We start from the raw sequence: 288,358 nt of genomic DNA on the forward strand, positions 1-288,358 counted from the left end.
AAATGTGGATTGGTAGAGATACCTAGTGAGAGAAAGCACATTATTTTGTGAAATAACCAACATTGTGTGTTTGTTTTTGTCTGTGTGTGTAAAAATACCGCAGGCTCGATGGTGAATTAACTAGACCATAATCCAAGAGAGTAAAAGGCGGCTTGATTGGACAGACTAGCAGTTCTGAAACTTTTAACACATTTTACAAATTATAAACCAATGGCCTCAGTAATACATAACAATACTAACACCCCACCCTTAAACCTCCCCCCAGACAACCAAAAACCTCAGAGCAGTCTTCCAGGCTTCAATCTTCCCCATTCCTTTTCTTTTTTCCCCTGACCTTCCCAGTGACTCCCCCATCGCTCCCCGGTGTCCCCTCTGCCAACCCCTACTCTGCAATGACCCCAATCCTTCCTGTTTATTGCGCACCTCTTGACTGCCACCTGTTGAGCGACAAACTAGCGATTCCAAACTGCAAGCCTGAAACCATACAAATAGGCCAGAGAACCCAAAAAACTTTTAAAGAGGGATGAGGGCGGGGCCAAAAATGTCCTTACCCTACTCTGTCTGGTCACAGCGTCGGACTGACGCGCTTCAATATAACGGTTATAAACTACTGTTATATTGCACCCTTTCCCCTGTTGCAAGCAACTAATCAAGATGCTCCACGGGCCTGGACTTCACGAATCGCCCGAAGCTGCCTGGGGTGGACATCCAAGGGTGCCATCCCCTGAAGCCCTCATCAGGCGAGACGGTGAATTAACTAGACCATAATCGAAGAGAGTAAAAGGCCGCTTTATTGGACAGGCAAGCAGTTCTAAAACTTTTAACACATTTTACAAATTATAAACCAATGGCCTCACTAATACATAACAATACTAACACCCCACCCTTAAACCTCCCACCCAAGAAACCTAAAACTTCAGAGCAGTCTTCCAGGCTTTAATCTTTCCCATTCCTTTTCTTTCTTCACCTGACCTTCCCCGTGGCTCCCCCATCAATCCCCGGTGTCCCCTCTGCCAACCCCTACTCTGTAATGACCCCAATCCTCCCTGTTTAATGCGCCACCAGGAAAAACCCTGACAAGGAGTTAATTCCAGACTCCCCCACCCCGTTTTCTTGCAAAAAGATGGGAAAAAAAGGGAAAAAACTACTGCAACAGCAGCTAAGATATCGCCAAAATGCAAAGCTGATATGTCAAAATTAAGGAATGGAAACAACCATGCTGTTACCCACACCATCTTTAAATACCCAATGCGGATGCTAATTTTTCTCTCAGTTCCAAAATAATTCCCGTTCCCATAAATGAAAGATGCACCCCATCTTGTCGATAAAATTGAAAATCTTCTTTTTTAATGTCATCGTGTTCCAACCACCCCAAACCCCTTCCTTTGCAAAAGCAGGACATTTCTCTGTTCACTTTTCGTCCAGCCCTCTCCACCGCAGTATATTTTACCGCCCCTTTTCAAACTCTTCTAGGTACTAGCGCCGTCACTACCACTTTCGTCCCAGCCCAAGACCTTCCAATAATGTCCATATCTTTTTTCACCTCTTTCATCAGGCCTAAACCTGACAATTTTACTAAATCATTTTCACCTAAATGTACGATAAGAACATCAGGACAGATTCTAATAGATATCAAGGGGCATATTTATACTCCGTTTGCGCCGAATTTGCGTCGTTTTTTTCGACGCAAAGCTAACTCCATATTTATACTTTGGCGTTAGACGCGTCTAGCGCCAAAGTTCATGGAGTTAGCGTCATTTTTTTGCGTGAACACCTTCCTTGCGTTAATGAGATGCAAGGTAGGCGTTCCCGTCTTAAAAAATGACTCCCAGGCATGTGCGTGGTATTTATACTCTCGGGCAAAAATGACGCCCGGGAGTGGGCGGGGCAAAAAACCCCGCATTTGCGCTTCTTTTTAACGCCTGGGTCAGGGCAGGCGTTAAGGGACCTGTGGGCTCAGAATGCCCCCAGGGACACCCCCTGCCACCCTTGCTCACCCCAGGAGGACACCCAAGGATGGAGGGACCCATCCCAGGGAAGAAAAGGTAAGTTGTGGTAAGTATTTTTTTTTATTTTTTTTGTGGCATAGGGGGGCCTGATTTGTGCCCCCCTACATGCCACTATGCCCAATGACCATGCCCAGGGGACAAAAGTCCCCTGGGCATGGCCATTGGGCAAGGGGGCATGACTCCTGTCTTTGCTAAGACAGGAGTCATGTTAATGGCGTCTGGGCGCCAAAAAAAAATGGCGCAATTCGGGTTAAGACGATTTTTTTGCCTCAGCCTGACTTGCCCCATTTTTGGACGCCCAAACGCCATTTTTCCCTACGCCGGCGCTGCCTGGTGTACGTGGTTTTTTTTCACGCACACCAGGCAGCGCTGGTCGGCCAACGCCGGCTAACGCCATTCAATAAATACGCCGCCCGCATGGCGCTTCAGAATGGCGTTAGCCGGCGCAAATTTTTTGGGCTCAAAACTGCGTTAGCGCAGTTTTGCGTCAAAAAGTATAAATATGGGCCCAAATTTGATAAGTAATGAAGCAACTATCCCCATCTCATGCCTCCTCTACACCACCATTCAATTTTAACTTCATTACTGTGGAAAACCTAGATTCCTTGGTCTGTTGTCCGCTTGTTTTGCCGCCCACTTCATGAATGAATGTCCCACTATCCAAATAGACATGAATGTAACAGCCAGGCCTGCCACACAACCTGAAGTGAGAGAAAATTGTTATACATACTGTACGAACTAAGCGTCCTTAAGATCTCTAATATAACGATGACAGCAATCAGATGACCATCAACCCAGCTTCTTCAAATCTCTGATTGAAAAACCTAATCTTGCTGCTTCAGTTGCTGCTCCTATACGGAAAGAGTGCGTGCCAAAACGTAAAGGATCCAATAGCCTTGAACCATCTTGATGGCTAAAAACAAAAGCAAACTCAGTACTCCTGAGTGCCTTAAAACTGAATCAACTATCTACCGGGCATACCATACCTCCAATCCTCTTCAATGACACCGTTGTGCCTTTCTTTCTTTGATCTGTCTTAGATTGTTCAAGAAATATTCACACATACTCACCCGACACTGTGACATGTTCCTCCTTCAGCCCTGCCTCCTGATTCTTTCCCAACAGTTCAGATATTCTGAATGCGCCAAAAAACAACCATGACATGCACAACCTGAACAAAGTCTGCTCAAAATGTGAAAAACATACCCGTCCCAAAATACTTAACAAACTTACCAACATCTTCATGAGTATAGGATCCCTGGCTGGGCGATTGGACTGCTTCTCTTTTGCCCATCCCTGCAATAATCTCCTACATATTTCCCATCAGAATCCTCGTAACCCCAGAAGAACTTGCCATAAAAACTCAAACCAGCCAATTTTCCAGCAATAGTTGTGGCTGAAATTTGTCTGTTAATATTATAAAAGATAGCACATCATCCCTTCTTTGTAGCCAGCCTTGCTCATTACTAGGCCGAGACGCTGCACTTGTTCTCCAGAACTCCTCCCATGCTTTCCTATAATCCCTTTTAGTGCTCTCCACTAATGACTTCACCGCCAATCTTAGCATCCTCATTTTGCAAGCTCCCATACCTTCTTTGGAGCCTGTGTTTTCAGTAAATCTGCTCCGGGCGCCAAACCACGGAATCTCAGCCACTGTGACCGAGATAATGTGTCTGCTATATTATTGTTCACATCTGGCAGATGTTTAGCTCTGAATACAATATTAAACATCAAACAACCCAGCATGAATCTTTGCAGCATTTTTAAGAGTATCCTATCTTTGACCATTTGACCATTAACCAAATCTATTGCCGTCTTGTTATCCACGTTGAAAGTAACTGTCTTGTTCTCTAGATCTTTTCTCCACACTGCTAGGGCTACTAACAAAGGGAAAAACTAAAAAAAGGCAATGCTTCTTTTTTCTTTTAACAATGCATTCAGCCACTCTTCTGCACACCATCTCCCGTCCCAAAACACTCCAAATTCCTTAGCAGCTGCTGCATCTGAAAACATTTGGACTGTCCACACAAAGTCTTCGTCTGGCAACCACATGGTTCTCCTGTTAAAACCTCTCAAAAAAGTCAACCATACACCAAAGTCCGCTCCTAAGGCGGCTGTGATTCTTATTCTGTGGTGTGGCATACTAATTCCTGACATTGTGAAGCCCAGTTTTCTGCAGAAAGACCTACCAGCTCTTACCACTTTACATGCAAAATTAAGGAGGCCTAGCAAACGTTGTACTAGATGTAACTGTAATTTGTTAGCCTGAACCGCTTCTTCCAAAACTTTCAGAATATCCTGAAGTTTGCCCTTTTGGACACCTGGTTTCCATCAATACTGTATCCAATTCCAATTCAATAGGGCCTACTGTTCACACAAGTGCCATAGCCATATCTACTTGCGCAAATTGAACAGCTGCATCCTCCCTTGCTATGTAATCATTGATGGATGAACCTTCTGGCCATGAAAGATGATAAATCATCCTGAATTCTTCTTTGCTCTTTTTTGGTACGACACCTAAGGGGGGTACTATCAAACTCTCTAGAGGCCAATAAGGAAAAGGACCTGCTATTCTGCCCTCCGAGACTTCCGTGCTCAGTTTTAATTTCATGATGTAGTGATGCTCCCTTTGCTGACTACAGTTATCGGCAAATCTGCTACTTCTTGGGCCCTGGTAGCCTAACCGAAAACCTTCTCTGAACCCCCATTCCAGCTTCACTGCCTCTTCTCTGTTGGGGTAAAATTGTAACTAGTAGCTCAAAATGTCTAACTCAATAGGAGTAAAAGCCTTTCTGTCCAAATTGAGCGTATCCTGCCCTCCCTTTGCTTTGCCCACCTGCGTTAAAAACCTCCTTGCTCCCCAAAACATTGCAAAACTGCATGTTTGCCTCTGCACTTTGAGCATTCATGTTTGTATCTACACAGATTCTTTGGACAGTATCCCCTATTGAAAACCCCAGCATGCTCCTGAATTAACATTTTGGCCCCGTCCCCACGCACCTGTGTACTCCCTGTTTCTACCACAACTCCAGGTTCAGTACCCACGCTTTTATCGGCTGAGTATTTAAAATTGCGTTTATTACAACCCCCAACCTCGTTCTTTCCTCCACTCCCCCGCCAACTGCACCACCATTGTGTCCCACCTGTATTTAATGTACTCCTTGCGTTCAACGCCAAATTGCGCCCATCATTCCTCCCTTGTGTTTTCTTAAAACCCTGACTCTTTCCTGATTGCTCAGCCTCCTTAGAAACCTGCAAAATATAACCTTTGGACAAGTATTTAGCATCCCCTCACCCCCTTTCTGTTCAAAACATTCTTGTCTATCCCCATTTTTTCACCAGTTTGGTATCTCCCCTTCTTCCAAATCTTCACTTTCTTCATCATAGTCCAATTCACATATCTCAATATCATCATTCCCCCCAAAACTTGTCCCTGGACGTTCCCCATTGCCCACCCACCCCTCAAAATTCTTCCAGTCAACACTTTTCTTTTGGACCTCAGATGAAGGCATCGGGTGGTCCCACACTGTCTGGACGGTTGCTCTGAACCTCTCCCTCACTTCTTGCCAGTTCTCCCAAGTCACTCCAAACTTGGCCGGCTGGTCCCCGCTACATCTGCCGTCATTATGCAGCATGCTCCTTCTGACGTTCTGTAAGTCGCAAAAACCTACAGGAACTGTGACCCTTGTTTTGCCTCTCTCTAAGCTTTCTTTACACACCTCGTTATACTCAAGCACCTCAAGATGCTCACCCCCTCAAACTGCAATGTAGTTCTGTTAGGGCTTCCCTCTAGCCCTTCTTTCTCATTCTTTGTTGAAATTCCCATTTTCTTTAATGTCTTGGTGTGCCCACTCTTAATTTCCCCTACAAAGACCCCTTCTGTGAGGTCATCGTTCACTCTTTTGTGGCTGTATAACTCCCTCTCCACCCATACCGACTTCATGGAAGCAATTCCCTTTCTTTGCCAGCCCCTGCCCTAACTTCCTCAGAGCGTTTAATTAAGCTCTTAAAAATAGGTATTTTCTGTTGCACAACATGTGCTGACAAGTTGCTAGGCAACCGTAGTTTTTCAGGCCTTTGTTCGCTCCGCTCTACTTTTACAGGCGGGGCTGCCCCAGCAAGCCAAGGATTACCACTCATTTCGGCCTCGCCTTCCTCTGAAGCCCGCTCCTCCTTCACAGGCTTCTCTTCTTATGAAGCTAGCGCGCACGCACGGCTTCGTTTGACTTCGATATCTGGTGGCTCCACACGGGAAATGCCGTTCGGCATCGTAAGTGCAGTTTCTTTTTTAACTTTACGTTTGTGCTCCCCTAGACAACGAGCACTTCTATTTTTATTTACTCGTTACTGCGGTGGTGAGCAGGCTAAAACCGCTGCGGCCGCCACCCCCAGCAGCAGCTCATCTAGGATGCTCAAATCCAACCCAGGCTTGAGACAATACGCCAGGTTGAATAAGGTCATCCCTCCCAGCCTCACAAATTACCCTGAGGGCTTCCCTGACAGCTGCTGCCTTTTCAACCATCACATAAATAAAGAGAGCCAAATATTTGAGAGAGTCAAAATGTTCTTACCCTACTCTATATGGTCACAGCGTTGGACTGACGCGCTTCAATATAACAGTTATAAACTATCGTTATATTGCACCCTTTCCCCTGTCGAGAGCAACCAATCAGGATGCTCCACGGGCCTGGACTTCTCCAATCGCCCGAAGCTGCCCAGGGGTGGACACCCAAGGGTGCCATCCTCAGGAGCCCTCATTGTGAAATCCAACAGATCCTGCACCATACCCAACTGAAAGCACCCATACCAAACTATTTATCACAAAATACATTCATTAGGGGGTGTTCCACCCCAAATTTCCCCCCAAAGCTGCGCCCCTAGTTTTTGGTCTGAAAAAGGGTAGGTCTTGAACATTAGTTGTCAGGAGCAGCATTCACATTTTTAAAACGTGCCTAACAAATGAATATGAACGCTAAAATACTACACTGTTCCAGAATATGATTCAAGACGCTCAGAGATCATTCAAAACAGACATTGAAACAGTTTTACGGTGTTGCTTTGTAAAAATAGAAACAAACGTGCATAGTTTCCTTAACTTAAAAGAGTCACGACCAGCAACGCAGATTTCAAGGTCAAGTGTAAACAGTGAAATGAGCCATTCTGAAACAGTCCGCAGAAAAATGAATGCATCATTCCATCTTAAAATTCATAGTGTTTTTCTGATTTTCAGAAACATCATGACTGCGTGTTTATAAAACATTACAAAGCCTTTAAAAAATAGAGGTCAGGAACTAATTCGTAGAAGAAATTGTTTCGGCTTTGGGCACTGAGCTATTCCTTAGCTAATATTAGACAATCAACATTCAATGACCTCTCTGTTTGAACCTAGTCATGGGACAGCTGCCTTAAAGATTGGTTGCAGCTGAAAAATGTTGCCCCATCTGATACCATATCAGTTTCTTAGATTAAATGGCAGAACGGATATGCTCTTTTCCATCGTTTCATGGCCTTTTTAGTTTTGACTACACAAAACCTTCCTCTGTCTGACATACCTCGTCAGGCACAAAGGAGAAAAAAGCATACAACGGACTTTGCCTTCACTCCTTTGTTTATCTGGCTGTTTCTTGCAACTCAGCATTCAATTGGCTAGTAGTTGAGCAACTTTCCAAAAGGAGTGTTTCCAAAGTGGAGTCTGAAGTAGCACACACTTAAACTGTTAGTGCACATCAGAGGCTGCAGTAGCGGAGCACAGACTGTTGGATAACAGCATCGATTGCAGCAGCAAAGCACACATTGCATGAGCACAGCACACACTTAAGGAGCACAGAACAGGCTGGTGGCGCACAGCACACACTTTTATAGCACAACACAAACTGCTAGAGCACAACACAGGTTTCTGCAACAAAACACACAGTACTAGAGTACAACAGAGAATGACTCATGTTGCACAGTAGGGATTGCATAGGCATAAGAGAGCCTTCTGGGCACCGTATAGTTTGCTGAAGCACATTAAAGATTTCAGGAGCGCAGCAGAGACTACAGGAGCACAGCACAGACTGATACAGCACAACCTAGTTGGTAAGCAAATGGCACAAATTACTAGAGTACAACAGAGTGATCTAGAACATCAGAGACTCCAAAAAGACAATAATAACTACAGGAGAACAGCCCACATTCCCTGCTGCATAGCACAGGCATCCGGACCACACCAGATTTTATAGAAGCAGAGGAAAGATTCTAGGAGCACAGCAAATGCAACAGAACTACAGCACAAGCCACATGGTCACAGCACAGACTGACAGAGTGCATCAAAGCCTGCAGGAACATAGTAGAGACACACCAATGCATTTTGAATCACAGCTGAGCTGCTGAAGCACAGCACTATAGAAGGAAGCACACTACTGATTGCAAGAGCACAGCAAAGCCCATAGAAGCACAGACTTAAGGAGCAACCTGGTGGTGCACAGCAGCAGTGACTGGACGAATGAAGAACAGTCTGCTGCAGCACAGCCGATACTAAAGGAGCAAGCTCAGCATAGGGGTAGGAAGCAAGTCAGAGACCACTGGAGCACAGCACAGACTGCAGGACAATTGCAACGTTTTTAGGAGTACAACAGAGACAAAAGGAGGACTGTGAAGGCTTCAGGGGCACTTCTAAGATTGTAGGAAAAAAGAGTGAAGGAGCAACTAGGACGGTTGAAGTACAGCAATTACTTCAGGAGCAAAACAGAGACTGATGCAGCACAGAAGCAATTGCATTATCACAGCACGGACTGCAGGAGCATAGCGTTGACTATATAATCATGGCACATCCTACAAATGTACAAAACAAAGGACTGTAGTCCCAACAAAGCCATTTTGCTATTGCAATCCTTGCAGTTCGCAAAATCAGGGAGGCTTACAACCCTAAAAATGTCTTCTCTATTTATTAAACCTATTTTGCAAATCATATTTAAATAGCACTTGCGAAGACTCATGAAAGGGACTTCCCTTCCTAAAAGAGAGTTACAGTTATGGTCACAAACCATTGATAAATACAATTGCATTTGTGGTCGCCAACCAAACCCTCCAAAAGGAGGTTTTTGATTCTTGAAAGTGGAAGGTACTCCCTTGGAACATCGTCTCCTTTGTAATCCTACAGGGTGTTTAGGAAGAGGCAATGCAAATAAGATGAAAACCCATGTTGTTATAGCCTTAATGGTGTCATAGTACCGGGGCTTGTGGATATTCACACACTGGTATGCAAATGGTTCAAAACTATCCTAGGCAACTTTCTGGGACACAAAACAACATTTGCTATGATCTAGTGTGAAGTGAATGGCTGACCTTTTCATATCATGGCCTAAAGAAGCCCAGCAGTAAATTGCAGCAATGAATCAGTATCACCCACAATTTATTTAGGCCATTTTCTTTGTCACACAATGTATTAGGTGACCCTAGCAGGTGAGTTTGAGTTCAGCGTGAGTGACAACAGCTACACCAGGCCTCGTAGTTATACTTCTAACATCCATGACAGTACTATCCCTAAAATATTTTGAATGGAATGGCCTATGTGGTTAATGGATTGAAACAATGTAAGTTTACATGACCATTAAAAACCTACTTTGCTTAATACCCATTCTATAGAGACTTCAGCATCAAGTCAATCAAAAATTCATTTAAGCACTCATAAGAAATGTTCATAGTTAGTTAAACTGGATATTTCATTATTATGAATGATTCGTCCCATGACAAGGTAGCAGCTGTTGGACTACTTATTAAAAATACGTCTTTTTGAATTAAATTGAAATATGCTAAAATGCAACCTATAATTAGATCATGTCTAAAATGTCTTCCACCCCAAACAAATTTGAGGCTAATGGTGGGCATTGAGGGAGATTTTGTTGAGTTCTGCAAGACACTAATCAGAATAATTAGCCATACTACAGGAGGCAAAAACTGCTAGATTTGTTTGTTGAGTCCAGAGGGACCAAAAAGTCTTTGAAGTCTGACAGAGACTATATATGGGGAGACCTTATTTTCATTTTTTAAGTAAATGTGAACCCTTTAAGATACCACATTGACAGTCCCAATAGTAACACAGATTACAGAAGAATAACAATTGAAAGAAATACCGAAAAGCATTACAAGAAAACTTTCACAGGTGTGTCAAAGACCTTCTAGTTGCTTTTTCATTTGAAAGTCGTTAAGCTTTTTTAAATGGAGCTGTAGGATTAGGGGTTAAATCTTCCAGTTTGTTCAATAAAGGGAGGCTGTTATGGCTTGCATGATAGGTCATGCATGTTTCTGCACTGTGGTGTGTTTCAGACGTGGCAGGGTTTGAGCATGAGTCTGCTATGCTGGCAAAAGGCATGTTACAAGTGCTGCATTGTCCATGCAATTTGACATTTGAAGACATCAGGTAACATTCTGACAATGCATGTCCAATCTCCTGGTTATCTTTTGTTTTCATGGCTGTAATGTAATTGAATGCTCAGTCAGAGTAATCTCAGAGTCCTACCATTGAAACCAGAATAGAGAGAGAAAGTATGAGTTAGAAGAACGGTTGATCATACCAATGAGTCCTACGCTTTAAGGCCCATATTTATACTTTTTGACGCAAAACTGCGCCAACGCAGTTTTGCGTCAAAAAAATTAGCGCCGGCTAACGCCATTCTGAAGCGCCATGCGGGCGCCGTATTTATTGAATGACGTTAGCCGGCGTTAGCCGCCGGCGCTGTCTCATGTGCGTTAAAAAAAACGACGTACACCAGGCAGCGCCGGCGTAGGGGGAAAATGGCGTATGGGCGTCCACAAATGGTGCAAGTCAGGCTGAGGCAAAAAAATCGCCACAACCCGATTTACGCCATTTTTTTACGACGCCCATCCCCCATAGAAATGACTCCTGTCTTAGCAAAGACAGGAGTCATGCCCCCTTGGCCAATGGCCATGCCCAGGGGACTTCTGTCCCCTGGGCATGGTCATTGGGCATAGTGGCATGTTGGGGGGCACAAATCAGGCCCCCCTATGCCACAATTTTTTTTAAAAAAAAATACTTACCTGAACTTACCTTAATGTCCCTGGGGTGGGTCCCCCCATCCTTGGGTGTCCTCCTGGGGTGGGCAAGGGTGGCAGGGGGTGTCCCTGGGGGCAGGGGAGGGCACCTCTGGGCTCATTCTGAGCCCACAGGTCCCTTAACGCCTGCCCTGACCCAGGCGTTAAAAAGAGGCGCAAATGCAGGGTTTTTTGCCCCGCCCACTCCCGGGCGTCATTTTTGCCCGGGAGTATAAATACCACGCACATGCCTGGGAGTCATTTTTTAAGACGGGAACGCCTACCTTGCATCTCATTAACGCAAGGTAGGTGTTCACGCCAAAAAATGACGCTAACTCCATGAACTTTGGCGCTAGACGCGTCTAACGCCAAAGTATAAATATGGAGTTAGTTTTGCGTCGAATTTGCGTAGAAAAAAACGACGCAAATTCGGCGCAAACGGAGTATAAATATGCCCCTAAGTGTTCAAGTGGTTATACACTGCTGAGATAAAAAAAACAGTACTCACATGGGGTTTTCCAGTGCAAGATTGTTTGGGGCTTCTTTCTTAATTCCTCGAATAAAGAGGAAGTGCATCCCCTTACCAGAGTACATCAAATCCCCTTAAGTGCAACTATCAAGAGTGGCTGAGAATGCCTGTGTGCAACCATCAATGCTGGCTATGTATCACAGCATTTTTGCAGGGCACATCAACGTCCTAAAGATTCCTACCACTCATTCTCAAAAGCAAAGTGTACATAATTGACATCAGCTTAAACACATTTCTTTGAGGCAGAGAAGGTCTTTTCGTGAGTCCCTAGTACCATTGTGGGCAAAGTTCCAAGTAGTAAATCCTGATGACGCTGGGCACATTTTCTTGCTTCTCTTCATCAGACAGGGGTACTTTAGGGGTAAAGGAAAGGTAAACAAATCCTTCAAATCAATTAACAGTGTAACCTATTTCCTCACTCATTTAATGCAGGAGACAAAGAATAAAGTTCAAAGATTTGTTATGAATTAAAAGCCAAACTTATGCAAATGAATCTCAAAACATACTAGATAGTTAGAGAATCACCAAAAGATGAAGTAGAGCGTTGAATGAGGTTAAATCGTATACACATAAGGCATACAAGAATCTCAATTGAAGCAAAACAAAAGATGAGAAACAGAATTTGATGATCTCTATATCAATTGTGGTTCTCTTGTCTAATCATTAGATCATCTAAGTTAATCTAAATACAATAAAATAAGCTATAGGGAAAACCTAAATAAGTCTCAGGAAATAGAGGAAGGTCTCAACATAGCATAAACCTCAGTAAAGGTTCTGATAGAGAGAAGGTATATGGCGTAAAGCCACACAAAGGAATACAAAGTAGAGAGGTCTGTACCCCTCCAAGTCTCAAGGGAGTCTGCTCTCGTCCGACTAGGTGAATTCCAATTAAACCTACAGAACCTTCGAGAAGGCGATGTCACCAACACCAGTAGATTTCTGTCTTCTGTGCACAGTTGAAATTGGCAACTTCCATCAAAACTCACATCCCACGAATTAGACATCAGGATGACCTTGAAAGTCTCTTGGTGTCTGGTACGGGAAACACCCTGGACAACAAGGTGTGAACAACGACCTGCCTGAACAACAACTCCTAAACAACTAATAAGTCTGTACCACGAAGTACAGAACAATTACTGTCTAAAGAACAAATTTGCCTCAACAACGATTGCTTCAACAACGGATTTTAAGGTAAGTTTATGTTATGGTTTATTAGTTGTTTTGCTTTTATTTTTAGGTACGTTTTTATATGAATTATTACCTGTTTAGAATTTTATATCTATCTATCTACCTATCTAGCTATCTATCTATCCATATATATATATATATATATATATATATATATATATATATATATATATATATATTAAAAAATATATTTATGTATATATATGTATATATATGAATATAAATATTTATTTACACTTTTTTGAATGGATGGGAAGTAAGGGATAGAGGGGTAATATTATTTTGTGTGTGGCAGCAGTATTATTAATAGGGGTATTATTTTCGGGGGAGTGTATATATTTTTCTTATTTTAAATGTATAAGATTATTTTAAAATGGAGCTGAATAAATAGTGGGGTATATGGAATGCAGGGGTTGTGTGTGTGGGGATGTCTAGTTATAATCAAGTATTAATTTAAAAGCTGTGTAATTTTTTTGTATTTTTTTTTTACAAACATGCAGCGCTAATCCTATGCTTAAAGACTTTGCTAGATAAGCAGACATTTGAGGTGAGCAAATCTAGAGTGTCGCTGGTGTTGCAGGGTGCTCCTTACTAGAGCAGGTCTCCATCTAAAATTGGGAACTTCCCAGAGTTCTCCTTTGTGTTTTGCATAATTTATGCGTCACTCTATCCCTGAAAGGCCCTTGGTTTGATATATATATATATATATATATATTTTTTTTTTTTCTGAGAGCAATATTATTACTAGGGTTTTTTGGGGGGCATGGATGGGTTAAAACATTTTTTCTTAGGTTTTAAAGTCTATAAGTTTTACTAAAATGTAGTGGAACAAGGGGCGGGATATATGGGATACAGGGGTTATGGGTGGGGAAGTGTATTAATATGCATCGGGTTAAGGGGCGGGATATCTGGGATGCAGGGGTTATGGGTGGGGAAGTGTATCAATACTCAGGTATTAATTTAAACACAGAGTTTTTTTTTGTTTTTTGTTAAAAAACATGTAGTGGAATAAGCGGTGGGATATATGGGATGCAGTGGTTATGGGTGGGGAGGTGTATTAATACTCAGGTATTAATTTAAGCACTTGAGTTATTATTTTATTTTCTAAATTTGTAGTGGAATAAGGGGTGGGATATATGGGATGCAGGGGTTATAGGGGGCAGTGTCTTAATACTCAGGTATTAATTTAAACACTTGAGTATTTTTTTTGTATTTTTTTCAATAAAACATCTAGCGGAATAAGGTGCGGGATATATGGGATACAGGGATTAAAGGTGGGGAAGTGTATTATTATGCATTGGGTTAAAGAGCGGGATGTATGGGATGCAGGAGTTATGGGTAGGGAAGTGTATTTAATACCCAGGTACTAATTTAATCATTTGAGTAATTTTTTATTATTTTTTTAAATATGCTGCGGAAATAAGGGGTGGGACGAATGGGATGCAGGGGTTATGGGTGGGGAAGTGTTTTAATACTCAGGTATTAATTTAAACACTTGAGTATTTTTTTCTTTTGTTATTTGTTTAAAAAACATGCAGCAGAATAAGGGGCGGGATATATGGGATGCAGGGGTTATGGGGGGAAGTTTATTAAATGTAATAACTGTGAACTAATTCTTTTTTCTTTTTATTTATTTTGCTTTCCTCTGTAAAATGTTTTTGTTTTGTATTTTTAGTCTAATATAGTTATGCATTAATATAATATTGAAATATTTATTATAATGGTTAATATGTAAAATGTTTATTATTTTCAAATAATTCTTCCTTATTTTTTCATTCTCATTGCTTGATTTTTTCTTCTTAATTGTTCATAATTGTAAAAAAAAATTAGGATTATTCTGAATACTTATTAATTTTGTTTTTATTAATTTGGAAATGATAGAATTTTTATGGTAATGTAAATATTTATTTGTATGTGTTATGTGTTTAATAATTGATTTTTTAGATGCATAATTACAAGAATGTATATTTTTCAAATATTAACTTCTTTTTTCAACTATATTTTTTTTAAAATCACAGATATTATATTTTGCTTTTACTTTCTTCTAATTCTATTGCAGTTTAGAATTTTTTTTGCACCAATAATAAAATATTTTCTCATGCAAACATATTTAAAAAAAATTAAAAACACAGTTTTCCAATTTTTTTAAATGTTAATGTTTTTTTAAATAGTTTAAAAAATACAAAAAAACATTTTTATTCATAACTTAATATTTACATATTCTTACAGATTTTTTTAAAAATGTTTTTACATTTTTTAAAGCCTTTTCAGTGATATTTCTCTCTCTTTTCCATTGTTTCCTATGAGAGAAATAGTCATTTTTCTATTTTTACTGTTTTTCTCTGTTTATGTCGTTTGATGTCTCTTTCTTCATTCAGTGGAGCGTCTTGGTCAATAACGGATGGAAGCATACACCTCGGTCAGGTAAGTTAAATTAAATTCCTTGTACAGTATGTTTGAGGTTTTTCTTATTGCAGAGATAGATATCGGAGGTACTTGTAAGTTAGAGAGTAGCTTTTTGAAGTTCGAAATGTTTATAATGTTTAAGTTTTGTTCCCATACAGGTTAGCAATGGATACCGGTATTGATAAAGAATGGTGCTGCTTTTTAAATAAAAATGAAATTTTGTATTTTTGCCTGTAATTATTTTTTTTGTGGTCGACGGAGTAGGCAATTGTACAGTTTAAAAAAAAAATATTTACCATATCCTAACAGCCTTCGTATTTGTTTATTTTTATAATAATACTCTCTTTTGTTTTGTTTTCATGCCTTTTTGCTTTTTTTGTTATTTTTTATTTTTAAATGTTGTAGCTTTGGCCAGTATGTGAGTCACTTTTTTTCCTTTCTTAGGGACAACATGTTTTTTTGGCCTATATATTATTGGGTATTTCACATACTTTGTAGTTTGGTAAAATGTTATTTTTATTTATTTTTTGTAAAGTTGTTATCATCTATATATTTTTTTATTCATCATCAATTTTGTATAACCAATTTTAATTATTTTCAGAATGATTAATTTATTTATTGTTAATTTTGCAGTCTAAAATGCTTCTTCTGTATCAACCAAGAAGAAGATTTCTACAGTGAGAGATGCAGAGATGGTATGATTATTGCATTAAGACATGAAAACTGCCAAAGGTGGAACTTTTATTGTTGGAATAATTCAGTTTAAAAATAATTTTAAAAAAATGCAATTTAATTCATGTTCTTTTTGAAACTGGGTAATAATGGTGATTAGGTTAGTGCTTGTTAGAAATTTAGTATATATGCTAGTCTGTCAAGGTAGTCTGAAGCCACGATTAAAGGAAATTCTAGTATTTTGGCCAAAAAAAATCTGACATTTCTTTGCTCTTTTGGGTTGTGAGTGGGTTCAGGCTACCAGACACTGACTGAGCAAGCCTCATTTCTTGGAAACTTTGCTCATTCTTCAAACTTTTCATGAAATGATATAGGTTTAGATGGGGTTTTCCAATTGCTTTCTTGAAGGAGTTGTGCCATCACTCAATGGCATTATTAGTCTTTGCACCACCTTCTAAACAGGTCATGTAGCAGTTCCACCACTCTATTGGAAATCTAGGTTTTCTTCTGCGACCTGATCTGCTTAGGTGTCCATTCCATGTTTCTTCGACGTAATTTAGTAATGGTGCCAATTTGTCTTTATTTGCCGTGTTATAGTTAGAATCTGTGATACTTGTGTAATATTCATCTACTTTATCTGGTGGTACAAAGCATAATGCAGTTAGTTTCCTTAATTCAAATTGTAGTATGCAGTCTGAGAAATATTCTTTACTTAAGGATGACTTTTGAATTCTACCCCATTATGCCTTTGAAAAGTGGAAAAAGCATCCTTGTATTTGTGTTTCTGAATATATTTATATTATTGTGTTTATCATTGACAATTCAAAATCAATTATTACTTTTCTAGGTCTTTTATTAATTATTTTGGTTCTGATTGCTGATAAAAACTCATTGTAAGTAGAGGAATGTTTGTCAGGTAACAATGCATACACTAGGGGGACTGTAGTGTTATTTTCTGTAGCATGTATAGTGTAAATTTGGGTGAATGGATGGGGTGTAGATTTAAATGTTCCATCCATCATCCAATGTTCACTATTTTCTAGGATTAGTAAGTTGTGAGTTGTGCTAAATATAAAAATTCTCTTTTTTAGGGTTTTCATTGTCATGCACGAGGAATGCTTCATTTGAGAAGGTAAGTAGTTCTGGGGGATGTTAATATCTGCATTGGATTGTGGTGTTACATGTTGGGGTTGATTGCCAGTTTTTCCCGTTGAAACATTCGTCTAAGATTTGGTATTGAAGGCATGTTACCTGCAACCTGCACGGGAATACTTTGTGCTACTTTCCTTAGCACCTGTCCACAGGAATCATTGGGGGTGTGTGCAAAGTGTTTTACTTTCTGTACATGTTCTCTTACCTCTATTTCCATTGCAGAGGCAGAGTGGTTATGCTCTGTTGTCTTCACCACGGTATCTTCGAGAGTAACAGCTCTGCCTCTGCAATGTGAAGACAAGTATTGTACATCCCTCCAATGACTCCTGAGTTGATACATTTTATCTCTGCAATAAAGATACCCTTCAAATTTCAGAAATCAGCTTGTGATGCCATTCTTTCAAAATCTGTAAATAATACAAAAAGAAACATTTTAAAACCATCTTGACTTTTAATCGAAATTATCTGGTGGATTTGGTTACTAAATGTGCCACTTAGTCAATGTGGTGCATATGCCCTTTGTAAGTGTTCTTTGGATTACAAAATTTGTCCTCATGAACTGTGGAGAATCTTCTTTGAATTAAGTACTCAGTGGACTTAGAATTGTAATTTTGCTCCTACACACTCTTCATTTCCTGCCCTGAGATAATTACCTGGTGGAGTTGAAATAGTAATTTTTCCTTTAATCACTGTCCACCACCTGCCTTAACGTAAATTCCTGGTTGAGTTTGTTTAATAATTTTCCTCTAGATACTGACCATCACCTGCCCTGAGATAAGTACTTGGTGCAGTTGTAATAGTAAATTTCCTCTAAATTCAATTTCCAGCACCTTCCCTCATGTAAGTATTTGGTGGAGTTGTAACAGTAAATTTGGTATTTAGTGACTATCTATCATCTACCCTGAGGTAAGTACTCAGTGGACTTGGTATAGTATATTTTGCCCTTTTCACTGTCCAGCACCTGCTCCAAGGTAAGAATTTGGTGGAGTTGGTATAGTAAATTTGCCACTAAACACTGTCCAACACCGACCCTAATGTAAGTATCCGGTGGAGTTGGAATAGTAATTTTGCCCTTACATACTCTTCATTACCTGGCTTGAGGTAAGTATCTGGTGGAGTTAGAATAGTCATTTTGTTTTTAATCCCTCTCTACTACCTGCCCTGACATAACTTCCTGATGGACTCTGTTTAGTAATTTTCCCCTAGATACTGTCCAGCACCTGCCTTGAGGTAAGTACTTGGTGTAGTTGTAATAGTAAATTTCCTCTATACTCACTGTCCAGCACCTGTCCTCATGTAAGTATTTGGTGGAGTTAGTATAGTAAATTTGGCATTTAGTAACTATCTCTCACTTGCCCTGAGGTAAGTACTTGGTGGAGTTGGCTTAGTAAATTTTACCCTATTCAATGTCCAGCACCTGCTCTGAGGTAAGTACTTGGTGGGGTTGTAATAGTAAATTTCCTCTATACTCACTGTCCAGCACCTGCCCTCACATAAGTATTTGGTGGAGCTGTGATAATAAATTTGGTATTTAGTGACTGTCTATCTCATGCCCTGAGGTTAGTACTCGGTGGAGTTGGTATAGTTAATTTGTCCCTAATCACTGTCCAGGACCTGCTCTAAGGTAAGTACTTGGTGGAGGTGGTATAGTAAATTTGCCACTAAACATTGTCCAGCACCTACCCTAACATAAGTATCCGGTGGAGTTGGAATAGTAATTTTGCCCTTAGACACTCTTCATTACCTGCCTTGAGGTAAGTATCTGGTGGAGTTGGAATAGTAATTTAGTTTTTAATCCCTGTCCACTACGTGCCCTGACATAACTTCCTGGTGGACTTTGTTTAGTAATTTTCCCCTATATACTGTCCAGCACCTGCCCTGGGGTAAGTACTTGGTGGAGTTGTGCTAATAAATTTCCTCTATACTCACTGTCCAGCACCTGCCCTCATGTAAGTATTTGGTGGAGTTGGTATTGTACATTTGGCATTTAGTAACTGTCTCTCACTTGCCCTGAGGTAAGTACTTGGTGGAGTTGGTTTAGTAAATGTTTCCCTATTCAATGTCCAGCACCTCCTCTAAGGTAAGTACATGGTGGAGTTGTAATAGTAAATTTCCTCTATACTCACTGTCCAGCACCTGCCCTCACGTAAGTATTTTGTGGAGTTGGAATAGTTAATTTGGTATTTAGTGACTGTCTATCTCCTGCCCTGAGGTTGGTACTCAGTGGAGTTGGTATAGTTAATTTGGCACTATTCACTGTCCAGCACCTGCTCTAAGGTAAGTACTTGGTGGAGTTGGTATAGTAAATTTGCCACTAAACATTGTTCAGCACCTACCCTAACGTAAGTATCTGGTGGAGCTGGAATAGTAATTTTGCCCGTATATACTCTTCTTTACCTGCCTTGTGGTAAGTACCTGGTGGAGTTGGAATAATAATTTTGTTTTTAATCCCTGTCCACTACGTACCCTGACATAACTTCCTGGTGGACTTTGTTTAGTAATTTTCCCCTAGATACTGTCCAGCCCCTGTCCTGAGGTAAATAATTGGTGGAGTTGTAATAGTAAATTTTCTCTATTTTCACTGTCCAGCACCTGCCCTCACGTAAGTATTTGGTGTAGTTGGAATAGTAAATTTGGCATTTAGTGACTGTCTCTCACCTGCCCTGAGGTAAGTACTCGGTGGAGTTGGTATACTAAATTTTGCCCTATTCACTGTCCAGCACCTGCTCTAAGGTAAGTACTTGGTAGAGGTGTAATATTTAATTTCCTCTATACTTACTGTGCAGCACCTGACCTCATGTAAGTATTTTGTGGACTTGGAATAGTACATTTGGTATTTACTTACTGTCTATTTCCTGCCCTGGGGTAAGTACTCGGTGGAGTTGGTATAGTTAAGATGGCCCTATTCACTGTCTAGCACCTGCTCTAAGGTAACTACTTGGCAGAGTTGGTATAGTAAATTTGCCACTAATCACTGTCCAGAACCTACCCTAACGTAAGTATCCAGTGGAGTTGGAATAGTAGTTTTGCCCTTAGACACTCTTCATTACCTGCCTTGAGGTAAGTACCTGGTGGAGTTGGAATAGTAAGTTTGTTTTTAATCACTGTCCACCACCTGCCCTGATGTTACTTCCTTGTGGAGTTTGTTTAGTAAAGTTCCCCTATATACTGCCTATAACCTGCCCTGAGGTAAGTACTTGGTGGAGTTGTAATAGTACATTTCCTCTATACTCACTGTCCAGCACCTGCCCTCACATAAGTATTTGGTGGAGTTGGTATAGAAAATTTGGCATTTAGTGACTGTCTCTCACTGGCCCTGTGGTAAGTACTCGGTGGAGTTGGTCTAGTAACTTTTGCCCTATTCAATGTTCAGCACCTGCTCTAAGGTAAGTACTTGGTAGAGTTGTAATAGTAAATTTGCTCCAGACTCACTGTCCAGTACCTGACCCTAAGTAAGTATTTTGTGGATTTGGAATAGTAAATTTGGTATTTAGTGACTGTCTATCTCCTGCCCTAAGGAAGTACTCAGTGGAGTTGGTATAGTTAATTTGTCCCCATTCTCAGTCCAGCACCTGCTCTAAGGTAAGTACTTGGTGCAGTTGGTATAGTAAATGTGCTACTAAACACTTTCCAGCACCTACCCTAACGTAAGTATCCGGTGGAGTTGAAATAGTAATTTTACCCATAGATTCTCTTCATTACCTGCTTTGAGGTAAGTACCCGATGGAGTTTGAATAGTCATTTTATCTGTAATCACTGTCTACCACCTGCCCTGATGTTACTTCCTGGTGGAGTTTGTTTAGTAATTTTCCCCTACATACTGTCCATCACCTGCCCTGAGGTAAGTACTTGGTGGAGTTGTAATAGTAAATTTCCTCTATACTCACTGTCCAGCACATGCCCTCACGTAAGTATTTGGTGGAGTTGGTATAGTAAATTTGGCATTTAGTGACTCATCTTCCCTGACGTAAGTACTTGGAGGAGTTGGTATAGTAAATTTTGTCCTATTCACGGTTCAGAACCTACTCTAAGGTAAGTACTTGGTGGAGTTGTAAGAGTACATTTCCTCCATAGTCACTGTCCAGCACCTACCGTCATTTAGGTTTTTGGTGGAGTTGGAATAGTAAATTTGGCATTTAGTGATTGTCTCTCAGCTGCCTTGAGGTAAGTACTTGGTGGAGTTGGAATAGTAAAATTACTCTATACTCACTGTCTTCAACCTGCTGTGACATAAGTATTTGGTGCAGTTTGGATAGTATGTTTGCTTCCAGTCATTGTCCATCACTGCTCTGAGGTAAGTACTTAGTGGAGTTGGAATGCTAAATTTACTTTTAATCACTGTTCAGCATCTACAATGAGGTAACTCTTTCTGGAGTTGGAATAGTAATTTATACTTTTATCACTATCCAGCACCTACTGTGACATACGTAGTCAGTGGAGGTGGAATAGTAATTTTAGCCTTTAGTCACTATCCAGCACCTGCAGTCATTTAAGTTTTTGGTGGAGTTGGAATAGTAAATTTGACATTTAGTGATTGTCTCTCATCTGCCTTGAGGTAAGTACTTGGTGGAGTTGGAATAGTAAATTTACTCTATACTCACTGTCTTCGACCTGCTGTGACATAAGTATTTGGTGCAGTTTGGATAGTATGTTTGCTTCCAGTCATTGTCTATCACTGCCCTGAGGTAAGTACTTAGTGGAGTTGGAATGCTAAATTGACTTTTAATCACTGTTCAGCATCTACAATAAGGTAAGCACTTTCTGGAGTTGGAATAGTAATTTATACTTTTATCACTATTCAGCACCTACTGTGACATAAGTAGTCAGTGGAGTTGGAATAGTCATTTTAGCCTTTAGTCACTGTCCAGCACCTACTCTGAGGCCAGTTTTATGTGGAGGTCTAATAGTAAATTTGACCTTGTATGTAGTGTCCACATCTGGCCCGTGGTAAATTGTTCATCTATGTATACATTACAGTTATTATTTAATTTATCTTTCCTTAATATTCTACTTACTTTATTTTTTTGGGTCAGCTCCTTTATTTTCTAGATATTGTTTTTTTCAGGTTTTGGACGTTCTCCTGTGGTTATTTTCTTATTTGGATTTTTTTTTTAAAGTAAAGAATTTAGGGGGTTATTCTAACTTTGGAGGAGTGTTAATCCGTCCCAAAAGTGACGGTAAAGTGACGGATATACCACCAGCCGTATTACGAGTTCCATAGGATATAATGGACTCGTAATACGGCTGGTGGTAAATCCGTCACTTTTCCGTCACTTTTGGGACGGATTAACACCTCCTCCAAAGTTAGAATAACCCCCTTAGTATTTAGGCCCTCATTACAACCCTGGCGGTCAGTGTTAAAGTGGCGGTAATACTGCCAACAGGCCGGCGGGAAAAAAAATGGGATCACGGCCATGACGGAAACCGGCAACACAGACAGCCACTTTAACACTCCGACCGCCACGGCGGTAGCCACAAACACCGCGGCGTTAACCGCCAACAGACAGGCGGAAGACAATGTAACGCCCACACTATTACAAGGCACCAATCCGCCAGCTTTTCTGGGGTGGGGCCAATGCCATCAAAAGCACAGCAGAAACAGTACACAGAAGGGAAACCACTCACCTTTCGACATCCAAGGAAGAACTAGGATGCCATGGAGCCCAAATTGCAGATCCTACCCATGTTGCTGCATCTATTAATACACCACGAAGTGGAAAGAAGGCGGCCACGATGACGGTGACGGTGAGTACTGCACCTAGCACACAGGGGAGGGGAGGAGGGAAAAGAGAGTGACACACACACACACATGACATGCAACACCCCCACCCACAACAACATACACATACACATATCCAATAACATCACCGATACACCCTGTCACCCCTTGGAAGAACGCAAGGACAAAAGGAAATGAGTTTAACTAGGGTTATATTGGAACAATCAGATAGATCAATAGAACAGCAAATAATCAGTAGACACAAATATTTACATCAAGTACACAAGTCCGTACACTGTCCCATGAAATGTCCATGGACCAGTGGTCCCAAAAAGCATGGGCGAAGCCCACACATGACACCTGCCTCAAAACAGAGAAAATAGTGCAGGGGCATCAGGTTGAAAAAAACAGGCATCTCATGGGGAAGGGGAGGGGGGAACCTCAGCCGGATGATGGTACAACGTCACTGCTCCTCGAGGGGGCTCCATGCCCACTGCTTGGTCCTGGGGAGTACAAAGCCACAGTCTCTCAAGAGGGTGCACTGCCCACTGCTTGGTCCTGGGGAGTGCAAAGCCAGAGTCTCTCAAGTCTCTCAAGTGGGTGCACTCTCCATTGCTTGGTCCTGAGGAGTGCAAAGCTAAAGTCTCTCAAGTCTCTCAAGTGTGTACACTGCCCACTGCTTGGTCCTGGGGTGTGCAAAGCCACAGTCTCACTGCTTGGTTCGGGGGATTGCAAAGCCACAGTCTCTCAAGTCTCTCAAGTGGGTGCACTGCCCACTGCTTGGTCCTGGGGAGTGCAAAGCCACAGTCTCTGGAGTGGATGGCTTCTGCACTGGTTCTGGAGGGGGCCTTGTGCCCAGTGTGCTTCACCCTGCCAAGGAAAGGGTGAGTGGATGCATTTCTCCACTGGTTCTGAAGGAGGCTTTGTGCCCAGTGTGCTTCATCCTGCCAAGGACTGGGTGAGTGGATGCATTTCTCCGCTGGTTCTGGAGGGGGCTTTGTGCCCAGTGTGCTTCATCCTGCCAAGGATAGAGTGAGTGGATGCATCTCTCCACTGGTACTGGAGGGGGCTTTGTGCCCAGTGATGCTGCACCGGGGGAGTGCCAGTTGACATCCTCTCACCTGGGTGTCTTAGCCACGTGATGTACCAGGAACAGGTAGCATGATACTCCATGGAGGCAGAGCCACACTCCATCCTGCGGTGACTTAGGCTGCCAATTGCTGGTTTGTGTCAGTGCTGGAGGTGGTGTCTCAAGTGGCGTGTCCAGGGTCCAGGACGTCACCTGCAGACTCTGATGACTGCGCACTGGGGATGGGGCTGACATCCAACAGAGTGGCATTGGGTGTGCATGTGGCGGTGCTGATGGTAGTGCAGGTGGCGGTGGCTGTGGCGGAGATGCTGCCAGTGCTGGCCATGGTGCAAGTGACTGATGTGGTGGATGGAGACACCACACCGTCTCCGGCAACCTCGGATGGCTGATCCTTGGGGAGGGTACTACAGCCTGACGTTGTGGCAGCGGCGGTGCAGATGGCGGTGCAGGTGGGGATGCAGGTGGTGGTGCAGGTGGCGATCGGAGCGGCGGTGGTAACTGTTGTGCATGTGGCTGGCATCCCTGATGATATGGGGGTCACCAGCCCCTCACCAGGAGACATTGTGCCCTGAAGTGACATGCCATTTGGCTTGTGGCCCTTCCCCATCTTGACAGTCACTGCAGGGACCTTGAAACTGTCCACTCCATGTTTGGGCGAGGCCATGCTGGATGGGTGGTGTGACTGTCCCCTGCTGGAAGCTGGCCCCTTTTTGACCTTTGCAGGTGGTGGAAAGAGGTGGTCCTTCTTCCTGACCCTTCTTGCTGACCCTAGGGGAAGGACGGTGGGGGGGAGGTGTAGGAACGAGGTTAATGTTAGCTAGGAAACGTTTTTTAGACACACTGGGATGGGATGGTGGGGTGTGGGAGTGGAGGAAGAGGTAGTGGTTGTAGGAGGTGTACATCTGCTGAGTATGGGTGAAGGTGCATGGGCTGGAGGCTGTTGTGAGGTAGATGGCTGTTGAGTGGGTGTGTGCCTGCGTTTGTGTACTTTGGGAGGAGGGCTCACATTGGGAGGAGGGCTCACAGACACACTGGGAGAGGACACAGTGGATGTGTGAATGGTAGTGGGGGTGGTGATTGCACAGGAGAGGTGTGTAGTGATGGGCGTGCTGGTGATGGAGGCAGTGGCTGATGATGTAGTGCATGCAGGTGTGAGTAGAGACGAGACTGGGAGGGAGGTGGAGGAGGAGGGGGACACAGTGGAGGCAGTGGATGTTGGTATGTGTGCATGGGTATGGTGCTTGTGTGAGTGCCTGTGGGATGTGTGGTGCTTATGTTTTCCTGAGCTACTTTTGTGTGTTGATATGTGTGCATGCTGGTCTAAAGGTGTGCTTGGGATAGGCTGAGGTAGAGGGGATTCGGTCTGGGTAGTGGAAGTTGGAGGGGGGAGGCTGGACACAGGGACAATGGCTGCCATCAGTGCTGAGACCAGAACCTGAAATGCTCTCTGTTGGGCCGCCACGCCAGAATGAATGCCCTCCAAGTATGCATTTGTTTGCTGCAAATGTCTCTCAACACCCTGGGTGGCATTCAGAATGGTTGACTGCCCAACAGCAAGGGATCTCAGGAGGTCAATAGCCTCCTCACTGAGGGCAGCAGGGCTGACTGGGGCAGGGCCTGAGGTGCCTGGGGCGAAGGAGATGCCCACCCTCCTGGGTGAGCAGGCACGGGAAACACGCTGAGGGCCTGCTGGGAAGGCAGTGCTTGGGGGGGTGGCAGCTGTACCTGTTGTTGGGATGGGCAAAGAAGTGTCTGCCACGGCCAGGGAGCTTCCATCAGAGGAGGAGTCACTGTCGCTGGTATCCCCGCCTGTCCCCGTCGTGGAGCTCCCCTCACCCTCCGCCCCACTGGTGTCTTCACCCTACGTGGATTCACCCTCCTGGGCCATGTGGGATGCACCTCCCTCTGTCACTGGTGCCTCTGCTCCTCTGCCAGATGATGCTAATGCACACAAGGACTGGGTGACAAAACAAGAAGGGGGGAAAACAGAGAACACACATGGTCAATGCCAGCAACACCACTACCATTGGCGGACACAACAAACATGGAGCAGCCCTATGCACCAGGCCATGCACTACCAGTTACTAGGTAGGTCACCAGGCCATGGCGTACAAGGCCTAACGCCATTTGCTTCACACCTGGAACCCACAGGAGCCTGCCCAGTAGTAGATGCCCACTAAAAATATTGGGGTTGGAGTACCTCAGAGCCTGCCCAACAAGGGACCTACCCTGCCATGTTCGCCCTGGCCTGGGGGAACCCACAGCCCACATTCCCCACCCAGACACTCCGTAAAGCGCGCAGAGTCAGCTTTATGACACTGTACTCACCCCCTTGTGGCTGCTGTGATGGCCTCAAGTGCCTATCCAACTCCGGATGGGCCACTGCCAGGATGCAGAACATCGGGGGTCATGGTGCGACAGGCACCCCCTCCACGTTGGGAAGTCAGCCGCACTGGGCGTCCGCTGTCTTCTTGCTCCAGCGGAGCGGGTCCTCCCATCTCTTGCGGCAGTGGATGCTCTGTCTATGATTGACCCCCAGGGTCCGCACTTCCTTGGCGATGGCATGCCAAAATACCATTCTTCTGGTGAGCGCTGACCTAGAGGAAAGGTATAGAAGGAAAGGAAATTACTCACCCGTCCGGACCGTCAGACTAATTGCCCACAAGTTCCCACCCATGCCCTGAGGCACATACACTAACCATCCTCACATGCACCCCTCAGCCCCCCCACATGTATCTTCCATCCACACCACTCCAAACAGGCATTGCCCATGCATCATGTACACAGTGTACTCACCTGTTTGTCTGGAGGACGATAGAGTAGCGTGTACTGGGGGAGGACCCCATCCACCTGTTTGTCAAACTCCTCCGCAGTGAAGGCTGGGGCCCTTTCCCCAGACACTCGAGCCATTGTCACTTCTAGACTGAGGTCACAGCAGGACTTGCAGTGTAGGTCCTCTCCTGTTGAAGGTCAGGTATCAAACGAGTGAACAGATAAAAAATGGTGGTCACGTCCCCGGTGGTGCGTATCGTCACCACCGGCGTCAATTCTCATTGGCTCCTGGAACCCATAGGGCCCAATGATAATCAATGCTGAATTACTCTGCGTTCTTCGACTGCCTACTGCAATGCAGCACAACGCCAGCACAGTTACCTCATTTCCCCTTGTCCCTCCTCACAGGTCAGGCAGCCGCCATTTCAGGGGGGCACATGGCATGGCACCTAACTGCGTCACAGCACATTTTGGCACATATACGGGCTAACTACGCCACACACGGATTTACTCACATTACTGCAGACACACTTGTGCAACCTATGTGGTACATGACCCTCTGCTCACCGTTCTCCTCCATAGGCCACAACCGCTGGGGCAGATGATGAGATGGCGGCATCCTCCGGTGTACAGACCCCTGGTGGACCTATCGAGAATGGAAGACAGACACTTCATTTTCACCCACAGACTTGATCATGCCACAATCCAAGAGCTGTGTGCCCAACTGGAGCCAGACTTGATGTCATTTATCCGCCATCCCACAGGAATCCCCCCACTAGTTCAGGTCCTGTCAGTGCTCCATTTCCTGGCAAGTGGCTCCTTTCAAACAACAGTGGGCATGGCATCAGGGATGTCTCAGCCAATGTTTTCTAACGTGTTGACCAGAATGTTGTCTGCCCTGCTGAAACACATGCACAGCTACATCATGTTCCCCCAGAAGGAGGATTTGCCTACAGTGAAGGCTGACTTTTATGCCCTGGGACATATCCCCAACATCATTGGTGCCACTTTTATGCCCTGGGACATATTCCCAACATCATTGGTGGCATTGATGGTACACATGTGGCATTTCCCCTCCCCTCAGAAATGAACAAGTGTACAGAAATAGAAAAAGCTTCTGTTCGATGAATGTGCAGATGGTGTGTTTGTTGGACCAGTACATCTCCCATGTGAATGCCAAGTATCCTGGCTCTGTGCATGATGCCTACATTTTGAAGAATGGCAGTATCCCTTATGTGATGGCCCAACTCCAGAGGCACCTGGTGTGGCTAATAGGTTAGCCCAAGGTCCCCACACAGTATGAGTAGGTGTCTGGGTATGGAGTAGTCCCTAAAGGTTAGTGTGTGTCTAACAGTTATCCCTCGACATTTGCAGGTGACTCTGGTTACCCCAACCTCTCATGGCTACTGACTCCACTGAGGAATACCAGGACAAGGGCAGAGGACCGCTACAATGAGGCACATGGGTGAACTAGGCATATTATTGAGAGGACTTTCAGCCTCCTGAAGGCCAGATTCCGGTGCCTCCATCTAACAGGTGGCTCCCTATACTACTCACCAAAGAAGGTGTGCCAGATAATCGTGGAATGCTGCATGTTGCACAACCTGGCATTGCGATGCCAGGTGCCTTTTCTGAAGGAGGATGAGCATGGTAATGGTCTTGTGGCAGCGGTGGAGCCTGTGGACAGTGAGGAAGAGGAGGCAGAGGAAGAAGATATTGCCAACCGAACGACCATCATCATGCAGTACTTCCAGTGACACACAGGTAAGAGACTGTAACCCCTCATCACATTTCTGAATACTGTAGGACATTGTATAAGTCAGCCTCTTAACCTCTGTCTACGGACACTGACAGTTCACTTTGGATTTCAATTTTTCAGATCTGGGTACCTCATTCTGCTTTCTGCTATATGTACTGCTGCCCAACAACTATAATACATTGGTATGAGCAAATAAACATTTACATTGCTATTTGTTGCTGATGTTGTAATAATACATTTGTGAAAGATCAGACTGACTCCAGATTGGTTTGTGATTAAATGGTGTTTATTTAGGAGCTAATGAGCATAGGGGTATGTGCAATGGGCTGGGGTGATGGTGGAGGAAGGTCCATAGAAGAGTCCAGTCTCTTGGTATCACAGGTGCATTGTCCAATGTGGCATAGGAAGGGGAGTAATCACAGGTCAATGTGGACAGGGTAACTGAGTGGGACAGAAGGGTGACAATCAGGAGAGTCTTATTTCCTGGTGGGGGTCTTGGCATTGTTCTCTGTCTTCTGCCTGGATTGCAGGGACCATTTGCAGGGTTGTTCTCCTTCTGCAGGGGGTGGGGTGCTGGTGGCCTGTTGGTCCTGCGGCGGGGCCTCCTATCCACTAGCGCCGGCGGAGGTGGAGGGCAGTTCCTTGATTTGGCTAGTGTCAGGGCCCATTTGTTGTGCCACTGCCTCCCTCATGGTCTTGCCTATGTCAGCCAGTACCCCTGCTATGATGACCAGGATGGTGTATATGTTGGTGAGGTCCTCCCTGATCCCCATGTATTGTCCCTCCTGCAGCCGCTGGGTCTCCTTAATCTTGGCCAGTACCGTGCCCATGGTCTCCTGGAAATGGTGGTATGTTCCATTGATATTTGATAGTGCCTCGTAGAGGGTTTGTTCCCTGGCCCTGTCCTCCCCCTGTCACACAGCAGTCCTCCCAACTTCCCTGTTGCCCTGTGCCTCTGTCCCCTGAACCGTGTGCCCACTGCCACTGACCCCAGGTCCCTGATCGTCCTGGGTTTGTGGGGTTGCCTGGGGTCCCTGTAGTGCTGGACACACTGCTGAGTGTCCTGGGGACAGTGGCATGGGCCCGCTGGGTGGGTGCTGTGGTGGTGTTTCCTGATAGGGGGAGGTTCTGTGGTCTTGGGACTGTGGCAGGGGAACCGACTGCCTAGAGGTCCCTGATGGGCCAGGCTGGTCATCTTGAGCCAGGCGTGCAGAGATGCTGTCATCACTGTGGGTCTTTTCTGGCTATGGCTGGCACCTCCTGCCCGATGACGTTGGGTAGAGGTCCTGTAGGGGCGTAAATGCATTGTTATTTTATCTGTGTGTGCCATCTTGTGCAATGGATGTGTTTCCCTCCATTACTGTGCTTGCACTATTGCCTTGGCCCTTGTGTGAGTGGTGATTGTATGCCCTGGGCAAGTCTCTCTATTGAACATGCTTTGGTGATGGGTGTACATGCATGTCTATGAAGGGTGTCCATACATTGTTGTTGCATGCAGGGCTTGGTTGTGGGAGTGGCGGGTCATGATGGTGGAGTGTGTGGGAGATGGTGGAGTGATGGGAGTGAGGGTGAGGGTGGGAGTATGTGATGGTATGCAGGTAGGGTGGGGGGGATATAGTATTAAAAATTTGCCTTACCAGAGTCCAGTCCTTCTGCTACTCCTGCGAGGCCCTCGGGATGCATAGTCCCCAAGACTTGCTCCTCCCATGTTGTGGGAGCGGAGGTGGGGGTCCACCGCCAGTCCTCTGTACTGCTACCTGGTGTCTTGATACCACGGTACGTACCTTCCCACGTAGGTTGTTACACCGCTTCTTGATGTCATCCCTTGTTCTTGGATGCTGTCCCACTGAGTTGACCCTGTCCACAATTCTCCGTAATAGCTCTATCTTCCTTGCTATGGAGGTCTACTGCACCTGTGATCCGAATAGCTGTGGCTCTACCTGGAGGATTTCCTCCACCATGACCCTGAGCTCCTCCTCAGAAAACCTGGGGTGTCTTAGAGGTGCCATGATGTGGTATGAGTGATGTGTGAGGTGATGGTTGATGTGATGCGTGGGGTGATGTGTTGGGATGTGTGGTGTGATATGCGTGGATGGTATATGAGTGATGGTGTTGTATGCCTCTGGATGCTGGTGTGGTCTTTGCTTTTCTCTCTCTCTGCTTCTTCAAAACATTTCAGTGTAAGGGGTTGTGGGTAATATGTGTTGTGTTTTATAGTGTTGTGAGTGTGTGGTGTGTGTATGTGTGTCAGGTGTGTATATTTTGAATTGTCCAATGTGGCATGGTTTTGTAAGGGTGTGTGTATTTTGAGCGCAGGGGTGTGTACCGCCAATGGTTTACAGTGGTTGAAAGACACCCGCATTGATTCGTGGGTCGTGATACTGTGGGTGTATTCCTGTTGATGTAATGGTGTTGATTTTGCTATCGCCATTTTATCACTGACCTTTGGTCTGGCGGACTTGTGTGGGTGTCTGTTTAGTGCGGAATTCTCAGTGTGGGTCATAATACCTGTCACGGATTTCCGCTGTGGACACGGTATGTTGGCGGCCGTCGGCATGTCGGCACGGTGGTAAGTGGGATTTACCACCAGGGTTGTAATGAGGGCCTTAGTCTTTTATTTTGTATTATTAATTTGGTTACTTTCAACACTTGTCATCATGTAAGTTTTCAGTTCAGTTAGAGTACTGTAATTTTGTTCCGTAGCCCCTCTTTTTCACCTGCTGAGGTAAGTACTCAGCTGAGTTACTTTTCTTAATCTGTCTCATGGTTCCTAATCTGCACTTGCCCTGACATAAGTATTCACTTAAGCATAAATATTATTTTTGCCTTCTAGTACCTATCTTGCACTTGCTCTGAGGTAAGTATGCAGAGGAGGTATAGTTGTAATTTTTCCTGTAGATACTCTGCGGCATCTGTTAGGTCCAAAGTACTCAATAGTCTTAGAACAATTCATTTTTCCCATGTTTCTTCTATAGCACCTGCTCTTTCATAAGTACTTTAGTGAGTTACGATATTTATCCTCCCATCGTAGTACTGTCCGCCACTTTGTCTCATACATGTTCTTAGTAGAGTTAGAGTACCTTTTTTTTCAGAGTTCCTGTTCTGCTTGTTAGCAAAACAGTTTTATCAGATTATCACTGTCTATGTCTTGCCTATAGCTATTTGTATATTAGAAAGTGAATTACATGTTTTTTTAAAGATTATACTCACTTTTCTCTTTTTTGGGGTGGATGGTCTTTGATAGATTTTGGCAAGACGTTCTTCAAACTCTTGATGCTCTTCTTTCGTTTTTGTTTTGTATTTGGTATCTATATAAACAAATAGAAAACTGTAGTATTTTCTTTCCATTCTTTATTTATTGTTTGGTAGCTCTGCAGTATCTACTTTGTGTCATGTATTCAGTAGAAATTGTATTTTAATTTTATCAGCTCATTATTGTACAATAACTTGTATGAGGTAAGTACCTAGTGTACTTTAAAGACTTATTTTACCCTCAGTTGCTATTCTGCATATGCAGTATGATAACTATTCAGTGGATTTTTACTACTAATTTCCCCCCACCTGGTTGATCTCACGTATCCTGGGAGGTAAGTACCTAGTAAAATGACACTAGTAATATTTCGCTAGTTCATATCTTCTACTTGTTTCAGGTATGTACCAAGCATAATATTAAAAATAAAATGTCATGCGTTTTCTCCCTAGCAGTCAATTTTGAGGTAAATAGTATGTAGCCCTTGTATTTTATTGGGTAGGTGAAGTCAGTTTTATTTTTATTTCTCTACAGGTGAATTTAATTGAATAGTAATGTTTATACTAATGTATAACACATTTTTTTAACATTCTATTCAAACTTTTTCAAAAAACAGAAATCATTTACCTTCTATTGTAAAGATGTCCTATTTTTTCTTGTTTATTGCATTCAAATTTATCTCTGTAATAATTTTAAAGAGATAAACTGTCATTTATTTATTCGTTTCTTTACTGTTATTTTGTAATTTAAATATATTTATATATTTTTGATAGATACCTTTTACCTTTTAAAATCAATAGATGGTGCTGTTATACAAGATTTCAATCTCTCTGTTTCTGTACTGCTCGTTCTGTGTAATACTGAACACAAAATGGTGGACGGATGTAGATATATATATTTTCAACATTTTTTTGTGAATATATTTCTGACTGAACATATATTTATTTTTAAGTTTACTATTTGTGCAAATTTGATATGTTTTCCCTTCTTGTCGTCCTTTCATGAGGAGAAGAAATACTTCTGGGTGCTGTAGACAGTATTGTAGGACTACGTTTTTATGGAGTGTTGTTTTCGTTATTCTATTCTGTTTTATTTCTTTGTTTAAAAATGCTTTATTTAAAAATTGTGTTTACTTCACTTGTTTAGAATTTGTGCTGATTTTTTAAATGTTTTTTTTGTAGCCAAAATACCTTTGTTTTAATTTTCACCGTGTTTTTAGCTTAGTATTGTAGTTTTTTCGGTATACATTGTAGTTGATATAGTTGTTTAGTTATATTGCTCTTTAATATTATTTTTTTGAGGTTTAGACGTCTTTGTTAAAAAAGTCATGGTTTATGCTTCTTCGTGGTTCAGCAATAGTGGTTTAGCATGTCGTTGGTTAGGTGGTAGTTGTTCAGTCATATATTTGTCTGGTACACAAACAGGAGTATTTTCTTATCAGTTCATTAGCTCTTCTTTGACCTTGCCAAAGTATCCTCCCGTACCCCATTATCTTCAATACACATAACAGGACTTTCTTCTGTATACTCTCAAGAATGCGCCTTCAAAGAAAGAATACTGCAACAAATGGAAAAATCCATTTTGAAAGTTAGACACAAGAAATCAAAGGTTTCAGGCCGTTGGTTATGCTTACTTAACATGGCATTCAATGCTCATTCGAATTACATAGTTACAAGCACATCTTGAAATTATAAAAGGAAAACAAAAATTGTAAATTAAACCTGATTATATGCAGTTTCACCACAATACTATATTCAGAGTATGAGTATAAATGGGCATGAGTACTACATTTCAGCACATTAAAATCAAACATTAGAACACATATATATATATATTCACAGTATAATAAAAAAGACTTGGAGTAGTAATAAAGCATTGGATTGGATTGTGCTTTGCCTTTTGAATAAATGACTAAGAAGAAAAGGATTTCTTGTGTGCAGGGTAACATTTAGTGACTATATATATATATATATATATATATATACATATATATATATATATATGTATATGGATTTTTAAATTACATTTTTATTTAAAAAAATATATGTCCATTCAAAAATGAATATACAGATATAATATGAATAATCATAAATCTTTTTACACACCAAAACAAACTTTTGCATTTAGGAATTACAAAAAATAACACAGTCTAGATGATGCTACTGGCCTGGGTTACTAAAATGAGGACATAACAAGGGATAAGGTTACTTAACAAACTACTTCAAATGTGTGTGTTTCTTTTTTTTAAAAGCATTTAAAATGGACAAAATACTATGCTGTTTTAATATTTAAACATTTTTGTGAATGATTTCTCAAATTTGTGTTACATCAAAACCTAAAAAAATAAAAGTCATACACATTTTTTGTTCTTTTATTTTTTATAATCATACAGGTCAACTTCCATCAGAAGAAGGAGATATGGAAGGCCTACGCCACGAAGGTGCAAACTATGGGGGTCTACAAGTGGAGCAGCATCCACTGCAGAAAACGATGGGAGGACTTACAATGCTTGACCAAGACGTTAGCAGAAGTCCAGCTTGGCCAGTTGTCCCAACATGCCAAGTGTGTGCGTAGGAACCTGAACCCCCAAATGGCCTGCATACTTGCAACGGCCTATCCCCATCTTGATGGGCAGTTGAAAGATAAACAGTTGAAAGATAAACAGCAGCATGAAGGGGGTGATGTTTTTGTTTTTATTTTCATTTTAAATAACTAATGTTTGTTACAGTAAGAAAATATGGATTCAACATAAAGTTTGACCCATCATAACCCACACAAAGAGTTGAAGGTGTAAACTTTGCACAAGGTGTATCATGATGTGTTTCTATAAATATTTTTTGAAATGTCTGTTGCATGGGTGACTGTATGCTTTTGTGTGTCTTGGGGGCTAATAGGTGGAGGTGCTGGGGGACGTAGTGGTAGGCATGTCTGTGTCTGTTGTGGTGATGTCTGCATGTATGCTGGGTTTGGTGGGTGTGTCACTGACTGTTGTGGTGGTGCCTGTGGGAATGCTTGATGTTGTGTGTGGGCCAGTGGGGGTTGTGGGTGTGTCTGGGAAAGTGGTGACTCATGCTGTGTCTGTGCCAGTGTGTTTTGTGGTACGTGCATCTGTGTGTGCTGGTCTTGTGTGTTGAGGTGGGTGCGTGCAGATCGGTTTGTGTGCTTGGAGTAGGTAGGGGAATGGGAATTTGGATTGGGAAGAGGGAGGTGGTGGGGGTGGATGGTAGAGGGTGACTGACTGTCATCAGTGTGGAGGCCAAAGCCTGAAAAGATCTCTGTAGCCCAGACATTGCACCTTGAATGCCCTCCAGGAATGCATTAGTCTGCTGCAGTTAAGTTGCCAGTCCCTGGATGCCATTCACAATGGCTGTCTGATGCACAGAGATTCTCTTCAGGAGGTCAATAGCCTCCTTACTGAGGGCAGCAAGGGTAACGGGGAGGAGGCAGAGGTGCTTGTGACAAAGGAGACACCCACCCTCTTGGGTGCGTGGTCACGGCCAACTGGATGGGAGCAACAGAGAGGGTGGTGATAGTATGGGGGTGGTGGACAAAGATGGTACAGAGTTATGCCCAGATGGGTCCACCACCACTAAGGAGTGTCTACTAGAGGAAGATTCTGATGATGAAGATGATGTTCTGGCCATTGGGTCCCTCTGTCTCCATGGTGTCCTGACCCGAGGTCCTGTGGCCAGATGCATCCCCACTCTGCTGTGCCCTGCCTCTTTCACTTCACTGGAGTGGTGCTGCAAATACAGAGAAATAGGGTCATGACATGTCCATGATCACCCTTGAACAACAGCTCTCATTAGCAAACATTACCGTGATATAAAGTATGCCCCAGCAACAAACTCCACCTAAGTGTCCCATACATGAGCCATACTAAATGCATGGGTGCCATCTGAACTGTCTACAGTTGCCCACAGGAAAAATCTGTATCTCAGAAAACTACAATTGCACAGCTGAAATTGTGCAATCACAGTAACCATTAAACTGGTAGGAGACTTCATCATCCTCAAAGTCAATGCTGTGCCCTATGGAACAGATCCCAGTTACCTGTTATCATACAATAATAGGCCATTGCCAACTGCATTCCCACAGATCCCACACAAGGTCATGCACACATCTACTTGCCACATACATAATAACCCAACTGTAGGAAAGGATGCTCCAAAATCCAACCATGTTGTGACAAAAGTACAATAGCCTGGAGAAAGTGACATAGAAATACTCATGTCGCACTAAAAGCAGTTCCACAATGTACACTTCGCCAAGTGGTATTTGTCCCAGTGGAGTCATGGAGGTAGTACTTATGTTGCTCAGATAGGCCACACATGTGGAACGTAAATGGACACTGTAGACATCATGTGCAGTATGTCAGGGAGAGATGTCCCTTAAATCCTCAACAAAATGAATCAGCAAGCCTCAGGAAAATCACCATTAAAGTCTCACATCCCTTACGACATATTCTTGAGTGCATCAGTAGATGCCATTAGTCCCTGGAAGTTGGAGAGGCCCAGAGATTTGCAACTACTTGTTGAAGGCCCTCAACATTCTGCTCAATTGGAAGCTACATTGATTCTTCAATACTTGATTGGTCACTGTACACACTGTACACATCCATATGTCATCCCTGGATGGCAAGTTGTTTGTGGATTGTACACAGTTGTGTCCTATGTCCCTGAGACAATAGGCAATGTACATTAGTATATAACACATGACATATCTATACAAATAATCATCTACTGTGTTTCAAATGGCTCAGCCCTAATTGTCTGGGTGGGGCTATCAGAACCTAACACATTCACTTGGCAAGGTGGCAGGCAGGAATATATCATGTACTCACCCCCTTGAGGCTGCTGTGCTGTCCTCAAATGGCCATCAAGGTCTGGGTAGGCCACTGCCAGAATGCAGACCATTATGGGCATCATGGTCCGACAGGCACCCTACTCACGCTGGGAGGACATCCCCAGCTGGACCGCTGCGATTTTCCAGGCTCAGCCTCTGAGATCCTCCTACCTTTTCCTGCAGTGGGCACTCTACTGGCTGTGAAGCCCCAGGGTCCATACCTTCTTGGCCCTGGCTCTCCATAGTTCCTTTTTTTGATGGGTGTTGTTTCATCATAGATAGTTGAGTCACATGCATGTCAGTAATGCCAAGCTAGGACTTTTCTATCTGTCAATAATCACCATGTGTGAACACACATATGCTAATTAGTACAGGAACATGACTACAGACATATATATTTGTATCTGCAGACTACCCCACTAACCATCTCATGGCCTACAATAACTAAGAAAGCTTACTGACACCAGGTAGCCCATGATCTAGCAACCTATACTGTGTTGTGAGCCACAATGAAACACTACAAACCCATGTGGCAACTGAAGGATAAACTCCCTAGGCATCAATGGACCAACGCATTCACACTCTGCGAGAGTTGCTCACTGCAAGCATTCCTTATTGGCAACTGCCAGAGTACAGACTTCAACTTTACACATGAATAACAAATAAAGGGGCTGGCATGGTGGGTACAGAAAGTGTCTTCGTTGTGCATGTGTGGACATGTGGCCTACCAACTGCAGACTCACACAACTTCAGGGGTTGGGGTTCTGTGTTATGTACCTGTACCACAGAACACTACTTTAGACATATGTGTCTATCCTACCGAGATGGCATCCAAGAAACAAAGGCACGATTTATACAGTTCTGCTATGTGACCAAGCTACTGAGTCACATATCATGGCCTCCCAGAAAGCAACACACTGTCTGCACTGTGGGACTGTCATTCATGCAATTTACCTGCAAAGGACAAATATGACTTGTGTGATGGTGACAACAGGGCTGTGGGAGTAAGGGACATCTCATGAGTCTAAGACACACATTGACAACAATTGCAAATGCAGAAATGGATCAGATGCATGATTTACCCCTGAACCCATTCCTAACCTAGTAAAAAGGAATGAGGCAATCAGGGCAACTTTTGCCATCAGAACCTCATATTGGCCACATGACAGGATCTGCTGGTGTACAGGGAGTGCGCACAGTGCCACAGTTGCATAGCCACAGTGACTTCACCACAGCCTAGACTAGGTCCCTTATTTGGAGATACATTTGAAAGGCTCTTGTCTCTGCAGGCTGACTGATAGAATCTACATGACACTCCATTCTCATCACTTCCATGCATGACAGTACATCATGTAGCCAACAGCAATTCATCATGTGGTGTGTGTGGCAACCTAAAGGGCAGAGTGACACATGATATGCCTTCTACACAACATTTTAGCAAGGCCAGATATGGTTTGAAAGATCTGGGGCAATATACACATTGCTCACATGACTCTCAACTGACTCATACAACATGCATACACAGCTCATGTTATCATGAACATACATTTTGTCTGAGATTTACAACAAACTTGAGGAAAGAGATGTCAGTAGATGGCAGTAATGTCTCCTTACCTAGCTATGTGCATCCTATATAAGGAGGGTCTAAGACCCCAAAGACCTCACACTACACAATGTGACTGAACTTAACATGTGGCACTGGCCATCAATACCTGCACATTGTCCATCCCATTGATACCACACAGACTGCACAATAGGCATACAGGTAGTATTATTGGCACACTTGAGTACATTCTAGTCTTTAAGGAGGAATTGGATGGTGAAGTACAGAGAAAAATTGTGCACATGTAGTACTTACCTGCCATAGAACTTTTCATACAGGGGTAGGACCTCAGTCAGTAGCCTCCTCAGGTCCTCTGGTGAGAAGGCAGGGGCCCTATCACCTGCTGGACATGGCATGATTTCTCTCAGAGGCTCACACAGCAGCTCAGTTTGTGGAGGTGTTTCTGGTAGCAGTGTCAGGAGTCAAAGTAGTGAATCTGCATAACATGGTGATCACGTCCCCTTCATATGAAGTAATCACCACAGATGGACACAGAGATTGGTGCGTGACAGCCACAGGCAACTACGTTAGCCTATGGCTGTGTCTGCCATGGTTGCAACCACCTACCACCACAACAACGTCGTCCGGTGGTCACGGGCAGTTCCTAATGTCAAGTGGCTTAGGTCAGGCAGGCGCCATTTAGGTGGCCTGAAAAGCTGTATTGGGCTTTAGAAACTGTAAAAAATGATTTTTGACCCCACAAACATGCTTATCCTGTCTTGTCATGTAGGTCCTACTACTCAAACAACATTGTAATATGATGCAGCTCACAGATGGAATTTAACAGCGGGGCACAGTCAACCACCGCCAATAGTCATTTTGGCAGTTGGAATATCAAGTCACATTTCGAGGGGAATTGTGTTGCACATCTTTGAGTTTTGGTCCACATACATGTTGTGGACGCGTATGGGGTCACATGTGACCTTTGTGTTATTTGCAGTTGTAATGTGTACTGGTTGCCATGTCTATCCAATCATAAATGCCTAGTCACATGATATCATTGACATGCATCATGTATGTTGCTGTGGGCACACTGGCTAATGTTACAAATGATGTCTTACCATACATAGTGTTAGAAATTAGATCTCTGGCTGGCAGTCAGTTTGCAATCTTTCCTAGCAGGGACCCTCACTCTAGTCAGGGCAATGGAAATACACACTTAGACAACCCCTGCTCACCCTCTTGGAAGCTTGGCAAAAGCAGTCAGGCTTATCTCAAAGGCAATGTGTAAAGTATCTGTACCAAAGCACACAGTAATACATTGAAAACACTACAAAAAGGACACCACAACCATTTAGAACAATAGCCATTATTTATCGAAATCAAGCAAGACCAGAACAACTAAAATCCAACATACACAACTAAAGCTATGAATTTTTAAAATAATAGATTTTTACTCCATAGAAAACAATAGAAACGTTGTTGCACAAAGTACTTAATTTGCGTAAGAAAATAAAGCCACCCAGGCGAGCGTGAGTTGAAAAAGTCAGTGATGGGTTGTTTTCTCACTTGTAAGTAAGGGCCGTGCCTCATTTTCTGGACAGGGCCCCTCGGGTCCACGCAGGTTCATGTTGATTTTGATGCCCAGCGATGATGCATGAGAAATCTGGCAGCACGGATTTGGAAAACTGCACTGCAGCTACAAGTGGGCCGCAAGCTGGTGTTGCATCATTTCTCTAGCCGTGATGCAGGTGATGCATCAATTTCCCAGCCGTGATGCAGGTTGTGCATCGATTTCAGCCACAAGGTGGATGGCACGTAGTTTTTACAGCCGCGTTGCACAAGGATATTAAACTTTTCCACGCACAGCGTCTTGTGCGTGGTTTTCAGCCTTTATCTACCTACTTACCTTTGGAAGGTCCAGGGACTGGATAGGGTACCACTTGGAAGGGCAGGAGTCATGGCAGAGTGTCCAGGTGCTGGCAGAGGACGTCTTTTATGGCCCTGAGACTTCAAAACAGGAGGCAAGCTCAGTCCAAGCCTTTGTAGTTTCTTCACAATAGATATACCAGAGACAGAAGCAACAACTGCAGGCCAACCCAGCAAAGCACAGTCATAGACGAGGGGACAGTACTCCTCCTCCAGCTCTTCAGCTCTTCTCCTTAGCTGAGGTTCCTCTTGGTTCCAGAAGTAATCTGAAAATCTGAAAATCTGGAGTTTTGGGTCTACTACTTATACCCCTTTCTGCCTTTGAAGTATGCAAACTTCAAAGGAAAGTCTCTGTTGTTCACAAGATCCTGCCTTGCCCAGGCCTGGCCTGGCTCCTAATTGACACCGGGGGGTTAGAGACTGCATTGCGTGAGGGCAGGCACAACTCATTCAGTTGTAAGTGACCATTACTCCCTCCACTCTAGCCCAGATGGCCTATCAGGATACGCAGGCTACACCACAGCTCCCTTTGTCTCACTGTCTAGAGGGGATTCACAAACAGCTCAGCTGTCAGTCTGACCCAGACAGGGAATACACAAGCAGGCAGGCAGAGTCACAGAATGCTTTAAGCAAGAAAATGCTCAATTTCTAAAACTGGCATTTTCAAACTGACAATTTGAAAACCAACTTTACCAAAATAAGTATTTTTAATTGTAAGTTGGAGACACCGAACTCCATATTTCTATCTGCTCCCAAATGGAACTAACTTAAAAGATATTTAAAGGCAGCCCCAATGTTAACCTATAAGAGAGATAGGCCTTGCAACAGTGAAAACCAAATTTGGTAGTATTTCACTGTTAGGACATTTAAGACACACCAGTCTACTCATGTGGGTGGCACAATCAGTGTTGCAAGCCCACTAGTAGCATGAGATTTACATATGCCCTGGGCACCCCTAGTGCCCTTTCTAAGGACTTACTAGTAAATCAAATATGCCAATCATGGGCAAGCCAATTACACATACAATTTACACAGGGAGCACTTGCACTTAAGCACTGGTCAGCAGTGAATAAGTGCACAGAGTACCAAAAACAGCAAAGGCAAAGTGCAGAACACAGTCAAAACATAGGAAGCAGAGGTAAAAGAAGAAAAGAGACACCACGCCAAGGATGCCAGGTCTAACACATAGGTACCCAGGGAGAGGGTGGTTGCGTCACCCTCCTGTCTACCATCCACGGTCAGACCTTCAGACCATGGAGCAATGGAGCAATGCCACATAAGAACATAATACCGCCTGGATAGGCAAACAATAGTGGACTTATGCTGTCAGTTGAGTCAGATCTGATGCCAGATATTAGTTATCCAACCAGCATGCTGCCCATTCTCATGTCAGCATTGCACTTCCTAGCCACCAGATCTTCCATCATTCAATGGCCCTATATGCTGGTATGTTCCAACCTATGTTCAGTCTGATGTTGAAGGATGTCCTCTCAGCAATGTTAAAACACATTGACAGCTATATCCGGTTTCCCGACATGAGTACCTAGACCATGCGAAGGATGACTTTAAAGATTTTGAACGCATTTCACATGTGGTGGGGTTCCTTGATGGCACACAAGTTGGCTTGGTCCCACCGCAGGCCAATGAATATGTATATTGCAACAGAAAAAACTTCCATTCCATCAACATGCAAGTTGTTTGGCAGATCTCTACATTTCAGAAGTCTGTGCCCGTTATATGGGTATGATTCCTTCATAATGCAGAAAAGCATCATACCCCAGCTGATGTTACAACTGTACCCAGACGGCCTAGGTGGTTGGTAAGTCATATCTTTTCTGTTTGTGTGTGTGCAATGTCTGGTGCTACCATCATGAAGTGAGTGACTCATCATTGCACATATGCCCCATTCCTTAACAGGAGACAACAGATATCCAAACCATGCTTGGTTGTTGATGCCACTAAGGAATCCAACTACTCCAGGGGAAGACTGCTTCAGTGAGGCCCATGGAAGAACAAGGTGTGTAGTGGAATGGGCTTTTGGGCTCCTGAATGCCAGACTTAAAGTGCTTTGACCGGACTGGTGGAGCCCTCCTCTTCTCACCTTGAAAAGTGTGCCCAATCAATGTGGCAATCCGCAAGCTCTACATCACCCTGCGGAAGAATATCCCATACATCCCAGAGGAGGGGGAGCCTGCAGTGCCACTGGGTGAAAATCCTGAAATTCCAAGTGAGGAAGACAGTGGTGAATATGAAGGAGCTGATGTGCTGGAAGATCTCATCAACAGCTACTTTTCATGAGGGTATGTCATGTGATGACTGTGACTGTACAATGAACTCTAGTTGTGCGAATGTGTGAAGTTGAGTGTTTTAGTAACAACTAGGGAGCTGATACTCTGCAATTTTCAGGCAAAGGCTGCTTGAAGACCTAGCCTTTGACATATCCCCACCTTGATGATGTTGCTTTGTTTGTGTCAGTTTCCATACATTGTAATTACATTTCGAGTAGCTTGTTATGTGATTTGTGTAAAAGGTATGTTTTCAAGCATATACGTCTTGCTTTGTCTTTGTATAGGTGCCTTCACCATGTCACCCTCATGTGGGCATTCCAGAGTTTTGACATTGACATGCATTTGATGCTGTTCTGACATACAAAGTGGACATGGATTGTTCCAGGTAATGTAGGTCACAGACTTGGTGTGTATGAGGCCTGTGCCAAAGAAGCTTGCATAGTGTTTGAGTGGAAGGTCAGAAGTACACATTGGACTAGGTTTGCGTGCTGTGATGGGGCTGATTGCATCATGTGTGTCATCACATGGGCATGAAATATGTAGTCATTGATTACAAGCAAGTCATTCAAACTTCACATTGGCTAAACACTATTCATTTCTGACCAGCTCCCTTATTTCCTGGAATTCCATTAAGACCTGACCAGTCACACCTTGTGACTCCTGATAGACCCCCAAGACGTGGCTGATGGTGTCCTGGACAGGAGCAGCCCAAGGGCCCACAGCATCCATCTCACACATTTAACCCCTATGGGCCTATGCCCGTGCCACAGAGTGCCCTCTCCCACTGGGTCCTGGATCCTCATTGTCAGAAGTGCTGCACTGCAACTCCGGATCCGGGAGTGGGGGGCACAAGATGCTAGACACTGTGCTCGATACACAGGCTGTGGGGCAAATGTTTACCTGTGATGTTGAGGCAACCAGGATGCCAGGTGTTGATGTGGCCTCAGTGAGACTCACTGTTGGTGTCTTACCAGGTTACCCAGAAGGACCAGAACCGTCTTAAACGTCCATACACCCAGGAGTATCTTTTTCACTAGGGACTTCATTCAGTGGGGAAGTGGCGGTCTGTTACGTGGTCTATGTGCCCAGTGGCATCTCGACCTGTTGATGTGAAAGATACAGTGTTAATGCTTGTATTGTGACACCTACCTCCAACAATTTAGTGTTACATTAAGCATAGACCTTTTACAAAGTTAATTAGTAGTTACTCCAATTGTGGTAAGTACCTATGATATTGGTTGTACTGACCTGACATTTGTGAAGCATGCCAATTCCACTTAAGGCAAGCAGCTGCCAAAATGTGCAGATCGTTAGCCCTTAGGAGGATGTCCTGAGCATGCCATCTTGCCACCAGTGCAGACAAAACAGTGGTTCAGCAAGATATTTCTTTGGACATTTGGAGGTCTAGTAGATTGTTGTGTAGTCAGACCCAGGACTTTGCTGAATATGTGACTGGAGTTGTCATGTAGTTAGTGCATTGTGAATGTGTCTGTTGCCAATACCATTCTAATAATGCATCTTGAGGCCTTTGGGATCATTGTTTTGAACACTGTGTAAGCTGCCCTTCCTGTCCTTAGTAGTTTCATCTTGGGTTAGCTGATCAAGATGGAGCTCTTTAGCCAGACACATCTCTGAGCATGATCTGCAGCTTGGACCTTCCAGGTGAGTAAACTTCAATTGAGAGTTGGCAGGCAAGGGTATTTGGATAAGTGACAACTGTTCTTGTGTTTGGAGTTAATGAAACAGTGCCTCCTGGGAGTTGCAGTCATGTCACACTCCATACTATACACACTTGACAAATGGTATCCTCCCGGCTGGGTAAACTTCAATTGAAAGTTCATAAATAGATTTGGGCAAGTGAACATTATTCTTGTGGTTTTTAATTAGAGACACAGGGCCCATTGGGCTTAGCAACTCCCTCTACTTCCCACCACCATACAAATGTTATCCTCCCAGATGAATACACTTAATTTGAGAGCTAAGACACAGTGGCATTTGGGCATGAGAACACTGGACTTGTGTTTGGAGTTGGAAAGACAGAGGCCCTCATTCTGACCCTGGCGGTTCCCTACCGCCAGGGCCAACGGGGGCGGGAGCACCGCCGACAGGCCGGCGGTGCTCCCTTGGTCATTCTGACCGCGGCGCTTTGGCCGCGGTCAGAACGGGAAAACCGGCGGTCTCCCGCCGGTTTTCCCCTGACCCTTAGAATCCTCCAAGGCGGCGCAGCTCGCTGCGCCGCCGAGGGGATTCTGACCCCCCCTACCGCCATCCTGTTCATGGCGGGAAAGCCGCCATGAACAGGATGGCGGTAGGGGGGGTCGCGGGGCCCCTGGGGGCCCCTGCCGTGCCCATGCCCATGGCATGGGCACGGCAGGGGCCCCCTAACAGGGCCCAACTAGGCTTTTCAGTGTCTGCGATGCAGACACTGAAAAGCGCGACGGGTGCTGCTGCACCCGTCGCACGCCTTCCACTCCGCCGGCTCGATTCCGAGCCGGCTTCCTTGTGGAAGGCGCTTTCCCGCTGGGCCGGCGGGCGATCTGAATCAGATCGCCCGCCGGCCCAGCGGGAAAGTCAGAATACCCCTCGCGGTCAATTGACCGCGGGGCGGTATTCAGGCGGATTCCGACGGGCGGGCGGCAACCGCCGCCCGCCTAGGTCGGAATGACCACCAGAGTCTCCTGGCATTAGCAATCATGTTACTCCCTCTACTTCATACACTTGATAAATGTCATCCCCACATGTGCGTATACTTCATTTGTCAGTTTAGAAAGAAGGGTATTTGGAGAACTGAATACTGGACTGATGTTTGAGTTAGTGATACAGTGCCTCCTTGTATTAGCAGTCATGTAACTCCCCGTACTACTAACACTGTACAAATTTTTTTCTCCCAGGTGAGTACACTTCCTTGGGTGTGAAGACACAGGGGTCTTTGGACAAGAGAACACTGGGCTTGTGTTTGGAGTTACAGAAACAGTGCCTGCTGGGAATTGCAGTCAGGTCACTCTCTCTAGTACACACACTATTCAAATATCATCCCCCCAGGTGAGTACACTTCAGGTGTGAGTTACCAAACAAGAGTCTTTGGAGGAGAGGACACTGCACTGGAGAGGGAAGTAACAGTGATGCACCCTCCAGGCCTTACAAGTCATATCAGTCCCTCTACTACATACACTTTACATATGGTAGCCTCCAAGCTGAGAAAACTTACATTGAGGTTTGCCAAACAGGGGTCTTTAGATGAATTAACACTGTTCTGGTGTTTTGAGTCCCTGAAACACTGCCTCCTGTGAGTTGCGGTCAGGTTATTCCATCTAGTTCACACACTTTTCCAATGTTCTCCCCCCAGGTGAGTATACTTCATTTGTGAGTTGACAAACAAGGGGTATGGGGGAAAGTGACCACTGTGCTGGTGTTTAGAGTTAGAGAAAAATGATCTGCTGGGAGTTGGAGTCATATCCCTATACTATACACACTATACAAATATTATCTCCCCAAGTGAGTAAGCATCATGTATGAGTTACCTGACATGAGTCTTTGTAAGAGAGGACACTGGACAGGTGTTTTGAGTTAGTGAAACAGTGCCTCCTGGAAGTTGCAGTGACATAACCCCCTGTACTACAGACACTATACCAATATCATCCTCCTAGGTGGGAGTTAAGACACAAAGGCCCTCATTATGACCTTGGCGGTGAGCGATAAAGTGGCGGTAATACTGCCAACATGCTGGCGGTAAGTACCGCCAAATTATGACCACGGCGGTGAAAACTCCCATAGACAGCCAATGAACCACACCAACCGCCAGGGCGGAAACAACCCTCACCACGGTAGCTGCTAACAGCCAGGCGGAAGACAAAGTACTGCCCACCATATTAAGACACTGCAATCCGCCACATTTTCCGGGGAGGTACCAATGCCATCAAAAGCCTGGCAGAAACACATCACAGAAGAGAAAAGACTCACCTTTGGAGCCACAGGGAAGAAGAACGCCGCCATGATCCCGTACTGCAAGTTTTCCCAATGATCTTCTACGTTATGCTTCACCTGGAACACCAACGCCGCCGAAGACGACGACAGTGAGTACACAAGGGAGGGAGAGAGGAAAACAAGAGTGACACACACACACGACACACACCCGACACACACACACCACACACTCAACCAGCTGCACACGAAAAACAATTTATCTCTGAAAAATTGAAGAATAATACAAGGACAACAGGAATGGACGAAAGAGATTATAATTAGTTCAAATGCAAAATCAATAATTTGATTTATCAGTGAAACAGATGTGTACATGTGTACACAAAGGGACACTGCCCAGTCCAACGTTTAAAGGGTCCACATGGCCAAAGTGCACAGTCTAAGGCCCAACTGGAATCCTGACCACATCCGGATAGTACACTGCAGGGGCATCAGTTTGCAAATAGGCAGGCACCTCAGGAGGAGGGGGGGCACCTCCACCGGATGCGGGAACAAGCCCACTGGTTCTGGAGGGGGCAACATGCCCATTGCTCTGTCCTGGGGAGTGCAAGGCCACAGTCTCTCAGGTAGGTGACTTTTCCACTGGTTCTGGAGGGGGCACATTGCCCAGTGCTCTGTCCTGGGGAGTGCAAGGGCACGGTCTCTCAGGTGGGTGACTTGCCCACGGGTTTTGGAGGGGGCTCCATGCCCATTTCTCTGTCCTGGGGAGTACAAGGCCACAGTCTCTCAGGAGGTTAATTTTCCCACTGGTTCTGGAGGGGGCTCCATGCCCATTTCTCTGTCCTGGGGAGTGCAAGACCACAGTCTTTCAGGTGGGTGACTTTCCCACTGGTTCTGGAGGGGGCAACATGCCCATTTCTCTGTCCTGGGGAGTGCAAGGCCACATTCAATCAGGTGGATGACTTGCCCACTGGTTCTGGAGGAGGCAACTCACACAGCAGCTCCTGGAGGGTGGCCTACATGGTGTCCGCTGGTGGTGACAGCTGCAGTGTGGTGGTGGATGGAGGAGCCTCCTGGGCAGCCTCTGCACCGTCTGATGGCTGAAATGTGGTGGTGGATGGAGGAGCCTCCTGGTCAGCCTCTGCACTGTCTGATGGCTGCAATTTATCAGCTGGAGGTGGAGGCCCTGTGACACCTGGTGGTGGTGGTGGTGGAGGTGTTACCCTGACAGCCTCCACTGGAATAGAGGGCTTCCTCTCCTCCAGTACATGGGGCGTAGATCCCTTCCCCTTCCTGGCACGGGTGGATGGACTCTTTCCCTTCTTTCCTGGTGGTGCAGGCTCCTTCCCCTTCTTTCCTGGTGGTGCAGGGTCCTTCCCCTTCTTTCCTGGAGGTGCAGCCTCCTTTCCCTTCTTGTCTGGTGGTGTTGGCTCCTTCCCCTTCTTCTATGGAGGAGTGGTATCCTTACCACCATGAGTAGGTGGTGCTACCACTGTCCGCGTGGACAGTGTAGCTGAGGTACTGGGCTGTGTCCATGGTACCCTGCTCATACAAGCTTTTTAGGGACATTGGGCCGGGAAGAAGGAGGAGTAATGGGAGTGGAGGTTGAGAATGTGGTTTTTGGAGGTGTATGTCTGCTGGACTTGGGTGAAGGTGCATGGACAGTATGCTGATGTGCGGTGGATGGCTGTTGGGTGTGTGAGGGCTTGCGTTTGTGTCCTTTAGGAGGGGGACAGACACGGTGGGAGAGGACAGAGGGGACACGTGCATGGCTGTTGTGTGGTGTCTGTCAGTGAGGTTTGTGTCTTGCTTGGTGTGGTGATGCTGGTAGTGGATGTTGATGTAGTGGATGCAGGTGTGAGTGTAAACATGACAGGGAGGGAGGTGGAGGAGGAGGAGGAGGGTGAGAGGACAGTGGAGACACTGGATGTTGTTGTGTCTACAACTGTATGGTGTTTGCTCAAGTGCTTGTGGGATGAAGTGTGGTGCTTGTGGTTGCCTGTGACACTCTTGGGTGTTGTCTTGTGTGCATGCACGTCTGTATGTGTGATTGGGATGGGTTGGAGTTGAGGAGAATGGGACTGGGAAGTGGGAGTTGGAGGCAGGACGGTAGAACCAGGGACAATGGCTGCCATCAGGGAGGAGGCCAGAGCCTGAATCTATCTCTGTTGGGCCGCAAATCCACTGTGGATGCCCTCCAGGAATTCATTGCATTGCTGCATCTGGGATGTCAGCCCCTGGATGGCATTCAAAATGGTTGAATGCCCTACAGAGATGGATCTCAGGAAGTCAAAAGCCTCCTCACTCAGGGCAGAAGGGCTCACTTGGCCAGGGCCTGAGGTGCCTGGGGTGAAGGAGATGCCCACCCTCCTGGGTGAGCAGGCACAGGAAGCTCGCTTAGGGGCTACTGGAGGGCGGTACCTGCAGCTAGGGTGGGTACAGAGGTGTCCGCCACCACCATGGAGCTTCCATTGGAGGAGGTATCTGAGTCTGTGTTGTCTCCTTCAGTCTCTGCCGTGGTTCTTCCCTCACCCTCCATCCCACTGGTTCCCTCAGCGTCAGTGGATTCTGCCTCCTGGGTCATGTGGGATGCAGCTCCCTCTGTTGCCGGTGCCCATGCTCCTCTGCCAGATGATGGTAATGCACACAAGGAAAGGATGACAAAACAAGAAAGGGGGAGGGAGACAAATGATACACTGGGTCAATGACTGCACCAACACCACAGTTGGCATACACATTACCGTCACACATAGGGAACAGGCTTAAGCACTATACATTGCACTACCAGGGATATGGCTCGTCACTAAGGCAAGATGAGTACAACACACTGCCAACTGCAGCACTCTTGGGACCCACGATGCCCTGCCTAAAATGGACTGCTAACAAGCTAGGTTACCTGTATTTGCCATACACCCATTACCCTTCAGATGATCCATGCTGCAATGTCTGGCCTGGCCTTAGGGGCATCCACTGACATGCATCCACCACCTGGATAACATTCCACTAGCCAACATATGTATTGATACCCACTGTACACACCCTATTGTGGCTGCTGTGATGCCCTCAAGTGCCCATCCAGCTCAGGGTAGGTCACCGCCAGTATGAGGGCCATCAGGGTGAAGAGTGTCCGACGGGCCCCCTTTCCTCATTGAAAGGTCATCCCCAGCTGGACCTCCGAGGTCTTCCATGCCCAGCTTCTCAGATCCTCCCACCGTTTCTGACAGTGGGTGCTCCACCTGCCACAGACCCCCAGGGTCAGCACGTCCTTGGCAATGTCATGCCATATTCCCTTCTTTTGATGGCCGCTGACCTGCAGAGGCAATACAGACAGGTGAACACCATTAGACAAACTGTCCAGCCTGTCTCACAAATGGCCCACCATACCTGTTTCTATCACCATTGACAGACACATAGCCCAGCGCACAACATGTACACCGCCAACAGAGAATCCCCCCACCCCTCACCCACCCTTACACAATGCTTGCACACACATCTCCATGCATTATTGCCACATGCATTGTGACCAAATTGTACACAGCTGTTGGACTTGAGGCCCATACAGCTGTTCGTACTGGGGTAGGACCCCACCCACAAGTCACTCCAACTCCTCCGAAGTGAAGGCAGGGGCCCTTTCCCCAATGACACAGGCCATGGTAGGTTCCAGACACAGGTCACAACAGCACACACAGTGTAGGTCTTCTCCTGTTGAAGGTCAGGAAACAAGTGAGGATTGAGTTAGAAAATGGCGATCACGTCCGCAACGGTGTACACCTTCACCGCCGGCGTAGATCCCCATTGGCCACTGTACTCCATAGAGCCCCATATTATCATATGGGGAATTGCACAGCGGTTCAAGACTGTCTGCCGCCATGACACCCAACATCGGCGGAGTTAACTCACTTCCACCTGTCCCTACATACTGGACAGGTGGTCGCCATTTCAGGGGGGAACAGGCATATCGACATTAACTTCATCACAGCCTAGATTAGCACATACCTCACCATTGACACTGCCCCAATACATAAGTGCACCATGTGGACTGATGTTGTGGTTTAGTTGTTCAAATTGTGACAGCCTACTCACTCTTGTGTCCCTTAAATACCTACCACTGTGGATGAATAGGAGGTGGAGACATACCCCCGTGTACACACCCCTAGTGGACTTAGCTACACTGGAGGACAGGCACATTATCCTCACCTATAGACTGGATAGAGCCACAATCACAGAGCTGTGTGCCCAGTTGAAGCCTGACCATGTTTCGACTGGGATCCCCCCTCTTGTGCAAGTACTATCAGTGCTCCATTTCCTGGTGACAGGTTCTTTTGAAGTGACAGTGGGATTGGCAGCAGGAATGTCACAGCCAAAGTTCTGAATCGTGTTGGCAAGAGGGTTGTCTGCTCTGGTAAAACACATGTGCAGCTACATAGCTTTCCCCCAGGTAGAAATTTTGGCCACTGTGAAGGCCGGATTCTATGCAATGAGATTGATGGAACACATATTGCGTTTGTCCTCCCCTGCCAGAATGAACAGGTGTACAGGAATCGTGAGAGTTTCCACTCCATGAATGTGCAGATGGTGTGCATGGTGGACCAGTACATCTCCAACGTCAATGCTAAGTATCCATGGTGGGGGCATGATGCCTTTGTCCTGAGGAATAGCAGCATCCCAAATGTGATGGCCCAACTACAGAGGCACAGGGTGTGGCTAATAGGTGAGCCTTGGTCCCTACCCAGTGTATATTAGTGTATGCCTCAGGTGTTAACCTCATAGGATAGTGTGTGGCTAAATGTTGTCTCTCAATACCTGTAGGTGACTCTGGCTACCCAAACCTATCTTGGCTTCCGACCCCTGTGAGGAATGCCAGAACAAGGGCTGAAGAACATTATAATGGGGCACATTGGCGAACCAGATGCATCATCGAGAGAACCTTCGGCCTCCTGAAGGCCAGGTTCAGGTGCCTACATCTGACAGGTGGATGCCTGTGCTACTCACCTGAGAAGGTCTGCCAGATAGTAGTGGCATGCTGCATGTTGCACAACCTGGCCCTCAGGCGACATGTAACTTTTCTGCAGGAAGAGGAGATTGGAGATGCCCCTGCGGCTGCAGTAGACCCTGGTGACAGTGAGGATGAAGAGGCTGAAGATGAGGATGAGGACAACATAACCACATTTATGGATCAGTACTTCCAATGACACACAGGTGAAACAGTGCAGCTCCACATTTCTCTGACTATTGTTGTATTCTGTGTGGTTGTGGCATGATAGCATTACCCACTTTGTACCTCTTCTTACTGTCACCTATGGATTATCATTTTACAGATAATGGTGCAATGGCAACTGTGTACTGATGTGCTGACTACAGCCAGCTACAGGTCATTATTCCTATGCTCTCACACTGTACAGTTCATCTGCAAGGGATGTAATTGTTTCCATTAATACACTGTTTAAACACATAACATACAAGTATTTGAGTTGTGTTCAAGGGTGTTTATTGTAGTGCTAAGAAATTGAGTGAAAAGTGCAATGGAATGGGGTGATGATGGAGGAAAGTCCAGGGTATTGATCCTGTCTGTTTGTGGCACAGGTGCAGTGTCCAAGTGACCATAGGAAGGGGATCAAAGGCAGTTCAAGGCAGACAAGGTGACAGGGTGGGACACAAGGGGGACAATCAAGGGAGTCTCATTATCTGGTGTGGTCTTGGCAAGTGTCTCTGGCTTCTGTCTGGGTCGCAGTGAACCTTTGTGGGGTGGTTCACCTTCTGCAGGGGGAGGGGTGCTGGTGGCCTGTGGGTCCTGTGGCGGAGCCTGCTGACCACTAGTGGCAGTGGAAGTGGAGGGCTGTTCAGCTGACTGGCTAGTGGTAGGGGCCCGCTGGTGTGCAATTGCCTCCCTCATGATGTTGGGCATGTCTGCCAGCACCACTGCTATGGAGATCAGGGTGATGTTGATGGCCTGCAAGTCCTCCCTGATCCCCTTATACTGTCCCTCCTGCAGCTACCTGTTCTCCTGCACGTTGTCAAGGATCTTGCCCATCGTGTCCTGGGAATGTTGGTAGGCTCCCAGGATCTCGGAGAGTGCCTTCTGGAGAGTCGGTTTCCTGGTCCTGTCCTCCCTCTGGTGCACAGCAGTCATCCCAGTGTCCCTGTTGGCCTGTGCCTCTGTCCCCTGAACGGTGTGCCCACTGCCACTGACCCCAGGTCCCTGATTGTCTTGGGGATGAGGTGTGGCCTGGGGTCCCTGTACAGGTGGGCACACTGCTGATTGACGTGTCCTAGGGACAGAGGTGTGGGTACGCTGGGTGAGTGCTGTCGTGTTGGGTACTGATGCGGGAGGCTCTGTGGTGGTCTGTGAGTGGGCTTGGGTAACCAGCTGTCCAGTGGTCCCTGATGGGCCAGGTAGGTCATCCAGATCCTGAAGTCCAGGGTTACTGTCATCACTGAGGGCATCTTCTGTTGGGGGACTGGATAGTCGTGGCATCTCCTCTCCACTGACATTGGCTGGGTCACCTATGGGGATGTAAGTGATGTATTATGTTTCATGTGTATGACATACTTTAAATCCTTGGCTTCCCCTCTATCGTTGATGTTGCCCTGCCACCTTCTGCTTGTGTATGGTGATGTATTGAGGGAATGTTAGTTTGCCTATCCTGTGCATGCTTCTATGATGGGTGTCCATGCAGGACTGTAAGGGGTGTCCATACATTGGTATGGCATGTAGGATTTGGCATTGGGGTTAGTCATATGTGTAGGTGCAATGTGTGGGGTGGGGTGGAGTGATGGGAGTGAGGGTGAGGGGTGTATTGGCATGCAGCAATGGGGAAGTGATAAGTGTTACATTTTGACTTACCAGTGTCCAGTCCTCCAGCTACTCCCTTGAGACCCTCAGGATGCAGTAATGCCAAGACTTGTTCCACCCAGGCTGTGAAGTGTGGGGGAGAAGGTGGGGATCCAGTCCTGTGTATGGCAAGCTGGTGCCTTGCTGCTATGTAACGTACCTTCCCCCATAGGTCGTTCCACCTCTTCCTGATGTCGTCCCTTGTTCTTGGGTGCTGTCCCATGGCGTTCACCCTGTCCACAATTCTCCACCATAGCTCCATCTTCCAGGCAATGGAAATCTGCTGTACCTGTGCTTCAAAGAGCTGTGGCTCTACCCTGACAATTTCCTCCACCATGACCATTAACTCCTCAGTGAAACAGGGATGCCTCTGTGGTGCCACGGTTGTTCTGTGGTGTGTGTTGGTAAGATTGTGTTGCGTAATGTGGTGGTGTGTGTGATGTGAAGTGTGTGAGGGATGTATGGGTGTGAGTGGTGTGTGTGTCTAGTTGGCTCAGTAGTCTTGATTTCTGTCTGGTGGCAATGATTTGTATTCGTAAAGGGTTTTGGGGGTTATGTGGGTGTGTTTTATAGTGGTGTGGGTACGTGGGAGTGGTGTGTGTATGAGTGTCAGGTGTGTGTTTTTGGTATTGGCCAATGTACTGTTGTTTTGTATGTGGGTGTCCATTCTGAGCACGGCGGTATGTACCGCCAATGGTTTACCGGCATTGAATGCCCACTGTGGTGATTCGTGGGTCAGAATGTGGTGGGCGTTGTTTTGTTGGCATAACAGTATGGGTGTTGGGTCCACCACTTTTACACTGACCTTTGGGCTGGCGGATTTGTGTATGTAGTTGTATTCTGTCGGATTGGTGTGTGTGTCATTATATAGTGATCGGATATTCGCCAACCCAGTGGTACATTGGCGGCAGTCAGCGTTGAGGACTAATGTCATAATGAGGGCCAAAGTTTTTGGACAAGAGAGCACTGGCCTGGTGTTTGAAGTTACAGATACAGGGCCTGCTGGGAGTTGCAGTCATGTTACTACTGCTAGTTCCCAACATTTGGAAAATGGCATGCTCCCAGGTGAGTGAAAAGCATTTGACAGATCCTAAACAGGTGTATTTGGGCAAGTTAACATTGTGCTGGTGTTTGGAGTTTCAGGCATAAGGTCTGCTAGGAGTTGGAGCCATGTAACTCTCTGTACTACACACACTATACATGTTAAACTCCCAGTTAAGTCCACTTGAATTAAAAGATCACAAACAATGGTATTTGGACAAGAGAACACTGGGCTGATGGTTGGCTTTCCAGACAGAGGACCTTCCAGGCCTTGGTAGTCATGCCACTCCCTCTACTTCCCACATTTGCCAATTATTATCCTCCCAGCTGCGTAAACTTAAATTGTGAGTGGACAGACAGTGGTCTTTGGACAAATGAACACTGTTCTGGTGTTTGAAATTACTGAAACTATGCCTCCTGTGAGTTTCAGTGAGGTCACTCTTTGGTCTGGTGTTTGGACTTATAGAACAGCGCCTGCTGGGACATGGAGTCAAGTCATGCCCTGTACTACACACACTATACAAATGTCAACTCCCCAAGTGAGTACACTTCAAATGTGAGTTGCTAAATAGAGGTATTCAGACAGGTGGGCAGTGGGCTGGTGAGTGGAGTGACAGTAAAAGTGGCAAAAGCTGAACTGACAGCATGCATGACATAGCATTTTGGTGATACTTTTAGTGGTGTGACTTACCAAACTCCACTCCTCCAGTTATTCCTGTGTAGCTCTCAGGATGCAGGATGGCCAAGACATTCTCCCCCCAAGAAAGGAGATGTGATGGGCACTGGGAGGGCCACCACCAGTCTTTTTGGCCTCCAGCTCGTGCAGCTCGTGCCTGGAGACCAGTTAAAGCACCTTGCCCCACAGGTGATTCCACCTCTTCCAAATGTCCTCCCTTGTGCGCGGGGTGCTGCCTACAGCATTGACTCTGTCGACTATCCTGTCCTACATTTCCATTTTCCTACAGAGAGGAGTATGCTCCAAACAATTGTGGCTCTACTTTTATGATTTAACCACCATGACTCTTAACTCATCTTCTGAGAAACAGTGAATTTTTAAACTACCATGGTGGAAAAAAAAACAGCTGACAGTGGCTTACTAAAGAGGGGAAGTCAAAAGGGTATCACTGGACAAAAGTGGGTGCAGAGTATTGTATGGGATGGTGAAAAAAGTAGTGCTTAGTATCTGCACTGTGTGGAAAACATTTGCTCTGGCTTCTGAGTGGTGCAATGTAACATGCAGAGGATTGTGGTCTGTGAAGGTGTGCCTTTTATAGTGTCCTTTGCAGGTTTGTCCAGTGTGGCAATGTGTGTCAGCTGTGCTGTTTTCAAATTCATCCACTGTGCAGTTGTGTAATACTTTTGGGGCCACGGACCACAGTGGTTTGGGCCACCATTGGCTGACTGCTATTGGGGTCTACCATGGTGATTGTGTGCTTGTAATACGGTCAGTAGCTTGTCGCAGTGCTCTCAGCGTGGGAGGTCAGACCACCTTTTTCAAGGCCTCTGCACCACTACTGGTCTTCTTTGGTTGGCGGTCAGCGGTCCTGCCTGTATAACTCATAATAGGGCGGTCTGGAAAACCACCAACATGGAGGTGTTTTTAGGACCGCCAACATGGTGGTCTGACGGTCCGTACACCAAACTCGTAATGAGGTCCATAGACAACAAACACCAGACCCACATGCAACTGCCAAACATACAGACACAACCACATCAGCCACTCCAGCTCCCTCTACCTCTAGAATCCAATCCTCAAACACCCCTCCTACCCTTACTCCTCCTTCTGAATTCTTCTCTTAACTTGCCTTGACCTTATCAAACCTAAACCCACCCCTTCCAAGAAAAAGCCTTGTGGTGCATGCTCTGTCCTCAATAGATGCCCCTTCCTGAGGAGGTTACCCTTGGACTATGTGCAGAAGGAAAGTTATGGGCAACAAAGTTACAAGCTACTGTATTTTGAAACCATTGTTTACCAGGTTTTTTGATACATTGCCTGAATACTTGCGTGTCAGAATTATCTCATTTAAGATTGAAAACATTTGCTTTCACAACAATTGTCCTACCATTATTATTCATGTACAATCCAATTGTTTTTAAATGTTATTGATGACAATGTGAGATGCACATTCATACTTACATTTATAAGAGTAAATATGAAATATTTGAAATGACTTATTTGTGAAGTCCAAACACGAGAAAAGAATAAAAATGCAATGGGCATTACAAATTTGGTGCAAGCATTCATTGTGATAATGGACATTTACACTAAAAAAATACAATTGATATTTTTATTTTTAGGTGTCAATACAGGTGTGTTCATTTTAACTTAATAAGTGAAGAAAGCACACAAATGCATTACACCTTAAAAATACATTTAAAATTAAATTTAATAAAATACAGAAAGTGCACAAGACAGGGGAAATTGTAGCAAAAATAAATTAAAATATGATTTAAGTTTAGAACTAACATTGATTTGATATTTAGTTTGAATAAGTGTTTTACCTTGTCTAGTTCTACTGCTGAATTACTTAATTCTTTACATTTAAATTATTAAAAAAATTGGAAGACATATATTTACAATTTGTTAGCTCAAATAAATATTTGAACACACCCGTATAAACACACTATGGGGGTCATTAGGAACATGGTGGTCCAGACCGCCATGCCGGTGGTGGCGGAAATAACCGCCATCAGCATGGCGGTCTGAACCGCCATCTTATGAACATAAGGGGGACCGCCACATGTGGCCCTCCACCACTGCCAGGCTACTACCGCCAGGCAGCCTGACGATGGCAGAGTACTCCATCCGACAGGGCAGCGCTGCCAGCAGCGCTGCCCTCCGGATAAAGAACCTGTGTTCCTCCAGGCTTTCCCTGGTGGTTTCCCCCGCCAGGGAAAGGCTGGCTCCAGGGGTGCTCCAGGGCCCCCGTGCACAGCCCCGTCGTGCAGGTCACTGCCCAATTTACAGGCAGTGATATGCGTGACAGGTGCTGCTGCACCCGCCGCACTGCGGCATTGACAACGGAGCCATCAGCAATGTTCAGGCCCAGCGGAATGTTGGTAAATTTGATTTATGCCAAATTTTGCGTGTCATTTTCATAATTGAAGTTTGCACCAACTATGAAAAAATAAATAACTGTTAATACAGAGTTTCTTTAAATTTCTTATGCGTTATACATTAGTAAAAAAATAGCTTTTAAGACATTTTGAAAATGCACTAGTCCAGAGCAAATGTAAACAGAGAATTCAAAAGAAAACAAGTGAAATAAAAAGCTTACCTTTCATTCCGGTGACTGCTGGGTTGATATGCTTTCTGGTCAAGTAGCAGCAGCAAAGGAAGGACTTGGACGTTTGGGTTCATGACAGAAACGGAAGTAGAAAAGAGGACAAAAGGTAACTTCCTACCTCATATCCCTTTGATATAGCCAACTCAGGAGTGGAGGTTTCCCTGACACAGTTACTTCGACAGGATGGCACATTGTGTTATGCCCGGCAGAAATATTGGCTGAACTCCCTCCGACAGCCACTTTTACCTATGACGGCTTTGATGCTAGAGGAATAATCTGGCAGAGATTGCAGGATGGACGGATTATTATCCATCAGCCAGCATCATAATAGGCCGACAGATTAACCACTGGAAAATTGACGGGGGGTCAGAACAGCAAAGATCTAAATCAGGCCCTTAGACTCTGTACCCCTTTTTCTGTCTCCCTCTAAATTCAAAAACTCCCTCTCTACTTGTGTTATTTCACAAGTCGAATTATGTGTGTGTGTGTATGCATGTCTAGTGTTGAGACAGATACAAAATAGTTACTTGCTATCTCTGTAGCTTTGAAATAAGGATTTGCATTTAAATGTTTAAACAAAGAAACGTCTGGAAGAACTAAATCATATTTCAAGAAGTAATATTGGAAAACACCCTGGCTATATAAAATAAACTCAATAAAAGACTACAGGTAAATCATTTGATGAAAGATCTCCTCTAAAAGTGTCAGTGCAAATATGTCTCATCTTATGAGTACATTCTATCATCAGTAAGTAATGGACTCTTAGGGGCACTTTTAGATCTAATGTCCTCTATAATAGACTGTGTAGGCAAACTCAATCATATAAGCAAAGTAAATATTATTAAAAACATTGCAACTAACACTCCTGTAAGCATGTATCTATGTCTACTAGTTTTGTTATTTCCAGATTCCATGACTTCTCCAAATTCAGACTTGTTTTAATAAAATGCAGCAGCAGTGACGCTTCGTTTAAGTTTCACTTGTGCAAAGCGGCAAAACAAAGTCCATGTGATAAATTGCAACAGATTTATTTACAAAGGTGTTCATAAGTCTTTCTTAGACTGTACTTGGTGTTTTTCTAAAGGACAGCTTCTCTTCTTCTTCAGTCTCGGGGCTCTGTACTCTTCTTAATTCTCTAACACAGTCAATGCAAAGTGTCTAAATCAGGTACCGTTCCAATTCACCAATAATCACATCCAGAGTGAAATGTTTCATTCTATCCAACAGAACAGAAAACTCAAAATAAAGTTTGAGTACAATGCTCAGGTCAGAGAGGTTCAGTTGGATCTGCAGCGTTATCCCCAAACTTTCTCTCTCTGCCATTTACAGCAAAGTATGCCCATTCAGATGAAGGGTACCTTCCACATGGCACCCTAGTTCTTTTAGCTCTCCTCAATGCCAATCCTTTGTTTTCATTTTCACTTAGGTCAGAGTTCTCAGTATCCTCTGGGATTGTATGAGGCATACGCTCCTTGGGTAAAGTCAGGTTTCTTCTTTCTAGCCTTCTGGGCCAACGGTCTCCAGCTTCCACTCTCTTTCTCACGGCAGTAGGTCCTTCATCAGGGCCTGAATCTAAAGTTGACTCATTGGTCACTACACAATGTGACTCTTCTATCTCAGCTTCGAATGTGCATCTCTCTAGACCCCCTAAGACCAAGCATGTGTTGTCTCAGACTCTCTTTGCTTTCTTTGATCCTCAACAGTTTGACTAACCTGCTCTTGTTGTTTCTCTGTCAGCACCGGTCCTTCTGAGACAGCTGCTGTCACATCAAGTGGACACTCAAATTTGAGAGTATGCAGGAATGTATACAGTTAGGGAGATGTCTCCATTTAACAGCTGTTGTTGTCACCAAGATGACTTGATATGGCCCACGCCAACAAGGCTTCAGACATGCCTTCCTTCCATGTTTCTTCACCAGGACCAAGTCACCAGGATTGAGGTCATGGCACTGTTTCTGGTGCGGAAGGTTTGTGGTTACTCTGACCTGATGAGACACCATGGAGGCACCATGTAAGCTAGCCGTTTGCAGTATTCAAGGATCTTATCATCTTTATTGTTCACAAGTGTATTTGCAGAAATAGCTGGCAATCTCATAGCTCTGCCCATGATTATCTCATGGGGAGACAGTCTCATCTTCTGACTACATTCACTGCCAAGACTCATGAACACAAGAGCCAAACCATCAGGCCATTTCAAAGATGTCAAAGCACACACATATGGCAATCTGGATTTGAGTGTCCCATTAACCAGTTTGACAGGACCAAAAACCTCAGGTCTGTAGCTGCAATTTAGTTTCTGTTCCACTTAAAAGGCTGCGCACAACAACCTCAGGATCTCATTATTGAAATGAGTCCCTCGGTCAGACTCCAGAGAAGTCAGGAACCTGAATCTGAGAATCAGTTCTCTTAACAACAATTTTGCTACAGTGTGACTGCAATTTCTTCTGGTCGGGTAAGCTTTAACCCAACCCAAGAAGATGCACAAGACCACCAGGTCATATTTCAGCTTTTTACACACAGGCATCTTGATAAAGTATAACTGCATCCTGTTAAATTGACCTTCTGATCTTTCTCTGTGACTTAGGGCCTGATTTACAGTTTGGCGGACCAGTTGCTCTATCACAAACAGGACAGATATCCCATCCACTGTATTACGATCTCCATAGCCTATTATAGGATCATAATACGGCAGAAGGGATAACTGTCATGTTTGTGATGGAGTAACCCCCTCCGCCAAACTCTAAATCAGTCCTTTGGTGTTACTGCAGGTCACTTTCCAACATTGTTCTGCTGGCACACAACACATATGTGACACAACATTTCAACCATTAATCTGAACTTGGGATGAAATCCCATTTGCCTAAACAATCAGACCATGGCATCTCTACCAACATGAGCTGGGCCATGAAAATGCCTATTCACTGGGGACAACAAACTATTTGGCAACACAGGTCTTCCATCCATTGAAACCCAAATGTCATCATCCTCTCTGAACACAAACTGCTCTGACCCAACCATGCTGTTCTTTCTCTGACATATTTTCCTCAAGCCTCCTTACCTCTTTTCATGGGTCTGCAATTGTTAACAATAGGTCATAATTCGTCTCTCCATGTATTCATTGGTATATTCTCCAATAAAGACATTTGAGCACAGATATTGTGAGCACAGCACTTTGTGACCTCATCAGCATATTTATTGCCCAATCTTACATGATCATTTGTGCTATGGTATGCAGGGGACTTGACCACTGCAACCTGTTCAGGCAACTGTAACATCTTAAGAAGATTCCTCACTTGTTCGCCATAGTGGATGGGGGATCCAGAAGATGTCATATTCCCCCTCTGGGACCATAACTTTTCGAAGTCATGCAAAACACCAAAGCAATACTGACTATTGGTAAAAATTGTAACTTTCAGCTGGACTAGAACACAGTAGGCTCTAGCAAGAGCAATCAATTCAGCCACTTGTGCAGAAAATATTCTTTGAAGTAAGCATAGCTCAGTGGCATTGAGACAGTCATGCTCCACTCCCCAATCATCATTTTAATTGTCTGGTACAGGTAACACTGTAGCAGGATTTAGAACAGTGCTTGACAGTCACATTTTCTGCCAGAAGTATGGTTTGTTCATACTTAGTAAGGAGCCTACATGTCTGAGCTTCAATTCTTGCCAACAGTAACTCCACAGAATGGGGAACATAAACAGTTAGTGGATGACCCATTACTATACTTTTACACCTCTCTTGTTGACACTGATAGCCACCACCACTTTAAAGAAACCGGGCAGCACAGAAGCAATGGGATCAAGAGTAGCAGAGAAATAGGTCACAGGCCTTTTGGAGTTTTTGTGTAACTGGTTACACATTGAGAGAGTGCTCCACTCTCTCACACTGCAGAAATTGCAAATTACTTATTATAATTAGGCATTCCCAGTGCCGGGGCACGACAGAGACCTTCTCTCACCTCTAGGAAGGCAACCAAGCAATGGTTATCCCAGGGTACTGGATCAGACACATCCTTGCGTGTCAGCCTATGCAAGGTCTTTGCCAGTAGGGAAAAGTTGGGTATCCACCTAAAACATGCTAGACCATCATTCCCTAAAACATCCTGACATCTGCCTCAGTAGATTGTGGATTCATTTTCATACCTCTGAAATCCTGTCTTGTTGAGGGGAAGCTATATAGGGACTCATACACTTGATGTCTTGAACCAGTTTTCTATAGGTTAATTTGTTCTTCAACAATTTAACACTGTTAATAATTGTGATAAAAACATATTGTATTATTTGAATTATTTGATCCCAAATTAGTAAGCCCTCAAAAATCATTGTACCTCACCAAAGTACTGAGAACCTGGCAACTGAAGATATAATAAGAAAAGACAAGGCTAACAGGATCACGCATTACAAAACTCTGAACTGAAAGCTGCCCTGCAGGAAGTCAAATTTTATGTCAGAGACATCTCGACCAAAGTGGATGGCTTGGATCTGAAAGTGGAAGCCACATAATGTGAACTCACCTTCCAGGGTGAAATGCTGTATGATTTAGAAAAGAGAATGGGCTTGCGAGTAAAGAAATGATCCAATACATGTAAGTGGTTGTTTACAGAAAGCTATTAAATAGAGACAAGGAAAACAAATCTAGTATGCTCCTGCTGGAACAACCTGCACATTTTGGGGGACTCAAAGTCTACAGACTTACATAATCTGAAATATTTTATTAAGCACATGTTTGTGATAGTCAAGGTTCCTCTTGTTTGTCTCAATGATTAATTTTGTAATGTGCGTAAAGATAGTTAACTGCTACTTCCTGATCCTGGGCAGCCAGTAAACGGAAATATTACTATGATCCAGAATTATGAAGACAGGGAAAGAGTGATCTCACATGCTGAGGTTGCAAAATGACAGTTTTTCCACATTTTCAAACCATTGTCTAGAATGCAAAGAAACTTAATACACAGTGAATAAAATATTGGGGGCATATTTAAGAGCCCTTTGCATCTCTTTGAAATGCAACAGCAGTGCAAATCTTGCAACCATATCGCATAGGCCATGCAAAGCCACTTTGTGTGGCTTTGAATGGCCTCATTGATATGGAGTAAGGCAAGACTGCGTAAATTGCTGGGTTGTCTTAATCTGCACAAGGGAGGCATTCAATGCTCTTTACGGTGGGAGTTCCCAGGCACCACCCATGCATTTTGACACCTACCCAACCCTGGAAAACCTAAGGATGCGCCAAACTCCAACGCCTCCCAGGTGAGGCGCTTAAGGCGAAATATCTTTATTTTTCCTTGTTTTTTCCTCTTTCTTTGTGTGCTTCATTCTGCAGCACATAGAAAGAGGAAAATATCTCCCAGTATTGTTTTTGTTCAGGAAGATGTCCCTTCCAGCACAAAAACAATCCTGCATGCAACACAGACACACTTCTACCATGGTGCAAGGGTGCCTGCATTGGGACTAGGCAGCCAAAACAACACCAGCATGGTGGGAAAGGGACAGGAATGAGCTTTATCACTTAAATACAGTGCATTCCTGCCCTTTCCCTTGAGGCAGGGCAGCACAACAACCTGACTTGCTGTACTGCCTTGCACCAACGGTTTGTAAATTTGGTCCTTAGAGGCCCTTAGTATAATGCTAAACTCAGGGTGATAATTCAGCAATGGTAATTCCTTCCTTAACTGGCTGGAAACAGAGTAGAAAATCCTGAGAAGTATAAACCTTTTGTAAGGAGGAATACCAATTACTGAGTGCGAACTCCCAGAGCTGGCAAGAGCAAAATACCAAGGTCGACAAGGCCTGTACTATGCAGAGTTCTCTGGGGCAAAATGGGTGTTTGTGCCCACTTTATGTGCCCCCAGGGACTGTTATATTACACGCCTGTAATAAGCTGCTTGTGACCCCTTTTTGTGATACTGAAAGCGCTGGTACAGATGTTGTGCCAGCTCCATATTGAGAGAACATTCCCTCATTTGCATGGGGCATGGCTTGAAGCAAATTGAGTAATCACTTTCCCTTTGAGCCAGTGCCTTATTAAAGATAGGGACTCAGAGGCAAAAAGGACTTTTGGCAGCACACTTTTAGAGCACAGCATGTGAGCAGTTCTCTGGAGGCCACAGATATCCCAAAGTAGGAGGGTGCAGTCACTCACGGTAGCTGCCTGCTGGATGATCTATGTCTCCTCTTTAATGCGCACATAAATGTCCCCTCACTTGGAAACAGCCACTGGGTCTTTCACTGAATGCACATCATAATAATATAGCGCTCTGTCCTGGTCTACGCCAGCTGCACCTTTTGAAGCTATGCCGTGTGCAGATCAGGATAGTGTGCCTATTCTGTTGTATAGGTACTGGGAAGAAAGGAGCATTGCTGATCATTATGCGTCTGTTACGAAGGTGCCATTATAAAACGGGTCAGCAATAAGGTGGAATGTACCTGCAGTATATTAGTAATACATCAAGATTAGGAGATTGTGGCACCCAGTTGTCCTTTTGGTGTACACCGTTAATTTACATTTGCATCGACTGGCCAGTATTGGGCACCAGCTGGATTTAGATTCCGGGGATACTGTTTGGGACTACTACCAGGTTAATTTTTATTGGTGTGGGTGTGTGAGTGTATTGTTGGTTTGATAGGCAGATTTTGTACAGTAGGATATTGTTAGTTCTAGAAAACGGTGATACCCCTTCTAGCAATATTCTTTAGAGAGGTGAGTTTATTTCAATAACATTTCTATTGACTGGGTTTTGGAACAGGATCAGTTGAATTTCACTTGTGATATGATCTGAAAAGTGGTATCTTTCAGGGACACTCCTAGAGCGATATTACTATGTGACTTACGCACAATTGCCCATATTCAAAAAAGTAAATTAGATTTTTTTGTAAATTTACACTTTTGAGTAAGTTTACTAGACTCAGTATTCACAAACTCTGTGTATAAACTTAACACAACAGTGTAAGTTGCATGTCTTCTGGAGTAAAGCAATTGGCTTACTCTTGTGTGGGTGGGTAATGTCCTTTCCTGATCCTCCTTAAAATATCTTAGTCTTCCCTAATCCCACCCCATTTAGGAGTAAGGTGGATAATTGCCCCACCCACTCCTCTGTGTCTGTCCCAGATTTACTACTAAACCTTATATTTACATGTGTGAAGATCTCCGTATGCAAAAGTATAGGTAAAACGTATGAGTATTAGTGCATTTTGTAATACTAAACTTACAGAACGTACTACAAAGTGCAGTTCACCAATCAGGCACACTCTGTGCCCTATCGGTACACAATACCCAATAGACGTCCACATTTAAGTACTGAATATACACTTGAAAGGGCCATGTCAGCAATATATAGGTGGTCATTACAACATTGGCGGTAAAAACTGCTTACCGCAGTGCAGAAGACCGCTAACACACCGCTGCGGCCGCAGAATTCCGCCGCGGGCATTATGACCCAAAGGCCGGAATCCGCCAAAATCTAGACACCCACACAAGTCCGCCACACCAAAGGTCAGTGATAAACTGGCGATAAGAAATCCTCCACCGTCATGCCAACAGGAATACGCCCACACTATCACGACCCACGAATCCACGCACGTCTTTCAACCGCAGTATTCCATTGGCATACACACAGCCGTGCTCAAAATACACACACTTTTACAAAACACATCCACATTGGACAATTCGAAATACACACACCTGATATGCATTCACACACCACTCCCACTCACCCAATACAATATAAAACACACACCCACATCACCCACAGACCCCTACGACAACAATTGTGACTGAAGGCCAGAGAGAGACACCACCATCTACAAACGAGCATCCACAAGCACTCAACACCATCACCCACATAACATCCACGCACCTCACACAACACATCACTAAATATCACCCCACACATCACAACACACCCCACTCCACACATCACCCACACCACCCAATGGCACGGCAAAGACACCCCGGGTTCTCTGAGGAGGAGCTCAGGGTCATGGTGGAGGAAATCATCTGGGTAGAGCCATAGCTATTCAGATCACAGATGCAGCACACCTCCATAGCTAGGAATATGGAGCTATGGCGAAGAATCGTGGACAGGGTCAATGTAGTGGGACAGCACCCAAGAAATAGGGATGACATCAGGAAGAGGTTGAACGACATACGGGGGAAGGTGTGTTCCGTGGTCTCAAGACACAACATTGCGGTACAGAGGACTGGCGGCGGACCCCCACCTCCTCCCCCATAACAAACAACATGGGAGGAGCAGGTCTTGGCTATTCTGCATCCTGAGGGCCTCGCAGGAGTAGCTGGAGGAATGGACTCTTGTAAGTCAATTCTTTACTACTATATCCCCCTAGCTACCTGCATGCCATCACATACCCCCACCCTCGCCCTCACCCTCACCCCCATCACTCCTATTCATTACAAACCACCCATCCCAACACCAAGTCCTGCATGCAACACCAAAGCATGGACACCCATAACCAAAGCATGGCCACTGCACATACCCATACACCTCCTAAACCATCATCACACAAGGTCCTACACAGGAATGTAAGCACTGGGGTACACGGTCACCCACTCATTGCACACCATGGCACACACAGATGCAATAATCATGCTTTACCCCTCTGCAGGACCCCTACCCAACATCACCGGACAGGAGGTCCAGACATGTCCACTCCACCCACAGAAGAGGCCCACAGTGATGGCAGCAGCTCTGTCCAATTGGATCTAGATGACCAGCCTGGCCCATCTGGGACCTCGAGACAGTCGGTTCCCCTCACACTGGCACAAGGCACTACAGGGCTTCCCCCCTCTGGAAACACCAGCACAACACCCACCCAGCGGGCCCATACCTCTGTCCCCAGGACATGTCAAGCAGCAGTGTGTCCACCACTACAGGGAACCCAGGCTAACCCACCACCCCAACAACAACAGGGACCTGGGGGCAGTGGCAGTGGGCACATGGTTCAAGGGACAGAGGCCCAGGAACACAGGGGAACTGGGAGGGCTGCTGTGCGACAGGGGGAGGACAGGCCAAGGGAACCCACTCTCCACGATGCCCCCTCCAACATCATGGGAGCCTACCACCATTCCCAGGAGACAATGGCAACAGTACTGGCCAAGTTTCAGGAGACCCAGCGGCTGGAGGAGGTACAGTGTTTGGGCTTCAGGGAGGAACTCAAATCCATCAGTTCCACCCTGGGCACCATTGTAGGGGTGCTGAAGGAACTTGTCAACCCCAGGAGGGACACTGTGGCACAACAAGGGGCCCCTGACACTAGCCTGGACGATGAACTGCCCACCACCTCCGCCGGCGCTAGTGAACAAGAGGCACCGCCACAGGACCACCACACCAGCACCTCACCCCTTGCAGAGGGAGAACCACTCCGCAAACGGTGCCTGAGATCCAGGACAAAGACAGAGAACGATGCCAAGACACCCGCCAAGAAATGAAACCACCCTGATTGTCATCCATTTGTCCCACCTTGTCACCCTGTCCATCCTTAAACTGCCCCAGCTCCACTTCCAATGCCCCTTTGGGCAATGCACCTGTGAGACTAATAGACTGGACTCTGCCATGGACATTCCTCCACCATCACCCCTCACCATTTTACAACCCCCTCCAATGTCTAGCACTTAAATAAACACCCTTACAGCACAAAACAATCTGGAGTCTGTCTGTGATTTCGAAATAGTGTATTAGCAATTACAGTGACAAAATGCTCTTTCAAATGTAATGTCAACATACCTATGTCACACAGCTCTAGTCCATGAGGAAACAAAGCAGATGTCACACAGTGGGACCCACATCTGTGAAATCGTAAGGGAAAGTGACAACTCAGTGACCATACACTGGGTGAAAATGACAGACAGTAGAGAGGTGTTAGATTCAAATTAGATGTAGCAGGCAGGTTTGTCTTCTTACCTGTGTCTCACTGGAAGTATTGCAGGATCACCGTGTTCCTGTTGTCGATGTCCTCTTCATCTGCTTCCTCGTCTTCACTGTCCACAGGCTCCACAGCTGCTACAACACCTCCATCTGGACCATCCTCCTGCAGAAAAGGCACCTGTCGTCGCAAAGCCAAGTTGTGAAGCATACAGCAGGCCACAATGATCTGGCATAGCTTCTTTGGTGAGTAGAACAGGGAACCACCTGTCATATGGAGGCACCGGAACCTGGCCTTCAGGAGGCCGAAGGTCCGCTCTATAATCCTCCTAGTTCGCCAATGGGTCTCAATGGCACCTATGATGTTGGGGATATGTCCCAGGGCATAGATATCACCTTTCACTGTAGGCAAATCCTCCACCTGAGGGAAAACGATGAAGCTCAGCATGTGTTTCAGCAGGGTAGACAACACTCTGGACAAGACGTTGGAAAACATAGGCTGGGACATCCCTGATGCTATGGCCACTGTTGTTTGAAAAGACCCACTTGGTAGGAAATGGAGTACTGACAGCACCTGCACTTGAGGGGGGATTCCTGTGGGATGGCGGAGAGCTGACATCAGGTCTGGCTCCAACTGGGCACACAGTTCCTGGATTGTGGCACGATCAAGCCTGTAGGTGATGATCACATGTCTTTCCCCCATTGTCGACAGGTCCACCAGTGGTCTGCACACCGGAGGATGCCGCCATCTCCTCACATGCCCCAGCGGACGGTGCCTAGGGAGAAGAACAGCAAGCAGAGAGTCAACCAACTCTGAGGTACGTAAACACAGCTTACTCTGAAAATATTCATAAATCAAATTTTGCCTGTAATAGTGTTTAGGCAAGGCCTAGGTATGTGTGACGCAGTCAAAAATAAAGCCATGTGGGCCCCTGAAATGGCGGCTGCCTGACCTGTAAGGTGGGACAAGGGGATATGAGGTAACTGCGCTGGCGTTCTACACTGTCACAGTAGGCGGTTGAAGACCGCGGCGCAATTCTGCATTGGTTAACTTTGGACCCTATGGGTCCCAGGAGCCAATGACGATGTACGCTGGCGGTGACGGTACTCACTGCCGTGGACGTGACCACCATTTTCTCTCTGTTCAATCACTCGATACCTGATCTTCGACAGGAGAGGACCTACACTGCAAGTGCTGCTGTGACCTCAGTCTGGAAGAGACAGTGACTCGTGTGTCTGGGTAAAGGGCCCCTGCCTTCAGCACGGAGGAGTTGGAGAAACTCGTGGATGGGGTCCTCCCCCAGTACACGCTACTCTACGGTCCTCCAGACAAACAGGTAAGTACACTGTGAGCATGCTGCATGGGCAATGCCTGTGTGGAGTGGGGTGGATGAAAGATACGGGGGTGAGAATGACGCGTGCATGAAACAACAGTGAGTGCATGTGCGTCATGGCAAGGGTAGGGATGCGGGCCAATGACTGTGATGGTACAGTTGGTAATCACTACTCTTTTTCCCCTGTACAATTCCTGTAGGTCAGCGCCCACCAGAAGGACAGCTGGCGTGCCATCGCCAAGGACGTCCGGACCTTGGGGGTCTACCACAGACGGAGCACCCACTGCTGGAAAAGATGGGAGGACATTCGCCGCTGGAGCAAGAAGACGGTGGAGGCCCAGCTGGGGATGGCCTCCCAATGTGGGAGGGGTGTCCATCACACCATGACTCCCCTGATGTTCAGGATCCTGGCGGTGGTGTACCCGGAGTTGGATGGGTGCTTGAGGGCATCACAGCAGCAACAAGGGGGTGAGTACACTCTCATTCTGCTGATTCAGCATGCATTGTAGGTGTCTGGGTGGGGAAGGTGGGCTGTGGGTTCCCTTAGGCCAGGGCGAGTTTGGTAGTTAAGTTCCCTTCTTTAGGCAGGCCCTGTGGCACCCCATCCCACCTGTGTACAGTGCCAACTACACCTAGTCAGGCTCCTGTTACATCCATGTGTGCAGAAATCGGCCATAGCTTTGTAAGCCATGTCCCAGGGATTGAATAGTGGACCCCAAGAGCACGGGGTAGTGCAGGGGGCTTCTGTGTCTGTCGTGTCCGCCAACGGTAGCGGTATTGCATGCACTGAACACATCTTTCTTCTGTTCCCCCCCCCCTTTTTGTGGTCTCCCTGTTATTGTGTGCATTAGCATCATCAGGCGGAGGAGCAGTGGCACCGGAGCAGGAGGGAACTGCACCCCACATGGGCCTGGAGGGCGAGACTATGGACTCCGAATTCACCAGTGGGACAGAGGGTGAGGGGAGCTCCACGGCATGGACAGGAGCTGACACCAGCAAGATGGACTCCTCCTCTGATGGGAGCTCCCTTGCAGTGGCGGCCCCATCTGTGCCCCCCACATCTAAAGGTACAGCCGTCACCCCCCCTACCAGCACCGCTCCCAGCAGCCCCTCAGCTTTTGCCCCGTGCCCGCTCACCCAGGAGGGTGGGCATCACCTTCTCCCCAGGCACCTCAGGCCCTGCTCCAGTCACCCCTGCTGCCCTCAGTGAGGAGGCCATTGACCTCCTCAGGTCCCTCACTGTTGGGCAGTCTACCATTTTGAATGCCATCCAGGGTGTAGGGAGGCAGTTGCAACAAACCAATGCATACCTGGAGGGCATTCACTCTGGTCAGGCAGCCCTTCAGCAAGCTTTTCAGACTCTGGCCTCAGCACTGATGGCAGCCATTGTCCCTGTCTCTAGCCTCCCCACTCCAACTTTTTCCACCCAAACCCCTGTACCTCAGCCTATCCCAAGCACACCATCAGACCATTATGCACACACCTCAACACACAAGGGAATCTCTGGCAAACATAAGCACCACATATCCCACAGGCACTCACGCAAGCATCACATGCATGCAGACACACCAACATCCACTGCCTCCACTGTGTCCCCCTCCTCCTCATCTCCCCCTTCCCTCCCTGTCTCGTCCCCACTCACACCTGCGTGCACTACATACTCAGCCACTACGTCCATCACCAGCACACACACCACCACACCCCGCTCAAGTGCAGTCACCACCCCCACTACAATTCACAAATCCCCTGTGTTCTCTCCCAGTGTGTCTGTGAGGCCACCTCCCAAGGTACACAAATGCAGCCACACACCCACCCAACAGCCATCCACCTCATGACAGCCTCCAGCCCATGCACCTTCCCCCAAAGTCAGCAAACGTACACCTCCTACAACCACAACCTCTTCCTCCACTCCCAAACCCCTTCCAGCTACCCGTCCCAGTGTTCCTAAGAAACTTTTCCTGGCCAGCCTTGACCTCTTTCCCTCACCTCCCCGACCCCTTCAGTATCCTAGTGCCCGACTCTCCAGGTCCCAGCCTAGCACCTTAGCCACAACATCGGCGGGACCAGTGGTGCCAGTAGTTACCGGATTATGGAGTGCACCAGGCAGCAGGGCAGCCAGTGTGGCAAGGAGCCACAGCACAGACAGTCCCCCACCTGTCAAGCATCAAAAGTTGGCCAGTGCCCGGCGGGAGAGGGGAAAGAAATCAGCCACCAAAGACGCTCCCAGGGGTCCAGTTGGGAGTGTGGAGACAGCTGTGAAACCATCCAAGGTGGGGAAGGGGCACAGTAAAACCAGCAAGTCTGGGAAGATCAGCACGGCGGGCAAGACCGCCAGCAGTCCCACTGCCCAGGGGAAGACCGCCAGCAGCGGGCCCGCTGCCCAGGAGATGACCGCCAGCAGGCCCACTGCCCAGGAGACGACCGCCAGCAGCAGGCCTGCTGCCAAAGGCAGGACCGCCAGGAGCAGCCCCGCTGCCAAAGACAGGACCGCCAGCAGCAGCCCCGCTGCCCAGGAGGCAACCGCCAGAAGCCCCGCTGCCAAAGACAGGACCGCCAGCAGCAGCCCCGCTGCCCAGGGGCGACCGCCAGCAGCCCCGCTGCCAAAGACAGGACCGGCAGCAGCAGCCCTGCTTCCCAGGAGGCGACTGCCAGCAGCCCCGCTGCCAAGGACAGGACCGCCAGCAGCAGCTCCACTGCCCAGGAGGCGACCGCCAGCAGCCCCGCTGCCAAAGACAGGACCCCCAGCAGCCCCGCTGCTAAAGACAAGACCGACAGCAGCTGAACCGCTGCCCAGGACACCGCTGCCAGCAGCACCGCAGGCCAGGACAAGACCGCCACCAGCTGAACCACTGCTCAGGACACTGGTGCAAGCAGCACTGCAGGCCAGAGAGCGCCAATGATTCCGACGCTACTGAGTCCGCCACGGGCAGGATGAAGCACTCTGGGCACAAGGCCCCCTCAAGAACCAGTGGAGAGATACATCCACTACCTCAGTCCTTGGCAGGATGAAGCACTCTGGGCACAAGGCCCCCTCCAGAACCAGTGGAGAGATACATCCACTACCTCAGTCCTTGGCAGGATGAATCACTCTGGGCACAAGGCCCCCTCTAGAAACAGTGGAGAGTTGCATCCACTACATCAGTCCTTGGCAAGATGAAGCACTCTGGGCACAAGGCCCCCTCCAGAACCAGTGGAGAGATACATCCACTACCTCAGTCCTTGGCAGGATAAAGCACTCTGGGCACATGGACCCCTCCAGAAACCAGTGGAAAATGTTATCCACTTGAGAGACTGTGGCTTGGCACTCCCCAGGATGCAGCAGTGGGCAAACCACCCACTGTAGAGACTTGAGAGATTGTGGCTTTGCACTCCCCAGGATGCAGCAGTGGGCAAACCACCCACTGTAGAGACTTGAGAGACTGTGGCTTTGCACTCCCCAGGATGCAGCAGTGAGCAAACCCCCCACTGTAGAGACTTGAGAAACTGTGGCTTTGCACTCCCCAGGATTAAACAGTGGGCAACCCACCCAAAGTAGAGACTTGAGAGACTGTGGCTTTGCACTCCACAGTATTAAAGAGTGGGCAAACCACACACTGTAGAGACTTGAGAGACTGTGGCTTTGCACTCCCCAGGATTGAACAGTGGGCAACCCACCCACTGTAGATACTTGAGAGACTGTGGCTTTGCACTCCCCAGGATTGAACAGTGGGCAAACCACCCACTGTAGAGACTTGAGAGACTATGGCTTTGTACTCCCCAGGATTGAACCGTGGGCATGGAGCCCCCTCGTGGATCTGGTGTCGTGCACTCAACCAGCTAAGGTGCCCCCCTTCCCTTCCCCCTGAGGTGCCTGTTTTATTTCTAACTGATGCCCCTGCAGTGTTCTCTTCGTCTTGTTCGGGTATTGAGTGTGGGCCTCGCCCATGCCTTTTGGGCCCAGTGATCCACGGACTATGATGGTGGAATCCCTTGGACTTGTGTTCTTGGTGTATATAATTGTATATAGTATAAATGTATATATTTGTAAATATTTTTGATGTATGTAATTGAATATATCACAATTGTTCGACTCATTTCCTTTTGTCCTTGCATTCTTCTAGGGTGGTTGGGGGGTGTAACTGTTATGTATCAATATGTATTTGTGTGTGTGTTGTAGTGGGTGAGTGTGGGGGTGTTGCGTGTTACGTGTGTGTGTCACTGTTTTTTCCCTCCCCCCTCCCCTGTGTCGTAGGTGCATTACTCACTGTTGACTTCGCCGCTGGCGTTCGCGCTCCTGGTAGAGGAGCAGGAAGATAAAGGCTGGCAGAATCTGGAGCTCGGGTTCCATGGTGTCCTGATTCCTCGTGGGGTGTGTAGAGGTGAGCGTTTTCCCTTCCAATTCCTGTTTCCGCCGTGTTTTGGTTCGCGGTGAATCCTCCCCGGAAAAGGTGGCGGATTGGCGGGTTGTAATAGATTGGGCGGTACATTGTGTTCCGCCTGTCTGTTAGCGGTTACCGCCGTGGTGTTTGTTTGTACTGCTGTGGCGGTCGGAGTGTGAACGTGGCTGTCTATGTTGGCGGTTTCCGCCACAGTCGTGATTCCATTTTTTTTACCGCCGGCCTGTTGGCGGTTTTACCGCTGCTTTAACACCGACTGCCAGGGTTGTAATGACCCCCATAGTGTTATTGAAATGTTGCAACCCAGTAAGTGGATAGCACCATCTGAAGAGTGGTTGGGTAGGATGACGGAAATAGGCTAAGCTATAATGTTGAAGTTACTTAAACTGCTCTCAAGTATGTAAAAATTATGTGGGGTTGGCAATGATATCCTAGATGTCCTGAAACGAATTTGAGGAGAAATTTAAGCTGCAACTTTCTGAAATTCATTCTGAGAAGGTAGGCGTGTTCGCGTAACTTTTATGAGGAGTGTGGGTGTGTAACACATTGGATTTATGTCTATCCTAAACGGTCAAAGGAAGAAGTCTCATAAGATTTTCCCTGGTAAATTTCTAAAGATTTGACCAGCCAAAAATAGCCAGGAAAATTGCACAGGTTTGGTGTTTATGAAATTCCAGTAGTTGGGCAAAATCCTGATTGAATAGAGATTTACCCCCCAACGTATAATCAGTCAGAATTACACATGCATACTTCTCTGTGAATCAGGCACCTTGCATTTTCAGATTAGAAATTCTATATGACAAATATAACACCATTTCTACTGGGTTTCAAAATCTCTTAGCTTGGGAAGTATTTAAGTGGATCACTGACACATAATTGCAGGAAACAATATAATTGACAAAAATATTGTGTTAGTTAAATGTAAATAAAATACATTGTACTCATATTTAATACTTTATTTAAATATATATATGTTTATATTTATAATACAGAAGAATCCAAATGCCACACCATTTGCCAGACCTCATGGAAGTGTTGCATCTGTACAGCTGTACTGGTGCAAATCAACAACCAATACAAGATCCACAATCCTGCTTATATTTAAATAAAGATTTCTATGTCTATAGACTCTTTAGACATGCCTGCAGCCCAACCTGCTGGACAGAATAACACCAAATTTGGCAGAAAGTTAGCTCTCGGTTTGCAGATAATCTTTTTTCTTATTTGGTGTAAATCTGTTTAGTAGTTTAGAAGAAATTACAATAAATCAAAATGTTCATATATTGAGTCGGGACAATTTCAGTACCAATGATCTCATGCAGAGATCTGATTCGCTGCCAACACTTCAAACAGGAAGTGTTGGCAGCCATTTTAAGACTTGGCTTCAGCTGAGTCATTAGTTTTGGTGCAGGGTTCCCCAGGGACCCCCAACAGTGCTAAAAAGCATGTTTTAAAAAAAATAACTCATTGTGAAAATCACTTCAATTTGTGAATTTTGCTGTGATTTCTTTTCTTAAAAACAAGCGGTGCCTCCTGTCCTTGCTTTTATTCTAGCTCCCATGTGGGCCATGTCCTGAGTGCAATGTGAAAATATAGGAGTAGGTGCAGGGGCCCCACTCCAAGGGCTTATGAAAGATCTGGGGACTGCCACTTTCCCGGGGAACTGCAAACTTTGGATGTGGCTGCCCCCACCTCCCCAGGGCAAAAAATGTTTAGTGAAAGTCAGGGGCCCATGTGACTCCCCCACACTCCTGAGGACCACCACCTCCCTGTGGCTCAAAAAAGTAATGTAGGCAGTCTTAAATAGACCCCTGGCCCTAAGGACTGCCACCTTCCTGGAGCAATCAGTTTAATATATAGGGGACGTGCAGTCCCCACTGTCCTGAGGACCACCACCTCCTTGGGAAAACAGAGGTTTAATACATAAGGGGGGCCCAGCATGGCCTCACATCTCTGGGGACCACCACCTCCACAGGGATTAAATAACATGATATGGGGGTCTGTCATGGACCGCCGGGGGCCCCGCACCTCCCTGGGGTGATCAGTTTAATATATGGGTCGGTGGCTCAGCCACCCCACGCCCTGGGGACTGTCACCTCCCCAGGGAAATGTATACAAGTTTTGGGAGACATGTGGCCCCTTTGGGGACTGCTATCTCCCCAAATAAAATATTGAAGGGGGTCTGTCGTGGACCACCGACCCAAGGGATCACCACCTCCCTATGGCTAAAATAAACATTGGAGGGGTGCCACTTGAAGCCCATGTGGAGCCATAGATGGCCCTGTTGACCGCCACCCCCAGGGATCGCTACTGCTTCCCTCGGAGATGCCCACCTTCAGCAGGTAGGCATTAGCTTTTGCTTGATGGGAGCTGACAGCTCCCTCAAAGCAGACAGAGCTGTCAAACAGCTCCACTTGCAGAAAGTGGAGTTTTCATCTGTTTCCTTGCACGCAAATATGCAGCTCCTTGCTTCCGGGAGCAAATCCGGCTCCCATGGTAGTCGGTAGCCGGTTGGGACTGCAGGGGCCTTGAAGCTCCCCCTGCAGTGCTCCAAAACCTTTTTGGATAATGATTAGCAATTATAAAGTATTCCAGTTGGGTAGCTATTTTTCACAAAGCAGTGGGCTTTTCTTGAATAAATATGTATGGCAGGATTTATTCTGGCACGATGCTTGTTTTACATAAATGAAACCAGTGACACGCACTCAGATATGAATAAAGCAGGTGTTCACTTTAAAGCTCCAATTTTTAAAGTACTAATCAGCCTAACTTTGTGCACATGGCAAAGCAAGTGTGTTTTCTCTGCATTTTCACCTTAAAGTTTATCTGTAATCCTTGATGGAGGTGTTTGCATACTTGCCTTTATCGATTGCAATATCTCATGTAGTGACTGAAATGATTGGGTTCTTTCTCGTCAACTGCTGCTGAAACCCAACCCTGCCACACACAGGTGGTCTGTGTGTAACACAGGGTTATATGGTTATAGGGGGTTGGCCACAGGGCCTGGCCACAGTGCCTGGCTGCAGTCATGACCACGACACATGGCTGAAGGCCATGCACAACACGGCATTGGGCGATTATAGTGGGTTGGTACACGGGGCCAGGCCACAGGCCTGACCTTACGGCCAACCCCTTCCGCACACTTTGGCTGTGGACAGCGGGGTTTGAATTAATGTAAAAGAATTACAATTATTTCATGTTAAAAAAACATTGACATTCACAGAAAAAAGAAAGGTTACGGGAACATTATAGCTAGGAAGTAGAACTGAAAAAAACATTGAAATTCACTTAAAAAACCAAAGGTTACAGGGATGCTATAGTTTTCACATTTTAAACGTACAAAACCAAAGAAATTCACATGTTATAGTTAGAGTTATCTCAAGTAAATATAACTCGCACCCTCACATGCACTGATAATTACCCCACACATTACAGCACTCATGACATCTTTGATAGTATCAGTGTAATATTGGAAGTAAAGATTTTCATGAAAAAACTGTGCATGGTGGGAGTGCGAATTATAGTTGGGTTGGCCACTGCCACTTCTGTCTTTGACAAATGTTGGAGAACCTCACGGCAGTCTGTGGGAAAAGTGACATTCATTTAGGAAAGTTATCCTTCCTTAGAATTTCCATTCCTGCCCCAGTAATGGAGTCCAGGTCATTTCCACCCCAGTGCACATTCATCTGGTCTGAATGTTGGCAATCTGCAATGCTTTCAACCAAAGGCAGCCATTAATGCTATTTAACCGTCGCTGGCCAACCCAAGCAATGTCTACATTAAGTAAACCTGGGACCCTGTTAAAGCCATTCTTTCTGACACTTTCTCCGGCACAAAACACAAAACTATGAACCACAAGCCAGATTCTGATCATTTTGGAGACAGGCAGGAGCAGTACACATGAAAAGGTTGCAGCAGAATGAGCATTTTTGAAGACAAAAGTAAATGGAGGACAGCAAGTAAATTATAAAAAAAATCATGTTTGATTGGTTGGTGGAGATGTGCAGGGAACTAAAATTAGGTATGAATTTCAGAACAAAAGTAACTAACTCTGTAATTGGCTTTGGAAAAATAATAAAAAGCTATGTTGTTTGGGACACGCTTGGAATTGCAAACAGTCAACCACTCCTGCTACAGTTAATGTGAAACTAATATGCTGTTAAGAGAAAGTCTTGTGAACCTTGAACTACTGATAGGCAGTGACTATTGAAAACATGTTTGCTATGGGAATGCAGCCAAAGCAGTGTAGGAGAAGGAAACAAAAGAGACTGCAGTGTAAAACTATAAAGCAGACTGTTGTACAAACATTGCTCATTAGGGAGCTTATGTCTCGTAATTGGCAATATTTAAAAAATATATGTAAATGAAAAGCAATGACAGCAGATTGTTGATGCTTTTAAGGGCTTTCATGAGGGAACGCAAATCCACTGGGGCCCACATGGGGGGGGCTGCACTGAGCCCCGCAGTGGATCCGTGAATCTGCAGCTCTTTACAAAACCTACCAGATTGTTTTTTTCTTCAGGAAACATGGAAAGGTTTAAACATGGTGACCATTTAGAAGTAGTATAACAAAATTAATAGAAATAAGTGGAAATGGAAGAGGAGTGCCTTATTTCTGACTTGAGATTTGCAGTGGAATACAGATATTAACAGATATTAAAATAAAAGTTGCCAAAACAGCAAAGAGATTTTATACGTATGTTAATTAGATTGTTAAAAAAGTATATTAAAAAAACTATGAGTGTATATAAGCTGAAAGAAAATGTGTAGCTTATGTACACTACAGTAAAAATCAACATACAAGGGAGGGTTAGATGAGAATATTAACTAAAAAAATAGGGCCCAATTCACAAAGGTAAACTTAGACCAAAAGTCTAAGGGCCAGATGTAGCAAAATCAGTTTTTGTGACTTGCAAATTGCGAGTCTGAGCGACTCGCAATTTGCAAGTCGCAAAAACTGATGCAGAATGGTGTCTCAGACACCTTCTGCGACTCGCTATGGGGTCGCAAAGACCCACCTCATCAATATTTATGAGGTGGGTTGCATTTTGCGACCCCATAGCGAGTCCCTGCACTCACAGGGATAGTGGCCTGCTGTAGTCAGCAGACCTCCATGTCTGTGACTGCTTTGTAAATAAAGCAGTTTTTTTTTCATTTTGCAGCCCGTTTTCCTTAAAGGAAAACAAGTTGCAAAATGAAAACAATACTGAAACCATTTGGTTTCGTTTTATTCAGAATAGGCAGTTGTCCATAGGACCACTGCCTGCTCTGAAAAAATATTTTTGTCGACATTCACAAAGGGGAAGGGGTCCGATGGGGCCCATTCCGTTTTGCGAATGAGTTACCACCAGTGTGACACTGGTGGTAACTGCGAGTTGGTTTGCGACCGCATTCGCGGTCACAAAGCAACTCTGAATTGCGATGCGAGTCGCAAATAGGAAGGGAACACCCCTTCCTATTTGCGAGTCGCATTCACAAATTGAGAGTCGGTACCGACTCGCAATTTGTGAATGAGCATCGCAAAAGGCTTTTTGCATGGCGCAAACTGCGATTTTCGCAGTTTGCGTCATGCAAAAAGCTTTCTACATCTGGCCCTAAGTTTACACCAAAAGTCTAAGGCCCATATTTATACTTTTTTAGTGCTGCATTTGCGCAGCATTTTAAGGCATAAGCGGCTCAAACTTACAAAATACAATGACCTAAGTATAACTGCTCATAATAAAGTTAGACTTTAGTTCTAAACTTAGACTGTTAATCTAAACTTAGTCTTATGATCTAAGTTTACCTTTGTGAATGAGGCCCATCGTGAGAAGCAAAGGAGGAATTGGAATTGCTATACTGAAAATATAGTTTTTTTATTAATCCAATATAAATGAATGAGTTTGAAATTAGATGTGGGTGCTTACTTATTGCATGTAATTTAATAGTATACAATTTGTACCCACTCACACAGTCAGGAAAGCACTTACACAACCAGTTATACTCCCACAAAAACACTTATGTACCCACCACATATATAGCCTTGCAGTGACTGACACACTCACTCACACACCCATAAAAGCATTCACACATCCAGTTACTCACCTACTTATCTATTTCCATAGTTGTTCAGACACCTATAACACACACATTCACACACACCTTTCTATCCATTCATGTTCCCAGCACTCTGACAGTCATCTACACATGCCCCTGTACACCCATACACTGAGTTATACACCCAGTCACCCACCCATACAGTCACTCACATACCTAGTTACAAAACCATTGAGCCATTCAAACAGCCAGTAAAACAGCAACACTTACACATCGGCTCACACTCCAACACCTCACTTATGTATCCACTGCTAATAGAGTCACTTGTACAAACAGGTATACACCCAAACACTAATAACACAGCTAGTTACCAATCCTTACGGTCAAATGGATAGCCATTTACATAACCCTACATTCACTATCACTCCTACTCACACAACCACAGCTACTTACACATCCATTGATACACCCACACAGCACTGATACAAACACTCACAAATCCACTCAACCTCTCACACACCCAGTCACCCACCTGAACAGCCACTCATTTATCCATTTAAACACCCATCCACAGATGCTTAAACGGCCTCTTACATACTGCCATAACCACCCAGGTAGCTACTTACTTGCTTATAATAGTAAGTAATGTAAAGTTAAATGTATTCTATATGTACGTTTCAAATATCTGCTTCTAATTCAGGAGAAGGATTTACAATGTAGAGAAAGAATCAAGGGTGAAAAAGGAGATGATGGGGAGGACGTGCTGGAAAAAAGAGCTGCTAGTAAGAGAAATAAGGAGTTTGTTAAAACAATAGATGAAAAATGCAAACTATGGGGAAAGCTTCAAATAACATGGGAGGCTTACAATCAACTCACAAAGGATAAAGGTGGTCATTATGACCCTGGCGGTATTACAACCGCAGGGCCAAAATGACGGGAGCAGCGCCAACAGGCTGGCGGTGCCTCCTGGCGTATTATGACCGCGGCGCAACACCGCCGGGGCCGGAGGTTGACCGCCACAATGGCCCCGGCAGATGTAATCCGCCAGGCAGCACTGCTTGCAGCGCTGCCCAGGGGATTACGACTCCCCGACCGCCAGCCTTTTTCTGGCGATCTTAACCGCCAGGAAAAGGCTGGCGGTACGGGGAGTCGTTGGGCCCCTGGGGGCTCCCGCACTGCCCATGCCACTGGCATGGGCAGTGCATGGGCCCCCTGACAGGGCCCCATGCGGCTTTTCACTGTCTGCTGTGCAGACAGTGAAAAGTGCGACGGGTGCAACTGCACACGTCGCACGGCCGCAACACCACCGGCTCCATTTGGAGCCGGCTCCTATGTTGCGGCCGTGATCCCCGCTGGGCCGGCGGGCAGAAACCAGGTTTCCGTCCACCGGCCTGGTGGGGATCTCCAAATGGCCGTGGCAGGAGTGCGGCCGCATTGGCGGCCTCATGGCGGTCGGATCTTGGCGGGCTGATGCCGCCCGCCAAGGTCGTAATGACCCCCAAAGTGTTTGTTAGATTGAAATTGAAACATGTTATAAAAGCACCTACTTTGACAAGAAGGCAGAAGGAATAACAATTCAGAATGTTTACAAGTATGGAAATACAGAATTTGAAGCAGTATAGGAGAATAAGAGCATCCATGACGTGCAAGACTCTTCCTACCCACTTGCGTCGGACCAAAGACCTCCTTACCTTCAGGAGACTTCGGAAGACCTGGCTGTTAGAGCAGTAGCAGGACCCGCTGCCCCCCCTCTGTGCCTTAAGACCCTCATTGGTGAGTAGTGCACTTTACAAATTTTTGATTGATTGATTGAAACAAAAACAATATATTAAGCATTTATCCTGAAGCACAAATTATTTATTTTGATACCAAACCGAATTAGAACACTGGATAAAACAGTCTTGTGTATTAGGGAAAAGAAGCCAAAAAAGGCTTATTATTAAAATCATTTTTTGCAAAACTTTCTAAGCGGAATTGAAGCAAATGTGTAGTACGGATGCTATGAGGTAAAAGACGGTACTCCCATTGCATAGACCTGTCCCTGTGTATAAATGGGAATTGAGTAGTATTTGTAGTATTTGCCAGGAATCAAACTGATACAATAATAACTTTTTTACATCAATTTCCATTTGAAAGTGTAAAGTAGGATATTGCAATGATACAAGAATAACCCATGCAAAGTGGGAAAAGGTTCAAATTTACAAGGACACTCATTGGCATGTCTGTCAAGAAAAGTGTGCTAAACTACTTTTTTATTATTTTCAAATGTTGGCTGTTCATCATTAAAAAATGTAAAAATGTAAAATTTAGTTAGAAGACTTAACTTTGTAAAAAGTCCTGCATTGTGTTTAGGAGAAATAATTAAAGCACTTCTAGCTGGTACAGATCAGAGACTGAAAATGTTTGTGAGGATATTGCTTGATGTTTCTTTGGCCCTGAACAGCATTCTGGGCAAAATGAGGAGTTGGTATGTTCAGCTATAGAGCAACAGAACACATATATTACTACTGACAACTTCAGATGAAAAGTAGCAAAGTGTAATGCAGTTTCTATAGAGAAACCATTCTAAGTGCCTGATTTAGATTTAGGCAGATGGGTTATTCTATCACTGCGGTGAGGGATATACTGTCCTTCAAAATAAATTCCATTATTTCCTATGGGATTTGTATTTCAGCAGATGAGATATCCTTCACTGTTGTGATGGAGTAACCTGTCTGGCAAAATCTAAATCAAGCCTATGTCTGTGTTTGTTTTTACTGCACACAATAAAAAGGCCAAATTAAACATGTTCATGTGTGCTTGGAAACTGAAGAATAAAACAGAGAAAGTGGCTAGAATTTGCAATGTATTTATTTGTGGAGGAAGGTTTTGATTTGTTGACACGCCAGGTCATGTGCAAGTGTTGCTATGACAAATTAGGGGAAAAAATACACAAAAAGTTAGAGGTGATTGAAATTCCAGAGGAACTTTAACATCTGAATGTTTATGAAGGAATACCCATACAACCTATGCATCCTGTACAAGCAATAGTCCATATGTAATTGAAGAGTGCAAAATTACCACCCACTGAGCTTCAATGTATTTGTGGTGTATTTATATTTATATTTAGGGTGTAGAGAGAGATGTGGAAGATCTGCTTGTTATTCTAATGAATGGTGTGTCCACCAAAAAAAAACAAAAGATCTGGCAGAAACTAGTAGATGCAAATAGCCATCACCCCCATCATCCACAAAGAAACTATCCACTACACCACCACCGAAGACGAAACCACACCGATCATGGAACACCTCAACTTCTAACTACACACTGATGATGATCAGAGGCACCCTCGCCTACAGATCCCCTGGACCATGCTCCACTTTCTGCAATGTCATCACCAAGTTCATAGCCCCACTAGCCATCAAGTCCAAGCACTACATCTTTCTTGGGGACCTCAACATCCACCTTGATGACCCCACAGACTCCAATTCTACCAATCTCTTGGAATGCATGAGCAATATCGGTGTCACCCAGTGGGTCACAACCCCCCTCCACAACCCAAGGCGCATGATTGGCCAAACCTCCACCTAGAGTGACAGAAAAAAATAGAGTCATATCACTGAACTCACCTGGACCAACCACACCATCATCCACTTCACAGGACTACCATGCTCCACCACCAGGACCTCCAATTTCTCCTTCAGCAGCTGCAGCAAAGTGATACAGACCCGGTGGACTGAGGCAATCAACACCACTGAGACCAACCCCACAACCAAACTGCAACAGGCCGCCCAGAACTTCATCACCAGGATCACCAACTGCGCTAACCGGGTTGCCCACTCTCAAGCCAGCCAAGATGTGCAGATCCATCAAACATGCCAGTTAGTAAACACCAGAATTCAGGAAAATGAAACACGGCTGCAAACAACTTGAGAGAGGATGGCGCACCAGAAGAGACACCACAGTCCTAACCACTTCCAAGTAATCCCTCAACAAATACCACCAACACCTCAGAGATGCAAAGAAAATGCCCTAGCAAACCACTTTGAAGCAAATACCAACTTCTACAAGGACTTCTTCAGCATTGTCAGAGAGTTCTCCTGCCCAACAGCCACCGAGAACATGATCCCTCATCACAGGATCTCTGCGACTTCCTTCAAACCATTTTCACAACATGATATCCATCATCTAAAGGAATGTTGAACCCCGACCTACCAACCTCTGCAACCTCGTCACTCCAACGGACGCCACACCATATCCTCTGCTCACCACCTTGAAACATCCCACCATACACAACACCATTGTCATCATGTACTCTATTTAACTCTAAAGCACCCATGGACCCTTGCCCCCACCACCTCTTCAACCTCAGATGCAAGGAGATCAGCCGCCAACTCACCACCATCCTAAACTCACCCATCTACACAGCCACCTTCTTGAGTACATGGAAACACACAGAAGTCACACTTCTCCTCAAGAAACCCTCTTCTGAACTCAACAAACTCTAAAACTACCACCCCATCTCATTGCTCCCATTGCCTGCAAAAGTCCTTGAGAAGATTAATAACCATCAGCTCACCTAGCACCTGGAGAGAAACAACCTGCTTGATACCTCTTAATCCTCTCCTACACCGACAACAGTATTGAAACCACCCTGCTGATGCCACAGGCGACCTTCTCAATAGGGGAGAATCAGGTGCCCTGATTCTCCTCAATCTCTCCGCAACATCAACACTGTATCCCACCACACACTTAGCAAGAAACTGAACCAAATCGGAATTCAGGGAGATGCCTGAAATGAATTGCATCTTCCCTCATGGGATGAATGCAGAGAATCTTCCTACCATACTTCACCTCAGCAAGAAAAAACACCATCTGCAGTATCCCCCAAGGTTCATCCCTTATCCCCATACTCTTCAACACCTTCATGACACCTCTAGTCTACATTGTGAGAACCCATAATCGCATTGTCATCTACAATGCTGATAAAACCCAGATCATCCTCTCTCTCTCTCTCAGCAAACCCCTCCATCACAGAGAACAACTTCCACAACTGCATGAAGAATGTCACTGAATGAATGAAGACCAACTGCCTGAAGCTCAACACTGACAAGACCAAAGTGCTGATCTTTGGGAACAACAACTCCCTGTGGCCCACCAAACTCAGACCCACTTCCACATCAACAGACCACAATCGCAAGCTCAGCATCATCCTGGACAGCAAACTCACCATGAAATAATAGATCAGCATAATCTGCTTCACCTGCTTCTATACTCTCTGCATGCTCAGAAGAATCTTCAAATGGCTACTCATTTACGTAAGAAAAACTGTCACTAAAGTCCTAGTCGTCAGTCAGTTGGACTATAGCAACACACTGCACACAGGAACCACCACCCAACTCATGAGGACACTCCAGTCAATACAGACTCATCCTCAAACTATCCAAATGGACCCACATCACACCTCCACCTCCACCTCAGGAACTTCCACTGGCTCCCTGTCCATAAAAAGATGCCAATTCAAGATGTTGATCTACGTCTGCAAAGCCCTCCACAACCAAGGACCATCATACATCAACCACCACGTGATCTTGCCCCATCCCTACAGATACCTTTGCTCCTCCTCCCTCACCCTTGCACAGATACTGTGCATCCACCAAAGCCACAGTGGAGGCTGTCCCTTCTCCTAACTCGCTGCTACGTCCTGAAACAGCCTGCCCCTCTACCTCAGGACATCACCCTCCCTGTCAGACTTCAGCAAGAGACACAAGACTTGGATTTTTGACTTAACCTGACAACCTAGCACTTGGATACCCTCATGGGTGAATAGTAGAGCTTTACAAATAGGCACTGGTTGAATAAGGTGATGAAAACTACATTGTATCTTAAAGAGAATAATGTTTACTATAAAGATGTGGATGTTGCCCAATCTGGAAGTTTCATGGAGGAAGAAATATTGCCTTCAAGTGGACAGTTTGAACAAGTGGATAAAAGTAGATCCAAAAAGATATATGAGCACTAAGGTCTTGATCCAGCACATTCAAAAGAGGTAATGGGGGATGCAATTGAACTGAATCAGATGAAAAAAGCTAAAGGATCTCCAATGAGTGTGTGGAAGAAATGTGTAGAGGCTTGATGTTTTCGTCAGGTATTTCTAACTGGAGTAGGTGGATGGTATGATGACTGTCCTGTGCAAATACCTACAGCATAGTATAGGTCAACAAGATCATATTGATAGGACCCTTGATTTAAAAAAATACATTCCACATGTAATTCCATCTCTTGTTTAAAAGTAATTTGTCTGGACTGTCATGAGCTATTAACCATACTTTTAAGACAGGAGTTAATGTACAAAATATGACTGCAAAACACTTTGTTGAAAAAATTAATGGAAAATATGAGAAGCTCAAGTACTATTTGATACATTTAATGGCATGCCAACGTGGGACCAATGAGTAGTGCTATTGTTGTCATGGTGAGCTTAAGTGTATGTGCACCAACTTGGTTTGTAACACTGAGGTGGGCAGAGTATGCACATGTTGATTTACATGAGTTTTTGAGAGAAGCAAACTCTAACATTAAAGATATCAAATTGGAGACACAAGGAGAACTTTGCTTTTTGGATCCTGCAAATGTTTGAAAGTACTTTAACCTCAGATTTTAAGCAATTTTGTCTTTCAACTGAAACAAAGAAAATCCACCTCATGGAAAAAATTCTGACTTCTTTTGGCAGATAGAGTACAAGCAACAGGAGCTCCTCATATGCATTTGCTGTTGTGGCTAAAAGATGTACCTACATTTGGAACAGAAGCAGGAGTCTGTATTTTCTTTCATATAACAATATATTACATGCAGCATTCCAAATGACACAGAGGACATTTTGTTCTGGATTTCTAAGGCTTGTTATTTCAAAAAGAAGAGTGAGCAGTTTTATGTCTGCAGTGAGACAGACACTCAAACATCACTCAAAAACATCTACAACCTCAGGCGAACAGAGGCATTGAAATATATTAATGACTCCAATCCTATCTTTTTGACAATGTGGAAAGCTTATATGGATATTTGATTTGTGGCAGACAACGCTATAGGTGTTGCTTGTTATGCTACTTCAACATAAACATATCTGAGAAGATAGAGATGAAAGATGGGTGGGAAGAGATCTCTGCTGAAAAGTCTCCCACAAAAAAATTGTACAACTTCAGTTTGAAGATGCTTTCACACACGGAAAATTGGATCATATGAATATTGTAAATGTTTGAGTTATATTTGTTAATATTCTAAGTCTAAAGGAATTATTAGGGTGAGTCTAGGTCTAGTATCAACTCAAAAGTGTTTTGAAATCCTTCACAGAAATTCAATCACTGCCGAATTTGAGCCAGATACTACAGATATTATTTTAAAAAAACATGTTGTACACTTACCATCCAAAAAGGAGTGTACATCCTGAAATCATTTGTCTCTAGGAAGTACACCAGTACTAAACATATAGAATTATTGTGAAAGAAAATTAGATGAAGGTAAATGTTCAGTAGTTGATTGCAATGTGTGTTTGGTGTGACATAGCAAAGGCAGTCTAATTAACCATAGAAAACTGAGCTGCCAGACTGCTGAAAAAATATTTTGTTTCTAATTGGCTTTTTTGTAGCTGTTTAAACCTTAGCATTGTGAAACAGAATTACTAGGAGAGTTTGACTGCTATGAAGACTCTTCCAATGCTGCAAAGGATTGCATTTAGTGCTCACTATTTACAAACTACTTGAAAATGGTGAATGATTAAATTGAACAGGGAAATACAATTGCTGCTGAGCTAGCTCAGAAGAGATCGCAAAGTTGCCAAAGTTCAGGTCTTCCAAGTCAGCACTCACTTGGACAGCCAATAATTGAAAATGAGGCCGCTATTGCAAAGAATGAGGTACAGAATGAAATAAAGCAAGTAAGACAGGAAGTAATTAATTTGGAAGATTTAGTTGCACAGGTAAATGATGAGTAAATGGCGATATATATGAAGGTGAAAGCTACAGTTGAGCGTGGATTGCTTCATGACAAGTGAGAGTGTGCATGTTCAACATGCAAATCTATACTGTTGTATATCAGTGGTCAAGCTTGCAGGGGTGGAAATGCTTCATACAAGGTTGTGCTGCTTTTCTACAAAAGAATACAGAGTGCCCTTTATCATGCATGGTTACAGCACCTACTGGAAGAGCTGCACACAATGTCAAAGGTATTATTTTGCATGCCTAAGATGCGGCTAGTGGAACATGACAACAAACTGGAATACCAAATGTTACTTGATAAAAGTTGTCATAAAGTGTAGAGTGTTAAAAAAGTTGAAACTTTTAATTATTGATGAGGCGAGCATGGTCTTAAATTAATGCTTGCCTTCATGCATTTGAGACTGCAAGAGGTTCTGAGAACAGATTATGCTGTCCTATTTATAAGAAAACATTTGATTTTTTTTGTAGATCTACTACAACTCACTCCTGTGAAGGGTCACCCTGTGCTCAAAACACTGCTGCATCGTGAAAGTTGAAATACTTTGGTAAGTATTGAAAATGTAAATATAGAGTAGGTGTGCTTTCAAAAAAAGAATGATATGTTCTACAAAGTCATCCTAAAAACTTTGTCCAGCAACAAAGACACCATCAGAACAAATGCTCAGGATTATACATGATGAAAAACATATTGAGTGCCTAATGCCCACAATTGAGGAGTGTGGATGTTTCATCAATGAATTGCTGGAATTGGAGAAAGAAGACATTTTGCAACTGAAGGCAATAGATAAACCACTGTGTTGCAACTGTATTTCTAAATGAAAAGTTACAAGCAAGACTGGATTTATTAGAAAAATCTGTTTCGTGAACTGCAGGGTTGGAGAAATGTTTAAGTCTATGCAAAAACTGTAGGGTGATTTTGCACTGAAATTTACATTTTGAAGACTATTTAGTTAATGGCTCTATGTGTAAAGTTGTTGATGTTATTATTTGTTCTAATAGGAATGAGGTGGAATGGCTTGTTATTAAATTTGATCAGATTGAAAACGTAAAGCAAACTGGACAATGTGCTGCATGTGTTTTTTTGCATGTAAAAGATGTATATGTTTGACTGAAACAGTTTCCAGTTTCTCTAGCATATGCTATTACTATTTGTAAATGACAAGGTTTAAGTTCAGATGCAACATTTATTAATATTGGTAGCACAGTGTTTAAGTAAGGTATGTCATATGTAGCTTTGTCTCCAGTTAGGGCATTGTCTGGTTTGTGTCTAGTTGCATTTGATGAGAGCAGAGTAAAGACAGACTCAAGTTGTGTTAAAGAATACAACTGATTAAGAAGTCTGTATGTTCCTGATTCAGGTCAGTATACAGTTTATGAGAAAAGTTCCATCTATCTAAAGTGGAAAGTTTCAAAGCAGTGTAGTGATGTTGTTGCAAGGAAGGAAACACAACAGAAAAAGGAGGTTGTTAAGAAACAAAAAATGGAAAATGAGGGAGATATTGTTGGTTATCAGTTCTCAACCCCCTCTGGTATGAACTGCTATGCTAATTGTGTGGTAAGGGTATTGTTTGGATTACCTTGTGGTGTAGATGCAATTCAAGAGAAACAACAGAAGGTACTGTGGCGTACACTGTGTGTTTTGTTGAAACGTCTGACTAGTGATAGAACTAAAATATATTCTACATCAGTAATTCAAGACAATGTAGATATGTAAAGTGGATCTGTACAATTTACTCAAAATACTCAAAAGGATGCACAGGAGTTTTTAATGGTGATGTTTGCTATTTTAGAAGAAGAGGAAATACCTGTTAATGAGTTATTTGGACGTAGTTCCTTGTGGCACCATGAGTGGGAAAATTGCTCATTCATATCAACTACACAAATAGAATCGTAGAGCTTTATTTATTTAACGTTACCAGATTCCAAAAGTGTAACTTTTGAGAGATTAGTGAGAAAAGCTTCACAAAATAAATGTATTTCCAAATTGTCGAACATATTTTCTCTCAACTTTACGTGTATTAAGAACTGGGAAGTATGTCATTTTAATGCTGCAATGATGCAGAGCAGATGGCAGTAAATTAGATTCTGAGATTATTAACTAAAGCAGGACAAATATTTATATCCGGTAAAACCTACACTACTATTGCAGTTATTTTTCATGAAGGAGTTAGTATTACATCGGATCCTTATATTGTCTATCTAAGAAGTGCATGAACAGAATGTAATGATTGTAACCCTAAATGCAGGCAAAATTGCTTTGGAGGTTACCAAATTCCTCTCTTTTCAAAACAATGATCTAAAAAGGCTAACAGTTGCAAAAGTGTAGTTATTGTAGATGCATTATCAGGATTTATGACATCATGCAGTCATCCAAGGGTGATGTCTTTATAAGGCTTTGCCTACGCTGGTGTGCCTTATATATCTAGTAGTACTACTGTAACATTTTTAATGGTGAAGTTCTCGTTTTCACTTTCTATTTCTTTGGCTTAGTACTGCAAGTATAGATAAATTGATCATTAAAAACATTGTAGTGTGTGCGATGCGCTGTGTTGCTTATTTGCAGTGACATATTGTGCAGTGGTGTTTTTATACAGTTTATATGATTGTTTTTTTCCCCAGTGTTCAATGGTGATACTTTATATATTACATCCCAGATGGTGTAAGTATAAAGTCTGGGAACAGTAAATAGGGAAAAATAAATATTTATTTTTATTATAATATAACTTTAGAGCATGGGACATGTCTATTGATTAATTGCTATTATAAAGTTATGCATTGCTAACATTTCTAAGTTTATTTTATAATTTTATAAATTGTAATACTAATTCATATGGTTTTCTTATTATACAGATGAATTAAGCCATATATTGAACTAATGTGGTTTACAAACTTGTTCTTCCATTGTTTTTGTATGAAATTACATTGTGAGGGTGTTCCGACCTGTAACTTAAAAAACAAAACATACACTCTATTATACTGTCAGACATCAACACACAGTCCCTAAGAGCCATTCATACACCCACTCTCACACCTATACAGACACTCACTTCTCACATACCCATACAGTCATTCAGAAACCTACTTGCACATCAATACAGCTACTCACATACTCACATACTCATGCACACACCCACGAAAATACCAATACAGGTACTCACACACCAACTTACACATCTATTGAGCACTCAGACACCCACTCACACACCTATGCAGTCACTCTCATACGCATTCACAGACCCACAATGACACTCAGAGACCCACTTACAAACCCACACAGACATACACATCTCCCTTAACACACCCATACAGTCACTCACACAGCTACTGACACACTTACTCAGCCAATCACACAGCTGCTCACACTCACACAGTCACTCACACACCCATTTACACATCTACACACTTACTCACATACACGCATACACCCATACAGATACACACACACTTCTTCACACACCCACAAAGCCACTTACTCACCCACACATAGACCCACACAGCTACTCACACATCCAGAACACCACCTACATAAGTACTAATACATCCATAGAGTCATGCACACATCTACTGACACACCCATACAACCACTCACACATCCACTTGCATTTAGTATTCTAGACAACATTGCAAAACATGTTCTGGTGTCTTCTTTAATACTTTATAGGTTTATTCCTCTTGGTGACTATTAAAGTACTGCCACTATCTAGGGGCCAGAGATAATTTCCCGTCCCCCACTATTCTAGAAAGTGTTTGAGCATTACCACTCATTTTACCACTTTTGAGTTGTTTTTAATCTTGGTCTTAACCCCTTGTTGATTATTAAAGAGTGACATTGATGGGGTACAGAACCAATTTTAATTCTCTCCTGTCTTGAGCTATTGCCTGCCTGTAGGTTTTAGTTTCATATATTCCACCACGGCAGTGACTATAATAGATCTTCGGCAAAGAGCCCCCTCATGGGGAGCCCGTCAGACATTGAGGTGCCGCTCTGACGAGGAGCACCCCGATGATGAAGCATGACATCCGAATGGATGTATGAGGGCTCTTGCTCCTAAACCAGTGGGTTTCCCTCTCTTTGTTAGGAACAGTGTATTCTTTATTGTTTATCGTTACCTAGGGAGACTGTACACTGGACCTTTAATTCTCCCTGTGTCTCTCTTTGATGTTGAGACTATTAAAGTAGTCATATGTGCTACTTTGATTTCACTTATGTGCGGTATGATACATGTATGCATAGGAAAACTCTTAAACACACAGTTCACATAAAAACAAACCATGTAGTTAGCTCTTTCTTTCACCAGATGAAGTGGTTCTAAAAAGAACCTTTTATTAAAATGGATTTTCTGAAAAAGGTTTTTTTCATATTGAACAAAAATAACAAGGACATCAAAAGGAGTAAGCAAAGGCAACTTGGGAGACGCAACTGGCCGTAGTGTTTATGAGAAAAGGCGGATGGAATGGTGGGGTGAAAAAACAATTGCATCCATTTTGTTTAGGTTTCGCCTGCACACGTGCTTGCATGCGTGCTCGTGAAATCTTTTGTTATTAAAAGAAGGTAAAAGGGGCTTGGAACCAACCACTTACTTACCTGAACACCCCACTGGCTCACTGCAAGGTCGTTCTGATTTACACGCTTCAGGTTGGCCAGGACATCATCTTTACATCACTTCCTGTCATTGTCATCGTCTTCTTCATCGAGCTTGCTATCGCGTTGCATGTAGACCTACTACTCCTTCCGGTCACTTCCTATTGGACACTGACCAGTGTCTTTCCTGCTGGATGCGACGCTGAAAGTACGTTTTTTCTTCCTGTATGTCATCTTCTTTCTTCTCTGACATCTTCTTGCTTCACTGTTGTCTTCTCTTTCTTCTTTCTTTGTTGCTGTCTTCTTTTTCCTTCTTGCATGCCAGCTTCTTTCTTCGCTGATATCTTCTTTCTTCACTGCCTTCTTCTCTATCTTCTCTCTTCATTTCTTTCTTCTTTTTTCTTTCTGCATGCCATCTTTTACTTCTATGACATTTTCTTTCTTTGATGTCCTCTTTCTTAGTTGCCACCCGTCTTCTTTTTTTCTTTCTGCATGTTGTCTTCTGTCTTTGGTGTATTCTTTCTGCTTTACCACATGCTGTTTTCTGTCTTTGCAATCTTCTTTCTTCTTTACCACATGGCTACTTCTATCTTCACTGCCATCTTCTGTCTTAGCTCTTGTCATCTTCACTCAATCTTCTGTCTTTCCCCCCTTTCGTCTTTGCTCTATCTTCTGTCTTCGCTCCCATAAACTTTGCTCCGTCTTCTGTCTTCGTTCCCATTGCCTTCGCTCCTGTCTTGTTTTCTGTTCTGCGTGCTGTCTTCTGGCCAGTAGGTGTCGCAGTTGTCTTTTTTTTTATCTAACTGGCTTATGAATATTAGTAAAATATTATAATAATGTTTATTTTACACACTATAAAACAAAGATTATTATAACATTTTTAAGCAAGTTAGATGTAAAAAAAAAGACAAAGGCAAAACCTATTGGCATTGCCAATGAATGTTTATCCTATGATGATAGAGATGTGTTTTAAACATCAGAGGCCTTGTAAGGATATGGCAAGTCTTCTTCTTCTTCATGCTGCCTTCCCCCTTCAGTTCTACCTTCAGCTGAAGACAACTGTTCTTTTAAAGAAAAGCCAAAAAACGATGAAGCTGTGGTTTGCAGTCTCTCTCCACAGAGATGTGAAACCAAAATAACTGATTTACAGTGTAGGTTGCAATGTGCATCGTTGGAGACTTACTGTATCCAATCAGATTTTGGCGTTTGGGGGTGTTCCTGCCATCACAGAAGATCCACGGTACCATTGCAGTGGATCTGTGGATTTGCCATGCTCATAAACTAAATAAGAATATTGTGAAATACAGGTAGACTTGTAAATATTAGTTTATGTATATAGTTTCCCTGTTGTTAATATTAAGATTTATGTGGCCTCTATATAATATGTATACATTTTTAAACATTTTATTGAATCCGTAGATCCACCACGATTTTGTCACAGGAACTAGCAACCATAGAGTCTACTTCTCGAATTCATAGCAAATTGGCCAATCCATACAATGAATTGAAAAAAAAGAGAAAAGCCTGTATTAGATGTATAGAAAGACTACATAACGTACCTTACCTTGATTGTTGGGGGCCCGTGTCCTTGGTGCTTCAGAGGAGTGGGTCCTTTAACGAGGTGGAGTACATAGTCTCTAAGACTTCAAGCTGCCCCTCGTACATCTGCCCGTCATTTGTGTTTACACCTCTGTGCTTCCTGTTTGATACCACAGTTGCATCTAGACTCCTGGTGTGTTTTCTCATCTGATGACAGCCTGTTCTTCTGTTATGTCTGAGGTTTCTTGCTGGGCTCAGACAGGCCACTTTCTTCTCTAGGTAACCACATTTTGGGCACCATATTTTGACCTTTGATAACATTGAACTACATCAGAGACATTTTTTGATTCTTGGATTATTTCTGGTTTTCGTTCTGGCATAACACAGGTCTACCACAGTTTGTTTCGCATCAGATGCAAATTCTCATGGAAAAAAACTGTTACCTCCTAAAGTTAAAATATGTGCAACACATATTTTGGAACTCTATTTAGCTTTATATTTGTATGAGCACAAAAAGTGTTTGTGACATTTTTATTATTTCTTTAATCTGAGTTTTGAAACTGAGAGACTCTTCCTATTAGTTTTATACAACAGTATGAAGAAATAGTTCTGATGAAATATAAACTAAAGTAAAAAGCAGTGGCTATCAACTACGCTTTTTAAATTTGTCAGACCTTTGTGCACTCTTCAGGGATATTGCGGAAGCATTTCTTGGAGTACTGCATTTAGTGTGGTGTTCCCTGTTACATATATTAAGTAGTTGAAGTTCTCTCATCATATATATGTATACCTATCATATGAATCTCATCAGTAATAACACTTACCTTTTGAAATTCCTTTTTAGATTCAGGGATCGGACCTTGCAAGATTATAGCAACCTAAGAATAGGGTGAAGGGATGTTTAGGTAAAGCTATGTTATCTTGTATCCTAACCATGAAGTATGCATAGAAATTTATGAAGATGTTAATTTTGGTATTTATTACTTAGATGCAGATAGAGCCAAACCAGACAGAGGTGATCAGTGGCAGCCTGGTGTTCTTCAAGATACATACCTTAATCCAGGGAAACCAAGCTGACTCCTAATTTTGCTAGGGTGTGGGTTTGGTTGTTTAGGAAAATGTATGTTATTGGTTACATGGACGTTATAGTTAGGCTCAGATTTTATGTAGCAAAATCATAGAAATTCAGCAGTTATAGTTACCTGAGCTGACTATAATCTATGCCCCACAACACACTGCTTATGACCTTGCATATTACATCACTCATGACATGCTCAGTGACATCACTGCTGATATCACTAATGACATACACGGAAAATAAACTGGAGAGAGGGAGGTAAAAAGCTACTTTATGTCACCTCTAGATGAATTTCATGAACACAAAAGGGTAAAATCGCATTCAAACTACAAAAAACTCAGTCTGTTGTAAATATTTTCGACACTGAGCCATCATCCTAGAGAACCGTCTTAGTGAACAGATTAATTTATTGCAATTTACTAGTACAGTCATGCATGAAAAAGGAGCGAGGTCTAAGGAAACTAGTCAGTATGTCATAAAACAGAACACTACTCAGCAATCACTGTGGAATGATTTCTCAATGAATAGCTTAGACTGTCCCAAACCACTACCATACATATACACCAGCAGGGGATATGCATCAGTGTAGAGGCTAGTTCCCAAATAAATAGCATACCTGCTTTAAAAACAGGATTATAGATCAGATAACATATGTTACAAATAGTATCATTCATTAGTAGTACACAAAGAATGCTAATTTAACTTATGCAGTAATCTAGTATGTATCTAAGTTGCAGAAACTTTTGTAAAACACTTGAACTCACTGGCAGATGTCATCAGTGATCTCATCAGTGATGTCACTGACCATGTCATGAGTGATATATGTGAGATCATAAAAACTGCATTGTGGTAATGTAAGTGCTATAGTTTTGTGTGTGAAAAATGTGATACTAACTATAATGTCTCTGTAAGCTTTGCTTTTTAAGTGAATTTCTAAGGTTTTTTAGCTCTATTGTCTAATCATAGCATCATTGAAAACTCTGTAGTTTAAGTGAATTTCCATGCTTTTTCTTTAGATTCAGTAATATTTAATTACTTTACGCTAATCCAACCGTCGTTGTCCATGGCCTTCAGCTGTACATGGTGGGTGGTTGGCCAAAGGCACTAGCCTGTAACCAGGCCCGGCAGCCAACCCCCAACATTCAGCCAACCCCAAGCCACAGACAGCCTTTGGCTGGGCGTGGAGGGGTGTTGGCCAAAGGGCCTCGCCTGCGGCAATGACCTGTGGCCAATCACCCATAGGCAGCCATTCAAGGAGGGCAGCATGCAGCCCTCCTCCCTGAGCTGATTTAGGCCCTGGAGACTCCATCCCCAGGGGCCTGTCACTTTTACATATTCCTCTCCAGGAATGCATCCCCCAGTGTTCATTGCTTAATTAATGGGTATGGAGGGCACCCAACCCTCTTCCCAGGGCCAATTTTGGTCCCGGTGACCACCTCCCGAGAGCCCAACCATATTTTGAATGATGAGGGGGACACACAGCTCCCCTCCCTGAGCTGAATTCTGGCTGCCATCTCCTGGGGCTGTGGGATCCCACCTACTATGACTCGGCCATATTCTGAATGGGAAGGAGGATACACAGCACCCCTCCATGGTCCAATATTGGCCCAGGGGGACCCATTCCCAGGGACCAATGCAATTAATTGGGGATAGGGCTGTGGGCCCCACTCCTCAGGCTGATTTTGGCACTGGAAATCCCATCTCATGAGGCCAGCCTTATTAATAATGGGGAGGGGGCATACAGCCCCCCTCCCTAGGCCAATATTGGCCTTGGGGACCCCATTCCCCAGGCCTGAGCAATATAGAATGAGTGCCCTGGGGCCCACCCAGGGTACTTACTTCCAATGCCCTCACTACCCTAGGAAGCTCCCCATCTCCACCAGTAGCCTGCATTGCTTCAGCCCCCTGGGAGCAGCAAAACATGCTGCTCCCAGAGAGCAGGAGCAATTGTTTCATATATTTCCCTGCCTGCTTCAGATAAAAAGTTCTCTCCCAGTGGACCGGAGCCTTTTTCCTGCACCCACCAATGGGCGAGGACTTAGGGCCTGATTTATAGTTTGGCTGCTGAGGGTAATCTGTCACAAACGTGAGGGTTATCCTATCCGCAGTGTTATGATCCCATTATATCCTATGGGAATTGCAAAGTGGCAGATGTGATATCCATCACAATTGTTACAGAGTAACCCATCTGCCAAAGCCATTAATGTTTGCTCTTGCTTGGTAGGAGCTTTAAAATTGCTCTTGCCAAGCAAACAGAAGTTACCCTGCCCCCAACAGTGTATTCCTATCCTTTTAATAACTACAAAACTACTGAACAGATGTACACCAAATTACAAGAAGCACTTTTTTCGAACCAAGATCTACCTTTCTGCCAAAATTAGTGTCATTACGTTCAGACGTTTGGCCTGTAGTCTTGTTCTAAATCCCTATGGTAAATTGGTTGGGGAAAATTAGTTTTGGGACCTCACATTTTCTCGCTCCCCCTTGACAAATCACCCTGGAACTTTCAAAACAGTAGATGAAGTGAGTGCCAAACTAGTTTTGAAGTTTTTGCGAAGATTCGTCAAATTGCACCAAAGTAATAGACAAAACAAGAAATGCTTTTCCTATGGTAAGTAGGTCTTATCTATAACTACCTACTGGCGTCCAGGCCAGTAGGTAATATATTGGTAACTGCAACCCATTATAAGCTTCTACTACAAAATCTGATGAAGGAAATTGAAGTTGAATACTATTCATTATTGAGAACTTTGCATGAAAACGATCTCCTGGATTGGGAAGAATACCAATACCTTTGAACTGAACATGCAAAAATGGCTACAATATATTTCCTCACAAAAGTGAATAAAGATATGAAAACAACACCAGGTACATCAACAGTAAGTTCAATAGGATCTCTTTTATAAAAACAACTCAAGGTATTTTTACAACCATATGTCACAGGTCTACCATCCTAGTTAAAGGATTCAACAGCTTTTAAAGATGAATGAAATACCTTGGAGATCTGAGTATATCATGGTCACACTAGATGTAGTATTTTTATATACTTCAATTAATCATGAAAATGGGTTGTGTGCATTTTGTTATTTCCTAAGATATCGGTCAATTAAACTCTTAGAATATACTCAAATGATGATAGAGATGTAATGGTACTGTCTCACACTCAATGTGTTTACCTTCAACAACAGCATCAAGGCACAGCTATGGAGACATCCTTTGCCCCACATACGCAAATGTATTCATGAAGCCATGGGAGAAGGAAGTACCCTAGATGGAGGAAAATGAACCATATATGACACACATTGTGCTTTGGACGCATATCTTCAACATTCTTTTATTACTCTGGTAGCATGGCGAACTAGAACTGGAGAGATTTATACTAAAACTGAATACCACCAATCTCAATATCAGGTTCACCACAACACATAGTAAAGAACAATGTGAGTGTCTGGACATTGAATTTAATGTTAACAAGGACAAGCTAACAACCACCATCCACAGAAAGGCAATGACATTACATTTGATATTGCAAGCCAACAGTGGACATCCAGCTGTATTAAAATGGACCATACCACATGGACAAATGTTGAGAGCAAGGAGAATATGCTCCACGGAAGACGAATATGAGAAAGACATAATGGGAAGGACCTGAAAAGCAGCAATGATAATAAAGCATAGATTTATTTTTTGGAATATGCCCAAGCACAATCAGACATTAAAAGAATTTGAAAAAGGATTAGGCATATGTTGGAAAAGGGTGATTATTTGCAAAAAGTTATTGGCCTGGGTCCATTGATAACCTCCTGTAAAACTAAATCATTAGGTGATATTTTAACACAAAACTTTTATAATCCACAAGGTGGAAATAATTGGTTATCGGAAGGTGGCAAAGGATTTGTCAATGTAATAGTTGTAAAGCTTGTCAACAGGGACAGAATCAAAAACATATAAAACATTAGAAGGCCGAACAGTGACAATACAGGACCGAATCACCTATAATATGGAATATGTAAGGTATGTACTGAAATGTGATTGGAGCAAGCTTTACATAGGAAGCACATTAAAAACGTTAGAGTGATACGAAATAGAGAGAAGATTACCCAATGGGCAATCATTTTGAATAGTACGACCAGATGTCCTTATCAGGATTGAGACACTATGGGGTCAGTAATTTAAGAGTTCATCCCAAGGAAATGACAGGGAAAAAGAGTTCAGAAGAGAAGAATCTAAATTGATCTTAACGTTGGGCACAGAGATCCCATGGAGACACAACACAGAAGCAGAGCTTCAGTTACAGTTGCAAATCTTGCACTATGAAGAGATGGCATGAATGCTTTTGTACCAATATGTTTTTATCTCGTAATGAATCAGCTCAAATGTTATGTCTATTGTTAAGTAAAAAGCAAGAGAGTATTTCATAGACTTATAGAGGAAAAATGCAACACTGTAGAGGTCTCTCGTGTGTATAGAGAGTTCCCACTTTTTTCTTCCTCTTAATGAGCACTTAGCATTTGACTTCACACCTTACCCTTCCTTTATCAGCACTTTAGTAGTTTATGTGTGCAAAGGCTCAATCTATGTACCTGCAATAAGTTTAGGAAAACATCTGCTTTTAGCATTTACCATCCAATTTCTATAATTACCCAGTAGAATTAATGTTCACTTTTAAGATATCACAAGCACTTTAAAATCTTTTGTGGGGATTAGTGCAATAAACAGATCATGAAGCACCCTTTTGTCACATTTAGGGAAACTAATTATTTTGAACAGTAAATCCATCCACAGGTGCTGTATTTTCATGTGCAATGAATTTACTGAAGCACTTATTTATATAGCACTTTACACTTTACCCACTGACCCATGTTATGATGAAACAGGAGAGTTAGGGTCTATGATTAGAACATTACAAAATGTATTTTATATCCTGTGTGAGTATTGGTGTCAATGTATATGAATGAGAGTTAGTGTTGATATCTTGTTTTTTGTCAGGTCTAGATACTTATGAGTTATTAAAATGTGCCACAGAAATTTATGATCCAAAAGGCGGACTAACACATGATGACACAAATTATTAAGAGAGGTGTAAAACATAAACAACCCATTTGTGAACTATAAAGTACTGAACTTTTATACTTATAATATTTGTGTAAACCTCCCTTAACGTCATATATACTTATGTACTTTAATTAAAAGGTAGTGAAATATGAAAGGCATATGTAATATTGAGATTCCAGTGGCAAAATCAAGCCAGGCCAATCAATATGGAAAGACTACAGCTACTCTACTTCTCTCTCTAAATTTAAAAATATATTCTCCATTTCATCTCATTATGTTGGAACACATAATCTTATATCACCGCCATTGGCCTCATATAAATTTCCCATATATCTTGTGACTAGTATACCAGTTTAGAGGCAAATAATCACCCTCTCATGACAGGAGTTATAATTATGCACTTCATGGGGAAATGCAAGGAGAAGATATGTGATATACAGCAGACAGCTTTCCATCACATTGCCAGAAATTAATGTTTGTATATGAAACAGATTGAGTGCAAAAAGTACTTTCAGAAAATTTAATACATTTTGAAGATGGTAAGAAATTACGAGAATTGCATTTTTTAAATTATATTGCTATTATTTTCAGTGAATGAAAGATAATGATATAGATATTCAGAAAGTCTGAAAACGTAGGCTAAGGAACTCCGATGCCATGAGAAGGTTAGCATTTTAGTGGTTCTTTGGGTTGCAGAAAGTGATGATGGACACCTTGAATGGAGTATAGTCCCAGTGGAAGGCATTTGCTGAAATGTGTTTGGCCATCATATACTTTTTCTTGTTTGCCCATTTGTGTGTTTAGTGTCTTGGTGTGATCTGGAATAAAACTCTTTGTATTTTTTCACTGTTAATGGTCTTCACCTCCTTTCTTACCTGTCGTGCCACATCCACAATAGGAAGTAGCTTCAGCGTGGAATGAGATACACACACACACACATTCACACACACAGATGTGCAGCAGTTAGAAAGCATTGGACTTTGGAGGGGTGAGGTTTACCATTACCGCACCAAACAACACAGGAATATGTTTAACTTCAGAGGGATACATTTTACTATTCTCACTCCAAAGAGGACAACAGTAGGGAAGAATTGGATTTCAGAAGGGTAACATTTTCTATTCACCCTTCAGTCTGTGCAACAGTAGTAAATGAGTTGGATATCAGAGAGTTTAAATTTACCATTCTCACTACAGTCAGCTCAACAGTAGGGAAAGTTTAGGACTTTGGAGGAGTAAATGTACTATTCCCACTCCAATCCATGCAACAGCAGGGAAAGCATTGGATTTCTGGGAGGTGAAATTTACTATTCACATTCCAAACAGCACAAAAATAGGGAAAGTGCTCACTGCACTCTAAACAAAAGTAGGGAAAGTACTTCACATCATACGATTACATATACATAACATCACCAGAAATTAACATATCTATCTATCTATCTATCTATCTATCTATCTATCTATCTATCTATCTATCTATCTATCTATCTATCTATCTATCTATCTATCTATCTTTTATAGTGGCAGCCACCATTAGATCATTACATCTAGGACCATGATTCCATAGAAAAAAAAGTTTTTTTAACTTGCCTATGTCTTTGACACCATTTGATGAATCTTTTTGAAATGTTCCCAAAAAATGTGCCAGTGATCCTTGTTGCACATGGGAAGTTTTGGGGTGATCTGTGAAGTGGGGGCTGAGAAATAGGGGCATCAAAAAAGTTGCGCTTCCCATGGTAATTCCTGTTGAACCTTTGAACATGACTGCAGCCCAAACCATTGGATGGAATTGCACCAAATTAGGCAGAAAACTAGCTTTGGGTACGAAGATTGCACTTACATTTATTTGGTGTAAATCTATTCAATAGTTTTTCAGAAATGTAGGTACATCCAAATTTGAATATCTCTTGTGTCGAATTCGTGATTTTTTTGCAAATATTTTGTGGAAATTCCTGAATTTTCACAAATGCACATGCAAAAAAGAAACGCTGTAATTGGCTGACTGCAACCTGACTAAAACGTTTCGGCCGCCATTTTATTTCATGGGAAACAGTCCCCACGGGCAAAAATCCTAATTGAAAGTGGCATAAGGCTGTGAGGGGGAAGGTACCCTGATGCCAGGGTGTTATATAGGTGTGTTTTAGGGGGACATTATGTGTTTAAATAATTTTGCATTACCATGCTTCATATTCATAAAACATTGTAAATTATCGCAAATTACTTGCTAAATATTCCCGACTGTGAAAATTTTGAAAGAAAAACCATAGACTCATTCATACACTAATTAATTTACTCAAACATGCACTCAGAGATTCATGCACCCGCTCAAACACCCACTCAGGCACTCATGCACACACTCAGGCCCACTCATAGACTCACATACCCACTTTCAGACCCACTCAAGCACCAACTGTTTCCGAACCCTAAGATAGCTAAAACTCACACCTTCTCCATGCACAGCTAATTTAATATTATATCATTGATAACACCTTCTATGACATCTTTGATATTATCACTGCAACATTTGCAATAAAATTATTGAAAAAGCTGTGCATGACAAGGGCAGAAATTATGGTTATATTAGGGTGTATATGTGTGTGTATATATATATATATATTATACTGTATATATATATATATATATATATACGTATACACAAAACGAGTGTGAGCCTCATCATTTTCTTACACTGGAGTGCGTGTATTCATAGGGCTAGACCTACACATCTATTATCACATACTAACATACTGATACAATTGGCTACGTTTTGTTTAGAAAACAATGTTTTCATCTTCAAAAACAAACTGCACAGGCAGAAACAATGGAGCGAGATGGCCACCTGTTTCTCCCTCTGACGGGCTGGTGGGAGGTTCAGTAGGTTCCTCCCAGTGCTTTTTCCATCTCCTGGTCACTTTTCACTTGCATTTCAAGATGGAAGGATCACTCTCTTTGTCTCCTAGATATGCCTTTGGAATTAAGGACTTTCCTTTTGTGAAATCACACAAGAATGTTCCAAAACTATTGAAGAAGGGTGATGTTTGTTTGCTTTGGCATGCACCAGTATTTACTTGTACTTTAATTTGATTTTGAAAATCTGTAGTGGTGGGTGGACGGGAGTTTAAGTATGGACCCAATTATTTATTTTGCATTTGATTGAATTTTCATCTTTTGTAAAGGAAGCCTGTTGAACAGCTTAGTAGTCATTTTCTATATGTTTGTAACATTTTTAATATTATTTTACAATGTGGCTTAGATTTCCAAAGGACTATTTTTCCAGTGGGCCCAGTACTAGCAGTCATCAGTACATGAAATAAATGATTCATTGGTATATGTTTTTATACTTCATTTAGGATTACATTTTGTTTGCATTTAATTTTTCCTGCAAAAAGTGTCAATATTGTAGTGTAATATGTGATAGCAGAGGAGGATGCTGTTTAACCCTGTGCTGGCTAATAGCCATTTTGTGCATGGATCCAGTGCCCCTTTGCCATAGGCTTTCATGTATTCTTTATTTGCCATGCCTCCTTGCTCCTTGTTGTTTGACCATGTGGCTGGCAGCCATTTGGTCTATCCAGCTAGTGTCTCTTGCCATAGTCGTGCATGTGTTCTTTGTTTGCCATTCCTCCTTGCTCCTTGTTGTTGTTGTTTGACCATGTAGCTGGCTGGCAGACATTGTGTCCATCCAGCCAGTGTTACTTGACATAGGCTTGCATTTGTTCTTTGTTATCTATGCCTCCTTGTTTGCAGTTGTTGTTTGACCATGACCATGTGGCTGGCAGTCATTTTGTGCTTGCTGCCAGTGTCCTTTTGTCAAAGGCTTGCATGTGAATGTGTTTTTCTTTGTTCTCCATGCTCCTTGTTGTTGTTGTTTGACTATGTGGCTGCCTACCATTGTCTGCATGCCAGTGTCCCTTTGCTGTAGGCGTGCATGTGTTCTTTGTTTGTCATGCTTCTTCCTTGCTCCTTGTTGTTTGACCATGTGACACCAGACATTTTGTGTGTGCAGCCAGTGTGTCTTTGACATAGACCTACATACAAACATTGTTAATTATTGATCATTTGTTTTTTAAGTTTCTACTTTTTTATTTTTTTTCCTTTTTAATGTTTAATTTTTTAATTACATTTTTATGTAATTTTGTATTCCATATTTTTATTTTCATTTTTTAAATTTTTAAATATTTGATTTTATATTTTAGCTTTTTCCAGTTATGTAGTTTTTAGCTTTTTTATTTTTATTTTTAACTTTTTTAATTTCTTTATTTTAATGTTTTTTAATATTTTTTTTTTATTTGTTATACATTTATATTTGTTTACTTTTTAATTTTAGGTTTTCAGTTTGATTTTAAATTTAAATTTTTTAATTATTATTATTTTTTTTTAATTTGTTGTTATTAATTTTTATTTTCATTTAAATTTTTATTTAATTCAACATTTTGCCCCATCCATCTACATCCATCAATTCCTCCATTAATCCATTCATCAACCAAAGATGCACAGCTGCACTACAGCATTTGTTTTTTTAGGTGTAATTCCATTTCCTGCATGACACCCTGACTGTGGAGCACTGCAGACAAATCAACAGCATAATTAATTTTGTTAATTATTATTACATGTCCCCTGGACTACCTTGCCGCCATAGGATATTAACGGATTATTCCATTTACCCATGTACCTCTTTCTGACTACCCCAGGTGTCTCTTTTAAAACAGATGGAGATAAAGCTAAGAGCTAGATCTGCCTGTTGTGTTGTCAGATCTGAAACAAAAAATGTTATGGTGGGGTTTGCCTTTACAATGTTTGATTAAATAGGTATATTACCTTAGTAACACTAGTACACTAGGTATATTACATTGGTACACTAACATTGCATTTCTCTGTAGTATTTTTACCTCCAACAATGCCACGTTTCACTATGTTTTTTTTGCTTTGTGCAAGAGAAGAGACCCCACATCAGCCGCAGTACTGCCAAAGAAAAGGCCTAACAGTTACTTTGGTCCACAGGCACCAAACTCTTCCACTTGTGCATCCCAGAGCCACTGCCAACCTAAAGCTTAAGATGGCCCCAAGAAATGTTGCTCCCAAGAAAGTGGCCAGTAAGAAGAAACAGCTTTCTGCCAGTGGTATGTCAACCGCCACCATTTTTGGGAGACACGTGCATGCCACACCCTCCTCCAATGAGTAACCTGGGAGCAGTACTCCTGCATCAACAGCACCACCCAAGCCCAAGCCCAAGACTCTGTCTGTTAGTAAGGTAGCCACTGCAATCATGGCGATGCCAATGAGCAGTGATATTGAATTGGATTTCTCCAAAAGACGTACCCAATCATTTCAGGAAACATAGCAAACTGGACAGCAACTACAGCCAGATCTTTCCAAAGTTTGCATAGAACAGGAGTTTAAGCTTCCTGCTGAGCAAGAACCTCTTCTTTTATAATCAATTGATCCCAGATCTCTGGAAAGAAAAAGAAGAGTACCACTTCACTGTCTTATCAAAGCACCACTTCTGATGAAGATGATAGAGACATGGAGTGCACCCCGGCAGATTTCTGGAGACACCAGGATAGGTTAGGGAAAAGAAAAGTTGAAGAAAGCCTTAGAATCATGGAACGGGCTGATAATGATGAGAATAATGATGACAAGCCAGCCATTGTGGAAGCTGGCACAGAGGAATCCGACCTGCCCCTAGCGATGTGGCACAGGCAGCAAGCCAGCTCACATATTTGAAAGGCCCCAGCAGAGACCTGCACCGACATGTACCTCAGTAGAAATATGCAATGCAAGAAGGTAAGTGACACACCTACCTTCCTCCAGTTCTTACTCAGGCATTGGCAGTGACCCAATAAGAAAGTACTCCTCCCCAGTTTGGGATTTTTTTATGATTAGCAAACAGGAGGAGAACATTACCATATGCTCCATTTACAATGCAAGTGTACATCGAGATAAGCCAGGTTCACCTTATGGTACTGGAGGACAGACAATCCAAATGAAAAAACATCACACAATCCAGTGGGAGATACACCTTAAAAATGTCTCAATGTGGTTGTGGTGGTGAAGGTGAGGAGAGCCAGGAAACATCAGCCACAACAGTTCAAATCATGGTGGAAGGTGAAGAAGAAGAGGGTGACATCCTCATGCATAGCAGCCCTGTCCCCAACAGTGCACCATACTCACGCACCTCAGCAAACTCACAATGGCAGAGGAAGACTCAGAGTCAGATGGAGACACCACAGCATACGGTGACTACACCATGACAGACATTGAGTCTACCACCACCTACATCTCAAAGGTCACCTGCGTCAGTGGCTCCACAAAAGAAGAAAATTCAGGCAACAATTACGAGCATGTTTAGACTTGAGGGGACATGTGACTGCAGCCACTGAATGGCAAATTTGTTCAATGGGAAGCTGCAAAATTGTTAGCGCTGCACCTCCTCCCTTTTTCTTTTGTGGAAAGAGTGGTATTCTTTGTGGCAGCCCTCTGCCCATAATGGAAGGTTCCACCTCAGAGTTGCTGTTCTCACGATGTGCTGCAATTGGGTGGACAAGCTTTGAAGCAAGGTGTTGACCACATTATCCACCTGATGACAGACTCATGGATCAGTTGTCAGGTGACTGATTGCATGTGCATCACTGCACACTGGATATCTTTTTTGGAGGTAAAGCAAAAGCTGTCTATAGGTCTTGGTCCTGAAGGAATTTTTAAGAGCATTCGGCGGCATGCAACAGTAGCCATGTTCGCCATGGCGAAATCATACACAGCTGCAAACAACTTGGTGGAACTTATTTGCAAAGTGTCTGAATGGCTGCGACCCTGAGGTCTTTGAACTGGATTTGTTGCCATAACATAGTCAAGGCCATGGCAGATGATGGCTATTTCAAGGTCCTGTGTTTGGCGCACTGAATCAACCTGGTTGTGCAAGACATTCTTAAAAAAGAATACATACTCAGCAACATACTGACCACCTGCAGACACATCAACACTAATTTCAGCCATTCTATAAAGCCTGGAAAGAATTGCGAATTATTCAGTGTGGTAACAGAATACCAGTTAAAGCACTGCTACAGGACTTTACAAAAAGGTTGGAACTCAACCTATTAAATGCTGCAACGTCTGCTTGAGCAGCACATACAGATCCATGACAATGTCATTGAAAGAGGAGCTGATGCAATTGATAAAGTTATTGTTAGACCTGACAGCCTTAGGGTGGTCACCCCTAACTTTTTGCCTACCTCCCTCCACTTTTTGGACACTGTTTTTGCTGGTTTTAGGACTCTACGCACTTTACCACTGCTACCCAGTGCTTAAGTGCATATGCTCACTCCCTTCAAACATGGTAACAGTGGTTCACATCCAATTGGCTAATTTAATCTACTTATAAGTCCCCAGTAAAGTGCCCTACATGTGCCAGGCACTGTAAATTAAATGCTAATAGTGGGCCTGCAGCACTGATTGTGCCACCCACATAAGTAGCCCCTTAACTATGCCTCAGTCCTGCCAATGCAAGGCCTGTGAGTGCAGTTTCACTGCCACTTTGACTTGGCACTTAACAGTACTTTCAAAGCCTTAAACTCTTCTTTTTCTACGTATAAGTCACCCCTATGGTATGCCCTAGCTAACCCATAGGGCAGGATGCTGTGTAGACAAAAGGCAGGACATGTACCTGTGTAACTTACATGTCCTGGTAGGGTAACACTCTTAAATTCATTTTTGCACTGCTGTGAGGGCTGCTCCTTTCATAGGCTAACATTAGGGCTACCCTCATATATTGTTTGAGTGGTAACTTCTGATCTAAAAGGAGTAGGAAGGTCATATTTAGCATGGCCAGGATGGTAATACAAAATCCTGCTGACTGGTGGATTTAATATTACTATTTTAGAAATGCCACTTTTAGAAAGTGGGCATTTCTCTGCACTTAAATCCTTCTGTACCTTTCAATCCATGTCTGGCTAGGTTCAGTGACAGCTCCCTTGTGCATTCACTCAGACAACCCCCAAACAAAGGATGCTAAGCCTCACTTGCATACATCTGCATATTGAATGGGTGTTCCTGGGTTGGGAGGGTGGAGGGCCTGACACTTACATGTCAAAGGACAGTAGCCTGCCCTCACACAAAGGACTGCTACACCCCCTACTGGGACCCTGGCAGACAGGATGGAACTGAAAGGGGACCTTGTGCACTTCTAAGCCACTCTTTGAAGCTTCCCCCACTTCAAAGGCACATTTGGGTATTTAACCAGGGCCTCTGACCCGACCAAGACAGACACTTCTTGGGGTAGACAAACCTGCTGGTGAAAAATCCCTGAACCAGACCTGCCAAAAGGAACTGCCTGGCTGCTCAAAGGACTCACCTGGACTGCTTTTCTGAGAGGGAGCGCTGCCTTGCTGTTGCCTTGCTGCCTTGCTGCTCTCTGGCTGTGCTGAGAAGTGCTCTCCAAGGGCTTGGATAGAGCTTGCCTCCCGTTCCCTGAAGTCTGAGGACCAAAAAGACTTCACTCCTGTAACTGGAATCCTTGTGTGGTGAAAATTCGACACACAGCCTGCTAAAAATGATGCACAGCCTAACCCGCGGTGAAAAATTCACTGCATGCTGAACTGAAACAACGCAGCCTGACTTCACAACAAGAAGATCTCAGGACCAAAAAGACTTCACTCCTGCAATTAGACTCCTTGTGTGGCGAAACTTCGACACACAGCCTGCTGAAAACGATGCACAGCCTACCTCGTGGTCAAAAATTCACTGCGCACTGAACCGGAACGATGCAGCCCGACTTCGCAATGAGGAGATCGATGCAGCGCCAGCGTAGCGACTGGAAATTCGACGCATGGCCCACTGGATCAACACACAGCCGAGCCGGAACGACGCAGCTGGATTTTCAGAGAGGAATCAATGCAGCACCTGCTGTGCAGGTGGAATTTCCACGCAACGCCCAACAAATCAACACAGCGTCTGTGACTTCACTTCGCAAGCCCAGGATTCCACGAATTGACCCCTGGGGTCCAAAGAACCCGCAACCCAAAGAGGAACCAAGTCTGTCCGCTAGAAATCAACACAAAGGGGGTTATTCCACCTTTGGAGGAAGTGGTAATCCGTCCCAAAAGTGACGGTAAAGTGACGGATATACCACCAGCCGTATTACGAGTCCATTATATCCTATGGAACTCGTAATACGGCTGGTGGTAAATCCGTCACATTTGGGACGGATTACCACCTCCTCCAAAGTTGGAATAACCCCCTAAGTCTTCCCGTACATGAAAAATAACAATGCAAGTCTGCGTGTGAAGGGGCGAAACAGATGCACACCTCCCTGTTTTCTATGCATCGCCTCCTCTGCGGTCCTTTGCAGAGATTTTGAGTGCAAACCAGGTACTTTGTGCTTGCAAGAGACATTTATTGTTTTTAAGAGACTAAAGCCACTTTATATCACTTTTACAGTGATATCTCAACATATACCTATTACATTTTAATCGTTTTGACCTGCATCTTATCAGATAAATATTATATATTTTTCTAAACACTGTGTGGTGTATTTTTGTGGTGCTATACTCTGTTATTGTATGATTTATTGCATAAATACTTTACACATTGCCTTCTAAGCTAAGCCTGACTGCTCAGTGCCAAGCTACCAGAGGGTGGGCACAGGATAATTTGGATTGTGTGTCACTTACCCTGACTAGAGTGAGGGTCCTTGCTTGGACCGAGGGTAACCTGACTGCCAACCAAAGACCCCATTTCTAACAGTTATGACCATGGTTGCAGAAAATGGGGCCTAGTCAAATGCCTCACACAGATGCTGCTCCCTTTTGAGGTTTTCACGTTGGAAGTTAGCAAGAGGACAATACAATGGGCCAAGCTATCCTGTTATTGCATCTGCTACAGGAGCAGCTAAAGAAGGTATCTAAAAGGTTTGCATTTGGGTTGTGAAGTGCATGCTTTGGTTGAGAGCCTAGGCTATCGCTTGACTTGTCTTGACTTGTAATGCAAGGCTTCAAAATGATATCATCTCGCCAAAGAGTACGTCTGTGCCACCCTACTTGATCTGTGCTACAAAAATAATTATTTCCATTTGTATTCCTTTTTCTGAAGGGGGTGTTTTATAATACAAGAAGTGGAGTGTTGAACAAGCAGTAGAACTAGAAGAAGAACAGCTGGAACTTAAAGTCCCACTCTGCAGTTCTGGGGTGCCACCTTCCACTTCGGAGAAGGAAGTCTCATCTCATATTCACCAACCCCACCAACAAGAAAACCAGCGACAAGCAGTAATAGAAGAATTGGACTTAACCTCTACATTGGCTTGGTTTGAAGTGTCGGGTCTTAAGTTCAGTGCAGAGGTGAAGGAAAAAATGGTTGAGCAGTTGGCAGCACCAATGACCACTCAGAGGATGTACCAGGAGTATCTGGTTGACACGAAAGAGGTGTATGTGGATCAAAACTCATTGGTGTATTGGTATAGGAAAATATGCTAATGGCCAGAGGTCAGCAGGCTGGCAATAAAGTGCCTGGCTTGTCCTGTAGCCAGCCTCTATGCTGAATGTGTCTTCAGTGCAGCTGGTGAGGTTGTTACATTGAGAAGGACCAGTCTCTTGCCTCAAAACGTAGAGAGATTGACCATGATCAAAATAAACCAGCATTTTATTCTTCCTGATTATACCATTCCCGAAACACCACAGAAGGAAGAAGAGGATGATTGATCAGAATGAAGCGTGTTAGCTGACCAACTTTTATGATAACCACCAGAGTTTGAGGACAAACTCTACTTCCCGGACTGAGTATGCCAGTGCCACCACAGAGCTTTTTAATTATTTCTCTTTCAGCTTATTTTTCTCTTTTTATCTTTGTAAAAAAAAAAAAATGCTAGTGCAAGATTATGTTTGTGTTGGATTTATGCTGCCCCACCATTTTATAGTCACATACATGCCTAGATTGGAGTTGGACTAGTGTGCAGTGAAGAAGCCGCCCACATACCCTTCAGGACAATGGTGATGATGCCTGCCTTCTTCACATGCCATTGCATATCCTATTTTTTTACATCACCTAGCACGGCTGTCCTTGAAAGATCACTGATTAAAAGACCACCAGTACCAATGCCTAATTCCAGTGTGAGGCTACTATCAAAGATGAAATATTTTGTTCAGCTACCATGCTTGGATTAGAAGAGGTAACTACTAGGTAACTATTGCACCAATTAGTGGTGATGTAGTGAGTGACTGTGAATTTGTGAGTGATGACTGATGTATGTGGTGCCTGAAAGTGAGTTCAACAAATTTATAAACTTGTTTTTGATTATTTGCAATGTTTGGGACTGATAGGTGATCATTTTTTCCTGAGAGTGATTGGCCTTTCAAACTTAGTGAAATTTACCTGCACGGTCCACTCCTTTTTTCTGGTTCCTCAGAGCAGACCAGCCACTTTAGTTACCAAGCACAAATCTACCCAAAAATACTGTTTCTCTATTTGATCTTCAACAGCAGTGCACTTCACAGGTCTACCTTGCTCGGTTTGGGACAAGGTCGGACCCACTCAGAATCTAGAGGAAGAAGATGGAAGGGCTCAGGACAAAACCACCTCAGCACCTATAAACAGAGAAAGTTATTGACTTTAAAGAGACCCATGATAATGGTGAAGACTCTGAGGCCAAGTACTCACTCAACTCTCTGAACTGGGGAGATATGCTTTGATTTGGAAATGCTGCAGAGTAATGTATGTGTTTGCTGCAATGCAAGCTCAAATGCGAAACTCCTCTTATGTTCTTGCTGTGCCTCTGAGTCTCTTTGACACACTTCTTACTCCTCATGAAGTTTAACTTGCTTTCTTTTGTCCTTCTCCTTTACTCTATAATGCAGCTACTGTTCTTTTCAATACAGAAGCTATCTCCAAGTCCTCTCCTGCATGAATGAAACTTGGTGAAAGCTCAAGACTCCAGCTTACCCACCTGACAGATTCAGACAGGTACCAGAGTGACAAACATTCTAAGAATAGAGATGCATCTCCCAGTTTGGCAATAAAGTATCATTTTCCTTTTAACAATCGTAATTTTTAGAACTGGATAGGTTAAATTCAGTCTTCCATATTTTAAAACTAGAAGGCATAACACTTAGGATATATTATCCGGGGTCTTTCTGGGGCAGAAGGAGTGGTAGCAATGCATTTAACTGAACTGTTTCTAACTTACTTATCCCTTTGTTTCCTTCCATAACAGAATAATAACGGGTTGCTGCTCAGTCCCCCAATGAATATTGCCATGGTTTCTTTTGCGTGGTGTCTGCCTTTGTCAGATCTTTCTGTAACTCCCCTTTCCCATCCATTCATTACGCTCCTAACCCTCTTCCCCTGGTCTCTGTGATTTATTAAGGTGCACACTTGCTGGGGTGGATGTGGTGAAAGCGGCACCAACTCAAAGCATGGCCTTACCCTTTTATTACCTGAGCAATATGCCACATCGAACCTATGAACATCATTATTCATGCCTTGTATGTGTGTTCCATAAATGCTTAAACTGGTCCGACCATTCTAATATGAGCCCACTTCTCCTGACTCCATGATTTAATTTCCTAAGTTTAGTTTTGTAACTCCCCACCATTGCTCAAGAGAAATTTATATTATTAGATTTTATTATCTTATCCGGTCTTCTTTGCTATGTGTTAAATACTGTCATCGTGGTAGTCTGGCAACAGTCTTCCTAAAGTTATGATAATGAAATGATGACCCACTAACTCTCTGTTTTCTTTCAATTGGTTTGACAGTGATGGATAACCCTTTGATTAATCCTGTAGTTGTAATTCGCATAGGTGGCAGAGGTACCTTCTGTGAAGCTGTGTATTTCCTGTTAGTGAGCTAGCCTGCTACTACTGCTACCTACCAGGCTATTCCTATAGTAAGAAGACTCCCTCGCTTCATCTATTCAGGTAAGAGAAAAATTATGGATTGAAGTTAACTTGTATAATTAGTAAAAAAAAACTAAAAATGATGTTGTTTTGTCTATCTGTATCTAGGTTTTTGTGAACAAAATGTGCAATGACAATCATCCCTTAGTGTTCAATATAGTTGCAGAAGGCAATAGAGCAAGGGTATAAGTAAATGAGATCTACTTTTTAACAGCAGATTTAAAAAAACAGGCTACACTAAAAGACAACAGTACAAACTAAAACACCAAAATATACATTTGAGGCATATATTGATTAAAATAAATTGTCGCCTTTCTTTTGAAACAAATACAAAAACCCACTCTTTCTACCCACAACAGGACCACCACTCTCCCCAAACAAAGAAATAGCCCGTCTCCAAAAAGTCCAATGAAAAGTCTAATATTTAACATTCAAAAACCCGTCCCTACTCCCTCTCCACCCTCTTCACGCACAACAAGTGTTCCTTCCACCAGAACAAAGAATATAAAAAAGAGTCAGAAGAGGGTGTTCTTGTCATGGGTCTGGAGATCTTTGAGGCTTGCCTTAATGTGTGCCATCTGGCGATCCAGGCACACAAGCTGTTGGAGGATACAGTGTTAGAAAATGTAGTCCGAGAATGAGGGTGGGGCAGCAGTAGTAGATTGTGGGCAGGCTGATGCCGGCTGTCAGCTGTAATAGTTGTGCTGCTGGGAGGCTGGAGGCATTGGGGGACGGTTAGAAGAGCTAGGTCTGGCACTGTCTGCCACTGTTGCCTCAGCTTCATCCTCCCTCTTCTGAAGCATGATATTCATTATGTATCTCCACCAGCCTCTGCTACCACAGCTGGACTGCAATCTCCTGGCCAGTTGGATGACGATATCAACCAGGAGTAGCTATAGCAGGAAAGAAAATGAAAAATGACAAATCATAAGCTGTGCTCTTTGAATTTTTTTTTTCAAAAAGTAGAGTGGCACAGTGGCAGTAAGTTGCTGATCCTTCAGGGGGACTGGAATTTGACGTGGCTGATTACGATGAGTTACAGTGCCATTAGCCACACATGCCTCATTGTAGTTGACGAATGTCAAAAGGGAAAAAATTGAACTGACATGAATCCATTATGGAAGCCATGAAATAATAAATTCTACATAAATGTGGCACATGCAAAAAAGATATTTTTTTTAGGGTGGCTGGGACAGAACTTTGGAAAGAAGAATGGAATGGGTATTGCATTGCATTTACCTTTTCCTCTGGTGCACGATAGAGCTGCTCATACAAGGTAGGACCTCCTCCAAAAGCTTGTCCAGCTCTTCACTCACAGCTCCCACCAAACAAAAGCAAGCAAAGCCAACTTTCTGATAGCAGGAGCTGTCAAATAGCTTCTTTTCTGTTTGCAGAAAGCGGAGTTTTATCTGTTTCCCTGCACACAAAAATGCGTTCAGGAAAACAAATAAAAACCTTTCTCCCGCAGGATGAGGGGAGACAGCCAGGACTGCTGGGGCCTTGAGACTCCCCCCATGGTCCTATCACTCTCTCCCTGTCTTCTATCTCATAAAGGGATGGACGAGAGAGAGAGATTGTCATTGTAATGATCTCTCCATACAAAGACTTCAAAGATTATGACTAGCAAGGTGCTTGGTACGAATGTTATAGTTACATTTGGATACAAAGCAGAACAGAATCACTTCTGGTCTAATTGTTAAGGTCTTGTTCTGTCACTCAGTAGGGTGAAGGTTCAAATCCTAGTAGGGTTTGGCAGTGTGTATGTCTATTTACTAGTGTTTTGACTGTTAAACCTTCCTTGTGATGGAACATTCTTGTTCGTTTCCAATCATATACCTGGGTTGACTGTCATAGGTATGTCTGGAAGCATCACAGTAAGGAGTCACCTATGGCCTAAAGGTTAAAGTTGCACTGAAAGTTGAGGGTTCTACTCTAGGTGTGTCCTTGGTCATTTTGCTTCTTTAATTTCCTTTAAACTTAAAACGTTTAAGGTTCATACTGAAAGGTGATCTCACTCTTTTTAATTGACAAATACACTTTTCATTTAAATTTGTCCAGAAATATCTCATTCTAAGTGTAACATTCATCAAAGCCTAAACATTCTCATTCTCTCTCCTTCTCTATCTCACTTTCTCTTTTTCAATCTCTTTCTCCACTCACATACCCACTCAGACACTCATGCACCCGCTCAGAGGCCCACTCAGACCCTCGTGCACATACTCACAGCCCCACTCAGACACACACACCCACTCACAGACCCACTAAGATTCTGTTACATTCATTCACAGACCTACTGAAATCCTCACGCACCCACTCACACACCCATACTGACACTGATGCACCCACTCTCATACCCAAACACTCTCACAATCACTCTCACACCAGATACACCCTGTCACACCTATTCTCACACCCAGAGAGACAGGCCAAAGCTAACTCCCACTGCACATGGTTCGGGGTTGGGTGGTTATAGGGGGTTGTCCACAGGGCCTGGCTGCAGGCTACATGCATTGCAACAGCTGGATTCCTTGGAATAAAGGATCTCATTAGTACTTTGAGAGCGTGTGCATTGTCTTTTTGTGGAGGCATTTTGTATTTCTTCAGCTGGGAGGCATACCCGACTACACATGCCACTCATGCAGCAACAGCCTAGAGATTGCAGCAATTTCCAATAGTGCTGTATATATATATGTATATATATATATATATATATATATAAAATGTCTATATATACACACACACAATAGATTTATAGATAGATAGATAGATAGATAGATAGATAGATAGATAGATAGATAGATAGATAGATTGATAGATATGTGCATGTCTGTGTAATAAAAAAAAAAATCAATTTGCATAGTTTACATTTGTTCAAATAATTATCAATTCATAAATGATTATTATTCAATTAATAATTAATCAAATTCCCATCCTAAAGCCTAGCAACCCACATATAAAATAGAACTTAAAAAATAAGTATTGCATATTTTACATATGTAAAATCAATGTAATAATGAATTAACAAACAATAATGCATTGTTCACTTTACTCAATTAACTCTTCAGCCTAGGACCATACAAACCTAACAGCCCACAACTAAAAGATAATTAAAATAAATAAATATTCCATAATTTGAATATTTGACAGTCAATTAAATAATTAATTAACAAATAATTCATAATTAATGAATCATTAATGTATTAACTTCCCTCCCTATACCCCTACAAACCTAGCATCCCACAATGAAAATACTCAATTAAATAAGTAGTTAACAATTGATAATAAATTGTTAATTAATTATTTCTTAATTAGCTTCCCACCCAATACTTCTACAAACCCAACCGCCCACAAATGACACGTATGGTAAATAAGTCAATATTACATAATTTACATAATAAAATCAATCATATAATTAAACAAAAAATATCAAATAAGTCTTAATTATTAATGACAAATTATGTTTCCCCCATCTCCCTATAAACTCAACAACTTGGAATGACAATATCAATTTCTATAGAAAATGAGATAAGCATTTCTAAATCACTTAAAATTACAATATATTTTTAAAAATACCCTCTATATAAATAGCAATAATACATACAATTAATATATCAACTAAAACACATTCAACTATTTAGAAAATGAGATTTCTAAACATTATATTATTAATAATATTTTACATCAATATTATTTAAAATCTGTATCATGTGCCTCAAAAAACAATATTTTTGTTTATTATATTTGTGCATCTCAAAACTTGGGTATCACGGTATTTCTTTTCCAATATTTCTGCTTTTCAATATTTTTAAATCAATATTGTTTTCAGACACCCTTGATCTCTGCTGTGGATAGCCCATCTGAAAGGTATTTTTTGCAGTGCTTAATTTGAGCAAGTTGTTTCCAGTGCTCAGTGCTCAGCACCGGCACTTAATTGTCAAAACTGATCCTTATGAGAGCTGCCACATGATGGCCCTGTATGTGTAAATTCAAGATGAGCAGAAAAACAGTTGTTTATTAATTCATTAAACATTATAACCAGCTAATACCTGCCACCCAAGACAATCTTGCAGCTTTGGGGGCCTCAAATACTCTGTAACTACCCCCATTTTAGCAGTGTGATGGTCAGTTTTGCATGTCATGTCATTGACAGCTCTGGCACCGGCAATGAGTGATGCAAGCTGCAGTGGCCTCAGATGAGGGCTCTGGCACCAACATTTTTTAAAATTAAGCACTGATTTTTTGGTGCAGTTTTTACATACTGTGTGTCTATTTTTTCTTTTTTATTCTTTACTTTCTCCTCCAATGTACTATCCTTTTACTGTCCTCCAAATGAGGCTGTCACTATTTACACAGCAGGGTTTTATGTGATAGAGACATGGACAGATAAACATATTGCAGTCCCCCTTGTCGTGCTGAAAATAGGGCTTTGTCTGGAGGTAAATGGTTATAACTGTGAAGACTTAAAATAATGCAGTGTGTTCCATACTTGATTCCTTAAATAAGTTTTGAGAGGTGGCAGAACACCATTGTGTTTTGCCACATTGAATAGCAATGCCTACTAAACACAAGCACGGATAGCATTAAAATGAGATTATGCTCAAATTCCTATGTCAGGCAACACATTGAGAATTCACATGCTTGCGTTTATATCTAAGAACACACATGGTATATTTAATTATTGTCCCAGTAAAACCCATTAATCTGTGCACTGTTAAAGATTAAATAATCCACAGATACATTAAACATCCAATTACATTTACTTCTATTTATCTGAAGGCCTCTCAAGGAAACTGTTGTGTTTTTATATTGAAAACAAGTCTAAACAAGCTAATGTCTTCATTTTGCATACACATCTCCTGCTAATTTATTTTTTATGTGTTCTGCCTTTGGAGATTTGCCAATTGAACTCTATCAGGTCAGGGCTCCAAATAAGTGCAAAAGTTATTTTTTAGTTTTCAAACACATACAGCAGCTTGGTTTTTTACAGTCAGAAAAATGTTTCTGTGTGAAAGTATTGCAGGGTCAGAATGAAGTTGGCCATTAGGTCATGTGGTACTTTCTCCCCAATAATTCTGGCAAAATAATAATAATCCCTGCATATTTGTGGTGTTTCAATTAGGATTCAGGGCTGATTTGCAAAGACATTTTGCATTTGCAAACCATGTGATTCTCCAAATCGTAGGTTTTACATCAGCAAAATGGCTTTTTCGGTACACAGGAAATCAATTTTGGGAGTCAGAAAAACACTTGCAATGCACAAAATATATTTGCTGGCCCATAACAAATCACAAATTGGAAAGGGACATGAACGTTTTGATCCTTCCCATGAGGGATCTGGTAGTACAAGTATCAAAATCATTAATCAGTTTCTAGATCCTGAAAGGAAGTGGTAGCTGATTTGCAAAGTAGAAGGCGCCCTCTTGGCCCACATACCATCTCAATGGATGAAGTCAGGAGCCTTGGGGTGGCAGTAGGCAGTGGTCTAGTGGACAAGTCCTTATATATTGCTTATTGTGCCAGATTTTGTCTGTTTTAAAACATAAAAATGTTCACTTTTGAGAATGCAAATGCAATAAGCTACAAAGACTAAGAGAGTGGTCTTCAAAAACAGTCAAGTCTTTGTAGCTAATTGTAGGGGGATGTAAATAGTGATCCACCTAATCAATATTGTATTAGGAAGGTCATTTTGCACCCCTGTAATTGGAGACTTTGCTTCTTCACCTATCAATACATAAGTCACATTGGAAAATTGGAGATGTGCTGTAAATAGTCAGTTCCCAGTTTGCAAGCACTATTGAAGACGAAACTCCTTGCATGAGTATTATGGGCATTTTAACAGATTTTATCACTTTCAGCACCAATAGTATAATCATTGTCTCTGAGGTTGGTGGGAATTGGATGAGCATCTTATTTTGAGTGCAATTTACACAAGAGTAGGAGGGAGAGCCTTCGCACTGTATCTGTACTGAACATTGGGGAAAATAATTATATATTTTAATACCAATGTACCTGCACCCTTAATACAGGTTTGGTTGCGCAATGGGGAATTATAGATGCATCAGGCATTGTTCCGTAGCAGCTTTCTCAAAACTCCCTGCACACATACAGGGTACTATTGAGCTGTAAGCTTCAGTCATACACTACAAATTTATCCAGCAATGACACGTGAGCACGAACTATCAATTTGCTCAAAGCTGAAAAAAACATTTTTAAGGCAATAAAAAGGGTATTAAAATAGCTCCTGCAACTTAAGCCCCAGGTTAGCACAACAATTCTATTCACATTTTAACATTAAAATCAGGGCTTAATTGCTCATTTTACCCTGTCTGTCATTTCATGGGGGAGCCTTTGGAGGCTGATGTACAGCCTCCTGCGCAGCCCCAACTTAAAAATAAAGATGTGAGTTTTTGGTTGAGAACTAGGGCACCCAAAAAATATTAAAAAATAAAATGAATAATAAATATATATCTGGATCCCTTTTTTTCTAGTGATCTTTGTATAAGAACTACTTTTGGTAGGTCCGAACCAGGAGGTTGAGTCCACCCTGGCGGCATTGTCCTACCAGGGTGGGGAGAGGTGGTCTATGATGAAGCATGACACTATTAAGTGTGTGAGACCCCCTATTCCATAATGGAAGAATGCCTGCTATCCTCATCAATATATGTAGACTTGGGAACCACTGGCATCTTTACTCTGGAGCTGAGCTTGAAGTAAACACACCCACTAGTGGAACTAATCGTTTGGTTTTCGCTGGGTTGTACCTCAGGTGAGGACATCCACCATTACTTTGTTCTCCCTTCACACCTTTGGCCCCTTGCACCTGTTTTCCACCAGCCTTTTGATGGTGGTGAAACCGCCATGAAAAGTCTGGTGGAGAACCAGGTCATAATCAGCAAGGCGACGCTGGGTTCAGCACCACCCTGAGTGATTCTAACCTGGACCACCGCCAGCCCTTTGGGAACATTGTTCCCTGTGGAGATGGGGTCGTTTGGTGGTCTGACAGCCAAACTTTTAATTAATTAAAATCTAAACTGGATGTGCTCAGGACCACCACCAGGGGGCTGGCAAAAACAATAGGCTTGCTTTATATATATTGATGTGATGATCCCTTCATAAAGCAAATAGCCCACATTTTTATTTTTTGGGGTTCTGACCCTTTGACAATGTCAGTAGATTTGCCTTATTTAAAATGACATCTTTACCATTGCTACCACACATACGCAGCCATGCATGCCTGTGGGGGTTGGGCACAAGGTCTCGCCTGGGGCTCATGTATCCACCCCCAAGCATGTTTGCTATGTGGGGTAGGGTAATCGTGGGGGGTAGCGCAGGCTAATTTATGCACTCAACCCCATGTTGTGCACAGCCTTTTGCCGTGCACAGTTTGAGGTTGGTCACCAGCAGAGGATTGGGGACTAAAGAAGGTTTGGGTGCTAGCACATTGTTAGGTGCAGGAGCTAGCCTGCAGCCAGGCCATGCACCAAATCTCACGCTGTCCATGGCTGAAGGCCATGTGCTGCACGTGTGCCGACATGGCTAAGGACATCTTACCTTATGTTAAAAAAAGACATAGGAATCCACTGAACAAAACAAAGTTTAAAGTGACATCAAAGTTAAGAATTGTAATTATATCTCAATTTAAATAAAGAAACCTTAGAAAATCACTGACAAAAACAAAGGTGAAACGGATGGTATAGTTAGGTGAACATGTCAGTTAAAATATTCTATTTTAACAATCAAAACCACTGAAATTCACCAGTCAAGTAACTTCAACTCTTGTTCTAAAGTATCTGCCATGCAAGTTCACACCTCATTCATGCCTATGTAAATGCTAATTACTGGCTGTTTGAAGTGGGAGACCAAAACGCAGGTTTATTCCCAGGACTTCTAGCAGGGCAAAGGCAGTCTTTTCATATTATTTACAACAAATCTGATTCCACAGTTAAATTGGATTTTTAACAACAAATAAATGTAGATGTTTACTTATTTTTCTAACTAATTCCATTTCTTATTTATTATTGCATCTCACTGTTTTCCAACTGAACAGCCAAGTCTGATGTAGTGAAAATCACTTTGCAGGCATTTGCACTCTAACCATCAACAAAGACAGAGGAACTGGAAGTAATCAAAATCCAGCACATACACTCCCAAAATGTAACCACAAAAGAAGAATGTGCTGTTCCTTAAAAAAATTTAAGTTAACACCATTCACAAACCCTAATGATTGTCAGGTTTGATACGATTTTGAAAATATTGTAACAAGAGCCCTATTGAGGTAGCTTGCTTCATCTTCAAGATAGCTTCTTGTTGGAATAGTGCTGCAAAGCCCAACAAGCCCCTAAGTAGTGACTCTTTGCCGAAGATGTTTTCCCAGTTTGCATCATTTGAGTTTGAGGAATCTCTTAGAAATGCAATGTTTAATGAAGTAGTAGATTGGTAAACCAAAAAACAACTGAGCCACCAAACATAATTAGCATGATGTCAACCTCCCCTCATGAGTCAAGGTGGGGACAGAGGTCAGTGATTTGCTCTAATGCAATGCTTTTTTTAAACGTGTTTTTCAAGTATTTCCCCATATAAATGGAAATTATGCTGGTGGATATTAATCAACTCATGCACGTTTCAGCACAATTTCTGCTACTATGCACAGTGGTGCGAAAGTATACATCGGATGAATTTTCATTGTACAACTGGTGGAGGTGTACTTTCTTGCAGCAACCAAACTCATGACCAAGGCACAAGCCCAAACTCATGCTGTTAATGCAAACACAGTATGTATAGGCATTGGCAATGCCAAGAACATGTCTGTGTGTGTATTGTGTGTAGGTGGGTGTGCATGTGCATGTGCGTGTGGGTGTCTCTATGTAAGGGCTACCCTTCATATTTTTTCTTCTCATTGCAATAAAGAGGGTCTTCCTGAAGGTCTCCCAAATATGCTATACCCCTACTTTTACAGTTGGCAAAGCTGACAACATTCAAGTTACACTGCTAGTTTGAAAGACATACATATAAGTTTCTTCTCTGCACATAACGGGCTGTGAACACCTAACCAAAAGACAACATAGAACTGTATAGCTTAATTATCTGTCTTCAGGAGTGACCATTTGCCTACACCGATTCAGAAACCATAGGCACCTAACGGTTAGCAACATAGAATTAATCTATTCTTACTCTCAGGTGAGGTATATAATGTTGAATATTAGTTAATGTGAAAAAACGGTCCTATTCTTTCTCCATTTGCTAAGTGTGACTAATTTTTTCCCAAGTGAGATAGCTTATTGTTGTCTTCTGTTTAGTTTGAACCATACTTTTCTGCTCCGGACAGGCCAGAACACTTTTCAGAAGTCACAAGTCTTGGTGGACTAAACATTCCCAGAAAAAATGTGCTATAAAACATTTTGGAATCAAAGATAAAGATGGGCATACAATTGGAGGTATACAAAATGTTTGGAACTCTCTAACTAGTAGGCCTGGGTGGAAATGAAATCATGCAGGAGTAACTTGAGTCATTTTGGTAATTCTGCATTACTCTTTTACATGTAATTACACAATTAAGCCCACTTGCATATTTAAGAATAATTTGTAGGGGAAAACATCCTACCACAAAAGCACATTTAGCAAGTGTGAACTGTTTATGTTCTGTTGCTTCTAGCACTATTTTCTTAGCTCAAAATGCATGTTTGTGTCCAATTTAGACACCGGGTGCCTTTTGCACTACGAAACCAGCACTAAATGCTGGACGTAAGTTGGAAGGAAATCCCACCCAAGTACACATTTAGACAGCTTAAACGGCTGCTCGCTGTTCATGTTCTATTGCATTTAGCCCTATTTCTTAGTGCAAAATGCATCGTCACATCCATTTTTGACATGAGAGGGCATTTTCATGCCAAGAAAGTAGAATTAGCCAAGAAATGCATAATTACTCTTCTTGTGTAATTTTAGTTAATTCCACATGGGTACTCTACACAAAATTACATGAGTTATGCCCATCTTTATTAATAATAGTAATAATAATAAGTAAATATTTCACTGCAGTTTACCAAACTTCACATTTCTCCTACATTAAGCACTGTGGACCCCTCAATACTACATTCCATTTGACTGATCAGTACTTTACATCCTGGTACTGCAATTTGGAAGACACCTTACTGTACTTCAAGCTTGAGAACCCTGGGGAAGATCTAGCTACATATGCCTAAAGCTTTTTTCTTTTCCCATTTTTGTATGAATCTGTCACACTCTAGAACCCCATTTTTGTTTGCAAGGCTAAGGTTATTTAAACAATGATTTGTCTACCTTTAAAATTTATCAAGTTAAAATGGAAAACCACCTGTACCTTACCATTCCACTCTGCTGGAAAAGGGTAATCATTTAAAGAGGGGCTTTAAGAGAGACTGTTCTTTTCAGAGACAGCACCACCAAATAGGAAATTGAGTGTGATGGTGGATCAAGGTTGCCTCTAATTTAAGGCATTTAAAAGCTCCATGTACTCTGCTGGAGCTCAAAGAAGCCAGCCAGCAACCACCCGGCAACCCTTTTGTTGTCTTCCTCCTTGCTTGCCCACTCAGTTGTAGACAGTATAGCGGTGCACCATAAACAAAGTGTCCTTATACTGCAATAAATGAGAAACTCAGAAATGTGTGCATATCTATATTTGAAAATGTATCTGGTTTTCTGTCTCATTATTGTGATTATTTCATAAATTAATTAATGCATGGTTGACTGGCTCAATGTAGAGATGCCTGCTATTGTCATTTCTATTTTGTTATCTATCCCTCCTCACCTATACTCACATCCTCATTCTACATTATTATTGTTGATTTTGCAATTTGTGAACAAGGTAAAGTTTAAAAAAAAACAAGGTTGCCAGATGTAGAATGTTGATTATTCTCACACCCGTTACCGATATCTCTTCATTTTTTCAAAACTTCAAGAGAGGAATTTGTTGCAAAGGCATCTTACTAAACATTCAAAATATACTTAAAAAATTATTTTAGAGGATGGATTGCCGGCTCATTGGGCACGATGTACTGGCAGCCCAGGCACAACATAAAAGTCAGGACAAGTGGAAAGAAATACAACTGTTCTCTTCTGGTCAACATAAAAAATACAGAGATGAACAGAGTCTCCAGGGCTTGATTTAGATCTTGATGGTATTATCGCCAAGCTGCATGGGTGGCAGGCCCGAAAAGACCATCACATTGGCAGTCTCTCCCCTACCGTATTTAGATGTATTGCGGCTAATCCAAAGACCACCATGACAGAGTGTACTTCGTCATGCCAGCTGCATCCCACAGCCGATGCGCCGGACTCCAATGCGGATGACTAGCATTCTGTTGCCGTCTTGACTGTGGTATTTAACCAACCCTATTTAGATCGCACATTTGTGCTGCCCATCTGTCAGCAAAGGGCCCATGATGGCAGGACTCCGTAGTGGAACATGTGCAGTATGGTACTATGGCTGTGGCCATTGGTTGGATGCCTCCACCCCACACCTGTTGTATATTGGACAATTGTGAACACCTGCAAAACACACTATAAAACACACTCCAGTTAAGACCATGATCCTTTGCCACCACACTGCAGTAGACCAAACAGGTACCAGACTTCAAAACAAAGGAGACAGTTTTTTTGTTTTCCTCTCCCTCTGTGTTTTTTCTTAATTTTACTTTATTTCAGTACCCTTCATTTTTTGAGCACAAGATTTGTTTGAAAACAATCACCATTGCAGGGAGGAGAAATCCCCATTTCACAAAGGTAGAATTGTCTGTGGATGAAATCATTAGAGTAGCGCCCCAATTGTTTGGAGCACAAGTCAAAAATTCTATAATTTCCCAGAAAAGTAAAATGTGGGCCAGAATAGTTCACAGAGTGAATTCTGTAGACAACAATCTGCACACACAGGGGGGAGATTAGGAAGAGGTGGAATGACCTGCAAGGGAAGTTTCACTCACTGGCCTCCAAGCATCAACTGGAGTCCCAGAGGACTGCTGGTGGTTCTCCCACCCCCCATTCGACTCTTTCCTGGGAGGAGAACATCATGCAGATGCTACATCCTGAAGGCTTGACAGGAATCCCTAGTAAGTTACACCTATGTATGTCTCACTAATCACAAATGGAGTCCTGCCTTTAAGTTAGACCTTTAGAATGCTGCAACAACCTTAGCAAAACAGATATAGCTAATTTTGACTACACAAATAGGTTGTGTCATACAAATTACTTGCAGCATGGTTGTAGTTCTCCTTTGAATATTATGCAATATGTATATTCAGATTGTGTGTAGTTCCCCATGGATAATCCTTTGCTTTAACTCTGACCATTACTTACTATCAATGTATGTTGTTTTGGTTCCAATAACAGGTCCAAAAGTACATTCATTTTCACATGAAAGTATAGTGGTTGTTATTGGTATTTTTTCCTACTTATATCATATCCATATGCATATTCAAGTTGCAAATGTGTGTTTATCTCCAATATTGTCACTGGAAGTGATAAGTGTAACATATTATTTAAACAAATATTGTCTATGGTGTGAACAGTGGACTACCATGATGCACTATGTTTGGATCTGAAAAGTGAAAGTGCAATGTAATGTTGCTCTACCGTCCTTCACTTCCATATGTACGCACATTAAAAGAACTACTGCATTCGTCAATCACCATGTCATGCTAGGGATTAAAATGTCACCTCTTGTGTATCACAATAACGTTGACACCTGATCATAGCAACATAGACTTGATGAAAATGCTTACAAAATTCTTTGTGTTGAATCCAAGTTTTCCTAAAATGGGTTTTGGCATGCAAAATAAAAGCAGTAGCCACATACAAGCTAATTTGCACTAGCCATATGATGACCAATTACAGTTTACTGTGTAAAATGAAACACTTTGAATCCAATAATTGCAGCCTGCTAGGCATTGGAATGGTACAGTACTCCCATTTACTCACCACTGTGTTGGGTTGAATGCCTGTCACATGTAACCTACAAATCTGGAATAACACATTTGCATTTCAGGATAACTCCACAAGGTTAGCTCTAGAGTTGTCATCTGTGTAAATCAGGCTGCATTTGTAAAATATTGAAAATCACACAAATGCCTAATCGGTCTATCACTCTCTTCCTAGTTTCTAGGTTGCCTCTTTTGTACACAAAGACACATGAAATGCACATACTATATTTTAGTTATATATTCTCTGTAACCTTCACAGGTCCAACCACCCGGCCCAGTGCACCACAGTCTGCCAGGCAAGACACCTCCACTCCAGCCAAGGAGCAAACCTTCAGTGAGGACTTCCTTGCTGTAAGTCAGGATGGCCATAAGTCAGCTGGTCCATCTGGTCTGTCTGGCCAGACAACTCCAGAGAATCAAATGCAGCCCCCACCTACACTTCTCATCACTGCTGCAATAACATCTCAGCATGAAGGTACCTCCACTTCCTGTGCACAGAGGACCTACATACCAAACCTGTGCCTCCAGTCCTGGCTGCAGTTGAGACACCAACAACAGAACCTCCAGTTATGTCAGGACTCAGTGGGATGGGGCACACTTCCTCAAAGGACTGAAATGGACAGGCTAGTGGGGGTAGGGCTCCTGGGGGGGAATCTGTGGGTGAGCCAAGGGCCCCCACTGGGATCTCTTTCAGCAAAAACAATATTGACAAAGTCCTGGTGCAGTACAACAGTCCCAAAATATGATGGGTCAGATGCTAACAGAGCTCTGGGACATTAAGCAGGTGCAGAGGGAGCACAATGTAGAAATGCAGACTATCAATTCCATTTTGCGCTCCTTGACTGGGCTGATACTTGGCATTTCATTTCATATGCACAGGACTTTTCCCAGTCCATCTGCCCCATCTGTGGTCCATCCACATCTAAGCAAAGTACACCACTGCCAGCCACAGACAAGGAGGTCCTACCACATGAGGATCCTGTTGTAGTGTAGCATTTTTTAATATAGCTTCATGCACGGTAGGTTAACATAATAGGCCTCTGTGCACTTTGCCCTAGATACATTTTATTTAGCCTTGCACTGTTATTTTACAATAACCAGTTTTATGGTCTTGTTTTATTTCTTTCTATCACACTGTTTAGCTTAGTTCAGCACTGTGTTCTCAAACAATGCATTCTTGCTCACCCTGTGCTTCAGTCAAGACTACAGTCTGGTACATTGCCGGTAAACGTGGCAGAAGTTTAGTCTCTAGTGTTCGTAGAAAATACGCATCCTTACGTAGGGACATTTTCTTAGAAACTCTACGTGTTAGTTATAAAACACTTTCTAGTCCTAGTACACGTCAGAGGGAGATTCCGACCAGGAACCTACAACTAGATGCTGACTGCCCCGTTGCAGATGCTGATGCAGATTAGAGGCCTTTGCTCAGGTATGAGGGTTGATGTCCTCCCGGGGGAACCTGAAAGACAGGCTTAGAGCTTTACATGCTGTGCTCAGAATATAACTTAGAGAGAACCTAATCTAGTTGCACTATGATAGCCTTATTATTGTGCTTCACTCTCATCGTTACTATTTTAATCCTACTGTGTTGTGTAGTTCTGGTTATTGCAGCTCACGCTTTGCTATCTAAAATGCAGTTGTTTTATTAAACCAATCTTTAAAACTTAAACTGGCTTTGTCATTTATATATGAGACCGCACTGTGTATGAGAGAACCGGTTGTGACCTGAGTGACCACGACTTCCCTGGGAAGTACTAAGATGTCATGCGCTCGGCTGCCCAATTGTCCCTTCCCTTTGGGAGAGATGAGGCACTGCTAGTTAGCCGGAGCAAAACCTGGATTTAGAGTGACAAGGGTCCTTCACCGTGGGGCAGACTTAGTCCCCCACACTGTGAACAATCAAAATCTAGTAGTCTCATTAAGATAATGAGAGCCTATGGGACACTGTCACCCCAGTCCCTGCACATGTGCCCCTCCTTCTCCATCCGTATCAGCAGGAGAGAATGGCAAGACCACACCACCATCTCCGAGAGCCACCGAGCCTAATTTCCTCCCTGTGTGGCTACCATTCACTATGTGGACTATTTCATGGATACATTTACCTTTTTCTGAGGACAGTTTTATGTTGGACATTGGACTCCAAACTGTATTTGACTTTACCAAAATGTTTACATCCATCATGATAGACTCCTTTTGTTTATTTAATCTTGTCTTAATACACCTCACTGTTTTTTGTATAATGATAATAAATGGTATGGGCACAGACTATAAGACTCTTGTTGGATTATTTGTGACATTTCATTTGTCATGTCCTTCTACCACCATCATGTTTTCAAATATTTTGAACATTCAGTTGCCACAAAAATGTTGACATGATGAAGAGGTAAAGTGTTAACCAATTTATTCAAAGAAAACAAAGCCAACTCTAAATGTATTTGGAATATACATATGTTGGCAACAAGTCCTTGTAGAAATGAAATCTGGGTTTTAAAAACCAGGCCTAACCCCAGTAGTCTGTGCCATTCAGGGTTATACGTTCCATGACCTTCACACCATGGAGAAAAGTGAATATGCGATGGTATCCATAAAATAGGAAATCTATCACAGATGAAGTTGGAACCATACATCCTGCCCTCACAATAAGAATACTAGATCAATAACACCAATATTCTACATCATGGCAGTAAGAACATTTGAGGCCATATGACCAGTACAGGACACTGAGGCATAATCTGGTGCAATGACACATCCACCATTCAGTAGTGTGCTAACAAATAGTCAAATCACGGATTAAGAAACACATTAACAACTTCCTCTCTGTCCAAACTTTGAAGATGTAGCCAATGTGAAGGTAGAACATTATTCTAGGGCTTTACATACACATGTGGTGTGAGCAGATCAAGTGGCACATATTGCCTTGATGGCAGCATCACACAGAAAACAGGTCTAATACAATTTTCTGGCCTTCCATACTATCAGAGTACATATTGACTCTGGAAAAGATTTGTCCATCCCAAGTGGGTGCCTGTCCCAGGATTAACACATGTTCACTTTGTACTTCTAAACAGCAACATGTCACAACTTTAAAATGCCCAAATAAAGATGACATAGTCAAGAACCCTGAAACAGAATAACAAAGGTAAATTACTGATTTCACACATTAGATTTGACTCAAATGGCAAGTTATGATGACACTCATACTTAGCACAAGCACAGTTAATCTTTGTCAATGACCACAGTAGACAATGTAGGGAAAATCTGATCCACTAACATCTTTGCCTTGCTCTTTCCTGCACTGACCATCCCTATCAAATTACCATAGCAGACAGATATTTCCCCTATGCCACAAGTTGTATAGACATTGAAGGTTACAATTTGTGAAGATAAACACACTCAGGTGAAGAGGCGGTCAATCGCATCTTGATGTAAGTCAACTCCTTCTTCTTCACCACTGTCATCTTTATTAGGGCATTTCAACATTCTCACCCGGGGGCTCATCACAGTCTCCCTCATCTAAAATTATAGGGATATTCCTCTGCAGGGTGATGTTATGCAGAATGCAGCAGACAACTGTGATAAGACACACCTTATTGTGTGAATAGAGGAAGGCTCTACCAGTCTAGTCCAGGCAGCTAAACCTAGCCTTCAAGAGCCTTAAAGCCCACTGCACTTGTCTCAGTGTTCTTCATTGGACATCATTGAAGCAGACTTTCCCTGGCATTGTTGGATTTCTCAGTGGTGCCAATACCCACGATCGGTTAAGATAAGCTGAGTCTCCTGCATGGAAGCAACACATCAACAGATTGCTCACATATCAAGCCATTGTCCCTTCGTAAACTAGGATTCAGGCTAAAGATCATCAAGTCATATTGTACTTACCAACAAGCCAGGCCCTCTCTGGTCCAAGTTGTGACATTTTCATGGGTTTATTGCTGTCCCATGGTATGAATGAATAATGTGTTGACTCGGGAAAGAGGGCACGTACACTGGCTGGTCTGGTAAGCAGATGACTTGCACATTGATGGAATGGAAGTTCTTCAGATTGCAGTAGACCTGTTCTCTGTTGTGTATTGGCACCCAGACAATATGCCTGCCATCTATTACTCCAACCACATGTAGTATTCCACCCAAAGAAAACAATTTTCCCTTGAAAGTGGCCAAATAGTGTGAATGTGGGAATTGGATGTAGCTGTTGATGTTTTCTTCAAGGAAGCAAGGACACCACTGAATGTTGGCTGGGACATGCCCCCAGATACTGCCACAGTGTATTGAAAGTGTCAGTGGTTAAAAATGAAGTACTGCCATGAGTTTTACTATTGGTGTTATGGCTGTTGTATTATATTGTGAGGAAGAAGATCAAGCTCCAACTGCTGACACAAATCCAGGATAGTTTGCCTATTTAGACAACATCGCTTGATGATCTCCCTTTTCTCCATGGTGGCAAGGTCAGGAAAGTGCTGGAATACCTGCGGCTGTCACCTCCTACCCCTGGCTGGATTCAGACATCTGTATGTATAGAAAAGAAAATATCAGATTAAATGGTCACACCGTACTTTTAATGTCAAAACACATCTGACTTTTTGGTTACAGTAGAAATGTCATTGGGTAATCCATATATGCATATTAACATCACATTTTGACTTTTTGTTAATTTTTTTTAATCATATATATTTTTGTGTCTTTATGTGCAAATGATACATCTGAACTGTATTACTTGCGCATTATTTTTTAATTTTATTCTACTAAAAATACTGTCAACAGAGGTAGTATTTCCACTGCAGCACTATCGCTGGCAAACACAGTCACGGTTCACATGTTAATGTGTCATATCTTGCCAAGAAAAGTGTTGTTCATAATTGACATTTAGACGTACACTAGCCTCCGTTTTGAGTGCTGCTGATGCACTAACAATTGTAAAACGTGCAGTTTCATACCATAAAATGGCGGTTACCGGACCTTGCCATCAGGACATTTGCTACTAGACTGCCATCAGCGGACGTTGACTGCATATTATGTGGTACCCTCCACAATGGGCCCCACGATAGGCCAACGTGTGTGATGGCTATGCACAAAAGCCAATGGCTGTGACTGTCTCCGTCATGGATCTGAACCGCCTGTACTTAAGTGCCGCACTGTGAAAAAAAACACTCACTTGCCTCATAACACTGCAGCCATCAAGAGCTCCTCATTTTTTGCTTCTATTACCAACCTCTGGGAGCCAGGATGCCGGGCAAAGCAGGTGACAGTGTCCTGCTTTCAGCACAAAGGAGCTTGAGTTCCTTGCCAGGAAGGTTCTGACTTAGTACAGCTAACTATATGGGACCCCAGAGGAGCAGGTCCATGTCTGATTGGGGGCTCTCTGACTGAGAAACCTCTCCCTTTCTGTTCCACTGGATATTTTGTTCCTTTTCGTTAATGTCAGTAGTGTGATTGAAGTTGACAGAATAATGTAGCTGGGACAGATTGTTTTTAACCACTATCTGAAATGTCTGCGCATGACAATAAAGTCACCTGAAAGTAGAAGCTGTAATGTGGGTCCATATATCACAGAAAATCATACCACACAAACAGCAGGCCACTGACCACCAGTCACCATTTGACTGTGTATCAGTAGTATGACTGACAACATATAGCCAATGTTGGATTGATGTTGATGTTGAGTTAAGATATAAAGAGGGTCTGAAGTTCTCTGTTGCTGTACTGTCACATGTGATTCCAGATCAAAATGTGTATTAGACTGCTTTGTATGGTTTAAACCTGTCATGTAGCCGCATATAAGTGAAGTTAGCTTAGGTGCAGCAAGTTCAGATAACACTGGCTCACAATCATCCATCCCAATCTGTCCTATTCCAAAACACAGTTGTTCAAACAACTCACCAAACCCTGCTTTCACTGTGACATAGCAGCCCTTTCATCTTGCCCTCAGTCACTGGATGTGATGCTGACCAATGACTATGTGCAAGGATTGTACAGATGGTTTGGTCTTTAGTATCTCACAATGATTGTGGGTAAAGAGGGGTGGGGTTCACAACAGGATAGCTAGTATAGCTCTCGCCAAGATGATGTTGTAGAACTGATCAGGTTACATGAGTAGCTAGTAGTTATTGCTGGTGCACATGAGATCACTGCAAATCAGTATATCCACTCTACCTGTAACAATTTGCTGGTAAAATAAATCTAGTGAGTGTTTGTTGAATGTACGTGTGTATATTTAAAATGTAATCTCACAGCAGTACTGCCAAACAATGACACATAATTTTCTGTATCCATACAGGTCAACACACATCAAAAGGGGGAAATCTGTAAGACCATCACAAAGAAGGTGTGGACCTTGGAGGCCTACAAGCGGTTTACCTGCACTGTCAGAAGAGGTGGGAGGACCTGTGTTGCACTACAAGGAAAGCTGCAGTGAGCCAAGTTGGCCAGTCTTCCCAGCAATCAAGCAATCCCCCACTAATGACCCACATCCTTGTGGTGGCTTACTTGGAGCTTGCTAAGCAGTTGAGGGTCCAACAGCAGCAACAAGGGGTAAATAATTGTCTGCAGATGTCGTTGTGTTTTGACCTCTTTAGTTTCCAGCTACGTGGCAGGCCATCAACGTTGATGTTGACTCACATCTAAAGCCCATGAGGATTTCTGAAGATGTAAGTTGATATGACCGTATCTGATTCTGTGTGTGGTGTGTTGCTTTGTACTGAAGGATGACACTATACGGCTCATTTACAAGTGGCCTGCCCTGCTGGTGCATCACTTTTTGTGACTCATCAGTAGAGTAGGCTTTTGACTCATATCTACAAGTCCAAACAAAGTCACTTTGCTTGGCTTTTTATGGCCTTGTAGATATGGAGTAAGGAAAGGTGGCACAAGTTGCTCTGTTGCCTTACTTTACATCACAGAGGTGTTTCCATAGGTATTGCATGGGTGTTCCCATGCAATGTCCATGGTTTTTTATGCATTCCCAGATTTACAAGGTTTTGTAAAACTGGGAATGTGTCAAAAGCCTATGCCACCCCAGGGTTGGAGTAAGGGTGACACAACGGGGAGAAATATCTTTATTTCTTCCCATTTTTTCCTCCTTATATGTGTTCTGGCAGTGAATATAGGAGGCCATTGACAGGCCTGACATCTATTGTGGCCCCCATGGGCTAACGCCTTAGTCTATTAGCCACTATGGACTTTTCTTATTTATCAATGAGAGACATCTCATGAATATATAAAGAACTTTATTTTGAGAATACCTTATTGTGTGATTGTTTCTAACTGTTTGCTGATAATATCATTTCTGCCAATGTGTGAGCCACACACATACTCTCATTTGTGACAGTGACAAACACAGGTTGTATATTTTAGTTCTTTTTTTTAAATGCATACGTTAGTGTAGGATATTAGCGATGAATGATCTAATTTTGGTGCAAGCATTCATGTTGTTACTGGACACTTACACCAAAATTATATGTGTTTCTGTTTGTGGGACTGGAAAATGCATGTGTGTTTATTTTGACATGATGTGTCAATATTATGCACATATACATTACACAAAGAACATGGCACTTTATCATTAAATGGGATCTTATGTTTGTTATATATTACATAGAATAAAGGGGACATTTGACCTTCATACATCTCTGCTATGTTTGCAGTTCACCAGTATATATTGCATTGCATGCTCTGTACACCCACCTGTAGCAAGTTGTAGTGTAATTGCTACATTATCATGGGATTGTTTGGTTAAAATTGGGTATACTGTTTCAATAGATACTTTTGATATTTTGGGACATTATTGCACACACCTGTGCAAAAACCTTTCTTTTTGTGATTTTTGAGACTTGATTTGTAGATGTCCATTACCATGAAGGCTCTCCGTACCAGATTGGTGGGTGAAACCTAGATCTTTAGGTCTGTTCTGATACATTTTCTGACTTCAGCATTGCACAACATTACGGTGGTGTTTACACAAATTAATGAGCCATGCACAAGTCCAGTAGTATTGTGGCGCTACAACTCTGAGGGTTACAGGAATTCCTATGACTTACCTTCTTTTCTGGCGATGATGGTGTTGAATTTCATTGTGTACCTGACCCAGGAGCAATGGGAGGATGGGTAGCAGCGGGTTCATGGCAGCAGGATACACAGAAAGCATTACAAAGGTGTGTTTTGTATTTATGGAGCTCCCAAACTGGCAACTCAGGCATAGAAGTTTAGCTGCCACAATTGCATTGGCAGGACTCCACATCGTAATTGGCTTAGTGACAAAAGGGGCTGTTGTCCTGCTGCCATCCTCTGTTGCCTATTGCGCCGTCGATGTGGGTGAAGTTACTTGGCTGTGACGGAGGATCATTGACGATCTTTCACCTGTGCTCACTCTGAGATCTAAATACGGCAGGTGTACCATCACAGCAGCAGGTTCCCCACGGAATAGTCAACAGCGGGACTGTTACTGCCATCACCTAAATCAGGCCCTTTGGTATGTTCACTTTTTATATTTGGGATAAATGTCTTGCTCTATGTAATGTAAAGATATTGTAAGTCATTGAGGCATTCCATGACCATATAGCAGAACAAGTTCAAAGATCAAATTTCCCTTATAAGGTCATGTAACTTGTGGGCACCGAATCTCCTGGAGCTCATAAACATATCTGAGCCCTATTCGTTATACTACTGTGAAAATACTGGGGAAGAGTTATCCACTATGCAGAGATGTGGCTAAGGCAATGATATTAGTCTTAATTCTCATTTAAACAGAGAACAGTAGAATGTCTACCTGAAGTGTATTTGATTCTGAATATCCTGATAAAGCATAAATTCACTGTGCATAAGCATATAACTTATAAATGCACCCTACTAAAAACATGCTCATATAAAATTTCAGGGCCACATTTGCAAGAATATGACACATCGGCTCCCATAAGTCAGATTTTTGCGCTGCCCTAGGACCCCCTAACGATGCCATAGATGCACTGTATTTACAATACGGAGCTCAATGGAGCATTTTTTCACAGATGCATCAGAAATTCTGACACATCTGTGGTGCTAAACTGACGCATTGCTGGAGTAGCGTGAACAAATTCTGCTACTCGAGCAATGCCAGGAGGCCCCTGTTGAGAAAAGCAGTGAAGTTGCAGAATGATGCAGTGAAATGTTGTAAATTTCACTGTGTCAGCTCTGCGTGTCTTTTCCTGTTGGAACGCCTACCTTGCATACATTATACCTGGCACAGGTATAATGTGACCCAAGGCTTTACAAACTGAAACTGACACATTGAGCCCAATGCATCAGTTTGTAAATGTGGAGCAGCGTAGAGCATTACTGGCACCTCCATGGCATAAAAAATGGTGAAATGTTAGCACAAAGGCCTTTTAAAAGACGCCCTCAAGGTATTAATCGACTTCTCTTGACTTGATAGTTCACACCTAACTTGTTCACTCTGTGTGTATTTCTACATTGTTTTGTCTGGTGGTGTATAAATGATTTATACCTATTAAAATCTCTAACAACTGTTTTGAACAAGCATGCCATTTCATTTCCATTTTTTTGATGACATATTTTCACCTTTCAACAAGAAAAAGAGAGACATTTTTTTTTAAAAACCTCCTAATGTCCCCTGGTGAGTAAAACCTACACATTTGCAGGGATTTTACAGGCTACTGGCAAATGCAAAGGTGGATCCTACCACCCAACTGGAAGAATCCTCACAACTGTCTTATCTCTTAATTAATTGGTGGACAAAGAGAGGGAAATGCAATCTTGGCAAAACGAGCTTCAGCTATCCTCCCCCAAGATCTAATTCAAGACCATGGGTATGAGCATAAGACATGTAGATCAGAGCATGTCATATTTTATTCTATTCAATGTCAAGAAAAATATGCAAAATACTGAAAGATAAGCGTTTAAATGCTGAAAAAGGAGTGTCAGTATCGCATTGGGTGGACTGCTGTGTATATGGTGCAACCGCAATACATGTATTATTTTTAGGGTTGAGCCAGCGAGTGAATGCGTTACAATACCGGGCTTGGAGCCTGTCTGTCACTCACTATTTGTTGTTTTGCGTGGCACTCTTCTTTACAGCCTTGTAATTCGTCAATGCACACCTGACATCATTTCCGTTCCTGCATGTGGAGAAGGAACGAAGCACTGATTGATTCAACTTATTTAGTCCCAGTCAGCTGCTCCAGATGATCAAGATAATATATTGTTCTTTTTAACTTTTAGTGCCCTGCAAACAGAAGGCATGTGAGTGGCAAAAACGTGCCCAGCACGACATGCAAAATTGCAAAGTTTTATTTTTTTTAAACTTGCATTTTATTTAGCTAAGTCATCTTTTCTCACTTTCCAATCATGCTTTCTTTTGTTTTTTCCTTTGCAAAAGATGAGAATTCATGTGTTTGAAATATTGCAAAGCAACATTGTTTCTTTATTTTGTGTAATCTCAGAAATGATGCTTTAACACATAATCAGGCAGTACACACAATCCACCCCCCTCCGCCGCACTGCAATCCATCCCAATCCAACCCACTTTATCACAAACCAATCAAACCCACCCCAATCCACTTCTACCCACTCCACTTCAGTCCTCCCAAGCCACCCTAATCTAATCTGCCCCACTTCAACCCAAAACAATCTGCCACACTCCAATCAAAAACAATATGCCCCACTCCAATCAAAAACAATCTGCCTGTACTAATCCAAAACAATCTGCCCCACTCCAATCTGCTCCAGTCCAAAATAATTTGCTCAATCCACTCTAGCCTAGTCCACCCCACTCCAGTCCAATCCATCCTACACCAATCCCACCCACCCTACCACAATCCAACCTACCCCGCTCTAATTATCCCACCCACTCCAGTCACCCCACCCTACTCCAATCCATCCTACCCAAATCCAACTCACTCCACTCCAATCCACCCCACTCCAAACTGCCCCATTCCAATCATTAACAATCTGCCCCACTCCAATCCAAAACAATCTGCCCCATTTCAATGAAAAACAACCTGCCCCACTCCCATCCATTTAAATCTGCCCCACTTTAATCCAAAACAATCCGCTGCACTCCATCCTGTCCCACTACAATTCCAAACAACCCACTCCAATCCAAAACAACCTGCCCCACTCAAGTCCAATCCACCTCACTCCAGTCAAACCCACTCCTTCTCAATTCACCCCACTCTTCCCCACTACAACCCAGTCAACCCTGCACAAAGCCAATCCACCCCACACCAAACCAATCCACCCCAAATCCAACCCAGTCAAATGTACCCCACTCAAATCCAATACACCTCACCCCAATCCATCACACCTCAATCCATTCCAGTCCAATCCACCCCACTCCAGCGCAATCCACCCCACTCTAGTCTGATCCACCCTACTCCAATCCAATCCTCTCCACTCCAATCTAACCTACCTTATTCAAATCATCCCATCTGATTCAGTCATCCCACCCCACCCACTCCAATCCAACCCACCCCACTCCAGTCATCCCACCCCACCCCATTCCAATACCACCCACTCCAATCCACCCCACCCCACTCCAATCTACCCAATCCAATCAAGTCCATTGCTACCCAATTCAGCTCAATTCAATCCAATATACTCTACTACATCACAGTCCACTTTAAGCCACCCTACTCAGTCCAATCCAGTCCACATTAGTCCACCCTACCCAAGTTAAATCCACCCCACTCCAAACCACCTTACTCTACCGCACTTCAAGCCAGTACACTCTCTCCAATCAATCCATCCCAAACACCAGTCTACCCTACCCCAATCCAGTCCACACCAGTCCAGTCAATCCCACCCCTATCTAATCCACCCTAATCTAATCCAACACACTCAATGCAATCCAACCTGCCACATCCTAATCCACCGCACTGAATCCAATCCACCACACTCAATCCAATACACTTCACTCAATTGAGTACACTTCACTCTACTCCACTTCACATTAATCCGGCACACCCAAATAGAATACACCCACCTCCAGTCCATCAGACTCCATTCCACTCTAGTGCACCACAATGCAATCCAACCCAGTCCTGTCCAATCCACCCCAATCAGTCCACCCCAATACAATCCACCTCTTCCAGTGCACTCCACCCAATCCAACTACCCCATTTCAATCCACTCAAATCCACCCCACTCTACCCCAGTCCACCCCACCCCAGTTCAATCCACCACATTCCAATCCAATCCATCCACCCTACCCCACTACAGTCTACCCCAGCCTCATCCAATCCACCCTACCCATCCCAGTTCTGTCCACTACCACTCCAATCCAATCCATCCACTCCACCATGTTCCAATCCACCCCAACTGCTTGCAGTCCATAAACTCCAATCCACTCGACTCCAATCCACCCCAATCCTATCCAACACATTCCACCTCAATTGATTCCTCCCCAATTCAATTCACCCAACCACACTCCAATCCAAACCACCCCACTCCAATCCACACCACATCAATCCAACCAATCACTCCAATCCACCACACTCTACTCCAATACACCCACTCTATCACAATCCACTTCATCCTAGTTCAGCTCACCCTAATTTAATCCAGTCCACACCACTCCAGTCCAATGTAATTCACCCAACTCCAATGTAATCCACCCCACTCCAGTCCAATGTAATCCACCCTACTCCAGTCCAATCCAACCCTGCCCACTCATCTCAACCCACCTCACCCCACACCACCCTATCAATCCAATCCGAACCACCCATGCAATCCAATCTAATCCTCCCCACTCGAATCCACCCCAAGCCCATCCACCTCACCCTATTTAACTCCACCCCACCCCACCCCTCTCCAATCCACCCCACTCTACTCAATCCACTCCACTCTACACCAATCTAATCTACCCATTCTACTCAATCCAATCCACCTCAGTACTTCAATCTACTCCAACTCACTCCACTACCTCATCCAATCCAGTCCACCATATTCCACCCCACCCCAGTCTGACACACTCTGCAACTGAACCCTACTCTCCTCTAATTAACTCTAAGACACTCTAATTCTACTACTCCATTCTACAACATTCAAACAAACCCCTTTACCACACTCTGCTCCCCCACTCCACTCTTGCACTCCACACCACTAACTTGTTGCCATGCTGAACAGGAGCCACACTAGTGTACAATAGAGCAAAACACATTTCCAAAGCCAATAGCTCTTGTATGGGCGAGACCTATTGACTTTACCAATGCGTGTTTAAAGTCTGAGATCTGTTGTTTCATTGGTTACATTTTAAAAGCGAGCATTCGAGCAAACAAGGCTATATAAGCTCTGCATGTCCAAAATAAGCATAAAATAATATGTTGGTATACTATCATGAGCCACTGAACAATATGCGGAATAACTATAAACAAAGATCGGATATCCATTACGTTCATTGTTTCCACTGGGATTCCTTTTAAAACGTAACTCCCGGAGATCTTTCATGTAAAGATTTACTTGTTTTTGGCTTCGATTGTGTTCTGACAGACGTATTGGCATAACAGAGGCATACTCTTAAGCGATGCAGTGAATCATTATGCAAGGCTAACCCTTCGATTTGACATGTTCGGCAAATAGAGGATGTACATAAGATATTATGTATTCTCTGTTGAAAGGCATGTTTACCTTTCATACAGTTAAATGTCAGACTTCAGCACTTTACACAACAATGTCAAATGTTAAAAAAAATAATTCTCTTACTCCGCAGTCACAATAAAGACATGTCACATTTCTAGCTAACTTGTTTGTCACCTATCTCTAGTCTTTTGTCTCTGTCACATTTCTATGTGGGAAGCAAAACGTTTTGTTATTTTACAGGAAAGAGCATTTCTTAGGAAACAAAAAAATAGAATATATTAGCTACTCATTTGTGTCCAGTGCTAATAAATAGTTCCAATGTTGCATGTCTGAATGCTCACCTGAAAACACAACCATTTGGTGTTATCTTTTCTTTCAGTTTTGTGAGAAGTACATTTATTTTCTAATAATGAGTCAAACGTTAGATTCTTGGTTATGAGGTAAAATACTATCCATGGCATTCTTTTTATTTCTGAAGCTAAAGGCTTGAGGGGTAACCAAGCTTTTTATATATTTATGCCTCGGTAGCGTGTGCAAGTGGTCCACACAGGCTGTCAGAGTTTCAACTGCCCTTTTTCAAACAAGCAATTTGCTCTAAGACTGGAACACAAATTCTAGGAAAATCCAACCCCCTCGATGTGGACAGTTTAAAAATCACCGGAGCAGCTTGCACGAGTTGAAACTGCGGGGTATGTCCAGCAATCCACACTTTCAGGTTATTTAGAGACACTTAGGCTCATATTTCTATTTCTTTTGCGCTGCATTTGCGCCGCTTTATGACGTAAAAGAGGTGTAAATTTACAAAATACAATTGTATTTTGTAAGTTTGCGCCGCTTTTGTGTAAAAAAATGACGCAATTTCAGCGCTAAAAAAGTACAAGTACACTCCCCTCTCTAATACCCTAAAAAACTGATCAACATATGTTGGGCGATGTTATGCAGTGGTGGTTTCTCCATACCCAAACCCCTGTTCGTCTTAAAAAGATCCACCAACATCAAGGACTTAGTAGTTCATACATGTCCAGTTCCAGTTTCTCATGAATCACAACAAAATACACTGTGGCAACTATCACCAGTAGTTGGCCATCACCCAATGTGTGCAGACTCACAATTTTTTTTAACACTTTAGACTTGGACCCCATTGGCACTTGACGGCTCCTTAAACACACAAATTGGAATACCCACAACTGTATTTACATGATCACATGCCCATACAATTTACGATATATTGGAATGACAACAAGGCCTGTAAAAAGTGAGGATCAATGAACATCGCAGTAATATCAGATGCAAACGTCCAACTACCAAACTCAGTACCCACTATCTGGATGTAAACCAGACCCCTGATAACTTAGGGTGGGTTGTCCTTGATACTCCCAATTGTTCTTCCAAATCGCTCTTAGAAATTGAGCAACATTGGGTCTTTAAATTGGGAACACATATCAATGGTTTAAATGATGAGATACCATGGTTGACCCTTTCCTCCACCCAGTGAGTGTCTCATATACATTAATTTGACTGTAGTAATTCCTGTTTCGTCTTCCACTGTGGTGGCCCTCTTTGTTCTGGTTCATATAATGATTTACTATCCTTTTTCTCTTCTTTCTTCATACGTGCATTGACTGATCCTTACTATAGGATGCTCGCTGTTTTTTCTACCACTGTTGGGTAAATATGACCCGCTTCAGAGATTTCCTCGTTTTATGAAGCATTGCTTATTCTTTAAGCTCTTTTCCCTTTCATTACTATCCAGTCCAACACACTGATTGATTAGCTGATGTTTTCACTCTTGAAGCTATCCATTCTAGGACATTTGACCTCTATTTGTCTAAATATTAGGTCGATAGTCCTTTGTTAGTGTTTATTCCCCCTATTTGTGAAGTCTGAGTCATTTTACGATGTTCACTTCCCGGTGCCGAAGTGAGTATAATGACAGTCCGTCATTATGTTCTACTGTTCCCTCTAACCAGGAAGTTAGAGGTTGTTACTATGACGACACGAATCGTGGCGCTCATAGGATTCTCTCTGATTGGACGCTCGTGGGGCCGACACTCAAATTTAACTGGGATCCACTTCTGTTTTTCCATCCTTCGGGACAGCGGCCCCAGGTAGATTCCTGGCCAGATTGTCATTGACTAATGTGAGTACAATGTGCTTTGCACAATCGATTTCCAGACTTTCTTTATATTTTCACTTTTTATAAAGTCCTGCCAACTTACCTTTTTTGTTTAGCACAATAAATATTTTCCAATGCCATTTAATTTAGAATTATCACTGTTAGGAGGACTATGGGCCTGATTCTAATGTTGGCGGGCGGCGGGATCCGCCCGCCAAGCTACCGCCGCTGAATGACCGCACCGCGGTCAAAAGACTGCGGCGGCCATTTAGACATTTCCTCTGGGCCGGCGGGTGCTCTCCAAAAGAGCGCCCGCCGGCCCAGAGGAAATGCCCCTGCAACGAGGACGCCGGCTCAGAATTGAGCCGGCGGAGTTGCAGGGGTGCGACGGGTGCAGTTTGCACCCGTCGCGTATTTCAGTGTCTGCTTAGCAGACACTGAAATACTTTGCGGGGCCCTCTTACGGGGGCCCCGCGGCACCCCCTACCGCCATCCTGTTCCTGGCGGGCGAACCGCCAGGAACAGGATGGCGGTAGGGGATGTCAGAATCCCCCATGGCGGCGCAGCAAGCTGCGCCGCCATGGGGGATTCAAAGGGCAGCGGTAAACCGGCCGGAGACCGCCGGTTTGCCTCTTCTGACCGCGGGCGAAGCGCCGCGGTCAGAATGCCCTGCGGGGCACCGCCGGCCTGTCGGCGGTGCTCCCGCCGACCCTGGCCCCGGCGGTCTTAGACCGCCGGGGTCAGAATGACCCCCTATGTGATCTCGCACAACCATAGTGCCCGGATGAGATTTTTGTGTCGTCAGCTATTGCTGCACATTTTCCAGATGATCATACCCCATTACTATGGATAGTCTTTTCATTTTTCCCACTTTCCTTAGTCATATTATGTAGTATACCATTTTCACATTAAAACTAGTTGATGAAGATAAATTGGCTGTTGTCCAGCAACACAGCATACTGTTTTTATCTGTATTACGACTATGTTTGCTTTTGGAATCCCCCCCTTTATTCCTTGACACCTACATAGTGTTTTGCCTTTAATGTATAACATTCTTCATTTACATATAGAGCAAGGTGCTGTTTTCATTATTTTACATGGTGGTCTTTCTGCTTTTTTCTTTATCTTTTCCTTCTTTCTACCGCGTCCAGATTCAATGATAGTCTAGCGACTCTCCCTGTCCGATTTAGCGGGGTCCATAATTTAGGATAGGTAAGTAGTTATTTTCCCCTATCCATATGTTTGAAGAATACTTAATAAGGTAGCCAATTGGTTTGTTATCCATAAATGCCGATACTCTCACTAGGTTTTCTTGTGCAAGTGAAGCTATCACTTAATATGGTGATTATGTCTTATATTGTTTCATCTACAGGCTCCTATAGACTACATCTATTTGATGTGAAATTGTGTGAGTAAGTTTACTCATTGTTATTTCATTTGTTTCTCCAAAATGTGGTTTAACCTGTACACAATTGAGATTTAAGTCCAGGAGAAGTTAGTGTTTGTTTTTTGGTCCTGAAGAAGTGCCACATGATCCAACTGGATGACTGTGAGGTGCGAAACATGTTGACCTTCTTAGGTGGAGGCCATTCTCTTCTGTCTTATTTTTAGTAGAGTGTGAGTACATCATTTCCTGTGTTCTCTACTCAGTTTTATTTTAATCTTGTCCAGGATTCTGCCACTTTCAATAAAAGCTGGGTTTGGAGGCTCCTGAGGCAATTTTATGATTTTCTCTTTTCTCTCCTGTTTTTCTTGATCTTTGCCTGTAGGTTTAAATCTATTCCTATGTGCTCTTCACTGCAGCACATACCAACAGCCTAGATCTCTGGCAAAGAGATTCCGTGTGGGGCCCGTCAGATATTGCAGCACCAGACTGACGAGATGCTACCCTATGATGAAGCATGACATCTAATTAGATGTGTGAGGGTCTTTAGCTCCTGTAGATAGGAGTGCCTGGTGACATATCCTTCCTCATGTTGTTTGGAACAGTGGCTTTTTGTTCAACATTGATGAAAGGGTATACAGGTGAAATGATGCCAGCCCAAGAAGTTGAAAGGATTCCATGCCTGGATGGGTGAATGGACTCCAAAGGTACATTAGATCTCTTGGATGGGTAAATGGGTGAAAGCATGCATGGGTGGTTATTGGGTAAATGGATTTTGGTAAAAGGTTAGTAGAGAGCCATGTTTGGAATTTGTATGGTTTTAAAAGGTGAAGGTCTGGATGTGAGAATGTAAAGCTTAAACGGTGTGTATCAAAGCCAAGGGTGAAGAATTAGAGTACTAGAAGAACACATTTGCAATGATGAATAGATAAATGCTTGGAATGAAGAAACAAAAGAGCTCTTCTGGATAGGGACTTTCTGTTCACATACTTTACCTTCTTGGGAAGGTTTTTATCAATAGTTTAATTCAAAGGGTTGGATGGTATTTCATAATATTCACTTGACTCACAGTTGTTTTCAAGCAAGGTAGGTAATATGCATCCCAACAGCAAATAACCATCACCTCCCTCTCCTCACTATGGCCTTTCACCAGTGCCCCCCATGATGACCTAACAGCTGCATGTTTCAATTCAGCAGAATCGTCACTGCAGTGTTGGCTTTGCAATGTGCTCTTGTCTGCTTAAGTCAAGTTAATGTGGCAAACATGTTTCAATTGCTCTGCAAAAACGAGGTGTGTTTCCCTTTTCTCCCAATGCCCATTGGGTCAGTTGATTCCTAGTACTTCACTCCTTTAATCTTTCTTAAATTCGGTCCCAGACTTCTGCATAATTTGAAAAATCCAATCTTTGCTTGCACCACATTTTTCTAGCCAAGTGATATACATATAATTCATTATGTCTTCCATTAAGGAGTTACTTCTGTTCTAATTGTTCCCTTCTAACATTTTCCAACCATAGTGAGTCACACTTCTAGCCAAACCTTAGGCACATGATGATGATGATGAGAAACTGATTGACCAGTAGAGTGTGTACTCTACCAACCCATCCTAATCCCCTGTACCTTACCCTGTAATTGAGGAGGTCAAGAAGACACATTTCCTTACTGCAAAGCAAATGTATTTTTCTGGAAAAAAAAAGTTATTACAAAGAGTGATGGAGGACGGTTATGAGGACAGTAAGTAAAGTGGTACATAAGTAAGAGCCTCAATTTTCCTGAATGGGATAGTCTGAGATGATGCGAATGCGCCAAATACAATCTAAATATATATAAATATATATATATATATATATATATATATATATATATATATATATATATATATAGAGAGAGAGAGAGAGAGACTATTTCTTAATCCTTTCCCTGTACTGCAGTGCATCGCTTTTCTCACCACCTACCTATGGCAGACAGGATGTCTGCATGATTGATTTCATTAAACTATATGGCGTCATTCATTCTTAGTATTCATCAGCCTTGTAGTCTGAGTACAAAGAAGAAAAGGGCCATTGGAATAAGATAATTTTCTGGTACCGCATCCCCAGCTGCAGACAGTAACTAGTATGACTAGGGTGCCAGCCGAGCTAGCAATGCCACCATGAATTTAGCACAACAGGAGAGAGAAGAGTACTTGTACTCCATAGTGCTTAATGGCTGTGACTCTTATCACCTTAAATTGAATGGCCTGAGGTGACCACCAAATGTACTGCTACTGTGCCACTACACTACATGATTTTAAACAAGTGTTTTGCTCAGAACATAGTTTACAATTTCTCTTTTTTCTTTCTTGAAATAGCTATTTCTGCTGGTCCACCATCATGGCAGGAAATAGCAGCCCAGCTATGGGGACTGAAGCTAGAGGCCATACAGTCCGAGTACCAGCAGCTGGTGGTCCTCGAGGAAGAGGAAGAGGAGGCAGCAGCAGCAGTTAGTGCCAGTACTTAGGGCCCCAGCCAGGTCCCAGCACCTCCAGTCTAACAACACCAGTGCAGCAGTGCCAGCGTAGCCGCCTGCCACCATAATGTCCCTGATGCCTCCTCCTTGGACACCGTCTTCCCATCCCATGTCATTCAGAGGCTAGTGCTTTTAGAGGCTCATTAGGCACTCATGCATTGGTTCCTCAGACAAATCCTGGCCTTCTTTTACTGCCCTCTTCTTCCCCTTTTTTAACCTTTTATTTTGGTGGGTGGGACTTATTGTGGGTGGAGAGGGTGGGAATGGGTTTTTGCAGGACTTTTCTACTATGTTTTGTGCTACATTTATGTCATGGACATTTGAACAGTTTTTTGGGGGACATTGGTAGGGAAAGGAACATTTGTCTGGGGTTAGGGGTGGGCCAGTTGTGGGTGGAAGGGGTGAATATTTATTTTTGTTGTTATGGATGTGGGAAAATAAATATGTATTTATAGTTGTTTCTGCCTACATTTTTGGGGGGGTGTTTTAATTCACACTGCTGCCTTTACCCAGTGTGTTTTTCAAATCTTCTGATAGTGTATTCCTTTTAGCGCAGCATGTTTTAAAATCTGTTGATAGTGTATAACAATTATTTATGGGGTTAGATAACCTTGTTCTAAAACTCTCAAGATTTGACCCATAGGAGTAAGGCAGGTAGATTTGTCATTGCCAATTATATTGTCTAAACTAAAGGTAAAACAATGCTCCATAATTATCTTACCTGAACGGATGAAGTGAGGGCTGCATGGTTTCTCAAGGTACTATGGTGGTGTAGTAGCATGCTAGCACACTAACAGGGAAAGCATCGGAAGCAAGGTTCCAATCCACCTAGGTGTACTCAAATAAAGATCCTGCACACTGAGTTGATGTTGCTTCTACCACATCCACCCAGTCAAGTGTGTGATCAATGAATGTTCTAAATTATTGAGTAACACCTCAATAAATCACGTAGCCCTGTGGAAGAGAGATAGGAATTTGATGACTGAATGAGAAAGGGATTTGGGGAAAGGTGTTACAAAAAGACAGACACTGCACAAACAGAGTATTTATCTGGGAAATGATCAGCAGCGTGTTGTGGGAGTAATAGAAAAATGAATATGTATGAAACAGATAACGTTATATTCTGTCAGCCCCAGTGAGGCCCAAGTTGTTATAATATATATCTAAAAATGTTTGGTCATCTATGTTTGCAAAATAGTACATATCATTAATCTTAGGGTGAAGCTAACACAGTTCTAAAAAAATATTATTGAAAGAAAAATGATACTAGTCTGTATTGCAAAATTGTGAGGTACATCTGCAATCTTCTTGGATACTTGCTTGGAACGGTCCTATAAGGTGAGCATAAGTTGTATTGTGCAGAAGAAGAGAAGGCCTGTGAATGTAAACAAAAATGATTATCATGATATTGTAGAATCAAGAAGGTTGGAATGGAAGGTAAGTTTCATGAGGAGTAGTGTACCAAGAGACTCAGAGGTGTCAGAGCAAGAGCAAATACCTTTGCGATCATTAATTTCATGACTGATATGCGATCAATTAAGTGAGAGCAATTGCAACAACTAACATTCACAGACAAGTGGCAGCATGTATAGGGATGATCAAACACGCAACTGTCATGATCATCATAACATTTAGCTTAGAGCACGTGCATAGTGTGACATTATCATCCATCATGTCTGTCTCCTAGAATTTGTTAGAGCCAACCACATAGTTTCAAATGTGAGATAGCCAGCAGACACACGCAGCATCATTGCATTTCCAAGTAATCGACATACCTCTAGCCACCAGTCCACAGATTGGAGTAGGCCTCTTAGACTCATCATCATTCAAGTTTATTTCCATGAAGTTGATGACTTCCTTCTTCTGGCAGTTGTTTAGGTTGTCAATTCATGCTTTGACTCCTCCCATCATCCTCCAGACTCTGAAAAAAGATTATTATGTCCAACTCAATACCAACTGCTCCGGAGAGTCACAGTCTCCCGACCCAATTGAGACAGAGTGACCTGTAGCGCATAGATGTGTTTAACAACAAGAGAAACATTAAGGGGGTCATTCTGACTCCCGCCAGCCGCGGTAACCGCGGTGCCGGCGGGAGCCGCCAGAATACCGCTGCGTGGTCAGAAGACCGCCGCGGTTATTCTGTGTTTCCCGCTGGGCTGGCGGGCGACCGCCAGAAGGCCACCCGCCAGCCCAGCGGGAAACCCCTTCCCACAAGGAAGCCGGCTCCGAATGGAGCCGGCGGAGTGGGAAGGGTGCGACGGGTGCAGTAGCACCCGTCGCGATTTTCAGTGTCTGCATGGCAGACACTGAAAATCTTTGTGGGGCCCTCTTACGGGGGCCCCTGCAGTGCCCATGCCATTGGCATCGGCACTGCAGGGGCCCCCAGGGGCCCCACGACACCCTTCACCGCCATCCTGTTCCTGGCGGTCAAAACCGCCAGGAATAGAATGGCGGTGAGGGGGTCGGAATCCCCATGGCTGCGCAGCAAGCTGCGCCGCCATGGAGGATTCCACAGGGCAGCGGAAAACCGGCGGGAGACCGCCGGTTTTCCGTCTCTGACCGCGGCCATACCGCCGCGGTCAGAATGCCCTTGGGAGCACCGCCAGCCTGTTGGTGGTGCTCCCGCGGTCCCCGGCCCTGGCGGTCCATGACCGCCAGGGTCAGAATGACCACCTAAGTGGGTTTTTTTCTGGACTATAATTTTGTTTGTTAGCTAAATGGACTTGTCAGGTCTTCTTTGACAAATGTGAACTAGAAAACAAAGCACCAGAAAACAAAGTAGTGTGAAAACGCTGGCAAATTTCGCTAAGTGTCAAAGGGGAAGGGAAAACAGATCGCCTTCAGGAAAACAATTATCTCCCATTATTATTATGCCACTAACATAGTAAATCAATCATGACAGAAACACAAACAAGCATAATTATATAGTTAAATATTAAACACACACTCTCACTATCTGCCACCACTAGACATGAGTCACACAAACCATCTCAACATTTCCCTCTTATCAATCGTTGAGGCATATAGCGTTACTTACATGTTCCAATCAAGCATAGTGGCACATTGCTGATCCTCTTCAATTCAGGAAACAAAACACACATTGGCCAGTAAGTCTATATCTATATCTATATATCAATATATATATATCTATATATATATATATTATATATATACTTTTTTTCTCAAAGCAGTTTGTTAATAGTAGAAAGTTCTACGGTGCCCCAGGTCTAGTCAGGGAAGTAGAGTTCATCTTCAAACTCAAGTGGTTCGCCCAGACGTTCGTCAGCTAACACACTACCATAACCTGAGTCTGACCAATCACCCTCATCCAACTAATGTTGTACTTCAAGTAAGCTGTAATTTGGTGGTATAAAGTACTGAATCATTTTGATCATGCTCAATCTCTCAGCATTTTGGGGTGAGAGACTGGTGCTTCTCACTGTGACAACTGCGCCAGCTGCACTGAACACACACTAACAGACACATTGGCTACAGGGCAAGCCAGATACTTTATTGCCAGTCTGCTAAGCACTGGCCATTGGCGCTTCTTCCCATACCAATAGACCACAATAGAATGGGTTGTGATCCAGATAGACCTCCAGTAGGTCATCCAGGTAGGCCTGGACCATCCACTCAATAGTCATTGGTGTTCCACCTTGCTTGATCTTTTTGCCTTCGGCCTCTGCAGTAGATTTAAGGCCTGCCTTCAGAAACCAAACAAGTGCAGATTTTGGGGCTGCTGCTCCTGCGCATGTTGTTTTTGCTTGTGTTGATTTTGGCTGGTGTGAACCAACAGCATGGTCTGTGGGCACAATGAAAGTTGAAGGCTGCACCCCCATAACTCCTGAATGTGAGTGAGCCTCTAATTTCCAGCCGTTCTTTTTCTAGGTCTCTGGCTTGCTCAGCAATCCACGTCTTGTAGGTTGAAACATCCTCGTCCGAAAAAGGAAGGAAAGTGGCCAGTAAATGTTTGTACATGGGTCAAGAATTGTGGCACAGATGTAATGTTTGGGTGACACAGTGGCCCTATTGATGAGATTGGCAGTAAATGCCACTTACCGTCACACTGACGGCCACCAACATATGCCACGGAAGCGGATATCCGTTCACCATATTATGACACACACACACCAATCTGACAGAATACAGCCACATACACAAATCCACCAGACCAAAGGTCAGTGATAAAGTGGCGGTCCCAAAACCCATACCATTACGCTAACAAAACAACTCCCATCACATTATGACAAACGAATCACCACAGTGGAATTCAACGGCGGTAAACCATTGGCGGTACATACCGCCGCGCACAGAATGGATACCCACATACAAAACAACACAACATTAGCCAATACCAAATACACACACCTGACACCCATACACACACCACACTCACATACCCACACCACTATAAAACACACACTCACATTACCCACAACCCCTTACGAACAACAATTGCCACCAGGAGACTGAGAAGAAGAGCACAGAGACAACTAGACACAAACACCACTTACACCCATATACCCCTCATGCACTCCACATCACACATCCAACCACATTACCCAACACACCCTCATCAACACACATCACAAAACATCCATGGCACCACAAAGGCACCCCCTTTTGACTGAGGAGGAGTTAAGGGTCATGGTGGAGGAAATCGTCAGGGTAGAGGCACAGCTCTTTGGAGCCCAGGTACAGCAGATATCCATTGTCAGAAAGATGGAGCTATGGCGGAGAATCGTGGACAGAGACAATGTTGTGGGACATCACCCAAGAACAAGGGACGACATCAGGAAGAGGTGGAATGACATACGGGGGAAGTTACGTTCCATAGCAACAAGACACCAGCTTGCCATACAGAGGATTGGCAGTGACCCCCCTACCTCCTCTCCCACAGCTCACAGCATGGGGGGAGCAGGTACTAGCAATACTTCATCCTGAGGGACTCGCTGGAGTAGCCGGAGGACTGGACACTGGTAAGTCAATATTTACTACCTATCACCCCCCCAATACCTGCATGCCATCTCACACCCACACCCTCACTCCCATCACTCCACTCCATTCCACACAGGGCACCTACACATTTCACTAACCCCAATGACCAGCCCTGCATGCCAAAACAATGCATGGACACACCTCCCAGCCCTGCATGGACACCCATCACTAAAGCATGCAAAGCACAGGGAAACTAACAATCCCACAATACATCACCATACACAAGCAACGGCTGGCAGGGCAACACCAATGATAGAGGGGAAGCCAGGGAAGTACAAATGTCATACACTTGAAGCATAATACATAACTTACATCCCCACAGGTACCCCATCCAATGTCAGTGAAGAGGAGGTGCCACCACTTTCCAGCCCCCCAACAGAAGAGGCCCCCAGTGATTACATTAACTCTGGACTTCTGGATCTGGAGGACCTACCTGGCCTATCAGGGACCACTGGACAGCCGGTCACCAAAGCCCACTCATAGACCACCACAGAGCCTCCCCCATCAGGATCCAACACCACAGCACCCACCCAGCGTACACAAACCTCTATCCCCAGCACACATCAATCAGCAGTTTGCCCACCGGTACAGGGACTCCAGGCCACTCCTCACACCCAAGACAATCAGAGACCTGGAGTCAGTGGGCACATCATTCAGGGGACAGGGGCACATGCCAACAGGGAAACTGAGAGGACTGCTGTGTGACAGGGAGAGGACAGGACCAGGGAACCGACTCTCCAGGAGGCACTATCTGAGATCCTGGGAGCCCACCAACATTCCCAGGACATGATGGGCCAGATCATAGACAACATGCAGAAGATCAGGTGGCTGCAGGAGGGACAGTATAAGGGGATCAGGGAGGACTTTCAGGCCATTAACAACACCCTGATCTCCATAGCAGGGGTGCTTGCAGACATGGCCAACATCAAGAGAAAGCCAACAGCACACCAGCGGGCCCCTACCACTAGCCAGTCCATCAACTAGCCCTCCACATCCAATGCCGCTAGTGGGCAGCAGCCCCCGCCATAGGACCCACAGGCTGCAGCACCCCTCCCTCTGCAGAAGGTAAACCACCCGCAAACCTTCCCTGCGACCCAGACAGAAGCCAAAGACACTTGCCAAGAACACCTTGAGGAAATGAGACTCTCCTGATTGTCCCCCTTGTGTCCCACTCAGTCACCTTGTCCACCTTGAACTGCCATTGCTCCCCTTCCTATGTCCCCTTGGACACTGCACCTGTGCCACAAACAGACTGGAACAATACTTGGACTTTCCTACATCATCACCCCATTCCATTGCACTTTCCCCTCTATTTCTTAGCACTACAAAAAACATCCTTGGAAAAAGCTTGAGTACTAATATTTCATGTATTGACAATTTTTATTGATGGTAACAGCTACATCCATTGCAAATGAACTATACATGGTGAGAGCATAGAAAGAATGACCTGTAGCTGGCTGTAGTGATCACATCAGGGCATTGTTTTCATATCACCAACATCTGTAAAATGATAATCCATTGGTGACAGTAAGTAGAGGTAACAAGTGGGTAATGCCAGCATGCCACTGAAACACAGAATACACCAATAGCCATAGAAATGTGAAGTTGCACTGTCTCACCTGTGTGTCATTGGAAGTACTGACGGATAACTGATGTTCTGTTGTCGACATCCTCATCCTCAGCCTCCTCATCCTCACTGTCCTCAGGGACCACTGCTGCCACAGGGGCATCTCCAGTCACCTCCTCCTGCAGAAAAGATACATGGTGTCTGAGGGCCAGTTTGTGCAACTTGAAGCATGCTGCTACTATCTGGCAGACCTTCTCGGTGAGTAGCACAGGGATCCACCTGTCAGATGTAGACACCTGAGCCTGGCCTTCAGGAGGCCGAAGGTCCTCTCAGTGATCCTTCTGGTTCACCCCCTTCAGCCCTTGTGCCCTGGCATTCCTCACAGGGCTCAGCAGCCCTGATAGGTTTGGGTAGCCAGAGTCACCTGCAGGCATTGAGGGACAACATTTAGCCACACACTATCCTATTAGGTCAACATCAGAGGCATACACTAACATACACCGGGTTAGGACCAAGGCTCACCTATAAGACACACCCTGTGCCTCTGTAGTTGGGCCATCCCATTGGGTTGCTGCTATTCCTTAGGAAAAAGGCATCATGCACCTACCCAGGATACTTAGCATTGACATGGGAGATGTACTGGTCCGCCAGGCACAGCATCTGCACATTCATGGAGTGGAAACTTTTATGATTCCTGTACACCTATTCATTCTGGTGGGAGGGGGATAAACACAATATGTGTCCTGTCAATTGCACCAATAATATTGGGGATATGGTCCCTTGCATAGAATCCGGCCTTCATTGTGGCCAAATCTTCCACCTGGGAGAAAGCTATGTAGCTGCACATGTGTTTTACCAGGGAAGACAAGACTCTTGCCTGCACGATTGAGAACATTGGCTGTGACATTCCTGCTGCCAAGCCCATTGTCACTTGGGAAGAACCAGTTGCCAGGAAATGGAGCACTGCTAGAGCTTGCACAAGAGGGGGGATCCCAGTCGGATGGCGGATAGCTGATATCAGGTCAGGCTCCAACTGGGCACACAGCTCTGTGATTGTGGCCCTGTCCAGTCTATAGGTCAGTATAATGTGCCTGTCTTCCAGTGTAGCTAAGTCCACCAGGGTTCTGTACACGGGGGTATGTCTCCATCTCCTATTCATCCGCATCGGTAAGTATCTAAGGGACACAAGAGTGAGTAGGCTGTCACAGTTTGAACAACTAAACCACAGCAGCAGTCCACATTGTGCAATTATGTATTGGGACAGTGTACATTTCAAAGTATGTGCCTATTTATCCTGTGATGCAGCAATTATTGATAGCCCTGTTCACCCCACCGTGAAATGGCGACCGCCTGTCCTGTGTGGAGGGGCAGGTGGAAGTGAGGTAATTCCGCCTACGTTGGGCATCATGGTGGTAGGTGGTCGTGGACCACTGTGCAATTCCTCATTGGATAATTTTGGGCCCTATGGAGTATAGTGGCCAATGGGGATGTACGCATGCGGTGACAGTGTGCACTGCCGCAGACGTGACTGCCATTTTCTAACTCATTCCTCACTTGTTTCCTTAACTTCAACAGGAGAAGATCTACACTGCATGTGCTGCTGTGACCTGTGTCTGGAACCTACCATGGCCCGTATGACTGGGAAAAGGGCACCAGCCTTCACTTCAGAGGGGATGGAGCGACTTGTGTTTGGGGACCTACCCCAGTACGAACTGCTGTATGGGCCTCCAGACCAACAGATGAGTACACTGTGGGCATGATGCATGTGGCATGGATGCATGGGGATGTGTGTGAAGGCATTGCGTAAGGGGGGATTATCTGTAGGTGGTGTACATGTCGTGTGATGGGCAATGTGTGTGCCAATGGTGATGAAAACGGGTATGGTGGGCCATGTGTGTGACACCCTGGACTGTTAGTTTAATATTGTTCTCCTGTCTGTATTGCCTCTGCAGGTCAGCGCCCATCAAAAGAAGGGAATATGGTGTGCCATCTCCAAGGAGGTGCGGACCCGGGGGCCTATGGCAAGCGGAGCACCAACTGTCGCAAATGGTGGGAGGACCTGAGATGCTGGGCATGGAAGACCGCAGAGGCCCAGCTGGGGATGGCCTCCCAACAAGGAAGGGGTAACTGTAGGACCCCGACCCCCCCGATGGCCCACATACTGGCGGTAGCGTACCCTGAGCTGGATGGGCGCTTGAGGGAATCACAGCAGCCACAAGACGGTGAGTACAGTGGGTATCATAAAAATGTTTGGCTGGTGGGGTATTATCCGGGTGGTGGTTGTGTGCTAGTGGGTGCCAGACATTGCAGCCTAGGTCCTCTGAAGGGTAATGGTTGCATGGCAAATACTGGTAACCTAGTTTGCTAATAGTCAGTTCCAGGCAGGGCATCGTGGGTCCCAGGTGTGCTGCCGTTGGTGATGTGCTCCCCATCATGCCTTGGTGACTAGCCATATCACTGGTAGTGTAATGCATATTGCATAAGCCTGTTCCCTGTGTGTGAGGGTGCTGTGTACACCAACGGTGGTGTTGGTGCAGTCATTGACCCAGTGTATCCTTTGTCTCTCTCCCCTCTTTCTTGTTTTGTCATCCTGTCCTTGTGTGCATTAGCATCATCTGGAGGAGAAGCAGGGGCACCTGCGACAGAGGGAGCTGCATCCCACATGACCATGGAGGCTGAGTCCACCGACGCTGAGGGAACCAGTGGGATGGAGGACGAGGGGAGCACCATGGCAAAGACTGGGGGGGACAACACATTCTCTGATACCTCCTCCGATGGGAGCTCAGTGGTGGCAGACACCTCTGTGACCAACCCAGCTGCAGGTACAGCCGCCACCCCTGTACCAGCACCACCCTCCCATAAGCCCCCCAGCGATTTGCCCGTGCCCGCTCACCCAGGAGGGTGGGCATCTCCTTCGCCCCAGGCACCTCAGGCCCTGCCCCAGTAAGCCCTGCTGTCCTGAGTGAGGAGGCTATTGACCTCCTGAGATCCATCTCTGTAGGGTAGACAACCATTGTGAATGCCATCCAGGGACTGGCATCCCGGGTGCAGCAATGCAATGTATTCCTGGAGGGCATTCACGGTCGATTGGCGGCCCAACAGAGATCGATTCAGGCTCTGGCTTCCTCTCTGATGGCAGCCATTGTCTCTGTTTCTACCGTCCCTCCTCCAACTACTACTTCCCAGTCCCACTCCCCTCAACCCCAACCCATCCCAGGCACACATACAGATGAGCATGCACTCAAGGCAACACACAAGAGTGGCACAGGCAAACACAAGCACCACACTTCATCCCACAGGCACTCACACAAACACCATACAGTTGCAGACATGACAACATCCACTGCCTCCACTGTCTCCCCTCCTCCTCCTCCTCAACCTCCCACCCAGTCACGTCCACACTCAAACCTACATGCACTACATCTTCATCCACTATCAGGATCACAACAACAAGCAGAACACCCACCTCACTGGCAGACACCTCCACAACAACCATGCACACATCCCCTGTGTCCTCCCCCACCGTGTCTGTCCATCCCCAAGGGACACAGACGCAAGCACTCACACACCCAACAGCCATCCACCTCACATCAGCATACAGCCCATGCACCTGCACCCAAATCCAGCAGACACACACCTCCAACAACCACTCCCTCATCCTCCACTCCCATTACTCCTCCCTCCTCCCACCCTAACATTCCTAAAAAGCTTTTCTATTCCCAATTTCACCTCTAACCCTACCCCTCCCCCGTCCTGCATGTATGGGCAGGGTACCAAGGACACAGCCCAGCACCTCAGCCAAACAGTCCACGGGGACAGTGGTAGCACCACCTACACGTGATGGTAAGGATAACAGACCTACAACATAAAAGGTGAAGGAGCCAGCACCATCAGGGAAGAAGGGTAGGGGGCCTGCAACACCAGGGAAGAGTGTAAAGAGTCCTGCACCACCAGAGAAGAGTGTGAAGAGTCCTGCACCACAAGGGAAGAGTGTGAAGAGTCCTGCACCACAAGGGAAGAGTGTGAAGGGGCCTGCATCAGCTATGAAGAAGGGGAAGGCGCCTGCACCACTAGGCAGAGATGGGAAGAGCCCACCCACCCCAGCCAGGAAGGGTAAGGGATCCACAACCCATGGACAGGAGACAAGGCACTTTATGCCTGCGGAATCTGTCAGGCTAACACTGCCACCACTAACCGGCTGTCACAGGGCCCTCAACGCCAGCTGTGGATGTGCAGCCATCAGGGAGTGCAGGGTCTTCCCAGGAGGCTTCTCCAACCACCACCACAATGCAGCTATCTGACAGTGCAGGGTCTGCCCAGGAGGCTCTGCCAACCACCACAATGCAGCCATCAGGGAGTGCAGGGTCTGCCCAGGAGACTCCTCCAACCACCACCACAGTGCAGCTGTCACCGCCAGCAGACAACATGTAGACCACCCAACAAAAATTCCAAAACCAAGAAAAAAATTAAAACTATGTTAAATATTATTATTATGTTGTTATTAAAAAATTAAATAGAACAAGATTGTGAAACAAATTACAAAAAAGTATACAAATTCAATTGCTGATGTACTAGAGGAATGGGGATACCATTAAAAATCAAAAGGAATTGGGAGGCAAGGAGTGGTGGAGGTGCAAAATCAAAAATGCAAAAAAAAAAAATGTAATAAAATATAAAAAACTGCTCATACAGTGCATTCAGTAATAAGCAATGTCCTACTATGCCTGAATAATAACACATAAAATGACTGTCAGCCGCATGGTCAAACAACAACCAGCAAGGAGGCATGGCCACCACACCAAAGAAGAACACATGCTGGCCTGAAAGTACACTGGCTGTCTAAACAAAATGTTCTTCAGCCATATGGTTAAACACCTGATTTTTCTGTTCAACAAACACTACAAACAGTTGTTTCATCATGCACCCAAGACTAGTACTGGGCCTACCGTTGGAAGGCCTATTCCATTAGCAGACTAGACAACTTAACATTAACGTAGTGAATTAAATGAATATTGCAAATTTACACACGACATAGAGAAAATGTAAAGAAGTGTAAAACATTTTTATTTTATGGATTAAAAATTACAAATAAAATTATAACTAGGCCCCAAATGCAGGCCACCCACTGCAATACATTCTAAAAATTGAATAAAAATGCATATAAATCCTGGTGCATGCCCTCTATTAACCGAACAAGATGTACAACACCCTTATACAAGTCTTTTTTAAACTTATCTGTTAAATTTCAAATTCAAGAAAGTCCTTAAATCCAATGATACATCCAGGAGACAAAGGAAGTTTTCCTTCCAGCTTAAAATCCAAATGCAATGTGACCAGGAGATGGAAAAAGCCCAAGGAGAGCCTGCTGGACAGGAACAGGAAGTTGGAGTCTCTGGGGTACTTTCTGTTGTTGAAAAAAAAACAAAAAAAACAAAGTACTCCTTGCACAACAATATCAACATGAAGGGTCTATTAGAGAAAAAATTTCACTCAACGTTTTTAGCTGCTTCAGCTTCACAACGTTCCAGCAGCAGTTGATCACGTTCACTCTGGCTTGCCTACGTCACAAAAGATGTGCCAAAAGTTGCTGGCGCAGTGCTAACTGTTGCGAGCAAGTAAAAATCTTGTTTGTACTCACAAGAGACCAAAAGTCTCTCGTCTCACTTCCTGTGCACGCAAAATGGCCATCGGTGAAAACTACTCTGCTACTTTGCAGAATGCAGTCTATCGGTAGCTCCCCGTTCTTTGCAGAATGCAGCGTTGCGAAGTCCACAAACTCTGCCAACAGGGCGGAGTTTTTCACCCAGACCTAATTTAAACATTGCCAGTTTAATAGCCAATTGTGAAACATTTGGAAGGGGTGCGATGACTTTTGTTCCCGACTTGGGGGCGCATGGCTTTAAACTGCTTGACAACCACTGCTTTAAGGTGTTTTTAGGGAATGGAATTCTGAGATGGAGGTTTGCTGTCCCATGCAGGCCATTCTCTCTGTGTCCTTAGATAACAGCAGGGGTCCTCTAATATTGGTCTGTTTAATTAATATTTAGCTGGCAGGTAGTTCTGTGGCCTTCTTTAAATGTGCATATTCTAACATGGCCTGATAGTGCATACATAGGTCTCATTGCAAAATGACCGGCCAATTACAAAAAGTCAGTGAACGTTTCTTCCACTATGTGTGACCTAACTGTGACCATCTTGCCCTTAGTTCTTAAAGTAGTTATACCATGATATTCCAAGACTGTGTCCATTTAGTGACAGATTACATTGCAGAAAAAAGGCCCACATCGGGGTGAATTTACTGATCTCATGGATATAAAATGGTCACTGTAATCCACCCATGTTTAGATTGATGCTTATTTTGCATTCCTCTCACCGTTTTGAAATACTTTTTCCTAAATTCAATTTAAAAATGTAGGTGTTTATGGCCCCTTTACCTGAAAATCGTCAACAATATGTGGAGGGAGGTTGGACCGAACATAACTGCTGGCCATAGCTTGGGTCACTCTATCTTCTATTAAGAGCGGCTTATCAGCTTATATGTCTGTTGACCTTTTCTCCCTTTCCAGATGGATGGCTTCTTATCATTGTAATTTGAAACTTTTAAAGTGTTGAGATTGAGTTTAACACAAAGTTAAGTCAATATCAAAATGTTCCAAAATGTTGAAGTGCCTGGGCAGAGCCTCTTTAATGCATAATAATGGTGATGGTCTTGAATATTGCACAGTGCTATTATTTGAATCACATGGGTAAATGCAAGGTAGATCTGTGTTTGCTTCAATGTACATTAATTTATTTATTATTATTTATTTTATTTTTTGCCTTGTGATCTGATATGTTTGGATTATTTTTAAATATACATTTTTGACTCAATAATAAAAAATACTACTTACTTAAATACTTAAATGAATAACAGTACATTTGTATTAGGTATACTTTTTTTTCAGGTGTAGTTGAAATACTGGAGTAGTGTTCTTGTTCTGGATTCTAGGCCTTAGTTGGTAACAAATCTTTGTATTTTGCACTGTAATATTTGATCCATTTCTTTGGTTTGTTTTGATAATTTAGATGTTAGTTCAGTAATAAATTGTTCTATTCTAAGTTGATGGCAGCTTTGTTTTTTAAGGTTTCTGGGAACTCAAACAATTAGGTATCTTTGGCCTAGTGTGCTTTGGAAGGTGTTGTGCCATCCTTCCACTGTGTTGTTTGCTTTGGCTTAATCAACAATGATCCAATTATTTTTAATATGTTATTATTGATTGTTTTTATTATAACTTTGTTTAAAAGTCATTCAAATATATGACCTAATTTAGATTTTGGCAGATGGGTTACTCTGTCATAACAGTGACATACATCCCTTCCTCTAAAATATAAATCCCGGAGGAAATAATGGGATTTATATTTTTGCAGATGGGATATCTGTCACCTTTGTGGCAGAGTAACCCGCCCTCTGAAATCTAAATCAAGACCCTGATGCAGATTCATGTGAGTGTGACCCTCCATGGTGAAACAATCTTCTAACAAATAAATAACCCTACATTCTTACTGGGCTTATTTTTGCCCAGAACATATCATTGTCTTGTAATGGTTCATGGGTTCGGCCACCTGTTTCCCTGTCTCCAGTTGGTAATTTGGCTCTGAGCCTGAGCTTGTCCAGAGTGTCTAGGGGACAGGCCATGTTTTGCAAAACATTGCAAAAAAACACATAGGGCCTGATCATGACTTCGGCGGAGGGGATTACTCTGTCCCAAATGTGACGGATATCCCGCCCGCCAAATTACAAGTCCATTATATCCTATGGAACTCGTAGTATGGCGGGCGGGATGTCTGTCACATTTGGGACGGAGTAATCCCCTCCGCCGAAGTCATAATCAGGCACAAAATCTTGAATTACCTTATACAATTAGTTCTACATTACATTGACACCAGTGACTTTATTTTAGGAATTTGAAAAATATCTGCTAACAGTTCATCATCTTTATATTTATTCAATTATTAATAATAATCATAACGACAAACATCACAGAACAAGATACATTAAATAAAAGAGATAAAAGTTCCACCGGTTTATGGTTAAAAATTCACAGAATTGTGCCAGCATAATGTATAGAGCAGATCCAACAACTGGATCAGCAACCATATAGAGGTGATAAAAAGCAAGCCGACATTGCCGGAAGCCCAAAACCTTTAAAAGAGGCAACAAAAATCTGCGTCTCAAAGGTTTGTAGTGTTTATGGAAGAGGGGAAAGTGCATAAGAGCTTGTAGGGAGGAACCATCACAGGGGCACACCAAAATATATTTAACATCATACTGGCCAAGGAGAAAACAAAAATTGCATCTCATGGAGCCCAACCAGAACCTAGTCAGAAATATTCTCTCCCAAGAATTATCAACCTTATGGAGATATGGTTTGATGCCCTGGCACATTTTGAACATAATATACATTCTCATGGATGGTTTTTCTAGTTCCTTCACTTCTCTAGAAGCGGATGCTAATCTCAAGAACTCTTTTTTAACCCAACTGACCTCCCTTTTGTTCAGTAAGTGAGGGCATAAAAACTGCTCCGGTCAACCCAGTCTTTTGGCAATACAGCTGAGATGGCTCAGCCATGGAATTTTGTGACCCAGATCACATTCCAAACTGTCAGTCTGTTAACAGTTCTTATTATGTGAATGTTTTACTCCATTCTCAATCTTGCAACATTGATCACTCATATATACTCCTATGATTACAGTGACTGCTACAGTAATGAGTTCCAATACATTTCTTCAAATGTTTCACAAGCAGGCGCGAACACTGAAAAAATATTTTTGGCACAATAAAATTCAGGGCAGTGCACATCTAAAGACACCATTCATATGACCAGAAGTTGTACTCAGAATCATGGAATTGTCACTCTGTGTCAACATTAGTGAATACATTTATCTTTATTTTGTCCACAATCCTGTAGCAGAGATTCCTCTTGTAAGCTCTGAAGGCATGATAGGGAATTAGTGATTGCTCAACCATAGTAAAAACAATCATCTAAAGTCAGTGACATAGAAAGATGCCATGGAGCATGGCGCAGGCAAGGAAAAGGGGCACTGAATACTATAGTTGGAATGAAAAGAACAGCCCTCAATGGGTGCAGTGAGCACATCACACTCCTGAGCGTGGTGCCACTGCATCTACTCTGTTATAAATAGTTATGACCATACCAAAAGCAACATTTAGTGCATGTTGGGTAATGTGTGAAATGTGACAATACTACTTCCATAAAGCAATGAAGTAAACATTTAAATAAAAATTCGGTTTGTACTTTATAGTAATGACTTCCAGAGTACTGACTTTCTTTGACCTTAGCTTGTGTAATAGAAGTCACTAAATCTGACTTTCAGAAAGAGTGACATTCCTGTTTGCAAAAAAAAAAAAAAAAGAAATCCTAATTTCAGTCTAGTAAGGCTCCCGTGTAGTCATCTGACCTATTTGCCCGTATTTAATACGTTAAAAAATATGAACGCTAATTAGACCTGCGTGGAGTACAGTCTGGGTCCAGGTCTAAGCCCTACATCCATTTCAGCACTCTACCAACATGTTTGCCACAGTTATTCGCCATCATCTATGGCACGGCATGACAGGAGCAAGGTAGATCTAACTGCATCACCTGGAAATGTACGTCTTCCACTGATGACATTGCTGGAGTGAAGCAACGACCTTCTTGAAGGGGAAATATTGTGGTTTCCCTCCGTTTTACAGCTTAGGGTGTATGGGTAGGATACCACTGTTTGTACAAGGGAAAGTAATCACAGGGTGTCCCAAGATACCTCGTTATGTGATAGCAGTGGGATCAGTGCGCTCCTCCATGAATTTACAGGGCTTCCTCCCAGCCTGGCACAAGTACAAGGCAGAGAGGGTGAAAACTCCAGGGACTTAATAAACTCATATGTATGGGCCATGGTTGTCTTAAACCAGCTGAGGGGTGGTAGGTCCGACTGCCACACACCACCATGCTTCCTGATGACGTGAGTATTTTCTGATCCATTATTGAGACTCCTCAGCGCAGTGTATAATGGGACATTTACTGGCAGACTGTGGAGACACGGAGAAATTCTATTTATTATAATCCTTTGGTCCATCCTAGCATTGTAATGAGAAGCTCGTGGGCTGCTGGCGGCAACCTCCCGTCTCCCGGTCTAAAGGAAGTGCTAAAGAGAAAACTGAAAGTAAAAAGCCTCTTCTATTGGCAAATTGTTTGCAGTGGCCACTTGTCTGGATGGGTGATCGATCAGGCAATAAAAATCCGGGCTAAGATCAATCTCATTGTTTGACCCGATCTGATAGGGCGGAAAGGACTTGAACTGCTTCTTTGCCACAACACAATTACTTGGTGTTGGCAGCGGTGATTGTAATGCTGATGATAAATCGTGTTTCTTTCAGGTGCAAGCTTCTGTCCTAAATTTAATAGCTGCTTTTGTTGTTGTCTGTGATGGGTCACGAGTGATTACAACTCGAACAAAGCTCAGCTTAAAAAGTCAACATCTCCCTACGTTCCTTTTCCCTCCATTGTGCCACGTTCAATGTCCCTTTATGTGAGAGCATTTCTTTTTTGGGACTTTCAGCTAATGTTAAGTTCGATGAATCTGTGCTCCATTTCTATACTGCTGCAGGTAGTGAAGTGTCTGCTTTCGAGAAGGCTTCTGCATTAGAGCTACCACTACTGTCCCAAAGGGCACTTTTCCTGGGAGTGAATGGAGACATGGATAAAGAATCCCTGCAGCAAAGAATAACCTCTTCAATGCATTTCCAAGTCCTGCTTTGTGACCAGGACACTGAACTTAACTATGGTTGGAAAAATAATCCATGTTACACTGCATTGATCATATTACAGCGTCATCATTCAAAGGTGTGCAGCAGCAGCTAAGCATAATATTTAATACATGTTATTAGTTTAAACGAAAAACAGTGTAACATCGCACAGAAAAGTAAATATTGGTATACAGGCTTAGAAACCCGCAATAGATCGTATGCACTGCTTATATGGCCTCTCGGATACCAATTAAAGACTAATAAAGTTCATCAAATACATCAAGAAGATATCAGTCAATAAAATTCATTTTGCACGTGTGATGATATTGAGAACAGACGCCTGTAATCGTATGAGAAAAGGCTGATGGATAATTCCACAATCCACGATTCTGCTGCAATCTCACAATTATAATACCTTTCACCCACGATTTCTAATTTTTAGGGTTAGTTTAGAATCAGGTTTGGTTTTTACCTCAGCACAAGTTATAAAACTATTGGGCATATGTATACTCTATTTGCGCCAAATTTGTATCACTTTTTTATTTTTACGCAAATTCAGCGCAAAACTAACTCCATATTTATATTTTGACGTTACACCCGTCCAACATCAAAATATTGGAGTTTTCACCATTTTTTAAATGCATGAAGCTACCTTGCGTCAATAAGATGCAAGGTAGGCATTCACATTTAAAAACTGGTGCTAATCCCATTGCCCCATATTTATCCCCATGCTAAAATGACGCACGGGTGGGAGGAGGGGCTAAATAATGGTGCAAAGCTTGCTTTCACCATTATTTAATGGCTGGGTCAGACCAGGCATTAGGGGACCTGTGGACCTCTTTCCATGGTTGAACACCATGGAATGGGTCCACAGGCACCCTCCTCAAGCTCCAGGAACACTCCCACCCACACCAGAGGGACACCGGAGGATTGGGGACCCCAACCAAGGTAAGTAGGGTAAGTATAGGTAAGTATTTTTATTTTTAAACTAAAGTGCCATGGGGGGCCCAACTTGGGGCCCCCTGTATGGCACATGGTGCAATGGCCATGCCCAGGGGATACTGGTCCCCTGTGCTGGCCATTTGGATGGTGGGCATGACTCCTATCTTTTCTAACACAGGAGTCATGTGGTATGAATGGTTTTGCGTCAAAAAATGATACTAGGCTGGTAAGAGGCATTTTGTTTGCCTCTTACCACCCTAACGTCATTTTTGGATGCAAAACCCCCTTCTCCCATACCGTCACCCGCTAACATAATTTTTTTTACACTAGCACACCCTTTGTGCCAGCTTGCGGCATTCCATAAATTTGGCACCTGGCTGGCACTCTGGAATGACGCAAGCCAGCGCTATACTTTTTGACGCAAAACTGTGTTTGCACATTTTTGCATCAAAAAGTATAACTATGGGCCTAACTATACAGACAGGTCAGCCCACTTTACCAATTGATTATTTGAAAGTGAAACGCCCAATGCTGGAATGACCTATACTGAAGGCATTCAGGCCCTGATTTATACTTTTTAATGCAAAACTGCACTAACGCAGTTTTGCACCAAAATGTTTAGCACCGGCTTGCACCATTGCTGTGCACCAGACAGGCACCATATTTATGGAATTGTATAAGTCAGTGCAAAGGGTAGGCTAACATCAATTAAATTGACGTTAGTCGGGTGGAGCTGACGGTATGGAAGAAGAGGATTTTGCACCAAAAAATGACGTTAGGCAGGTTAGAGTAAAAACAAATTACTCTTACCAGATTGTCATTTTATGGCACTGAACCTACCATGCCACATGACTCCTGCCTTAGAAAAGGCAGGAGTAATGCCCAACACCCCAATGGCCAGCAGAGGAAACAAGGGTCCCCTGGGCATGGCCATTGCACCCTGTGCCATGTATGGGGGCCCATTTCAGGGCCCCCTATGGCACTTAAAAAAAATAAAATTAAATACCTACCTGTACTTACCTGGGATGGGGTCCCCCATCCTCCACAGTCCCTCTGGTGTGGGAGGGGGTGTCCCTGGGGCCTGGTGAGGGCACCTGTGGGCTTATCCATGGTACTCAACCATGGAAATAGGCCCACAGGTCCCCTAACACCTGCCCTGACCAAGGCGTTAAAAAATGGGGCAAAGGATGCTTTGCTCAATCTTTTGACCCCCTCCTCCCTCCTGTGCACCATTTTTGCAGAGGAGTATAAATATGGCGTTAAGGCCATAGAGTAATTTTTTGCATGGGAGCGCCTATCTTGCATCTCATTAAGGCAAGGTAGGTTTCCACATCCAAAAAATGACTTTAACTCCATAAATTTGGCGCTAGATAGGTCTAGCGCCAAAGTATAAATATGTATTTAGTTTTGTACCGAATTAGAGTAAAAGAAAATTACACTAATTCGGTGCAAACAGAGTATAAATATGCCCCTCAGTGTTGGCAGTGTCAATCAATAACATAGATCATTTGCCTCTGAATATTCAAATGGACAGTAGTTGTATCGCTTTATCTGGAAAGAGAAGTCATCTTTGTTTACTCTGTGTTATCCTGCTGCTGACATACTCTGTTTTCCAGCATTCCACTGTTTCGCTTATATGTTGCTGACCCTGTCACTTGGTATGGTTGGTTCAGATGGCTTTGGCCCCCACTTGTGGAAACTTCATATCAGCTCTCCAGAGAACAATACTGGTGAGACTAAGCCTGCATATCTTCCTCATAGCAGAAAGGTGTGGTCAGGGAGGATAATAAAATGTGTCATTATTTGTAGGGAGACATCAAACTATCAACAACACATTTCTGCCTGATGCCATATTCCTTTCGACCATGTCCATTTTCCGCCCTCCTTACTGTAGCTGAGCTCAATCATTGGTGCTGTTCTCGGGATGGCATTTAAAAATAGAGTTGTTTTAGTTCAGCTTCTGCAAAAAGATTAAATGTATTTTTTTTTGTCAAGTACAGACTAGTAAGTAAGGAATTTATATGTTGAACAAAGGCAAACATTAGTTGCATATTGTTTCAATGTGCTCCTTTTACTTTGCACCAGAATAGGTTACTAAGGGGGTCATTCTGACCCTGGCGGTAATTACCGCCATGGCGGAGGTCGGCGGTAGCACCGCTAACAGGCTGGCGGTGCTCCGCAGGGCATTCTGACCGCGGCGGTACAGCCGCGGCCAGAAGCGGAAAGCCGGCGGTGTACCGCCGACTTTCCGCTGCCCATGGGAATCCGCCATGGCGGCGCAGCTTGCTGCGCCGCCATGGGGATTCTGACAGCCCATACCGCCATCCTGTTCCTGGCGGTTCACCCGCCAGGAACAGGATGGCGGTATGGGGTGTCGTGGGGCCCCTGGGGGCCCCTGCAGTGCCCATGCCAATGGCATGGGCACTGCAGGGGCCCCCGTAAGAGGGCCCCACAAAGAATTTCAGTGTCTGCTTTGCAGACACTGAAATTCGCGACGGGTGCAACTGCACCCGTCGCACCTTCCCACTCCGCCGGCTCCATTCTGAGCCGGCTTCCTCGTGGGAAGGGTGTTTCCCGCTGGGCTGGCGGGCGGACTTTCGGCGGTCGCCCGCCAGCCCAGTGGGAAAGCCAGAATGACCGCCGCGGTCTTTCGGCGGGAACCGCTTGGCGGGCGGCGACCGCCGTCCGCCGCGGTCAGAATCACCCCCTAAGTGGTTAATCAAGAATATACAATGTTTCATTCAAACAACTCAGTGAGAAATTAGATTACTGGATACGGATTGCTCTGGTAGATAACTGTGGTGTCGCTCTGGGAGCATGCATGTCAGCCCTGCAGCAACTTTATTTTAAGAGAAAAAATGCTGGTGGAAAAGCTCATCTACATGAGCTTCTCAGAGCAGTGAAATATGGTTGGAAAACGTGGCAAAAGAATCATGAAGTCATGAAAAAGTAATGGTAAAAAATAAGCTATAACAATTCTGGGCAACAAAAGAGGTGAATTAAATTTAGATTTAGGTGTGGCTGAGGACCATATGGTTACTTCTACACAATTCTCAAAAGGAAATATCATGTACGATAATTAGGCTTTCTGGAGCGGATCTCTTGAATACCAGCAGTCCATGTCCATTAGCTTATTGCTGTTCTCTGAGGGTTTCACCCTTCTAGAGTTGTAAATAATGTAGTATTCAAACACACTTCAAAATTACCAGGGCAACACAGTCTGGCCAGTCTGTCTTTTTTTCTTCAAAGGAATCTGAATCTTCAAAAGGCAGACAGCAGTTGTAAGCATTAAGCATTACCTGGCTTCATTTCAGAATTGTATTGAGTAACTAAAGCTGTTATGAACAAGGTGCTGAGACTAATATCAGATTCAATCACAAACTCAGGTGACAACATTGAAGGCATTCTTCATGACACAAACCGTCTACCAGAAACAGATCATATACATAAGACCATACTCATTGACAAAATATGCAAACAATTACCTGCTGGATCAAAACGTACTCCTGTGTCTCAGTAAAAGAATTTGAAGAAGTCCTGCTGCCTACTTGTTGCATTTCAGACTCATTTTCCACAACGTCCCCATGAACAGATGACTACCAATCTGGATTGGCCATAAACAACGTACAAAAAAGGTAATACCATAATTCAGGCATTGACATTCAGGTAAGCACCACAACTGTGGAAGCTGAAACTCATACCCCAATATTTAAGATACCTCAAAATTCAAATCACCACAAAATTGACTTCAGACAGTTCAGCTCCAGCTTTACCACAGTCTGGCAGACAACTTCACACATGAAAAGATAAGACAGGCCTATCTTGATATGTGCAGAGTACTTCACCCCAACTGTGGAGTCTCCACATTTGTAAATTTACTATTAAATCATAGTTTGTGAATATTGAAAAAAGTAATTTATACAAAGTTTAAGTTTACCATTGTGAATAAGGCCCTCATTGTTTTGTTCTTCTGTTCTCTGCAGACATTTCAACCATGAGGTGACAGCATTGTCACCAACGCTTAATGTCAGGTAAAGATTGCTTAATTTCATAGTGATGTATGGCAGAAAATGGCAAATTGCAAGATAAATCTCTAATGTCAGGTACGAACTTTGGTAGACTGTTGACACCCATGGGCAATGATGCATATCTAGTTCAGTATGGTGGGTGTTGGACTTCGCCCTCTCTGTTGGGTTCCCCCAAACATTTTGAAATCACTCCTATGTTTCTGAATTTGTTTCTGTTGGCTTTAGGATTATTTGCACCACTGATAACATGTGTAAATGTGCTTGTGCTCACTCCCTAAAGCATGATGCAGTTAGTGTACCTCAATTGGCATATTTAATTTACTTATGTTTCCCCAGTAAAGTGGTAAAACATATATGCATTGTCTGAACATTAAATGCTACTAGTAGGGCTGCAGTGCTTTTTGTGCAACCCACCTAAGTAGCCTCTTAAAATATGTCCCAGACCTCCCACTGCAGCCTGAATGTAATTTAAACCTGGCAAATCAACTAGGCAATATAACCACCTTGTCAAGCCTTAAACTCCCCTTTGATTTCATATGTCACCCCTAATGTAGGCCAGAGGTAGCCCATAGGGAAGGCTGCATTGTAATTAAAAAGGTTGGACATGTACCTTTATTTTGCACTGGCAGTGAAAAACATCAACATTTATTTTTCACTGCTGTGAATCATATTTGTCCAAAAGAATAATGCTGGATTGCCTTATTACATCTATTAAGTGCTAACCTTTGAATGGTACCAGGTACACATTTCATGTTTGGTGCCTGAGAAATTGTAATTTAAAACCATCTTAAATGATACAATCAGATTTTAAGTTGCAAGTTTGAATATGTCACTTTGAGAAAGTTGGCATTTTCCTGCCCTATTTGGTGCATGCAGCCTGCTCCTGGGTCACATGACTGGGTGCAGTAAGTTGGCATTCGGACATTCTTTATTCTTCCCAGACAGACACACAACAGAGGAATTAGGTGTTCCTGGATGGGCCATCACTGTCAGGACGGGGAAAGGCAGGTGGACACAGCCCCACTTGCACTTGATTAGGCTGTGCCCTGCCTTCACACAAAGGACTTGTCACCACTGCATTGTGCATGCAACCAGCTTGGAGCCAGGGCAGGGAAGATATGAAGTATATCAGCACATAACGGTGGTCTGTAAATAACTACTGATGGGTAAATCTTAGTTATGCAAGTGACATTATGATGTCATAAACAACAGCAGCATCATACTGAAGTAGAAGAGGATGCCGTTTAACATGAAGAACATCAAAATAAATGCTTGGCACTACACAGGTTATCATGAACTGTGCTTAACATTATCAGAACTGTGAAAGGAACATGTCAATTACCTACATCATTGGGACTGTCATGAATAGGTTAAAAGATAGGTTTTAAAAATCTAGCTAAATGGATGTTTTATCTTTCTCATAGGGGTAGTGTTCCATATTGATTTAGAAATAAAGTAGGCCATTTTTTTTTTTACATTTGGGGCAAAGAGAAGAGACCATATTATTAATGACTCCCACATCAGTCTTCTGGCCTTGGGTAGCAGTTGAAAGCAGGGATAGAAAACACAACATCATAGATAGCCAAAAAAGGCATTTGATACATTAGTTGGAACTATATGTTCTCTGCCTTCACAGCATTCCGCATCACAGACTGACTCCAAAGCCTCTTTTGTCTCTTGTATGTTGACCCGATAGCCCGGGTGAAGCTAGAACAATGTATTACCCTTCATTTCTGGTGAAAAGGGATACACGTCAGGGCTGTCCTCTTTCACCCATCCTTTTTGCCCTGGCCATCGAGCCATTGGCTCAGTGGCTATGTCAACAGGCTTGGGATTAGGGGATACTCCTGGAGGGAACACTGCATGCTACCTCCTTGTATGCAGACGATATGCTGGTCTATATCTGAGATATTAGGTGTGGCATTGATGCCATAACAGCAATCCTCTCTGAATTAATTGGTCTAAATCCTGTTTGTTTCCCTTACACCCGGATTGCCCTCAACAACAGTTCTCAGTAGATTCGCGGGAGTTAGGCTGGGTGCCTAGCACTTTTCACTATCTAGGCATAAACGTCTATCACAACACTCAGGAATTGATTGATGGTAACTTTACAAGAGCTGTAACATCTAAAAGGCTCTCAGATGGCCTTTTGGAGCACACTCCTGCTCACAGTCCAAGGTATATTGCATTGCCCAAAATGGTTATGCTTCCACGATTACTATACTACTTTCATAATCTACTGGTACATAACCCCAGAAAAGTCTTTCATATGCTCCATACTACACTTGGTAACTTCCTCTAGAATAAAGGCAGGCTTCAAGTGGTGCTATGTAAATTACAACTGCCAATTGAGAAAGGGGGTTTGGGAGCCCCAAATTTTGAGCACTACTACTTGGTTGCTCAATTCCAGTGGTCTGCCCGATGGTTAGCGGGCCACCTGCTAGGAGAACTGGGACAACCCAATGCCAGAACCGCATAAGGTATAGTTTAAGAAACATTTCTCCCAACAGCCACACTACCCCAACACTCTAGTGCACTACTAAAAGTGGCCCACGATAGCTACAAACAAAGTATTAAACTTATGCCCCAATCCTGCCCTATTCCCTAGAAGTTAGACTAACTGCTTTTAAGCCGCTTTTGAAAATACTGGGAAGTGAGGGTCTCTAACAATGGGAGGAAGTAGGAATCAGTAAAGTGGGAGCATTTTTCAGAGATAAAGTACCAGAACCTTTTGATCCCTTACAAACTGATTGGGGCACATCTACTGGCCACCTTCTTGCACACGCCAGACTCCTCACCATCTTAACTGACCTATGGTCGATCACTGAATTGGAACCCGCCTCTCATCCATAAGTGCACACACTGCATATCATAGGCAGTGGTAGGCGCCTGAACACCTTCTTCACTCGGTCATTAACACACATGGGGGGGTCATTACAACCCTGGCGGATGGTGATAAAGCTGCGGTAAGACCGCAAACAGGCCGGTTGAAAAAAAAGGGAATGATGACCGTTGCGGAAACCGCCAATAAAGACAGCCACTTTAACACTCCGACTGCCACGGCGGTACAGACAAGCAGCGCGGCGGTCACCGCCAACAGACAGGCGGGAGACAAAGTACCGCCCACAGTATCACAACCTACCAATCCGCCACCTTTTCCGGGGCGGATTCACCGTGGATAAAAACATGGCGGAAACAGCCATTTCAATGGGAAAAATGCTCACCTCTACACACTCCACGAGGAACGAGGGCACGATGGAGCCGGAACTCCAAATACTCCCTTCGATAGTCTTCCTGCTCCTCTATGATCATCAGCAATGCCGGCGCCGAAGACAACGGTGAGTACTGCACCTACGACATAGGGGAGGGGGGAGGCAAAAGTCAGGGACACATACACGCAACACACCCACCCCCACCCCGACCCTCACCCACTACAACACACACACCAATGCATATCCAAACATCACAGTAACAACCCCCAACTCCCCAGGAAGAATGCAAAGACAAAAGGAAATGAGTTCGACCATTGTAATGTATCAAAATAAAGTAAGCTAATATATACAGATATATATACACATGCAGCAAAATATACATCACGATTAGTAGTGCAGGTATGCACCATTCAATGTCCGTGGACCACTGGGTCCAAAAGGCATGGGCGAGGCCCACACACGATACCTGTCCAGAAACGGAGAGAACACTGCTGGGGCATCAGATCGAAATACAACAGGCACCTCAGGGGGAAGGGAAGTGGGGGCACCTCAGCCGGATGACAGCACCACGCCAGATCCACGACGGGGCTCCATGCCCATTGATGTATCCTGGGGAGTGCAAAGCCACAGTCTCTCAAGTCTCTACAGTGGGTGGGTTGCCAACTGTACCATCCTGGGGAGTGCAAAGCCACGGTCTCACAAGTCTTTTCAGTGGGTGGTTTGCCCACTGCTTAATCCTGGGGAGTACAAAGCCACAGTCTCTCAAGACTTTTCAGTGGGTGGTTTGCCCACTGCTTTATCCTGGGGAGTGCAAAGACACAGTTTCATAGGTCTCTCCAGTGGGTGGGTTGCCAACTGTACCATCCTGGGGAGTGCAAAGCCACAGTCTCACAAGTCTTTTCAGTGGGTGGTTTGCCCACTGCTTTATCCTGGGGAGTGCAAAGCCACAGTCTCACAAGTCTTTTCAGTGGGTGGATTGCCCACTGTACCATCCTGGGGAGTGCAAAGCCACAGTCTCACATGTCTTTCCAGTGGGTGGTTTGCACACTGCTTTATCCTGGGGAGTGCAAAGCCACAGTCTCTCAAGTCTTTTCAGTGGGTGGTTTGCCCACTGCTTAATCCTGGGGAGTGCAAAGCCACAGTCTCTCAAGTCTTTCCAGTGGGTGGTTTGCCCACTGCTTTATCCTGGGGAGTGCAAAGCCACAGTCTCTCAAGTCTCTCCAGTGGGTGGGTTGCCCACTGTACCATCCTGGGGAGTGCTAAGCCACAGTCTCACAAGTCTTTCCAGTGGGTGGTTTGCCCACTGCTTCATCCAGTCTCTCAAGTCTTTTCAGTGGGTGGGTTGCCCACTGTACCATCCTGGGGGAGTGCAAAGCCACAGTCTCTCAAGTGGATGACAGTCTCCACTGGTTCTGGAGGGGGACTGGTGCCCAGAGTGCTTCTTCCTGTTAAGGACAGAGGTAGTGGATGGATCTCTCCACTGGTTCTGGAGGGGGTATGGTGTCCAGAGTGCTTCATCCTGTTAAGGACTGAGGTAGTGGATGCTGTTCTCCACTGGTTCTGGAGGGGGACTGGTGCCCAGAGTGCTTCATCCTGTTAAGGACTGAGGTAGTGGTTGGATCTCTCCACTGGTTCTGGAGGGGGACTGGTGCCCAGAGTGATTCATCCTGTTAAGGACTGAGGTAGTGGATGCTGTTCTCCACTGGTTCTGGAGGGGGACTTGTGCCCAGAGTGCATCACTCTCCCCGTGACGGTCCCAGTTCCGTCACTGCCCATGCCGCACATGGGCTACCGGTGCATAACTTGGTGGTGCTTGCCCTGCTCAGCGGTGCTTGCCATGGCGGTCTTTGCCCTGTTCAGCGGTGCTTGACTTTGCAGTTTCTGACCTGTTCAGCGGTGCTTGCCCTTTTCAGCGGTGTTTGCCATGGCGGTCTTTGCCCTGTTCAGTGGTGCTTGACTTTGCAGTTTCTGACCTGTTCAGCGGTGCTTGCCCTGTTCAGCGGTGCTTGCCATGGTGGTCTTTGCCCTGTTCAGCGGTGCTTGACTTTGCAGTTTCTGACCTGTTCAGCGGTGCTTGCCCTGTTCAGCGGTGCTTGCCATGGCAGTCTTTGCCCTGTTCAGCGGTGCTTGCCCTGTTCAGCGGTGTGCTTGACTTTGCTTTCTCTGACCCGTGCAGCGGTGTTTGCCATGGCGGTCCCTCATTGACCAGCGGGGCTGTGGCTGCCGGGGCCCTCCTGGGCACTGACTCTGGCGGTGGTCTCCTGACCAGTGACGATCTGACTGCCCTCCTGGGCACTGACTCTGGCGGTGGTCTCCTGACCAGTGACGATGGGACTGCCCTCCTGGGCACTCACTCTGGCGGTGGTCTCCTGACCAGTGACAATCGGACTGCCCTCCTGGGCACTGACTCTGGTGGTGGTCTCCTGACCAGTGACGATAGGGCTGGCGGTGGCCCCCTGGGCAGCGGGGATGATGGCGGCCTTCTCCGCTGTGCTGCTCTTCCCAGACTTTGGCACTTTCTTCTGCCCCTTCCCCTGTGGAGGAGCCACAGCTGACTCAACACTCCCCCCGGGACCCTTGTGAGCGGCTTTGCTGGCTGGAGTCTTCCCCCTATCCTGTCGGGCACTGTCCAACTTCTGGTGCTTCACAGGGAGGGGACTGGCTGTGCTTTGGCTCCGTGTCACACTGGGTGCCCTGGTGCCCGGTTCACTCCACATACCTCTAACAGGCACCACTGGTACTGGAGATTTTTTGGCTGAGGTGCTAGTACGGGACCTATGAATTGGAGGAGGGGGTGGTGGGAAAGAGGTCAACGTTGCTCAGGAAATGTTTCTGACGAACACTGGGACGGGTAGCTGGAGGGGGTGTGGGAGTGGAGGAAGAGGAGGTGGTTGTAGGAGGTGTAACTTTTGATGATTTGGGTGCAGGTGCATGTTCTGAAGGCTGTCGTGAGGTGGATGGATGTTGGGTGTGTGTGTGCCCGCGTTTGTGTACTTTGGGAGGGGGCGTCACAGACACACTGGGAGAGGACACAGTGAGTGCAGGTGAGCGGGGTGTGGTGGTGGGTGTGCTGGTGCGAGTCCTAGTGGCTGTAGTGGTAGTGCATGAAGGTGAGAGTGTAGATGACACTGGGAGGGAGGAGGGAGACGAGGAGGAGGGGGACACAGTGGAGGCTGTGGATGTTGCTGTGTCTGTATGTGGGTGATGCTTGTGTAAGTGCCTGTGGGATGTGTGGTGCCTATGTTTGGCTGAGCTTCCCTTGTGTGTTGACGTGTGTGCAGGCTGGTCTGATGGTGTGCTTGGGATAGGCAGAGGTACAGGGGATTGGGTCAGGGTGGAGGAAGTTGGAGGGGGGAGGCTAGACACAGGGACAATGGCTGCCATCAGTGCTGAGGCCAGAGATTGCAGGGTTCAATGATGGGCAGCCTGACCAGAATGAATGCCCTCCAGGAATGCATTAGTGTGTTGCAACTCCCTTTCTACACCCTGGATAGCATTCACAATGGTAGACTGCCCAACAGTGAGTGACCTGAGGAGGTCAATGGCCTCCTCACTGAGGGCAGCAGAGGTGACAGGGGCAGGGGCTGAGGTGCCTGGGGCGAAGGTGATGCCCACTCTCCTGACTGAGCGGGCACAGGGCGAAGGCTGAGGGGCTGCTGGGAGGGCGGTGCTGGTAGGGGGGGTGGCGGCTGTACCTGTAGAAGTGGGGGGCACAGATGTTGCCGCCACCACAAGGGAGCTCCCATCGGAGGACGAGTCCATGTCGCTGGTTGCTGATACGGTGACCGCCGTGAAGCTCCCCTCGCCCTCCGTCCCACTGGTGTATTCTGAGTCCGTGGTGTGGCCCTCCATGGCCATGTGGGGTGCAGCCCCCTCGTGCTCCGGTGCCACTGTACCTCCGCCTGATGATGCTGATGCACAAAAGAACAGGGAGAGCACAAAAAGGGGGACGACGACAGAAGAAAGACAGGTTGAGTGCATGGCTTACCACTACCGTTGGCGGACAATACAGACACAGCAGCCCTCTGCACTACGCCGCGCTGTTGGGCTCTACTGATGCAGTTCCTGGGATATGGCCTACATGGCTATGGTGGACATCTGCACACATAGATGACACAGGGGCAAGTGTACCTGTACTTGCCACTCTACAGAGGTGGGGTGGCGTGCCACATGGCCTGCATTACGAAGGGGCCTAGCCTACGGAACTCGCCCTGGTCTAGGGAATCCCATAGCCCTCCCCCCCACCCAGACCCCGCCACTGCGCGCAAAGTCAGCTGAATGAGAGTGTACTCACCCCCTTGTGTCTGCTGTGATACCCTCAAGTGCCCATTCAACTCAGGGTAGGCCACCGCCAGGATCCGGAACATCGGGTGGGTCTTGGTGTGACGGGCACCCCTCCCACGTCTGGAGGCCATCCCCAGCTGAGCCTCCGCCGTCTTCTTGCTCCAGCGGCGAATGTCCTCTCATCTTTTACAGCAGTGGGTGTTCCGTCTTTGGTGGACCCCCAGGGTCCGGACGTCCTTGGCGATGGCACGCCAAATATCTTTCTTCTGGTGGGCGCTGACCTACATGACATGTACAGGGGAAGAAGAGAAGTCATTACCAACTACACCGTCAAAGTGAGTGGCCCACATCCCTACCCTTGCCATGTGGCACATGCATTCACAGTCCTTCATGCTCGCAGAACTCTGCCCCCTTCCTTCTTACAACCAGCCATCTCCACCCAGGCATAGCCCATACAACTTGCACCCTATGTACTCACCTGGTGGTCTGGAGGACCGTAGAGTAGCGTGTACTGGGGGAGGACCCCGTCCACGAGCTTCTCCAACTCCTGTGCAGTGAAGGCAGGGGCCCTTTCCCCAGACGCACGTGCCATTGTCTCTTCCAGACCAAGGTCACAGCAGCACTTGCAGTGTCGGTCCTCTCCTGTCGAAGATCAGGTATCGAGTGATTCAACAGATAGAAAATGGCGGTCACGTCCGCGGCGGTCACGTCCGTGGCGGTGACGTCCGTGGCGGTGCGTATCATCACCGCCGGCGCACTTCGTCATTGGCTCCTGGGACCCATAGGGTCCAATGTTAACCAATGCAGCATTGCGCAGCGGTCTTCGACCGCCTACCGCGACGGTGTACAACGACAGCGCAGTTACCTCACACCCCTTTGCCCCACTTTAGAGGTCAGGCAGCCGCCATTTCAGGGGCCCCATGGCTTCATTTTCTACTGCGTCACACAAACCTAGGCGTGGACTCAACACACATACAGACAACTTTTTGGATTATGTTTCATGTTCTGTGTAGCTGTGGGTATATACCTCTGAGTTGCTTGACTCTGTGGTTGCTTTTGTCCTTCCTAGGCACCGTCAGCTGGGACATGTGAGGAGATGGCGGAATCCTCTGGTGTACCGACCGCTGGTGGTCCTGTTGACAATGGAGGAGCGACATTTAATCATCACCTGCAGGTTTGACCGTGCCACAATCCAGGAACTGTGTGCCCAGTTGGAGCCAGACCTGATGTCACCAATCCACCATCCCACAGGAATCCCCCCGCAAGTGCAGGTGCTATCATTGCTCCGTTTCCTAGCAAGTGGGTCTTTTCAAACAACAGTGGCCATGGCATCAGGGATGTCCCAGCCTATGTTTTCCAACGTGTTGTCCAGAGTGTTGTCTGCCCTGCTGAAACACATGAGGAGCTACATCGTTTTCCCTCAGGTGGAGGATTTGGCTACTGTTAAAGGTGACTTCTGTGCCCTTGGACATATCCCTAACATCATAGGTGCCAATGATGGGACCCATGTAGCTCTGATCCCCCCCCCCCACAGGAGTGAACAGGTGTACAGGAACCAGAAGAGTTATCATTCGATGAATGTACAGATGGTATGTTTGGCAGACCAGTACATCTCCCAGGTAGATGCTATGTTCCCTGGCTCTGTGCATGACGCCTACATCCTGCGGAATAGCAGCATCCCTTATGTGATGGGTCAACTCCAGAGGCACCGGGTGTGGCTATTAGGGGACTCTGGTTACCCCAACCTGTCATGGCTATTGACCCCAGTGAGGAATGCCGGACAAGGGCAGAGGAACGCTGCAATGAGGCCCATGGGCAGACTAGGAGGGTGATCGAACGCACCTTCGGCCTCCTGAAGGCCAGGTTCAGGTGCCTCCATATGACAGGTGGTTCCCTATTCTACTCAACAAGGAAGGTGTGCCAGATCATCATCGCCTGCTGTATGCTTCACAATCTTGCTTTGCGACGCCAGGTGCCTTTTCTGCAAGAGGATTTTCCAGATGACGGTGTTGTGGCAGCTGTGGAGCCTGTGGACAGAGATGAGGAGGAAGCAGAGGAAGAAGATATTGACAACAGGGACTCAGTCATACAGCAATATTTCCAGTGACACACAGGTGAGAACACTTTCTTGACTACTACAAGTACTTTCACACTTCTACCTTTATCCTGTCTGTCAGTTTCAAGCAGTATTAGGTAACTGAGTTGTACATTTCCATTACTGTTTCACAGGTGTGGTTACCAACGTGTGTCATCTGCTTGCATCCTTCATGGACTTGTGATGTGTGACATAGGTATGTTGACATTACATTTGAAAACGCATTTTGTCACTGTCATATCTAACACACATTTTCAAAATCACAGACTGACTCCAGATTGTTCTTGTGCTTCAAGGGTGTTTATTGAAGTGCACATTATTGTAGGGGGTGGTAAAATGGTGATGGGTGATGGTGGAGGAATGTCCATGGCAGAGTCCAGTCTATTAGTCTCACAGGTGCATTGCCCATATGGGCATAGGAAGTGGAGCTGGGGCAGTTCCAATATGGACAGGGTTACAAAGTGGGACAGTGGGATGACAATCAGGGTGGTCTAATTTCTTGGCGGGGGTCTTGCCATCGTGCTCTGTCCTGTTCCTGGATCTCAGGGACCGCTTGCGGGTGGTTCTCCGTCTGCAGGGTGTGGGGTGCTGGTGTGGTGGTCCTGTGGCGGAGCGTCCTGTCCACTAGCGCCGGTGGAGGTGGTGGGCAGTTCATCGTCCACGCTAGTGTCAGGGGCCCCTTGTAGTGCTACTGTGTCCCTCATGGTGTTCTGTATGTCCTCGAGCACCCCTACGATGGTGCCCAGGGTGGAGATGATGGTTCTGAGTTCCTACCTGAACCCCAAATACTGTTCCTCCTGCAGGCGCTGGGTCTCCTGAAACTTGGCCAGGACCGTAGCCATCATCTCCTGGGAGTGGTGGTATGCTCCCATGATGGAGGAGAGGGTCTCGTGGAGAGTGGGATCCCTTGGCCTGTCCGCCCCCTGTCACACAGCAGCCCTCCCAGTTCCCCTGTGTTCCTGGGCCTCCGTCCCCTGGACCGTGTGCCCACTACCACTGCCCCCAGGTCCCTGTTGTTGTTGGGGTGGTGGGTTATCCTGGGTTCTCTGTAGTGGTGGACACACAGCTGATTGACGTGTCCTCGGGACGGAGATATGGGCCCGCTGGGTGGGTGCTGTACTGGTGTTTCCTGGGGGTGGAAGGTCAGTGTCGGGCTGTGCCTGTCCGAGGGGAACCGACTGTCCCGAGGCCCACGATGGTCCGGGCTGGTCATCTGGATCCAGTTGGCCAGAGCTGCTGTCATCACTGTTGGCCTCTTCTGTTGTTGGGGTGGATATGTCTGGACCCTCCTGTCTGGTGACGTTAGGTAGTGGTCCTGCAGGGGTGTAAAAGCATGATTATTGCATCTGTGTGCGTCATGGTGTGCAGTGGGTGCATGAGCGTGTACCCCAGTGCTAGCATTCCTGTGTGGGGGATTGTGTGATGATGGTTGGGGGGGTGTTATGGGTATGTGCAGTGGGCATGCTTTAGTGAGGGGTGTCCATGCTTTGTTGTTTCATGCAGGGCTTGGTGTTGGGATGGGTGGTTTGTGTTATTAGTACATTAGTGAGGAGTTGGAGTGATAGGGGAGGGGGTGAGGGTGGGGGAGTGTGATAGCATGCAGGTAGGGTGGGGGATATGATAGTTAAGATTTGACTTACCAGTGTTTACTCCTCCACCGACTCCTCCGAGGCCCTCAGGATGCGTGATGGTCAAGACCTGCTCCTCCCATGTTGTTAGTTGTGGGGGAGGAGGTGGGTGTCCGCCGCCAGTCCGCTGTACTGCGATGTTGTGCCTGGAGACCACAGAACGCACCTTCCCCCGTAGGTCGTTCCACCTCTTCCTGATGTCCTCCCGATTTCTTGAGTGCTGTCCCACTGCGTTGACCCTGTCGACTATTCTTCTCCATAGCGCCATCTTCCTTGCAATTGAGGTGTGCTGCACCTGTGATCCAAACAGCTGTGGCTCTACCCGTACGATTTCCTCCACCATGACTTTGAGCTCCTCCTCGGAGAACCTGGGGGGGTGTCTTTGGCGTGCCATGGGGTGGTGTAGGTGATGTAAGGGGTGGTGTATGTGGTGATGAATGTGGTGATGTATAGTGGTGTGTGGTGTTTTGTGCGTGGATGTTGTGTGGGTGATGGTGTTGTGTGCCTATGTCTGGTGGGGTTGTCTTTGCTGTGCTCTCTCTCTGGCCTTCGTCAATACTTTTTTGTCATAGGGGTTTGTGGGTGATGTGGGTGTGTGTTTTATATTGTGTTGGGTGTGTGGGAGTGGTGTTTGTATGTGTATCTGGTGTGTGTAATTCGAATTGTCCAATGTGGCGGTGTTTTGGAGATGTGTGTGTATTTTGAGCGCAGCGGTGTGTACTGCCAATGGAATACCGCGGTTGAAAGACCGCCACGTAGATTCGTGGGTCGTGATAGCATGGGCGTGTTTCTGTTGGCGTGACGGTGGAGGTTTTGTTTTCGCCAGTTTATCACTGACCTTTGGTGTGGCGGACTTGTGTGGGTGTCTGAATTTCAGCAGATTCCGAGATGTGGGTCATAATAGCTGTGGCGGAATTCCGCAGCTGAGGCGGTGTATTGGCGGTCTTCTGCACGGGGGTAAGCGCCTTTTACCGCCAATGTTGTAATGAACCCCATGATCTGTGACCCATTGTTGCTGACTCGCAGAAGTTGGGAACAAGATGTGGGCAAAGAATTCCTGAATAAAGAAGTGAGCGATGATAAACCACAAAAAAGGTAACGGGATGTGAAATTCCAATATTTTCAATATAATATACTGCATAGGGCCTCCCTCACATAAGATACTCAGCATAAAAGGTATGGGTCCCCTTCAGAATGCACCCGCTGCTGAAGCCCTGCTGCTAACATGATACATATGTTCTGGGCCTGCCCAGAGTCTGAACACTTCTAGAAAGAAATTACAGAGACCCTCACTGAATTAACAGAGCACACTGACATATACACTATTGGAGGTCTCCTCCTGGGTCTCTTTGAAAGCAGGTAACCAACTGCTTTATTGACCTTGCTTTAATTATTGGTAGACGGGCACTGCCATGAACTGAAAATCACACATGATCCCAACCATACATCATTGGTGCATAGCTCTGCTGGAGTGGGGCAGAATTGAGACAGTGGCACTTAAGCATAATTCTTCCTTTCTTTTCTCCAACTGTCAAGTTAAGCTTTCAATGTTAAAGTCAAACCAATAATGCCTGACTCATGCTAAATACATATTCCTGTATATGATACACAAGTACCATGTCACATCTCTGTAGAACATGTATTAAATTACTGTATGCATATGTCAGGAAATCAATAGAATTGGGTAATAAAAAAACTATAGATAGGGAAAAAGTAAGTGAATTACAGGGATATTTTTCACCTCAGCACTGTGCGTGACATCATCGACAACTCAAGCTTTGTTCTCATTTATAAGTTGTAGCTTAGACTCTCTTGGTGAAGAACATTCCCATAATTTAGCATTGCCCATCTGTACTTCTCCATCAGTTGCAGCCTGAAACCACAATCCATGATTATCTCCAAAATATGAGGAGTTTTCAATGAAATTAATTGGATAGGTGGCATTACTAAGTCCACATTGTCAGTGTAAGAAGTATTGATTTGGAAATAAACTTAAAGTATGAATGTTGATAAAAGACTCCTTCCAATAGCTTTTTCGAAGTTTTAGGAACTCTGAAGGGTCCATAGGCAGTGAAACCAGTGGCTCTATTACATAACAGCTCTCAATGTGAACTTGTAATCCTGCCTGCCACATCTTTAGAACTCTACCACAATTCCCTGGAAACTCAATCACCAATTAAACCACAATATTGAATACCAGTGAAAGTATGAACAAAAACAAAACCTAGCAGTATAGTTAAGTACCACACATGTTTTCTCTCGCCCACAAATACATAAACGTGTGTAATCTATGAACCCCTTTTTGATCTGCTTGTGGAAGTGTTACTAAAATAGCTTAAATAGCTCCAGTCAATATAAGACTCCACATTATTTAGCAATGCACTGCATTCTGCTGTGGGACGACTTCAATAACATGTAAATACTCAACATTAGCCTGCAAATTTAGGACTAATAAAAGTGATAGAGATCACATTTTAAAAATACAGCTGTGGCATAGACGTTAGCACATGGCGACTTGAAAAGCTTCATTTAAAAACCTAACAGAAAAATGAACACAAAATGTAATAATGTGCACATTTGAATAATGGCGGACATTGTGACCCCAGTTCTTTTTGACATCGTGTTTTGCCATGAAAGATGCTGTGCATTTATAGTCAAGTGAACTACTGACATGAATTGATAGTAAAAGTATTATTTTTAGGAGAATAGTAGAAATAGAGTATATTATGAGTATTAAATAACATGAATTAATCATACTTATATTGATTTAAATGATTTAATTAACAGAAATAAATGTGTCTTTAAGCTGTTTCGAATGTTTACAGTTTAAATAAATGTATTTGCATTTTTGATTCAAATTCTAAGGGATGCAATAGGATTTACTTATATTAATAGCATTAATATGTATTTATGTATCCTTAGCTAGACTAGGCCTGAAGAGTCATTTTGTGACAGTAGAGAAAAAGTACTAATTCATTCTGTTCCCTTTTACATTAATTAATTCCTAGGTTGCTGATGTGTTAGTGAATGCCCTATTGTACTAATGACAGAGAAAATGTTTTACTTAATTACAAATGTAACAATATTTGTTCTAGCTGTCAAACAAGGCAGGAAGTATTGTTAAATACATATGAGAACTGTTAGAATTATGCTGTGCACTGTGGGAAAGAATCACAAACTTTCAATTGATGAACAAGTGTTATAATTTGGTGGAACTGTATGAATTCATCGAGATGACTTCGCACATTCCGTGAGAAAATCAGGAATAGGTGCACACTTGATGTCCTCATTGATGTTCCATTGGATACTGATCAATTTGCGTAAGATGAGCCCACATGAAGGTACAATCAGAAACTTGTGGACATTTCTAGTTAGGAAGAGACTTTTGAAACTTGAAGGGAGTTCTCCTCGGGAATTCATGCTGTCACCTCTTGTTCCTCTTCAAGTTTTCTGCCAATATTTTTTGCCTTCATGCTGTGAGTGTCCAATAGTCTTATATGTTCCGTTACTTATGCTGTTCAGTACTACTATGCTCAATAACTTCTAAACTGCACACCTGCCCTGTGCGCAGCTCTTGTTCTGCTTTACCCCTGGCCCTGTTGACTACTGATGCTGAGAAGCTGTGAGCACTCTGGTCTGACAAATCTTTCTTGTCTGCTGTCCATGAATAGAGGTATAATCTGTAATATTGTTTTTTTGTTTTCTTTTCACCTTCGACAATTACACCATTGTATGTTCATTGTGAGTTACTCCAGTTAGATGATTTTCCAAATTATTATTGCCTCTTCATTTGCCTTGCCCGCATGTGTTAGTTTGTTCCCACACATGCAAGCCAAATTTGTATTAGGGATAAGGACGACCCAGCCCTGTAAACTGATTGTTAATAAGTGGATTGTGATGATTTACTGATATCTCCATCATCTGCTTTAAATTCTGATTTTGATGTGCGTTAGAATTGGGGTCTTTGGTTGGCAGTCAGGTTACCCCCCGTCCAAGCAAGGACCCTCACTCTAGTCAGGGTAAAAGAAAATCCCCCTCAGCTAACCCCCCTCACCCCCTTAGTAGCGTGGCACGAGCAGTAGGCTTAACTTCAGAGTGCTAGGTGTAAAGTATTTGTACCAACACACAAAGTAACTTAAAGAAAACACTACAAAATGACACATCACAGGTTTAGAATAGAAAATATGTATATAAACAAAGCAAGACCAAAACAACAAAAATCCACAATACACAAGTCAAGATATCAATTAAAAACCAAAAAGAGTCTTCATGTAATTTTAAACACAATGCTAACGTTGTTGGCATGGAAATGTACCTGGGTGCATCAAAAATAACCCCACATGTGCAAGTGTGCATCAAAACGGGCTTGCAAAGCGTCAATATAACTCACGAGCGAGACCCTGCGTTGTTTTTCCTTTAGTCGAATCAGTGTGCATCATTTCTTCTCTCCTCAGGAGACCGATGCATCGATTCAAACCGCACTCTCGCGTCCGGGCAGGCCTTGTGTAGTTTTTACACTCCCAGTGATGTTTGAGTCGGAAATCCTGCCGCACGATGATCCAAAAAACCAAGCAGCGTTGGCTTCAATCTCACCAGCCTCCGTCAGCGATGCTGTATGCCGTTTCTCCAGCTGCGTGCATCAATCTTCAAGCCTCTCTACAGGCGAGCATCGATTTTTAGCCGCAAAGCCGGCGGCGCGTCGATTTTTCAGCCACGGATCAGAGTTGCATCGATCTTTTCTCCCCACGCCGGTCGGTGCGTGGTTTTCTCACTCTGGGACTGCCAGCTAACACTTTCAGGGTCCCAGGAACTGGATGGGCACCACTTGGCAGAGTAGGCGTCTCAGTAGGGTGCACTTGCCAAGTCGAATTTGCAGTTTAAAACTGCACACACAGACAGTGCAGTTACAAGTCTGAGCAATGTCTACAGAGCTACTATTGTGGGTGGCACAACCAGTGCTGCAGGCCCACTAGTAGCATTTGACTTACAGGTCCTGGGCACCTCTAGTGCACTTTACTAGGGACTTACCAGTAAATCAAATATGGCAATCATGGATGAACCAATTACATATACATTATGTATTGGAGCACTGTCACTTTAGCACTGGTGAACCGTGGTAAAGTGCCCAGAGTAACAAAAACAGCAAAAACCGAGTCCAGCAGACATCAACAACCTGGGAAACAGAGGCACAAAGTTAAGGGAGTCCACTCCAAGGATGAAAAGTTGTGCATATTATAGTTCTGTTAATTTGTGTTATCCTCTAGGAGCGTTTAACAGTATTGATGTTTAGTAGGCTTAATATCTTTAGACATTTTGGTCAGCCTGTGGTTTTCATGTATGTTTATAACTTAGTTTTGTGCACCATTTATGTTACATTGACTTTGTGGTTGTAATAAAGCTTTGAAACATTATTCAGTTTAGAGTTTGATTCTGTGGTTAAATTGGTCATGGTGTTTAAAATTGTTCTTACTTCTCATGCAATTGATTTGTGTTGAATGAATCTGATTACCACACTCCTCAATGAGTCCAAAGATTGGGTTGCCTTCTAGTGTAGATGGGCCAAGTTGTGGCATCTCACCAAAGCTTGTGTGGTTTCTGAACCTGAGGTGGGAAGAAGACCTCCACGTGCGATCCAGCAAACGCATGATAAAAAACAATAACTACACTGGATGTGTGTGTTAAATTGAGGAAATTGTCAGGTACTATATGTTCTATTATGAAGTTCAGTCTTTTGAATGAAATTATGTGATGTACTGTGCTAGAATTCTGTTTCCCCCAGTTCATAGGTTACTACATGCCCGAATGTAAACCATTGCTAGTACACTCATTATTTTCTACAGGGACTTATCTGCAGGTACTGAGTGAAGGATTGGTGGTGCAATGCAGGTGTGGTTGTGTTTCTGTTGTCTCCATATTGTGCATTCTAGGTTACATGTTCTTGTTGCTCCTTGTACTACCATACCAGAATGCACATTTATCCAGATTCCAAATTCAAAAGACAGGTCACTCTCTTGTTAATACAATTCTGACCTAAACAAAATCTCTGGTGTTTCCCCTTCACTCATCTGAGTCCTCATCTCCAACCCACATGTACCCTCCAACACATGCTCTAACTGCTTTGATGAATACAGAGTGGAGAACGTGAGATGGATCCACATTGCCTCCACAAGACTTGTAAAGTAGAGACACAGGGCCTGATTTAGAGTTCGGCAGACAAATATAAATCCCATTATTTCCTATGGGATTTATATTTCGGTGGATGGGATACCCGGCATCATTGTGACGGAGTTACCCATCCACTGAAATATAAATCATGCCCACAGTCTTTCATTTCCCTTTAGTTGGTTGTGCACATTAAGAAGTTAGCAAATTGTGCTTGCGCTTGTGTTGTGCCACCAGCTCAGCTTTCTTAATAAGTTCTTTGACAACCCTGAAACGCAATCTTATTCTCTTTTTGTCAAGGCGCCGAGAGTTTATGAATCAGTGCAGCTGGCCTTCTTCCAAGCCCACCTTTGTATTAATCACCACTTCACGAGTAGTTTTATTTGATGACATTTGGTGATAAATGTACAAAGTACTTTTTTCAGATTTGCAGAATAGGGCTGTTTGTGACCCCACAAATCTTTTTGGGATGTACAAAGCCCAAACTGCGATTTGGTATTTGTTCCTGAGCCGCGATTTAGGTTTTGCTATTCAGTGTTTGAAAGGGGCATTTTGATGGTGTCCCTTCCTATACTAAATTGCAGTTGTATTTATGAATGTTTTGCATCCAAAATGCGGTCGCAAAACAATCACAATTTACCACAAATTGAAAGTTGGTGATAACCCATTGACAATTAGGAATCCATTCTCTTTGAGAATTGTTGGGAAAATATTTTTAAGAGCATGCATGGTCCCATGGACCTCTGCTTGCTCTTAAAAAAGGAAACTTCGAAGTTTCTGTTTTTTTCTTTCTTAAATGCATCCCAGTCTCCTTTAAGGAAAATAGGCTGTGTTTAAAAAACAAAAGTGTTTTATTTAACAAGCAATCACAGACATGGTAGTCTACTGGCCTGACACCAGTAAGCATCCCTCTGACAGCTGCAAGTCCTATTTTGTGACTTACCTCATTAATATTCATGAGGTAGGTCTATTTGTGACCCACTAGGAATCACAAATGAAAATTGTCGGATCTGGGGGGGCGTGGTTTGGCCACGATCCAGGATAGCCGCCTAGGAGCCGAGCTTCGCGAGGGTGGCGGTGCCGGGGTGCCCCCCCTTTACCCTCGCTACCGCGCCCATCGGAAAAGGCACTGAGCGGCCGATGCCTCTCCCGCCTACCCCTGCGTGCGGTGACCGCTCGCCCCTGGGCTTGGGGAGAGCAGAGAAGAACGGGGCACAGATCAGCACCTCGGAACAAAGGGGAGCCGCGCCTCCTTCCCTCTTGGACCCCGAGGGCGGCTGGCGACACCGACCACCCCCGACAGCACCCCCCCTTAACCTAGCTGGAAATCGAAGGCCTTGCACCTACGGCCACAGCGGAGACCTGCATGGGAGGTGGGGAAACAGAAAACAGAAAACAAAAAAACGAAACACAACCAGACGAAGGAAAACAAATTAAAACAGGAAGCAACCAGGAGATCAGGATATAGAGCGGGGTAGGGCGGAGAAGGAAAAAGGAAGAAACAAAGGAAAAGGGACAAAGAGACCGGGGGGACAAAGGGGACACCCACAGCCCACCAACGGGAAGGGCAGCACGATACTAACGGGGGAGCAATTAAATAAAGGGATACAGAAGGAAAAAAAATAAAGGAGGAGAGAACTAACGAACAAGGGGGAGAGCAACATGGAGCAGCATAAGACAAGCACAATAAAAGGACAAAAGGGCAATAATAAATAAAAACAAAAAAGTAAGACCCAACTAACCACGAATAGCGCACAAAATAGTCCAAAGAAAACAACACGCAGGAGGAGAGGGGAAACAATACACGGCAAGAACGACAAAACAAGAGACTACACAAGTACAAGTACAGTACAGCAAAGGAGGAGGGGAGATGGACGGTAGAGGAAGAGGGGGGGAAAGCTAGGAACATCTGAAGTGAAAGTACCTCCAGACAGTCAGGAGGCCCAACCTAAGAGGCGCACCTCATCCTCCACTCCTACTCCTTCTTCTTCACCGCGACCCCCCCAAGCCAACGCTGGGCGTGGAGGACGGCAAGAGGCCTCTCTCCCCCCCTGGAATGAGGAGGCACTGTCTGCACTCGAACCCGTACCCAGAGTAATATTCTGTCCAAGCAACTGGATGTCGACTCTCTGAGGTCATCTAGAGGGACCAGCTACTGCTTATTCGAGCCTGCTGTCTAATCAGGGCTTCCTCTCTCCTCAACCCCCCTCCCCCCTCACATCACATCACTTTCTGCACTCCCAGCTAGTGCTATGACAAGTATCCTCCAGACCCCTACTAGCACTGGGAAATCTGCAATGCCAAGGGGCAAGACGACGGGCAAAGCACAGGGTAAACCAGCTCGTCAACTGCTTTTCTCTGAAGCCCTGTGCCAACAGAAACACTCCCCCGTAGTGGACCCCCTAGCCCCCCCGCACACCAACATTAACATGATAGAAGACACGCAAGGCGCGTCAATGGATCGAATACTGCAGGAGATATCAGCGGTGGGCCGCAAACTGAAAGGAATGGACAACGCCATTGTGGCACTGACGGCAGAGACAAGAGCTATGCGTCTAGAAATAGCAGGTTTCCAGTCGCAAATCTCTGGACTGGACCAATGAGTGACGACAGTAGAAGCCCAAACTACTTCCTGGGCCAACAGAGACCAGGAACTCCTGCACCTCCGAAGCAGGCTAACCGATCTAGAGGACAGGAGTCGTAGAAACAACATCCGCCTTCTCGGAGTTCCAGAGGGGACGGAGGGTGCGGACATCCCCTCCTACCTGCGAGATATGCTCCCCAAACTAACAGACATAACATTTGACCCACCTCTGGAATTCCAACGAGCGCGTAGACTCGGCCCCAAGAGACAGGATGGGAAGGTCCGCCCTCGCCCAATCATAGCATGCATGCTGCGCCATGGACAGACTCGCCAATTGCTACAGACAGCCCGAACACAAGGCCCACTCCGATTAGGTACCCTTGAAATACGGCCTTCTGTCGACTTCTCCAGAGAGACAGCAGAACGAAGGAGAGCTTTTCTCTCTCTTTGCTCCCGCCTCCGTCACCTAGACGTGAAATTCGGCTTATTCGAACCAGCCAGGATGTGGATCACCAAGAATGGAGAGTCACGGGCCTTCTCTAACCCAGATGACCGAAGAATGTTTTTAGAGGGACTGCAGGACACGTCACAAACCATGGAAACAACGCCACAGTCCTCCCCCCCTTCCAAGGATGTACAGGGCCAAGCCCTGGGAGTTGGCCATTCAGAAGCTGTACTAGATTCTGACAGAAGAACAGCTACTGATTCTCCAATCGGGGGTAAGACCTGGAGAGACTAACAAAAAACTATGATGACAGGGGGCAACTACTACAGGCAGTGGCGATGTACACACACTGTCCGATAGGGATAAATCCCGCTCCCCTTTGAAACCCACAGGGACCCCCGCCTGAGGCAAAACGGACTCAATCCTCACCTATGGGTCTCCGCCGTCGTGAATCGTGAATCATGGGCTATCGTAGAAGCGCCACAGAGGCCCTACAGCAGAGATGGCCAGATGGAGAGATGAGTACCGGTTATATGTGCATCCCTAAGACACTATAATGTCGAGTGCCAGTGCCTTTAACAGACCTCGAATGCTTTTGACTGTTTTGATTGTTCTTGATTACTACTTTTGCCCTTGCCTATTCCCATTAGCCCCTGGATGCCCCTCCCCACCCTCTCCCCCTCGGAGGCCCAGAAACCTCTCTTCCCCCCACCCCTCGCACCCCTCTCCCCCTCCGCTCTCACTCAGAAACGGTAATTCTACCCCATCTCACTTATCCTCTTTGGAGTACTAGTCTTATGCACTTCCTAGGACTTACGGGAACCATCTTATCATTTTTAACATTTTATCAGTATACTACTCCCACTTACGGCTAGTTTATCCGGGTTAAAGATGGGGCGCTAGGTTTTGAGGGGGGTCTCAATACCCTGGTCTTCAAGTGAGTGCTTTGGAAGGCCTACCGTGGGTGTCGGGGGGGAGGAGAACATAGAACAGACCACGGACATACCTATATAGTGCAAAGGAACATCATCATACTTTGGGGGGTGGGGGAGTACGGGAGAGGAAAAAGGAAAAGAGAAAAACCTACGACACATGAGCCCTTTTTTTCTTTAAACGACACAGCATTACCCCACCCCCGGTTCTGGGTTGATAAAGGTGTAGTGTGTGCCCTATACACGGACCCCTCCTCCCCCCCTCCCCTTCTCCTCTCCCCTTTTCCTCTCCTTTCCTTTTCCTGGACCACCTGCCCCTGCCGGGCACGATCCAGATCCGTAGGTGGGCGATGATACCTGCACAAGGGGACCTGGGCGCCCCACGCGCGCTGCCTCTCTTGGAGCGGGGCCCGCTGGACGAGCGTCGATGCTCACTTGGCCTAGGTTTTAGACCCGCCGGTTAAAGTTTGCAGATATCGGGACCCCAGTCCTGATCTCTTCCTTTATCTTCTTAGATCTCCAATAGTTCCCCATTTTCCACTGATGCGCCTCTTTCTTTTTTCTCTTCCTACTATCCTGCACGTCTATTGCTTTCCTCCCCCTACTTATTCTTGTCCTCTCTACAGTATCTTTTTGTCTAAAGACCCCTACCCCTGCCCCCACTTACCTCCACCCCCCTACCCCTACCCTTATTCCGCTACCCCTCCCCGCACGCTCATACCCCAGGGTGGGTCGACAAAAGAAGGGAGGATGCCCAACATGAATAAAGCACCAACAGTACCCCTACGGATAGTTTCATGGAATGTAAACGGCCTCACTCATTACATTAAACGTAAAAAAGTCTTATCCTATCTTAACTCCAAACAGGCTGACATAGCCCTATTGCAAGAGACACACCTGGACAGACTTGAATCGGATAAACTACAACGGGACTGGGTTGGTACCATCTTGTTTAACTGTAACCCACCTCTATCCAATACGGAGAGCACCCCAAGAAAGTGTGGGGTGGCGATCTTATTGCGCAAAACCCTCCCTTTCACGATCACCAAATCATGGACCGACCCTGAAGGCTGCTATGTATTCGTCAAACTGAAGATTGGAGACTACACTATGTGTGGGCTCTGTCTACGCACCAATGGGTCCCAAACGCCTTTTCTTTCTCCAGCTCAAATGACTCTTGACCGAGATAGGGTCATCTCGCTATGTAATAGGATGTGATTGGAACATAGCTAGAGACGCAGTACTGGACAGAACTGGACCCCTGGCCACATGTAACAACACAGACAGGGCCCTACAGACTGATATACTTTCGGACAATGGCCTGGTAGACCACTGGAGGCTGACTCATCCGGCAGAGAGAGAATTTACTTTTCTCTCACCGGTACACAGTACCCAATCCCGGCTTGACTACTTTCTGCTATCTCACAATCTAGTAGCCCATACTGTTGACGATAGCATACTAGAGGGAGGCCTTTTGGACCATGCTCCCGTTCTTGTAGCTATCCAGTTTGGTCTAATATCCCCGGGTCGCGAACCCTTGAGGCTACCTATCCATCGCTACCGATCCCCCCAGGGTAAGCTACAATTGCAGGACCACGCAACCACTTTTGCCCAGGATCACCTAGGCACTGTAAACTCAAGTCGAATCATGTGGGCCGCAGCTAAGGCGTTGATTCGAGGTCAGCTCATGCGAGATGCCGCACTGGCGAATAAAGACAGGAAAGAGCAAAAGGTGGCACTGGAACTCGACATTCGTCGACTTACTAGACAATATACAGCGCATCCCTCCCTTTCAGGATGCCGAAAACTAGAACGCGCCCAAATGGCTCTCAACGAGCTATATACCACCCAGGCTGAGTATGCACTACAGAGGCTACAAGGGAGATATTACCAACAAGGCGAGAAGGCTGGGCGACTGCTGGCAGCCCAACTTCATCAAAGAACAGCCGCTTTGGCTATCCCGGCTATCCGATCCTCCTCTGGGGAAATATTGACATACCCGCAAGCTATTGCAAATGAATTTGCGCTGTTTTACAGATGCCTCTACACACCGGAAACAACAGCTAGCCTGACACAGACTGCCACCTTCCTAGGGGGCCTTGCTCTCCCCTCCTTATCAGAGTAGGGACGCAGTCTGCTGGAAGGGGAAATAAGCAGGCAGGAATTAGATAGAGTCATCTCCGACCTCCCTTATCACAAGTCACCCGGTGAGGATGGATACCCGGCGGAATTCTATAAGTGGGTAGGGAAAGAGGCGATTGATATCCTGCACCAGGCCCTGAATGAAGCCTGTGAAACCCAGACGCTGGGAGCCATATCCAATAACGCTACGACAGCCATTATACCAAAACCCGGGAGAGATCCTCTACTATGTGGCAGCTACCGACCCATCTTCCTCCTAAACGGAGACATCAAAATTTTAGCAAGCTTTTTGGCAAACAGACTGCGCAAAGTAATACCGTTCTTGATTCACCACACGCAGGGGGGATTTGTAGCAGGCCGCACCTTTAGGAACCATCTGCGCACCCTATGTCATACCCTATGGACTGCAAGGGACTCACCGGAGACGGCGTTAGCCCTGTCTATAGATGCTGAAAAGGCGTTTGACCGCATAGAATGGCCCTACCTGTTCGCGGCAATGGAGAGATTCGGTCTGGGAGACAAATTTATCTCTATGGTACGGCTGCTTTATGACCAGCCTGCTGCCAAAGTCAACTGTGGAGGCTTCCTCTCTGACCCTTTCCCTATCCGTAGAGGCACATGACAGGGATGTCCCCTCTCACTCCTCCTGTTTCTACTAGCGATGGAGCCCTTGACCATGGCTATCAGATCCAACCCCCTTATATCCGGCCTACCGTTAGCTGAAGGTATTTCCAAAATCTATCTATAAGCCGATGACGTCCTACTAACCCTCACAGACCTAGAACGATCCATACCAGCCTTGTTAGAGGTCATCGAGGAATTCGCAACCGTCTCTGACTACCGCATTAACTGGGATAAGAGTGAGGCACTCCCCCTTTCGCGTTTAACCACAAAGGCAGCACTTCTAGGTTATCCATTCCGCTGGATGCCAATACGCCTCAAATATTTGTGAGTACTAGTCAACCCTGGCTTGGCACACATGGTGGCAGACAATATCGAACCTCTCATTGCGCGGACGAAACTCAACTTTGCAAAATGGGCCCAGCTAGGCCTTTCAATGTGGGGTCGAGTGCAGACAGTCAGGATGGTTACAGTACCCCGCTTCATCTACATCCTGGGGCTCCTCCCTTTGCAGGTACCCCTCTCCACACTAAGAGGCATAGATGCGCTCATTAGATCATTCGTATGGGGCCAAATGCGACCGCGACTATCACTTGCCAAGCTCCTAGTCCACCGTTCACATGGGGGCATGGGGCTCCTGTCGGTGGAGCATTACTCCCTAGCTTTGCAACTGTCCCAACTGTCCCAAACATTGTCAAAAGCGCCAGACCCTTGGGAGGTGACGCTGTCCGGCGGGGGTCCCAGTCCTCCCCCATAGTGGCTTATTTGGTACAATGGGGGCAACATAAGGGAGTAATGGCAGGCCTCTATGACTTAATCACCCGACAACTCTATTCCCAGCCCCTGGCGGATAGGCTACGTTTGCAATGGCAAACCCGATTGCAGGCAGTCCTAGACCCAGCCGACTATGAAGACGTTCTGGAAGCCGTGGACAAAGGTACGCGGCAGGCACGCTTAAAGTTTTGTCTCTTTAAGGTCTTACACGACTGGCACTGGTCCCCAGTGAAACTACAACAGGACAGGACTCCTTCCACATGCGAAGTGCTGGAGATGCCCAGAGACATCCTATGATCTAAAACACATTTTGACCGACTGTCCCACAGTTCGACCACTCTGGGACGTTGTGAGCTCCACTCTAGCCGAATCTATGCTGCTCCCGTCGCCACTCCCCCCTTCCTTCACACTCTTGCATGATACGACCTCCCTGCCAGACCTCTCTAGACCACACAAAAGGTTGCTGCACACTGCATTAGCCACTGCAAAAATATGCATACTCCGACATTGGCGGTCAGAGGCCCCACCAGCTCCGGAGAGCCATGACCCGCACGGCCACGCATGAGAGAATTATCTATAAGCTACAAGACCGAGCCCAAGTATTTACACAGGTGTGGGCCCCCTTCCTCACAGTAGATAGATAGCGAACCACCCGGAAACTACACCCACCCCCTCCCACTCTTCCCCACCTCCCTCCCCCTCCCTTCCCTATCTCCTTTCTATCCCTCTCCTCCTCCTCCGTCTAGTATTCTTTTTCTTTCTTTCCCTTATAATTCTTATCCCTCTCTTTTCTTTTCTTCTTTACTCTGATTCCCTCTTTTTTCCTTCTCGTTCTTAACCTCGCCAGAGGCTATATATTGATTGATCCCTTCCATCATCCTCAGATTACCTTTTTCGTAAGATCCCTCAACACGTGCCATGAGTAGAATACATTGCATCAGCCTGAACTAGCCAAGCGGAGACAGGAGACCCACGTCCTCTTATTTTCACCATGCAGTTACCCTGACAATCCACAACCCTAGAGCATTCTAATACATATGCAATGCAACCTGTTCCGATTCCAGTCATCGGCACAGCGATAAACCTATTTTGTGCCCCTGGGAAGCCAGGCGCTTTTGCCCTCAAACCCCTGCTGCACGATTAGCTTGTCCATTTGTCTCCTTCCCTTATCCTTTTTTGTTTACATCCTGAGTAACCGTCGACACGAAACCTTCTTTGCCCACCTATTTGCTTACTCCCTCTTTCTCACCCCTATCTATATTTCTTTTAACCCCCTTCTCCCACTGCATGCTCGACTTGAACAATATATTATGTTCTCGTAGTACAAAGGTCACTATCCTATTATTGCGTCCGTTCTTTCCTATTCTCTGATGTACAATTGTTTATAAATGCTGGTACTTTGATCCCCCATGATTTTGTAATGTACTGCAGTGTTTATAATACAATAAAAAAATTATTTAAAAAAAAATCAAAAATTGTCGGATCTGGCCCTTTTCCACGGTCATCCTCGAAGTTTTTGCCTCGTTCCTCCTATTTTTTCTGACCTGTTTTTGTTGTCTTTAGGACCATAGGCACTTTACTACCGCTGAACAGTGTTAACGTGCAAGTGATCTCAGTCTAAATGATACTGGTGATCAGCGGTGAGGATAGGACTTGTATTTGTACTTTGCATACAGTGATTGATATACACTACTGTCTGAATGCAGACAATAAGGCAACCACATTGAGTGTTTTTTCCTTTCTGGATTTCCCTTGCCTTTTTGAACTTTGCAACAATTTTGAGCCTTATCTATAAATATAGCTCAATCTGGGGAGCCATCAGCAGTTGCTGCAAATGTACAGCTTGAGCAGGTGAAGTTGGAGACATACTTAGTGTCTCTGCTCAGGAAGTTTTGTAAGAAGTGCCAGTGTTCAATTAAAGTTCTCAATAAAAAGGAGGAGCAGCACAAAGTGCTGAGGACCTGGTTGGTAGCAGAGTGGGCTGGTGGGCCCACAGAGGAGGTGAATGCTGCTGTGGTGGGAGAGGAGGTCACCCTGCAGGATGTGGTGGATAACCAGGATCTGCCTAGGAGGGATGAGCTCTCCACGGCAAGTAGCAGTGTTTCCTCCAGAGGTCTGACTCCAGAAGAGCTGAAGGACAGACAAGCAGAGAGGAGGTATCAAATGGAGATGTAAAACCCTACGCTTCAGCATGAGAGGGAACTACAGGTGGAGCTGGCAAAGATCAACAGGGAGGCAGAAAAATTAGAAACTTACCATGGAGGAGAGGAAATTGCTTAAAGCTCAGCAGCAGGGCTTGAAGGAGCTGAATCTGAGGAGTAGGTCCAGCCTAGATGGAGGCAACATTTAATCAGTTCAGTCTGAGAGAAGGGTGCATCTTCCAAAGAATGTTGGTAAAGAGTACACTAAGGAGGATGACATCCACAGGCGGTTTTTAGAGCTAGGAGGCAGCACTCAACCTTCACGGGATCCCTGAGAGAGACTGGGGGGCCTGGCCTGTGGAACCACTTCACAGCAGAGGGGAGGGACACCTTGTTGGTGTTTGGGGTAGCTAGTGGGCTCACCTACACCAGGATGAAGGATGCCCTCATCACTAGGTATGACCCAACACCAGAGATATAAAGGAGAAAGTTCAGGGAGAGGAGGAAACTTGATTCTCAGACATGGCTTGAGTGTGTGCATTCCTTCTGCAGAGCACTGGATGGTTGGGTGAAGAGCAGTGAGATAACAGATTATCAGTGGCTGTACAATTTGTTTGTATGGGAGCACTTGTCTAGTCTCTGTTTTCCAGATGTGCACCAGTACTTGATTGACAGCAAGCTTACTGATCCCAGGAAGGTTGCTTAGGAGGCGGGCCGTTGGATGAGTACCAGGGTCTACAAGAAGTTGTAGTCCCAGGATGCTTGTTTCCAGTCCAGGGAGGACCTAGCCTGGCAGTGCGGGCTAGACTGTTCCCATGGGGAACAGGGTCAATACTGATTTGCATATGGCTGGGTCCAAACTGGGGTGGAATGGTGAGCAAAAGAACAATGGATTAAACCCAGATCTGTGACTGGGGTTGAGTGGTTGAAAAATGTCAGCACTCTGGCCATCATCCTTTTGTGTTGCTGAAGTTGCCCTAAGTGGGAAGGGTATGTCTAGACGTGGGTCCCTTGCTCACTGTGCCACTGGATTCAAGCTAGCTTGGCTGATGAAGGGTGATACCCTGAAACCGGCTCCAGGATGCTTGTTTCCAGACCAGGTAGGGCCTAGCCTGGCAGTTCAGGCTGGAATGTTCACATTTGCATCTGGATGGGTCCAAACTGGGGTGGCATGGTGAGTGAAAGATCGATAGATTAAACCCAGATCTGTGAGTGGTTTCAGCACTCCGTCAATCATCCTGTTGTGTTGCTAGAGTTGTCCTAAGTGGGAAGGGTATGCCCAGACGTGGATCCCTTGCTCACTGTGCCACTGGATTCAGACTAGCCTGGCTGATGAAGGGCGGTACCCTGAAACCGGTCCTAGGATGCTTGTTTCCGGTCCAGGGAGGTCCTAGCCTGGCAGTTCGGGCTGGACTGTTCCCATGGGGAACAGGGTCAATACTGATTTGCATATGGCTGTGTCCAATCTGGGATGGCATGGTGAGCAAAAGAAAGATGGATTAAACCCAGATCTGTGACTGGGGGTGAGTGCTTGAAAAATGTCAGCACTCTGGCCATCATCCTTTTGTGTTGCTGAAGTTGCCCTAAGTGGGAAGGGTATGTCTAGACGTGGGTCCCTTGCTCACTGTGCCACTGGATTCAAGCTAGCTTGGCTGATGAAGGGTGATACCCTGAAACTGGCTCCAGGAGGCCTGTTTCCGGTCCAGGGAGGGCCTAGCCTGGCAGTTCGGGCTGGAATGTTCACATTTGCATCTGGCTGGGTCCAAACTGGGGTGGCATGGTGAGTGAAAGATCGATGGATTAAACCCAGATCTGTGACTGGGGGTGAGTGGTTGAAAAGTTTCAGCACTCCATACATTATCCTCTTGTGTTGCTATCTATGGTACTTACAGTTTATACCAGGTCCAGTTATCCCTTATTAATATAGTCTAGGCACTGTCTAGAAGCCAGGCTCTCTAGAGATAGCTGTGGATGAGCAGCTAAGGCTTATCTAGGAGACATGCAAAGCTCATACAATCCCACTGTAGTCACACAGTGCTCACACACATGAAAGAAAATACTCAGTGTTACAAAAATAAAGTACTTTATTTTGGTGACACAACTACCAAAAATACCATAGAGACTATACTCCCTTAGGAGGTAAGTAATACACAAATTATTTCCACTAGTATGCACAAATAGGCATACAAACAGTTAGCAAACAGTTAAATAAGTGAAAATCACAATAGTCAGAAATGGGCTGGGGGAGCACAAACCATATACTAAGAAAGTGCTCCCACCTAGGCAAGCGTAGTGTGTAGAGGGGAGCTGGGAGTAGTAGAAAACCCCAAAGGTAAGTACTAGAACCCACCTCAGTGACCAGGAAAGCAGGAGTAAATCACAATAAAGTTTCCAGAACACACAAAGAAATGAGAAGAAGGATTATGCGAGAACCGGAAGACACTACAAGACACCAACAGTGGATTCCTGGACCAGAGGACCTGTGGAAGAAGGAGACCAAGTCAAAGAAGCACAGAGGAGTCCACGCAGAACAGGAACCACTGCTAACCCAGATAAAGGTGCAAAAGAAGAGTCACCAGAGAAGAAGAACAGTCAGTACTGCACCCAAGAAGGCAAAGTTGGGTTCTTGGAGGATGCAAGTGATGTCTCACGCCGGATGGAGGATTGCAGTCTGTTTTGTATAGCTGGAGTCCGCCAACAAGCCTTTGCATGTGCAAAGTTTGAGCTTAGTAGAAAATGGCACTGCCCGGTATCAGGAAGGACTAGGTGGACTCTACCCAGGAGGTGGAGCCAAACGGGGCCCTCAGCAACTCAGAGAGCCCACAGAAGACCAGGCAGCACACACAGAAGTCCCACAGCATGGGATCAAGAAAGTTGCAGAAGAAACCCATGCAGCACTACGGAGAAGGCTCCCACGCCGCTGGAGAACTACTCAGGAAGCTGTGCATCACAGGATAGAGTGCTGGGGCTGGAGCTACGAAATGCATGAAGAACTTGGAGGAAGGATGCAAACGAGCCTTGGCAGCTGCAAAATATGTGGTGCACCCAGGTACTGTCTTGCATGGGGATGCAAGCTCTTACCTCCACCAAAGTTGGACAGTTGAAAGAGAGGACAGTCGGAACCACTTCAGTCTACCACCCACGATGCAGGATCCATGCTGCTTAGCAGGAGAGGGGATCCATGCAGCCAGTCCTCAGTGCAGTTGGTGCCTGCTGAAGCTGGGGAGTGACTCCTTCACCCCAGCAAGATTTCTTCACTCTTTTGCTACAGGCTAAATATGAGCTGTCCCCAGAGGATTCACGACCTGGAAAGAGTTGCAGTTGCTGGCTGGATCTGAAGACACAATGTTGCAGAAGGTGACATGCTTCTTTTTTTCAGCTTGTAGAGTTCCTGGAGGGTCCAGATGAAGTTTCGTCAGTGAGAAGTCGAAGTGGAGAGTGCAGAGGATTCCTGCTGGAGTCTTGCAATCAGAATCAGAGGAACCACCCAAAAGAGAGACCCTAAATAGCCCTGAAAGGGGGTTTGGACAGCCAACCAGGTAAGCACCTATCGGGAAGGGCTCTGATTTCACCTGCTGGCACTGCCCACTCAGATGCTCCCAGAGTTCCCTGCCAACCTTGAATCCAAGATGGAAAAACCTAGGGACCCTCTGGAGGAGCTCTGAGCACCACCCCTGGGGTGGTGCTGGACAGGGGAGTGGTCCATTGTCTAGTTTCAAGCCAGAGCAGGGACTGGGGTCCTTGAACCAGTGTAGACTGGTTTATGTAAGGAGGGTATCAAATGTGCCCTTCAAAGCCTTTCCAGTGGCTTGGGGAGGCTACCCCTCCCAAGCATATAACACCTATTTCCAAAGGGAAAGGGGGTAACACCCCTCTCTGAAAGGAAATCCTTTGTTTTACCTTCCTGGGTTCAATATTTTCAAGCAACAGGAGGGCAGAAGCCTGTCTGTGAGGTGGCAGCAGCTGGGGCTGCCTGGAAGACCTCAGAAGGCTGAAATGGCAATATTGGGGGTCCTCTAAGGAGCCTCCAGAGTGCATGGAACCATATAACCAATGCTTGCAAAAGCCTTGGTGTATAATTCCAACATGTTTGGTACCAAACATGCCTATGTTCGGCGTTACCATTATGTAGCTGGACATAGGTAGTGACATATGTCCAGTACATGCGTAAAATGGCATCCCAAAGTCCAAGAAAATGGTCCTGGAGGTCGGGGCACCTTTGCTAGTGCAGGGGTGCCCTCACACAGGTACTTTGCACCCTGCCTTTAGGGCTGGACGACCTGCTGTAGAGGTGACTTATAAGTTACCTGGTGCAGTGTAAATGGCAATGAAAGGGTGCTTGCACCTTTTCACACAGTCTGCAATGGCAGTCCTGCAGAAGGCTTTGCATGGGCTCCCTATGGATGGCAAAATATATGCTGCAGCCCATAGGGATACCCTGGATTCCCAAAGCTCGGGGTATACAATGGACTTATAAGGGGCACCAGTATGCCAATTTAGAGTTAAATACCGAGTTTTGGGAGAGAGAGGATAATCACTGGGGTCCTGGTTAGCAGGATCCCAGTGAACACAGTCAAGCACACTGACAATCAGGCATAAAATGGGATAACAATGCTAAGAAAGAGTACTTTCCTACACTTAACCATTCTGTGCCTCTGCCTAGCTGCTGAATAGAGTTGGGCTGTTTGTGAATTCACTCTAGACAGTCACACAAAGGGAGCTGACGTGTGTCTGCATATCCTGATGGGTCTTCCAGGGCTAGATTGGTGGGAGGAGTGTCTGTCCTCACACAAAGCAGTCTCCAACCCTCTAGAGTGTGTCTGGGACCAGGTCGCGGAGAGGCAGAGTCTTGTGAACCACAAAGACTTACCCTTGACTTTTGCCTACTTCAAAAGCAGAAATGACTATAAGTGAATAGCTTGTGTATGTTGGATTTTTGTTGTTATGGTCTTGTTTTACTTAGATAAATATTTAGTTTTTTTCTAAACTGGTGTGATGTAAATTTGTAGCGTTTTCACTGTGTTATTGGGTGTGAGTAAAAATGCTTACCACTTTGCCTATGAAATAAGCCTGACTGCTTGTGCCAAGCTTCCAAGGGGGTGAGCAGGGGTTATCTTAGGAGTGAGAGTCCCTTACCCTTACTAGAGTGAGGGTCCTTACTTGGACAGGGTGTAAACTGACTGCCAACTAGAGACCCCATTTCTAACAAAAATCCAAAGAGTTTCATACATTATAAATAAAGATTTCCAACTTGCTCAATTAGGAAATTGCTATTCCTAGCTTTCTAACATCTAGCCCATGGCCTTTGGCTCTTCCAAGTTAAATTCCAAGACGGAAAAACTGCAAATGAAATGATGTGACTTCTGACGGGCTTTCTTATTTTGATCTGCATGTTACAGTAAATTTACAAAGGGACTATAACCCCTTCAAAAGAATGGAAATATTGAGACTGGCAATGTTGGTCACTTTTCTGTCTGCTTTCTGTCCAATCTTGTGTCATTTACATTGTGTGGTAGGCAGTGGTGAGTTTGCACTGTTTGCTGATGTCATTAGGCAGTGTTTTCTAATGGTAGGGGTCATAGCATTTGGTCTGCTCTTGTCTGCCAGAATTACTGTTTATGTACCAGATTGTAGAACTTGTAGGAACTTCTTGATTTTCCCTGTGGCATATCACTGGTGTATTTGGAAACAGTCTTAGTCTGCTGATGTATGGTGCCCTGCCTCACTTTGCTTTGCCAGATAGCAATGGTGAAATGAGTAGGCCAATGTTACAGATTGGGTGTAGTTTGAATTCCATTGAGTGTGATGGGGTTCATTGACTGCAGGAGTATACTCTCTATATGGGAAGTTCCATGCTGATTTGTTTAGGGGTTGTGACATGGACTTTGTGCTATCAGCTGGGATAAGAGCTGATTGCTGCCCTCTCTGTACACATTGACTCCTAATCAATCTCCCTCCTACCTAGGAGGTGTCTCCTGAAGAAAAGTGGAGAAATAGTTTTCCTGGATAGCATACAGTTGTTGATGTCAGTTCTCAGTGCTTTAGTTTGGCAAAATTCTCCTTCATAACTATGGTTTTAGAGCCTGCTGTTACTGTATGTTTAGGTTGCAGGTATTTAGAGGGCCAGTTGTCAGTATGTTCAAGTGTAAGTAGATGACCATATATATTTAAACCAAAGATCTTCCTTAAGTACCTTGTTATACCTTTAGTTAACCTGTGCAAAGCTCTATACTTACCCCTGGTTTCAAAGATTGTTGCAACAGGAATCCCTTCTACAAATGTAAGAGATTGCGTCTTTACTTGCTCCTGTACCACAAGCCTTTATGGGTTAGCTGGTGTCAGACACCCCACTGGTGAGGATTTGTCTGGCTCTGTTATTGGATCTACCATGAAGTAACAGCAAGTCAGCTAGAAATGGTGGCAAAAATGCTGCCCGATTCAGTGAAACAAGACTTCAACCACATTTGATGTCTTTTTCACTATGAACATTTACCATAGAAATGATGGTGAACTTTCATGGAAGGGTACATATTGTTCCCAATACGAAGAGAAAACATACCGCTCCACAAGCGAACCTGTATTATGGGTAATGACCATGTATACCCTCATTATTATTACATTGCAAATATGTCCTATGGAAAATCTCACCTACCACCATAGGCAGGATGGATTCACAAGGAGAATTTCTAATCAATACTAGCTCCTCCTGTAATGGGGTGCAGTAACGAAATTAAGGATCGCCAAGCTGAAAAAGCAGTAAATGATATATGCCTGTTTTGATTAAATATTTATACCAGTACACATCATATATGTCAATCTTAAGTCTGATTTCCATGTTAACTTTCCATCATAGTTAGTAATTTCACGTTATAAGTAACAACAGCAAAAGTATGTTCAAGTTAAGTTAGCCATAGTAACACTGAAACTGTACTTTTGGCAGTTGTGTATCACAACATTATTTTTCTCGTTCCAGGAGCTGAACTGCAGTTGTCTGAATAGGCTAATTGTTTTACTTTTGTTTAGCTCCAGTGAAAGTGATATTATTGTTGGTGTCACTGCAACTGGCTAATTTGTATCATGCACCTGTGAACCAGGACAGTATGATACACACTCTTAAGGCCATGAAGATGTGAGGTTCTTTTTTTAATAAATTATCAAGATTGAGTTTTGAAATGAGACAAACAATTACAATGCCGAATGCAGGAACGTGAGACAGGTAAGTCAAGTATTCCATCAAAAAAGGTTATTTCAACATGTTTAAACCCCCCAAACCAGCTCATGTGCAAGGTATTTCATTTTGCAGAAATCTGAAACAGAATACATAATAATGGCTTAGTATATCCATTCATCTCTTTGGTCATGTACAGAACTAGTTAATTGTCCAGTGGATACATCTGTGTAGAGTTCCCTCAGGTCAGCGAGCGTGGGTGCACAGATTTAGAGATCATTCTCCAATTTATTATCATTGCAGACATATTTCAAACGGACCTCTTCTGCTGTGGTCCGTTCAGTGATATCTTTGAGCCAATTGGCAATTACGGGGGGCAGCACTCAACCATTTTATGGCTCTTCCGTGTTTTGCTAGTGTAAGACCTAATAGAAAATAAATCCTGCTAAGTTTCTTGCAAGAGGGGAAGAGAATTAGGTCTAGTATCTCTTGTTGACTTTCCAGTGGTACCCTGCATCCAGAGGCTCTATTGAGATTGTTGAGTATCAGCCACCAGTATGGTGAAAGAGCCACACAGTCCCAGATCAGTGTATGAAGTCCGTCATCAGGCTTCGGCACCAGGAGCACTTGTCAGAATGTGCAGGGTAAATGACATAGGGTCTTGAGTGAGAGGTAAGTTTGATGAATAAAGTTATATTATGTGAGTTTAAGCCTAGTATTGGAGCTGGCACTGTGGACCCCCTCGTGGATATGCACCCAGTCTTTCTCTGTCAGTGAGTTCAGCTCCAATCCCTCAAATTTAGCTGCAATCAGGAGGGATCTCTTCAGGAGGTCCTCACACAATGCTCTATACAGTTGTGACACCAAATGCCGACCGCCGGCCATTTTCAGTATCGTAGTGAGAGTGGCAGAGCTGGGGTGGGCTTCAGGGAAGGTGGGCCATATCTTTATCTCCTTGGCCAAGAGTTTTTGATATTGCAAAAATTGACTCTGATCTAGGCTAAAAGATTGCACTGCAGCAGCATACGCAATAAAGTGCCCTTCCGGGTGGAACTCCCCCAAAGTGTGACAAACTCCATCCTTCCATAGTTGTATCCACAACAACTCTGCTATCCTGCAGAAAGGCTGCAGTATCCAGTGCGGCAAGGACAGAGCACAGGGCGCCCATTGCATCACCCTTTTTACTGCACCCTCCCAAACCCCTGTCGCTTGATGTATCAAATAAGGCATGTCGGGAGGGAACAGAGAACCACCCATCAGTAGTGTTGGGAGTACTCAATTTGTGTGAGAGCCCATTTCTAGCCAGGAGACGGCATTTCGTAAGTGTGCCTCCATATACTAGAGTTCCATGCAAGAAAGCTCAATACCTCCTTGGTACCATGGTCTCTTCAATGTGGAAGACACACCCGTCTACACTTGTCTGCCCACAATAAGTCAACAGCAGGCTGTAGAATGTGCCCTGAAGCACATTTACAAAAACAACATATGCTTGACTAAATGCAGAGTAAATCAAACATTCACCCCCAGTCACAGACCTGGATTTAACCCATCTGTTTTTTGCTTGCCATGCCATTCCACTTTGGACCCAGCCATATGCAAACCAGTCTTGACCCTGTTCCCCATGGAAACAGCCCAGCCCGAACTGCCAGGCCAGGTCCTCCCTGGACCAGAAAAAAGCATCCTGGGACCAGTTTCAGGGTATCACCCTTCATCAGCCAGGCTAGCTTGAGTCTGATGGCACAGGACCCACGTCTGGGCATACCCTTCCCACTTGGGCCAACAAATGCAAAAACAACAGATGATGGACGGAATACAAAGCAAATCAAATATTCATCCCCAGTCACCGATCTTGGTTTAATTCATTCAAAACTGATGGATTAAACTCAGATCTGTGACAAGGGGGAATGTTTGATTTGCTCTACATTCCGTCCATCATCTGTTGTTTTTGCATCTGAAGGACATATAAGCATCTAGGGAGCACTATAATTTTTGCGATAGCTAGTTTCCCCATAAGGGATAGAGGCAAGTAAGCTGTGAGCTTCTTTGTGCGATGCCAGGTAACGGAGAACGTAGACCACTTATTATGAAATGGGTGATTTTGATTGGTTCCTACATCTTGCGAACTGTAGGGAGTTAATCTTCAATGTAGAAATGGCATGTTTATTAGGACAATACTGTGCTATTTAGCTTCTGATTGCATCTACACACTTTGAATTCAAAAGTTCCTATCTATTCTGTTGAGAGCAGATATCCCTTTACACTCTCTTGAGACCATATGCTTACTTTGTCAGGCTCATAGAGTTAAACTCTCGAGCAAAGGTTAATGTGGATTTATCATAATGAGGCAGCAGTCACTTTATGCCTAATCAACCATGTTGCAAAGAGAAATTTAGAGAATGCAATCACTATCACCCTAGTTGAGTCAGACGTCCAAATTCTAAGTGCATCAACATGGTTTATGAGACCCAAATGACAGCACATGGGCCCTATCCATCTTGCTCTTGATGCAGTATTTTTTTACACTGAAGAATAGTAAATTCTCTTTAGTTCCGTTAGTTAGCATGCATACCGGACACAAACAGGACCTATCCTGTGTTGAAACCAAATTAGAGGTAAATGCAGCTATCTGAAGAATGCTATAACTAAACTGCAGAATAGCGAACGTGCACGCCCAGGGCGGATGAAATCTAGGAATTCTTCTGCCTTTGGCATATTCTCATGCAAGAGGAAAAACCCAAGGTGACTACCCAAATGACTACAAGATTCATTACCAGAACTAACTTGCCCCCATAATCTTGCTTTTGTAACCACAGAGGGCATGATAGTGCAAGTTTCTTTCCAATAGTTCCCTAACCCTGAGTCATATAGGAGATGTTTTAATGTAAACTAACCACAGAATCTTACGGGTACTATACAGGCACCGAATGTCAATGAGATCATCTCTATATGGTAGTAGTTCCTCAGTGGACCATATATGGCTCCAATGAAGAATGGGCCTCAATCAACTGAACAGTGAGACTGCCTTGAGCTCTAGATCTAATCTGAAGGTGCACACAAGAGCTCTTATGAAATTGTTCTCACTACTACCCATGGGATCTGTGGAGAAATGTCCCCATAGCACTGCTCCATACAAGGCTGCACTCCTTACTTGGGCCTTATAAATCTGCATTGCTAGTGGAATCAGATATCATGAGGTCCTCTTGGCAAATCTAAGGATAGACGCAGCCTGATGGTTTATCAAGAGTAAACTATTAAAGATAACTGAGGCCCATGATCCGAAGTCAGACAAGCGGATCACCAGTTACTTGAATTCCCTCACGGTTTCCAAGGCTTTCCTTCCCAGATTGATAGTTCCTCAGTGGCTAAAATTGGGAAAACTAGCAGAGGTCCCTTTAGGTAGTTTGACAGATAAGTTTACATCAGTCAAATGTCACTATGAGTTTGAATCATATATGGATCTGATTACATTCCCTCGAGCCCGCGCCCTTTACATCAGATTCAGGCTAGGCTCGCTACCGCTACGTTCTTTCACCTGTACTGGGTCTAAAGATGATCTTTATGCCAATCTCTGTCCGATGGGCGGCTGCCTTCCTGAATGTAGTGCACATGTACTATTCCATTGTCCTGCTTATGATAAACAACGAATCAAATGGATTGTACCTCTTTGTAGAATCATGGGCTTCCAGAATCATTTTACTGCCCTTAGAATTTTTAGGTCAAATACCGAGGGCATGGTGGCATTTGCCTTAGCAAGCTATTTAGATGAAATTTGGCGTGCTAGAACAAAAATGTTAAAGTCATCTCAATAATAGGAGCACATAATGGGAATGCTTTGTACTTTTATTCTATCTGTCGTTTTTAACTAGGAATATATTTGTATTACGATATTTATTATGGAAAGTTTTACATTTGTTTTCACGATTTTATGTGGCATGATCTTAAAGGGAAAATGTTCTATATTCTAGGTATTATCCACAGTCTATTTTTGTAAAATTGTGATTTTAGTGATGTGCTTTTATGGTATTTGTGTCTTACCGAAATAAAGCTAACAATAAATGAATGGATAGTTCCTCTAGCTCTCTTCCCTTTAAAAAATGTCATCTGCTTCATTTTAAGTGCATTGATTTCCTGGCAAAATAGCTCACAGACCAAGGTGAAACTATCAATGAGGGTTTGCAATGTAGCCTAGTCTTAGAGAAAAGAAGAGTGTCATTTGCAAAGAAGAGGGCCAGAACCTTCTGGTCTGCTGAAATTGGGGAATCATTTGTAAAGATTTTTTTTTAAATATTTTTTTTATATACAGCTTATATATATATATGCATGAAAGAAAAAGTGTAGGGGCAAAAACACAGCCTTGTATGACTCACTTTCCAATGGCAATTTCCTCAGTTAGTTCACCATTGGGGCTCCACTGAACTCTTGCAAAATCCCCTCATGGAGGAGAACAATGGTGTCAAGCAATTTGCTGGCAGTTCCCAACTCAAGAAGTACTTCCCATAGTTTCCTTCTTGGAACCATGTTAAAGCAGCTCAAAGGGGAATGAACGTGCCAACAAGTGCCTCTCCACCAACATCTACAGTCTACCACAGAACCATCACGAAGTTGAGGACTTGACCCGATTATCATCAGCCCATTCTAATAATCTACCAAGGACCTACTTGCAGAAAATATTTTTTGGGTAATCTAGGAAACTGGTAGGATGATAATTAGTTGCAATATCAGGATGTCCTTTTTTACAGACCCGAACGATCTTAGCTGTCTCTACAGGGTTAGCTAGAATCCCAGCACACTGGCTCACTGTTGGCCATAATGGCTTGGAGTCTGTATTGATGGAAGCTTGTACAAGTCATACAATTTTTACTCTCTTAGTTTGCCTTAGCTGACCTTATTACAACACTCTATTGAATTCTTGACTACCTAATCTTGTGCCTGGCTTCTTTTTGTAAGACTGTTCTTGCCTCCTGGATGGCGGCGAAAACCACCTCGTCAATATGCCATTCCTGGGGATCTGCATGACATTTGTAACAAAAACATCTTTAAGCTCAGCGAATAAACTACTGTGTTCAGTGATGAGTGTCTCATAGTTCCCAAGCTGTTGAGCATCATAGCCATGTGGGTAGCCACATTGGCATAGACATTCAATACTACCTTGGGAGAAGAACAAGCAGCTTTCCAGTTCACATTTCTACAATTGTTAGTCTCCTCTAATACACACCCACAATACTGAGTACATGTCTCTGTAACACATGGCAATATGTGCCTCACAATTAAAATCAGTGGATTAGGATCACTCTCTTCCCTATCTAACACTACCAGATTCTGCATGAATCCCCATATGCTAATATCTAGGATGAAGTAAACTATTATGACAAGGCTATGTCCTCTCCTGAAAGGTGGGAGCAGGACACATGTCAGAGAGTGAACAGCCATTACATGATCGGAGACAGTGTGTAAGAGATACATCCACCATTTGGAGAGCAGCCCCGGTGAGATTACTCCTTGCAGAGGATGTTAACTCATGAGTTCCCTGCATATGTCTTCATCGGGGCACAGGTCCTGCAACATACTATTGGATTCATATGTTAAGTTCAGGTCACCTACCACAATACCGTGATGGGTATGACTATAAGGAGCTAAGATCTCATGCACTAAGTGGATAAATGGCGTTTCCTTTTGATTAACAGAACTCCTGTTACATATATTAATTAAAAATTGGGATAGTTCCTTTGGCAGAGTAGCAATCAGTCCTTGGATGTCAGGTGACACAAGTGGGAGTGCTACCATGGAGCAAGACAATGCAATGTTTAACTAGATGAGTAAACCACTGGATGATCGTCCTGCTTAGGGTCTAACAGCGGGGACATAGGCACTCTTAAATCGACTTCTACGAATGTTTTCAGTATCCACTGTCACCTGAAAAAGACAAATCTCTTGGTCATCAATGAAATTACCCCATTCCATATTACCTAATTTTGAATTTATCTCAGCAATATTCCAACTAGGGATAGCTGTAATGAATGGTAACATTGTTAACGAAGACGGGAAAGTGATCACATCTACTGGCCCTGAATCAGTAATGGAGAATCAACCAAGTCAACTACAGGTGCCCTACTGGAAGACTTAAGTGGCAATACAACATTTGGCATTGGCGGTCCTGTAGCAGAGAGCAACATTGATTTTGCTGGTACCCAAGTTAGGGGAGCCAGGGCCCCAACTGCAGGACTGGAGTGCCAAGAGAATCAAGGAATACTTGGATCTATTGTCAGAAATGAGGCAATCATTTCTAGAAGTGGGGCTAAAGAACAGTTAGCAGTGGTACTATGTAAGGGGAGAGCCATAGGTTTGGGAGATTAAATCATAGATGCCAGCTGTCAATGTCAGTAGAAATAGCCAAAAGGGAGTGGGAAAATATATGCCTGCACTTTCAAGGTTGGTAGGCACCTGTCAAAAACATTCTGAACAGTGATAGGATGTTTGAAGGTAACTATCTCACAATCTACCACAAAACTCTTTTTCAAGGAACCTCCCACCCTACGAAAATTCTAGATGTGGGACAAAGCCAGTAAAGAACCTTGTTTTTGAGTTGGACAAAAGATTCAAAACAATTTGCAGTCAAACACAGAACATTTCCCAATACTATCACATAAGGACAGACTTCTGGTGGAAGATTTATTAAAGAGGAGCATGACCTCTGAGGGGCTATGCTCCCATCCACTCCACCTTCCCTTTCAACTCCCCTTCTATCTTGGGTCGAACACTCACTGCTCTCACTGAGTTAAGTGCAGTAGAACAGTTAGGCCCCAAGGCCCCTTTGTAAGCTGGCTGGTTTTCTGTTCAATCTGGAATTGTCTACTATATTGATATTACAGTTCAGGGTAGGGTTGTACCTCTCAAAACCAGGGTTGTGCGGTTGAACCAGGGGCAACATATTTAAGTTTCAGAAGTTCCACCTTAATGGCATCCTGTTATGAATAGGTTTTAGTTTAGCCTTCAAAATAGCTGTCATTTTTCCACATAAATCCACTTCAGTTTCAACAGAATAAACCTCACTACCGGCTAGAAAAATCCAACATGGCTGAGGTTGATTGTCAACTATTGACGACTGTTCTTAGATTTTACACTTGGCTGGTGTCTCTTCCTTTACGCAGGTAGACCTATTGTTGGAGAGCAAAAAAATTGACCCTTGGCTCCAAGGGTACAGGAGGGAAAGGACTATGGGACTCAGATGCAGTAATAGTAGCGGGACCCATAGACTCTTAAACCCCCACTGTTAAGCAAATAGATTGTGCTGGGGATCAGTAGTCAAATAGGCAATTGCCTATTTGACTATGCAAATTGTGCTTCATTGACAGGGCTTGGAATATGTTGGAGTTCTGAGGTCTTTGCATTTCCGTTATCTTAGTTGACTTCACATTCATATAAGGCTGTGAACTTCAAACTGCATTTGATCACGATTCAACCTACATTCCCTTTTACAATAATGACACAGAGTGGTCTTCTTTAACATGGCTGTGTCCATTCCAAAATATGGATTGTACAGTATCCATCACCCTCTACCTTGTGGGATATCATTTCCTTTCTGCATCACCAAGCCTCCACCTTGATAGCCAGACTCTGAAACCACCACTGTTAAGCAAAATAGATTGTGCTGGGGGATCAGTAGTTAGCAATAAGTGTGGTCCAGCAAGTGTGTGTTATTTAGCCCTAGGCCTATACCTGAAGATGTGATCAGGTGAATGCAATTTGAGATGTTCCAGAGGTTCTAGAGGTTATGAAGGACCCTATCTAACCCTAAGACTATGCTCGAGAGCACAGCGGGTGCACCCTTCTGCTGGGCCTGATCTAAGTGATTAGCCCCAGCCCCATACTTGAAGATAATGTTAGGAGTCGGCCTGTGGTGTAGATGACAATCCTCTTGGCGAACTGGTAGATTAGCACCAACAGAGCTGCATTACACACATGACCCCGGTGGTTCTGGTTGGAATGCCCTCTGCCCCTTCTGGGTCAGTGCATCATTTATATAATAAACTCATAATGTGTTAGAAGCACAGCTCTGATGCAATGCTGTGTCTAGGTGTAAGAAGCTGTCTCCTGCGCGGGCAACACAAACTGGAATTTCGAGTACAATGTTCTTAGTCTTGGATAGAGAGTACTGATTATATGTCATGGAGAGGCTAACTAAACAAGCAGCTCGTTCAGCACATTCCTACAATTAAACCAATCTCATTAAAGTGTGTAAAGGGTTTTTGCTAAAAACCAATGCTAAAAGCACTGCAGCTAAAAAGTGTAACTGTAAAATATACAATAAAGCTAAAAACAAGGGGAACTAACTCTGGTCCAAGAAGTCCTCATGACATCACGAGAACCAGAGGTTGCCATATACAGACCATTTAGAAATCCTTTTTGTGCTAATTTAGTTTGAGCCAAAACAATCTACGTTTAATCTTCTTCTATCTCAGTTCCAAATCATCATAGAAATACTTTGTGTATCGCAGGATTGTCATCCAGCGGCATCAACTGCCAATAAAGAGCATTCTGCTGAATGTGTGACCCAATTTCAGGGCACAACCCAAGAGCAAAGTGAGATACAGCATTTCCACGATTTCTCCTTTTGGGATCCTGATACCACTATATGGAGGGAAAGCCTGCCCCAAATGTTTAAAATAAGCATGCACAGATTCTTTAGCAACTTGGGCTATTCTGGCTATTTTCAACCAATCATTCTCTTTCTGTGGAACCTTAGTTTAAAATAGTTAACCAAGTAATTATATTTGTTCATGACTGCAGGAGAGGGAGCTTTAGTTTGATCTTCCTTCTGCTGTACCTTAGAGGGATACTGCACTACCACCTTGCACTTCACCCTTAAATCACTAGAAGCAACAATGTCAAAGAGAGTTTTTAAATCCTCCCAAAGTGCCCTCAAAGCTTTCACAAACTGGTCAATCTGTGTATCCCAAAGGTCAGGATTTTTAATTAAGTTTGGATATTGATTTGTAATTGCAAAATGATTACCATGGCTCCTCGACATATGTACATATCCAACCGCATGTACTTCTCTCATTAGGTAAGCCCTAACGTCTGAGTTGCTTTTGCTGCCCTCATCTTCAGGCCCTCAGGTACCACTATCCTTTTTCTTCTTCCTTACTGTTGAGCCCACTGATCTTTACTCTTTGGATTTCCTCAAATAATTTCCTCAATCTCTGTTTTAGTTATCAAAATATTCAATGCCCTTTAAGGAGCATCATCCTCCAGGGTATCTGACTCTGATTTCTTTTAAAATCTACAATGGGCTGACTCATAATTGGAGCTGGTACCATTCAGGGCCTTGCTCCTGGGTCTATAGTAGTGCCAATGCTTGGGGTAACAGGGATGGTTGTCTTCGTAGGGGCAACTGGGATTGGATTAACAACCATAGTACATGGAGTGCCTGCTAAGGTAGCTGGTTTGACAAGGGACAAACCTCCCCCAGGAATACTCTGATTTACTGGGGCAATAGCACCTAGGTTGACAGGTTGTGGGGGCACTATGGACTGTTGATTTTCTCCAGCCTGCTGCACAAAATTATAAGGAGGTGGTTGAGAAGCCAACAGAGTCATCACATTTTTTCTCTTGTATTCCATCCACTTTCATGCTTGCTTCCTCTCAGATCTGTTTCTTGTCAAAGCAGGATACATCATACTAACCCCAATTAAATTCTCCCTCCTTTCCTGCTGTTCTGTATCTAATCTCCTTCAGTCCAACTACAGACCTTTTCCTTTGTTTTGGTCTGATAGCTCTCCTTTTCTTTCGCATGTGAGGCACACTCCCATGCATTCAAAGTCTAGTATTGGGCTAGTCTGGATAGGGTGGGGCTTCCATTATCATCACATGAAAGGTACCAATGGGGAAAACAGCAAGGGCTCATCATTCACAGTAATCTTAATCCATTGTTTGATCCAAATTCATGTCTGTAGTTTGACCTAGGCTGTCATGTAATGTGCAGGCATCCCTGCCCTCACGGACAGGTATGCTAACTTTGTCACTCAACAAACCCTCAGTTTCTTGAAAAATATAATTTTTTTTATATGGTGCAACACACAATCAATAAGCTTCAACTGAAATAAGCAGTGGTTTGCTGCAAATCACAATACAACATCCAGCAACTTGAACACTCCATCTCAGCGCAATACTACTGAATCAATTACTCCTAGTGCAGCAGTCTCAGACATAATGACCAGTCCCAGCATAGCTCCCACACCAACTGACCAATACCAAAGCGGCACCCTACGACATAACTTGCAGAACATCACAGCATCTCACATTCAACAGCAATCATATTCACAACTATTGAAATTATTAAACAATACCATAACTCTTGTCTGCTTCACAAAAAGGAGATTCAAATTCCACAATCTCAATAAGAGGAATGGGGAATAACAACATGAATTCTAAACCTGGGGAAATCACACTGACTAGTGCAGTCTACTCCTCTGCTCAAAGGATTAACCAAACAACGGTTTAAGTTAGTGCAGCCTCACAATACAAGTTTGATGAGCCCCTATCATTGTGCGTCTGACAACATTTTATGGAACGGTAATACAAACCTTAACAGACAAGTCACAACATGATATACTCAGTATCTGTTCTGGGATCTTAGACTAAGAGTCTGATAGCCAAACTTCAATCTCTCTGCAACAAGTTTGCTTGTCTTCATAAGGACAAGCAATGTATGGAAAACAGCATTTCAAATCTCAGCTTCAACACAGAGCCTCTTTGGACCTAAATGGGTGCCACACCGCAAAACACACTGACTCAACACAATCCTGCAAACACCAAAACACTCAACAACACGCAATCAAATATGCATAATCCTACTAAACTCACACACCTAGGGCACTGCAAGCACTTCAGGAATATCAGAACACTTTGGATTCTCCTAACAGGACTATGGGATCATGGACTGCAATGGGGCAGATTCTAACTGTCTCTGAGGTAAATTCTAACTTCCTAAGCCTCAATGAGAACAATCCTTTGCTACTAACTGAAGCAGTGGGCATGGGGTTAGCACTGTGTGAATTCCTGGTGCAAATTCAAGTACAAGCAGCACTTGAGTGGATGGACCTTTGACTGAATCTGAGGCTGACCATCAATGTTTAACAACTTTTCAGTGGTAGTGAAGACATTTGCTCATAAGTATAATACAGAGTGGTAGATTTGCAAACCATGAAGATTTATTAGCAGATTAGCATAGTTACTCAAAGTATATAAATAAGTGTCTACTGAAAGCTCTGCGGGACACTTGTCCTGTAGGGCACTATACTGTTTCAAAGATTGGGGATGCTGGAGTTGCTGTGGAGTGCTGAGTAGGGACTACATTGCCCTCAATTTCTAGAGCCCTCTGAGGAGGGGTAGGGGCTTCAGCGTGACACACACTCTTAAGGTGTGTCCGTGGGTGAAGACCAGGCCAATAGTAGGCTCTTCTTTGTCCAGAAGAGGACAGGTCACCCATCTTGGCCCTACTGCTTTGTTTTCTTTTCATGACTCTCTTCTGCTGCTTAGGCACTTTCAAGAGCTAGTGCCATTCTGGTTTCATATTCTTCTCTGTCTTCTGTGTTTGCCCTTGATCACTGGATAGCATTATTAGGATGGGCAAGTGTAAGCTACAGCTGATGTACCCAATCGGCAAACAGGCTCCTCGCTGGATGGATTTCTTTAGTGGGCAATAGGGGTAATTAACAAATAAAAAGAATTTGCTGGACCACCCTTATTACTTACTACTGATCCTCCAGCACAATCTATGTGCGTAACAGAGGGGATTTCAGAGTCTGGCTATCAAGGTGGAGGCTAGGTGATGCAGAATGGAAAAGATGTCCCACAAGGTATAGGGTGAGGAATACTATTGATCCAAATTCTGGGGTGGACATAGCCATGTTAAAGAAGACCACTCTGTGTGATTGTTGTAAAAGGGAATGATGGTTGAATCATAATGAATGCACTTTGAAGTTCAAAGCCTAATATGAATGTGAACTCTACTAAGATGACGGAAATGCAAAGACCTCGGAACTCCCACATGTCCCAAGCCCTGTCAATGCAACACAATTTGAATAGTCTGATGTTTAATATAAACCCAAAACCCAGAGTTAAGCAAAACCCTTTCACAAGTTCCTATACTCTCCAACACTTACCGGTCTTCATCAGTTTCGGAGATCCAGGCTACGATCAATCACAATGACGGGGCCTGAGAGGGGAGACAGATTGCAAGCTTGGCACAGTCTCCGAGGTGGACCAGAGGGGCTAACTGTAGGTGGAGAGGTGAATAGCCACCCCCTGCCATTACTTATTGACATTGGTGCTACCTGCTCTTCTGTGGGAACTGCAGAAGTCCCAAACCTACCCATCTTAGGAAAACAAGTTCAAGTTGTGGGCATGTCTATGAAACATATTGTTAATTCAGTATTAGCTAGACTCCCTGTAAAGACATGTCCCCTTGAGGAGGACCATCAGCTTGTGATATGTGATTTGAGTCCAATCAATCTATTAGGCAAGGACCTACTATGCAAATTGAATTGTGTGATCTATTGAAACCTGATGGTGTCAAGCTTCAGACACACAATGAAGATGCAGATTTTAAAGTGAGCATACAAAGGTCAACTGCTGACAATATGGAGGAGGGAGGCTGGGTTCTCCTTGTGCATACAACTTGGAGCTACTGCCTACAAGCTACTAACCTAATGATCTGCATGACTACACTTGATGTTCAGCAGCCCAGACACTAATACAGCTTCTGTTCTACTTTGAACTTAGATCTCCTATTTTTTTTAAAGCATAGCTTGGTGCCCTATGCTTACTTTGTCCTACTCATAGAGTTAAACTCGTGAGCAAATCTATTCTGTTTTGCCTGAAAGAACCTTCATTTGGTTCTGCTGTTAGCGGCTTTACTTGATGACACCTGCTGCTTAAACTTCCCCTACCTTATTTGATCCTTTGTTCAGCATTTGGGAATTTTCCTTTGGGGTAACTGAATCGTCTTTGATTGGCATATAGCAAACCTTAAATACCCTGTCTTTGTGTTTGCTATTTTGATTCGTGTCTTGGATTGAATCCAACTGCATTTCACAAAGGGATTATTGATTTATGATTTATTTGAATCCTTTGTATAGTACAGTTTGCGAAACTGCTATTTAACCTACATGATTTCCAAATTTTTGCATTTGGGTTCTGCCCTTAAAGTAGCTCAGATTTGTTTGCTTTTTTAATCAGCCAGTTTCTGACGTTTTACTCTTAGTGAGCCTCACTACTAGTGTCTCAGCATTGCAATCACATGTTGAATGTCTTACGCCTGTTTACCACCAATATTCAACATTCAAGTTAAGGCCACTGCGATGCAGCTAGGGCAAGGGGTACTAGGCTGGCTACGCATGTGCACACAGGTACTGTGCATGTGAGACTACTGTTGTGCCAAATAATTAAATGTGCACAGGAAGCCTGGTACAGCGGGAACTCTGCAAGGTTAAATGTTGACCTAGGATAGGCCTTTTGGTATTAGTGAGCTCTCACAAGTAAAGTCAGTATGGTTTACAGTTTGGCTGCAGTGACACTGCATTATCCACATGGGGGATAATCTTCCATAGAGTGCAGTTTCCATTCCAGTTTGTAAATATGAGTAAAACAAAGGGTGAAAGCATGTTGAAGGATTCACAGCAAAGAAAACGATGCCAATGCAAACGTCCTTGTTTATTGTCATGACATTATTTGAAACTGATGAAAGAAACTTAATGAGGACTTTAGAAAATGATATTGGTAAATCCTAAATGTCTTTCTTTTTCAAAGAAGGGCTGCGATATTTTTATCTATACTGCACGCGATCTGTACGGAGCAATAACTGCAATCTCTTATCATATCAGACAGCCTGCACAATAGAATTGATAATACATGGCAAGCCGACCTCAGAAAAAAATGAACTGTCTGGACCAATATGTTGTTTATGGCCTCACGCTTTTGTGCAGTTCAGTAGAGGAACTACGCTTAAAAGAATGGGCAGTCCTTTGCTTGTTTTTTTTTGTTTGTTTCTCGAGAAACCAAACGTGAGTTGGTTTATGCTTTATTTCAAGGATTTTTTTGCACTAGGAAAAGCTAAAACAAATAACTGCCCACGCTTTTATGTGTTCTAAATGTAATGCGCAGCAGGTGCATGCATTTCCATGCATATGTTTACACGTTCATCTAGCAAAAGTCGAATGTTAGGCTAATAATACAGCCACCTAAACCCCAGCCTGGAAATCCCCGTATAGCAAAAAATAGCAGTAGCAGTACTACTAAAAATAATGGTTAATACTCCTACTACTACTGTCACCTCTACTACTACTACCACAACTATTACTACTAATAATAATAACAATTATTATTAGTAGTAGTAGTGTCATTATTATTCAGCAGAGGGGGAGGAGAAGGAGAAAGAAGAAGAGAAAGGTAGGAAGAAGAGAAGTAGGAGGAGGGGGTAGAGTGAGGGTGGAGGAGCAAAAAAGTAGGAAGAGAAGAAGTGGGAGAAGGACGATGATGAATCAGAAAGGAAATTACGATTGGCAGATGACTTGAGTGTCAAATCTTACACCAATATTACCAGAAGGCTGGACAGCGTAACATGCACGCCATGGGAAAGCAAGATTGTCCAAAAACTAAGACCAAAAACGCATCCAAATCGGGTTCTGAACGGATTTCTTTTTATTTTGTGCTTAAAATAGTGCAACACAAAGTGGCGCTGTGTAATGCTATGTGGTGCAAACAGCAACGTATAAATATGTTATGCGCCAAAAAGGTAATAGGGTAATTAAAAAAATGGGTAAAAAGACACAACACGTCTACTTCTACCCCCCGATTTACTAATCTTTCAAGCAGCCCAGCCGATGAACTTGCTGTGGTGTGGTGTGTAAAAGGGAGATTTCAGAAATGCACAGGCCCGTATTTATACTTTTTGACGCAAAACTGCGCTAACGCAGTTTTGCGTCAAAAAAATTAGCGCCGGCTAACGCCATTCTGAAGCACCATGCGGGCGCCGTATTTATTGAATGACGTTAGCCGGCGTTAGCCGCCGGCGCCGTCTGGTGTGCGTTAAAAAAAACGACGTACACCAGGCAGCGCCGGCGTAGGGGGATATGGGGCTTGGGCGTCAAGAAATGGGGCAAGTCAGGTTGAGGCAATTTTTTCGCCTCAACCCGATTTGCGCCATTTTTTTTTCACTCCCAACCCCCATAGAAATGACTCCTGTCTTAGCAAAGACAGGAGTCATGCCCCCTTGCCCAATGGCCATGCCCAGGGGACTTCTGTCCCCTGGGCATGGTCATTGGGCATAGTGGCATGTAGGGGGGCACAAATCAGGCCCCCCTATGCCACAAATTTTTTTTTAAAAAAAACTTACCTGAACTTACCTTAATGTCCCTGGGATGGGTCCCTCCAGCCTTGGGTGTCCTCCTGGGATGGGCAAGGGTGACAGGGGGCATGGGAGGGCACCTCTGGGCTCCTTCCGAGCCCACAGGTCCCTTAACGTCTGCCTTTTGCAGGCGCAAAAAAACGGCGCAAAAGCGGCCGTACGTCATTTTTTTTGACCCACCCACTCCCGGGCGTGAATTTTGCCCGGGAGTATAAATCCGACGCACATGCCTCGGAGTCGATTTTTTAGACGGGAACGCCTACCTTGCATATAATTAACGCAAAGTAGGTGTCCACGCTAAAAAATGACGCTAACTCCATGGACTTTGGCGCTAGACGCGTCTAACGCCAAAGTATAAATATGGAGTTAGTTTTGCGTCGGAATTGCGTAAAAAAAAACGACGCAATTCCGGCACAAACGGAGTATAAATATGCCCCACAATATTTACTAAGGTTTGGGCCACTTCAGCTCTCTCTTTTTGTCAGCACATTTGTGGAAGCCGAGCGCCAATAATGGCATCCTCGAGTCATGACACAACAGTGCTTTTGTTGTGGTCAGCACACATTTGAATGAAAGGATATCTTCCTGAACAAAAACACTTCTTAGAGGCGTATTCCTCTTTCTATGTCTGTTGCAAAATGCAGTACATATGCAAAGAGGAAGTAATGAGAAGAAATAAAGATATTTCTCCTTGTTTCATAAGCCTCAGGCAGGCGCACCTTTCTGGACACAAACCCAGGCATACAGATTTTAGTAAATCTGGGTTTGTGTCAAAAACCATGGGTGAATGAATGAACAATCATGTGCTCCTCCCAGACAGGGACGGGACCACATTGCAACCCAATATTTTGGAAGGTACGTGGCAACAGACACCACACTCACCAATGTCACACACAAAGAGCCCAGTTGTGTAGTGGAACAAACAAAACTTTTTAATTAGTGAACCTAGTGACGTAAGAATATAACTATCCGTAAGTGGCTGCACATGTCCACCCTTAATGAGGACAGATTAACTGCATGTGCCTCATGAGTCCTGCAGTGTTTGTGCCTACATACTCCTCCTGGTTCGCCCAGCATGGCTCGTCCCAGGTGGGTCAGCCGACCCCTGACATGCACTTCCACTCCGCAGTACACGTGTGTCAGTGGCAGATACACTGCTGATAGTGGACCCCTCCTCACTATCCTGAGGGGTCTCACCCGTGCCCCTTGCCACCTGCCTGGCCTCCAACATGTCCACAGCGTGGCTAATGCGGCCCAGTCCCCGCGCCACATCCCCTGAAAAGTGGCCCAGTTCTACCTGCAGACTCACGGTCCATCTTGACAGGCCTGTGGTGTTCATGGCAAGACGGCCAATGGACGCTGCCATGCGGTCACATCTTTGAACTACGTGGCGCTCACGGAGCCTTGCGCTTTGTCTCTCAGCCACCAGTTCCATCACCAGTTGGCGGATTGAATGCGTAAGTTCGCTGACATTGTCATTTAGTCTTGTGAACTGTGTGTTCACATCAGCCAGGCCATGTGTGATATTGTTTTCCATTCTCTGCATTGCACCTGATATAATCCGTAATTGCCTTGTTTGCAGGTGCTGACCGGAATGGAGGGATGCCTCAACTGCAGCCATTGATGCCTCCCCTATATCCTCCTGGGCCACTGCCTGGACTTGGACTCTGCGTCTGCGACGCAGTGGTGCTGCTGGCTCTGGTTGTCTCAATGTGTGGCTGAGGCCAGGTGTCGTGTTTCCTTCCTCCATGTCCTGTACTTCTTCTGGAGGGGATTGTGGTGGTGTTGTGCTGGGCCCTGTAATGGCTGCTGAAGCCTCCTGCACTGCCTCTGGCCTGCTGTCTTCACCCTGGATGGTGTGGCTGGTGGGAGTGTCTTGTGGGAGACCTGTGTGACATAGGGAACACACTGTCAGTCTCTCACATCTGTTGTATGCCTCATAATAAACATTTGCCTATATGCTGACTACTGTACTACATTGCCCATCATGCACCATTCGGGTGGTTGCTAGTCTGGAATGGAGCTAGTCTGGTTGTGCATGCTGCTGTGTAGTGGGTGAGTGTGGATATAGCATTAGAGGTGTACATGCATGTTTCATGATACTCACTTTTGGATGTCCCATGCGCTGACGTGTCCAATGCTCCCATCCCTGACACAGCCTCAGGCTCCAGTGTCTGCTCCACCAATTCCTCCATGGCTGTGGGTGGTGGGATGGTGGATGGGCCTCCTCCTGTGCCCCTCATTTCCCTGAGGCGCTCTGCCACCCTCTCCTTTGTCCTGGAGCGCAGGTCGTACCACCTTTTTTTTATTTCATCAATGCTTCGGTGGCTCACCCCAATGGCATTGATCCTCTCCTGCATTTGCTGCTAGATCCTGCTCTTCTCAGTGTCAGGGACACTCAGGGCTGCCTTGCCAAAAAGCTGGTCATGGTGCTGGCAGCATTCTTCTGTCAGCACCTCAAGTTCTTTTTCCGAGAATTTTAGTTTCCTTTTCCTTCCTGCACTGCCTGTGTCTTCCATGGTAGCAGCAGTTCCTCTCTCCAGGTAGTTGCACAGCAGTTTGAAAAGGGTGTGGTCCTCCCTCCTCCCAGGTGTATTTGATGACTTCCTGGTGCTGATTTCATCAGCAAGAGCCAGGAAGTGTTTTTCCAACTGTTTTGGTGCACCTGCATGCAATTTGTGGCCCAGTCGCAATTTGTGACACCCGACTCGCAAATTGCGAGTTTGCTTTTAGCGAGGCCGCAAAAAGTGACCTCACTAACAGCGGACTCACAATCTGCGGTGTGACATCATTTGCGAGTCGCAAATTGATGCCGCTTTTTTTTCTTGGATCCCATTTTGTGAGTCGCGATGACTCGCAATTTCCGACTCGCAACATTTTTCCTTCCTACATCTGGCCCTAGGAGCCTACTTATCAAATATTTTCCCAGTTCAGTATGACAGTTTATTATTGATTCACTACTAGTGTCTAGTTTTAATGGTTTCTAACAAATATTCACTGCCACCAAACTTTTCCTGAGATGTCATTTTGTCATATGGGCAGGACAAAATCCATTAAGAACATTTCTCATCATACTACACGCTATGTAAAAATCCCCCGCAACCTCCTTGCGACTGACAAAGCTACCTCCTTTAGCACATAGTCTAAGAGGGTGAAAAATGGACCTCCATCACCTATTATATGTTCTCATAATCCAGTTCTAGACACCATCCTTGACGAGACCAGGGGCTTACAACCTTTTATGTGTGTCACAAATGAAAAACGTCAGCAAATTGAAGATCAATTAATGACTATGAAGAGTAAAATGGTCAAAATGGAGCAAGATATGGTTAATAAGATTCCTTTCCTTGAGCAGAAAATTCTAAAACTCAAACTCCATACAGAAGATTTAGATAACAGGAATCGTTATAATAATTTCTGCCTGTATGGTCCGCCAGAAATCTACTTGCGATTTTGAAGAAATCTCTCCCAGAACTTCTTGGCCTCCCTATTACAAGTCCATCATTTAGGCTAACTTCATCATCATCTTTCTAAACCCTGATAAATCATCATGCTCTTTCACAAATGTCCAGAGCTTCTACTTATCCTGAGAGGAACCAAGGAAAATGCTGTCATTTTTGGTCTATCCATGGAAGGTGTTTCTTGCTCTTAAGCCTCAGATGCAACATTTGAACATATGCTATGCCATTCTCCACCCCTGCTTATGCATGATACACTCATGAAGGCACTTCAAGATCATTTGATGACCCAACTAAATATAATCTGTTTCTTCTGTCTAGTACATCTCATGTTAAGGACACTACTGTTCAGAAAGCTGAAGAACTGCACATGCACAGTTTCCTTCTGTTTTCTATTGTACCCACTCTTTTGAATATTGTTTTTTTATGTATAATATATTTCATCAAATTCTCAGCTGTTCTTCTTGTTATGGTGTTGAAATGTCTCACAATGGCTCTCAATAATTTTTTTTCCAGGTCTGGATGTCTGTCCTTGATTTGCTTCTTCTTTTGTTCTTTTATGCCTACACTCCCCTCACCTCTCTTTCTCTTTTCCATTTTTATCTCTATTCTGAAATTGCCTGTATGTAATTCACTCTTTTCTCAGTGCCCTTGTTGTCTTTTATACATGATGTTGTTTTGTCTCCCTTCCATTTTTTTGTAGCTTGTCACCTGTATTCTTGTATGTTTACTCTTGTGTGTTCACTATGTATAACATTGTCTTGTGCAAAGTTTAAGAACTTGGGCAAGCATCAAGTGTCAAAAGGTACTTTTTCATTTATCTATGCTTAATTCTCAAATTGCCTTTTTACAAGAAACACACTGTAATGATGTTGAATCGGTTAAACTAAAACACCAGTGGGTTTGCCTGTTTTTTTTCTCTCCCCCTATTGATCGCAGTGGTGACATTCCTATTCTCTGTCATATAAAGTTCACAATACAGATTATTTCAGGAAAGATATTTCTCTGTTCAATTTTTATGGCCCAGTTAAATCTGACCCTGATTTTGTGGAACCATTAAAATAAAACTTGCTAATATTTACAACTCCAATATAATAATTTCTGGTGACTTTCACCAGTGGCTGAACCCCTTAACGGATAGAAAATCTAACTGTAATATGTATAACATTGTCTTTTGCAAAGTGTAAGAACTGGGGCAAGCATCAAGTGTCAAAAGGTACTTTCTCATTTATCTAAGCTTAATTCTCAAATTGCCTTTTGTTAGACCTGACATGCCTTAGGGTGGTCACCCCTAAGTTTTTGCCTGCCTCCCTCCACTTTTTGGAGCCTGTTTTGCTGGCTTTTAGACTCTGCGCACTTTACCACTGCTAACCAGTGCTAAAGTGCATATGCTCTCTCCCTTTTTAACCATGGTAACTTTGGATCATACCTGATTGGACTATTTAATTTACTTATAAGTCCCTAGTAATGTGCACTATATGTGCCTAGGGCCTGTAGATTAAATGCTACTAGTGGGCCTGCAGCACTGGTTGTGCCACCCACTTAAGTAGCCCCCTTAACCTTGTCTCAGGCCTGCCATTGCAAGGCATGTGTGTGCAGTTTCACTGCCACTTCGACTTGGCATTTAAAAGTACTTGCCAAGCGTAGAACTCCCCTTTTCCTACATATAAGGCACCCCTAATGTGTGCCCTAGGTAACCCCTAGAGCAGGGTGCTGTGTGGATAAAAGGCAGGACATGTACCTGTGTAGTTATTTGTCCTGGTAGTGTAAAACTCCTAAATTCGTTGTTACACTACTGTGAGGCCTGCTCCCTTCATAGGCTAACATTGGGGCTGCCCTCATACATTGTTGAAGTGGCAGCTGCTGATCTGAAAGGAGCAGGAAGGTCATATTTAGTATGGCCAGAATGGTGATACAAAATCCTGCTGACTGGTGCAGTCGGATTTAATATTACTATTCTAGAAATGCCACTTTTAGAAAGTGAGCATTTCTACGCACTTAAATCTTTCTGTGCCTTACAATCCACGTCTGGCTGGGCTTGGTTGACAGCTCCTTGTGCATTTACTCAGACACACCCCAAACACAGGGTACTCAGCCTCACTTGCATACATCTGCATATTGAATGGGTCTTCCTGGCTGGGAGGGTGGAGGGTCTGCTCTCACACAAAGGACTGCCACACCCCCTACTGGGACCCTGGCAGACAGGATTGAACTGAAAGGGGACCTGGTGCACTTCTTAGCCACTCTTTGAAGTCTCCCCCACTTCAAAGGCACATTTGGGTATAAAACAGGGCCTCTGCCCCACCTCATCAGACACTTGCTGGAGAAGAAACCTGAAACAGAAACTACATCCTGCCAAGAAGAACTGCCTGGCTGCTCAAAGGACACACCTGTCTGCTTTCTACAAAGGACTACTGCCTTGCTGTTGGCCTGCTGCCTTGCTGAACTCTTGTCTGGCTGTGAAAGTGCTCTCCAAGGGCTTGGATAGAGCTTGCCTTCTGTTCCCTGAAGTTTCAGGACCAAAAAGACTTCTCTTTTTCACTTGGACGCTTCGTGCGCCGAAATTTTCAACGCACAGCTTGTTCCGCGGCGAGAAAAACGCTGCACACCGACGCTGATCGACACAATGCCTTCGGACCGGCCGGAACTTCGACGCACGGCCTCGCAAGGACAACGCCGCCCGACCTCCAGAAGAGAAATCGACGCGACGCCTGCCGTGAGAGCGAAACTTCGACGCACAGCCCCACAGAACGACGCGCAGCCGGAAAACAAGCAGGCGAATCCACGCACAGACCCGGGACATCTGGTAATCCCGACCTACAGAAAGAGACTGTCGGCGCGCCGGAAAATGACGCACGACTTCCCCGTGTGAAAACTAATGATGCAAGTCCGTGTGTGCTGGGGAGAAATCGACGCACACACCATTTTTGCACGTATCTCTTCTTCTGCGGCCCTCTGCGGAGATTTTCCACTCCAAACTAGGTACTTTGTGCTTGAAAGAGACTTTGTTTGCTTTTTAAAGACTTAAGACACTTTATATCGCTTTTCAGTGATATCTTTACAAATTCACATTGCAACTTAATTCGTTTTGACCTACAATTATCCTGATAAATATCATATATTTTTCTAAACACTGTGTGGTGTATTTTTGTGGTGCTATATGGTGGTATTGTATGATTTACTGCACAAATACTTTACACATTGCCTTCTAAGTTAAGCCTGACTGCTCGTGCCAAGCTACCAGAGGGTGGGCACAGGCTAATTTTGGATTGTGTGTGACTTTCCCTGACTAGAGTGAGGGTTCTTGCTTGGACAGAGGGTAACCTAACTGCCAACAAAAACCCCATTTCTAACATTGGTGATCAGCGGTGAGGATAAGACTTGCATTTGTACAGTGACATACAGTAGCTAAGTATTTCACTACCTACCCACAGTTGAAGGTCAACTTGATTTTTATCTCTTTTTTTGCAAATTCGTTTTTTCCTGACAATTTTCTAAAACTAAATCCTCACTCAACATGTCTCTGACTGGGTCTCAAATAGGAGACTTTGACCTAGTCCTGTTGGATACATATACGGTCAAACAGCTAAGAGGGTTCTGCAGGGCAATGAGTGTACCCACCCAAGGGGCCTCCAAAAAGGAGGACTTTCAAGTGGCGCTGAGGGCCTGGGCAGAAGCCCATTTAGAAGAGGATGATGAGGAAGAGGAGCCAGAAAATGGCCCCTCAAAGGATTTGTTGCTATCTGTGGATGATGTTACCACTGCAATTGTGCCCCCTTCCAGACCAGGGAGCAGTGTCTCTGTGCAAAGCCTGACCGCAGAGGAAAGGAGAGAGGAAAGGGAGTTCCAATTGCAAATGGCAAAACTTAAAATTGAGGCTCAACAGGAGGAAAGAAGGGCAGAGAGAGAAGCCAAGCAAGCTGAGGCTGAAAGAGCAGCCAAACAGATTGAAGCTGAAAGAGAAGCCAAACAAGCTGAAAGAGCAGCCAAACAGGTGGAAGCTGAAAGAGCTTTGGCTGAAAAGAAACTATTGTTGGCTCATGAACTGAGTCTCAAGGAGCTGGAGATCAAGGCGAGACAGTCTGAATCCAGCAAAAAATGGTGGCAGCATACAGACAGGACCTGCTGGAGAAAAGAAGGTTTGTATACCCAAAAATGTGGTGCCCAGTTTTGTGGTGGGAGATGACATAGATAAATGGTTAGCTGCTTATGAAGTTGCACAAAGGGCTCATGAGATTCCTGAAGGGCAATGGGGGGTAGCTATGTGGGGTTATGTGCCACCATTGGGGAGGGACACACTTCTCACATTGGATCAACCTGATCAAAACACATACCCACTTCAGAAAGCCACTTTACTTGCCAAGTTTGGGCTGACCCCTGAGGGATACCATCAGAGGTTCAGGGACAGCACCAAACAAACCACACAAACATGGATAGATTTCTTTGACTTTTCCAGTAAGGCACTGAATTGATGGGTGTGGGGCAACAAAGTAGATAATTATAAAGGGCTATATGACTTGATTCTGTGAGAGCATATACTCAATGTTACCTATACAGAGTTGCGCCAGCACTTGGTAGATAGTAAGCTGACTGATCCCAGGAAGCTTGCTGAAGAGGCGGACCTCTGGGTTCGCACCAGAGTGTCCAAAAAGCTACCTGGGGGGGGGGAACCTAGGGTTCCCAACAGAAGAAAGAGGGGGGAGATAAACTTACAGATAAGGAACTCTCAAAAGGCCCCCAAAAGAATTCCCAGGGAGGGGGTGGCAACCATTCCTTTTCCAGATTTGGGAAAAAGCCAGGGACATATGATAGGTCAGGGAAATCCAACCCCAAATGCATGGAGTGCTACCAGTATGGTCACTATAAAGGCGACCCCCAGTGCTCCAAGAGGGCACCGTCCACTACCGGACAGACACCTTGGTTGACTAGTGTAGCGCTTGGGGGGGAGATGGACCCAGATAGCTTTGGGGAGCAGGTAGAGATTTCCCTAGTGTTAATGGGAGAAAGAGAAATGGTGCCCAAAGCCCACATGCCCCGAAATACTTCCAAGTACAGGCAGTGGGTCACCATTAATCTGCGTGACACAGGAGCCAGTATGACTACTATCCAGAGTCAGCTGGTGTCAACAGAGCAGATAGTCCCTAATACATTCCACCAGGTCATAGTCACTGACAATCGTGAGAGTCACCTACCGGTGGCTCTGGTTTCCTTTAAGTGGGGGGGGTCTCTGGTACTCTGAAAGTAGCTGTGAGTCCTGCCATGCCTGTAGATTGTCTGTTAGGCAATGATCTTGAGCATACTGCTTGGAAAGAAGTAGAGCTCAGATCTCACCTGGAGATGTTAGGGTTACCTGAGTGGGTCTGCATGACCACACGGTCCATGGCTGCCCGGGAAGGGAGTCAAGGGCGTCTGGAGCCTGGAAAGATGGCCCAGACAGCTGCCAAAAGGGAGGGCCAGGGGGGGAGGGAAACCAACCTCCAATGTTCCCACGGTGGTAGACGAGGCCCCTGAGGAGGAGGAGGCCCATGAGCCAACTGGGGAGGACATAGCTGCCCTGGGTAACCTACCTGAACTTGCTGGTTGGAAAGTAGATGGGGGGCAACCAGAGAAGCATTCTGCAAGGCACAGAAAGAATGCCCCACCCTTGAGGGTCTGAGGAAGCAGGCCACAGACCATGCAGCAGGTGACACCTCTGGCGCTCACCATATTTACTGGGAGAATGATCTCCTTTACAGTGAGCGTAGGATTCGAGGTCCTGGGGCACACTGTGTGCTGGTGGTCCCCCAGTGTTACCGGAAATTCCTACTAGGCCTGGCTCATGACATTCCCCTGGCAGGACACCTGGGCCAAGACAAGACCTTTGACAGGCTTGACACCCACTTTCATTGGCCCAGAATGAGGAAAGCCTCAGATAACTTCTGCAGAGCTTGCCCCACCTGCCAGGCTAGTGGGAAGGCAGGGAAACGGCTTAAAGTTAAAGCTCCCATGCTCCCACTCCCAGTTGTTGGCACCCCCTTTGAAAGGGTGGGCATCGACATTGTTGGTCCCTTGGACCCGAAAATTGCCTTGGGCAACAGGTTTATCCTGGTTTTGGTGGACCATGCCACCCGCTATCCAGAGACAATGCCTCTGAGAACAGTGACTGCACAGGTGGTGACCATAGCCCTGTTGGGACTATTTACCCGTGTGGGATTCCCTAAGGAGGTTGTGTCTGACAGGGGCACAAACTTCATGTCTGCACACATGAAGACCCTGTAAGATGAGTGTGGGGTGACCTACAGGTTTACCACCCCTTATCATCCTCAAACCAATGGGCTTGTTGAGAGATTCAACCAGACCCTGAAAGGCATGATTGGTGGCCTGACTGAGGCCATGAGACATAAGTGGGACGTCCTCTTACCCTGCCTGTTGTTTGCTTATAGAGTGGTGCCCCAGAAAGGGGTGGGGTTCAGCCCCTTTGAGCTTCTCTATGGTCACCCTGTCAGGGGACCCCTAAGCATTGTTAAGGAGGGCTGGGAGAAAGCTCCCCAGGCACCTCCCCAGGATGTGGTCAGCTACATGCTGGCCCTCCGCAAACAAACCCAACGCTTCTGAAAGCAGGCCCAGGGTAACCACAAGGCCAGTCAAGAGGTGATGAAGGAGTGGCATGACCAGAAGGCCACTCTAGTTGAGTTCTCACCTGGAGATAAAGTTTAGGTGATGGAGCCAGTAGAGCCCAGTGCTCTCCAGGACCGCTTGACTGGCCCCTTTGAGATCAAGGAGCATAAAGGGGAGGCCACTTACCTAGTGGACCTCAAGACCCCTAGACACCCCCTAAGGGTCCTCCATCACAACCGGCTCAAACCTCACTTTGAGAGGTCTGAGGTCAGTATGCTCCTAGTCACAGATGAGGGCATGGAAGAGGAGAGTGAACCTCTCCCCGACCTCCTCGCTGTCAAAGAAGGGGATGGGTCTGTAGGGGGTGTCATTCTCTCTGACTCCCTGACTCCAACCCAGAGAGGGGACTGCTATGAGCTGTTAGAGCAGTTCTCCCCCCTGTTCTCCCTTACTCCTGGACTAACCCACCTCTGTCTGCATGACATTGACACAGGTGACAGTCCCCCTGTAAAGAACAAAATTTAAAGGTTGTCGGATAAGGTGAAGGCTAGCATCAAGGAGGAGGTCTCCAAGATTATGACTTTGGGGGTTATTGAGAAATCCAGTAGTCCCTGGGCCAGGCCTGTTGTATTGGTTCCCAAGGCTACTGCCCCAGGTGCGAAGCCAGAACTCCGGTTCTGTGTAGACTACCGGGGTCTCAATTCAGTCACCCGAACTGATGCTCACCCCATCCCCCGAGCTGATGAGCTCGTTGGCAGGCTAGGCGCTGCCAAGTTCCTGAGTACATTTGATCTTACTTCCGGGTACTGGCAGATTGGCCTGACTGAGGGGGGTAAAGAAAGATCCGCTTTTTCCACCCCTGATGGCCATTACCAATTCCGGGTGATGCCATTTGCGCTGAAAAATGCCCCGCTACCTTCCAACGGTTGGTTAACGGGGTCCTAGCTGGTAAAGATGCCTTCTGTGCAGCTTACCTGGACGACATAGCTGTCTACAGTTCCAGCTGGGAGGAACACCTGCTCCACCTCAAGGAGGTGCTTCAGGCTCTGCAACAGGCAGGCCTGACTATCAAGGCTAGTAAGTGCCAGATTGGGCAGGGTTCCGTGGTGTACTTGGGACACCTAGTAGGTGGTGGCAAGGTGCAGCCACTCCAGGCCAAGATTGAAACTATCAAGGACTGGCAACCACCTAGAACACAGACTGAGGTGAGAGCCTTTTTGGGCCTCACTGGATACCACCGCAGGTTCATCAAGGGCTATGGTACCATTGTGTCCCCCTTGACAGAACTCACTCCCAAGAAACAACCTAGGTTGGTGAATTGGACAGAGGCCTGTCAGAAATCCTTTGATTCTCTGAAGGAAGCCATGTGCACGGCCCCCGTGCTCGAGGCCCCTGACTACTCCCAGGAATTTATTGTGCAGACAGACGCTTCAGAGCATGGCATAGGGGATTGTCTAGCACAGCTGAATGAGGAGGGCTCATACCAACCAGCAGTCTTTATTAGCAGAAGACTATTACCACGGGAAGAAAGGTGGAGTGCTATTGAGAGAGAAGCATTTGCTAGGGTCTGGGCACTGAAGAAGCTAAGACCCTACCTGTTTGGGACTCACTTCCGGGTTCAGACAGACCACAGGCCCCTCAGATGGCTCATGCAGATGAGGGGTGAGAATCCAAAACTCTTGAGATGGTCCATTTCCCTACAGGGGATGGACTTTACGGTGGAGCATCGCCCCGGGGTTGACCACGGCAATGCTGATGGTCTCTCCAGATACTTCCGCCTTAGCGATGAGAGCTTCCAGGAGGTCCGGTAGCTCTCCCCACTTTCAGCTGGGGGGACACATGTTAGACCTGACATGCCTTAGGGTGGTCACCCCTAACTTTTTGCCTGCCTCCCTCCACTTTTTGGACCCTGTTTTGCTGGCTTTTAGACTCTGCGCACTGTACCACTGCTAACCAGTGCGACTTCCCCGCGTGAAAAATAACGACGCAAGTCCGTGTGTGCTGGGGAGAAATCGACGCACACACCATTTTTCCACGTATCTCTTCTTCTGTGGCCCTCTGCGGAGATTTTCCACTCCAAACCAGGTACTTTGTGCTTGAAAGAGACTTTGTTTGCTTTTTAAAGACTTAAGACACTTTATATCACTTTTCAGTGATATCTTTACAAATTCACATTGCAACTTTATTCGTTTTGACCTACAATTATCCTGATAAACATCATATATTTTTCTAAACACTGTGTGGTGTATTTTTGTGGTGCTATATGGTGGTATTGTATTATTTATTGCACAAATATTTTACACATTGCCTTCTAAGTTAAGCCTGACTGCTTGTGCCAAGCTACCAGAGGGTGGGCACAGGCTAAATTTGGATTGTGTGTGACTTACCCTGACTAGAGTGATCGATCTTGCTTGGACAGAGGGTAACCTAACTGCCAACCAAAAACCCCCTTTCTAACACCTTTCTACAAGAAACACATTCTAGTGATGTTGAATCGGTTAAACTAAAACACCAGTGGGTTTGCCAGTTTTTTTTCTCTCTCTCTATTGATCGCAGGGGTGACATTCCTATTCTCTGTCTTAAAACATTCAAAATACAGATTATATATTTCTCTGTTCAATTTTTATGGCCCAGTTAAATCTGACCCTGATTTTCGGGAACTATTAAAATAAAACTAGTTAATATTTGTAACTCCAATATAATCATTGATGGTGACTTTAACCAGTGGTTGAACTGTAAATTTAGCCTTGATAAATCTCTTGGTAACTGCACCAATCTAGGCAGTCCAAGTACCCTCTACAGAGAAGGGTACGTAACTATTCAAAAAGGTGAGCCTGTGAATTGCTGCACCAGAAGAAGAATATCTTAGAAAACGTTTTGTGGTATAAGATACTGTAAAAGAACATATTTTAAATGCTTTGTGAATACTCACTGCTAGTATAGTTGAAGTCACATGCTTTGAAGGCTCGAACTTCCTCATCTCAGCACCTGCAAGGAGTGTTTGTTATGCTCAGGCCTCATCCCAACCCATTCATCAAACAGACTCTGCATAGAAATTACCTGTTCCTGAGCGTATGACGTGATATGCAGCACTGACAATATGGCACCATCTTAGATTGGGCTGAGCAGCATCCTTTGCCATGATTCTCATACCGAAATTAAGTTGTGCATGTTTGCAAGGGGGATTATTGGTAAGGGCTGGTAGGAACCTACAGCAATAGGCCACAACACCCCCACTTAGGTCCATTAAGGGTCTCAATATATTAATCCTGGCTCATCCCTTAGTAGCTTGGCAATGAGAAACAATGCTTAACTTAGGAGACAAAGTGGGTCATTATGACCCCGGCGTTCAGTGGCAATGTGGCGTTAGTACCGCCAACAAGCTGGAGGTACATACCTCCACATCATGACAGTGGCGGGTTGGATGAAGCCAACCCGCCAATGTACCACTCTGACCACCATGGTGGTGGCAGCCGCCGGGCTGAAGATCAGAATCTCCAGCCCGGCAGCCACTATTGTACAGCTGGGGGCATTTTGACCCTGCATTTGTATCACCACAAAAACCATGGAATTCCTTCCCTGTCACTGATAGGAGGCCCCCTACTTGACACTAAACTGAATAACATCAGAAAAGGGCAACTGGAGCTATGAATTTTCAAAGATTAAATGTTTTTTAGCGCAAACTAGAAGTGTCAGTCTGGAGATCTGGTCGACTGGGGTAAGGTCAAACTTTGAGGCCAACTGTGATAGAGCCCTGCTCGGCTAAAGTGAGCGGGAGGCATCGGTCACACTTTTACCTTCTGACTTATTCTTTTTGTCAGGACGGGCTTCTTCCCCGGCACGAAATTGCAAGTCAGATCCAACCTCCCTGGAGCCCTCTTTGGATACACATCTCAGGAGACCTCTGTGAAGAATTCTACTATTGGGCTTGGAAAAATTTTCATGATGGAAATCTTCGCCCTGCATGAACTTGAAATTGAAGCTGACCTCTCTGGAGCTCTCCTCAAATACACTGCACGGGAAGTCTTGGTCAACATTTTAAGTTCGGACTTTGTCACTTTTTTGAGCTTTTTCTCTCTGATGTCGGACGACCCTCCACAGCAAGCCGATTTTGAGTCTCCAGATTGCCTTTCCATGAGCACCCAGTGAAATCCTGGAAGTCTGGGGCTCCTGAGCTTTTCAGCAGGGTGAACCTGCAAGTCAGGCCGGGTCACGGACTATGTAAACTGGCTTGACTCACGAAGTTGGGTTGGTAACCTTATAGAGTTTTTGTTTTAGAGGTGCTCCAAACTTCTCCAAACTTCTGAGTATTCTTCCAGAGGGTCTCTGAAGGTCCTTTAGGAGTCCACAACTCACCCAAAGGTTCCAGAAGCTCTGAGTTTCTCCATGTGGTTTAGGACTCTAACTCCCAGAACGCATCTGGTTCAAAGTCAAAAATCACCAGTAGCTACTACTTGTCAGTTTCTTCAGGGCTTGATGCAAGAGACTATGGTCAGCTATTTTCTACGTGTAGCAAACAGGTAGTCCCTTCTTGAAGTAGTTGAAGACAGGCAGAGCCTTTTTAGTGGTGAAGCCCAAGTGTGCAGCTGGTGCAGCCCTTCAGAGTGCAGTATCTAGGTGCAGGTAAGTGGTCAAGCAGGGCAGTCCTTCTTCTTCTTGTCTTGTTCCTTGTAGGGATCTGAAGTGTGGGTGCAGCCCTGCTATATTTATCCTTGCTCCTGGGTGGAAAGTGGGGGGGGGGCAACTGTCCAATCACAGGCAGGCCACCAACCTCTTGGATGGCCACTTCCTGGGAAGTGTGTCAAAAATCAATTGCAGGAAGCAACATTACTCAAAAATCCAAAATGGTAGAAATTCAATCTCAAAGGTTAGGTCTGGCTGATCCCACTCACACACCCTTTCCAGCCCTCTTCTAATCTAATCAGGGGGCATCTGGCTGTCTGGTTTTACATGAAATGGGAGGTTTACTCGCTGGCCCAAATGTCCTTCCCTCCTTTGAAGTACAGTTTGGCTGTTCCCTCATCCTGTTTCACCATCTGCTGAGGCAGTTCTCCTCCTCTGGCACTTCCTTTGTCCTCAGCCCAGGATACTTCACACCTCATCAAGTCAACCTGGCTAGACCTCACAACTCATCAAGGCAACCTGGCCAGACTGCCAGAGGCTTGCCAGTCAGAGAAGGGCACTACAGGGATGAATTTGGCAACTTTCAAGTAGAGTTCCAAAACTCTTTCCCTGAGATAGTTACATTAAATTCAACAATGGCAAGTGGTTGGATTTATTATAACAATAAGTTTGATACCAAACTTGAAATATTTAGCACCTTTTGAGACTTTATTAATTAAAAATAAAGTCTCCCTATGTTAGCCTATTGAGCCAATTCACTACAGTGAGGGAAAACTAATTTGGTTATTTTTCCATTACCAGGGCTTATAAACATCTTTTATAATGAAATTAATTTATGGTGATGAGTTATACATGGTGCAGAACACCTCAGGGAAGGCATATTGCATATTCACAGTGAATCACACAGTGTTATATGACAATCTCCAAGTCTCCCTGCTGAAATAAAGTTTGATACTTTATGGAGAGTGTGTAATATATGCACATTTTCAAAGTGATTTAATATACCAATGATAGCTGTGCAGATTACACAGCATTTCACTGTGATTTGCACACCTTTTCACGATATAAACATTTAACTCAAAGTCTTCAATGCTACAATATACTGTTCATACTGATCTGTACACTCATCACTCGAAAGAACCAGTGCACAGACTATGTAGCTGGACAAACACATATAAATTATACACATGCGTTTTTTGTTTGTTTCATGGTAGTATGTTGATATGATGAGACATAAACTGGTATATAGATTATATTGTAGGACTATCTATCTATCTATCTATCTATCTATCTATCTATCTATCTATCTATCTATCTATCTATCTATATATATATATATATATATATGCAACACCAGCGACACTCTAGATTTGCTCACCGCAAATGTCTGTTTATCTAGCAAACTTTTTAAACATAGGATCAGCACAGTGCTATCCCCGCCGAGCTAGATAGTGACAAAGGCCGATATTTATTCTTTTTGATGCAAACCAGCGCCGGCGCTGGTTTGCGTCAAAACTTTTACAGCCGGCTAACACCATTCTTACGGGCCATGCGGGCGCCTTATTTAAGGAATGACATTAGCCGGTGCTGCGGACAGGTCAGAGTAAAAAAATGACTCAAACCAGGCAGCTCCGGCGTACGAGAAAATGGGGGTTGTGCGTCAAAAAATGGTGAATATCAGGTTTGAGGCAAAAATCATGCCTCAAACCGGACTTGCGCCATTTTTTGACGCACAACCCCCATTAAAATTACTCCTGTCTTAGCAAAGACAGGAGTCATGCCCCCTTGCCCAATGGCCATGCCCAGGGGACTTCTGTCCCCTGGGCATGGTCCTTGGGCACAGTAGCATGTAGGGGGGCACAAATTAGGCCCCCCATGCCACTTTAAAAAAATAAAAAATAAAAATTACCTCCACTTACCTGGGATGGGTCCCACCATCCATGAGTGTCCTCCAGGGGTGGGCGAGAGTGGCAGGGTGTCCGGGGGGCAGCAAAGGGCACCTCTGGACTCCTTCCATGGTCAGAGACCATGGAAGTGAGCCCACAGGTCCCTTAACGTCTGCCCTGACCCAAGCATTAAAAAAACGAGCACATCAGGCTGTGTGCCGTTTTTTGAGTCCCGCCCCCTCCTGTCCGTCAAAATGACGCTGGAGTATAAATACGGTGCACAGGCCTTAAATTCATTTTTTTGGGTGAGAACGCCTACCTTGCATGTCATTAACGCAAGGCAGTTTCCCACATCCATAAGATGACGCACACGGAGGAATTTTGACGTCCGCGGGCATCAAAGTTTAAAAATCGTGCACGGTTTGCACCGAATGTGCGTCAAAATTTGACGCACATTTGGTGCAAGCAGAGTATAAATATGCCCCAAAGTCTTTTGCCATTTGTACAGCAAAGTTTTTAAGCGTAAGTTTGACAGTGTCAACCTTGGCGAGCTGTAAAATGACAAAAAGCCATTTACCACTCCAGGAACCGCATTACAGCTTTGGACTGGTAAAATACCACCCAAACCAACCTGGAATGAGTAAAAGCAACCCCTAACACGTGTTTTGCTCTCATTAGAGCTCATGGGTGCTTTCTTATGTCTGGACAAAGCTAAACCTCTCTGATGAGCTCTAATGAGAGTGAAACACGTGTCAGGGGTTGCTTTTACTCAGTCCAGGTTGGCGTGGTTGGTATTTTACCAGTCCAAAGCTGTAATACTGTGCCTGGAGTAGTAAATCACTTTTGTCATTTTACAGCTCGGCAAGGTTGACACTGTATCAAATCTATGATTAAAGACTTTGCTGTACAAATGACAAAAGACTTTGTCACTATCTAGCTCAGCGGGGATAGCACTGTGCTGATCCTATGCTTAAAAATGTTGCTAGATAAACAGACATTTGAGGTGAGCAAATCTAGAGTGTTGTTGGTGTTGCAGAGTGCTCCTTACTAGAGCTGCTCTCCACCTAAAATTAGAAACATCTCAGAGTTCTCTATTCTTTTTTGCATAATTTATGCGTCACTCTAACCTTGAAAGGGATTTGACATGCAAAACGGCCATCACGATGCAGAGTCACATTTTGCGAGTCAGTACCGACTCGCAAAATGTGATTCCGACTCGCAAATAGGAAGGGATGTTCCCTTCCTATTTGCGACCGCATCGCAATGCTGAGTTGCTTTGTGACAGCGAAAGCGGTCGCCAACCAACTCGCAGTTACCATCCACTTGAAGTGGGTGGTAACGCATTCACAAACAGGAAGGGGTCCCCATGGGACCCCTTCCCCTTTGTGAATGTCGCTGAAAATATTTTTTCAGAGCAGGCAGTGGTCCAATGGACCACTGCCTACTCTGAAAAAATGAAACCAAATGGTTTCATTATTTTTTTGAATTGCAACTCGTTTTCCTTGAAGGAAAACGGGCTGCAATTAAAAAAAAACTGCTTTATTAAAAAAAGCAGTCACAGACATGGAGGTCTGCTGTCTCCAGCAGGCCACCATCCCTGTGAGTGCAGGGACTCGCTATGGGGTCGCAATTTGCGACCCACCTCATAAATATTCATGAGGTGGGTCTTTGCGACCCCATAGCGAGTCGCAGAAGGTGTCTAGGACACCTTTCTGCATGCACTTTTGCGAGTTGCAATTTGCGAGTCGGTCAGACTCACAAATTGCAAGTCGCAAAATTTTCTAATGCTACATCTGGCCCTATGTCACTATCTAGCTCAGCATGGATAGCACTGTGCTGATCCTATGCTTAAAAACTTTGCCAGATAAACAGACATTTGAGGTGAGCAAATCTAGAGTGTCGCTGGTGTTGCTGAGTGCTCCTTACTAGAGCTGCTCTCCACCTAAACTTAGGAACATCCCTGAGTTCTGTATTCTTTTTTGCATAATTTATGCGTCACTCTAACCTTGAAAGGGATTTGTTTTGACTTATACTGGGTGCTCCCTTGTGTCTAGACAAAGCTAAAACTCTCTGATTAGCTCGAAACACGTGTCAGGGGTTGCTTTTATTCACTCCAGGTTGGCTTGGATGGTATTTTACCAGTCCAAAGCTGTAATACTGTGCCTGGAGTGGTAAATGGCCTTTGTCATTTTACCGCTCGGCAAGGTTGATACTGTGTCAAACCTCTGCTTAAAGCCTTTGCTGTACAAATGGCAAAAGACTTTGTCACTATCTAGCTCGGTGTGGATAGCACTGTGCTTATCCTATGCTTAAAAACTTTGCTAGATAAACAGACATTTGAGGTGAGCAAATCTAGAGTGTCGCTGGTGTTACAGAGTGTTCCTTATTAGAGCTGCTCTCCACCTAAACTTAGGAACATCCCAGAGTTCCTTATTCTTTTTTGCACATATATATGTATAAAAAAAAAAATATATATATATATATATATATATTTGTTTAATAATATTTAATAAAAGGTTTGTATTTATTGTCAAAAGGACATTCCTTGTATTAACTCTCTCTTAGTGTGGCATCACGCAGTAATATTCGTCCTTCCCCATTTAACCAGGAGTACCAACTGTAATTTGGTATGATTGTATTGAGATGTGTTCAATTCAAACATGGCTTTCCTAACCAGGGGCGGAGGGACATTCATACAACCTTGAGCAGGGCTTTTCAAACCTAATCATCCCCTTTGTTTGGGTCAATAACATCAGACCCATGTACATCGGCACCAGCCACAGAAGGGAGACTGTGTCAGAGGCTCAATCACCCACAGACGCCTCTGCCTCTGTAGCAGCTGATTCCCTCGCGAAGGCGGGGACATCCATGCAAGAATCCAGGAGGTGTGGGTGGCAAGACACTCACCACTGCCAGCAATAAATCTCTACATTAATGTCCTCCTTTGTGTGTCACACATATATGCTGTGGACTGATCCTGAACCACATTCCAATTCCAGTAGGAGGAATACTCTGGACTTTCAATGGTGTGGCATCTACTCCAATGACTTTGTTCACCGCGACTGACCCCTTCGCTTTACACTTTTGTTTCTTTCTTTCGCAAATATTTATGTATGTAGAGCATTGCAATACATTCACCTTTCACAAATTCATTGTCTGCTGTCTTAAATTTCACATTTATCTACATAGCTATGTCAGACCATGTGAACCATACAGTGATTTTCAAGGTATTTGTGGAAGCAGGGGTATGCCGCATGTACACAGTGTCCAGCTCAGGATTATAACCATTCCATACAAGACATGCATACAATTATCTTGTCAAAGAAGACATTTTATTACATTTTTCAGCACATAGGCCCTCAATGTGTTTGAAACATAGCAAATCGTACATGATTGAATCATACTGGGCAAATGATCAAATTTACAGGGACAGACCTCCAGACCATGGAAGGAAGGGATTTATCAGACATTGTCTTGTTGAATACACAAACATTAAAGTGGCTGATGTGATTAGCTGGAGCCACATTGCCTACCACACAAAAGTAATACAACATCATATAATTCAAGACTCCGACTGATGGCAGTAAAACAGTTCTGATCACAGGGACATCACAATCCAGTCCTTCTGTAGCTGGTGGTATGACACAAACAAATGCCAGTGATGTGACACAGGCACTTTGGCCTACAATGATGAAATACATCAACAGCTACATACACTTCATACAAAAATAGCATTTAGCCAATGTGAAGGGAAAGTAACATGGTTTTGACCTAGGACTACATATTGTCTGACCACATGATTACACACATGATGCATCAGGGCCACCACATGACAAGGAACAAGTCCAATGGAGTCATCTGCACTTCCATCCTATCAGTGAGCAAGCTGTCTTGGCACAGGTCTTTTACGCCCAAAGTCTGTAACCTACATCCCTAGGAACAATCCATGTCCACTTTCTGTGTCACAACAGTGTCACATACCTGCCAATGTCACAACTCTGAAATACCCACATGAAGATGTCATGGTGAAGGTACCTGAACAAAGAACAGAACAAGAACAATAGGTATGAAACCATACACATGCACAAGTCACCTAGCAAGCATCTAGAGAACAATGTACATTACAATAAATCTGACACAAACAAAGCAACATCATCAAGATGTAGATGTGTCAAAAGCTACCTCATCAAACACCCTTTGGCTTACTTTGCCTGAGCATCAGCTCCCTAAATATTTCCAGAAATTAACTTCATATATTATCACAACTGCAGTTCATTGTACATTCAAAGTCCTGACATCTCATGACATACTTATACTATTGAGAAGAAGCTATGATAAGATCTTCCTCTTTACCACTATCATCTTCACTTGGCATTTCAGGACTATCACCTGGTGGCACCGGAGGCTTCCCCTCCTCATTTATGTAAGGGATATTCCTCCACAGAGTGATATTATGGAGCATGGAACATGCCATAGTGATTTGACACACTTTCCCAGGTGAGTAGTGGAGAAGTCCCCAGGCCTGTCCATACAGCAAAATCTGCCCTTCAGTAGATAAAAAACCCTCTCCACTGCCTGACATGTTCTTCCATGAACCTCATTGAAGCGGACTTCTCATGGCGTAGTTGTATTCTACAGCGGTGTCAAGAACCAAGGACGGTTTGAATATGCTGAGTCTCCTGTTTAGGAATGAGACATAAGTGCAACAATGAGCCACTCACTTCATGTTTGTGGTATCTGCCATTGCATACACGAAATCTGGACACATGTGACTTACCAACCAGCCAGGCCCTCTCTGGTTGCATTTGTGACATCAGCTGGGGTGTGGTGTTGTTCTGCATTACAAAGGAATCTTGGGCTGAACCTGGGAAGTGGGCACAGACGTTTAAGGTGTATAGATGCGAAAAGCAGACATCTTGCACGTTGATAGAATGGAAGTGTTTCCTGTTGCTATAAACATATTCATAGGCCTGCAATGGTACCTAGGCAACATGTGAGCCATCAATGGCTCCCACCACATGTGTTAGGTGAGCAAAACCATAGAAGTCAGCCTTCAAATTATCTAAATCCTCATGTCTGGGGAACCTGCAATAGCTGTCAATGTGTTTCATCATTGCTGATAGCATATCTCTTAACACAACATTGAACATAGGTTGGGACATACCACCAGATATGGCCACTGTATATTGGAAGACCTTGTGACCAGGAAGTGTAATACTGCCATGAGTTGAACAATGGGTGGTATTCATGTTGGATTAATGTTTGCAGGCATCAGATCTGGCTCCAACTGATGACATGAATCCGCAATTGTTTGCCTATTCAGATAGTACTGTTTGATGATGTGATGTTCTTCCATGGTGTGAAGGTTTGGCAATGGACGGTGCACTGGAAGTTGTCACCCCCATCCCTCTCCCATGGGAACTATATGTAAAAATAGATGAGTTGGAACACTAGTCTCTTTGTCCACACCAACATACATGATGTATAATAAGCAAATCATGTGACAAATTATTTTGACTGGAAATACAATACACCCAGTACTCATTACAGCTGTCAACTACACAAGGGTCGAATGTGACCCTTATGGTTGTCAACACGTGTCCACAACATGGATCAGGGCAGCACCCAACAATCTGTTCCTCAAATAGGCCTCAACTTTTAATAGTCTGTTCTGACTGCCAAAAATACCTTCAGAGGCGGTGGACAGCGCACCACTATAATATGCCATCTGTGTCCAGCAACACACTACACAGGTGATTGTGCGTGAGAACCTACACAATGAGGCTGCTTTATAATGTTTGTGATGGTCCGACACATATATTGGAGCTGTGACACATTTACTAGGGCCCAATACTGTATTTCCAACTGCCAAAATGGCAGATGCCTAACCTACTTCACTGAACATTAGGAACCGTCCATAGATGCTGATGAAATTTGACCATGGTGTGGGCGGTTCCAGGCATGGCAGACACAGCCATAGGCTAATGTTGGTGCCTGTGACAGTCGTGGGTCAATAGCTGTGGCCATCAGCAGTGATGAACGCATCCATGGCATACATATACGTCCTGTTTCGCAAATTCACTCACTTGACTCCTGACATTGCTGCCATCAACACTTCCACCAGTTCAGCTGCTGTGTGCCTCTGGGAGCAATCATGTCACACCAAGCAAATGAAAAGGTCCCTGCCTTCTCTCCAGAGGAGCTAAAGAAGCTTGTGGAAGATGTCCTTCTCCTATATAGTTAGCTCCTTGGCTCACCAGAAGAGCAGGTAAGAACCTCACAGGTATATTAGATTCTGTTCAACACCATCCTTTCCTTCCTCACAGGCTACAATGTGCCTCTATTTGGCAGTTAGACTTTTTGTGTGCCTGTTGTCATATTTTATCTGGCATAAATGGAATGTACATGGCACAGGTAGTGAAGCACAGTACTCTATGAATTACACATTAACATTGTGTTTTGTGATGTGTGTTAAGGCCCAGATCATCCTTGTGTTGCATTCAGATATCTAGATAAGGAGACTTTACAGCCATACAATGCTACATCTTTGGATATGATGGTTGTAAATGTCAAACATCATATACGTGTATGACAGAATGAGCTAAATATGGATAATGTTTGAGTCATTCGAGGGTCTTGTAAGCAATGTGCGTAGTACCACAGATCATTTGGCCCACATCTGTCCTTGGCAAACTGTTGTATGAGAAGCATATAAAAACTCACTGTACCCTTCAGAGTGCCACAAAAGCCACACGCCAGATCAATGACACCCACATGATGTACTGTCATACAAGTAAGTGATAGAAATGTGAGTGTCATATTGGTTCTGTATGCTCAGCCTTCAGAGACAACGTCCTGTCAAATGTATATCCCAGTATGGGACATAGTCCAGGCTGGGGTAGAGTTACTGTGGCCATGCAACTGTGGCACCATGCCTACTCCCTGTAGACCTGCTGATCCCGGCATGTGGCCAAAATGAGGCTCCAGTGGCAAGACCTGGCCCGAAGGCCTTTGTCCACTGACTAGATTAGGAATGGGTACTGAGGTAAATCCCTGAGCTAGTACACATGTGCATTTTGTATCATTGTCAATGTGTGTCATTGACTTATGACAAGTCCCTTACTTCCACAGCTCTGTTGTCACCTTTACGTAAGTCATATTTGTCCAGTGAAGGCACATTGCACAAGTGACAAACCTACAATGCAGATAGTTGGTTGATTACAGAGAGGGCATGATATGTGACTCAATAGCTTAGTTATATTCAAAACCTAAGACCAAACATACCTTTGTATGGTGGATTCCATCTCGGTAGGTTTGGCAAATATGGTCAAAAGTATGTTCTATGTCACAAGTACATACCACATAACCCCACCCTGAAGTGGCATGAGTCTACATTGGGTAGATCACATGTTCACACATGGAAAGGGAAGATACTTTGCGTGTCCCCTATGGCAGCCCTTTCATTGTCACTCAATTCTTCGGGTGCAGTCTCTACTATGGTAGTTGCCTGTAGGGAATGTACATAGTGAGACAATGTTGCAGACTGTAAATATGGCTGTCCAGTCAGGCCCAAGAAGTTTACTCTTCAGAAGGCCACAAAGGTGAGTTGTGTTTCATTGTGGTTCATAGCACTACGCATGTTGCTTGAGCCTGGGATACCTGATGTCAGTAAGCTTGCTTAGTCTGTGTATGCCATGAGCAGGGCAGTGGGTTAATCTGCAGATGAATCCAAAAATGTGTAGTCATATTCCTGTACTTATCAGCATGTATGCTTTACACTCGTGATGTATTGACAATTACACATTTTTGTGCGTAGTGTTTCTGAAATGTGAGTGACACAAACATTTGGGCATACAATTGTATTTGTAAACTTTTGATTTGCTTCTTGCATTAAAAAAGGTCAACATCCATCAGATGAATGGGATTTGGACAGCCATTGCCCAGAAGGTGCGGACCCTTGCGGTCCATCGTGAGGTGAAGCGGCACCAGATGCAAAATCGGTCTCTAGGTTCCCTCAGATGCGAAGTCCAGCGGGGCAACCTCAATAGGTAGCAATGATGTCACATGGCTGCCGGTGCTGCAATGGCATCCGATTATCACGGACGTTGGACTTATGACACTCTGGTGTCAGCAAAGTCAGGCAGGATCAGAGGCTGGTGCGACACGAGACCTGCAGGGTCATCAGGTCCATGGCCTCGGGCAGGCAGCATCGCGGTTTTGGGGTAGCAGCATCAGCTCAAATGGTCACTAGATTCGTCACACTCAGCGAGGTCCACGGCCTTGAGGCAAGCGGGGTTGCGGTTCTGGGCAGCGGTGTCCTTTGTGAGGTCACACGGAGTCGTCCGGAGTAGTTAGACTGGTTTGTCTCCAGGAATTCACTTCCAGGGCTCCAGGAACTGGAATGGCACCCTCTGGCAAGCTAGAGTCCACAGCAACTAGATTCAGGTATGGTTAGTGAAGCCTTTGCTGTCCCTGAGGCTTCAAAACAGGAGGCAAGCTCTACTCCAAGCCCTTGGAGTCACTTCTAAAGCAGGAATGCAACAATCCAGTCTCTGTCCCCTTGCACAGTCAGAAGCAGCAACTGCAAGTTAGCCCAACACAGCACAGCCACAGGCCAGGGCAGCACTTCTCCTCAGCTCTTCTCAAGGCAGAGGTTCCTCTTGAATCCTTGAAGTAATCTAAAGTCGGGGGTTTTGGGTCTTATACTTATACCCCTTTCTGCCTTTGAAGTTAGAAAACTTCAAAGTAAAGTCTCAAGTGTCTGTAATATTCTATCTTTTCTAGGCCAGAACCCAGCCACACGCCAGGCCAAGAATGCTATGTCTAACATGTGTTCCCCCCAACTGAAAGTGGGGAGCAACTACTCAACCTCATAGGAGTTCTCATCACCGTCACAAAGGCGAAAGATTCTGGACAGACCATCAGCATTGGTGTGTTCTGTACCAGGGTGGTGTTCCACCATAAAGTCCATCTCCTTTTGGGAAATGGATCACCTCAACAGTTTTGGATTCTCACCCCTCATCTGCATTAACCATCTGAGGGGCCTGTAGTCAGTCTGAATCCAGAAGTGAGTCCCAAACAAGTAGGGTCTTAGCTTCTTCAGCAACCAGACCACAGCAAAAGCTTCACGCTCTATTGCACTCCACCTACGTTTCCTGGGAAGTAACCTCCTGCTAATGAAGGCTACAGGTTGATCTAGGCCCTTTTCATTAAGCTGTGAGAGTACTGCTCCTATACCATGCTCAGAGGCTTCTGTTTACAAAACAAACTTCTTGGAGAAGTCAGGTGCCATCAACACAGGTGCTATTCACATGGCAGCCTCCAGGGCATCAAAAGTGCTCTGGCAAGCCTCTGTCCAGATCACCTTCCTTGGTTGCTTCTTGGAAGTCAACTCATTCAAGGGGACAACAATGGTACCATATCCCTTGACAAACCTCCTGTAACATCCAGCAAGGCTTAAAAAGGCCCTCACCTCAGTTTGAGTGTTGGGAGGCTCACAAGCCAGAATGGTGTCAATTTGTGGCTGTAGGGGTGCCACCTGACTACACCCCTACCTGGTGTACCAAATACACCACTGAACCCTGCCATATTTGGCACTTACTGGCCTTAATAGTGAGACCTGCCTTTTGCAGGGCCTCCAACACTCTGCAGTGGTGCTGCAAATGTTCCTTTCATTTAGAACTGAACACAGCAATGTCATCCAGGTAGGCTGCGCTGAAGTCATCCAGCCCAGTCAACACCTGCTTGACCAACCTCTGAAATATGACATGGGCATTTTTCATCCCAAATGGCATCACTTTAGACTGGAAGTGTCCATCTGGGCTAGAAAATGCTGACCTCTCCTTGCCCCCCTCAGTTAGGGCAATCTGCCAATACCCATACGTCAGATCAAATGTGCTGAGGCAGTGGTTCCCAACCTTTTGAGTTCTGTGGACCCCCATTTTCTCAATACTAGAGCCCGGCGACCCCCACTGAATCATTATTGGAACCCGGGGACCCCCACTCAGAGTCATTACTGATAGCTGAGACCTAATATTATTAAATTTTTTAAGCAGTCGCGGACCCCCTGAGGAGGCTTTGCCGACCCCCAGGGGTCCCTGGCCCACAGGTTGGGAACCACTGTGCTGAGGTATTTGGCAGTTCCTAACCCATCAATGATCTCATCAGCTCTGGGAATGGGATACATGTCGGTCTTAGTGACCGCATTGAGACACCGGTAGTCAACATAAAACCGAAATTCTGGAGTGACACCAGGAGCCATTGGGAGCAAGGCCACAGGGCTGGCACAAGGACTGTTAGAACACTCAATTACCCCTAGGGTTAGCATCTTAGACACCTCATCTTTGATGCTAGTCCTGACCTTATCAGTCACCTTGCAATCCTTCTGTTTAATGGGGGGACTGTCCCCAGTGTCCACATCATGTGTAGATGTTAGAAATGGGGTCTTTGGTTAGCAGTCAGGTTACCCCCTGTCCAAGCAAGGACCCTCAGTCAGGGTAAAAGAGAATCACCTTCAGCTAACCCCTGCTTACTACCTTAGTAGCTTGGCATGAGCAGTAAGCTTAACTTCAAAGTGCTAGGTGTAAAGTATTTGTACCAAAACACACAGTAACTTAATGAAAACACTACAAAATGACACCACACCTGTTTAGAAAAATAGGAAATATTTATCTAAACAAAACAAGACCAAAATGACATAAATCTACAATTCACAAGTCAAGTTATCAATTAAAAAGCAAAAAGAGTCTTCATGTAGTTTTAAACAAACACTAACACTATTAGCATGAAAATGTACCTTGGGTGCGTCAGAAATTTCCCCACATGTGCGACTGTGCATCAAGAAGGGTTTGTGATACGTCGATTTCACTCACGAGCGAGACCTTGTGTCATTTCTACTTTCATCGGGTCGTGTGTGTCGTTTCTTCTCTCTGCAGGAGAGCAATACGTCAACCTGGTCAGCACTCTCGGGTTCGGGCAGGCCTTGCGTTGTTTTTACATGCCCAGATGTACTTGCAGCAGAAATCCATCCGCACGATGATCCAAAAACCACACAGCGCGGGTTGCGATCTGTCAGCCTCCGTCAGTGATGCTGTGTGTCATTTCTCCAGCTCCGTGCGCCGATTCTTCAGTCGTGTTGCAGGCGAGTGTCGATTTTCAGCCGAGAAGCCCACAGCACATGGATTTTTCAGCCGCATATTAGAGTCGTGTTGATCTTTTCCCCGCACAGCGTTCTGTGTGTGGATTTCTTCCTCTTAGGCTGCCATCTTCTCCATTCAGGGCCCCAGGAACTGGATGGGCACCACAGGGCAGAGGAGGAGTCTCTCCAGAGACTCCAAGTGCTGGCAGAGAGAAGTCTTTGCTGTCCCTGAGACTTCAAACAACAGGAGGGAAGCTCTAAATCAAGCGCTTGGAGATCTTCACAAGATAGAAGGCAACAAAGTCCAGTCTTTGCCCTCTTACTCTGTCAGGGGCAGCAACTGCAAAGCACAGTCACAAGCAGGGCAGCTCTTCTTCCTCAGCTCTTCAGCTCTTCTCCAGGCAGAGGTTCCTCTTGGTTTCCAGAAGTATTCTAATCTCTGTGGTTTTCGGTGCCCTTCTTATACCCAATTTCTCCTTTGAAGTAGGCCTACTTCAAAGCAAAGTCTCTCTTGATTGTAAAATCCTGCCTTGCCCGGGCCAGGCCCCAGACACTCACCAGGGGGTTGGGGACTGCATTGTGTGACGGCAGGCACAGCCCTTTCAGGTATGAGTGACCACTCCTCCCCCCCTCCTAGCACAGGTGGCTCATCAGGAAATGCAGACTATACCCCAGATCCCTTTGTTTCCCTTTGTGTCGCTACAACCAGCCCAACTGTCAAACTGACCCAGATGGGGAATCAACAAACAGGCAGAGTCACAGAAATGGTATAAGCAACAAAATGCTCACTTTCTAAAAGTGCCATTTTCAAACACACATTCTCAAAATCAACTTTACTAAAAGATGTATTTTTAAATTGTGAGCTCAGAGAGCCCAAACTACACATGTTCATCTGTTCCCAAAGGGAATCTACACTTTAATCATTTTTAAAGGTAGCCCCCATGCTAACCCATGAGAGGGACAGGCCTTGCAACAGTGAAAAACTAATTTAGCAATATTTCACAGTCAGTACATATAAACCACATTACTATATGTACTGCCTGAAACATACATTGCACCCTGCCTTTGGGGCTACCTAGGGCCTACCTTAGGGGTGACTTACATGTAAGAAAAAGGAAGGATTAGGCCTGGCAAGTGGGTATACTTGCCAAGTCAAATTTATGGTTAAAAACTGCAAACCCAGACACTGCAGTGGCAGGTCTGAGACATGATTACAGAGCTACTTATATGGGTGGCACAACCAGTGCTGCAGGCCCACTAGTAGCATTTGATTTACATGCCCTGGGCACCTCTAGTGCACTGTACTAGGGACTTACTTAGTAAATCAAATATGCCAATCATAGATAAACCAATCAACCGTACAATTTACACAGAGAGCACATGCACTTTGGCACTGGTTAGCAGTGGTAAAGTGCTCAGAGTTCAAAAGCCAACAGCAACAGGTCAGAAAACATAGGAGGCAGGAGGCAAAACGATTGGGGATGACCCTGAAAAAGGGCAAAGGTCCAACACAATCCCCTACCAGCCTAAAGCCAGGGGAGAACAATCAATACCTTGATGTACTTCCCTGATTGGGGTGATAGAACAGGGACCCAGGCCTATAACAGCAGGGGCATGTTCTAGTTCAACGCTTTCTTGACTCCAGTTGGATTACTCTGTCCATACTATCAGGGCCCACTAAGCTAACCCATGGGGAACCCTTCTCCACATCTGCAGATACCATCTGTGCAGTACCTAACTTTACTTTGCTCACAGATATATCCCAATGGGCAGATAGTACCACCAGGGCCAACACAGTGGTGTAGCCCACTCCACCCCCGTGGTGTGACTCTCTTCCCCCCCAGGGGCAACTGTCAGGGATGAAAGCCCAACCTCAGGCCTGTCCAACCACTGTGACTGTGGAAAGTGGGGGGTGGTATCCCCAGGTGCCTGGCACCCTTTAACCACTCTCTTCCACCAAATCAGGGATGACAACCTGACCCTGGTCCTCCCCTATGGGGCTCTGTACCCTCACCGCAGGAGCAGCACCACCAGAGTCCAAAATTGTCAGGGTGCTTGTAGAAGCAGTCCTGCACAATTCTTCCACCAGTGCAGAGGTGTTAACCTTCAACTGGTCCTCCAACCTGGGGTCTGTACCTTCAGGTTGGACTAGGGCCAGGGGTGAGGCTTCCCTCCCCCTGCCCTTCCTACTGGGGTCCCGCACCCCCAAAGCTAGGAGTAGCCCCCCCCCCAGAAGACAACATGGTAGGGGCACTGTTAGCAGTAGCCCCTTCCTCCAGGTCAGGGGGGACACCCTGAACCTGGCCTTCCAATCCAGGGTCTGTACCCTTAGATTGCACTGGGGTCAGGGGTGAGTCTTTCCCTCCCTAGCCCCTACTCTCAGGGTTCTGCACTCCCCCTCAGAGAAAGTACCCCTAGAAATCACACCGGGGGGTGATTGGGCTAACCACCCCCCACTTCAGGTCAGGGTTTACCCCTGCACCTGATCCTCCAGTCCAGGGTCTGTACCTTCAGACTGGAACACTGCCTGGCAACCCAGGACTTCCTGGGGGGGCACACCTACCCCCCACCAGGTTAGAGTTTACCCTCTGAATCTGGTCATCCAACCCAGAGTCACCACCCTGTGGTTGAACCACTGCCTGGCACACCAGGACTTCCTGGGGGGGACACCTACCCCCCCCACAAGGGACAAACCGTCCCCAAGGGCCACACAAGAGTCTGGCTGGTGCAGGTCTCCTGACCCCTGCCCATCTGGCAGAGTCTGGATTCCCCCCAACCCAGAAATGGTCTCACCAAGGTAATTCCTGGGGTGTTCTGCTCTCAGAGCTGACCCCTGACCCTCCAGGTTCTCCACTGGGGTCCGCAACCCCTTCTCAACCCTCTGTCTGGACTTCTGCACCACCTCACTAGGAGTGGTACTGCCAGACACCAGAACTGGTGGGACACTGGCTACAGCCTCCCCCAAGTTCTCCTGACACTGTGGGGTCTCCCTCAGCAGATGGGACTATGGTACAGGCTAGGCTCTCCTCCTGGTGTTCCTTCACGGAACCCTCCAGGACCTAGGACTGGATCTCAGGCACCCTGGGCCTCAACCCATCCCCATTCCCTCTCCTCTGAGACTGGACATGGGGTCCATCACCCATCCCACTACACTGGGACCTACCTGGGACACTACAATCCTTCCCTACCTCACCTGGTTGGGAAATACCTAGACCACTCCTCTCAGGAGCACCCCCAAATGCCTCTTCAGACTCTCTGGTACTCACCCAGAGGTCTGCCTCCAGTGTAGGTTCTCTGGGGTCAGAGAACACACACTCCACCTGGTGTTGGCATAGCTCTGGAAAATAAGGACTAGACATATGCTCTCCAGCAATTACATCACACATCCCCTCACATGAATTCACCAAAGTACCCTTCACCCAACCATCCAGTGACTCTGCCTTGAAAAAGCACCCCACATCAACCTCCTGAGACTGGGGAGACAGTACCTAACTATCCCTGACACTCAACCCATACTCTTCTGGGATGTCTTCACACTCCATAACCAGGACTTCTACCTGAGGGTAACCTGTCTCCCTGTCGCTCTCGCCTAGAGTCAGTAGAGTGTCCCTCCCACCAGTAGGAATATGACTCTCCATGCCAGTTCCCCAAACCACCTCAGGGACCTTGTGCATCACTGGAGTTACCTCATACCCCTGACCTCCTGGTATGTGTTAACTCCCTCCTTCAAGTAGGGCACCAAGCCTCTGGGCATGTGTACTTCTTCAGCAGCACTGGATATAAAATTGATGCTGCCACCATTCCAGCTGGATTCAGTCCTCATGACTTCCAGCTCTTTCAGTTTGAACTCATAAGCCCAAATCATCTCTTTTATTTCTAAGTCCCTTTCTCACTCTTTAAACTTCCTATGCATCCTCAACTTTTCTGCATCCAACCGACGAGCCCTTTCTGCCTCTCTGTCCTGCAAATCTTTAGGAGTCAGACCCTTAGAGGACCTACTACTACCTCTCCTGGAGACCCTCCCCCCAGGTGTAACAGGTACCTCTACTGCACCACTGTGTAGACTCTGCACTTCCCAATCCATATCCTATGTGTGCCGCCCAGCTTCCTTGGCTGTCACCCAGGCCCTCAGTGCCTCTTGCAGCTCCCCCTTCCTTATGGAGCTCTTAATGGGACAGGCAAGATCTTTACAAAACTGTTTCAATTGAGCAACTGAGTACTCCTTCAGTTTCTCTATTTCAAGCACAGCTCCAGGTGTTGCATCTCCAGATTGAGACATGATGGTCACAAGTACAAAGTTCCAAAGGCAGGAAATAAGTTCCCAATGAAGTAAAAAGAATCAGTCAAGGGATTAGAAAAATCATTGAAGTAGAACAAAAAGGAGTCCAAAAGAGAAAAAGCTAAATCACAAGACAAGTAGTATGTGGTTATGTAGTGGTCTGAAATCAAAACAGTGGTGTACACTTAATTACTGTATGTCAAGTACAAATACAAGTAAATTCCCATCCGCTGATCACCAATGTTAGAAATGGGGTCTTTGGTTGACAGTCAGGTTATCCCCTGTCCAAGCAAGGACCCTCGCTCTAGTCAGGGTAAAAGAGAATCACTCTCAGCTAACTCCTGCTTACCTCCTTGGTAGCTTGGCACGAGCAGTAGGCTTAACTTCAGAGTGCTAGGTGTAAAGTATTTGTACCAACACACACAGTAACTTAATGAAAACACTACAAAATGACACCACACCTGTTTGGAAAATAGAAAATATTTATCTAAACAAAACATGACCAAAATGACAAAAGTCCACAATACACGAGTCAAGTTATCAATTAAAAAGCAAAAAGAGTCTTCATGTAGTTTTAAACACACAGTAACACTGTTAGCGTGAAAATGTACCTTGGGTGCGTCAAAAATAACCCTGCACAGACGAGTGTGTGTTAAAAAGGGCTTGCAATGCGTCGATTTCACTCACAAGCAAGACCTTGAGTCGTTTCTCCTTTCGTCGGGTCAGGGTGCGTTGTTTCTTCTCTCCGCAGGAGAGCGATATGTCGATCTGGTCAGCACTCTTGGGTCCGGGCAACCCTTGCATTGTTTTTACATGCCCAGCGGTGCTTGCATCGGAAATCCAGCCGCACGATGATCCACCAACCACAGAGCGCGTTGCGATCTCCGAGCCTCCGTCAGCAATGCTGTACGTTGTTTCTCCAGCTCCGTGCATCGATTCTTCAGTCGAGTTGCAGGTGAGCGTTGATTTTCAGCTGTAGATCGGAGTCACGTTGATCTTTTCCCCACACAGCGTTCTGTGTGCGGATTTCTTCCTCTTAGGCTGCAAGCTTCTCCTTTCAGGGTCCCAGAAACTTGATGGGCACCACAGGGCAGAGGAGGAGTCTCCCCAGAGACACCAGGTGCTGGCAGAGAGAAGTCTTTGCTGTCCCTGAGACTTCAACCAACAGTGGGAAAGCTCTAAATCAAGCCCTTGGAGATCTTCACAAGATGGAAGGCAACAAAGTCCTGTCTCTTACTCTGGCAGGAGCAGCAACTGCAGGATAGCTCCACAAAGCACAGTCACATGTAGGGGAGCTCTTCTTCCTCAGCTCTTCTCCAGGCAGAGGTTCATCTTGGTTTCCAGAAGTATTCTAAAGTCTGTGGTTTTGGGTGCTCTTCTTATACCCAATTTCTCCTTTGAAGTAGGCCTACTTCAAAGCAAAGTCTCTCTTGATTATGAAATCCTGCCTTGCCCAGGCCAGGCCCCAGACACTCACCAGGGGGTTAGAGACTGCATTGTGTGAGGCCAGGCACAGCCCATTCAGGTGTGAGTGACCACTCCTCCCCTCCCTCCTAGCACAGGTGGCTCATCAGGAAATGCAGACTACACCCCAGCTCCTTTTGTGTCACTGTCTAGTGTGAGGTGCAACCAGCCGAACTGTCAAACTAACCCAAACAGGGAATCCACAAACAGGCAAAGTCACAGAAATGGTATAAGCAGGAAAATGCTCACTTTCTAAAAGTGGCATTTTCAAACATACAATCTCAAAATCAACTTTACTAAAAGATGTATATTTAAAATGTGAGCTCAGAGACCCCAAACTCCACATGTCCATCCACTCCCAAAGGGAATCTACACTTTAATCATATTTAAAGGTAGCCCACATGTTAACCTATGAGAGGGACAGGCCTTGCAACAGTGAAAAAATGAATTTAGCAATATTTCACTGTCAGGACATATAAAATACATTACTATATGTCCTACCTTAAACATACACTCCACCCTGCCCTTGGGTCTACCTAGGGCCTACCTTAGGGGTGCCTAACATGTAAAAAAGGGAAGGTTTAGGGCTGGCAAGTGGGTACACTTGCCAAGTCGAATTTACAGTTAAAAACTGCACACCCAGACGCTGCAGTGGCAGGTCGGAGACATGATGACAGAGCTACTTATGTGGGTGGCACAACCAGTGCTGCAGGCCCACTAGTAGCATTTGATTTACAGGTCCTGGGCACCTCTAGTGCAATGTACTAGGGACTTGCTTAGTAAATCATATTTGCCAATCATGGATAAACCAATCAACCATACAATTTACGCAGAGAGCACATGCACTTTAGCCCTGGTTAGCAGTGGTAAAATGCTCAGAGTTCAAAAGCCAACAGCAACAGGTCAGAAAAAATAGGAGGCAGGAGGCAAAAAGATTAGGGATGGCCCTGCAAAAGGGCTAAGGTCCAACAGTACACAAGTGTGTGACCCCTGGGATCAAGGAGAACAGGGAGGCAAACTGACCCAATACTTGGCAACAGTCTTTCTGTTGTTCTAAAGTCAGGGAGGGGGAGAGGTTCACTCCCTCCACAGACTCATTCTTCTCTCCAGCAGACAGGAGGTCCGGAAGAGGCTCACTCTCTTCCTCCAACGTGTCATCTGTCACTAGGAGCATGGACAATTCAGTCCACTCAAAGTGTGGCTTGAAACTGTTCACATGCAGGACCCTTAAGGGGTTCCTGGGAGTCTGCAAGTCTGCGAGGTAGGTGACTTCACTCTTGCACTCCACCACCTCATATGGACCAGTCCACTTGTCCTGGAGCACCGTAGGCTCTACAGGCAACTTGATGCCCATGCTGAAACTCGACCAGAGTGTCATTCTGGTCATACCACTGTTTCATGTCTTCCTGGCTTGCTTGCAGGTTCTCTTGTGCAAGAGCTCTGAAGCGGGCAGTCTGTTTTCTAAAGGCCAGCATGTAGCTGAATACATCCTGGGGAGGTTTACTGGGGACTTTCTCTAAGCACTCCTTCACCAGACTCAAGTGTACCCCGACATGGTGGCCATACAGTAACTCAAAAGGATTAAATCCAAGCCCCTTTTGAGGCACCTCCCTATAGGTGAACAGAAGGCATGGCAAAAGGACGCCCCACTTCCGCCTCAAGGGCTCTGACAGGCCCATGAACATGCCTTTTAAGGTGTGGTTGAATCTTTCAACCAGACCATTGCCTTGGGGGTGATAAGGAGTGGTGAACTTATACTTTACCCCACACTCCTTCCACAGAGACTTCATATACGTAGAAATGAAGCTGGTACCCTGTCAGATACAACTTCCTTGGGGAAGCACATGTTGGTAAAAACCCCCTTCAACACACGACCCACCACAGGGGAGGTGATTGATCTCAGCAGAATGGCTTCTAGGTACGGTGTGACATGGTCCACCAAGACCAGGATGAATCTGTTGCCCATGGCTGTCTTGGGATCCAGAGTCCCCACGATGACAATACCGACCCTTTCAAAGGGGGTACTGACCACTGGAAAAGGTCAGAGGGGAGCCTTGCATTTCCCTCCACTCTTGCCACTTGCCTGACAAGTTGGGCAAGACCTACAAAGAGCATCCAAGTGCCTGCGCATTGGGGGCCAATAAAAGTGGGTGACAATCCATTCAAAGGTCTTGCCCTGACCCAAATGTCCAGCTAAAGGCACATCATGAGCCAGACCCAGTAGGAAGGCCCTGAAGCATTGGGGTAGCACTAGCACAGGGGCTGAAACAGGCTCAGCAACCTTAGGCTTACTATACAGGAGGCCGTCCTCCCAATAAATCAGATGAGATCCGGGCTCCTTGCCAACTGCCTGGTGTGCAGCCTGCTGCCACAAACCCACTAAGTAGAGCATGTCTTTTGTGCCTCACAGAATGCCTCCCTGGTGGGTCCCCCTTCCTGCCACCACTGTGACAGCTCAAGGACCTCTCCCAGATCAGCCACATGTTCCCCTGTAGGCTCCACCTCCTCCTGGACCATGGGAACTTCTGGGGCATGTTTCCTGTGGCCCTTGCCCTTCCTCTTTTTAGTGGTCCCCATGGCTACTGTTTCAGGCTCCAAGGGCTTTTGACCACCCTGACGGGCTACCATTGACTGGGTGGATACACCTACCCACCTAGGCAAACCCAACATCTCCAAGTGTGACCTGTGTTCCACCTCCTTCCAAGGGGGATTCTCCAGGCCATTGCCAAGCGAACAATCTGCAGGCGTGTTTGGACTCACAGCTACCTTCAAAGAACACGAGACCTCCCTCATTGAAAGGGGACCTGCACCACTATGCACAGGCGCTTTGAGTTGTCCACTGCAACTACTTGGTTAAGTACATGGGGATCTATCTGCTCTTCAGACACCAGGTGACTCTTCACTGTAGGCACACTGGCTCCTGTATCTCTCTGTCCTCTGTCTCACAGCTACCTTCAAAGAACACGAGACCTCCCTCATTGAAAGGGGACCTGCACCACTATGCACAGGCGCTTTGAGTTGTCCACTGCAACTACTTGGTTAAGTACATGGGGATCTATCTGCTCTTCAGACACCAGGTGACTCTTCACTGTAGGCACACTGGCTCCTGTATCTCTCTGTCCAATAATAGTCACCCACTGCCTGTACTTCTTAGTGTTCTCAGACACAAGGGTTCTCTGGACCACGTCACTATCCCCTAGCGCGACAAGGGTCATCTCAGCTGGCTCCCACCCACCTGGAACCAACTCCCCCCCAAGGGCTACACTAGCCAAACTCTGTGACTGTGACCTGGGAACTAGGTTGCGGCCCTTTGGAGAACTTCCCCTGTTTACCCTTACCCCCCTTCTTCTGAGAGGGACCCTGCTCACCCTTGGCATGGTCTCCTCATATCTCTTTTGTACCCTGCTGCTCTCACAATGGTCTGCTTCCTGTGCAAGCTTCTGGGGTCAGTCAGCTTGCTGTCAATCGGTACCTGGTGCAGCTCTGGAAAACATAAACTGTGCAAGTGCTTCCAAGCAATTAAATTGTAAAGCCCCTTATACGTTGTCACCTTACTGGCCTTCACCCAACCATCCAGTGACCTGCAAAAAGAATCAACACATTCCAGCCATGTTTGGGATTCCTTCTTATTATAGGACCTACATTTGTCCTTATGCTGGTCAGGGGTGAGACCATACCTTGCGAGTAGGGTGTCCTTCATGATAGAGTAAGTGAGCACCTGTGGATCCTCTAAGGATGTCAGAGTATCCCTCCCCTCTATCTCAAAGTGCTTCCACAGACCCGTCCCCCAATGAGCTTCAGGGACCAGAGTCATATGGAGAGCAGACCCATACCCCTTGAACCACAAGAATATGTCATCCTCCCTTTTGCAATCCTTCACAAGGTCTTTAGGAATGTGCACCCTTCTCTCAGGCTGCACTGTGTTATGGCTACCACCATCCCTACTAGACTGTCTCCTCTGATCCAGCTCCCTCAAGCTGAGCTCATGAGCCAGAAGTATTTTTTTCTCTTCTATGGCCATCCTCCTTTCTTCCATCTACTTTTGCATCCTAAATGATTCCAATTCCAGCTTGGTGTACCCTCTCTGCCTGTCTGTCCTGTAACCTTTCAGGAGTCAGACCCTTGGATGACACAATGCTACCTGCCCTAGAGACCCTCTCTATGGACATGACAGGCCCACCCACTATACCATTGGTTATGGATTTCACCTCCTCGTCTTTCTCCTCCTATGTGTGCCCCTCGGCTTCCTTGGCTGTCACCAAGACCCTCAATGCTTTCTGCAGCTCCTCCTTCCTGGTGGATGCCTTAATGGGGCAGGCAAGTTTTTTTTAAACTGCTTCAACCGAGCCACTATACAGCTCTCCAGTTTCCCTAAGTCAAAAGCAGTTCCAGCTGATAAATCTCCAGAATGAGACATGATGAAGAATCAATAAAAGTGCAAAGTTCCAAAGGCAGAAAAAAAGAGTTCCCAATGGAGTTCAAAAGTCAATGAAGGATCACCAAAAATATGTAAATAGGAAAAAAGTCCAAAGTAGAGCAAAAGCAAAAAACTGGACGTGGTCATGTGATCATCGGCACTGTAAACAGTAATGAACACTTAATCACTGTATGGTAAGTACAAATACAAGTTCAAATCCTCACCGCTGATCACCAATATTAGAAACAGGGTCTTTGGTTGGCAGTCAGGTTACCCTCTCTCCAAGCAAGGACCCTCACTCTAGTCAGGGTGAAGGAGAATCACACTCAGTTAACCCTCACTCACCCTCTTGGTATCTAGGCACGAGCAGGCAGGCTTATCCCAGAGACAATGTGTTAAGTATTTGTACAAACAGACACAGTAATACAGTGAACCACTACAAAATTACACAACACAGGTTTAGAAAAATAGTAAATATTTTATCTAAATAAACAAGACCAAATACGATAAAAATCCACAATGTACAGTTAAAATTATGAATTTAGCACTTGCAAGAATGAATACAGTTCCTTGAGGCACAAATACTGCAAGTTGGTATTGTTCGTCATCGTGGAAGTCATTTCCTACATTGCGACACCAATGGTGCAGTTTACAGAGTCGTTTGACTCCCAGGTACAGTATCTTAAGAAACAAGTAGAAAACAGGCCGGTGCACGGAGTCCGGGAGAGTGGCTTTGTTGGGTCCAATGCGGTATCGGATCCGGAGCCACATGGCAGAAGGATAGCGGTGTTGGGTCCCCACTACAGGGCGGTGGAGGTAAAGCAGCGTCAAATGCAAAGTCAGTCCTTTGGTATCAGCAGATGCGAAGTCCGGCAGAGTCACAATGTTGCAGGGCAACCTCACAAGGTCGTGATGACATCACAGCACCGCAGGTGCTGCGATTGTGTCTGATCATCATGGACGTTGGACTTCTGACACTCAGGTGTCAGTGAAGTTGAGTGGGATCAGCGTCTTTTGCAATGCAAGGCCTGCAGGGTAGTCAGACTTCTATGAGGTCCACAGCCTAGGGGCAGGTAAGGTTGCAGTTTTGGGGTAGCAGTGTCAGCTCAGAGGGTGGTCAGATTAGTTGCACTCAGCATCGTTCATGGCCTAGGGTCAAGCGACATCGCTGTTCCAGGCAGCGGCCTCCTTTGCAAGGTCAGATGGCATCGTCCAGCGTAGTTAGACTGATTTTTCTCCAGGAATTTAATTCCAGAGCTCCAGGAACTGGAATGACACCCTCTGGCAAGTTAGAGTCCACAACAAGTAGACTGAGTTCTTGTTGGTGAAGCATTTGCTGTCCCTGAGGCTTTAAAGCACAAGACAAACTCTACTCCAAGCCCTTGGAGTCACTTCTCAAGCAGTAATGCAACAAAGTCCAGTCTCTGTCCCCTTGCACAAGCTAAAGTAGCAACTGCAACATAGCCCAACACAGCACAGACCAGGGCAGCACTTCTCCTCAGCTCTTCTCAAGGCAGAGGTTCCTCTTGAATCCTTGAAGTTATCTAAAGTCTGGGGTTTTGGGTCCAATACTTATACCCTTTTCTGCCTTTGAAGTTGGCAAACTTCAAAGTAAAGCCTCAAGTGTTTGTAAGATCCTTTCTTGTCCAGGGCATGCACCAGCCGCCTACCAGGGGAGTGGAGACAGCATTGTGTGAGGGCAGGCACAGCCCATTCAGGCGTGAGTGACCACTCCTCCCCTCCCTTCCAGCACAGATGCACATCAGGATATGCAGGCTCCACCCCAGCCCCCTTTGTGTCACTTACTAGAGAGAGGTGCAAACAGCCCAGCTGTCAAACGGACCCATACAGGGAATCCACAAGCAGGCAGAGTCACAGAGTGGTTTATGCAAGAAAATGCCTTCTTTCTGAAAGTGGCATTTTCAAACACACGATCTAAAAACCAACTTCACAAAAAGATGCACTTTTAAATTGTGGGCTCAGACACTCTAAACTCCTTATTTATATCTGCTCCCAAAGGGAATCTACACTTTAATAACATTTAAAGGCAGCCCCCATGTTAACCTAGGAGATAGATAGGCCTTGCAACAATGAAACTTTGTCAGTATTTCACTGTCAGGTCATATAAAACACATAAGTACATGCCCCGCCTTTAACATACACTGCACTCTGTCCATGGGGCTACCTGGGCCTAACTTGGGGGTGCCTTACATGTATAAAAAGGGAAGGCTTGGGCCTCGCAAGTGGGTACACTTGCCAGGTCAGGATGGCAGTGCAAGACTGCACACAGATGCTGCAGTGGCAGGTCTGAGACATATTTACAGGGCTACTTATGTCGGTGGCACAATCAGTGCTGCAGGCCCACTAGTAACATTTAATTTACAGGGCCTGGGCACCTCTAGTGCACTGTACTAGGGACTTACTAGTAAATCAAATATGCCAATCATGGAAAGCCAATTACACATACATTTTACATAGGAGCATTTGCACTTTAGCACTGGATAGCAGTGGTAAAGTGCCCAGAGTATCAAAAACAGTAAAAACAGAATCTAGCACACGTCAACAACCTTGGGAACAGACGCAAAACGTTAAGGGAGACCACACCAAGGATGCCAAGTCTAACAGTGTGAAATAGGTAACTGAGGGGTGGTACCCAAGGCAAACCATTGAAGGTGATAAGGTCTCTAACTTCTCCAATGAGCACTGTGATTGCACAACTTCATCCATGCAATTGGAATTGACTATTATTCTGAATTTCCTGTGTGCAACTGTTGACAGTAAATATAGCATGCATGCATATGGTGTTGCAAATGTAGGAGCCATTTTGGTGGAGCTAATGGTTGGGGGCTACTGTATGCATTTATAATGTTTGCTAATCACAGCTGTTGTTCAAGTGTGATCAGGAACATTTAGTGACCCTATTTGTCTTTGTAATTTCAGCATCATCCAAGGCAAGAGGAGGAGATAGGGTGGAACCAGGTGGGGAATCAGCTGGCCATGGTTCCTCCAGTCAAGCGACAACTGACACGGAGGGACCAACTGGCCTGGAGTGTGAGGGCAGTGCCATGGAGGCCACAGGATCCCTGTCATCATCTTCAGATTTTTCCTCCAGTGGCCACGTCCTAGTGATGGCAGACCTATCAGGACCTACTCATGTTCCATCCTTATCTGCCACCCTCAGTTCCATTACCAACCTCCCTGTTGACCTCTCCCCAGTTGGCCCTGCCCTCTCACCCAAGATGTTGGGCATCCCCTTCGCCCCAGGCACTGGCCCCCCTGCCTCTGTTACCCCTGATGCCGTGATTGAGGAGGCCATTGACCTCCAGAGGAGTATCTCTGTGGGTCAGACTGCCATTCTGAATGCCATCCAGGAGCACGGCAGCCAGCTCAAGCAGATGGTTGCATACCTGTAAAGCATTCATAGTAACATGTCGGTCCTACAGATATCTTTTCTGGCTCTGGTCTCCTCACTGACAGCAGCCATTCACCTCCCACATTCCTCCCCCCACCACCTACCTCTTCCTGATCCAATTTCCTTATTCCCCTACCTGTCATAAGCACACATGCACATCCGCATGCACCCACCTCCACACACACAGCAAGCACACATGAACCCAAGCACCACAAGATATACTGGCACACAACCACTCAACAGTCACTCACACCCACCACAACAACCATCATTCCCACAGACAGCATTCATACTGTCCCACGCACCACAACGGCCATACCTACGGACACTACCCCAATACCCACTGACACATCTACCACACCCAACAAATGCCCAGACACCACCTTAACAGCCACAGACCCACTGCCCACTGATACCATACCCCCAGAAACCATCCCAACACCCAAAGACACAGACACCACTCACACCATACCCCCAGACACCACCCCAACACCCACAAACACAGCACCACATCCAGCATACCCCCAGACACCACCCCAACACCCACAAACACAGCCACCACATCAACCATACCCCAGACATCACCCACAAACATGCCAACCACATACACTATACCCCAGACACTACCCCAGGCACCCCCACAAACACACTAACCACTCCCACATTACCCAGCACCTCCACCTCATATCCCCATAAGAAACACAAACGCCCACACTCACACATGCATCAGGCACCACCCAAACCCAAGCATTCCTCAGACACTCACACACCAGCAGCATCAACACCCACAAGCAAGACAAGCACTCCATCAACCTTCCAACCCCCTAACGCATTCTGCAGATTCTTCCTGTTTTCCCCAAGAAAGTTTCCTTTTTAACCTTGCCCTTAACCCTGTGATACCCACTGCCTCCCAAAACCAGAGGAACCCCACCCACATCTCAACCCATCCCTTCCACCTCCAAGTCCTCCCCTGCCCCCTGCAAGTAGCCATACCCCTCCAACTCTGAAGAAGAAAGCCCCCCCTTCAATGTAGAAGACCACCCCTCCTAAGAAGAAGGCCACCCTTCCAAAGGTGAAGACCACCCCTCCCAACCTCAAAACCGTGCATCTCAAATCTGACCCCACCCCACCCAAGAATGATACCTAAGGTGCCTGAATACCCACTTAATTACCCTTTCTGTGGAGGTTCTCTGGCAGTGATCAGAGTTGAGCTGGTGCACAGTACAGTACATGGAGTTTGGAATGGACTGGCCAATGGCCTTATATCATCATTGTTTTTCTGATAATAAACCCAATTTGTTTTTTTGGGGGTACACATTTATTCTGCCATTACTTTCCTGCCTTTTTGTTGTTCCTGGGTAATTTATGTTATATGCTTCCAGTTGTGTGTGTTTTACCCTGATTGGTGATCCATTTGCCTGGATCTGCCGTTTTGGGCAGTGTTGGTGTCATCCAGGACAAGGGTAGATGTTCACTGAATGGCTATGTGGGTGGTAATCCAATTGGGGTGTCCTTACTTTGTGTTTTGCTTGATATGGTAAGTATTTCATCTTGGCTTGGCGAAGGTCCATATGTATTGTGTTACGTTTGTCCCCCTGATGACGATTGGACATTTGTCTCATGTGTATAAGCAAGAGTTTTGTTTGTCAACATATGGAGGGTGTTCAGTTGTGCTACCTTCCTATACATTTGAATGACCATGTGTTCATTTTCATGCATGTACCTTGCAGCTGCGTAGATCCATGTGTGATCCATGTTGTTGCTGTTGTGTTTGCTTTCTTGAATTGCACTTACACATTTGGCAGATTGGCATGTCACTTAGCTCTGCTAGTGGTTGTCCCAGAGATACATGAAGGGCCAGTTCCTGTGTAAATGGTGTTTTAGGGGCATGTGCAAAATGAAATGTGTCCCAGGGCAGCATCCTTCCTGGAGTGCCCCTGATGCCACCATCCCTATTGTGCAGGTATTGTTTACATTGTGAGTTTTGGATATTTGTCTCACAAAATATTGTGCATCCCATTGATCCTCTGTTGTGTTGAACGATGGGTGATATCTGTGGGTCAATCACAGGGATGTTTCAGGGAAGGTGTGTTTGGGTTAAATGACACATCCATACATATGTGTCTTCAATTTCATGACAGGCCATGGCATATGAGCAATTGAAGGGTGTCTGTTTAATTATGTGTGATATTGATGTGGTGCTGCTATTGTGGGCCACAATGTTCTGTACACTTCACTACCCCTGAAACTGGGATGAGCAGAATGGTGTTTTTGGGGAGTGTGTAAGAACAGTGTCAGTGACCTACCCAGAGGGGACTTCATGGCAGTGTATGGGTCATTTGTTGTGAACGACTCCGACCCGAGACACAAAAAAAGTGTACTTGATCCACGTAGCGTAACCCACATACCAGCTGGATAGAGGCGTGTCGATCGGTTGTTGAGTTTCTGTTCTACCTGGGCTTTAATATGTATCTGCTTATAGTTTTTCCTACAAGCTCTGATAGCAGGAACATCCCCTTTCATGTGTGACTTGATTTAGGGTCACTACTTGTGTTGATGTAATTGTATGTAAAACACTCCCCCAGTGTACTAAATAGTGTGTCATGTATCGTTGGCATTACATGCAATCTACTTTCTATGGAGTGAAAACGTTCAAGCTCAGCAGTACATTAGAGCAAAGCCCTGTTCATTTGCCCCCACGATCAGGATGAGAAGCTGCTTTTGCCCAGTTTGTACTTCTCCTCTTGTTAGAAGGAATCAAATCTACAACAAGGGAGAAGTGAATCTGCCCTGGAGAGCTAAAGATATTGCAAATTGATGAGTGTAGAGCAATATGGTCACTGTCGGATCTAGGTAGTACTCTCATATCCACTACGGCACACCAAAGTAAGAGAGCTGACATTATATATTATATATATTTCTTGGAACAGTGTACCTTTTTTGATTACTATATTGTATAGTCTATTGTGCTGATAGAGCCAGGGTGATATATTTTGGTCAGATGGATTGCGGCCGTTGTATGCCCTCAGCCCAAACATAGCTGATAGTAGTAAGAGCATTAAGCTGCACTTCTCCAGTGCTTTACTGGAGCAACCTCACTAGATGGAGCACTCCATACCTCATCCTGGGCATAGATGATGGCTTCACTACTATTATCCATGGGTTCACTTGTAGTATTAAAGACCCCTACAAATTTTAAACCATCATGTGTCATGTATGAGTTCCTATGGGTAGCAAGCTGGTGGATAGTCTGGGATTCCCCAACCTCCAGTCCCTCGATTATAAACATTATAAATGTGGATTGGGTGGGAGTCAATCCCTGTGACTGTAATGTCTAAAGTATCCTGGGACGCAATATTAAGAAGGTGGAGCTTCGCGATGAGTGAATTGCAGGCCCAATTTAAAAGTCCACCCAAAGGGATAGGATCAATGCTCCAGGTTTCCTGTAAAAGGCATGTATCAAATTGATCCATAACTGCTCCCCACTCTAGATCCTTCAGCTTAGACCTAACCTAGGCCACAGTCCAAGATAACAGGTTGTCTAATATCCAATTCTTGGCATGGACATAGTGTGCGTGAATCATGGATACCAGGTTACCATCAAGGGCATTTTGTCCACCCTTCTTGTAATTAAGTTCTGATGTTACTACCTCGCCTAAGGCTAGATGTCCCATAACACCAATGGGCTCAACTAATATTTTTGCAAGATCCCATATGTGCCTTGGGGCCCTGACTACAATTGTCCTCCTTAAGAGCACCATTACACTCTAGTACATGCAATGGAAGATGTTCAAGAAGTGCTCTCATAATTCTTTTGTCTCATCCATCTTATCTGCTCCAAATGGCCTATCCACTGCCCTTCCTTCCACCTCTCTGGGGTCATTACTTATTGACATTGATGATTGTTTCTTTGGCCTACGATTTCTTGCCTCACCACCACTGCTGACCTTTCCCTTTCTTCATCCTTGCTGCATCAACTTGATTCCTTCACCTTGCTTTGTTGAGAAGACACATCCTCCCATAACAGGCATAATTGAAGATCCATCTGTTTGATTCCCAAGGTAGTCCCTTTATTGTTTAGTTTTTGTTTTTAATTGTTAGATACTTATTATCAGACTCTCTCAAACTTTTAGCACAGTACCAGACATAGTTCCATATGTCTAGCACCTCTGACTAGCAGGGAATCGTGGAGCTCAGTTGCCAGCTCTGCCATCATCATTTTCATATTATATTTCAAGAGAAATTTGAAGTAACAAAATCCAAATGCTTGATGTCTTGGAGTCTACAGACAAGTAAATAATTTCCTGACTAATGTGTTGAATGCCTTGAAGTGAAAAGGGTGAAAAATCTGTAACCAGTAAAGGATGCTTGTAGAATGACATCTCAAATGACTCAGTCTCAAAACAGATGTAGTTAACATCATTTTTGTGTTCACATCTGTTTTATTGCATTTTAGCATTTTATGACACTTTATTAATACCACTCCCAGCTATTTCGGCTCGAGTGCTATCTCGTAGCACAGAGGTGGCTGACCAGCACCTTCGGAATGGACACAGTCAAAGCAGCACACCCTCACTGCCAGTGTTTCCATGCAAGTCATACTTCCATGGAAAGGCTGACGGTGAGGGGAGTTGCAATCAGCCAGTTGGCACTGAGTTCAGCTATGCCCTGGCTGAGTACATCTCTGACAGCCATCATGCCATCAGGAACCATGTTCCAGATGGTGATGGCGGTCCCCTGGCGGGTCTGCTCACCATGGTTGTAATTGGGTGGTCGGACCACCTGGAGTCAACTTGAGTGTGGCGGTACTCAGTCTACCACACTTGTAATGAGGCCCTGAGTCATCAGGAGTGGCTGGTTACCAGCATGAAACCAGCATCAGGATTTGGTTGCACTGTTTCCTGGTCCCCGCGCCGCATTGAACCACAATGAGAGGAGGTAGCCGTCAAGAGAGGGCGACCCGGCGCAGGCAGGTAAGTGCCTTTGCTTTCTCTTTCTTTTATTAAAAATTATTATTATTGTAACCCCCTGCCCCCGCCCCCCTGCCGTAACTAAAAAACAGACACCAGTGGGTGCCCATTATCGTGTTTAGGAAATGTGGATGCAGTGTTTTTGCTTTGCTATTGAATAGATATGTTATTAAAGTAAGGATGTTGGAATGTTTGGGGAAAACAAAAACAGACCATCTCAATAGCCAATTAGGTCCCAAAATATTTCAGTACATTCCAAACTCTTATGCCGGTGGTCACTTTTGTTGACTGTGTAGCTTGATAGGTTGGCAATGAGCACCCAACATTGCATCATGTACGGCCTTCACCAGTGGACTGGGGAGGTTGCCCGCAAGACCAGGCCTGCAGCCAGACCCTGTGGCCAACACCACCTAACCACCCATGTCCATGCTGTGTATAGCCCTTTGGCCACGCCTGGCGTGACTTGGTCAATGCTTCTCTGGGTGTCAGAATAGGGGTGTGTCTGGGGGTGAGAGTGGCTTTCAGATTCTCTGTCTCGATGTGAGAGTGCAAACATCAGTGTTTAGTGTTTAGTGGGTGCATCAATGTGTGCTCGGGTCTGTGAGTGGGTGCATTAGGGTGTCAGTGGGTGCATGAGCGTCTGAATGGGTGTGTGAGTGGGAGAAATTGATTGAAATAGAGAAAGAAAGAGGGAAAGAGATATCTTTTTTTAGGCTCTAAAATCTCATATACTTAGAATGAGATATTCATGTTTGATTCCAAATAAAAAAAATATTTATTATTTTAAATAAACTGTTATACATTTTTTTCATTAAAAAAAGGGAAATGAGACCAGTTGGACTCGAACCCCCAAAGTTCAGTGTGAAGGTCTGCGACACTGAGCTACGGTGGTTTATTTGTTTAAATATTTTTTCCTCCTTTTATGGTCTTTGTGGGACTGCAGGCTTCATTTAATTATTTTTTATTTGTATTTTTTAGAAGGAAAAACATGTTTTTTTAAATTAAAAGCCCTTACCGGCTACCTGCCACTGCACTGCCACTGCTTCAGCAATGCTTTGACATCAGCTCCGCGCTTGTTGAAGCTTTTTATCTCTGCCCCTGAACATGTGCAGGGGACAGAGATGAAAGTTTTGGATTTTCACAGTGGGACCTGCTTTACAGGTCTGCTGTCAAAACCTGAAGTGTTTGCTGTGGCTTGGCTGCACCTGCAGAGCTGCAGCTGAGCCACAACAAACAGCTATGTCCTAGGGTGGGCACCCTGGGACATAGCAGTCCTCAGGGCCATCTGTGGGTCCACGAGGGAGGCTGCACAGCCCCCCCAATGTATGCATAGCCCCAGGGGGCTGGTGGTACCTGGCGCCTGGGGGTCCCATAGTGACACCTTTCTTTTTTTGATGATTTGCCCTGGGATTGGTGGTCCCCAGGGCAGCAGGGGGGCATGTGGCCCCCTGCTCCAAATACAGTGTTGCCCTGTGGGGTGGTGGTCTGCGGGGTGTGGGCGAGCTGTGCACCCCGCTCTAAATACTGTGTTGCTCCGGGCATGGTGGTCCCCAGGGCAGCAGGGGGCCATGTGGCCCCCTGATAAACAAATTGAATATTGCCCCAGAGTTGGTGGTCCCCTTGTGTGGGGGAGGCCCTGGCCCCTGTGTTATATTACATGAACACCCCGGGGAGGTGGTGGTCCCCGGGGCAGCAGGAGGATGCTGGGCGCCCCCACGCCATTGGGAGGTCAAAGGCCCCCTCGCATACAACTAATAAGTCCTGGGGAGGTGCCCAACCTCCACTTTTATACACATAAGCCCCTGGGACTTGGCCCAACTTGTGACATAATACTAACGAAGCCCAGAAACCTGCGTTTTGTTTTTCTAAACATTTTATGGTGGAGTCTTGGATCCACAGCGTATCCATCCGTAAAATTAAAAAAATGCTTTTTAGCCCTGGCGGGGTCCCTTTGGTACCTCATCACCAGAGCTAAGGGGTCAGAGTGTTCGTACCCTGGCGCTTTTCTTTTTATCTTACTTTTTTGGGGGGACTCGGATTCAGGCGAATTCCAAGATGGCTGACAACACTTCAACAACTTCTGTTGTTGAAGTTTCATCAGCTAATCAGATCTCTGCACGAGATTGGGACAGGTCACGAATCCTTTGCGTCCATATATAAACAAATTTGTTTTCTCATTAATTTCTCAAAAACTGCTGAATGAATTTACACCAAAACAAAAGTGGTCACTTTCTGAAACAGGATCTACCTTCCTGCCAAATTTGGTGTAATTCCATCCAGTAGTTTTTGCGCTATTGCTGTTCAAAATCCCTATGGAAAAATGAATGGGGAAATCGTGTTTTAGGACCCCTCTTTTTCTCTGCCCCCCGTAGTCAAATCATCCCAAAACTTTCCAGGCAGTTGCAAATGGGACTGGTAAATCTGTTCCTCCAGGACAGATTTCCACTAAGAGCTATTATGTAGAATTTAGTCAGCTTAATGTATTTTATTTTTTCTTTACATTGATTTTTTTATGGCGGGGGTGACCCTTTGTTCATACCATAGCACATATATTGCAATTTATATATACATTTGATTTGGTTTTGCATTAATGGTATTGCACATTTTGAATATTCTTTTTTGAAGTGCTTGCTGGGATACTTCCTTGATAAGAGATATGAATTTCGGAGAAGAATATGTCATTCACTGCGTTTCTATACATGTTTCTATTTGCAGCCATTTTTGATACCAGTCTGATTATTACTGGACAGACTACAGGAATAGTTTGACGTCCCAGCCATATTTGTCTTCTGATTTCCTGTTGAACCATAGTGGAAATTGAGCCCTCAGTTATGTTTACATTAGCATTTATGTTATATGTTATGTTATGTTATGTTATGTTACTGTATTCCAATCTGGCCACCATTACTACATTTCCTGGTTGCTGCTACACTATGTCCATTCTTCCTTTTCACGGTATTCTCTCTTAGTGAAATTGAGTCTGTACATAAAGTATGTTCATATACTCAAGATCGCTAGATTTTCTACATCTCTCTTGATGAAATGATACCCACTTTGTGTGACTGGGCCTATCACCCTCATCCGAAACTGATGAAACCAGGGACAATGTATATAACTCTTTCACTTCATCTGTTTCTGTTGCAGGTGATAGGCTCACGTACACAAGTGGGAACCTATTTTTGTCTGTAGGAAAGTGGGAATGATGGGTACTAAGCTTTTTGTTGATTACCTCAAATTTCACGAATGTAGATCAGAAATATGAGGGAAATTCATCATTTTAGTCAAAATTGGATGTTTGCAGCGCATCTTGGGTGAGAAAATGTAGTGCGATTCATGCAAGTAATACCACTGTGGGTTCGTCTGGGTCTTTCAATTTCAGAAATGCCCAGCACTTTTAGGGTTCTATGGCTACAGGATACCCCACATCCTGAATAGTAGGTCATTGACCAAGGCATAGTAGAGAAAATTCGAATTTAGCTCTTCTCTGATGGCCCATATGTCAAAACTATAGACAACAAATTCCAACTTTCCTAATTGTCACTGGGTTGTGGTAGTTCTCTATGGCAGGAAGGCAGAAAGACTGCTGGGGCTTTAGAAGTGGGAGACAGCTCCCCCCTACTCCAAAATGTTTTATTTTTTATTTAAAAAAAAAAAAAATCTCTGTTGTCTTTTGGCATTCCCCGACGCCCCAGTAGGTAATATTGGAGGCAAATTCCCCAATTTTGCTCTCTGGGGGCAGAAAGACTGTTGGGGCCTGTTCTGTATTCAGGGCGCAGTCAGATAACAGGTGGGCAGCAGCATCAGTCCTTTTAGTTACCTTATTTCCTGTCTTCTAGGGCCCGATTTAAGGAAAGTGGCGCATCACCCAGTGCAGTGCCACTTTCCTTGTCCCCCTTAGCATCCCCCTAACGCCACCATGTGTGCGCTGTATCTAGGATATGGCGCACCATGGCGGTAGTTAGGGAACCTAGTGTCAAAGTTATAGACGCTAGTTCAGAGCTTTGCAGGACTAGCATTAAAAATGTTGATGCGAATCCTGCAAAGGCCATTGAGGGCCATTCAAAACAATGGTGTGCCTCCTTTTAACACCTGCTCTGAGCAGGCATTAAAAATGCCGAAAAAACTGAGGCAAAGTAATTTCTTAGATTTCTTTGCTTCATTTTTTCACACCCCCTTTACATACATCATGCATTGCGCCACTTTGTAAATTTGGCTCTGTGATTTTGGCCTCGTTGGGCCACATTAGGGTAAAACAAAATTATGCTAATGAGGCGCAAGGAGGTGCTAAGGGATCTTTAATCAGGTCCCTAGTGAGCTTTTGCCCCGGGGAGGGGATGGGGTGATAAAGATGGCTCGTCCTGTTCTAGTGTGGGTTCATTTTCCAATGTCTGAGGACACAGACCCCACCCCTTCTCTTTTAAGGCCATTTTTCGGGTGTCTAGTGGGTTTCCTCTTTCCTCTAGTGGACAAATTGGGAGAAAACTCCCAGACTGCCCCATGAGTGGGCAAAAAAACTGCTGAATCCATCTGGAATAGGGGTGTGCCTGATGTTTGGTTGGGTCGCCCTACCACTTTAAAAAAAATATAATTGCACCTAGTGTCCAGATTTCTGACTCCAACCCCTGGGACAAACAGAAAGCCTGTTTTATTTATTTTTTAGGGAGCACTAACTCATGACTGGTTGAGGAACTGCTGCGCAATAGGTTTTTCTGGTGTATAGTGGGTTGATCCCTGCTTGAGAATCACATTCCAAGAGTGCGCACCAAGCGTGAATACACTTGGGACTTTGGGAGGGTTACAGCTGGAAAGGGTATCTTGTTCTGTTTCCAGGTGTACCTCTCCCACACAGAGGTGCAGAGGTATGCCTCCAGAACACCGATCAAAGTGAATGCAGACCGCACCTAATGGTGCTTTCTGCTTTTGCTTTGTTTAATGTGACGTCAGCTTGTTTCTTGTCACAGTAAACGAAATAAACTTAGGGTGTAAGGGAAGCTTTTCTTTGTGCCCCGACATTGTTGTTTATAAAAAAATTCCTTCTGATGTGAGCAGAACAACCGTTCAAATCCACAGCATCATCAAGGTAACGCATTGGATTCAAAAGCTAGTAAACTAGTAAAAAAATTACGATTGAAGCAGAAATGCACTTTAAAACGAAGGTCTCCGTGTGGAGTAATTGTCGAGAGAGAGAGAGACGGTAAAATTATTCGTTACAAGGGGAGAAGTGATTCAATAAAAATAGAAAGATGGGACTGTCTGAGCAAACCTACTAACAGAAAAGTTTTACTTAAGCTCTATGAGGCATCCTTGCGCTTAGATTGCGCACCAGAATACAGTGGTTCCTTGCTTCATACCATGCCAAGTCCTTCTAAAGTAAATAATGTTGGTGTGGAATAACATAACATTCATTAGTCCAAATCTATTATATCTATATATGCCAAACGTTCAGCAGTGTTTTCCTTAAAAGTATCTTAGAACACCTATAGTAAACAGAAGGAGGGAAAAATGTACCAATGTTGCATCCGGAAGGTGGATACCTCGGCCTGTTGAGTACTGTTTTATTCAGCCTCACTACTGAGTTGCGTAAATTTGTGCTAAGAGTTATAAGTGTGCCACTCAATGTTCCATCACAGCAGTGACCTTTTGACAATCCAGAAATGCTTCCTATAATGAATATTACACATTAATGACAATATAGTACAGTACACGCAACAGCAATAACAATCGTATTCATCGCAAACTAACTGTAAACCTAAAAAGGAACTATTTTCTACCGATTGTATTGCGTATTTTTCCTGAATAGCAAATTGGATCAAAGCTGTATAGATTTTTTACAGACAATTTTGCTCTCCACAGACTCTTAACTATAAACCTAAAAAGAAACTATTTTCTACCGATTGTATTGCGTATTTTTCCTGAATAGCAAATTGGATCAAAGCTGTATAGATTTTTTACAGACAATTTTGCTCTCCACAGACTCTTAACTGCTCTCATACTAAATTCCCAAATCGTAAAAAAGTGAATTATGGCGTACACCGATGAAGAATGGATGGATGCACTAATTTATTTACACCACGAATGCTGCAAAGGTAAAAATCTACCTTTGTAAAGTACAGTGCTTACTAATATCGGAGCCTCCAAGTAGCGAATAACAAGTACAATGTCATTTTCTACGTGCCTTACTTTCCCCTAGAGAATTTCACATCAAAAGAGAGTGAGGACTATGACCTTTCTCCACAGGACGTTTAAGCAATTCTAAGAATATTAGTTAAAGTGAAAGCTCTGTCTTCAGTTACTTTTATATCAACGTGACACCTTTTAGCAAGACATAGCACACAACCTGAGGGAAGAGCCATTTTCGTTCTCCACGTTATGGTTAGGCTATTAATACATTCTAAACTGAAAAGAATAAGTAGAAAAAAGTGGACTATCAAGAAAGAAAAAATAAAACCACAGTACAACTCAATGAAATAGAATAAAAACGCAATGTTTAAATGCAGTCATTTAAAATATGCTTCTATTGTATTTATTGATTAATCATCTGGTTATTACTATAGGCATTTTTAGTCAGGTATGCGGGTATGTGTTTCACACTGAAACCTGCAAAACCCTTCTTATAAGCATCTAACAACTCGTTAATTTATTGCCACTTTAAATTGGTTTCCTTTTTTATCTTTCTTTGTTTAAAAAGCAGATTATGTTGGGTCAAAGGTTAACAGAACTGTTGATGCACAAGTTCGAGTTCATCTCCACACAATTCAACAAATTCTATTTTCTTGTAGGCCTCCAAAAATGGAGAAGCTGGCTGAAAAGAGAGAGAAGAGATTATAAAAGAGATGCTTCTCTCTAATTCTGTACATGAGTTTTGATGCAGGGTTTCCTTTCTTTGCTTTCTGTAATGGAAAGTGGTGCGCTCTTACTTCTATTGGATCTCTCTTCCTCCCATGGTGATAATGAATAATGTTTTCCCTAAAAATCTTCCTAACAAACACTTCCAACCTCATATTTGAGCTGTGCTTTTCGGAATCCCAACTAGTCACAGATTTGTGTACAATTGTATACTTTATAGAACCTAATTTTTCCCTAGAGTTTCTTAATTTGTAAATTAGTAACCATTTGTCTTGGCTAATGATGCTCTACGAGGCTCAATTTTCCTTCAACAATGAGGATTGTAATATAGAATGTCTGTCTCATTAATTCTTGTATTATTTCTAGGCGTGATCTCTTTTCTGTAATCTTCTTTTAATTCTTGAAACAAATTAGTTCACTGGCATTCAGGGAGAACGTGATGCAAAAGCCTTTTTTATTGCCTTATGCGCTTGCTCCTCTTTTCACATTGCCCTTGTGTTGTCCGGGTTCTTGATAATTTGATCTGCATATGTTTGGGAGGGTGTTGCTTTTATTTGTACATTACTGTTGCTATTCAAGTCGTGCATTCTGTGGCACACATAGAAAGAGGAATATGCCTCAGAGGATTGTTTTTGTGCATGAAGGTGCTCCATCCCAGCCCAAAAAACAATCCTCCTTGTACCATGGTCCAAGGCTGCCAAGACGGTGCCAGTGCAGGGACAAAGGATGGATTGTGGCATGATCTTTTAAATCGGTGTATTCCTGCCCTTTATCTGCGATGCAGTGCAGCAAGGTGACTTGCTGCACTGCGCTGCATCCCTTGGCCATAAATATGGCCCCAGGACCATACTGATTAATCTCTATAAAATACCATCTGGCATAGCTCAACTCTAACCCTGGGTGACATACAGATATCAAATAGGTTAAGACAATCATCATGAGGCCAGGGCCTAATGGGGTACCAACTGGATTTCTTGAGATCAAACCGGATTTCTGGACTAACATACTTTTACACTTGTTTAAGGATGTGTCAGCATAGTGTTGAATTCTGGAAAATTGCAAGGACTGCTTACTGGTGCCAATATTTAAAAACTATTTAAAATCGCAAACCTTTAATTATAGACTTATTGCCCTTCTAGTCAGTGTGGGAAAACTGTATGTTTGCTTGATACCAATAGTAAGAACGATCTACTGTCAAATGAGCAATCGGGATTGCAAAACCTGCTAAAGTTACTACATTAGTAGCCCACAACCAAATGATTGTGGAAAATTTCAAATTTGTATTGTTGCTTGATAGACTACTCTTATCTTAACTTTTCTTCATTCGGATAGTAACGTAACAATAGAAGACATAGCGATAAACTAAAAGCACCTGCAGTTCGATATCACACAGACGGCAAACCTGCCTCAGTAATCAAGAACTTTAATCCACCAAAGCTTGGTAAGTTGTTCCCATCAGTTCTAATGCATGTGAATGATTTGACCATTTTAGTTCAAGCCACAATTGGTTTAAATCAACTAATAAACAGCTACTGAAATTAAAGAAATGAATAAAATAATAAACATTTCAGAAAAGGCAAGGTCTCCTCTAAGAGTTGGGTAGGGGTGGCTCAAACTCTCAGAGTTTAACTCCATGGAATTTTGCGGAGTTACATAAAAACTCTGCGAGAGTTCTGTGAGTGGGCAGAAATTGTGACATTACACTGATTTTTAGCACCAGGAGCTTGTTCCGCATTGAGAAATCAGAGCAGGCAGCACCAGATGGGGTCCCCGAGGGTGCAGCTGCTCAAGTTGCTTTTCCTACTGCTCGAATAGATTTTCTGCTCGAGCTGCAGCTTCCCAACATAAAGGATCATGACCGTACGCATTGGGAAAACCTAGCCAGGTGCCCTCCTAGCGCCCAAAAATCACTTTAGGAGACACCAATTCTTGCTAGCCAACTTACCCTTAGCAAGCCTCACTCAAGAAACAACTCCACCATGCGGCGGTTGGTAGAATTTGGCCACAACTCTGCTTAACATGCACAACAGCGTGGCCAAAACTCCACGGACTCCGAAGGCGGAGCAGAGATTTTTTTATTTTCCACCAAAGAATATAATGGCTAGTTTAATATGCAGCTATACATACTTCGATGCAGCTAAAGTTAAGGAAAGTTGTGCTGCAAGCATCATTAAGTTTGCCATGGGGCTTACTTCAATGGACAAAAACGCTGATGAGATGTGTCTATTATTTACGAGGTAAAACCTTCTAGTGGGATTCAAAGGATGAGTGTGTTTGGGCAGTGGGTGATTCTGAGAAGGACAATCAGAGTATTAAAAACAAAACCACTTGGTTCACTAAATAGAGATTACCAACTGCATGTCACAAATATAGCTAAAAAGATGGGAGCATTCTAAAGGTTGCAGCTAAGAACGCGGGTTGTGAAACTAACATAGCATTACGTCATCTGAAAAACTGTAGAGAGTTTATGGTCTTATGATGCACCAAGTGCCCAAAACTGTTTAATGCACCAAGTTACTTAGGATTCATTTTGGGTGTGTGAGGTTTTGAATGATATAATTTGATATCTATCATGTAACCTCAACCTGGCGTGTAGTGGATATACAAAGGCTTAAGCCATATAATCTGAAAAATTAACCCATTTCTCATTTAGTATTTATAACTGTTGAGGATTGTCAGACATCAGAAGCTACTACATTAGGCAAGCACATAGAGAAACTAGAATCAGTTCTGCCGTAAAACGTAATGACTTCAAGTGCATTATTGTGGCAAGTGTATCGCTGTTTGGAAAATAAGGTTCACATAACATTTAATAAAGATTAACTTGAACCATTAAGGGGACCTCTGGCACAGATGCAAGGAATAATGGATTCTTGTCGAGAAAACGTTCAAAAACGTGGTGGTTTTTGAGCAGACGCTTGTCACGTAAATAATGGGACACGTAGGGGCCAATCAAAATGCATTCGCCAAGGTCCCAGGCCTATTTATGTTAACTTCAGCAGTGAAGATTCAAAGACTTTGTTTATTTTCAGTAAACTTATTTTGCAAACTTAATGACATTTTATTTCCAGAAACACTTTCCAATATTTTTGGGTGGAAAAGTACTTTCGGCAGAATTCCTTCTATTTTTCCACATAATGGGTGATTTGGAAGAACCCCATTGCTACACTCCTGTGCCTCTACCCCAACCCTTTTCGTTCTGACTCTCTAACAAATTTTACACACAATGGGTACTCCTGGGTACCCTCCCTCACAGAAGCCATTGTGAATTCCTCTCTGACACCAACAGTAGGGCCCAAATTTATACTCTATTTGCCCCGGATTTGAGTAATATTTTTGGACGCAAATCCAGCGCAAACTTAATTCCATATTAATATTTTGACGCTAGACCTGTCTAGCATCAAAAATATGAAGTTAATGTCATTTTAAGGATGGATGAAACCGCCTTGCGTCAATTAAATGCAAGGTAGGCATTCCCGTCCAAAAAATGACTCAAACACCCTAGTGCCATATGTATCCAACAGGACAAAAATGATGCACAGGTGTGAGGCAGGCCCGAAAAATGATGCTAAACCTGATTTGTGTCAAAATTTAGCACCTGGGTCAGGGCAGGCATTAAAATGAAGCAAACACACCAATACGTAAGGGAAACAGACACAATCAACATTACAAACCAACAGGACAACATGGAGGTGCTACTAATTCAGTTTGCAAGACAACGCCGAGCATAGGACCAACCAGCCACCACCACCCCAACGCAGCCCACAAAGGCAACGTAGAAGGCAGGAGAGACTTTTCAGAACCACGACAACCCTCCATGTCCTCAGGGAACAGGACATCATTCAGAGGTATCAACTCAACTGGCAAACCATACAGCAGCTGTTACGCCATACTGAGCCACAACTAACAGCTAACCTGCAGACACCACACAACATACCACCAGTGACCAAGCTGCTAGCTGCCCTGCATATGTTGGCAAGTGGCTGCTTCCAGACAACGGGTGCCTTGGTCGCTGGGGTATCACAGCCCTCATTCTCGGCCTTTCGGACCAAGGTGTTAGATACCATAATCTCCCTCACACCCCGCCACATCAGCTTCCCCAACACCCAGCAGAAGCGGCAGGAGATAAAACAGGGCTTTTATCAAATCCATGGCTTCCAGTATGTACTCCGAGCAATTGACTGCACCCATGTCCGGATCGTCCCACCTGAAGCAACAGAGCACCTGTTCAGGAACAGAAAGCACACACACAGATTATATCAATGTGCAGGCCATAGTTGACCACCAGGGATTGTTCACAAACATCATGGCCAAGTATCCTGGGAGTGTCCATGATGCATTCATATTATGCCACATCAGGATCAATCATCACTTCCAGGACGGACAATATGGCAATGGCCTTCTTGTCCGTAAGCCAATAAACCTAGCAGTATACACACAGCACAACAACCCTGTAGGACACACAAAACATACACCACAAACATTGACACGTGGGCAGGGAGACACTGAGATATGACACTGGTAGTTATGTTCTACACCCTGACACAATGGGATACACACCTCTGGACAAATGGCGGCTGCCACAAACATTAGCTGCCACTCTAGAGCAACAAAGGAGCAATGTCAAAGCCCACAGTGAAAATGAAATGGCCTGCACTGTAAGTACAACTTGGAAGATGAACCATCTACAATTGCATTAGCCCATATAGTCAATCGGCTACCCTCCCAAACAGTATGTAGGGTGGAAGGGGTGTGCAGTATGTGTTGCAGCAGGTCTAACACCATGCAACAGATAGCATGATGATGCTGACTCAGAAGTAGGTGACACGGAAATACTGATGCAGTCCCAACATCCTACATCACTCCTGGGGTGCCGTTTCCAGGTAGAAATAAGGAAGTGGACTGTGCTGTGAACACATATTGATGTGCCACTAATGCATATTACACACTGCTGCACACACTGAAAGAGCCAATTGTCCATAAAAATAGCATAAGTACAGGGAGATGGACCTTCCTGCATAGAAACATCCACCTCCACAAGGAAGTTAGACAGGTTCCCTGGAGCAAGTTCGATAGTGTAGGTGCTTGGTTGCACATGAACTAATGGCAGAGGGAGCAACAAAGGCTTGCCTAGAAACAAGTCACACATAGGACAATTGTGCATTGTCAATACTGAACAGCTCAGTGCTGCCAACATATGGAGATGTGGTATGTATTGTCACCTACCAAAATCAAAGGGCCTCAGTGTTGCATTTCAACTGCAAGGACATATGTCTAAATGGACAAGATGTCCAGGTCATGTAGTACAACCATGTTACCACCAGATCTGAATCCATTGTGTGTGTGGATGTATCATGTCCCTTCCAGTGAAAGCACACTAAAGCATGTTGGACACTACACAACACATGGTACATACATATTGATCAACAGTTTGGAAAACAAATCATAGATCCCAGGTCAATGAGCCAAACACAAATTGTCATGTCAAACAACCCATTGCAGATAAAACCTCAGAGAAGCCCAGGATCTCACACAATATCACAACCACATATGAGTCACAGACAACACAAGATATCAACTGCCCTGCTGCATGACATTCCTGTTGCAAGCACGAACAAAGTACTCACTCCTATTATCTTTTGCAGCAGATCAGGGTTATGGGATCTAGCCGAGGAGGAACATCCCATTATATGAGCCGAACCAAGAACTGCCTGAGTAGGAGGAGGAGGATGGTGGCAGGGAAATTGAGGGGAATAGCAGAACACAGCTGCAGGAATGCACCACAGACAGCAAATTGTACACAACTTTTTCACTTAATAGTCACTCTACACACCTTGTTAAGATACGTCATAAACACCTTAATTGATCACACAATCCTGCTCTGGTTTCTTCATTCTTCATCAGATGTACCATGGGAGTATTATCTTAGGGAGCATATTACAAAGACAAAATTGACTACTTCTGATGCCACATCACATTTGATGTGTGTAATTGTACAGAAAACATCACACCCATATAACAAATACTCATCTGTTGAATGTCACCTATGAGGGACAAAATCAATGGACCACAACAGATGACTCACATCCACATTGCCAACATGGTCTACTGTAGCACATGACACACAACTATGACATTTCCAATCATAGGGTAAATAGGCGCCCCATACATGAGGCAGTGGATGTGAAATTTCAGAAGTACAGGAATATATGAACAGACCCCTGACATTACTAAGTGTGACACTTGCAATCTCTGCAAGGAGCTTGTGTGATAAGGGGGGGCATCATTTGTGAAAATGGATAGCATGAGTGTCCAGGTATGACAAGCAATGTTCACAACACATGTCCTGCGCAGTCCATCCCTGGAAATCAGTCCTGCCACTGCCATGTGTTACGTCTCTGCCATTCCATCTTTAGGGGACACTGTAAACAGACTATCTGGAGTCTGGGAATCATCATTAACACTCACCCAGAGTTTCTTTCTAACTCCTGTTTGCTTCCCTTTTTGACATGGCATGCTATAGAAGAACTACATTACTTCCCATGGACTTCAGGTCTCATACTTCACTGCCTGGTAGTCGGTAAGACCTGTAATCTTCTGTCCATCGCTTCCTATGGGAAAAGTCCAATTGTCCCTTTAAACTGGATTCTCTCCTCCAGGACTTGTGAGAGACTGAAGCTGCACAAACCTGTGACCTCTCTTGTGCAGCCCAGTCATGTGCTGCTGCCTCGAACTGCTTATAAGCTGCCATTTCCTGAAGCTCCTTGTCATACATTGGAATACGATTCCTTTGTGTTCCAGATCCCTTGTTTGATTGTGTTACAGTCCTGATTCTGCCTGAACCTGCTCTCTAATTTCCCAGTCATGTTCCTGCTTGTTCCGGTCAGAGTCTTCTTCCTGTTTCTTAGCCTTGTTACTGTTAGTTTCAGCCAGAGCCCGCTTTCTGTTTCCCAGCCCTGTTCCAGCTTGTTCAAGTCAGAGTCTGCTCCTTGTTTCTTAGCCTTCTTCCTGTTTATTTCAGCCAGATCCTGCTTTCTGTTTCCCATCCCTGTTCCTGCTTGTTCCAGCTCTATGTTTCCCAGTCCTGATCCTGCCTTTGTGTCAGCCTGAGCCTGTTCCCTGTTCCTGGCTTTGCCTCCTAGTTTGTTCCTTCTGTTTCTGTTTCTTCTTGGGTTATCATGTCTGGTAAGTGTACTATCAGTCCTCACCTGTGTAGAAGCGTTTTCCTTTGTACTTGGGTTGGCACCTGGTTTCCAGGAGGCAAATCCAGCCCACATCCTTTGTCTAGTGTTGCATGTAGTCTTTAGTGCCTAACAGTGACAGTGTCCTATAGCTGTTTTCCAGGAATTGCCACTGTGTATCCAGCTGGACCCACAAGGGCTAGTCTTGTGTTTGTAAGTACAATCCTTGTTTATGCCCTAAGGGACCAGAGAAAGCATCACTTCTGCACCCTCCTTTCTATGGGGCTTGTGTAGTGACTATCTGTAATACTAATCTGCACAGAGGCATCGACGTTCCCTGTTGCTGTGGGAAGTTCTGAACCCTCCCCTGTGTACAACATTAGTGATAACCCCTGCATGCTTCTCCATTACTGATCCGTTCCATGTTTGTTCACACTAAGGTTGCTCTGCCTTTACTTTTCTGTTTTCTCTGCCTTACCATAGCTGTCCTTTCCCCTTGTATGCCTTTAGCTGCTCTTCTGCTTTGGTACACTACCTCCTTGCAAGAAGCTCTGTGAACTCAAGGGGTGCCCCTAAAAGAGTCCTGAATAGACCCACCCAAAACCATGAAACCATGGAGCCCAATCCTGACACAGGGTATACATGCCCACAGAATTGAACTGGACACTTCTGTGGAATTTACATCTGAAAATATGTGATCACATGCAGCCAGGGTAGCAGGTCCACCACAGCAACACAAGTAAGATAGCCAATTTTAATGAGGCAAATTGACATGTACCAAACATTTTATGGGTGGAATTAAGGCACAGTGGGGGTCATTACAACATTGGCGGTAAAAGGCGCTCACCGCCGTCCAGAAGACCGCCAATACACCGCCGCGGCCGCGGAATTCTGCCACAGCTATAATGACACATATCTCGGAATCTGCCGAAATTCAGACACCCACACAACTCTGCCACACCAAAGGTCAGTGTTAAACTGGCGAAAACAATTCCTCCACCGTCACGCCAACAGAAACACGCCCATGCTATCACGACCCACGAAACCACGCGGCGGTCTTTCAACCGCGGTATTCCATTGGCGGTACACACCGCCACGCTCAAAATACACACACATCTCCAAAACACCGCCACATTGGACAATTCAAAATACACACACCTGATACACATACAAACACCACTCCCACACACCCAACACAATATAAAACACACACCCACATCACCCACAAACCCCTACGACCAAAAATCTGAAAGAAGGCCAGAGAGACTGCACAGCATAGACAACCTCACCACACAGAGGCACACAACACCATCACCCATACAACATTCCACGCACAAAACACCACACACCACTACACATCACCACACACATCAACACATACACCACCCCACACATCACCCACACCACCCCATGTCACGCCAAAGACACCCCAGGTTTTCCGAGGAGGAGCTCAGGGTCATGGTGGAGGAAATCCTACGGGTAGAGCCACAGCTATTTGGCTCACAGGTGCAGCACACCTCCATAGCCAGGAAGATGGAGCTATGGTGCAGAATCGTGGACAGGGTCAACGCAGTGGGACAGCATCCAAGAAATCGGGAGGACATCAGGAAGAGGTGGAACGACCTACGGGGGAAGGTGCGTTCTGTGGTCTCCAGGCACAACATCGCGGTACAGCGGACTGGCGGCGGACCCCCACCTCCTCCCCCACAACTAACAACATGGGAGGAGCAAGTCTTGACCATCATGCATCCAGAGGGCCTCGGAGGAGTCGGTGGAAGAATGGACACCGGTAAGTCAAATCTTAACTATCATATCCCCCACCCTACCTGCATGCTATCACCCCCCCTCACCCCCTCCCCTATCACTCCAACTCCTCACTAATGTACTAATAACACAAACCACCCATCCCAACACCAAGCCCTGCATGACACAAGTAAGCATGGTCATCCCTCACTAAAGCATGCTCACACCACATACCCATAACAACCCCCTAAACCATCATCACACAAACCCCCACACAGGAATGCTTGCACTGGGGTACACGCACACCCACCCATTGCACACCATGACACACACACATGCAATAATCCTGCTCTTATACCCCTGCAGGACCACTACGGAACGTCACCACACAGGAGGATCCAGACATCTCCACTCTACCCACAGAAGAGGCCCACAGTGATGACAGCAGCTCTGGCCAACTGGATCCAGATGACCAGACCGAACCATCGTGGGCCTCAGGACAGTCGGTTCCCCTCGCACAGTCACAGCCCAACACTGTACTTCCACCCTCTGGTAACACGAGCACAGCACCCACCCAGCAGGCCCATACCTCCGTCCCCAGGATACGTCAATCAGCTGTGTGTCCACCACTACAGGGAACCCAGGATAACCCACCACCCCAACAACAACAGGGACCTGGGGGCAGTGGTAGTGGGCACATGGTCCAGGGTACGGAGGCACAGGAACACAGGGGAACTGGGAGGGCTGCTGTGCGACAGGGGGCGGACAGGCCAAGGGAACTCACTCTCCACGAGGCCCTCTCCTCCATCATAGGAGCATACCACCACTCCCAGGAGACGATGGCGAAGGTCCTGGCCAAGTTTCAGGAGACCCAGCGCCTGCAGGAGGAGCAGTATTTGGGGTTCAGGGAGGAGCTCAGAACCATCAGCTCCGCCCTGGGCACCATCGTAGGGGTGCTGAAGGACATACAAAAGACCATGAGGGACACCGTGGCACTCCAAGGGGCCCCTGACACTAGCATGGATGATGAACTGCCTACCACCTCCGCCGGCGCTAGTGGACAGGACGCCCCACCACAGGACCACCACACCAGCACCCCACCCACTGCAGATGGACAACCACCCCGCAAGCAGTCCCTGAGATCCAGGAACAGGACAGAGCAAGATGGCAAGACCCCCGCCAGGAAATGAGACCGCCCTGATTGTCCTCCCACTGTCCCACTTTGTTACCCTGTCCACATTGGAACTGCCCCAGCTCCACTTCCTATGCCCATATGGGCAAAGCACCTGTGAGACGAATAGACTGGACTCTGCCATGGACATTCCTCCACCATCACCCATCACCATTTTACAACCCCACTCCATTTTTGAGCACTTAAATAAACACCCTTGAAGTACAAAACAATCTGGAGTCAGTCTGTGATTTGGTAAATTTGTATTATCAATGACAGTGTCAAAATGCGTTTTCAATTGTAATGTCAACATACCTATGTCACACATCACAAGTCCATGAAGGATGTAAGCAGATGACACACGTTGGTTACCACACCTGTGAAACTGTAATGGAAAGGTACAACTCAGTTATCAAATACTGCTACTAAATGACAGACAGGATAGAGGTAGAAGTGTGAAAGTGAATGTAAAAGTAAAAAAAAATATTCTCACCTGTGTGTCACTGGAAACATTGCTGTATGACTGACTCCCTGTTGTCGATGTCTTCTTCCTCAGCTTCCTCCTCATCACTGTCCACAGGCTCCACAGGCTCCACAGCTGCCACAACACTGCCATCTGGACCATCCTCCTGCAGAAAAGGCACCTGGCGTTGCAAAGCATGATTGTGAAGCATCGAGCAGGCGATGATGATCTGGCACACCTTCTTTGGTGAGTAGAATAGGGACCCACCTGTCATATGGAGGCACCTGAACCTGGCCTTCAGGAGGCCGAAGGTGAGTTCGATCACCCTCCTAGTCCGCCCATGGGCCTCATTGTAGCGTTCCTCTGCTCTGGTCCTGGGATTCCTCACTGGGGTCAATAGCCATGACAGGTTGAGGTAACCAGAGTCCCCTAATAGCTACACACGGAGCCTCTGGAGTTGACCCATCACACACGGGATGCTGCTATTCCGCAGGATGTAGGCGTCATGCACTGAGCCTGGGAACATAGCATTTACCTGGGAGATGTACTGGTCTGCCAAACATAACATCTGTACATTCATCGAATGATAACTCTTCCGGTTCCTGTACACCTTCTTCACTCCTGCGGGGGGGACCAGAGCTACATGGGTCCCATCAATAGCACCTATGATGTTGGGGATATGTCCAAGGGCATAGAAGTCATCTTTCACTGTAGCCAAATCCTCCACCTGAGGAAAAACGATGTAGCTCCTTACGTGTTTCAGCAGGGCAGACAGCACTCTGGACAACACGTTGGAAAACATAGGCTGGGACATCCCTGATGCCATGGCCACTGTTGTTTGAAATGACCCACTTGCAAGGAAATGGAGCACTGATAGCACCTGCACTTGAGTGGGGATTCCTGTGGGATGGCGGATTGCTGACATCAGGTCTGGCTCCAACTGGGTACACAGTTCCTGGATTGTGGCACAGTCAAACCTGTAGGTGATGATTAAATGTCGCTCCTCCATTGTCAACAGGTCCACCAGCGGTCGGTACACCGGAGGATTCCGCCATCTCCTCACATGTCCCAGCTGACGGTGCCTAGGAAGGACAACAGCGACCACAGAGTCAACAAATTCCCAGGTATGTACCCACAGCTACACAGAACACGACACCAAATACAAAACTCTTCCTGTATGTGTGTTGAGTGTAGGCCTACGTATGTGTGACACAGTAGTAAATGAAGCCATGTGGGCCCCTGAAATGGCGGCTGCCTGACCTCTAAAGTGGGACAATGGGATGTGAGGTATCTGCGCTGGCGTCGTACACCGTGGCGGTAGGCGGTCGTAGACAGCGGCGCAATGCTGCATTGGTTAACATTGGATCCTATAGGTCCCAGGAGCCAATGATGAAGTGCGCCGGCGGTGATGATACGCACCGCCGCGGACGTCACTGCCGTGGACGTGACCGCCATTTTCTATCTGTTGAATCACTCGATACCTGATCTTCGACAGGAGAGGACCTACACTGCAAGTGCTGCTGTGACCTCGGTCTGGAAGAGACAATGGCTGCTGCATCTGGGGAAAGGGCCCCTGCCTTCACTGCTCAGGAGTTGGAGAAGCTCGTGGACGGGGTCCTCCCCCAGTACACGCTACGCTACGGTCCTCCAGACCAACAGGTAAGTATACAGGGAGCACGTTGTATGGGCTATGCCTGGGTGGAGAGGGCTGGATGTCAGTAGGAAGGGGGCAGAGTTCAGGGAACATGAAGGACTGTGAATGCATGTGCCACATGGCAAGGGTAGGGATGGGGCCACCCACTTCGACGGTGCTGTTGTTAATGACTTTTCTTCTTCCCCTGTACATGTCATGTAGGTCAGCGCCCACCAGAAGAAGGACATTTGGCGTGCCATCACCAAGGACGTCCGGACCCTGGGGGTCCACCAGAGACAGGGCACCCACTGCCGGAAAAGATGGGAGGACATTCGTCGCTGGAGCAAGAAGACAGTGGAGGCTCAGCCGGGGATGGCCTCTGTTAGACTTTTCATCCTTGGCGTGATCTCCCTTAACTTTTTGCCTCTGTTCCCCAGGTTGTTGATGTGTGCTGGACTCTGATTTTACTGTTTTTGTTACTGTGGGCACTTTACCACTGCTAACCAGTGCTAAAGTGCAAGTGCTCCTGTTTAAAATGTGTACGTAATTGGTTCTCCATGATTGGCATATTTTTTTTACTGTTAAGTCCCTAGTAAAGTGCACTAGAGGTGCCCAGGGCCTGTAAATAAAATGTTACTAGTGGGCTTGCAGCACTGGTTGTGCCACCCACACAAGTAACCCTGTAATCATGTCTCTGACCTGCCGCTGCAGTGTCTGTAAGTGTATTTTTACACTGTAAATTCGACTTGGCAAGTGTACCTACTTGCCAGGCCTAAACCTTCCCTTTTCTTACATGTAAGGCACCCCTAAGGTAGGCACTAGGTAGCCCCAAGGGCAGGGTGCAGTGTATGGATAAGGTAGGACATATAGTAATGTGGTTTATATGTCCTGACAGTGAAATACTGCCAATTTCGTTTTTCACTGTTGCAAGGCCTGTCTCTCTCATAGGATAATATGGGGGCTACCTTTAAATATGATTAAAGTGTAGATTCCCGAAGAGAGTAGATGGACACATGGAGTTTGGGGTCCCTGAACTCACAATTTAAAAATACATCTTTTAGTAAAGTTGATTTTAAGATTGTGCGTTTGAAAATGCCACTTTTAGAAAGTGAGCATTTTCTTGCTTAAACCATTCTGTGACTCTGCCTTGTTTGTGGATTCCCTGTCTGGGTCAGTTTGACAGTTGGGTTGTTTTTCACCTCGCACTAGACAGTGACACAAAGGGGGCTGGGGTGTAACCTGTATTTCCTGATTAGCCATCTCTGCTAGGAGGGAGGGGTGGAGTGGTCACTCTCATCTGAAAGGACTGTGCCTGCCTCTGACAATGCCGGCTCCAAACCCCTGCTGTGTGTCTGATGCCTTGCCTGGGCAAGGCAGGATTTCACAAGTAGGTGTGAGTACCCTTTGAAGAAAGGTGACTTCAAAGACTAAAATGGGTATAAGAAGGGCACCCAAATCTACAGACTTTAGAAACACTTCTGGAACCAAGAGGAACCTCTGCCTGGAGAAGAGCTGATAGCTGAGGAAGAAGTGCTGCCCTGCCTGTGACTGTGCTTTGTGGAGCTTTCCTGCAGTGCTGCTTCTGACAGAGTAAGAGGGCAAAGACTGGACTTTGTGTGCCTTCCATCTTGTGAAGAAATCTCCAAGGGCTTGAGTTAGAGCTTGCCTCCTGTTGTTTGAAGTCTCAGGGACAGCAAAGACTTCTCTCTGCCAGCACCTGGAGTCTCTGGAGAGACTCCTGCTCTGACAAGTGGTGCCCTATCCAGTCCCTGGGCCCTTGAAAGGAAAGCTGGTGGAAATCCAAGGAAATCGACTTCGGACGACTCCGGACCGACGCCGCTGCTAAATCCGGTAACGCCGCCTGCACCTGACGCCGTGACCTTCGCTGGAACGCAACGCTCTTTGCAGGCCCGACGCCGCAGCAGCCCCGCTGAAGTCCGCGACTCTATGGAAGTCGCCGCACCACGTCGTGACCGACGCCGCTCGAAGTGCACGGATTCAACGCTTCACACAGACGCCGCGATCCCCGACTTCGCGCATCGGCTTGTTTTCACTCTTCACCAAAAGTACTGTACTTGGGGGTCTACCCGACTCCGTGTCCGGCGCCGCTGGTGTCGGCTTGTTGGGAACGACTCCGTCACGACGCCGTGTTAACATCTCATCGAAGCATTTTTGTTTCTAAGCGCTATTTTTGAGTTTAATCTTTAAAAATTCATAACTTGACTTGTGTATGTCGTATTTTTGTCGTTTTGGTCTTGTTTTGTTTCGATAAATATTTCCTATTTTTCTAAACCAGTGTTGCATCATTTTGTAGTGTTTTCATGAAGTTACTGTGTGTGTTGGTGCAAATACTTGACACCTAGCGCTCTGAAGTTAAGCCTACTGCTCTGCCAAGCTACCAAGGGGGTAAGCAGGGTTTAGCTGAGGGTGATTCTCTTTTACCCTGACTAGAGTGAGGGTCCTTGCTTGAACAGGGGGTAACCTGACTGTCAACCAAAGACCCCAATTTCTAACAGCCTCCCAACGTGGGAGGGGTGCCTGTCGCAACATGACCCTCCTGATGTTCCGGATCCTGGCGGTGGCCTACCCTGAGTTGGATGGGCGCTTGAGGGCATCACAGCAGACACAAGTACACTCTCATTCTGTGGACTTTGCGCGCAGTGGAGGGGTCTGGGTGGGGGAGGAGGGCTGTGGGTTTCCCTAGGCCAGGGCGAGTTCCATAGGCTATGCCCCTCCGTAATGCCGGCCATGTGCACTCCACCCCACCTCTGTAGAGTGCCAAGTACAGATATACATGCCCCTGTGTCATCCATGTGTGCAGATGACCACCATAGCCATGTAGGCCAGATCCCAGGAATTGCATCTGTAGAGGCCAAGAGCACGGCATAGTGCAGGGGGCTGCTGTGTCTGTATTGTCCGCCAACGGTAGCGGTAAGCCATGCACTCAACCTGTCTTTCTTCTGTCGTCCCCCACCCTTTTTGTGCTCTCCCTGTTCTTGTGTGCATCAGCATCATCAAGCAGAGGTACAGTGGCACCGGAGCACGAGGGAGCTGCATCCCACATGGCCCTGGAGGGCCACACCACAGACTCCAGTGGGACGGAGGGCGAGGGGAACTTCACGTCGGTCAGCGGATCACCAAACAGCGACACGGACTCGTCCGCCGACGGGAGCTCCCTTGTGGTGGCGGCACTATCTGTGCCCCCCACTTCTACAGGTATAGCCGCCACCTCCCCTACCAGCACCACCCTCCCAGCAGCCCCTCAGCCTTCGCCCCGTGCCCGCTCACCCAGGAGGGTGGGCATCACCTTCACCCCAGGCACCTCAGCCCCTGCCCCTGTCACCCCTGTTGCCCTCAGTGAGAAGGCCATTGAACTCCTCAGGTCACTCACTGTTGGGCAGTCTACCATTGTGAATGCCATCCAGGGTGTAGAAAGGGAGTTGCAACACGGTAATGCATTCCTGGAGGGCATTCATTCTGGTCAGGCTGCCCTTCATCGAACCCTGCAATCTCTGGCCTCAACACTTATGGCAGCCACTGTCCCTGTGTCTAGCCTCCCCCCTCCAACTTCCTTCACCCAGACCCAGTCCCCTGTACCCCAGCCTATCCCAAGCACACCATCAGACAAGCATGCATACACCTCAAAACACAAAAGTAGCTCAGGCAAACATAAGCACCACACAACCCAGAGGCACTCAAACAAGCATCACCCACCTACAGACACAACAACATCCTCTGTCTCCACTGTGTCCCCCTCCTCGTCGTCTCCCTCCTCCCTCCCAGTGTCGTCTACACTCTCACCTGCATGCACTACATCTACAGGCACTAGGACTCGCACCAGAACACCCAGCACCACACCCCGCTCACCTGCACTCACTACCCCCACTACCATTTACACGACCCCTGTGTCCACTCCCAGTGTGTCTGTGACGCCCCCTCCCAAAGTGCACAAATGCGGGCACCCACACACCCAACATCCATCCACCTCACAACAGCCTCCAGTACCTGCACCTGCACCCAAATCACCTAACGTTACACCTCCTACAACCACCTCCTTTTCCTCCACTCCCAGACCCCCTCCAGCTACCCATCCCAGTCTTCATCAGCAACTCTTCCTCAGCAACGTTGACCTCTTTGCCACCACCCCCACCCCTCCAATTCATAGGTCCCGTAGTAGCACCTCAGCCAAAAAAAGACCAGTAGCAGTGGTGCCTGTTAAAGGTGTGTGGAGTGCACCGGCCACCAGGGCAGCCAGTGTGACACGGAGCCAAAGCACTGCCAGTCCACCCCCTGTAAAGCACCTTAAGTTGGAAAGTGGCCGACGGGACAGGGTGAAGACTCCTGGCGGCAAAACTGTTCACAAGGGTCCCAGGGGGAGTGCCTAGTCAGCTGTGACTCCTCCAAAGGTGGTGAAGGGCCAGAAGAAGTCTGCACAGTCTGGGAAGAGCTGCACGGCAGAGAAGGGTGCCATCCTCCCCGGCGGCCGGGACGCCACCGCTAGCACTTTCGTCAGTGGTCAGGAGACCACCGCCAGAGTCATTGCCCAGGAGGGCAGCACAATCGTCACTGGTCAGGAGACCACCGCTGGAGTCATTGCCCTGGAGGGCAGCACAATCGTCACTGGTCAGGAGACCACCGCCGGAGTCATTGCCCAGGAGGGCAGCACAATCGTCACTGGTCAGGAGACCACCGCCGGAGTCATTGTCTAGGAGGGCAGCACAATCGTCACTGGTCAGGAGTCCACCGCCAGAGTCATTGTCCAGGAGGGCAGCACAATCGTCACTGGTCCGGAGACCACCGCCAGAGTCATTGCCCAGGAGGGCAGCACAATCGTCACTGGTCAGGAGACCACCGCCGAAGTCATTGCCCAGGAGGGCAGCACAATCGTCACTGGTCAGGAGAGCACCGCCAGCGTCAGTGCCCTGGAGGGCAGCACTGTAGTCACTGGTATGGAGAGCACCGCCAGCGCCAGTGCCCTGGAGGGCCCCGGCAGCCACAGCCCCGCTGGGCAATGAGGGACCGTCATGCCACACACCAATGCACAGGTCAGACAGCAAAGTCAAGCACCGCTGAACAGGGCACAGACCGCCATGGCAAAGCACCTCTGAACAGGGAAAAGACCGCCATGGCAAAGCACCGCTGAACGGGGAAAAGACCGCCATGGTGAAGACCGCTGAACAGGGCAAAGCACCGCTGAACAGGTCAGAAACTGCACAGTCAAGCACCGCTGAACAGGGCACAGACCGCCATGGCAAAGCACTGCTGAACAGGGAAAAGACCGCCATGGTGAAGACCTCTGAACAGGGCAAAGCACTGCTGAACAGGTCAGAAACTGCAAAGTCAAGCACCGCTGAACAGGGAACAGACCGCCATGGCAAAGCACCGCTGAACAGGGAAAAGACCGCCATGGTAAAGACCGCTGAACACGGCAAAGTACCGCTGAACAGGTCAGAAACTGCAAAGTCAAGCACCGCTGAACAGGGCACAGACCGCATTGGCAAAGCACCGCTGAACAGGGAAAAGACCGCCATGGTGAAGCCCGCTGAACAGGGCAAAGCACCGCTGAACAGGTCAGAAACTGCAAAGTCAAGCACCGCTGAACTGGTCAGAAACTGCAAAGTCAAGCACCGCTGAACAGGGCACAGACCAACATGGCAAAGCACCGCTGAACAGGGAAAAGACGGCCATGGTGAAGACCGCTGAACAGGGCAAAGCACTCCTGAACAGGTCAGAAACTGCAAAGTCAAGCACCGCTGAACAGGTCAGAAACTGCAAAGTCAAGCACCGCTGAACAGGGCACAGACCGACATGGCAAAGCACCGCTGAACAGGGAAAAGACCGCCAAATCAAGCATCGTTAGCCCATGTGCAGCTGGGACAGTGATGGAACAGGAACTGTCACGGGGAGCCTGATGCAGTCTGGGCACCAGTCTCCCTCCAGAACCAGTGGAAAATGATATCCACTTGAGAGACTGTTGCTTTGCACTCCCCAGGATGGTCCAGTGGGCAACCCACCCACTGTAGAGACTTGAGAGACTGTGGCTTTGCACTCCCCAGGATACATCAATGGGCATGGAGCCCCGTCGTGGATCTGGCGTGGTGCTGTAATCCGGCTGAGGTGCCCCCCCTTCCCTTCCCCCTGAGGAGCCTGTTGTATTTCTATCTGATGCCCCTGCAGTGTTCTCTCTGTTTTATGGACAGGTATCTAGTGTGGGCCTCACCCATGCATTTTGGGCCCAGTGGTGCACGGACATTGATATGTGCATACCTGCACTACTAATCGTCATGTATCAATTCTGGAATGTGTAAATATATCTGTATATATTAGCTTACTGTATTTTGATACATTACAATGTTTAACCTGATTTCCTTTTGTCTTTACATTCTTCCGGGGGGGAGGGTTGTTACTGTGCTGTTTGGACATGCATTGGTGTGTGTGTTGTAGTGGGTGAGGGTCGGGGTGGGGGTGTTGCATGTGTGTCCCCCTGACTTTTGCCTCCCCCCTCCCCTATGTCATAGGTGCAGTACTCACCGTTGTCTTCGGCGCCTACGTAGATGGTGATCGTAGAGGAGCAGAAAGACAAGCGCAGGGAGTATTTGTAGTTCGGGCTCCATGGTGGCCTCCTTCCTCGTGGAGTGTGTTGAG

Source organism: Pleurodeles waltl, chromosome 11 (genome assembly GCF_031143425.1).
Source record: "Pleurodeles waltl isolate 20211129_DDA chromosome 11, aPleWal1.hap1.20221129, whole genome shotgun sequence".
NCBI classification, from domain to species: domain Eukaryota; kingdom Metazoa; phylum Chordata; class Amphibia; order Caudata; family Salamandridae; genus Pleurodeles; species Pleurodeles waltl.